The sequence below is a fragment of the Rattus norvegicus genome, chromosome 3, assembly GCF_021556685.1.
Source record: "Rattus norvegicus strain SHRSP/BbbUtx chromosome 3, alternate assembly SHRSP_T2T, whole genome shotgun sequence".
NCBI lineage: Eukaryota > Metazoa > Chordata > Mammalia > Rodentia > Muridae > Rattus > Rattus norvegicus.
Genome location: NC_141536.1, coordinates 78909721 through 79196786, shown reverse-complemented (window position 1 = coordinate 79196786; position 287066 = coordinate 78909721). Strand labels below are relative to the sequence as shown.

The following is a 287066-nucleotide window of genomic DNA, read 5'->3' as shown; positions in this document are numbered from 1 at the left end:
CTTTACTATACACTCCAGACAAGGATGAGTTCTGGCGTTGTCTTTAGGGTACCTTGGGTTATAAGGAAGCATGGCTGTGGGTGGCTTCGCTGTTGAAACATCCCCTCCATCTCCCTGTCACGCTGTCTGCTTCATTTAGACTTAGTTCAAAATATCTTCGTAGTTCCTGAAAACACATGGCTGGTCTTAGGAAAGGAAACATGGTGGGTCACAGACTCAGACCCCCTCTAGATCCAAACAGAAGGTTTATGGTAGGCAATCATGCCTCAGAGTTCTGTGTCTACTTGACAATGGCCCTACTAGGCTTGGTCTCCCGGGATACTAGACCAGTACGCTGCCATCACCAGCTCTGACTAAATTCGCAGTAGCCTAGAGTTAGTAACATTCAAAAGGACATTTCTTGGTGGGTCTTGCTGAGATATTTACTTCAAAGGAAGTCCTGGCTCCTTCACGCTGCCTTTCCCGGTGGCCGCATGCCTTCCATGGAAGGGCAGAGTTACACAATGGGTTTTCCAAGCAGAATTAGATCCTGTTATAGCCTTGCCCAACCAAGGAAAACTGTTCTAGGCATGGGGCCATGGGTCTGTGTGGAGAGAGCAGGTGGCATGTGTCTGCTGGGAAATGACTGGGCGCTGCTCTGAAGTGGTCTCCTGGCTCAATGTCACTAACTCCTGAGGAGGCCCTGGATAGCTGTGTGGTGACAGGAACATAGTAGGCTCTCTCTCTCTCTCTCTCTCTCTCTCTCTCTCTCTCTCTCTCTCTCTCTCTCTGTGTGTGTGTGTGTGTGTGTGTGTGTGTGTGTGTGTGTGTGTGTGTGCTTTCATGTGTGTGAGTATGGAGGTCAGATGCCAACACTGGTTATCTTCCTCAATCATTTTCCACCTTGTTTCTGAGGCAAAGTCTCTCACTGAGCTTCTTGTTCATTGTTTATCTAGCTGGCCACCCACTTTCAGGGGTCCACCTGTCTCCATCTTCGCAAGCACTGTGCCAAGAGCCATCTCTGTAGCCCTTTAATCTCGGTGTCTTTGGGTTCTCCAGGGGAGAATTCAGAGCTGGGCTTCAGAGATGAGGGAGACTCTCAGTTTTTTTTTAAACTTCATGAATTGGCCATGTTGCATCCAACCCCCCACTTGTCAAACGGGGAAACCGAGGTTCTAGAGCAGCCCAGTGAAATACAGTGAATGTTTTTCATTAGGGTAGTGGTTCTTAACCTGTGGGTCTCAGTACCTTATGAACAACTTTACACAGGGGTTGCACATCAGGTATCTGGCATATCAGATATTTATATTACAATCCTAACAGTAGCAAAATTATGGTTATGAAGTAGCAATGAAAATAAATTTAATGGTTGGGATCACCGCAACATGAGGAACTGTATTAAAGGGTCACAGTATTAGGAAGGTTGGGAACCACTTCATTAGGGCCTCTGGCAGTTGTGGAAATAATCAGGGACAGAAACTGCCCGTAGCATGGAATTTGCTTGAATATGGAAGGCTTAAGACAGGAGGCCAAGCCTCTAGGGACTCCCATTCAAAATCTGGAGAGAGCTGTGTGTTGAAGTTCACTCCTTACCTGACCTGTGTGCACTAGCCCTGCACTCTCCCTGGGCAAAGGTTACAATATCTAGGAGTCACCACTGACTCTCAGCTTCAGGCTGGTCCCTGTCCCTTTCCCAATTCACCCATCAGGACCTTACCCCACCCCCGTGCCCACCCCCATCCCCACCCCAAAAGATTGTGCAATTAGGAGCAGGGCCTTTAGGACCTGATTATGTTAGGGGTGGAGCTTATGAGCAGATCAGTGTCTTTACAAGAATGCTCAAGAGACCACCATCCCTCCTTCCACAATCTGAGGTCTCCAGAGAAGACCCTTATCTATGTATGCCAGAAAGCAGGTCCTATCCAGCTGTTGGCACCAGGATCTCAGGCTTGTAGCCTTTGGGACTGGGAATAGATTTTTGTTGTTTACAGTACCAACCTACAGTGTTTTTGTTTAGCAGCCTGGATGGATAAAGGGAGATTTCTTCTTCTTAGATGCTTTACTGCGTTTTATTTTAAATTCAGTGTCCTTGGGGAGCAGGAGGTCATTAGACTCTTGCGTGCCCTTGTAGAGCAGGTGATAGGAGGCCTGTACTCCCCACTGCTGTACCAGCACCTCTCTGCCTCTGTCTGTGTGCCACCCAGGGTGAACTGAAGTATCCTTCAAGTTAGCAGAGGCAAAGTGTTGATGCAAACAGAAGCTGGCTGAGAGAGGTGGTTCCAGTTAATGATTTAAGCCTGGGGCTGCATTTCCTGGCTGGAAGCTGGGAAACCTGAGCAACAGAGGTAGAAGAGAGCAGTCCCGGGGTGGAGCCTCCCAGGGGAGCAGCAGGCAGGCCCAGAGCTGGCTGAGGACATCACTCTGGTTCCGGCTTCTGAGCACACTGCCTGTTCATAAATACTTATGAGCTCCCCACAAGCCCAGTTGACCCAGCACTGAGCACTCTTCCTGAGAACAGAGCCAGGGGCCTAGTCTGGCTGGGTGCCTGCCCTCTAGCACTTCGCTGTGGTGGGAAGGCCCACAGCAACCAAAAGAGGCATAAGTAATGTGACGGCCATGGTTGTTAACTGTCCACTTAGTCAGACCCTTGGCAGCACTGGGTGGTCCAGGCTCGGCTTGCCCGAGGCTGGCTGCGGGCTTCATTTCACTTTCCACAGCTTGGGAAAGGCAACCACACAGCTATTATCATAGGACAACTGGAGTCATTCTTCATTCCTCTTACACTCAATGACTCCTCTGACGAGCGAGCGGGTCGTCCTGACCAGCCCAAGCTCTCTTCAGGTAGTCTGCTCCAGTTGCCATCAACACATCTCCCGGCCTCTGTCTCTAGTCTCACCCACATTCACCCTTTTATCCAGTGGAAAATCTAATCTTAAGACACAGAAATCCTCATTCTACCTTTGTCTGGCTTTGTGGTACTTCCAAGACATGATCTATGTTCTAATCAGAAGGAGACTGGTGTTGGCTGGCATGACGGGTCTCTCCCAGGGTGCTCCGGCTACCCAGTGGCACTTTCTTGGATGACAGTATTGAACTCTTGCTCACCTGGGGGCTTTGTACCCCTGTATCCTTTCTTATTTTCTTGGCTCAGCCTAATTGTCACCTGCTCAGAGTTAGGGACCACCCACCCTCCTTTCTACCACACGCACCTCAGCATGGCTTGCCTTTGCCACGTAGCTGACTCAACTGGTATCCCATGGTCCTTTGCACGTCGGCTGGACCCCCCCTCCCTCTCTCTCGTGCAGAAACCCGTCTAGGTCTGCAGCACAGATTCATTTCGTGGTATGCATGACAAGCTTCTGTGGCTGAATGGCAGTGTGTTTCCTCACCTTACTTTCCTAGAAGATGAGAAAATCGAAGCTTTCTAGGATGACCCAGAGAAAATACAACTCTAAAGATGTTTACACCCCAACTATAGTCATAGGCAAGACCTTGGACAATGGACTTCATATCCCTCAATGCCTGTAGGGTACACCCAACAGGAGTTCCCTTCTTTGCTAGCCCTTCCAGGTACTGATTTCTAGACCTAAAGCCTACAGGACTTTCTGAGAATCTGGGAGGAGACAGTGTTGGGTCAGGTGAATGTGAGTTCAGTTAGTCTCCCATTGTTTAGCTTCACTCTGGGCCTCTGTCTGTCCTGTCAGTTAGGAGTTAGGGCTGAGTGAGTGTGGTGTCTGGTTACATGCTGTGGCTGAGCCTGGCTGTGGGGAAGAACTGCAGGTACCCAGCTCAGAGATGGCATGCCACTGAGACCATCACTGCCAGCAGAGGTCTATGTAAGGTTTCCTGCTGGCCTGCTGTCAGTTCCAGATGCAGCTGGTGTCTGGGAATGGAGGGAAGCAAGACAGGAAGTGGAATCTGGGTCATTGGCCCTGTTCCTTGGCAGGATCTGCTCCCTCTGAGACTGGAAGGTCACTCAGGCCAGGACCTAGGACTGTTCTGATTTGTGGGAGGAGCAAGCAGGGAAAAGCCCAGAGACCTAGCAAATAAATAGAATCAAGAGAGTCCATCTCTCGGGTTCAAGGCTGGGGTCCAGTGGAAGGATGGACAGGGCTGAAGCCAGAGCATGGTGGGAACATGGTGGGAACAACATGCTTTGGGCAAGTGAGGCTTTTCCTTACAGATACTTTAATGGAATGCTTCTTCCTCCTACTGCTGCAGGGGACTTCTAGAATCTGGAAGAGCCTCTTTGGAAGCTCAGGGGACAGATCTATAACCGTTCTTCCATGCCTTCTCAGAACAAGAGAGACTCTGTGGCTTCCCTAGCAGGAATTTTTGGTGCTGTGAGGCCCTTCCTCATATGGATTTGGCCCTTTCAACGAGGAAGTCTCCTCTTTTCTTTTAAGGACAGTAGGATGTAACATTAATTTATACTAAAGTGTGAACAACTGTGGCTCCTGGCTTGCTCTGAGCATTTGGCCATGAAGTCATGGCACTGGGTTATATTTTTATTCCTTTTATAGTCCCAGGGATAGGCACTGACCTAGCCTTGTGTCAACATCAACAAAGCTGGTAACTAAAGCAACAATTAATAATAGCAAGCAATTTTTTGTTTTTGTTTTGTTTTTTTTGGTGGGTTTGTTGTGGTGGTGGTTGTTTTGAGGCAGAATCTCGTTACACAGTCCTGGTCTCTCTACATGTCCTGGAATTCATTTTGTAGACTAGGCTGGCCTCGAGCTCACAGAGATCCTCCTGCCTCTGCTTTCTGAACACCCTGCTTAGCAAACAATTTATAGAGTGTTGTCTGCTGAGCCCCTTCTGCATCTAACCCCATCTAATCCTCACTCTGCGGGTTTGAGCACTGTTCTTTATCCCGGATTATAGAGGAGAAAATCGGGTCTCCTGGAAATCACAGAAGGCAGCCTTGCTCCACGATGCACAGGCTTCCACAGCAAGCCAGGTGTGCCACAGGCTTCCTCCGAAACAGCAGAGTCCAGTCAGCCTAGGTTCAGTCTGAGGCCCTGTTTCCCAGTCTCCTCCCACTTCTCCTTTGTTCCCTTTGGATCAGGTGCAGACTGGTCTTTGCAGCATCCAGCCTGCGTTCATAACCCTGCTGCCCTTCCTGGCCTCCTGTGTGGTCTGGAGCACTCACGAGCAGCCTGGAGCACTTATGTGTGATCTAGAGCATTCCTGTATGGTCTGAGCACTCCTGTGTGGCCAGGAAGAAGAAGCTGCTTGAGCCGAACACACAGAAGCAAAGCCGCAGGCTCCAGTCTCATGCCCAAACACCACGTTCCCTCCCAAGGCTTTCCCAGGAAGTCCTAGCTCCAAGGGCACCATTTCTGGTTGGGGTCCTGCGGGCTCTGGGCACCACTTCTTGCGCTGTCCTATTCTGGCTGCTGGGAGGAGAAGATAGGCTGCCAAGACTGGCTCTCAAGTGCATCCATTGGGTGGAGTGCATGAGCTCACAGCTCCCACCTCTCTGATGTCCTTTCCGGTGCGTCTTTTCTTTGCTTCTCTTTGTCTTCTGTCTCTCCTCTTGCTTCCTCTTTCCCTTATCACCTTTCATTCCCTTTGTTTCCTTCCTTGTTTCTGATCTGGGCCCTTGAGGGACTTAAGGCCACTGCTACCTTTCAGAAAGCCTTCAGATAGCTGGTACCCAGACCATTCTGTTATCAGGATATCCTGGGGACCCTGGCTTTACCTGGCCACTGGTACTGTTCTGGGGAGAGTGTTCTGGTAAGTATAGGTCCAGGAAGCTCCTTTATACCTCACTCCAAGGACCCAGTACTGAAGTAGCCAGTGGAAATGGAGTCACTGTAATAGTAACATCATGAAGGAAGCCCGAGGCAATGGACTGATCACTGAAGCACAGAGACAATTCCTGTGTGGCTCGCCTAGCTATGGTTTCAGGAACAGCAATTACCCTGTACATGATTGTTGAGGGACTGTATGAAGGACAGATTGCTGTCTTAGCTGGCTGTCTTGCTGTACATGCAACCTTCAGCTCCCCGAACTATAGGATCTGCTTGGGGAAAATGACAAATACTCTCCTGGCCACATCCCTTTAAGACAACTTGGAAGGCTAGTTAGGTCCCATCGAGCCTGGGTAATGCTGGAAAGTGTGCTTGGATCATTATGGTGGGTGTCTGGGTGATGCCAGTGGGCTGTGGGTGAGCATAGACGTGGCGGCCTAGCTGGAACCAGCTTCGGGTGACAGATGAGGCTGTGGGTCTGCAGGGTTTGTATTAGGACTCCGACACACAGAGGGGTACCTCGGCAAGGTTGTCTGGGGTCAAGCCACTCTTCCTTTTTGTTGTCTCTATCTAAACTCTCTGTGGCTGCTGTGGCTGTCGCAGGCAGCTGTGACAAGACCGTAGACTGACCTCCATGATGAGTATGGGCTCTAGTTTTCCCAGGGATCTGATCTAAGGTCAGAGGCAGCCCAAAGACATCAGATCAACAGTAGCAGGTGGTCATAAGGTGCTGTGGTGCTAACTCTGTCATCTCCCAGCTGAGTAGCTTTGGACAAGTTTCTTGACCTCTTTGAGCCTCCGTTAACTTATCCATTGATGACGTTGCCTCGCACTGCCGCTGGAGTCAAAGGGAAGAGGTGCTAAGTGAATGGTGGGTGGCCTACTTGGCCCTGCTCCACAGGAGTCCAGAGTCTATCCATACACAGGCTCTCCCTTCCCCTGCCTTTCTTTTCCGGCCCAGGCTTGGCCAGATGGTGGGAGCTGGGAAATGCAGCCCAGCCACTCGCTGGTCTATTTTGAGAGGCCTCCTGTTTCCTTTCAGTTGTGGGGCCATGTGGTGGCCATGGGTCTGTGACAACAGGACTCAGCAGTCCTGTCCTTGCCCTTCCCTTCCTTTGGTCTGCACCCCATGACATCTGCCTCCCTCCCCCACAGCCTTGGCTCCCAGCCCAGGCACTGCAGCCCCCACTCAGTCCAGGTGAGGGTCAGGCACTGAGAGGAAGTGGAATGAGGGACTCGTGGCTTAGCTCAGTTTGCAGAAATGCCAGGTAACACAGGCTTTTGTAGTTAGACCCTGTACTCCCAGGGGGCACAGCACCCTAGCAAGAAGCAGTAGTTAGCCATGTGGAAAGGAAGGAGGAAGGTTCCTGGGCAGGAGCCATCTGCAATCCAGGCACACTTTGTTTCACGTTTCAAAGCAACCTAGACTCCTGCAGAGAAACAAGACCACTCCGAATGCTGGCCTGGCCAGGAGGTCCAGGTCAGGCTGTCCCCTGGCTTGCAGTCAGGCTTGTCTGGATTCCAGGCCAGAAGGAGAAACAGAAGCCCCAAGAGTTGTCTGTTACCCATCCAGGAACCCGACAGCCTCCTTGGCTGTCTGCCTTCCTTCCCTCTCTCTGCAAGAGTTCTGACCCCAGCACTCCTGTTTTGGTGTCCCACCTCTATCTGTGCTAGACCACGGTCTTTCCTCTCTGTGCCTCAACTTACCCACCAGTAAAAGAGAGATAAAGAGCCTTCTTTTCTGCTCTCCGGAGTTGTGCTGCTGAGTTAATGTAGGCAAAGGCTGAGGTGGAACTTCCCAGTCTTAGTTTGGTGCCCTGATCCTAGCAGACGACCTTAGAGTGAGTCATTTGGTTCTGGAGTCTGGGGTGACTGAGAGCAACAGACCAGTCTGGTGTCTGGGTTTACTCTCTGCTTCTAATATGGTGCCTGTTTGCTGTGTCCTCTGAAAAGGAGGAACACTATGTCCTTTCATGGTAGAAGAGACAGATGGAAAGAGGACCTAAGATGCTGAGTTAGTTATCAGGGCCACAATCTGGGGGTCTGAATATTCAAAGGCATAAACTCATGGGGGCCACTTCCAGCATGAACCATGGCAGAGCCCCTGGTCTCTTAATCTGATCTAGAGGGTCGAGTCTGCGTGCCTTTGTCTCCCGAAGACCCTGTCTTTTAAGAGACACGGGTGACTAAATCAGGATCTGTGTGGAGATAACATCTGATGACCAACCTCAGCTCACTCAGGCAAGGGTGTGACTCACGTTAGGACATCCACAATCCACTAGAAGAGAGAGGCCTGGGCCAGTGGGTCTTGTTGTCACTTCATCAGATACGCCCTGAGTGTCACTACCTGCTAGGACTATAGAACACGCCAGTTGCCCGAGCTTCAGGATGCAGTAATGAGTAGATCACAGAATGACGAGGCTCTCATCTTCAGGATCGTCCTAGGCCCCGATCAGGCAGCTCCCCACGGGACTGTAGCAGATCTCCTTCATACGAGACTGAAGAAGCTTGGCTTTCTCAGGCTTGTGGCTGCACCCCGACCGAGGCCCTTGTCATCTGCACGGAGAGGGTGGAAAGAGCAAGTGGGGTCGTGGAAGATGGACAGCAGCCCCTGATGCCTGGGTTCTGGGCCCTGCACAGCACACATAGTTCACACCACCTGTGAAATGGCCATGCACTGGGGGAGACCATGTGCTGGGGTTTGTGGAGAGTACAACTCAAATATCCCACAGAACAAATCAAAGGAGAGCTTTACTCTGACATCCTGGCCTACACTGTTTCTAGGGCACTGTAAGGCAGAACACAGTGGTGTAGAAGGTACAGAGGGGCCAGGCTTGGTATCTCATGGCAGTCAGAGACCTTAGAGAAAGGACAGGGGCCAAGTCCTCTAAACCCAATCCTCCTAGTGACACACTTCCTCCAGCTACACCCACCTCTTAGTTTTGGGCAGATTTCTGTGTTAGTTTTCTGCTGCTATTATTTTTAAAAATACCCTGGCAGAAAGTAATTCTTCAGCTTCCAATTTATCTGACAGAGAGTCACTGGTTTTTATCTACTGTGTGGTCTAGGCTAGTTGGCCTGCTACCTTCTAGGGATTCCCCCTGTCTGCCTCCCTTCTTAAAGTAAGAGCTCTCACATTACAGACATGTGCTACCAAATCCAGGCTTATGTGGGTTCTGGGGATGAGAACCCAGGTTCTTATGCTTGTGCAACAAGTACCATGCACAGTGAGCTATCTCTCTGGCCCTTCTTTTTCTCTTATAGCCTGTCACCCAGCTTCCCAGACTGTAGGCTGGTGGCATACACCTTTTAGAGACGGACTTCACTGATCTCCTTGGCAGTAGGCAGTCCACTCAAGTTGACTTCAAGATTATCAGAGATGGTGAGACTATCCACAGTCAGAGCCCGGCCGGTGCCCAAAAACTTGTGGAGAGCATTCCAGCCACCCAGGCAGACAGGACAGAGTGGAAACTGATGACACTGAGTGTCTCCAGCTGCGTCCCCAGGGAGGACGAGCTGTGTTTTCTGAGCTGGTAGACAGCTAAGGTTCCAAAGAGAACGAACGGGCTTGGCCTGTACTATCATTGTAAAGCAGGAAAATAGAGTTTAAGAAGGCTGTGCTTGGCATGGTGGTGCAGCCTTTAACACCAACACTCAGAAGACAGAGGCAGGAGAATCACAAGTGTCACCTCAGTCCAGGTTGTACAGCAAGGCTGTTTGGGGTTTTGGTTGGTTGGTTGGTTGTTTTTTTTCAGTAAATTCATCTAGATGAAAAATAGAATGATATTCTAAGCTCAGATATTTAAAAATAAACCCCTCCCTCAGCAGTGACTTCCTAAGTGGGGTTCTCAGATCAACAGTCTAGAATTTCACATATGTGGTCTCTTCAGCTCACTGTAAACCTGCTGGGGCCAGAAGGCTGGAGAGAAGCCTGGTTCAAGTTTCAGAAGCAGAACTCAGCAGGAACACACAGAAGTACGTGGGCTGGGCTACACATGAGGAGGTTCTGCTTGTGTGTCTTAACATGCAGCCACCTTGACTTCCGTCCACTACATGCCAGTCCCCCACCTCCCAAACTCCAGTTGCTGTAGCACCTTCAAAACTCTCCTTTCGGGGTCCCAACAACCGTCCTCATTGAGGGCTATCAGGCTAGATAGCGGTGCATCTTCAGTGTATGTTTCTCTGCTTATGCTCCTCAGCCCTACTGTGTGACTGGAGAGAAGGAGCAGGCAGAGAGAGGGCTGGAGGAGCAGGCAGGCAGAGGGGTGGGCAGGCCACCGGGGAGCTGTCCAGGGTGCCCAGTTAGGATGAGGATGCTGGTCAATCCAACAAAGGTTAGTGAAGGATCTGGCTTCCACCTACAGCAGCTGCAAGTTGGAGGGAAAAAGAGGCTTAGCTTTCAAAGAGCCCTTTCAGACTTCAGCCAGGGGCATCTGGCCATGGAAACGGGCATCCCTGCAGCTCTTGAGATGCTTCTCTGGCCACAGTTAGGTCTCTGAACAGCTGTGACCATCTGAGAGGTGAAGATGTCACTCAAGATATCCCATGCCCATCCCAGCAAAGACAGGGAGCTCCATCCTGCCAGAATCTAAATGCATAAGGCTGCATACAGGCCCCTGAGAAATGTACTGAATCAACCCCACCAGCTACACTGAACTAACCTACCTGCCCTGACCAATAGCTGGCTCTCGGACTGCCCAGGAGGCCAGGAAGAGTTGTAGCTCTTGATTTGTTCAGGCTATCTCAGCCGAGCATAGCTTAACAAATGAGTGCAGTCAGAGGAACATCCCAGCTCCCTTCACTGCAGCCTGGAGTGAGGCTTCTGGCTATACATGGTTATTTTGTTGCTGTGATTTGAATAGGAAATGTTTCTCAAAGCCTGAATGTAGAATACTTAATTCCCCCCAGCTGGCGGTGCTATTTTGAGAGGAAGGGTTGGGAGGCGGAGCCTGGCTGGAAGAAGTAGGTCACTGGAGACAACATTCTTTGAAGGTTGTGACTTGAATGTGAAATGTCCCCCACAGGCTCACATGTTTGAACAACTTTGTCACTAGCTGGTGAGGCTGCTTGGGAAGGCTGTGGAATTGTTAGGAGGGGAGTCCCACTGGAGGAAGGGGTTGCAGTTGACTTAGCATTAAGACTTTAGCCCAGTGCCACTTCCTGTTTACTTTCTGTTTCCAGCGTGTGAATGCCATGTGACAAGCTGCTCTTCTGTCCCTGCCACCATGCTTTCTTTGCCCTCTGTCACATCTCCTATACTCATGATCAGCTCTGTCAGCGCTGGTTCATTTTTTGTTAACTAGATATCTGAGAAGAGGGCATATCCATTGGCAATATGATTGAACTGTAGGCACCTCTGTGGGGCATTTTCTTGATTAATGATTGATGCGGGAGGACCCAGCCCACTGGGGGGGGATGTCGCTCTTAGTCTGGTACCCCTGGACCCTTCAAGAAAGCAGACTGAGAAAACTGGGGGAAGCAAGTCAGTAAGCAGTGTTCCTGCATGGCTTCTGCTTTGGTTGGTGCCTTGAGTTCTTGCCCTGACTCACATAAATGATGGACAATGACGTGGGAGTGTAGGCCAAACAAATCCCTTCTTCTCCAAGTTGCATTTTATCACTACAACAGAAACCAAAGTCTGACAGCATCCCTCAGGGAACTGTGAGGATTGTCCCTTACAGAATGGCCTGTAAGTTCCTTTGTGAGGGTATTTTATCCCAACAGCTATAAAGTAAACTAAGACACAGGTTGCATCTGTACTTTGGTCCCCTCCTCTCTGTCTGCTTTGTATATTGAAAGGTAAAAAGCCTCCTCCTCCACATAGCCTTGTCTCCTTGATATCCTGCCTCATCACGGGCCTAGAACCAACAGGGACACAGGCGACGACACAGAAACTCAGAAACTGTGAGTTAAAGTAAACCACGTCTTAATTTGTTCTCCCACGAATCTCTGTCACAGCTACATAAGTAACAGAAAATTGGTATCAAGTAAGTAGGGTCATCGCTGTGACTGAACTTGACTGTATAGTTCTTAAGCCTTTGGGACTGGTTTGTGGAAGGAACATGAAGAAGTTGGAGGATGTAAATTGTAAAGGCCCTGAAACTCCAAGGGCAGAGCTTGGTGAGTGATTCTGTTGGGACCCAGGAGGACTGGAATGCCTGTTGAGGTATGAACAGCAAGAGCTGTGTGTTGAGCTTTCAGATGGAGTAAATGTCCATATTCTGTTCATGTCCTGAGACTCTGTGGAGGTCAAGTTTAGAGATGGCGACCTAACTAAACTAGTGGAGGGAAGTCTAGGGGTCGTCAGTACCCAGACTGTGGCTTGGTTATTGCTGGGCGCTTTATCCAGGCTTGCATAGGACTCAGGTACTAAAACACAGGGTAGAACTAGGAAACCTGTGGTTGGGTGTGAAAAGGCTGGGTAAAGTCTAGGCTAAACAGGCATGGTTTGTAAAGAGATTGAAAAGGAGCCACGAAGGCCCCGTGGGACAGGCCTGTAGTCCTAGCTACTTGGAAGGCTGAAGCAGGAGGATCAGAAGCCCTGTTTGGGCTACAGGTGAGTTCAAGGACAGTCTGGGCAGCTTAATGAGATGTGGTTTCAAAATAAAAAGGATAGTGGGGTAGCTAGAGTTAACCATAGAGAATGGGGTTCTAGAGTCAGTAGAGATGTAATCAGAGTTAGCCAATAGAGAATAGTGCCCTAGAGTCAGTCTCCAATTAAACACAAACTAAAACACACACACACACACACACACACACACACACACACACACACACACACAGAGGCCTTGAGGATGTCTCAGGCAATAGGTAAGCTCCACTCATCAAAGACTTAACTCATTTCAGAGGAATACTTTCCTCTGAAAGGAAACTTTGGGTGTTCATCTAGGAGTTGTCCCCCAGAGTTCATTCCCAATGTTTTCAGCACTGACCCCATGTGTCCCCAGGCTGCTTATGATGGTTATGGCCCTACTATTGTCATTGCTAGTGGCAGACCTTGGCATCTTCTGCACCAAATGCAGAATTCAGGTATGGAGTTATTGAGGCTTCTACCCATATTTCAAAGGAAAGCCTGGGGACCCGGGTAGCGTGTGACGGGGAGAATTCTCTGCAGGATGTCCCTGCAAGAGCAACGTGTGAGAGTTTGAGTTGGGGGAAGGTATGCTGGAGATTGCAGGACGAGCGATCCATGGCTGTGGACTCAGGTCTTAGACTTCAGAGCAATGTGGACTTCGGGGGGGGGGTCTTGTTGACGAACTTGATGTGTTTTGCATCATGGACCTTTCAGGAATGAGGAAGGATGCTATGGTTTGCACATAACACTCTCCGTAGGCTCATATGTTGAATGTCTGGCCTCGGTTTGGTGCCACCGTCTGGGAGATGACAGACTCTGGGAGGCAGAGCCCAGCTGGAGGAAGCGGCTCACTAGAGCTACGCCTTTGGAGGTTAAACCTCATTCTCTTCCTCTTTCTCTCTCCGCTCCCTGTTCACCTTGATACTCTCTGTGCCCTCCCCACTGTGATGCCCAGAAACAATGGCGCCAAGGATGGTAGGCTGACACACCTGAAACCTGAGCTCGGATGAGTCTGTCCACTTTGAATTGTTCAGGAGATCACGTGTGTTGTTAGAGCAGTGAGCAGTGATGAGCCCACTGTTGCTCGGACATGTCTTGTTGCATTACCACTGACACACTGTTTACCCTGTATTTATTTCTTCTCTGTAATATAGGTTAGCCCTCCTCCCTCCCCCTCCCCTCCTCCCTCCCCCTCCCCTCCCCTTCTCCCTCCCCTCCCCCTCCCCCGTATATATGTGTGTGTTTTATACAGGGAGGTGTTTGTGAGGATGCATGTGTGGGAAGAGGCTGAGCCCTATTCCTCAGGCTCCCTCCCTATCTCCCCCAAAGGGTTTTTAAGGGCTATGGGATTTGTAACCCCTTCTTTTGGCATACCCTCACCTCCTGCCCTATATTGCCAAGTACTCTCCATAGCCTAAGACTCATTCCAAGGATTAATGGTTCTGGAGGGGGCCTTGGTGGCAAGCCAGCGGAAGACTGAAATGAGTTTCCAATCCCAGTTTTGTCATATTCTGTTTTTCCTTTCATCTGTAAGCAAGGAGGAGGAGAAAGGGCTCTTCTCTGCCCACCCAGGACTCCTGGCCTCCTAAGCCCTCCCTTATCTGTGTTCTAGGGTGGGGCAGGAGGAAGAGGCTCGAGACAAAGACTGCTGAGCCTTGACCTGAAGGATCCATCCCTTTCAGAGCTTCCTAGCACCATGCCAACAGGCTGACTTACCTTCCAGTAGCTAGTCAGAACCCCAGGAATGATCTACCTTCAGGGAGATGTTCCTAGAAGGTGACTTTGGATCATTTCTAGGGTAAAGTTGTGTTGTAAGGGTCTCTGGCAGTTCAGTAGATGCCCTCCCCTGTTTTCTGTTTGATTGGTCTTCACCATGGCGGGGCGGGGGGGACAATGTTCCAGGGGACCATTTTAAGATTTATCATTCACTTCCCTCGTGGCTGCTCCTTGGGACCTGCCAGTCAGTGGGAGGGGGACACTCCTAGGCCTGGGTTGATTTTTGGGAAAGGCCAGGTAGCTTCTGTAACTCTGAATGCTATGTGACCTCAGGAAAAATAAGTAACCTCTCTGAGCTTTATCCCCAGTGAAATGGGGATAGCCTTCCTACCTAGCAGTGGCTTTTGGTTTAGAAGTTAAATAGACACTATGCAAAAGTCACTCCTACCCTGTAAGTAAAAACGGCCACTGTGGACTTACTCAGGGCTGGGGGGTGTATCTGGAGAGGGGTGCTGTGAAGGTAGGCTCTCTAGAGGAAGGAGGGAGAAGGTCTTGATAGCTTCCTGCTGAAAGACTATTTCACCACTGCCCTTGCAGATTGTAGAGGTCATTTCAGAGGTCATTTCCCCCTATAAGGGCTGCATTTCATCTTCCTCTTGGGTACTTTTTCCACCCACACACGTGGGTGATAAAGTGTTCCCACCTCTTCACCTCAGCCTTCTGTCTTCACAATTGCATGTGTGCAGTACACATGTGGTGTGTGTGTGCGTGTGTGCGTGTGTGTGTGCACGTGTATGGGCGTGTGTGTGTGTGATCAGAGGTCTTTCTCAATTACTCCACACTTTATATTTTGAGGCAGGGTTTCTCACCTGAACCTCGAGCTCGCCAACCTGGCTTGTCTAATTAGCCAGCTCACTCTGGGAATCCCTGTCTCTGCCTTCCCAGCACTGAAATTACTGCTGCACTCACCCAGGTTTTACATAAATACTAGGGATCAGAACTCAGGTCCTCATGCCTGCGGGGTGAGCACTTTACCTGTGGAGTCATCACCTCCTCAGCACCATTCTGGTCAGTTTCAAATGTCCAAGTGTCATTCGCTATCTGCCCTAAGGTTTGAAGCAGAACCAGGAAAAATAGTTTCCATGGGGCTTCGGTCAACCCAGCAGTGCTGGCAGCTCTCAGAGGAGAAGCAAGGAGGTTTGGCCAGCCTGTGCAGGGCAGGTTGCTGAGGTCCCGTTACCACTCCTGCAACACAGCAGGGGCAGGGGCAGGGGCAGGGGCAGGGGCAGGGGCAGGGGCAGGGGCAGGGGCAGGGGCAGGGGCAGGGGCAGGGGCAGGGGCAGGGGCAGGGGCAGGGGCAGTGGTGGTGTGAGCCTGGACATCCAGGCAGGTCCAAGGTCCAGCCATGAATGCTTCAGGAGAGAGAACTCTTCCCTAAGTGTTATAGCTCAGTAAAAACAGCCACTCTCAGATGGTCCTCGGTAAAATAACTCGTGTGCTTTATTCCGGGTGGATGGGGACTTTATAAACATTGTGGAGTGGGGTGGGATTTAGGGGAAGGTGCTCTGTATTGGCTCAGTTTGGGATGTTAGTGTTGCTCTATTTGCATGAGGAAGGACTCTAGGTGTTTTCCTAGATGGATTGCCATGGTTCTCTCAGTGTGGTGTCATGGTTATGTGTTCCAGAGCAGGTACAGGATTGGATAGGGAGTGGCTCAATTGCTGATCTCAAATCTCTGAGATTCCCAGGGTCTGAGCTCACTCAACCTTATCAGATCTTCTGCCTGTCTGGTAACAAGGTCCCTTGTGCCCTATGTCCAAGTCCATGACATTAAATATCTCCATAGTTTATTTCCAGGGCTTTTTTCATCTTGCCCAATGGAAACTCTACCCAGTAAACAGTGGCTTCCCACCCCTGACCCAACCCTTTCCCTGAGCTGAGAACACCAGGAAAGCAGTGAGATTTGCCCCAAAGAACCTCAGTCGGACCGCGGCAGGGAGCTGCTCCCACTCTGGAAGGAGAGAAGGCTGTGTTTCCGGAAGGCTGCAGGCAGGCAGAGCAAAGCTAGCCTCTTGTCCTAGAAGATGTCCTGGACAATAGAATCAAGTGTACAAGACCCTGACCAAGTTCTGCCTCTCCACCTATAGCCTCTAACTCCTGCGAGTCCCCAGGATGGAGTGGAGCAGAGCTTGCAGGTAGGAAGAAATCTGAAGCCAGGGGTTGGACCTTGACTCAGGTGAGGGAACTGGGAGCGAAGAGGTCAGTCTGCAGTCTTGGGTGGGGTATGAAGCAGGTAGGTTTTCTGGGCTGCTTTCTTCCCGCTGTCTACTCACCCATCCCAAATTGCTCAGGATTGAATTCCAAATCAAGGTCAAGAGAACTAGGGACTGGGAAGATGTCTCAGTAGGTAAAGTGCTTGCCATGCAAGTGTGAAGACCCACCACACATGTAAAAAAGTCAGGTAAGATGCTTGTGATCCTAGAAAAAGCAGTTGGATCCATGGGCCTTGCTGGGCCAGTCAGCCTAGCCTAGCCTCAAAGCCCCAGGTCCCAGTGAGAGACACTGTCTAAAAAGACCAAGATGCATGATACCTGATGAACAACAACCAAGGCTGAGCTCTGACCTTCGCACACACAAACACATACATGCACATGCACCCTTACACACATACATACACATAGATGCATGTATGTACCCTTACACACAGGCACCTCACACCTACATACACATATATGCATATATGCACCCTTACACACACATGCACATACACATACATGCATATGTACCCGTACACACATACATACACACACATGCATATATGTACCCTTACACACATGTACCTCACATCTACATACATATACATGTATATATGCACCCTTACACACATGTACCCACACATACATGCATATATGCACCCTTACACATGCAGGAATCTCCATATACATACATATAAATGCATATGCACCCTTACACACACATGCACCCACATATACATGCATATATATACCCTTATACACATGCACCCCCACACACATACACATACATGCATATGCACCCTTACACATACTTACACCCCCCACATACACATACATACATATGCACTCTTCAACATACATGCACGCACACACACACACACACACACACACACACACACACACACACAGAGGTGAGAAAATTAGTTTAACCAGCCTGATAGGAAATTTGAGATCAGGTGCCCTTCCTCCTCTTTCTCAGGTTTCTTGGGCCTATGGAGCCAAGCTGAGGGCAGCCCCTCCCGTGAAAGTTATTCTGCATTCTGTACCCTACAGGCCAGGATCACACTAGTTTCCTCATTCCACCTCAGCCTAGCTTTGGGATGGGAATACCCCTCTTATTAGTATCAGTACCGCTAAGGATCTGGGAATTGGAGGAGGCTTGTTCAGGTCAAACAACAGAAACATGACCTCAGGGTCCTCCCTTCTAGGCCCATCCTATCCTCGGAGATGGGTAGGGATCTTTCTCATCATTTGTGGTGCAAGTCCAGCAACATAGGCAGCCCCTGGGAGCTACTGGCCCCTCCCAGGATCCCAGAGCCTACATTTACTGAGAGCTCTGGGAATGTGCTAGGGCTTTCTACGGGGACAAGCGTGACTTAGAGAAATCTTTCCTGTTCAGGGGGTGCAGCTTCCTGTCGGGGGAGGCTTCCCGGAAAGGGTGGATTCCTAAACCAAAGAACATTGAGACCATCGGGGGTTTTTATGAGGCGTCTTGATGGACAGGCTGGCCTTATCTTCAAAGGACTGGCTGCCCAACGTTTTTCCTCTATAGGCCTTCCCTGCGCTTTCTTTCTTCGCTGAGTGCACCCCACTCCTGGGTGCACCCCATCCCCCATTGTGCTTGGCAGCTGTAGAGGGAGGGGGTGGCTGTTTGAATGGTTTCCCCCACACAAGCTCCCATCTTTCCTGTCCTCGGCCCCGCCCCCACCTAGTGAAGTTGATTGTCCCATTCAGCACCCCTCCCCCTGATTGGCTGCTGTGCTTTCCCCTGATTGGCTGCCGTGCTTTCCAGCCCCATTTAGCTGCCTAGTTACCACCGCACGTGCAGAACACAGTGAATAAGTGATTCTGTAATTGCAGCTGGCACCCAGCCCGGCATCACAGGGTGGGGAGGAAAGGGCTCCGAGGACAAAGGGGCTTCACTGCAGGAGGGGCAAAGAGGGCAGTCCCAGGCTTTGCTCTGCTTCCAAACTTGGGGTTCCGGGTGACCAACCTTCTGTGGCCAAAGCAGGAGCTATCCAAGGGAGCCGCAGCTGAGGAGGGGGCTGTGACAGCAGTAGAGGGGTCTGTGCCGAGAGGGTGTCCTCCCACCCTCTCCCTGCCAACCAGGCTCATGCCTCCAATGCTACATCCCACAGGGCCACCAAATAGTCCTGATCTCCCAGGACACTTCCTGTTTCTGCCACTGAAAGTCCCACACCCCCAGGCTTCTGGCAAATCTGGACATGTTGCTATAATGTGCCATGTTCTCGACAGCTGGGCGAGAGTGGGCTCTCTAACCTTGTTTTTCAAGTGAAGCACGGAAGGCCCAGGGGGATGGAGGACTAGAGCTGAACGTGAACCCAGGTTACTAACATCTAGATCTAGAGTGAATGGACTGTGATCAGCTGCAGAGTGGACGGGAGGCCGTGTTCAGTGGACTTCCCACTTTCCTCAGCACAGGCCCAAGGTCCCTGCCCTACCTCCATCTCCCCAGAGTTTCTCTGCAGCGACTGCACCCCAGATTCAGACTGCCCTCAGAGTCAGGTCAACAGGGAGCTACCCTCAAGGGCACCAGGCCTGGCTGGACTTTTAAGGCAGAGTAGAAGGGCCAAGCTCTGGCCTTGGAGCCTGAGTGACTGACCTAGGCCTGAGTCTGTCACTCAAGTGACCTAGGAGGCCTAGATCCCTTGTGGAGATGGAGGGCTTGGCTTGTGGGTGAGCTGAAGCTGTTGCACTCAGGTGCGGGTTAGACATGCTCGTCTGAGTGGCAGGTGCCAGCCACCAGCTTTTAGAAGGCTCCTTCCTGAAGCACATGAATGAAGATGCTGTCCCTCTCCCTAAGGCCTGAAAGAGACCAGCCTTTGAAAGCCCTTAGGGTGGTGCCTATGGGAAAATTGTAGCTAATTACTATATCATGTTGTGCTTATTTTTAATCTCTCTCTCCTCCTCCCCTTCCTCCCCTTCCTCTCTGAGGTTGGGGACTCTAGCTTAGTACTGTCCCCCTACCCCATACCTCATGGCTGCATCAGGATCATGTTTGGTGACTCTACCAGTGAGAGCTGAGGACAGATACCAATGCTACCCTAGGGCCTAAAATAGAGAAAGCTCACTCCAAAGCCAGGCTCTGCAGGATGATTTGCCCATACAAGGCCAGAATCGCCACCTGGCAGCCCCTTGAGGAAGGGAGTAGCAGGCAGACTTGGGTGTGCTCTGGTTTTTGCCAGATCTGCCCAGAGCCACCCCAGGAATTCTACTGGACCCTTCTTCCTCAGATGGATGACTCCCTGGGGAGTGAGTTTTATTGGAAATCAGTTTAAGAGAAAAGCAGTCCCTGGCTCCAGCACTCCCCTCCCAACCCGACTTGCTGGAACCCTGACAAAAAAGAGGCCCAGATGGAGGCTTCACCTAAATCCAGTAGGAAAGGCCCCAGTAGAGCCCTGCCTCTGTCTTGATGGAGCTGTGCAGCCCTGGGCTAGGCACTCCAGTTCTCTGAGCCTAAGGCTTATCTGGAAAGTGATTGCACACATGCACACATGCCTTATTGGTTTCTAATAGGGATTAACCTATATAGAATATTGAACAGAGACCTTAACAAGCTCTGGGCTGACATACACAGTAGTGTGTGAGCATCTGTATGTGAGCATCTGTATGTGAGCATCTGTATGTGAGCATCTGTATGTGAGCATCTCTCCTCTAACCATAAGGTGGTATAGTTATGAGCTGGATGATGCAGGGGTGGTGTGTGCCACAACTTCTGGAAACATCGTGCAGGGTCCAGCTCCCTTAGGGAAGTGGTGTGCAGGTCAATTCCAGCTCTGGGCCCTGTTTTTGAAGTGCATGGTGTCTTCAGCATTGGAGACAGACTTACTCCCACCTCAGTGGGTAACCAAGGGCAACAGCAGTTTTGAGAGTCTCTTGGATAGCCCTGACCTCTTGGATAGCCCTGACCAACGACTCAAAAGAAGGCTCCTCATGTCTGGTATTGGGTGATCTTTAGCTCTTGGAGGGAGCACTGTCAGCTCAGTTAAGAAAAGTTCATTAAAGCTACACGTGCGAGCGCACGCGCACAGAATTACACATATTAGGTAAATAGTCAATGATTCCTCACGGTCTGCTCAGGCCTTACTGTTTTATTTCCCCCATTTCTTCTGTATTTATCTCCCTTCCCACCCCCACCCCCCAAATCAGATCCTGGATCCCTATTCCCTCTCTGTTGTTCCCTATCTGGGAAACCATCCCCTTTCAAGTTCCTGGTTTCTGCAGTTACTGTAGGCTAGGTAGTCACATCTGAAAATCTGAATCAGGAGCCTCCAGTGAGAGAAGGCACGTGACATTTGTCTTTCTGGGTTACCTCACTCCATATAATACTTTTTAGTTCTATTTTATGTACATGTAAAGTTCATAATTTCAGCTTTTGGGGGTTTTTGTTGTTGTTTGTTTGTTTGCATCCTTAGCCCCAGGGATCTGCCAGACTCTACCCACACAGCACTGGAATGGCAAACTTGTAGCACCACGCTCTGCTTTTTTTTTACTTTTTTCTTTCTTTTTTTTAAACATGAGTGGTAGGGATGGGACTCAGGTCCTCGTGCTTGCCTGCACAGGAAATGGGTTAGCATCTGAGCCCTCCCTCTTCCCCACCTCCACAGGGCTCCTCTGACACGTGCTCCTCCTTCATCTGTCGATAGCGGTAGGAAGGTGGGCGTGATTGAAGTGTAACTCGGTCACATATCAGTGTGGTCCACCAGGGAAATTATTCTGCCTCTCTGGGCCTCAGTTTCCTTATCTGTGGAATGGTTGTGGTTGGGGTTCATGTCTCCTCCTGTTGCTTCTTATGGTCCAAGCCACCTGGTCATGGAGGTCGAACATCTGCCACATGTGAATGCTGGTCCAGTGCATCATCTATGTTACCTGTAGCAATGAAAATCCTCTCCCTGATAGCACTCAGAAGCAGGCGCCACTTCCTACTTACAGATGTGTAAACTGAGGCTCAAGGACATACAGCTAGAAAATGTCAGAGCTGGAACTCCACCCAAGGCAGAGATTGACCTGAGAGCCCACAGCCTAAGACACAAGCATCTGCTTAGCCTGATTGCTAACAAGGTTTAACAAGGTGCCCATTGCTCCACCATTGTGAGATGCAGTGACCAAAGAGGAAGGAGCACCTCTGTCCCCAGACCTCTAATGAGAGCATGGGTGTGACTCAGTTTCACCCCTACACAGGCTTGTCCAGGCGGGGAGAGCTCCAGCAGCCTGAGCCTAGCTCAGGACCTGCAGAAGGATTGATGTAACAGGCTGGAGAAAGAACATGAAATTAAATAAAGAAACATGAGCGGGAAGGCCTATAATAATGCACAGGAGATGTGCCAAAGTCACAGCCATTCCACAGATGAAACCAGATCACCTGGGGCTGAGCAGAGACTGAGCTACAGGGGTCAGAATACCCACGAGGATACATTCATCATTGAATGTCACTATGTCCCCAGGCCTCCCTGGAGCTCTGGCATCCTAGAGAAATCAGTAAGTGGGTTGACTTTGGGTGCCTCGAAGCCACATGTTTCTTTTCATACTCCATGGATGCCTTCCCTAGTCATAGATTAAACACCCCCCCCTCCCTTTGTTCTTTGGCTTTCCAAGGTCTAGAGATGTCTCAGCCTCCTCCAAAGCATGGAGGAGGCTCCAGCATAGCCTAGTGAGCTCTGAAGCACAGCTCCCACGGCCTTCTCAGTAGCTCTGCAGGGCAGTAAGGGTTGGAGATCACAGCTGATCCATTAGAGCCACCGTACCAGCATCCCTAAGAGGACTCAGAAGTCTCATAGGTGGCAAAGAAATAAGGGATGGGGAATAAGTTTATTTTCAATACTTAAATGACAAACCAATAATTTTATTCTAGCTCTAGGGAGGAATGGCAGCGCATCTTTTAATGTTCCTATCAGTTGGGCATTCCATTCAGAAGCCCGGCTTACTAAAACTTAAGCACCTGGGAGCCAGGAAGCTCTGAAGGGGTCTATTGTGTCACCAGCCTTCAGCCCTCACCTCTTTCCTTCCTCTCCCTTAGTAAGTGATTGATGGGGGCTGAGGAGATGACTCAGGTGGTAAAATGCTTGCTGCAGAAGCGTGAAGAGCTGAATTCAGACATCTAACACACACAAAAAGTCAGATACAGTGGTGCATGCATACATGTGCTCATGCACACACACATGTACAAGTATACACCACACACACACACACTGTACCATATGAAATCTGAACCTGCTCTAAGCAACTCATTTACAACAGAAGAACCAAGTGAAGGGACTGGTATATAAGGGGCAAACAAGACATCCTCAAAATCCGTTCATCCCACTAACATTTACTGGACACTTAATGTGTGCAGACCCATCTATTCGTTGGTGGAGACACAGGCCTGAAGCCTCTGAAATAAAAACAGGCAGACAGTCCAAGCTAACTCAGGTTTGAGATTTGCATTAGACCGGCAAAGTTTATTTGCTACTTCTCAGGTCTGAGTGGGTCATGTGACAGGAGAAGCCATCTCTTCCTGAACGTTCTCTACAGAGCTGCTGCTGGTGTTGTTTGTTGTTGTTGTTGTTTGTTTGTTTGTTTGCTTTGCTTTGATTTGCTTGACTATATTGACTGGGACTCTGTGCTCTCATATCCCAGGCGGCCACCTCTGTAACCTGGGACCTGCCTGCTGAGGCGAGCTCTCCCAGTTCCAGGCCTCTTGCCTGAGTCCTCTGTGGAGTTGTCTGGTCTGTAAAATAGTCAAAGGAAAGGCAAAAGCGGGATGGGGACAGGGCATGTCATGACTGGATAAGGTTTAGCAAATGTGAGAGCCAGCCTTAAGGAGTTTATACTACTTTTTAAGAAGAATGTATAAACACATCCCTGGAAAGTCACCTTCACCCTTAGTCAGAGAGGGTGACTCAAGTGAGGCCAGCTGCATGGTGGAAGAGCTGGGACAGAAAAGTCCAAATAAGTTAAAATGTGGGGCTGTAGCATCTAGAGCCTGGAACCTGGGGCATTTCCAACACGTCCTGGCTTTGGAAAGGGCCGCAGAGTGAAGCAGGACCCAAGAGTCCAAACCCTGGCCTCTCCTCATCCCACTGGGGCTTCGCTCCCTGGCTCTCGCCCAGAGCTGTTCATGCCACCAACCCTCCAGTGGCTCATCGCCGCTCACCTGGACATCTGTTTGGCTGGCACACCCTCCCAGCCCCCACGAAGTTAGGCCAGTTCCACCCAGGCTGCCTGACGCTCAGCAGACTTACTGTCAAGCTTGTGGAAGCGATAGCTGCTTCCTCCACTCTGCGGCCAGTCCTTGAGTGCAGGGACTGAGTCTGGTTTTCCTCACCGTTCTGTCTCCTGTGCTTAACAAAGTTTTCCCCTTTACCTACTGAGCCATCTGGGCAGCCCAGAGAAGGGAGTTTTAAAGATAAAAAGGAGAGAGGTGATATCTGCACACATGAACTCTGGGTTTCTCTCACAGACAACAGAATTGTAAAGAAGCCCCTCTGCACTGGTCTCTCAGGAGCTCTAGGCGTGGTGGCGGGAACTCTGCTGCGTCTGGGTGTCTGTGTGAGGGAGGGTGAGGTGAGGAGAGGATTCCCTGGTAGGAGTATAAAGAGGAAGAAAGTGCAGATTCTATTTGATTACCTATGAAAATGTAAATACAGCCAATCCAGGGTCCTGGGGTCTGATAGCAAACATCTGTGATGTATATATTTGCACAAATGCAGTCAATGCGCCAGGTGAGGTTCCACATCCATGGGCTCCACGTCTGCGAATTCAGCCAGCCAAGGATTGAAAGACCTTGGAGGGAAAAAAGCCACATCTCAACTCAATATACACAGACTATTTTTCCTGGACAATAAGCGTGGCGAGTGTTTATACAACACTTACGTTTTATTACGCATCATGAACAATCTGGAGCTGATTGAAAGTATACGGGAAACTGCCCGGGGGGGTCAGTTTATATAAGAGGCTTGAGCATCTGCTGATTTGGGTATCTGAATGGAGGGCCCGGAAGCTAGTCCTTACTGGGCAGTGAGAGGCCACTGGACTCTGCATGCTTGTGTGGTACAGTAAATGAGAGGACAGCATCAGCCATGGGAGATTCTTGGAGAAGACATAGGAGACAAGAATAAAGGCCTCCCTGCCAGCCTCTTTTCCTGTTTGTGCTCTCAAGGTCCTGGTATGATTGCTCCCGTGAGCTCTTTAGGGAGATGGTGTCCCGGAAATGGTGGTCTGCCTCTTGCCAATACCATCTGTACTCAGCCTTCATTAAAGATCCAGAGATGTCTAGATGTAGAGAAGCCTCCGATCTTCCCCTTCATCTACCTTGTGGGAGTGGGGATCACACCCTGAGCCTCACACGTGCTGGGCAAGTAAGTGTTCTGGCGCTGAGCCATACCCCACTTCTTTTGATTTTGCGGTTCTGAGGCATTATCTTGCTATGTTTTCCAGCCTCTAACATGTGAACCTCCAGCCTCAGCCTCCAGAGTAGCTGGGACAGAGGTGCCACCACGCCTGGCCTACTCCTTATGGGGACAGAACATTTGATCAACTGTTTCCAGGATAATGTAATGATGTCTACCAGAACCATAAAGACAGGGCTGGGAGATTGCTCAGTTGATAAAGTGAAGTTGGAATTCCATCCCTGGAATTCACATCTTAAAAAAAAAGCCATTGCAGTGGCACAAGCTTTTAATCCCAGTGCTGGGAGGTGGAGAGAGAATTCCAGGGCTTGCTGGCCAGCCAGCCTAGTGTGCTTGGGAATTCCAGGCCAGTGAGACAGTCTCAAACAAACAGAAGTGAACATACTTTGTATGCCAGTTTACAAGACAGCAATAGACACAGCAGCTTTAAAAACTAAACGCGTTCAATGCCTGAAGCATGACAACTCAGGTTGTCTGCAGGCCTCCCCACACACGTGCACCCAGATGCACACAATCCTGGATACATTTGTACCCTCGTCCCATCCATCCCTCCTCATACAGAGACACAATGTAAAAGCAGACATCCTTGACTCAGCACATTATCTTTTAGGGATTTATTTCACCGTTCCACTTAGAGTTGTGTGAAGGGCTGAATGCATAAAGATGTGCTAGCTAGTGAGATCTGTGCTATATGCATTGTTTACCATAGCACATAGGATGATTATGATAGTCAAGAAGTGGCCCAGTCCACTATGACCCAATGCCTGTCTGCAGACCATGCTCTCTGGCTTTTTCTTCCTGATTTGAGAATATCCCTTCTTTGTGTGCTTTTCTGATTCACCTTCATCTAAACACATATGCTTATGTGGCCCTCAGCATCTGCAGCCGAGCACTTCAGGCAACACCGCCCTCAGGACAATAAATACACATGACTTGGGTGCATTGCAATGACCATTTACAGGGTCTGCCTCATGGTAGTTGCTTGAGAAATCATCGTTGACCGATAGAGAGAGGAAAAGACAGAACCTCACTGTGTCCATAAGGAAAGAGTCCCAAGATACAGATAAAAACAAAGGTCAACCCAGTGAGAACATTGTTGTTACCTAGAGCCAATTAGACAGACATAAATGAATGAGCTCCTCTACGTGCAGGGAATGTATGTAAAAGAATGTGAGTGTCTAAACAGATATCAGCATGAGTGTGAAGAAGTACAGAAAGTTCTTTATGTCCTGGGCTTCTGAGATGTTCCAGTTTTATACCAGCACCAATTCATGGTTCTAGAACCATCTCCACCATAAACCAAATTTAAACAACAAAACAGAAACCTCACTGGGCATGCTGGTTCACACTGGTAACCCCAGCCAGCACCAAGGACGCAGGCCAGCCCAGCCTGTATAAGGTTTCTTTTTCTTTTTCTTTCTTTCTTTTTTTAATTTATTTTATATGCCTTGGTGTTTTGCCTGAGTGTGTGTGTGTGTGCGTGTGTGCGTGTGTGTGTGTGTGTGGTCTGTGCGTCTGTGCGTCTGTGCGTCTGTGCGTCTGTGTGTCTGTGTGTCTGAAGTATCAGAAGCCCTGGAACTGGAGTTACAGACAGGTGCAAGCCGTGTGGGTTCTGAAAATTGAACCCAGATCCTCAGGAAGAGTGGTCGATGCTCTTAATCACCGGAGAGAGAGTCATCTCTCCAGCCCCCCTCCCCCGACATAGCATTCCACAAAAGATCAAAACAAATAAGCAACTTTAAAAAGCAAACCAAGACAAATCAGACCTGCCTGGTCTACCCTGGGGGCTACAGGACACAGAGGAGAGGAGTGATGTCTGGAGCCATGCAAATCAGTCTTCTTGGAAAGGAGCTGGGTTTTCACACCTGCAGACACCCATCCTGCCCTATAGGTTGGCTCTGAATTCACCCACTGACCTTAATGTTGGAGCTGGGGAAACTGAGGCTTGAGGAGGCACACTCCTTTCCTAAGGGAGACAGCTGGTTCTGAGGCCATGGACAGGGGACGACAGTGGTACTAGATGTGCATCACAGTGAAATAAGTGCCCCAAACCAAGCGCTGAACAGCTTAGATTTGGGTCCAGCTCCGGTTTCTTAGGTTTCTCTCCCAATGGCTGAGCTGGAGTAGGACCCATTCCCGAGCCTCATTAGCAGGCACAAATCATTTCCCAGCTTTCAGCAGAGACCCCCAGTCCTTCAGTATATGGGCCACAGGCACTTTGGTTCTAGGTAAGGAACAGAGAGCCAGATCCAGAACCTCTTGGACCCAGACCCATGGCTCCTCACTGCTAGCCTGAGGCCCAGCCTGAGAGTAGCTATGCTCACACAGGTCTGCAGTAAGAAAAGGCTGGGCTCACCTTCAGCAGGCAATTGAAGATGGAGAACTCTAGCAGGTTGGGGTGCTAGGCAGAGCCTGGGGGCAGGGTGTGCGTGACAGACACTTCATGGACTGGAATTCAAATCTCATTTCTTTGACCTTGGGCAAGTATTTCCTATTTCTGAGCCTCAGTTTCCATAGATGTAAGGAAGGATGGTGACCCCCGTGTCTGGTTAACTCTGACAGGTAAGCGAGCAGGCCTGCCAGGCCAAGAGCACTCTGCCTGATGCATTTCTCCATTTCCTTCATCCTCTGTTCAAAAAAACATCTCCTTTGTCTGAAAAACAGATCCTCCCTCTAGCAGGCCTGGCTATTCCCCATGTGGCTGTGACGCTCCCCATACACTTCTGGTCCATGAAGACCATCCTGACACTCAGTGCTGCATACCTTAATGGAGGCAGAGCTGAGGCTCCCAGGAAAATGAGACCCCGGGAACAATCATCTTGTTTTCTACCCATTGCTGGTCTGGTGGGCGGGGGCAGGGCACATCGTGACAGTTGTTTTCTGGAGTGGAAAAAACCCAGGTTTCTGGGTGGTGGCTGCTGCTGCAGTGTCGCTGCTGTTCAGCTTAGTCACTAGGGTAGGCGAGGGATGCCGCTGGCTTCTAACCAAGGGTCCCTTTGGGAGTTGCCATTTCTGTGCTGGCAGAGCTGGGGTTGGGGCAGCAGAACTGGAGAGGGTCCCAAGTGCCCTCTGAGGTAGCTCCTCATCTGAGTCTTTTTCAGGGAGAAATTGGATCTGTGTAACACGATCACTCAGAATAGCTGGTTTAATAGACTCCGAGAAAGACAGGATCGATTTGGGTTGGAGGTCATCTCAGACTACCTCCCAGTAAATGGTGGGGGTCATCTCAAACTGGAGGGCAGTTGTGAAGGACCTTTCCAACCCCAGATTATAGCACCCTGTGACTGGGGACTTTCCCCAAAATCAAGTAGACAAGGTTGGGTTTCTCCATCTAGGGGGAAAGCAGGGCCAAGAGCTAAGGTTAGGTGGTTGATGGTCAGAGCTCTCCATGAGAGTCAGAGCTCCCACAGTCACTGTGATACTGGGCGAGCCAGCCCCCCCAACCCCTGCCTCAGTTTACCCATTTACCAAATAGAGAGGGCACACTCTTTTCGAGACCTTTCTGGTTCTGGAAGTCTGATTTATTTCTGGGGTTTCTGCCTCATCTCTTACCACCTGGAGGTCAGCCAACGAACAAATATTTATAGAGCCCTTGGCATCTTGACAGGTGAAGCAGGAGGAAAAAAGTCGTTTCCAGGCCAGCCCCTGCGGCTGGAGTTTGTCTAGAACCTCCAGATGTACACAGGCAACTAGACAGATGTGACCAATGGTGCCACCGGGAGCCACTCAACTCTTCAGGTTCAAAGAGCTAGGGTAGAACTTGACCCGGACCTTGCACTCCAGGTGAGATTCACAGATTAGGGGAGCTCTTGTGAGGCCCAATGAGGAGTCAGAGGTCATGCATGTCATGTGCAAGTTTGCACTGTACAACCTCAGGGGACACCAGTCACATGTGGGGACGTGTGGGGCAGTTGATATAACACCCCGTGCCTCAGTTTTCTCCCTGAATCATGAACGTTCCTGTCCCGTTGTGCGGGGAAAGAGCTGAAAGCTGATGTGGAGAGAGGGCTTAGCTCCTGCCCGGGTAAATGACGCATGTTGTGATGGCTGACGAGATGGATGGAGGAGTTCCTGGAATATTCTCTGTTCTAGGACAGTACAGCACGTGGACAGTCTTGGGATTAGCCACTGTCAGATGGTAATGATTTTCCCGTAAACTGTATGGTGAGGTAGTTCTGGCACACCAGCAGGGTCTCCTGGGATAACTGTTTTAGAAAAATATTTTGACACTGGAACAAGAGCCCCAGGAGACCAGAGTAGTCTTTCTCACCCGGCAGGGATCTTGGACCATTCCCTGTATGTGGTGTGTCTATTCTCTGTACTTCCTACACCCCCGCCCCAGGTCCCCACTGGGGAACGAGCTTCACAGTGGCTGGGCCCCTTGGCTCCACCCAGGAGGTTGAAGGTGTGGTGTTCAGGAGAGGTTTGACTTCTCAGGGAACAGTATGACCCCAGGCAGGCAGCTCAGCCACAATGGGATGGGTGTGGGATAGGGGGTCTGACCAGTCTTAAGCTCCCCACGCCCAGTCTAGCTGTGCCAATATTGAGCTGACCAGCAGGGGCCTCTACTTACCACCCACTGCTAACGCTACTCACTGGTGTGGGACATCTCAGCCTGAGCGACCTGGCTGCAGCCAACATTCGGGGCTTGAATCAGCCAGGGTTCTTCTACTTCCTCCTCCTTTGGCATGTGCAGCCAGAAGCTGAGGGCCCTTTGCCTTGGGCCTAGACCCAGCATCCTTAGTATCAATGTTACAAGGGTTGTTAAAGAAACATGGGAGTCTTGCTATGTAGCTCAGTTGGCCTCAGACTTGAAATCCTCCTGCCTCCGTCTCTGGAGTAGCTGGAATTACAAGCACAGCCCTCAAGACCAGCTTGTCTATCACTTCCATTCCAGCTGTCCCAGCTGAGTGAAATGCTGTCTCTGGTGGCTTTGTGAGGGTTTTTGTCTGTTTGGGTTTTGTTTTGTTTTGTTTTGTTTTTTACCTTAAAAACATTTGTTTTGTTTGTGGGTAGAGTGGAACACATATAGTTATGGTTCGCCTGTAGAGATCAGAGGACAACGTGCATCGAGGGAGTCACTTTGTTCTACTATACAGGGATCAGGGATCAAACCAAGGCCCCCTGACTTTAGCAGGAAACTCCTTTGTCCATTGAGCCATTTCACTCACCTGTGTGGTTTTGATTTGCATTTCCTAAGTAGTGTTTAGCTTTTGTTTTGTTTTTTGGGTTTTTTTTCATCTTTGCCGGTGTATTCCGGTTATAAAGAAATGCTTATTCAAGTCAACTGCCCATTTTAAAAGATTGAGCTGTCGTTTTATTGTTGGGTCCTTTATATGTTCTTAGTGCTAGCTCTTCATCAGTTGTGTGACTTGCAAACTCTTTTCTTCTCTTCGGAGGTTCTTTATACCTTTTTGACAATGTCCTCTGTGGTACTGAAGTTGATGGTTATACCAAAGTGCATTTTAGATGTCTTTTTAACACCTGGCCTTTTGTCACTATGTCTGAGAATCTGTTTCCAAACCTTAACTCCTGGAGGCTGGCCAGTGCCCAACTATACACGATTTCTGTGTGTGTCATTGAGGCTGCCTCTAGGTGAGACCAGCATTTGAGTCAATGGACACAGTAAAGTCCCAGGCAGAAGGAGGAATCTACCTGTCGGCCCATCATCTTTTTGAACTGGGGCATCTGTATTTTCCTGGTCTGATGTGGGCCTCTTCACCACAGTATGGAACCAGCCTCTGTCTCTCCTGTATCTCAGGCTGCAGATCACGGACTCCTCAGCCTGTGAACTATGTCAGCCAGTGTCATTCCCTCACAGAAATCCCCTTCATACAAACAGACAATATCCTTTCTCACAAATGCTGTTAGTTCTGCTGCTCTGTAGAGGATCGATGCATTTCTACACTGATTCCTTTGTGGGCAGAGGCAATTCTTTATGATTCCAGTGTTTTTAAACCTTCCAAGCCTGGACTCCATCCATATGTGCTTGTGAAGAATGTGCACTGGGGAGCTGAGTGATGGCTTGTGATTAAGAACATTTTTGTTCTTGCAGAGGACCTGAGTTTGGTCCATGCGCCCACTCTGGGCAGTTCATGACTGCTGTAACTCTGTCTCCAGGGGATCCAATGCCCTCTTCTGGCCCCTGCAGGCACAGACACGGCACATAAGCTTAAAGAGAATGTGTTACTCTGCTGCCGTTGAGTGGAAAGTTCGGTCAATGTCCACTAGACCTAGTTGGCTTTTGATTTGTTCAAGTCTTCTGTCCCAGGGCTGCTGGTCAGCCACCTATATTTATCCATTAGTTTAAAAAAAAGTCTACAATCATTACAGCTGAATTTATTTCTGTCCTCTAACACTGCTTCTTGCTGTCTCTTAACATGCTAAGCTCAGGGGCTGGGCCTTTGCTAGTCTGACAACCTGTACCGCCTTTTTGTCTGTGCGTGCATGTGTGTGTGTGTGTGTGTGTGTGTGTGTGTGTGTGTGTGTGTGTGATATGTCCACATATGTTTACCTATATGTTTTCCTGTGTGTGTGTGTGTGTGTGTGTGTGTGTGTGTGTGCTGGGGAGGATGCTAGAAGACATCTTTGGGTGTCATTTGTTGACTTCTTCCCTGGTTTTTAAAGTTTTTGGTTTTTGGTAGCATATACTTTCAATCCCAGCACTCAGGAGAGAGGAGAACAGGTAAATTACTATGAATTCAAGGCTAACCTGATCTACATGCCAAATTCCAAGCCAGCCATGACTATATAATAAGATGCTGTCTGAAAAGGATTTAGTGTGTGTGTGTGTGCATGTGCGTGTATGTGTGTGTGTGTGTGTGTGTGTGTGTGTGTGTGTGCGTACTCCTGCCTGTGCCGTGACACATGTAGAGTGGTCAGAGGACAGCTCATTTGGTATGAGGGTTGCTTATCTTCTTCCACCATGGGGATTCAATCCATCATAAGATCTGGTGGCAAAGCAACTGTACCTGCTGAGTCATCGTGCCTGCCCCACCCCCTTTAATCTAAAAGACTGTCTCTCATCAGCCAGAGCTTGCCCAGTAGACTGGACGGACTGCTTGCCTGACCAACGGTCCCCATGGATCCGTTTGTTTCTGCCTCCTCCGCACGGTCTGCCATCACGGTCTACTTTTTAACAAAGAATCTGGGGGATTGAACTTGGATCTTCATATTACATGGCAAGTACTTCATAGACACCATCTCTCTGACCTGCCAGGATTCACGGCTCACCCTCCATTGCCTTCAGACCTCTGCTTACATGTTGCCTCCTCACCTGAGAGTTTTCTCTGTACGCCCAACATGACATACACACCCATACACCTCAACCTCGCCCAGCAGAAATGTGTGCACAGCAGGCGTGTATGCGTGGCCATCACTGATGAACCAGAAAGACCCTGGCTAGACTCATTGGCAGCGTCCCTGGCTGGGGGTCCAGAACCCTTGCTATGAAACCTGGACTCAGTTCTCCCTCTTTGGTCCTAGATGCTTCACCTGCACATAGGCCTTGGAGGGGACAGGACAATCTTGAAGGTTCCTTTTCACTTTAGATCCCAGACCCCAAGTTCCTTAGATGTCCTGATTTTGCTAGTATGATTGTCCAAGCTCAGGTAGCCCTCCAGATGAGCAATTTGATCTTGAAGCTGGCCAGGAGATCACTTAGGAAAGAGAAGGGTGAAGGTTAAACTGGATCTCCTGGACAGCAGGACAGTCCCCATAAAAGAAAGGCTTCCTAGAAATGACTGCTTTGGCTTCAATTCATTTCAGCAGTCAGACTACTGTCCCCTGGCCCTGTCTCTTGTCTTCAAGCTTCTTTCCTTTCTGGTCACAACGAGAACATTAACAGTATTTTCTCTGATTCATTGAATGTGAACAATCCTAACCTTAATTTTTTTATTTTATTTTTTTTTGAGACAGGGTCTTACTACATTGTCCTGGCTAGCCTGGAACTTACATGTACACCAGGCTGGACTCAAACCTTCTTAGTGTTGAGATTAAAGCAGTGTGCTACCACGCCCAGCCGCACCAAGCTCTGAGCTTTCATTTATTCATCTTTTGAGGCAGGGTTTGAGACGACCTAGGCTAGTCTCAAGTGTGGCCAACGATAGCCTTGAACTTTTGATCCTTCTGTTCCTCTGCCTGAGTGTGTGCACAAACACACACGGTTTAGTGAGTGCTGGGGCTTGAACCCAACACCTCCTGCATGCTAGGCAAGTACTCCTCAGCCATATCCTTAGTACATTTCTCTCTTCTCTCTGGGATGGCCTCTACCCTCTGAGGAGACAGACACTCTCAGACACTAGGATATGAACCCTGCTCTGGTTCCTGTTTCTCAGAGACAGAGCTATGGAGAGAGCCAAGGCCCCCTCCCCTCACTTCTCCCAGCCCCAGAAGGGCCGCCTGCTGCCTGGCTATTTTTATCCCAGGAGCTTTCTCAAGGAGCAGGCACATGAGTCCCAGCCAAGGCTGGTCCCTGTGGAAAACCTCCCCTCATGGGGAAGGAATCCGGGGGATTTTTTTTTTTTTTGGGTCCTGGATTAGAGCCTTCAGTTTTTGTTTCTCGCTGATTTGTGAGGGTTTTAGTTGTTGACATGTTTTGTTGGAATAAAGGCAGTATGGAATTATGGATCTGCTCTGCTTATCGTGGTCAGCCTAGGCTCTGGTATATCTGTAGTGGGATGGAAACAACTCCATGTGGGGATAGAGGTCAGGGCTACTGTGGATCGAGCTGGGTAGAGGGCTCAGACCCTCGTGCCTGTTGTGAGCACAAGGATGAGAACCTGAGTTCAGATTCCTAGCACATGCATGAAAAGCCGAGTGTAGTAGCAGTGTGTGCACACACATCCCAGTGCTGGGAGGCAGAGATAAGAGGATCCCAGGGCTCCTAAGAGATGGGGGCGATGGAGAGGGAGAAAGAGAACTACCATGAATTCAGTGGCTCCTCACAAGGTCTTTACTCACTCTTGCAAGGTCCCTAGAAGGCGACAGAGTAAGGGTCCCAGTTTTACATGTGGCAAAATTAAGACTGAGGGGCTACCCAGGCATGTAACCAGGGTCTCCAAGGGAACCATGTTTTGCAAGAATTTTCTCCCTATGTGTGTGTGGAGGTGGGGACCCACGCAACATCTATACCCTTCTCACAAGGTTTCAGTGACAAACTAGAGCTTGATCCTTCCAGAGTTCACCCTGGGGAACCAATGACTTTATTGGGGTTACTTAAAGAGCATGGGCAAGGGGTTATGGGCAGGAGTGTGGGTGAAAGCAGACATACTAGAAAGTCTACACTGAGCCTGGATGATGGCATTCCTGTGGGGAGAGCCCTCCCCAGCCGCTACAGTAGCCCAAAGCTGTGGGTAATTAGGATAGGATTGCAAGCGCATGGTTGGGAGGAGTGGCTTGGATACTCAAGTGAGGGTTCCATGACCCTTCCTCCACCCTTCCTCTACAGGGGACCAATAGCCCTGTGTGATGGTCTCTGGTTTCATGAAGATGGCAAGCATTTTGCTAAGGGGGCAGTGCTATGTAACACGGTGAAGGGCAGGCATCTACATCCAGGGTTCAGAACACCCCACTGGCTGGCCCATTTCCCTTTGAGGTTAAGTCTCAGCTCTGCCTCATAGCCATGGCACAGAGCCAGCTGCTTCCCTGCACTAAGACTGGGATCCCTGACATGAGATTGTAGTCCTTGGCTCCCTGGGTAGGAGAGGATCCTGTGAATGGTGTGTGCGTGGTCTGGAGTCAGCCATGGCTTCCTTGGCTCTCTTGGATGGCATCCATTCCTGAGAGCCAGGTGTCCTGTGCAGTCCCTGCCCCCTCTCACCTCCACAAGTCTGTGAGGTCCAGGACCTGATTTTCTTGAGCTGAGAGCTTTCCTTTTTGTTTGTCTGCCTAAGGACAAGGTCTAAGGGGAGAGATAATGTCTGAAGATGTCAATTCTTCCTGAAAGGAAAAACTGAAGAGAACTGCAGGCCTGGCCCAGCCTTTCCTGCCTGCCATGGTGTTAGAAATGAAAGATCTTTATTGGAGGAACCAGCTGTGGAGGAAGAAGGCGGTGGGGCAGAGGAGATGGTGAGCTGAGCGTCATTATACTGGGGTTCTTGAAGAGAAGAGAAGCTTGGGCAGCTGAGGCTTCCACCTCCACACACTACCCCCAGTTCAGTCCAGCTGGGGAGTCCAGACTTTGCTGTTCATGAACCAAAGCTGGTCGTTGTGGCAGGGTCACACAGAAGTATGGGGGCAGCAATGGTGAACCTGGGACAGTAACTGGGCTGTGAGTCAGTCAACCTGTCTGTCACAGGAAGTCTGTAGCTACCACATGGGCCTACTGGGCAACCTTGGGACATGTACCCCAGCTCTTTGAACCTCAGTCTTAACGTCTGAGAATGGAGGTGATGAAAATAATACTGTGTCTAGGTTGAGGAGCTTGTTTCCGTGTCTACAGCTGCGCGGCAGAGCACCCCCAGGCATGGTTCAGTTCTGTGGGCTGATGAGTCTCAGCAGGCTGGCTCTTCTCCTTCTTTGGGTACTGCCAGGATTACCCGTGATGTGGCCAAGAGGGGCTCCCTCAGGGCTAGTATCTGGCAGATGCCTCTACCCTCTCAGTAGAGTCATGTGTGTTGTCACACTCTATAGGATGTCACTTCTCCAAGGCTGAGCCTTCTTCCACCCAACGAGAGCCAACATTCAAGAAGGCATTCCTGCACTGTGCGGCTTCTCCTTCTATGTTTTCTAATGTGCTATTGTCCATGGCAGGACCCTTGGCCAAGTCCAGAGCCATTGTACAAGGGCACAAATTTAGCATATTCATTGTGGGTCGTTGGTGTTACAGGCTAAGAGGATGAAACTGCTACATAGGTAGTTAGGTGTCTGACAAGGCTGTCCAGAAAGTGCTTCATGACCAGGGCTCTGGGGATTGAAGGAGTGCCCTCCATCTGGCTCTGAAAAGCTGGAGAAAGGAGCGGGGACACCGGGGCCCAGAAAGAAGGGGTAAATGGAGACAGTTTCAGAGTCTGGGTCTGAGGCAGATCCTGGTCAACAGAAGCCATCAGCCAGAGGAGGTGTCTCTGGGGAAAGAGCAGACTTTCTGCCAGGAAAGCACTGGGAAGCCACTCACAGGCATAGGGGCAGAAAAGGCCCCATGGAAAGTCACAAGTCCTTTACAGAAAGAGGCCCCTTGGGGGAGAGGGGAGGTGGTGGCTTCTCTGCAGAGATGGAGGTGGGGGGTGGGATGTGACAGTAAGAGCAGTCAGCAGGGTTCCCTCTGGAACATTTCTTGTAACAGCTTCAATCTCTGGAGAGGGCAAGCCCGGCAGTTAAGTAGCAGCTCAAAGAGAAATGACAAAAGCAACAGAAGCTTAAGCTATCCGGTGGGGGATGAGTGGCTGGGGGATGGGCAGGTGGCAGGGCACACTGTGGCAGGTCAAAGGTCAACTCACACTTCTCTCAGCCCCTCCTCCTGACCTGCCTTTGTAATTGAGAAGATACTGGGCAGGGATGTCTAGCCACACAGTATCTGTGTGAGAGTCTGTGCTGAGAATTGAACATAGATCTTGCCAATTCCCTATTAGACCTCAGCACTCCATACCATACCCCATAGACAAGTAACTCCAGAAGCCCTGACTAGGAGCCTGAGAGGGCCTAGACAATTACCCAGTTTCAGTGTCTGCTACAGCCAGACATCCCCCTGACCTCCCCTCCCAGGGAACCAGGGCACAGAGTCTCCCACAGTCTGCTGCTGGCTCCTGTCCCCTCTAGCACACTCCCAAGGGCTGAGGGTCACTTGACCTCCCAGGGGAAGAGGCTTGGCTTTGAGGGGTGGGCTCCCAGTAGATAGATAATATCTATGAAAACTAGAACATCTCTGTGCCCAAGCAGGGTGCCCAGTCCCAGGGGTTGGGGGTGGGGGAATTTGCTAGCCAGGCTAGCTAGGGTAGAAGACCTTGGGGAAGCAAATGGAAAGAGCCCAGGGAAGACCTATCACAGCTCCGCGGCGGAGAACAGCCTTATTCATATTTGAAGAGGAACTGGATACCAGGTCATGCTAAGAGCTGGGAGAGAGAGGGGCCTGCTATCAGAACCACTCTCAGAAAAAGCTCCAGAGAAAAGCCAGGGGGTGGGGGAGGGAGCAGAGGAGGGAGGAGAGGCAGGAAGCACTCAGAGGCTCCCCTGTACCTGTTGGCAGAAAACCCCCTGAGTATACCTTGGAATATGATTCTCAGCCTCTGGGCCGTCTGAGGAAAGGATGGTTTCTCTCACACCATGAAGATAAGGGTAGGGGTGGGGTGAGAGGCCACTGAGACCCATCCATTATTTCTCTAGCCAAGGGCCTACCAGGGGTTGGGGCATTAAGCCTGGATGAGGCATGGCATTGTTTAGCAGGACCCTGCCTGCTACGCTGTGGCTCACAGAAACCCAGGTGATAACCTCACAGTAAAGACATTTCCTAAGAGGTTCCAAGCAGAGGTATAGCTCACATGTCCACAGGCTGCCTGCCCCATCCCCTCTGCACTGAGTAAGCCATGACTGTTGGGTCCAGAAAAATCTGAGTCCCCACTCCCCCCATTTAGAATACAAAAGTCCTCGCTTGGCTTATAAATTCAGAAATCCATTTTTCATATATAGCAGCCGTGGGGCCATTCCTACCCCAGGGACTTTGCAGTCGCTGCTCTGCCTGTAGGACCACTCCACGGAGACGCATGCTCCTTAGGTCCTGCAGGTCTTTGTCCAGCTCCCTACTGAATAGCATCCTCTCTAGCTTTCAGTCCGTTCTGGGGTGCGTGTGGTCCACTGGCTGCTTGGCAGTCACTAATGAGTGTGTCTATGACTGAGCAAGGCTAATTTGCTCCTGCTGCTCTCCAACAGGGCCAGATGTCGTTGTTTGCAAATTGGGTTTTCAGAATTCTCTGGAAAGACAGAACAGCTTTTTTGGGTCTGACTTCCCATGCAAATACTAGACAATAAACAAAAACGGTGACTTGGTACCGACTGTGTGCTTGGTTCCTACTGTGTTCATGGTCCCCACTGGTTAAGGGGAGGGACATGCAATATGACGGAACCAGTGGGGGGGGGGGGTCTGAGTGCTCTGAGAACCATGGAGGAAGAGCTGAAGTCTGGGGGCACAGGGAGGCTGCAGGCAGCAGGGACTTTCTGGAGAGAAGGGGTCATTCTGAAGGACAGGCCCTGTAGGGTAAGTGGTTTGAAGAAGCTGGATGGAGCCACTTGGCACCCAACTGGCCAAGACCCTTTCTAGCCTATGTCCTCTTCAGCCTCTCACTCTGGGTCATTTCTGACAGCCCAAAGACAAGCATGCTACAGGAGGATTCTTCAGGGACAGTCTCTGTGGCCCAGGAAGAGGCTAGATTTCACTCAACCTAATGCAAGTAGCTTGATCTTGGATGAGGTTGAAGAACCTTGCTGGGGACAGTGTGGTCACCCATAGATTAGACCCTTTGTTTATCAAACGGTCAGGAAGTCTCTTATGCGAGACTCTAGCCCTGGGACACAAAGCAGAGTCATGGTATAGACTCCAGGTAGCAGCCACAGCTCGGGTAAGCCGGTCCTTTTAGGGAGGCCCCCTGTTTCTCTCTGGGCTTCTGATCATCAAGACCAACCTTTCTTCGAGATGTTCCTGGCAGGCTTTAGCCCGAACCTCTATCTCCAGACCTACCATGTTGCTCTCTGAAGGATGCTGGGAGTGGGAGCAGCTGGGAGGAGGAGTCTCCCCTCCTCAGCTACTGTAGCCTACCTCTGCTGTCCCCACCTTCAAATGCAGGGCCTTCTAAAGCTAGCCAAGTCAGATGCTGCTCATGGAATCTTGTTTGGTTTTGGAGCAGAACTCTGAGGAAAGGGGTGGGGTACGCAGTGGTTGGTGAGTCTGGTTTCTAATCACACTAGGGATGTGTTCTATGTATAAGACTAGCCAAGGTACTGTGTTCCACCTTGAAAATCCAGACTCTGAGCCATCAGGGGATGCAGGAAGTTAGAAGCTGGGGTGGCCTGGCAACACCTCTAAATTCTAGCCCTTCTGCTGTCACCTACCATACACTGGGGGCTGAAGGGTGATGGCTTGCACCTGGCCTTTCTTCATTCCTACTGCAGCCTTTTGGGACCTACACTGACTGCCACAAATTCCATGAATAGCAAGAAAATAAGGATTTAGCGCCCCCTGTTGGCAAATTCGGGTTATGTCTGAATGGCTGGAAATGATGTCCCAAAGAGGCAGCTCCAAGACAGCCATTTGTGGCAGGTTATAAACAAGGGATTTTTCTCTAGGAAACTCTTCCTTCTGCTGCCAACATTCACCAAGGGCATACAATCGTTTAATTTTAAAGTTATCATCTTCACATATTAATCAATATAATGTGGGCTGGAGAGATGGCTCAATGGTTAATAGCACTGGCTGCTCTTCCAGAGGTCCTGAGTTCAATTCCCAGCAACCATGGGTGGTTCATGACCTATAGAAGGATCTGATGCCCTTTTCTGCCATGCAGGTATACATACAGCAGAGCATTCATACATAAAATAAATAAATAAACAAAAAATTAAAACTCAATATACTGTAGTATAAACAAGTGATAATCAAGATCCCTCTCTGTTTGTCTTGGAACCAGAGAGCAGAGAAGCCTACATACAGCCAGACCTTAGTCGATGCCTTAGGGTATCCACTCACCCACCCACCCACCCACCCAGCCGGCCATTCACCCACCCACCCAGCCAGCTACTCACCCACTCACCCACCCAGCCATTCACCCACCCACCCAGCCATTCACCCACCCACCTACCCACCCAGCTACTCACCCACTCATCCACCCACCTACCCACTCATCCATTTACTTACAAGGTATTAACATCCATTAATATTTTGAAACTTTAGGCAAACAATTTTGGAAAGACAGAAGGTTTATCTCCATGCATGGTTTTGAAGGCTTTATTTAGTTCACAGTTGCTTGGCTCTGTTTTAAAAATGAAAGGCCTGGGGTTGGGGATTTAGCTCAGTGGTAGAGCGCTTGCCTAGCAAGCGCAAGGCCCTGGGTTCAGTCCTCAGCTCTGAAAAAAAGAAAAAAAAAAAGGAAGGCCTAATGAGGGGGGAAAGCTGTCATGTGGTGAAAGGAGGAGTGGGCGGTAGCAGCCCAGAGTCCTGGGGCCCCCTAGACCTACTACACCAGCACCTGGCTGTGGGCCAGACATATTTTTTGAGACAGGGTCTCACTATGTAAACCAGGCTGTACTTGAACTCAGGGAGGCCCTCCTGTCTCTGCTTCCCAAGTTCTGGGATTAAATGCATGTGCCACCTCCTCACCTGGATCACTTTTCTTTTAAAGTCTGAGAACAGGGCGTGGGTATTCTGGAAGGATAGGCTACTTTGGGTCCTCATCTGTTCCTGAACAGTCACAGAAAGCTCAGGCACAGTTGAGACGTTTCACATAACCCCACCTGCCCATCATATCAGCACATGCCCATCCCCCATTTAGTCTTCGCACCACCTGGGGTATGGATTTACTGGCCTCTGTCTTTAGTAAGGAGAAAGGGGACATTTGCCAAAACCTCACAGGCAGGAGACCCTAAGTCCTGGGCTCTAGGGGATGGTGCCTGGGATCCTGGAGCTCTGCCCCAGGTCTCTTTATGCAGTAGTCCCTCCTGTCCTGATTAAACCCCACTTCAGCCTACTTTCAAACATGGCCTCCTCAGAAATGGGGAGGCACCAAAGGCTTTGAGCAGGCCCCTCTCCCTCTGGTGGCTCTCCATTGTCGGTGAGGACTTGCCTGTGCACACAGGCCCTGGCTTTAGGCTCCTTCGAAGAGCAGGGGCCCTCACAGCTCGTGAACACTTCAGCTGATGCCAATACACTTCAGATTTGCTTCAGCAGGAAACGCCATGGAGCCAGCTCTCTGTAATGATGCCAAGGCCATTTTAGGTAACAGGGAGCTGCTGGGCAGATGGCTCCAGAAGGGAGAAAGATGGAACTCATTACCCTGAGAGCCACCTTGTGCTTAAAAGGGAGAGGAGGGGGGCGGTGGAACAAGCTTCTGCTCTCTGAATGATGAGGACACTCCAGGGGGGCGTAAGGATTTAGACTTTATAGACATGAGTGAAAATGGAAAAGAAGGTGAGCTTGGTGGGGTGACACAAGGTGAGGATGGAGGGAGGTAGGAACTTTGGACCACAGCGTCCTGGAGCTTAAAGCAAAGTGGAGGTTTATTGTCAACTGGCTTAGACCTAACGTTGTAATACAACATTCTCTATAAAGTTGGTGCTTGAGAACTGGGCAATGGAGTTACGGAAGGAAAGCAACAGGAACCTCGATGTTTTACGTTTTGACTTTGTGTTGGGTTGAATCATGTCTGTGCTGGGGCACATTAGGCACAGCAACTATAGGCTGATGTGCCCGGAACCTTCCCTGATAAACACTTCCTATGTCTGTGTCTAGTAGACTTGATTCATTCCTTTGGGCCTCTGGTTTCTCGTCCATCAAGCAAGACTTGTGGAGCTAAGTGGAAAGATAGACCAGGTGAAGCTGAGAGGAACCTGACACTAGCCGTGAGCTGAGCCCTGCCTGGCTCCATCCCCCTTCCACAGCTCATGGCAGCAGCCACTTCTCTCATCCTGACACTGATTTTAACCAACATGGAGGATGAGTAGACATTGGAAGGTAGATGAGGGCAGGCTTGGGGACACTAAAGTCAAGGTATAGCTGAGGGGTTTGAAGGATAGGATTGATGAACCCCAATTCTAACAGTTAGGGCTCAGATTTAGGGGAAACGTTTCTTTGTGCTACAACATCATTTATGATAGACATTTCCTATATAAGAAGTCTTGGCAGAGTCCCCAATTTCTAAGTTCCATAATGACCTTAACCCATGTTCACTTCCTTCTTAAAGTCTTCCAGGAGAATGCGTTGCTGTGTGCATGCATATAGAGAGGGGAGAGGTCCATGTTGAGTGTCTTGATCAGTCTCTCCACCTTGTGTTTTAGATAAAAATCTTACAGATGCTCTCTTAGCTAGATTGGCTGGCCACCGAACCTCCTAGATGTTGCAGAGTGTGTTTAATACTTTGCAGTGTGGATACTATACATGTGCAGAAGAGGCAATGCGGCTTTAGACATGTGTGTGGTGTTGCTGTTGTTGCTTGGAAGAAGCTGGGGATCACAGCATATGGTGGAAAAGGCATAAGCCTAGTTTTTGGGGTGGAGGTTGTCTTAAAGAATGAGAGGCAGTTGCCAGCCCCATCACCTAGAGTTTGCTTCTTGGTTTGTTTTGCTGGTTCACTGAGGCATTAAGAAGGTACTTCTTGGTCGTTTCTGGTATTCCTACCTGATTTTAGAAACATTGGTAGCACGTTCATTGAGTACAGTCTGGGAGCTTGAAATATTAGAAAGAAATATTTTTGGCTCTTACCCCAACCCTTATCCAACCAAAGTCCAGGGACTTGGCTTCACTATCTGAGGCTTATATCACACTGCTAGGTGATTCAGATGGACCAAACCTGAGGCTGCACCCTGAGCTAGAGAGACTAGAAGTGAAAGCCCATAACAGCTGTCATGGCATAATAGGAATCGTGTGAGGTCAGGATGGGAGGGGCTAGGTATCTGGTATTGACAATCTTGGTGGAGGATGGGGAAACAAACAAAAAGAAAGGTTTATGTTCTAAAACGGATTTGGCAACCCTTTTCAATAAGGTCCAGATAATAACTAGCTGAAGCTTTGGGGGCTGAAGGACTGGCTCAGCAGTTGTGCTTGCTGCTCTTCTAGCGGACCAGGTGTGATTTTTACCACTTGCACGTGTGCTCAACAATCTGTAGCTTCAGTTCTAGCATATCTAGCACTCCCTCTGATCTCCATGGACACTGCATGCATGTGGTGTACAAACATAGTACAGGTCAAATACACACACACATACACGTATACACACATACACACACAAGCATACACACACAAGCATACACACATGCATACACACACATGCATACACACACATGCATACACACACACGCATACACACACACGCATACACACACACGCATACACACACACGCATACACACACACGCATACACACACACGCATACACACACACGCATACACACACACGCATACACACACACGCGCTCACAGACACACGCGCTCACACATTCTCACACTCACACACTCTCACACACTCTCACACACTCTCACACACTCTCACACACTCTCTCACACTCTCTCACACTCTCTCACACTCTCTCACACTCTCTCACACTCTCACTCTCACACACTCTCACTCTCACACTCACTCTCACACACACTCACTCTCACACACACTCACTCTCACACACACTCACTCACACACACTCACTCACACACACTCACTCACACACACTCACTCACACACACTCACTCACACACACTCACTCACACACACACACTCACACACACACACACACGCATGCACGTACCCCTCCTCCAGCTTGGTTTTTCTAGACAGGATTTCTCAGTATAGCCTTGGCTCTCCTGAAACTCGTTCTGTAGACCAAGTTAGCCTCAAACTCATAGTTGTGCCTGCTTCTGTCCCCACCAAGTGTTGAGATGAAAGATGTACACCACCACCACCACCACCCAGCATAAATAAATATTTTTCAAAAGCACTTAACTAGTTGAAGCTCCAAGGGCCACATGGCCTCCATCACAACTGTTCAACTCTATCTCATCTTGCCTCTGCCTCCCAAGTGCTAGAATGACCCATACCTGCTGCCTCATCCAGCTTTTTAACATGGGTGCTGGCGAGTGAGCTCAGGTCCTCCTATTTGTGCAGCAAGCATTTTACCAACTGAGCCATCTTCCCAGTCCCTGATTGCCTGTTACCCATAAAAACGGGTGAGAGGCCAAATGCGACCCTCCAGGCAATCATATACTGACCTGTTTCAGTAGGATGGTTTGCTTTGTACTGGGATTGGACAACAAAAGCCCCGCCCTTCTCATTTAGAACCTGATGAAGCTGGCTCTGGTTAGAGCACAGGAAGAACCTAGAAAAGGCCAGCTCCCTCTTTTCCCTTAGAGGGCCTTACTGTTTGTTCCCAGGCCACATTCTAACAGCATCTTGGTAGAATGCACCAGAAACTGAGCCAGGGATGCTTACCCCTGCTCTTGAGCTTTCTGAGTCATTTAGAGCCTAAGCCCAGACCATAGAGGTGGGAGAAACCGGTGATGGGTCTGAGAATCCGTGCTGTTCACACCAATGCCAGCATCCTCAGGGAAAGCGGTCTTGTGTTTCCTGTACTCAATCTCTTTCTCTGTAGTCTCCAGCCAGGCTGCCAAGACCGAAAGCAGCACTCAGACTCCAAGTCACTGGGAAAGCATCCACTCCAAACCCCGGGATCAGCTAAAGAAGAGGTCCTCCAGAAAGAAGGCCTTCAAAATACTGCAGGAGAAGATGTTGAAGTTGCAGTGTGTCTTCATGGACCACTTCTTGCAGCGGACAAGCCAGCAGATGCAGTGCCTCCCACCAGGAGATCAGCAATGCACACGAGCCTCCAGGAAGCAGGAAAAGAAGATGGGCTTCTTACTGTCTCAGATCATCAACCACATATGGTCTAACACTGTAAAGAAACTGAAGTTCAAAGTGCCTCCTCTCCCTTGCTCGGACTCTAGATGTGGCATCAAAGCTGGGCACCAGGCCTTGTCATCTTGGCAGACTGGCCAACCCAGGCCTAGGCTGGGTGACTTTGAGGATGCCTTTGCCGACCGCACCCTATCCAAGCGTGGGACTGGCATCTATGAGTTTTACCACTTAAGCTTTCAGGGCTATGAGGCCTATCAGACAGACAAATACCACCAAGATAAGAACCCTTCGGTAAGATGGGATGTCTTTGAAAGCCCCGACCACTAGGATGTACTGAGTCCTGTACCACGCACCTCTCTTATGCTTACCTCTCCTTATGATGCTCTGACATGATTCTCTTAGAATAGTGATATAATTATAGACAATACACTGACAATGTCCCAGAAGATGGAGACCTGAGGGAGGGGAATGTCTTGAGTCCCTTCATTCCTACCACCTTTTCTTTAGCTTCAGCAGTCAGGCACTGTGCTCACGTTGGGAAATGAGTGTGCCTTCATAAAATAAAGCACAGTGCGGGTGTAGGAAGCCGTGAGAGAAACAGAGTTTATACTGTTTTCCAGAGCACCAAAGGGATCTGAACCAGTCAGCCTATGTGATGGTGGCTGTGATGTCCCTAGAGGGGTGAGAGCCGTGCATGGAAGGTGGAAGAGCTGGTCTGATCAGGAGGAAGACCCGTGTGCCAGAGTCGAGACAATGAGTGACGTGATTAGGGTACAGGCGGACAGGTGTTCAAATGTCCCCCAAGGGCAGCAAGCAGCCAACAATGGGTTTTTAGCCGAGGAGATAAACAGAGCTCTCCAGTCAAAGGGTAGAGTCATCTGTGGCTGTGGTCATGCCTTCCCCTTCTGCTCCTCGCCTAAGCGGTGTACAGGCATCACGTGGCTTTTCTAGGAACTGAATCTGTTACCTCTATTGTATGCAAGGGCTGCATCTCCTCCAGTAACTTGGAGGCCCCTTCCATGAGATAGCAGGATGGGTACAGGCATCCCATTGCTGTTGATAAGGCTTCAGGATCTGGCTAGAGCTAGAGAGGTTCTGCCTGCCACCCAGTGTGTTTGTCTGGTAGATTTCCAACTTTCCTTCTCCTCCTCCTTTTGACCAAATGGAATGCTTTTCTTGAGACCTAAGGTCACTCACAGGAAACAGTGAGTCTAAGGCCTGCCACCAAGGAGTTCAGTGGCTAGTACACAGAGAACAGACCAACTACTCTGATATGTCTGTTGGACTGGGGAGGGGACTTGATAGCTGCAAAACTTTAGGTTCCTGAGATGTTTTCTATCACTTAACATCGCTAGACACCCGTTGAACTATGCTGTGGCATGGTAAAATCTTCCCTTGACTAATCTACAATGGCGGTTTCTTGCATGCCCAAAGGTCTCCTAGGATGGACTGAGAGGGCTAATCTAGATTCCTTTTACTTCCAGGGCTACATCAACCTTAGTACCAGCGAGAACAAGCTTTGCCTTGACCTGATAACAGCAAGGGTAAGCAACACTCTAGGCTTAGTTGAGACTTATCTCCTCTGGGCTCAGTTCCCTGGCCTATTCCTCAGCGTGTGGGAGGTCCAGGGGGAAAACATAAGACAGCATGGGGAGAGCTAAGACATCGCTTCTAGAATATCATACCCTAAGCTCCTGGCCTGGCCTGACCTGTCCAAGGGTATTCTGCCGATTATGCAGTGAGCAGTCCAAAAGCCTTGGCCTAAGAAGACTGTCCGATACTTCTGTTAAAGCATATGTGTGTCTGACAAGGCTAGCCTCCATTCATGAAGGAGCACATGTCCTTGTTCCCCTCCTGGGAGACTTGTAACTTCCAAGGGCAGAGACTTATGCATGAACATGGAACAAAATAAGGCCCGCTTGACCTTCCTGTCTTCATGCTCTTATTTGCCAACAGTTGACTCAGTGCGACATGAACTTCCTTGATGAGGCCCAGCTGCAGTACTCCGACTGGAAAGGAGAACCGTCGTAAGTGCCTTTCAGACCTAGGGTCTCTTGTCCACAGGCACCTTTCATCATCCATTGGCTGTATAAAAAATCAGCAACAGAATCTTGTGTAGCACAGGCTGGCCTCATCCTCCCTATCTAGTTGAGGATAACCTTGAATTTCTGGCCCTCCCAGCCTTACCTCCTGAGTGTGGCATTGCAGGTGGATACCATCATGCTTGCTTTTGTCGTGGTGCTGAAGATGGAACCCAGGGTTCTGTTCATGCATTCTAGGGAAGTATCTATCCCTGCCCGAGCCATGTCCCCTTCCCCCAAATGCACCGTATTTAAGACTGACTGCCTTCCTGGATCTTTGACTAATAACTTCCAGGAAGTGCCTAACAGACATGTCCGGCTAGAGGCATGATGGTTAATGAATGCAGCCCAACACAAATCCGTTAACTTCTTTAAAACATTGAGAACTGTTGGCTGAGTTTTAAATATGAACTGTGTAGGTGACAATGTTGCATTCAGTATCAAAAGAGAATAAAACCTCTCAGGAGGCAGACTAATCTGGCAGAAACATCTGTCTATAATTCTCCCACCTCAATTGCCACATGACCCTGGAGAGGTAACTTTCGTCTATTGTTCTTTATGATGAGGTTGGCTTAGATAGCAAAGATCTCCTTAAGGTTGGATACTATGTTTTAAAAAAAAAAGTGTGTCCTCTAGATTCTGGATGAGGAAGGGCGCCTGGGATCTATAGGGTTTCTCTGGGTCTGTCCGCAGCCTTCGGGAAGAGCTGGCTAGTTTCTTGACCCACTACTGCAAGGCACCTACACCCCTTGATCCAGAAAATGTGAGTGAGTGCAATGGAGAGTTGTCATGGGTTCCTTCTGCATCATCTATAGACCACAGGGAGAAACCTCTCAGAGGGGCAGGACACAGAAAAAGTCAGCTCCAGAGGTCCCTGGAGGAAGTCCAACTGAGGCGGGCCCTGGACCTGCCCTTTGGGAGGAGGGGGGGATGACCTGTGCATACCCTCGTTACACAGATACTGATTTTGACTCTCTCTCTTGGACCTTGTCCTCAGGTGGTAGTTCTAAATGGCTGCTCCTCGGTCTTTTCTTCGCTGGTCATGGTTCTGTGTGACCCAGGTGGTAAGTTAGCAGGCTGTGCTTGCCTGTTTTGGCATGTGGGCAGGGACACCTAGGCACTGAACTTTGGAAGAGAAGACCGTTGAGGTCTTTTCCTATTCTGTCCTGCCAGTCCTATCATTTCTGGGAACTCAAGGGAGTTAGAGTCTTCATTAAACATGGAAGAAGCATGTGGCAGTTCTCAAAGAGGTGATTTAAATGATGAGGCCCAGAAGACCAAGAGAATGGGAAAGAAAAGAGAAAAATGAAATCCACCAGGTCCACCACTAGGAAACTTTACCTTAGGCACGACCTATGACCTTTAGTGTCAAGCCTGGTACGGACAAGAATTTTTAGTTTGCTGGTAAGGACAACTGCCCAGTAAGGAAAGTGCTTGTCACCCAAGCACAGGACCTGAATTAGATTCCTGAAGCCCAGGTTAAAAGGCTGGGCATGGTAGCATGTGCATGTGGTGCATGTGTTTCCAAGGCCATGGAAGCTGAGACAGGCAGATCCCTAAAGATTGCTCGCCAGTCAGCCTAGATACACCAATAAAGAGATACTATCTTAATAAACAAGGTGTATTGCTCCAAAGTAAGGAGTCAGGAGTTGACCTCTGATCTTCACATGTGCATGCATATGGGTGCCCATGTAGCCACACAGACACTGGCGTATCGACACAAAGACTTTTCTAATGGGAATGGCCCCCTTTGTTTCATACCTTGGACTCTGAGCTGCTCCCTGTGACCACCCCTCTATGCCCCCTTAAGTGTGCTTGCAAACTGGGAACTAGAGTTTTCTTCCCAAATAAATATGTGTAAAAATGTACCATTTTTTAATGAAATGGACTCAAGGACTGGAAAGAGATTGCTACACAGGGCTCTTGTGTTGGGAGCCTTGCTGCTCATGATGACTGGAAGACAGCTTTGTTTCCTTGTGTTCCTAGATGCCCTTCTGATCCCCACACCGTGCTATAGTGGCTTCACCTTCAGCTCCTACCTCTATTCGAAAGTCGAGCTTATTCCTGTCTACTTGGAGAGCCAGGTCAGAATGTGGCCCCTTCCCTGCTCACCCATCCGGTGATTGTTCTAGGGGCCCCAAAGGTACAGAAGAGCCTTGTTCTTTAACTGATGGTGGGAGTGGGGCAGATACCAGGGTGAAGAAGCCATGTAGGACCAACATACTGACATGAAAGCCAAGGACTGTATGGTGTTTGGGAGCTGAGAAACCAGGCTCAGGTACAAGCCTCTCTCAGCAGCATGTGTCTCCCAGGTCACCGAGACCAACAAGTATTCTTTCCAACTCACTGTGGACAAGCTCAAGCTTACCCTGACCCAGGCTAAGAAGAAGGTAAGGGCGGTGAATGGGGGGAGCCTCAATTTCAGGGTTGCCATTGTTGGCCTTGACAAGGCTGAATAACAAGACTTAAATACAAGATGTGGGGGCTTTCTCTAGATAGGAAAGACAGCAAGTAGTTCTAAGTACCTGACTTCACTGTAGAGGTGAGTTCCATCTATGGAAACTTCCAGAACACTTCCTCTTCTCCTTTGCTCGCAGCATGGAGTTGCATCCATGAGATCCTACCTAGGCTTTATCAAGGTGTCCTAAGTTAGATGTCTCGAGCTGTAAAGGATGCTTGGTGGGATTTGGGGGGAGATGCAAAGGACTTATATTCACTCTTGTGTTTGGGTTTCTTCTCAGGGAAAAAAGGTCAAAGGCCTTGTGCTTATCAACCCCCAGAATCCTCTGGGTGATGTCTACACTCAAGGGTCACTGCAAGAGTACCTGGTCTTTGCCAAGAAGTATGTGTTCCACCCTGTGTAGTCATGTGTAGGCAAGAAGTTAGAAACAGAAGTAACTTACCCAAGATTACCCATTCTGCTTTGCAGGGCTCTAGAAAGGCTACTGACTGGAGGGAAAGGGCCACCATTCTCACAATTTCTGTCTTTCCATTTCCTGTCCAGCTTCTTCCCACACAGACACTGACCCTAGGCATCAGAGCATGGTTCCGTTGCTTTCCCACTCGTGGTTGCAGAAATGCTTTATCCCAGTGTCTGTTTCCAGACCACCTGGGCTGTAGAGCCAAGGATGACAAATGGTCAGAAGCTCTCACAGCTCCCTGCTAGGAACAGGTTAGCAACAGTTGCCTCTGGAGTCCTGCCGTGAGCCCTTCTAGGACAGACTATTTGTTTTCTAGAAACAGCACTCAAACTTTATGACTAAACCAGATTGACCAGCAATACAAACAAACAAGGAATGCCATCAAGAACCCAGTGTAAATTCTGGCTGCCTGGGTTGCTTTCCTGTTGCTCTCATAATACCCTGCAAAAGGAAGGATTGCCTGGCCTTGTGACTCATGGGTACAGCTCATCATGACAGGAGAGGAGACTCAGGGTAATAAGAGATTTAAGCAGCTGGTCACGCTGGGGTCCATGGGAAAGAGAACAAGACTATTCTACTCAGTTAGCTTCTGTGTTAACCTAAATGGGGTAATTCCTCCCAAGTGTGTCCAGAGGCTGCTCTCCTAGGTGATTCTAGATCCTGTGAAATTCACAGTTGGTGTTAGCCATCACCTGAGCTCTGGGACCTTACTAGGTTGAATGAACTGTCTCAGGACCTTACTTTGCATCTGTGACATGGGGTGATGGTGCTGTGTCCGAGGGTTGTGGGGAACTGAGGACACCAGTGTGTTCAAAGCCCACCTGATGCTGTGACTCAGTTTAGACCCTGAGTGGCAGCTGCTGCCTGTCACTGACTTAAACACTCTGGGAAGCTTTGCCTCCTCTTCTTTGTACTGGTGTTTAAAGGGTTATCTCATGGGTATCTTTTGGGTTTGTACCGCCAGTCAGAGCAAAGTTTCCTTCTTATGTGCCTCCCCCTTGAATATTATAATGCCTCTTAGGGAGGTGTAGAGTGAGCTCCTGGGATGATAGGCATCCATGACCTGTATCCAAGAGCAGGAAAGAGAGTGAGTGAAGATTATGAAGACAGCTGGCCAGATGGCTGAGTGAGTGAAGGTGCCTGCCACCAAGCCTGACAAACTGAGCGACATGATTCTAACAAATTGTTCTTTGCCTTCCAACCATAGTACATGCTGAGAGTGCAAGCATAGGGTTGGGCTCACACACACACACACACACACACACACACACACTAAAATGTAATAATTTTTAAAATTGTTGATAGAAACTAGATGTGTTTTTTTCCTTTCCCGACTGCAGGCACAAGCTGCATGTGATCATGGATGAGATTTACATGCTGTCCGTGTTTGAGCCAACTGTCACATTTCACAGCATCCTGAGCATAGAAAAGTAAGTTTGTCCGCACTGGTGTTGGGAGCAAGAACTATGAGCCTCCTGCTTTGTAGGTGCTTTCATGAAGCAGGAACTTCTATGTGCCTGTGGGGATGTGAATATGAACCAAGTGTCCACTGCCCTCATGAGCGTCAAGTCCTAATGCCATTCTGTGCATCAGTGAATGCTGAGCAAGGCAGCAAGTGTGGTCAAGGGGTGGCGGGTCAGTCAGGAAAGCGTGAGGATCTGAGTTTGAGTTCCCAGAACCTATGTGAAAATAGCATGGCAACAAGTGAACCTAGAGGTAGGGGAGGAGCTAAGCAAAGCAGATCCCTGGAGTTCATTGGCCACACAACCTGGCTGAATTGAAGAACTTCAGGTTCATTGAGAGACCTTGTCTGAGGTAGTGGCACTGGGGAGGTAGAAAGTGATCTAAAAAGACAACCAGTTTTAACCTGGGTCTTTCACACCTATATGTAGACACACACACACACACACACACGTATGTATCAAGGAAAGATAGGGACTTCTTCACAAAGCATCCTGAGTGCTGCACAGTATGTTCTACTATGCCCAACTCAGACTTTTGGGAGATGTAGAATTTGTCTGAGGGAGATAAGACTTCATCTAAGTAAGACACAGCATGCCTGCAGAAGGGACAGATTCAATAAAGGTGGGGCAGTAAGAGACGGGTATATTCTAGAATGGATAGGTGAGCAGGCGAGCATGTTCTAGAAATGGTAGGCAGCTGACTCCTGAAAGGACAGCTGCTAAGGAGGGATTTTTGGACCAGATCTACAGTCAGACCCACAGTAGCAGAGTCAGTCAGGCTGACGGCCCTGGACTTCCCTCAGTGGGCACATGTTTACTGTTCCGTGTGTGCTGTTCAGGGACACCTTGTGTTGACTTCTAGCTTAGCTGCCACCATTATCTTGAGCCTGGGCATGTTAGACCCTGTCTAGGAAGAACCTAATATCCATTTTCTCCTTTCCATCAGAGAGGCCATGTATCCATCTTTCAATCACTCCCCCTAACTTTGAATTTTTTATATTTCCTTTCCAGCTTGCCTGATCCTAACATGATCCACATGATCTGGGGCACAAGTAAGGTAAACCCCAGCACCTGTCTTTGGGTCTGGAAGGAAGGGGATCGAGGAACCAAAGGCAAGAAAAACTACATGTTCCTCTTTCGACTTCCTCCAGGATTTCGGCATGTCTGGCATCCGCTTTGGTGTTCTCTATACACACAACAAGGAGGTAGCCTCTGCCATGAAAGCTTTCGGCTACCACCATAGTGTCTCTGGCATCATTCAATACAAGCTACGCCAACTGCTCCAGGACAAAGGTACTAAGCGGGACCTTAGGATAGCATCTTGACGACTTTATGGCTATGGGGGATTGCTGGGTTTTCTTTACCTTCAGGGTTAAGCTCAGTGAGTGCATGGGTGTGGCTAGAAGATGGAGGGCCTGTTGGAACCAGGCTGGGTTTTAATTCTGAAAGCCTAATAGTTTCTGCTCTGCTTAGAAAACTGCTTATGAATGGTTCCCTAAGACGTGAAGGTAAGATTCTCAAACACCAGTCAATCTTCCTTTTTTATCTTTGAGACAGGGTCTCAATGTGTGGCCCTGGCCTGGAACTCAACATGTAGATCTGCCTCTCTTGCCTCTGCTTCCCTAGTGATTAAAGCATGTGCCATCACACCTAGCAGAGATCAGTGAGTGTCTCTTTCTCCTGGACATACTTGCCCCAGGCAGTTTCTTTTGCCAACAATGGGTCATTTTCATTGACTTTTCCAATGTGGATTAAAATAAATTTCCAGGGGGTAAAAAGGAGAAAGATGTTTTGGGGGAGAGTTGGCATGGCTAGATCTATGGCCCCTAGATTCTTCAGGAACCTCAAAAGAATGCTGGGCCTGAGAGGAGACTTTCCTCTTTAATGCTATGGCTAAAACATAGAGAGTCTTTCCCTTTAATTTCTTGTAATTGATGCCAGACTGGAAGGTTCAAACCAATAGATGGGACTATATCGAGACAAACCATGGTATTTAAAGAAACAAACTAATGTAGCTAGACAGCTTGCTTTTAGTTTTGGGTGGGGAAAGAAGTAGGAAGGAGAAATCTGACTGGCTACCAACCTCCATGGTGCCAGCTTCCTTTATATGTGGCAGAAACTGGACCTCAGCCCCTTCAATACTGGTTCTCAACCTTAGATGTACTTAAGATTTACCTAGAAACTGCATCCTCAAGAGATTTTTGTTTAGATGCTCTGGGAATATAACATAGCCATGGGACTGGAGAAGTGGCTCAGTGGTTAAAAGTATGTGCTGCTCTTCCAGGGGACCTTAGTTCTGTTCCCAGCACCCACAGCAGTCAACTTACAACCTCCTATAACTCCCATTTCCAGGAGATCCAACTCCCCAACCACCTACGTATACATGCACAGACTGGCCCATACACACATAATTAAAGCCTTGTTTGTTTAGGGTTTTGTTGATGTTGTTGAGATAAGAGTTTCTCCATGTAGCCCTGGCTGTCCTAGAACTTGCTATGTAGACCAGGATGGCTTTGAACTCAGATCTGACTCTGCTTTCCACATGCTGGGATTAAATGCCTATACCACCACCATCCAGCATAATTAAAATTTTTAACAGTATAAGGTAGGTTTCTACAGCCTCCTTGTGTCACTCTTTCCCTGTTATTAGCTCTGAGAACAGTGGTGCTGAATTCATCCCAGAGAGTAGACAGGCTCTCCGAATCCAGTGTGTGGGGTTCAAGAGCCCAAGCGAAAGCTTTGAAAATCTACTAACTCACTCAGTTGACAACAGTGGCATCGGTCCTCTTTGTGGGCTGCCTTGGCTACAGGCCTTGATTACTACTCAAAGGGAACTTCTAGTAGAGCATTAAGATGCTCACTGTCCCCTCTACAGTCTTATAAAAGAGATGTGTGCCAGGATATTATCAGTTCAGATGCAACAAGACAGACTCCATCTTGTATTGAAGTGGCTCATGGCTCACAGGAAGCCCAGCTAAGGTACACGTTGGAAGAACCCCTCTCCTTAACCTCCCCTCCACCCCCAGATGTCTTCTGTAAGATCCGTGGTACTCTTTCTCTACCCATCCAGAGTGGATCAATAAGGTGTACCTGCCTAAAAACCACAGCCGGCTCCGGGAGGCTTACAGCTATGTCACTAAGATGCTGGAGGACTTGAAGATTCCCTTTTGCAACTGTGGCTCTGGCCTCTTTGTCTGGATCAACTTGAAAGCCGTAAGTTCTGGAAATGGCAGGTACTGGGCTTACCAGTCAGCTGGTCTTGCACTCAGCTCTGCCCCCTTTCCCTGTCCCCTTTCCTAGTATCTGAATCCATGCACGTTTGACCAAGAGCAGATCCTTCACCAGCGCTTCCAGGACAAAAAGCTGCTGTTATCCAGTGGCAAATCCTTCATGTGCATAGAACCTGGCTGGTTCCGCCTCGTCTTTGCAGAAAAACACCCTCAACTACAAGTGGGTGAGTGCTGCTGGTGTCCCCACCCCAAGTCTTTACCCCAGTAAAGATGCCCCATCAACTCCCCCCTAATATATTCTGTCTTCAATAGCCTATAGCTTCAGCTTCCCCGAGTCACCTTTTTCTGTTCTATTATGCTCCTTCATAAACAGGAAGTAATCCATTCTCTAAGTACTCATCTTTCTCTACATCCCACCTTCTGAGTATCCTTGTTCTGTGTCCATGAGATATCTGTGTCCATGAGACTATCTTCTGGACCAGAGGCTTCTAAGAAGCCCCATGTGGGGCTGGAATCCAGTGGATGTGGTGGACGAACGATCATGGCAGCCGTCGTATGTTCTATCAACATTCGCACACTCCTCTGGCAACATGGAGAACACAACATTTATTTGAATAATTGGTTATAGCATCGCATGAGTCACCAGACATTTTCCTACCTGCTGACATGAGCAATGAGCCACTTAGCCTTGTAAAAATCTGTCTTACAGAAATATCTTTTAGTCTAGAGTGGAAAGTAGGCTGAGGGAAGCTGGGCTTGGGCATTCACGCTTGCAGTCCTGACACTTGGAAGGAGACGGGAGGTCAGAGGTCAAGGCTAGCCTGGGCCACATACAGAGACCCTGTATCAAAAGTAAATGATCAAACCCAGGAAAAGGTTAAGAAGCAAATAAGCCAGAGGACAGACTTTGACACAGACCTTCTTTCTGGCAGGCTCATGATTTGTCTTCAGGTTCAAATAGAGCCAGGAGAGATAGAACAGGTTGTCTCCAGTTTCATCCCAAAGAAGGGAGGGCTGATTTCAGCACCATAAACAGAGGCTCTGATGGTCTGCCGCCACCCAGGGTCCATCTGGGCTCCATGTGCACACCTTTAATTCATTCGTTCTCTCCTTCTGTCTCCTTTGCACCTTCTAGCCATGGGTCAGTTCTGCCAGGTGCTTGCTGAGCATAAAAAAGGCGAGACAACAGAACAGCAGGAGAAGCCAACTGGGACGGATGACGTAGATGGCTGCCTCCACCCAGTGGCTCCAGACAGCCCGCTGTCTCTTGCTCAGGCCCCCCCACAAAAGTAGCCTCGTGGGCAGGAGACAGTAGGAGGAATTGGAGCCACTGTGCTGTCTGACCTCGCTCATCAAGCCCCCTAAGCTGAGTTTCTGGCATTTTTAGAAGCCTTGTTTCTTTTAGCCTTTGCTACCTGTCCTATGCTCACACATGGCGTTTTTATTGTGGTAGGAGGGGTAAGGCCTAAGGAACCCCAGAGCGGTGAATGCAGTCCCCTGGATTCCTTTTTAGATGGCTTTGTTTTATACTCACCATTTAATAAAAGTCTTGGCTCTGTTTTCTCCAGTTCCCGGCCTGCTGTTTCTGGTTCGCATTCCTTTTTAGAGGGAGATGAGTTTTTGTTTTGTTCTAAGTCCTTTGGAAAGCAAGCTTGCATGTGAAGAATATGGTCTGAGAGAAATCTGGGGTGATAGCCCAGAGGTTTAGAGTGCTTTGCTCTGCAAGCATGAGGACCTGAGTTCAAATACCAGGCACCCCATGTAAAAACCTAGGCATGGATTTAAGTACCTATATCCTCAGCGCTGGAGGAATGGGGCACACACCAGTGTGCTATAACATCTCACTATCAATCAAGTCTAGCCCAAAAGGCAAGAAGTCCCATCTCGGTGCAACAAGATTGAACATCTTAGAGGAAGATGTTGAGGTGCTGTTCTGACTTCCCCATGTACACATGTGGACATGCACACACTCATGCATGGTCACATATACACTCACATGCACACACTAACATACTCATATAGTCGTACACACTCACACTTACTGGCACACACATTCACATTCACTTCCTGACACACTCACTCCCCAACACACTCACAATCACTCACACTCAGTCAATCATACTCAATCACATACACTTACACTCAATCACACCTACACTCACTCACATACACACACACTGACACAAACTTTCTCTCCTGTCTTGGCAGGCCTATAAGAAAGGGAAGAAATGACTCCTAGTCAGATGCTCAAGGAGCACTAAGAGTCGTGCCATCTTTATAAACTCACAATCTTCTACTCTTATGAGTGGCTGAAGGACTGGATGGAGTATTATGGGTATTCAAATGCCAGAGATCTTCCAAAAGGTTTTAGGACAAATCTTAGAATATTAGTTTGTTCAGACAGCTATAATAAAATACCAGAAACTTATAAAGAATGAAAATCTGTTTTAACAGTTCTAGAAGCTGTCAAGTCCAAGAACCCAATAGATAAGTGTCTGGTGAGGCCCATCTTCTTTCTTCCCATAATATCACATGATTGGAGGGCTGGGGGCTCCCTCTGCCTTTATGATTCGATCACTTCCCAAAGAGTTCTACCTGATAGCTGTCATGTTAGGGGTAAAGATTTCACATATGAATTGCAGGCTTGGGGATCATAGACCCCAGTGCCCAGAATTGGGATTTTCAATTTCCTGTCCCTTGACCTTCCTGCTGTTAAAATTGCACCCACCTGAGTTTCTGGGAAGCCCTTGCCTACTGGAGGCTGTGAAATACACAGAACCGAGAGCCATAACCTTTTGTGGACGATGGAAAAGCTTCTAGTACTCACTGATAGCCCTGTTTGTCACGTGGGTTGTGTCCAAACACCTTCCTCTGGGAACAGGTTTTCCCCACCTCTTTTTGTCTTTCTATATAACCCAGGCTGGCCTTGAACACACAGCATCTTCCTCAGCTTCCCCTGTGTTAGGATTACAGGTTTATGTCACTAGCCCTGGTAGGTCCTCTCCCTCCTCTTTCCTTCCTCTTCCTCCTTTTCTGTTTTCAATCAACAAAAGGAAGTACATTGCTTTTCAAGCGGCTTAAGGAAGGGTTTATTTTGGTTCACGGTTTGAGGTTTCAGTGCACCACGGTGGAGTAACAAAGCTGTGATGTGGAGTGAGCCTTTAGCTGTGGCAACAGAACATGGGGCAGTTAGGCACATTGCATCCATATCCAGGAAGTAGAAATGGATGCTGCTGCTCCTCCTCTCTCATTCAGTCTGGGGCTCCAGTCTGTGGGATGGTGCTACACACACTGAGGGTTACTCTTCCTAAGTTAAACCTCTCTGGAAATAAACTCAGACACACCCAGAGTTGTGTACTCTAGATAGTACTAAGTCGTTCTAAATCCAGTCAAGTTGATTACAGAAATTAAATGTCACAGGAAGTAGTTTAATAAACCCTGATTCTTCAAAGTTTGTTGTGCTAGATAATGTTCTTTAGAGACTGGGTTTGAACCAGGCATGGTAGTATATACCTATAATCCTAGTAGTCAAGAGGCTGCGGCAGAAGAATTGTGGGTTTAAGGCTAGCCTGGGCTATAGTGAGACTTTATCTCAGGCTGCAAGGGAATTCACTGGAAGAGCCCAGGAGCCCGGGAACACTCTCAGGCCTTTATAAAGGAGGTTAGCAGTCTCACTAGCATGGGATGGAAGGAGTCATGGCCTCTGTGGAAGCGTTAGTCTGTTTCTGAGTCTGTTTCAACTCCGTATTCAGATGGGAGGCTGGCTAGATGGCTCAGTGAATAAAGGCGTCTGTCACCAAGCCTGATGTCTGGAGCCCCACACATTGGAAGGGGTGAAGTGACTTTCATAAGTTGTCCTCTGACCTCTACACGCATAAAATGACACATGCCTGAAGTAAATAAATGTAATAAAAAAGTTGTCTTGTAAAGTTCTGGACATTTCACTTTCTTGCTAACATTTGCTGTTTGTATTAGTTATTTTTTTTTTCAGTGCTATGACAATTACCTGAAAAAAAGCAATTTGAGAGCAGAAAGGGGAGGCATAGTGGCCCGTAGTGGCATCTGCCTGTGAGTCCCCAGACTTAGGGGGCAGAGGCAGAATGGACACTACAAGTCTGAGGCCAGTCTGCGTTATCTAGGAGATTCCAGGCCAGCAAGGCTGCCTAGTGACACAGCATGATTTTGTCTTCTGGCTTTGGTGGTTAATTTTGGTTGTCAACTTGATCAGATCTGAAATCCACTAGGGGGCAAGTGAGTTTTTCTTGATTGGGTTAATCAAGTGGGAAGATCCACCCTAAGTGTGGGTGACACACTGTGGTGCTGGGCAGAGCGAAAAGCTCTTGCCCTTTTGCCTGCTTGCTTCTGTGTGTCACTGGCGGATTTACTCAGTTTCCAAGCCATCTACTCTGCTGCTGCCTCTGCTGCCGTATTGCAACCATCCTTCACTAACGTCAGAGAACACCCTCTGATGCCTCTTCAGTCTTCTAATGTGGACTGAAGAGCAGAGGCTCTCCCAGAATCCTCCAGGCCTTCAGTATTAGGGTTCTGTAGAGGAAAAGAACTATTGGAGTATATATTGATATAACTTCATATATATTCATATATAATATGCTTTATTAGAGTGCATTATGGCAGGGATCCACCCAATCCGACAATAGCAATCTCTTGATGGAAAGTCCAAGAATCCAATAGTTGTTCAATCCACGAGGCTGATGTCTCAGCTGGTCTTCAGTGTACCTCAGAATCCCCCCAAAGTAGACTCTAGTGCCAGGGAGGGAGGGCCTCAGCAGAAGGATAGATATATGAACTTGCCAGCAAGAATGGAGCAAGCCAGAAAAAGCAGACGTTTCTACCGTGTCCTTTATAGAGGCTGTGACAAGGTGTGGCTCAGATTTAAGGTGGGTCTTCTGTCCTCAAATGATCCAGTCAACTAAAACTTCCTTCCAGATGTGCCCAGATGCTTCAGTTTTTAGTTAATTCCAGGTGTAGTCAGGTTGACAGCCAAGAATACCCATTACAAGTTCACCCCTTGTCTTCTTGACACCCAATCATCTCTTAGACCATGCTTAATTTCCAAGTGAAAAAAAAGGGGTCATGACTATGCCTAGCATGATGTAACTATCTCATGTACAACCATAAACACATCATGTATTTTAGAGCAAGTGACAATGTTCCCTTAAGGGACATTCTTTTAGTATCTCATAACTTAAATATGATAACCATTGATATCTTAATTGATGTTAACATTCAATGATAAGGAAATTGACAAAAGAAAACAAATATCAGTGCAAACACATTCTTTTTTTGTTTGTTTGTTTTTTTTTTTTTTTTTTTTTTTGAGCTGGGGACGGAACCCAGGGCCTTGCGCTTGCTAGGCAAGCGCTCTACCACTGAACTAAATCCCCAACCCCGTGCAAACACATTCTTAACACAGTAGGACAGAAGCATTCACATCACTCATGATCCTCACTTCAGCAATTAGTCTTAGCTGGTACTTAGAACTACCTTTCTTATTACCCTTCTGTGGTTCCTCTACCCTCAGTGAGCATCTCAGTAGGTCTTGGTGCTTTTCCTGGAAGACTAACTCATGTCATCGTTTTTGAAGGGTCTGTGCCCTTTGCCATATTTACAGATATTTACATTATGATTCAGAACAGTAGCAAAATTCCAGTTATGAAGTTGCAACAAAATATTTAATGGTCTGGGATCGCTACAACCTGAGGAACTGTATTAAGGGCTTTTAGCATTAGGAAGGTTGAGGATCACTGTCCTAAAGGATCTCCTGCATTCCAGATACAGTCTTTCTTATTCCACTATAAAGAAGCAATCTGGAACAATCGCCCCTCCTAACACTGTTATTCCTTTCTTAGCCTGTTGACTTAAGGGCCCCAGACAGTCAAAGTGGCCATGGGGAAGCCCTAGCTTCCAGTTCAACACAGTGTTTGTTGTGTCTCCAGGCAGCAGCGCTCCCCTATCTGAACCCAAAACTTTTAGGCCAGGGAAACTCTGGGTTTCCCAAAGACAGGAGATAACAACAGTTTTCCTAGTGGGTCACTAGGGCAATAGTGAGTGAAACCATTCCTTTTTCAACTTCTTGATTCCTGTGAATCCTGGCGATGGGAGAAACCAGAGTACTGGAAGATGATTACTTCTGTCTTACTGTTCTCTTGCTATGATGAAAGAGTATGGCCAAGGAAACATAAAAAGAAGCATTTACTGGGGGGCTTGCTTGACTTAGTTCACTGCCATCATGGTGGGGAGCGTGGCCACAGGCAGGCTTGGTGCTGGAGCAGTAGCTAAGATGATTCTCAGGCAGAAGACAGAGAAAGAGACTGAGCTTGGCTTTTGAAACCTCAAAGGCCACCCCCAGTGATACACATTTGCTGACAAAGGCACACTTTCTAATCCTTAAGCAGTCTACCAACTGGGGACCGAAAATTCAAAACCATAAGCCTATGGGGGCCGTTCTCATCCAAACCAACACACCTTCAGAGACAGACTGGAACTACTGAGGCATGCTATCTTGTCAACTTAGCAGTCAGTCGTCCTCAGCGTCTCCTGTGTGAGTGTAGCCATTGTTGAACTACCTAGATCATGCTCCTGATCTAGTTTGAGAAGCTTGTAGGTGACAGTATTATATTTGCATACATACATTATTTATCAGTCTCAGCCTCACAGTTTGTGTTTGACAGGCGGTTGCTTCCTTGCATAACTATAAAAGGTGGAGTTATTCGATTTGGTATTTGCACTCAATTTAGCATACCTCGGGAGGCACACAGTGAAAACTACTTCAAACTTCTTGTTGCCTACTTGCTTTGGTTTTCTGGTACCCAGGACTGAACTTTTCCTTTGTCTCCCTCACACTTCTAAAAATCTATTTAGTATAGACTGGAATTCAATGTCCCCATGGCCATATGAACGTATACATACATGTCTATACATTTCTGTTTTTCTTTTGTAAATCTTTTTTTTTCCTCCAATTAAGAATTTCTGGGGTTTGAGAGTAGCTCTTACAGATGGATGGCAGGGAAATCTCATGAGCAGATGATGCTCAGGAGAAATGGTATTTCCAGAGGACGCCTATCTTAACTGGGGAAGAAACTTCCAATCTTCAAAAGGCTCTGACCAAGGGTGTCCGAAATTCAAGAGGAATCTAAGCTCAGCCAATGAGAGAAGAGATAGGGGTGGGCGTGTTCTTGTCTTCACCAAGATCCTCCATCTCTCTGTTTCTTTCCACTTTCTGAATTCTGTCTACAGTTTCTGGCAGGCAGGGAAGTGTTGAAGACCCGGAGCTTCCTCCTCTGCGACCAAGAGGCAGAGTACGGACTCCTTCCCTGTGTCCCCGCCAGGTCGCTAGGGGGCAGGCTACTCCAGTGTCCCGGAAGTACAGCCCCAAGAATACCGCGCGAGAAAACCCAAGGTCCAAAGTAGGTGCTGCTATTCGCCACTGTACACCAAAGAGGCCAGGTTCGCAGCCCGGTTCTCTTAATCGCTTCCTGCCCTTAGGTCTGGAAATCCTGAGTGCAGTTACACTACAGACTCTGTGGTTCCGGAAAACCCGGGCGGGCCCTGCAGACCATTCTGTCTTGGTTGCCAGTTTTGGGCTGGTGAGATTTGGGATAGACCGGATTGACTGCAGTGCCTTACGCTCCTGCCGGGTTCTGTGTGAGCTCTGGTCTATGCCACGTTGCCTACTCCGTGGTGTTTTTCCTCGGATCGAGGCTGTCTGTGGAGCAGGCGTGTGCTCTGCCAAAGTACCGCCACCTTGGGGAGGACCCAGGATTTGCAGCAAAAGTAAACTGCGGGCGGTGGGTGTGGGGCTGGGGGGGGAGTGGGGGGAGTGATTTTCTGTGCTCCCCCGCCCCCCATCAGCCATCTACCAAGTAAGACTTGTACCTTAAGACAAGGAAATCAGAGAGTATTTGCGGTAGAATGACTCATATTTCAGACTTTTGGCCACCAGCCAGGATTTGGTTTTTGGTTATGAGTGCTTTATCCCCCTCTGAGCCTCGCTGTTACTCTTTGAAGTGATTATTGGTCCCATCAGAGCTTAGGTGTGGCTTGAAAGAGGGATGCTTAGGAAGCTCCTACAGAGCAGGAGGAGGGCAGGAGTCCCTCCTCTGGGGCCCTTGTCTCTTTTGTGAGTAGAGACAGGATCCTGGAGTGCCTGCACTTGTGATCCCTACTCCCCCTTCACACACACACACACACACACACACACACACACACACACACACACACACACACACACACACGTTCTCACCACTCTCCTGACCATTCATCACACAAGAGGTCCAGAACTACAGGAGTGATCTGCTTAGGAAATAGCCAGGTGTTTTGAGATTGAGGTGAGCAAGGATGGGGAAAGATTGTTGGTGACCAGGAGGCTGCGGGATGAGAAACAAATGTAGACATTGAGCGAGCTAAAGCTACAGGAGATTAGCTTTGTTTATATGGAGCAAGCATGGTGCGGTGCTCATAGGTCCTCAACAGATTGTGTTTGCTGAAGTGTTTAACCAGATAAGGACACAGGGGGCGATACACAGCTTGCAAGAAGAGGGAGATATCATAGTTCCAGCTACTAGGGAGGCACTTGAGCCCAAGAGTTCAAGGCCAGCATTGGGCAGTCTCAGGAGGAAAAAAAAAAAGGAAAAACCAAGAAAGAAAGAGAGAGAGGGAAAAAAGGGGAGGGGCAAACCAGCCTAGGCAGTAAAGTGTTTGGTCAGTCAAATGCTTTTCTTGCCTGGCTGTCATGAGGACCTGAGTTTTATCCCCCAGAAACCAAATAAAAACAGCTGGATGTGTGCTCCTCATGATTTCAGAGCTGGGGAGATGGAGACAGGCAGTCTTTGGGCCTTACTGGCTAACAAGTCTAACCTAATCTGCAAACATTAGGGCCTAGTGAGAGACCCTCTCAAAAACCAATGTGGACAGCTCCCAGAACACCACCAGAGGAGGATGTTCTTGAGCCTATAACAGACAGACAGACAGACAGACACAGACACAGACACAGACACACACACACACACACACACACACACCCTTCAGCAGGCCTGTGCATTTGTGTTTTGGCAGATATTCTGTCTTCCTCAGAAGGACTCCACGGTACCTACTACCTGCACAGGCTCAGCCTCCACTCAGGACATGGAAAGTGGCTATGGTGATGATCTGCAAGGAGAATGCCTCAGAAAACCAGACCAGAAACAGCCCAAACTCTATGGAGTGGGTGACCCCACGGCCACATTCTCCTCTGACAGCTTCTGCCTGTCCTCTAGAGGAAGAGTCATCAAATGGTTCTGGGACTCGGCTGAGGAGGGCTATAGGACCTACCACATGGATGAGTATGATGAGGACAAGAACCCCAGTGTGAGTAAAGACCCCTCCCCACGGGGACCCAAGAACAAACTAACTGCAGGGCAGTCAGCACCTAGCTTGCTGGGTTGGAGTTGTGGTCCTCTGGCTCCAAAACAGCTGTTAATGTCTGCTGTATGCACAGTTTGTCTCTGAGATGGGCTGGTAATGTCTGCTCTGTAAGAGTCAACATTAAGTGGGACCAGGGATGTGAAATTAACAGTCCTTGTCATGTAGTATACTTGGTGAATAGTAGCTGATGTTATTATTCATATCATCTGCCTTGATTGTCATTCTCTATTATACATAATAGTATAGCAGGACAAAGAGCTGCACAATAAACCCTTATTAATGGTTTTGATCTATTGGGCATCCATCCATCAGGTATCAGAGACTGTTCTAGGCACTGGTGTCATAGCTGTGATCAAAACTTAAATCCTGCCCTGTGTATTTAATTTCAGTTGAGATAGGCAGGACAAACATAATATAACATTTACTGATAGGTACTGCAGAAAAGATGGAGATAGGGTAAGGGGGCAGAGGAAGATGGTGGGCTGGAAAATGTTGCTATTTGACGTAGGGTGTCAGAAGGCAACTTTACTCAGGTGACATTAGAACAAACGCTTGGGGAAAGAGCAAGAGAGATTGTGTTAGTTATCCATTGCTGTAACAAGTCACCCCAAATCTCAGCAGCTTAAGTAACAAACATTTCCTAATTGCTGGGGCTCAGCACTCCTGGTGGGTGTCTTAGGGTCAGGGGTTTCCGTCACGGTACCCTGCAGTTGATGTTGTAATCGCATCTGAAAGCTTGCCTGGGTGGTGGGACATGAACAGGTAAGATCTCCACGTTCACCTATGTGGCTCTTGGTGGACATCTGTTGCTGTCAACATGGACCTTTCCCCAGGACGGCCTCGGATACGACAGCTGGCTCCCTCCAGGGTAGATGATCTAAGACAGAATAGGGGACTCTGAGTACCCAAGACAGAAGCCTCATGCGTTTATGACCTAACCTTAGAAGTGACATCCCATCAGTTCTGCATGTTCTTTCCATCAGACGCAGCTGGCAGATTCAGTCTCTGTGCAGGGTGCCATGGTAGAGGCTACCCGCCACCAGGAGCCCTGCCGCTGCGAGAACAAAGGGCTGGATCAGATCAGCAGACAGCAAAGGGACCAAGCGGGCTGCAGTAAAGCCAGAGTGGGGGAGATGAGTTCAGAAAGGCTTTGGGTTTTGCAGGGATTCATGAGACGTGGTGAACGGGGAAGGGTATGAAGTGCTCAGGAGAGGAGCAGTGTGTATGATGCAGTGTCAGTAAGACAATTTAGACCGTAGGGTCTCCACATGGAGTCCACCTGATGACAGGCGAGGGGGTGGAGAGGAGGTGGGGGCTGTGGCAGTGATCTGGACAGCAGTCCTGGTGGCTCTATACTAGGGTCTCAGTCGTGGGGCATGACGAGTGGCTGGCTGAGTACGCTGTGAGGACTTGTCTGCCTGTGGCGGAAACAGTGCTTGCCTCCCACACATTTGTCTAGCTCCCAGCTCATTCAAGTTTAATTTTTTTTTTTATTTCTTTCCTGCTTCCTTCACTGTTCACAGAAGGCAGGGGTCAGGAGTCGGTGCCCTCCATTAGGATTAACACCTATGGAGAGGCAGCCAGATGTTGCATCCTGTTAGCTGGGTCCCCTAGGGAACCATTTACACTTGCATGGGGGTTGTCCACTGAACCCCTACTCTTGTTTTATTCCTAGCCGACTGTGATTTATGATGTTTTTGGAGAGACACTGTGGTGTCTTGGGCATACATCTGCCTTTAGGGAGCTAGCTATTAGCAGGGAGCAGTACCCTGATCCCTGGGGCATGGGACAGACATTGAGTGGTTTTCTCTAAGGGCAGGCTGGAAAGAGATGTGGGACTCCAAGAAGCGAAGGGCCCGGAAGGTGGGGAGGCTTCTCACCAGAGACAGTGTTTGGACAGTGTTGGAAATGGGGGATGGGAGTTTGAAACCTAGTGCCCAGCTTGAGCAAAGACAAGGAGGGATGGTGAGAGGGTGGGTGGTACCCACTCTGCTGTCTGTGGGTTCCTCTGGCTCCTTGCTGGTAGTGTTTTTGTCATGCTCACCCTGTCTCTACCCTTTGTCTGCAGGGCATCATTAACTTGGGCACCAGTGAGAACAAACTCTGCTTTGACCTTCTGTCCTGGCGGGTGAGTACAGGGGCTGGCATCACCAGCTCCAGGGGGTTCTGAATCCTTTGCCACTGAAGCTTGCTGCACACCTCAGTGGCCCTGACTTAAGAGCTGGGGACATGGATTCCAGATCTGCTTTGGGAACAACTCTACTCTCCTCTCTCTCCCTTCCCTCCCCCTCCCTCATCTCCCCACCCAGTCTTCCAATAGAACTATATCCATCCCTGGTCTTTAGTTTTATTTTTGTTTGCTGGAGATTGAACCTAGCATTTACACAGTCCAGGCAAGTCAAACCTCACTCTCTGCCTTCTTCACTTGTTATTTTGTGACAAGGTCTAAGTCGCAGAGGCTGACCTTGACCTTATTCCACAGTCTGGGCAGGTCTTAGATTTGCAAGGCCTCCTATTTCAGCCTCCAGTGTAACTGGGTGCACTGCCAGGCTTGGCTTCTATGGCTGCTTCTAATCCAGCTTGCAAAATTCCTTAATATTTCATCAGATTTCTTAAAATTTCATCAGATGTCCCAACTCTCCAAAACTCAAAATTAGTTCCAGTAATATTTCATTTACCTAATAGATCTAAAATATGATCATTGTAGCTGGTAATGAATGTACAATTATTGATATTTATTAAAACTTGTTTTTAGGAAGTCTTTACAGTTCAGATTAGCCACCTAGTAAATGCTCAGTTGCTACAGAATACCAGTGGCTTCCATGTGGGACCAGCTCTAAGGAGTGACAGAAGGGAGGGGAATGGCTGGGCCAGGCATGGAGAAGTACATGATTCCAATTCTTCTGGGCCCCTGTCCAAGAACCCTATGTTATTGTCTGTCTTTGACCTTGTAGCCATGATGCTCTACTGCTACTAATTCAGTACCTGGTTATACAAGGGATGGTCTACAAGGGATGGACCACTGTATGCAAAGGGTGAGATTGAGTTGAGCCTGCAGAAGACAGTGCCTTGAGTCCCTACTATAGTTGGATCCAAGGACAACCCTGGAACCTCCTCCGACCTCTGGGAAGGCTGAGCGTCACGACTTCCCACCGCTACTTCTGCACCCACCCCTCTCATTTTTGTTGTATAGAGAGCTTGAGTCAAAAGTTCTGGATATCATTTCAGTGCTGCCGCTTGCTAGCCCGGGGGCCCTGCCTTCACTTTGTGAGCCTTGCCTTGCTTATCTGTGAAATGGGCCTGGGGATGCTGCCTTGTACTCTTTGCACAGTTTCTCTGAGAAGCAGGAGAAACCCTAGATAGGCCAAGGTGCTGTGTGGATGTAGGCGACAGTGTTGGCCGTCAACCTTGCTCTCTCTCCTGTGTGTCCCCAGCTGACACAGAATGACATGCTTCATGTGGAGCCATCTCTGCTGCAGTACCCTGACTGGAGAGGGCATCGGTTGTAAGTAGTCACCCCAGGCCAGTGGGTCCCGACATGGGACGTGTTGGCCCCCAGGGAGGTAGAGTAGAGCTGAGACACATTTCTGGTTGGTGTAACAGGAAGAAGGGTCAACTGGCCAGTGGTGTGCTCTTCACCCTGTAACGTACCTCAACAGGGGAGCACCTCAACAAAGTGTTGTTCTGTCTACAACATCAGGAGAGACTGAGTGGAGAAGCTGGCCATAGGCTGAGAACATAGTTATGGAGACCTGGTGACCATGGGCTGGCCTGTCAGCCTCAGCTCCATCCCCAGAGCTCCCAGCTGGTTCCCATGACCCTAAGTCTGTGACAAGTGAGGAGACTGTCCTTGGTTTTCTAGAAGCTTTAGGGATGACAAGGGGGCTGACTGGGGCCCACTCTCAATGGTTTGATGGGCCAGGGGATGGTCCTGTCTGTGCTGTGCACTGATAATTTACTGAGGGTCAGACACTGTTCTAAGGGATCCATGGTCCAGATGGTGAGCTCTGGGGCAGGCCACTGGGCATGAGTAAGGCCTCTGCCACTTACTAGCAAGGGAGACAATTCCTTCAAATTCTCTCGGTTTCTTTATTTGTAAAATGGGAATGATAGTAATGACAGCCACCATGAAACAGTCTCTGAATAACGTTTGTGTGATGTTGGAGCTCAGCAAGAGCCATGGTTAACAGTCCCTGTTATAATAGTGTTTACTGTTATCATTATCAGCTAGATGTATGTGGTGTTTGTTTCTTCCCCTGGAGTCTCCTGATTAGGTGGGGGTGGGTGTCCTAGACCCAGAATGCTTTGTGGCTGGATGAGGGAGGGTATGCTGGAATGGAGATAAATGTCTGCCACCTTGGGAAGGGAGGATGGGGCAGTGGCCGCCAGCCACCTGCCGGTTCCCAGAGGGGCTCTGGAGTATACTAGGCTGAGTATGCTCTGACAAGTGTCATATTTTGTTGGTCTGTTCTTCTAGCCTCCGGAAAGAAGTGGCAAGGTTCTTGTCTTTCTACTGTAAGAGCCCGGCACCCCTCAAACCAGAAAATGTGAGTTACGCCTTCCCTAGGAGTGGAGGTTGTCAGGGAGGGCGCTTTGGGTCTGCCTCTCACTTAGTTTGCCTCCCAACCCCATTGTACTTTGGTCCTCTTGACTTTCCCACCTTTGGGAGAGATCCTCAGAGTGATCAGTTCCATCTCTCATTCACTTGATCAAGAGCAAGGTACCCTGAAATCAGCTTGGCTGGGAGCCAATGGAGACCTCTGTCAGGATGGACCTCCAGGGCACTTTCCATGGCCTTTCTTCTCTGTCACCTGACAGAGGCATTCTTGTCTCCCATCACTCCCAGGTGGTTGTTCTGAATGGCTGTGCCTCTCTCTTTTCTGCTCTGGCCACAGTGCTGTGCGAGCCAGGAGGTAAGTGGACTCCATGTCCTACTCCCTCAGCTTTTGTCCAGGGCTGTGCTGGGCTGTGACCACAGTTGTCTGGGTGAGGTGCTGGGGGTGGAGCCCAGGGCTTTGTGTGTGCAATGCAAGCCCTCTACCTACTAGGCTACATGCCTGGTCTTAGGAAGTTTGAACTATGGCAGGTTCTCTGGCTAGTGCCGTGTGGTGGGGTATTTTCTCACAATGCTGTGCAGGGGCAATGAGCTCCCCGACTCTACCTGCAGGCAGTCATGAGATTTTTGAGTCAACACCAATACTCTGCCCTGTTATACGTTGCTAGGATATTCAGGAGATTAGGCGGGTCAAATACATTTCTATATATTTTTCCCTTATAGTGGATTAATCTGGATGTGAACTCATCATAAGTGAAGGAGCATCTATATCAGAAGAAACCTGATCTTGGGGGATCCAAGCTTTAAGGTTTTGGGAGTTGAGAGCAAGGATTTGCCCCAAATGTTTCCCAGAGATGGTGGAGGCTAGGAAGGACAGTGGCACACATGACAGGGTCTGAAGTATCCAGGTCAGAGGCTAATGGGCTCTACTCCTGCTCCTAGAAGTCCTCTTGATCCCCACCCCTTACTACGGAGCCATCACCCAGCACATCTATCTCTATGGCAACATCCGACTAGCCTATGTCTACCTGGACAGCAAGGTAAGATGCCTGCAGCCCAGTTCTTGCATCTGCGTTTTCCTGGTTCTGAGGCTGTGGGTGGATGTGAAGGGAGCCTGTGTTAGGGGCTTTGGAGCTGCTATAAAATGGGAGTGGAGCCTTCTGTTGTCACATGGATGTCTCTGCCTGGGTTCCTTGGAAGCTCCAAGCCACAGATTCTAAGATCCTGGATCCATGGAGAAGCCAAGGACTAGCCTCATAAATGAGAGGGTGGAAAGGGGCAAGCTTAGGCCTTGGGAGTCCTGAGAACCAGTCAGAGAAGCCTTGCTGCCTCTGCCAGAAATCTAAGAGATAAGATGGGGTGGAAGGCAGGAAGGGGAAGCAGTCCTTCCTGTTTTTCAGAGGCTGTACCCAAGAGGCTGGGGACGATAGGGAAAGAGAGTCCCAAGAGTTCAAGTTTGGGGTTGGGGCCATGTCACTGAATTTGGCTTCTGACTTTGGTGGGTCTTTTCCCAGGTAACTGGACTGAATACACGTCCCTTCCAGCTCACCGTAGAGAAGCTGGAGATGGCCCTGCAAGGAGTTAACTCTGAGGTTGGAGATTCAGTCAAATCCAGGACTGGGAGTGGGTGGATTTCAGCAGGGGCTAGACCTTTCATCTCCTGGGCTTGTTACATTGATAGGGACATCTGGGGGGGTGGATTATGGAGCCATCCTGGGAATGCAGTCAGACAGAATCCTGTATCTATGGAGGGCTTTTTCATTAGAAAAAGACTTTGAAACCACAGTATATAGAGGACCAGGGAAGTTCATCAGAAATCCCCCCCACCCGAAAAAAAGGATAGCAGATGATGGTGGGATAGGATCATAATTCGTTTTATATATGCACGAAAATGTCAAAAGGGAAGCCCATTATTGTTTTTAATGAGTGTATGTGCCTTAGTTACTGTTCTATTGCTGTGAAGAGATACCATGACCAGGGTAACTCATAAAATAAAGCAGGAAGGAGAGAGGCATGGCACTGGAGAAGTAGCTGACTGCTTTTCATTCTGGTCTGCAGTAACACACTACCTCCAACAAGGCCACACCTCCCTCATCCTTCCCAAACAGTTCCACTAAAGACCAAGTATTCAAACGTGAACCTTTGTGTATGGGGGGGATAGGGGGCAGATTCTAATTCAAACTACTACAGTATGCTAATTAAAAAGGACACTCCGCGTACTCTAGTGCTTTTGTTTCTGCTTCAGGGTCAAATGTGGGTCACAGGAGTCTATAGTTTAGTGAGTCTTTCTGGCAAATTGAGGGGTGATCCTGCTCGTTTTGAGGGGCTTCTTAAGAAAGGCAGAGACCTGAGTTCCTGCACTTGCTTTCCGCCCATGTTCAGCATCTGTGCACTTCCCTGCATTTACTGTTGCCATTCAAGCTGTCAAGTGCTCAGTGCAGGAACCGTGAAAGTTCTCACCTCCCACTTACAATTCCTCTGACACAAGCAGCCTCTGTGCCAGCAGCTGACGCGTTTCCCTGCTCCCTGCCTGCTTTCTTTCCATAGTAGGGACTGCACGGCAGATGTAATTCTCGTCCTACTCATCTGCTTCTCGTTGGGTCAGGATCGTGTTCTTGCCATGCTTCCCTGGGCAGCTACCAGCTTCATCCAGTGAGACTGTAAGGCTCTGGAGTTGGGGGGGGGCATGTACTGACATACCCCCTGGATGGTTTCAGGGTGTCAAGGTTAAAGGCCTCATCCTCATCAACCCCCAAAACCCTCTGGGTGATATCTACTCCCCTGAAGAGCTGCAGGACTTCCTGGGATTTGCCATGAGGTGAGTTCTGCTTGCCCCACAAAGTGGGAAGAGAGAGTTCTGATGTGGCCTTAGACCTCTGTGGGCAACTACCTGCCGTGGTGTTTCCCTATGTTTCTCAAACACCATCTGTAATGCTCTAGGACCAGGCACCATGCTGAACACTTGATTATTTATGCATTTATGTATTTATTTATATGTTTATCTGTGTCCACATGTGTGTAAATGTGGGAGATAGCAGTCATTCCTCAGATGCTTTGCTTTTGGGAAAGGGTTTCACTGGTCTCGAGCTTGTCAAGTATGAGAAGCTATCTGACTAGTGAACCCCAGGGCTCTGGGTATCAAACTTGGGCCTTCATATTTGCAGCGCTTTACTGACCAGCTGATCTTCCCAGCTGACCACTTTCTGTGGTTCTCCTCACGGCAGCCCCATAAAAAATGAACACTTGTCATCCCTGCTTGACAGAGCCTCAGAGTGGTCCAATCAGGAGTGGGAACAGACATGAGTATGAGTTTGTCTCCAGCCCATCATGGAGGACCCCAAGGGTGCCTCCTCTCTATTGCAGTGCTTCAAAAGCTCCAGAATCCACTGCTTTATATGTGCAGTCCCCCTTTGTAAAAATATAGACCAACGTGGTTATTCCTGGGCAAATGGTTTGGTAGCCCTGGGCTACACTGTGGTCCCCTGCATTTCTGATGTACTGCTATTCAACAGTGAGTGACATCTTTGGCTCTCTCCTTCCTACTACCTACCCACTCCAGGCACAAGCTGCATGTGATCATGGATGAGGTTTACATGCTGTCTGTTTTTGAAGAGTCTCTTGGGTACCGCAGTGTCCTCAGCCTGGAAAGGTGAGACTCCCACTGTAGCTGGTCCTACCAGTCCCTGAACTGTCTCAGTTTCTCCAGCTTCTATCTAGGTCAATACACACGGCCTGCCTGGCCTGCTGCCCCAAGGTAGTTCTATTAATATCTGTCTGATCTCACTGGTCCTCAGGCTAGGGGCAATTAGGTAGACCCTGTCTTCAGATTATTCTATGTCATTCCCAAGAACTCCAAGGCTTGGCATCCTTTGAAGGCATATTTGGTATATGGGAAACTGGACTCTGGCTGTTTAATTTGTATTTAGAGTAGCCTCATTTTTATCTACCCATCAGTCTTTCTGTCTGTCCGTCCATCTACTCATCCATTCATCTGTCCCCTCATCCCTTTGTCCATCTATCCCTTCATCTACCCATTCATCTGCCCACCTATCCATCCATCCTCTTATCTATATTTCTAGATAGGCAAAGGTCTCAGAAGCTAAAGACATAGCTAGCAATTTCAATGATAGTGGCAAGAATGCTGAAACAGAGGTAGCAAGGAGCTGTGGGAAGGTCTGTCTGAGGCACCTGCTTGGCCTGGACTCCTGGGGTTGGTTAGGGAAACCTTTTGAGGAAATGGTGCTTGAGCTAAATTCCAGCTCAGATGTCAGGTCTAATGGTTTCCCCCCATAGCTCTACCATAGACATAGATCCAGTGAGCTTGGTTGTATTCTCATATAATGTTATTTACAGACACAGGCAGCAGGCCATCTGCTGGCCTGTTCTGAGAGAAGCATGAGAATCGGTGGTTCAAAGACACGAGACCCAGTTTCATCCATCCATCTACTCATCCATCCACAGATCTGCGATCTGCTGGGTCTAGGTTGCTTACGTCTCCATGCTTTCTTCTCTGTAGGCTGCCCGACCCCCAGAGAACACATGTGATGTGGGCCACCAGCAAGGTGAGCTCCTGGCTAGCCTGGGGTGGTGGGAATAGAATTGGTTTCTTCTGTGAGGGTCAGCCATGGCCTAGCATGTATCTTCTTGTAGGACTTTGGGATGTCTGGGCTTCGCTTTGGTGTCCTGTACACAGAAAACCAGCACGTGGCTACTGCCGTGGCCTCCCTCTGCCGCTATCATGGCCTCAGTGGTCTGGTCCAACACCAGATGGCACAGCTGCTCCAGGACCATGGTGACTGTCTGGGTCTAGGGGCTTGAAAGAGAGGAGTGGGGTTGGCATGCACGTAGGACTTGCTGGGGCTCATGAGTGCCTCTCCTGTGGGGGAACTTGGGTGATGTCTGAGAGTGTCATTTCTGGGTCCAGACTGTACTCAGTTGCTTGCTTCCTACTTATGTAGTACATGTCTTCACCTCTCTGAGCCTCAGGTCCATCATCTGTAGAATGGGGCTGATAACAGTGCTAGCCTTGTAGACTGAGCATGATCTGTAATCTGGTTAGAACCTTCCATGGCATACAATGGGTGCTTGGCTAACGTGAGCTCACAGGCTGGGTGCAGTGCTGTGCATCTGTACTCTTAACTACTTGGGAGGCTGGAGCAGGAGGATGCTTTATGGTCAGGAGATCTGGGATAGCCTGGGCAATCTAGTGGGACTACACCTAAAAAAAATTGAACTTATGATTATTATCTTTGGACACTTTCAAAAGAGATCAGGAGTTACTGAGAAAATTCTGTGATGGAGAGCTCTCTGTCTCTGAGTCCTGTGCTCTGTCCCTGCTTCCCGCCATGGGTTTAGATGGTGAAGCTCTCGTGGAATTGTTGTTCACTCAGCCTTTCAGATGCTCTCTCTTTGTCTACCTCACTCCCTCCTAGGACCCTGAGAAGAATTTCTATACAGTTCCCCCATGGTTTTACAGATGAGAAGGAGGACAAGATGCTAAATACCCAATCTAATAGCATAAAGTTTTGTAGAAACAGTGACAGGCCCTCACACCGGTAAGGGAGGCGAGCCAGGTCACTTGCTCCTACACTGATGTGGCCAGATGTTTCAGCCACAGTGACAAACAATTCAATACTTATCAAAGGACCCCGCAGCCAGAGCTCCAAACGTGGAACCTTTGCGTGAATAAACTACTTCTTTCTTAATCACTCACATCTGCAGACAGTATCCTCCCCCTCAGACAGACGAATTGACACCCGGTATCCTCTCCACATGGATGGAATAAAATCCAGGGCAGTGTGGATTTCCCCCCAAGACGCTGTACTGATAAGAGAAGCTACAAGCAAGACATTTCAGGCCACATGAGGCTAGTTCCGGTGTCATTTGGGAATAAACAAAACTGTCTCAATAGATACCATCAATCCTGGGAAGGGGCCATAAGTCTAACTAGCATGAGGATAATCTTTTGGGGTCACTCAGGATCCTGACTGTGGTGATGTGCTTTCATAAGTGTACGATTGTATCATAAATCATTCAGCTGTGCACCCCCATCCCTCATGCCCCAAGCTCCCTCCCACCAAATTGGTCAGTAAATTGATAAAGATCAGGGAGGGGTTGAAGCTGCAGAGGTCTGCCTTTCCCCTGACTTGCCAGAGGCCCCGCTGGGAGCAGGACCTTGGTCTGTGTGGTTCTAAGTATTACTTTATAACTGCAGGCACCTTTGGCTTGGTTCCAGGCCTGAGGGACTTTATTCTCTGGGCTCCTGAATGTGGTCCGGGACCTGGAGCTCCAGCGCATACCTGGATCAAAAGCACTTTATACTGAACACTGAACTCCCAGCCCTTCTGAGCTCATGAGCCCATGACTCAGTAAGCCATGGGAGAAAAAAAAAGCACTCTTGTGGTACTGGCTGCTACACCCTTTCATCGTTTAGCATTTAGATGAATCCAATGGTGTGACAATGCATGGGGTGGGGGTTGGGGTGGAGTGGTGGTGGTGGTGGTGGTGGTGGTGGTGGTGGTGGTGAAGGTGTATTCTTACTTCCCTTCCTTTAGACTGGATCAGCCAGGTGTACCTGCCAGAAAACCATGCCCGGCTCAAGGCTGCCCACACCTATGTCTCAGAGGAGCTCAGGGCCCTGGGGATCCCCTTTGTGAGTCGTGGGGCAGGTTTCTTCATCTGGGTTGACTTGAGAAAGGTAAATCAGCTTGAGGCGCGGGTACCAAAAAATGCCAAGCCTTCACCTGGTAGATGAAGGCATTGGAGGGTCTCCTTTGATCTGAACTTCTTCCATTCTCCCAGTACCTGCGCGAAGGCACCTTTGAGGAGGAGGCGATGCTCTGGCGCCGATTTTTGGACAACAAGGTGCTGCTGTCCTCTGGTAAGACCTTTGAGTGCAAAGAACCCGGCTGGTTCCGCGTGGTCTTCTCGGACAAGGAGAACCGGCTCCGCCTGGGTGAGCAGTCTCCTCCTCCAGCCTCCCTTCCGTGTCCTTTGGAGCCCCTGCTTCTGACCCCAGCGTCCCCCATGCTGACAACTTCTCGCTTCTTCTCAGGAATGCAAAGGATGCGGCAGGTGCTTAAAGGGCAATCTCAAATGGTAGAAGATGCCTCTCGCTGTCACACCCAGGAGCTACATAGCCAGTCCAGATGAGCTGGCCATTGCCTCTCAAGTAGCCACTGTCCCTGTGACCTGGCCATGTAGGGCTATGGGAGACTTGAGTGTGGATGCCCCATTTGTCAGTGGGATTCACCACTTGGCTTTGGCCTCGAAGGACTGTTTCCTGCCCACTGCTGGCAGTGGGAGTCTGTTTAAACTGATATTCATTTTGGGCTGTTGCTGACCCATATTCAACAGGATTAGGATCAGCCGGATGACTGTTGTGAATAGTGTACAGTATGGAGAGTCGTGACTGCTCCTTATCACAGCTCCTTTCTAGGACACAAGAGTAAAAAAGCAACGTTCATTCTTTGAGATGGTGCCGTCCTGCCTTTTCTTTTTCTTTTTGCCAGGGAAACAAGCCAGAGGATCAGCACACCACACACACACACACACACACACACACACACACACACACACACACACACACACAATCATAAAGTGGAATTTCATCACGTGTACTGTTTAATTGTGCATTCTTTCTGCTGTTTTCTTGGTTGGTCTGTAGATTGACTACTTTTCTGTTTTGTGGGTTTTCTCTGTCATTAGTTTACTTTTCTTTCCTTTCCTTGGATTTTTCTGGATTTCCCCTCTTCATCTTCTACTCACTTGTACCGTATACACTGTATTTTCCTGCTCGCTGTTACCCTAGAATATAACACCTCCAAACAACTTGTTAATAGGAAAGTATGCCTCGACTTCCCCTATAGTAACAGGAGGCCTCGTATCCCTGGTGATCCCTGGCTGGGTTTGTGGTCTATGTCCCTTTTTGCCTTTTAGTTTTGACCCTGCAAAGGCTTGTTTCACATGGGTGACATTTGCTTCAGTTGATCAGAGTCATCCCGAGCTTCTGAAGCTTCCACTGGGAGTCACAGATGTCTCTGTCTGTTGTGTGGCTCCTGGGGTGGATGGTTGTGGGTGAGGAGTCTGCTAGCAACAGACTTTGAATCCTTGCTTGTCTTTGGATGCTGGTTCTGCTCCCTTTTTGGAACATAATCTTACTGGGTATAGAACTCTGGGGTCAGTGGTTATTTTCTGATTTCCTCTGCTCCTATTGCACCTGTGACTCCTTCCAAGACAACCCATCACCCCACTCCCGTCCCACTTTCTCCATGCCTTTAAAGGACATTATCAGGCTGGCAAGATGGCTCAGTGGTTAAGAGCACCAGATGCTCCAACAGAGGTGCTGAGTTCAGTCCCCGGCAACCACATGGTGGCTCAAAACCATCTATAATGGGATCTGATGCCCTCTTTTGACAGTCACCACATAAACCCACAAAACGCTTATCTATAAATAATAATAAAAAAGTCACAATCATTGGTGACATATAGTGTCATCGCTCTGTGTGAAGATACGGAATTGTCTTATTATTTCATTTTATGTACACATGATTCTTGGATCTGTGGATTTCTTCACCAGTTCTGGAATGTCTTCAGCCTTTACTATCAACTGTTGCCTTTCCCTCATTCTCCCTCTCTCTTGGTTACTTTCCTATTTCTGAGACGAAACGTGACAACCAAAGCAACTCATAAGAGAGCGTTTGATTGGCCTCTCAGTTACAGAGTGATGCAGTCCATGATGAAGGGGCCAAGGCATGGGAGCAGGAGCAGCTGAGAGCTCACATCTTGATTCATAAGAAGGAGGCAGAGAGAGCACCAACTGGGAGAGCCCTCCTGAGTGACACACCTCCTCTGCAAAGACCAAGTCCTTCCCAAACAGTTCCACTCACTGGGGACCAAGTATCCAACTACATGAGCCATGGGGGCTGTTCTCGTTTAACACAATCGCATGGTCTGGAGTCCTATTTGACCCCGTGATAGACTGGCTGCCTCTGAGACTCTTACTGTCTTTTTCATATTTACCTTCCCTTTTGCTCCCTCCAAGTAATTTGCTTTGCACTTTATGCAATTTAATAATCCATTCTCTAGCTAGATATAACCTGTCTTAATCTTTGAATTTTATATTTTAGAAAAATGTAGTTTTTCCCCCCAAAGTGGTAAAAGTTATTGTTTATAATATTTTTAATTACTGAAACATGGTTGTTTTGTGTGCTGTATACAGTCATCTCTGTATCCAAGGAAGATTGGGCCACGGCCACTTTGGGGATACTAAAATCTGCAGATGCCTAAGTCCTGTATAAAAATAGCTTCATCAGCAATCCCACTAAAATCAGGGACTAGACAAGGCTGCCCACTCTCTCCCTACTTATTCAATATAGTTCTTGAAGTTCTAGCCAGAGCAATCAGACAACAAAAGGAGATCAAGGGGATACAGATCGGAAAAGAAGAGGTCAAAATATCACTATTTGCAGACGACATGATAGTATATTTAAGTGATCCCAAAAGTTCCACCAGAGAACTACTAAAGCTGATAAACAACTTCAGCAAAGTGGCTGGGTATAAAATTAACTCAAATAAATCAGTTGCCTTCCTCTATACAAAAGAGAAACAAGCCGAGAAAGAAATTAGGGAAACGACACCCTTCATAATAGACCCAAATAATATAAAGTACCTCGGTGTGACTTTAACCAAGCAAGTAAAAGATCTGTACAATAAGAACTTCAAGACACTGAGGAAAGAAATTGAAGAAGACCTCAGAAGATGGAAAGATCTCCCATGCTCATGGATTGGCAGGATTAATATAGTAAAAATGGCCATTTTACCAAAAGCAATCTACAGATTCAATGCAATCCCCATCAAAATACCAATCCAATTCTTCAAAGAGTTAGACAGAACAATTTGCAAATTCATCTGGAATAACAAAAAACCCAGGATAGCTAAAGCTATCCTCAACAATAAGAGGACTTCAGGGGGAATCACTATCCCTGAACTCAAGCAGTATTACAGAGCAATAGTGATAAAAACTGCATGGTATTGGTACAGAGACAGACAGATAGACCAATGGAATAGAATTGAAGACCCAGAAATGAACCCACACACCTATGGTCACTTGATTTTTGACAAAGGAGCCAAAACCATCCAATGGAAAAAAGATAGCATTTTCAGCAAATGGTGCTGGTTCAACTGGAGGGCAACATGCAGAAGAATGCAGATCGATCCATGCTTATCACCCTGTACAAAGCTTAAGTCCAAGTGGATCAAGGACCTCCACATCAAACCAGACACACTCAAACTAATAGAAGAAAAACTAGGGAAGCATCTGGAACACATGGGCACTGGAAAAAATTTCCTGAACAAAACACCAATGGCTTATGCTCTAAGATCAAGAATCGACAAATGGGATCTCATAAAACTGCAAAGCTTCTGTAAGGCAAAGGACACTGTGGTTAGGACAAAACGACAACCAACAGATTGGGAAAAGATCTTTACCAATCCTATAACAGATAGAGGCCTTATATCCAAAATATACAAAGAACTCAAGAAGTTAGACCGCAGGGAAACAAATAACCCTATTAAAAAATGGGGTTCAGAGCTGAACAAAGAATTCACAGCTGAGGAATGCCGAATGGCTGAGAAACACCTAAAGAAATGTTCAACATCTTTAGTCATAAGGGAAATGCAAATCAAAACAACCCTGAGATTTCACCTCACACCAGTGAGAATGGCTAAGATCAAAAACTCAGGTGACAGCAGATGCTGGCGAGGATGTGGAGAAAGAGGAACACTCCTCCATTGTTGGTGGGATTGCAGACTGGTAAAACCATTCTGGAAATCAGTCTGGAGGTTCCTCAGAAAATTGGACATTGAACTGCCTGAGGATCCAGCCATACCTCTCTTGGGCATATACCCAAAAGATGCCTCAACGTATAAAAGAGACACGTGCTCCACTATGTTCATCGCAGCCTTATTTATAATAGCCAGAAACTGGAAAGAACCCAGATGCCCTTCAACAGAGGAATGGATACAGAAAATGTGGTACATCTACACAATGGAATATTACTCAGCTATCAAAAACAACGAGTTTATGAAATTCGTAGGCAAATGGTTGGAACTGGAAAATATCATCCTGAGTGAGCTAACCCACTCACAGAAAGACATACATGGTATGCACTCATTGATAAGTGGCTATTAGCCCAAATGCTTGAATTACCCTAGATCCCTAGAACAAAGGAAACTCAAGACGGATGATCAAAATGTGAATGCTTCACTCCTTCTTTAAATGAGGAAAAAGAATACCCTTGGCAGGGAAGGGAGAGGCAAAGATTAAAACAGAGACTGAAGGAACACCCATTCAGAGCCTGCCCCACAGGTGGCCCATACATATACAGCCACCCAATTAGACAAGATGGATGAAGCAAAGAAGTGCAGACCGACAGGAGCCGGATGTAGATCGCTCCTGAGAGACACAGCCAGAATACAGCAAATACAGAGGCGAATGCCAGCAGCAAACCACTGAACTGAGAATAGGTCCCCCGTTGAAGGAATCAGAGAAAGAACTGGAAGAGCTTGAAGGTGCTCGAGACCCCAAAAGTACAACAATGTCAAGCAACCAGAGCTTCCAGGGACTAAGCCACTACCTAAAGACTATACATGGACTGACCCTGGACTCTGTCCCCATAGGTAGCAATGAATATCCTAGTAAGAGCACCAGTGGAAGGGGAAGCCCTGGGTCCTGCTAAGACTGAACCCCCAGTGAACTAGACTATGCGGGGAGGGTGGCAATGGGGGGAGGTTTGGGAGGGGAACACCCACAAGGAAGGGGAGGGGGGAGGGTGATGTCTGTCCGGAAACCGGGAAAGGGAATAACACTTGAAATGTATATAAGAAATACTCAAGATAATAAAAAAAATAAAAAAAAAAAAAGAGGTAAGTTTTCAGCTGTTTCTGATGCCAGGTCTTTACTATGCCATCATGGAGTCTAGCCCTCTGAAACTAAATCCGATGAAATATTTTTCTTTCTAAGTTGCCTCGGCCTTGGTGTTTAGTTACAGCAATAGAAAAGTAACTAAGACAGCTGTTATCTCACTTATATCCTATGCATGAAAATCCACCGTGAATACACACCAGATTTTCTTTATGCAAGCATTAGTTGATGGACATGTAGGCTGGCTTCATTCCCTGGCTATTGTGATATGTGTGTATCTGTGTGGTGTGCTGGGTCACTCTCTGAGTGTGTACTCAGGAGAATCTTTCCGTTTTCCGGTGCCCTTTAAATTCTCTTCTGTACTGCCTTGCAGCTTTTGCTTAGATATCTTCTTGCCTAGACTCATTTCTAAGTGTATTTTTAAGCCATTGAGAATGGAATTTTCCTTTATTTCTCTTGGGCAGAAAGCCCATTGTATGTAGAAAAACTATTAAATTCTGTACATTGAAAAAAAATAGCTTCATCTTTGTGTATAACTTAGGGGCATCCCTCTATAGACTATTTTATTCATTTAGCTTTTGAGATAAGAGTCTTGCTATGGAGTCCTCCCACCTCCAGTTTCTCGATATTAAAAAAAAAGACATTATTTATCTCTGATAATCTGTAGAGTCCCCACTGCATGTCAAGGCAGTTCATTTATTTATTTCAGCTTTATATACAACGAATACCCAGGCTACTTCCAACTCAAGGGCCACCTTCCCCAGCTCCCCTGTAGATGCGAATCATCTCTAGATTGCATGCAATATAAGAATAATAAAAAAGTAGTATGTGAGCAGCTGCAGGTATCAGAACTATAAACTCTAGTGAGTCATGTAGCTATGTTTAGGGAATGGACATTACAAGAGATGTTCAGAGTGTCCATGCATTTGCAAAGCTTCTAATAGCACAGATTCTATTCTTCCTTGCTTCTCATCACCTGTGTGGTTTATGTACCTAGAAGTGTAGCTGCACCATTCTAACTGCTGGCTTGGTAGATAGAGTGGTTGCTTTTTCCACTCCTGCTTCTTTATCCAGGCTTTTGATACAGACAGGTTTTTCTTTCCTCTTTCTGAGTTCCCATCAGGTGTCAGGATCCTAAAGATTCTCCAAGACAACAAGAGAACCCCCCGCCCCACCCCTGGTAAACAAGAGTTTTACTATATTGCCCAAGCTGTCTGCAAACTCACCATCCTTCTGCCTCAGCCTCCCAAATGCTAGGACTACAGGAGTGAGCCTCTACACCTGGCTTGAGATATTAACTTTTGCCTGAACTTAGGTCTTTTCAATTGCATGTGGCCTCTTTCCTCTTGAGCCTGAAACATTGTATTTACACCGTTTGCTGCCTCTCACTCTCTGCTTTATGTAACTTCACTTGGACATTTTTCTTATTCCTAGTTAGCGCTTTCACTTTCCTGAACCTGCCCCCCTTTAGTCACTCAACACTGAGCACCTGCCAAGTTCCAGGCACTGTGCAAGCCTAGGGCTATAAAATGTGATCAAGATAGGTAAAGACTCCCAAAGTCTATGCTTTACACAGTTCTGCAACACAGTAAAATTCCACTTAATGCTAGCATGTATTAAAAACATGTTTAAAAATACACAAAGATACAAAGGAAACAGGTAAGAAAGATGACATGCTTTTAAGAAAAAAAAACCTTGGGTTGGAGTTGTGGCTCAGAAGTTTAGCTGCTGCTCTTTTAGAGGACTAGTATTTGATTCCTAGCACCATCAGGCAGTTTACAACGCCCTGTACCTCCAGGAGACCCAATGCCATCTTCTGGCATGCACTTCATGCAATTCTGTCACACAGAGAAACAAATATGCAATGATAATAATAATTATAACAACAACAACAACAATAATAATACCTTAAAAGTTTTCTTTCTAAAAAGGATACAAGCCAGTGTTCTGTGTAATTACAGGAATTTGGTTGTGGTACCATTGGCTGATGGTCCTGACATCACCCATTCAGTTCTCAAATGTGTGTATATAGTGAGTTCAGTAGTATTCATGTGTGTGTGTGTGTGTGTGTGTGTGTGTGTGTGTGTGTGTGTGAAGGATAGAGTCACATTCTATTAGATGTGGGGAAGAAGAATGTGCACAGAATCTTATGTCCCTATGTTTTTTCCAATCTCTCTATGTCTAAAACAAGGAGATATTAATCCCAAAATACTGGAATCTTTGCTGCTTCCATAGGCCTCCAGACAATAATCTCTGAGGATATTTAGGCTATAAGTAACAATGTCCACTAGGTGGCGGTAAAATAAATCTGTCCCGTGGACAGAAGAACTACAGCCAGGAAAGGCAAGCTGGGTAAGGTGCGCCTTCAGTTACGTCACTTTTTGCTACCTTTTGACAGATGGCACTATGCATGCGATAACTTTTGTCGCTCCAGTTACTTCCAAAATTTTATAACTGCTTGTTGTCTTTTGCAGAAAAATATTTTACTTATGCCTGGACACAGCATCTGCTCAACACATTTTCTCTCTTCTGTTTTTGCACAAGCACATTTTTACTTAAAAGTGACCGTGCTTGCCCATTTTTGGAAACCCTGATTTCTCATTAGCCTGTCTTGGAGATATTACCTTGGTGACTGGTATGACTCCTCCTCTTGTTGTTCCCTAATTCTATCTATAGTTTACTCTCGTTGCTCCGAGTGTTGTGCTATTATTAAAAACAGCGTGGTGAATGTTTCAATAAGTGATGAGACTTTCTTCAGGGTAAACTACGAAGCAGGTTGGATGGAATTGCAGGTCCAGGGCGTTATTTTTACACCTTGATGGACACTGCAAATTGCCCTGTGGGCATAAGAATGCTTTGCAGAGTTGGAGATAGTTCATTATGTAGCCTAGGCTAGCCTGGAACTAGTGAGTGATCCTTCTGCTGTGCTGAGATTACAGGTATGAGCCACCACGCCTAATATAGACAGATGCTTGCGTTTTTGACAGTTTTATCCCGGAGGAGCTTGGTGCGCCCTGGCAGTTCCTCCGCCTTTGCACCGGGGCGGGGTTGCTCACGTGTGCTGACTCCTCCTGTCCAGCAGGGGGCGCAGCGTTACCGCTCCGCATGCGCAGCGCGCGCCGTGTCAGACGTGGGGAACTGGAGGCCGGCGCAGCGTTCCCCGGCTGGCTCTGGCTTACCTGGTGCTGGCGGCGGCCTCCCGTCACCGCGCGATCCGACACGGCCGTGGCTCGCGCCCCGCGCCCAAAGCCGGTGGCGGAGCGCGGGGCCGAGCGGGAGGCGGCCGGTTCCGAGGTGAGCGCGGCGCGCGGGCGACCGGGTGGGCCTCGGGGCTGGGCCTCTGGGAGCCCGGGGGCTGCAAGAGCACCGCAGCTCTGCCCCGCTGCCCCATCTGTACCTATGCCCTGTTCCCCGGGCCCGCCAGCCTGTCCAGGACATCTGTTTCTGCTGCAACTGGAGGTTGCGGGACCCGAGTCCTCCCTGGGAGGCCTAGCACCTTGGCTATCCCGGACCAGTGGCGTCCAGTGCAGGTCCTGGGTGGAACGCGGTGGGGTGTGTGGCTCAGAGTGTGGCTCTGAGCGTTGGGAGATGCGTTCCTGATGGTGGCAACAGTGTCCAGTTTTGAAAGTCAAACACTGGTTTGGTGTCACATATTAAGTGCCACTCTAGAAGGGCCCTTTCACTTGGGCCTGTGGATGTTGTCTTGAGTCTGGGGCATGTCCATTTCAATTGTTTAAAGTCAGCTATAAGTTCTAAGTACTTTAACTGAACTTTGTGTACTCTGGTGCTCAAGGCAATTCACGGTAATAATCAACACGGTCGAGTTTGTATTGCAATCACTTTCCCTGACTTCAGCCTCTTAGTTCCTCTAGCCTGTGCGCTTGGATAGTCATCTGAGGAACCAGGCTGCTGTGCGCTGGAGCCCAGCCGTGGAGTTCTGTTGTGGAACCCTGAAAGTTCCTTAGCCTTGCTGTTGACCTTTCTGCACCACAGTGAGGTTCAGAAGATTGTCACACAGCGCTGTCAGGAGGATGAAATAAGACATAGTAAACCCACAAGTGTAGAGTAAAATGCTCAGTTCGGTACTTAATGTATTCACTTAATGTGATGTAACTGCCACAGTCAAACAGTGTCTTTATACTGGAAACCCTTTTGGGGGGTAGTGAGCCACCCTGGAACTTTAATTCTAACCCTGTCAAGTATCATGACTTTGTGTCTGTTTGCCTACATTGTTTTCAGAAGAGATCCTGTGTAGCAAAGGCAGTTCAGCAGGCAGGACCGCTCGGAAAAGGCTGAGGTAATAGGAAATTGTGACCTGGAACGTTTGGCTGAGTGGATTGACTATAACCTGGAGCTTGGAAGAAAGGTGTTTCAGGCCAGTGTTAGGAAGGAGCAATTCCAGGAACGTCAAGTGCGTCTCACCGTGCCCGTAGATGGGTGTTAGAGTCGTTCCAGTGGCTCAGTGCTCTGAAGCTGGATGAATGGTTCTAGACTTTTTTTTTTTAATTGAGAGGGAGGGTGTTTGATAGGCTTGAAGGATGATAATTTGTAGGGTCTGAGATGTAGGCTATGGTATGAAACTGGGCAGTCAGGAAAACTAGGATTCGTATGAAACTGGGCAGTCAGGAAAACTAGGATTCGGTCTCCAGGATTCAGCACAAGTTTATCAGGGATGGGTGCTTCTGTATCTCAGGTGGCAGAGCACACATGGGGCCTTGGATTGGATCTCCAGTGCCCTATAAACTGAGGCAGGGATGCATGCCCACAATCCCAGTACTCAGGAGGTGAGAGCAGGGAGACAAGGGTGATCATCTAGTTCCTGACCAGCCTGGGCTGGAGGAGGCTGTCCCAACACAAATGGAAAACCAAACCAAACCATCGTAGCCAGTGGTTCTTTCGGGTGTAGCTGTTTGTGATGGGTGCAGGGAGAGGAGGTGTTCAGAGGAGGGCACAGAAAACCTAGAGCCAGTGGAAACCTACAGCCATCATTTCCCTTTTGGAAATTCCAGTTCAGGAAGGATGACGGTCAGAAGCCCCTCCCCTGAGTGTAGAGTGGTGAGTGTCCCAGTGCAACTGGGAAGGAAAGATGTTCGTTCGTTCATTCATTCATTCATTTATTCATTCATTCACTCACTCACTCACTCAGCCAGCATTCAGGTTGAGATCCAGTATGTTCTACCCTTGATACTGGATGTTGAGAATACTGACTAGACTGTAAGAGGGACACCGGCAGAGCAGACAGGCCACTCTAAGTGAGGCAGGTGCTGTAAAGAACTGTCGTAGTAAAAGGTGGTGCTCACAGGGAAGGCCTCCCTCATCTTCATTGCTTTATTACTTGTTTTTATTTTGTATGTGTTTTGCTTGCTTGCATGCATGCATGCTCGTGTACCATGTGTGTGCAGCGCCTGCAGAGGCAAGAAGAGGGCATCAGATTCCCAGGAACTGAAGTTGCACATGGTCGTGAGCCTCCATGTGGGTGCTGGGAACCTAACCTATGGAAGAGCGAGTGCTTGTGACCACTGGACCATCTCTCCAGTCCCCTCTCCAATAATGATAATAATCATCATCACCACCACCACCACCACCACCATCATCATCATCAGTATTTGCTCTTAACTGCTGACCTATTTCTTTAGCTCTTCTCCAATGATGATGATGATGATGATGATGATGATGATGATGATGATGATGATAATAATAATAATAAAGCAGTATTTGCTCTGAGCCATCTCTTCAGCCCCCTCTCCAACAACACCAACATCAACAACTGTATTCCTGGGTTTAACGAGGACTTAGTCTGTTCCCAACCAGTACTCTGCTACTGGACTGTAGTCCTGTTGCCGTTTGTTTTATTATGAGCTTTTGCGCTGGCCCGAGCGCTTGCCACCCTCTCAGCATTATTCCTCAGAGTTTGGTGTAGACGTTTGGGGTAGATGTTGGATATTGAGCCCATGTCTGGGTGGCTTTGGGCTGTTGTGCCTCAGCTCCCTACCTGTCAGGTGGTTCTGAGGTGGGTTCTGAATGACTCTTCCGGGGCTCTTAGCAGAATCAAGTGCTTTTCCCTGCTCAGTGCTAGCCAGCTTCATCTTCACCATTCTGCTTTCCGGTTCCTCTCTCTGGTTTTCCAGAGCCCCCCTCCTACCAAACACTTCCGCTCATGCTCTTAGTTTGGAAGAGCACAGACCATGTTGGCGCATCCAGAAGGGGCTTGCAAGCACCACGGGAACATGTCCTGGATTGACTTGCTCACCCTCAGATGGCAGCAGGGACCCCTTCGGCAGGGTAAAGCAAGGAGTCAGCATCCTCTGTACTCTAGTGTAACAGTTGTAGGACTCCTACTGTATCTGCTTGGAGAGAGATCCAGGTAGGAGGGAGATAGCCCAGCATGGTGGCTGTAGCTCTTGATCGGGTATGGCCTATGGTGATAGAAGGGTAGCGGTTACCTCCTGGTGTCTTCCTTAGAAGCCTTCATATCAGAGAATGCTAGGCATTCTGTTTTGGGCAGCCCAGATGCCCACTCATAGCACACCGTGAAACATGTGAGGTTCCATGGCAGGGTGTCCTGCAGCTGGGGGCAGATGTGATGATCTACTGGGGTCCGATCCTCATCATGGGGGAAATGCAAAGTAGGTGAATGAATGAACAGCCACACAGCCTTGGCATCTGTGGTCAAGGCTACCGGTGGGAAGAAATCCTGGGAGATGGGGCCTCTGAGAACTCTGCATTCTTGGGACTCCCAGATCCTCGGGACTGGCAGCAGGTCTTTAAGGCAGAGGCAAGCTGCCCTCCCTGGGTCAGCTGTTTCGATGGGCACTCAGGATCTACCTGCACCTCCCTCTGCTCTCAGCTTCCCTCAAGTGATGTCTTCAGATGTCTGTGACTGCAGGACCTGGCTGTGTGTGGACTAACAGCAGCTGGGGGTGGGGCTGGGGATATGAAATGTTGGGATATAAAACAGGGTGCGGAAATGGGTGTGTTCTCGTGACCCAGGGTTAATGACCCAGGTAGGACAGTGGGAGCTGGTCCTATGGTGCTGCCAGACAGGCTTGAAGCTTGGATGGAGCCATGACCTAAATGACTGGTTTCCACCCAGGGGTGATTTCATTGGCCCCCAGGGGTGTTTAACACTCTTGGTGATTATAACTACAGGTCTGTCTTTTTACCAGGGAGAGGCTGAGGATGGTACTGAGACAGTTATGATCCAGATAATGGTTTCCCACATGAGTTAGATACAGTTAGAATGTTAGTAGAAGCCACAGCCAGAAACCAAGGGTGGCAGGCAGGGGGTGCATCAGGACTGCTGTGGCAGTGTTGAAGGAAGCAACTTGAAGCTCAGGGAGGCAGATAGCTTATTCTTTGAGTTTATTCTTTGGGTTTATTCTTTGAGGCCGGAGCTAACCCACTTGCTCCGCCTCTGGGGGGAGTCCACCCTCTCCGCTCTGGCAATATAGAATGGCCAGTGCGGTGCTGACACCTTTGAGAAGCGAGCTCAACATTGGTCCGCTGTCAGGTATTGGCCTTCATGCTACCAAGGAACTGGTTCCCACATTCTGAGAAAGGCCGAGTTCTGAAGTGGCCAGGTAGTGTCCTTAACTACGGGGCAGTGGAAGTGGGCAGCCAGCTCAGACACTGCCTGATTTGTTGAGCTAGGGAAAATGTTAAGAACTGACAAGGTTGGCACCTGTTGAATAGAAAAGATTTTCAGATAAGCCAGTTTTTAAACCCATATCTTGCAGATCGAGGGTGATGCTGGATCTCTCTCTGTGTTTGTGTGTGTGCATGTGTGTGTGTGTGTGTGTGTGTGTGTGTGTGTGCATGTATGTATGTGTGTGGTGTGTGATATGTATGTATGGAGGTTGCACATATGAATTTGTAGGTGGAGGCCAGAGGAGGATGCACCTTACTCTCTGCCTTGTTTCCTGGAGATAGGGTCTCTCACTGAATGCTGACCTGGACTGACAGCCAGCAAGCCCCGATAACTCTCTCATCCTCTGCCCCACCCCACCAGTCCTGGGTGTGTGGGTAGCCACCCTTGGCCTTTTCTGTTGGGTTGTTGAGGGTTTTGAACTCAGGTCCTCATGCTTGCACAGAAGCCCTCTTACCCACTGAACCACCTTGCTTAGGCCCCGTATCTCTTCAGCCTTGCCTGGCTATGAAAGATGACTAGTTCAGACTCTATATCCTCCATTCCTAGGAGTTGTCACTAGGGTCACAGATTCCATGAAGTTTCCGCTGCACTCGGTTTCCACTCTGTCCCCCCAAGTGTCCCCTACCCCCAGGTCCAGCTGTCTCTCCCTGAACTCTTTCCCTTCATCTCCCCTCCACTTGATCCTTCCCATTCTCATCCCTCCCCTCCCACAGTCCACCCAAAACCTACTCTGTTTCCTCCAGGAAGGCCCATGCTTTCCCCCTTGAACTCTCTTGACCTCTCTGGGTATGTGCTTCTGTGGATTGTAGCTTGATTAATACTTATTAATAGCTAATGCCCACTTGTAAACGAATATATACATTTATCTTTCTGGGTTACCTTAGAATGATTTCATCTAGTTCTATCCATTTGCTCTACATTTCATGATGCTGTTTTTTAAAGCAGTTGAGTAATACTCCATTGTGTAAATATACCACGTTTTCTTTATCTGTTCTTTACTCGAGGGGCATCTAGGTTGTTTCCGGTTTCTGGATATTGTGAATAAAGCTGCAATGGACATAGTTGAGCAAACGTCCTGTAGTAGGATGGAGTGTCCTTTGGGAATATGTCCAAGAGTGCTATAGCTGGGTCTTAAGGTCAGTTGATTCCCTGTTCTCTGAGGAGCCACCATATTGATATCCGTAGTAGCTGCACAAGTTTGCCTTCCCACCAGCAGTGGAGGAGCGTTCTCCTTACTGTGCATCCTTGCCAGCGTGCGCTGTCACTTGTGTTATTAATCTTAGCCATTCTGACAGGCGTAAGATAGAATCCCAAAGTAGTTTTGATTTGCATTTTCCTGATGGCTAAGGATGTTGAGCATTTCTTTAAATAAATGTTTCTTAGCCATTTAAGATTCCGCTATTGAGAATTCTCTGTTTGATCTATACCTCATTTTTAATTGGATGTTTTTATATCTCGGGGTTTTTGTTTTTTGGTTTTTTTTTATTTTTATTTTTTATTTTGGATATTAGACCTCTATTGGATGTGGAGTTTGTAAAAATCTTTTTGCCATTCTTTGGCTGCTGCTTTGTCTGAATGACAATGTCCTTTACCTTGCAGAAGCTTTTGCGTTTTATGAGGTGTCATTTAGTAATTGTTGATCCTAGTGCCTACACTAATGCTATTTATTCCATTTGGAAAGTTGTCGCCTGTGCCTCTGTGTTCAAGGCCGTTTCCCACTTTCTTTTCTATCAGGTTCAGTGGGTCTGCTTTTATGCGGAGGTCTTTGGCCCCCTTGGACTTGTTGTGCAGGGTGATAAGTCTGAATCTATATGCATTCTTCTACACTCAGACAACCCATTTGCCCAGCACCATTTGTTGAAGATACTGTCTTTTTTTCCAGTATGCATTTCTGGCTTCTTTATATAAAATTAGGTGTCTATAGGCGTATGAATTTATGTCTTAGTCTTCACTCAGTTCTATTAATCAACAGGTCTATTTTTATGCCAACACCATGCAATTTTTGTACAGCTTGTACTAAATTTGTAGCACAGCTTAAAGTCAGGGATGGTGAGACCTTTAGCATATTGTCTTACCTATAGGATTCTTTTACCTATCTTGTTTGGGGTTTTGTTTTTCCACACTGAGCTGAGAGTTGTCCTTTCAAGGTCTGTAAAGAATTGTGCTGGGCTTGATGGGAATTGCACTGAATCTGTAGATTGCTTTCAGCAAGATGGCCATTTTCACTATGTTAATCCTACCAATCCATGAGCATGGGAGGTGTTTCCACGTTCTGAAACCTTCTTCAATTTCTTTCTTCAAAGACTTTATCAAAGTTTTTGATCATACAAATCTTTTACTTTTTTTTGGTCAGTTACCCCAAGATATCTTATATTATTTGAGGATCTTGTGGAGGGTGTTGTTGCCCTGATTTCTCTCTCAGTTCATTTGTCACTTGTATGTAGGAGGGCTACTGATCATTTTGAGTTAATCTTGCATTCAGCCACTTTGCTGAAAGTGTTTATCAACTATAGGAGTTCCTTAGTGGAATTTTCTGGGTCACTTATGTATACTATCATATCATCTGCAAATGAAAATACTTTGACTTCTTCCTTTCCAATTTGTGTCTCCTTCATTGTCTATTGCTGTAGCTAAACCTTCAAGTACTATATTGAATAGACAAGGAGAGAGTGGGCAACCTTATCTTGTTTCTGATTTTATGGCATTGCTTTGAGTTTCTCTCCATTTCATTTGATATTGGCTATTGGATTGCTTTATATTGTCTTTATTATGTTTGGGTTACAAGGCACACAAGGTATGTGCCTTGTATCCTTAATCCCTCCAAGATTTTTATCACAAAGGGCTATTAGATTTCGTCAAATACCTTTTCAGCATCTAATGAGATGACAAGCTTTTTTTCTTTTAGTTTATTTATATGTTGGGTTACATTTACTGTTGTTGTATATTGAATTATCTCTGCATCTCTGGCATGAAGCCTATGGTAATGCTAGGTGTTCTTTTTGATGTGTTCTTGCATTCAGCTGGCAAGCATTTTTATTGAGTATTTTTGCATGTATGTTTATAAGAGAAATTGGAATTTAATTTTCTCTCTTTGTTGAGTCTTTATGTGGATTGAATATCAGGGTAACTGTGTACTCATTTAAATAATTGGTCAGTGTTTCTTCTGTTTCTGTTTTGTGGAACAATTTGAGGAGTATTGGTATTAACTCTTCTTTCAAAGTCTCATAGAATTCTACACTAAAACCATCTGGCTCTGGGCCTTTTTTGGCTGGTAGACTTTTTAATGACCTTTATAGGTATCTCCTTCTTTAGGTTAGGAAATACTTTTTCTATGACTTTGTTGAAAGCATTTTCTGGGCTTTTGAACTGGGAACCCTCTCCTTCTTCTATTCCTATTATTTGGAGTCTTTTTGTAGTGTCCCGGATTTCCTAGATGTTTTATGTCAGGAAGTTTATTTTAGATTTAATAGTGTCTTTGACTGATGTAACCATTTCTTCTACTATATCTTTAGGGCCTGAGTTTCTCTCTTGCATCTCCTGTGTCCTGTTGGTGAAGCTCACCTCTGTCTGTAGTCCTGTTGGTGAAGCTCACCTCTGTCTGTAGTCCTGTTGGTGAAGCTCACCTCTGTCTGTAGTCCTGTTGGTGAAGCTCACCTCTGTCTGTAGTCCTGTTGGTGAAGCTCACCTCTGTCTGTAGTCCTGTTGGTGAGGCTCACCTCTGTCTGTAGTCCTGTTGGTGAGGCTCACCTCTGTCTGTAGTCCTGTTGGTGAGGCTCACCTCTGTCTGTAGTCCTGTTGGTGAGGCTCACCTCTGTAGTCCTGTTGGCATTCCTGAATTTTCTTTTCCAGAATTCCCTCAGTTTGTTTTCTTAATTGCTTCTACTTTCATATCTTGAACAGTTCGTCTGTTTCTTGGCTTTCCTTGAGGAACTTACTTGTTTCCTCTATTGTTTCTTTGTGTTTCCCTGGCTTTTTTTTTTTCCTCTTTAAGGATCCCTATCATCTTCATTTAGTTGACTTTAAGGCCTTTTCCTTGGGCTTCAGTTATAACTGAAGATTCAGGACCTGCTGGGGAGGATGACTGGGCCCTTGCAGAGACATATTGCCTTGGCTGTTACTGATTGTGTTCCTTGGGTTTTGTTGTTGTTGGGTTTTTGTTTGTTCGTTTGCTTGTTTTTTTTTTTTTTTTTTTTTTTTTTTTTGAGACAGGGTTTCTGTGTGGGCGCCTGGCTTTCCAGGAACTCACTCTGTAGACTAGACTATAGCTTGTATTTTGATGAGATTTTTGTCTTGAAACAAGAAAGCAAAAACAAATAAACGTATTGGGGTTGGGGATTTAGCTCAATAGAGCGCTTGCCTAGCAAGCGCAAGGCCCTGGGTTCGGTCCCCAGCTCCAAAAAAAAGAAAAGAGGAAAAAAAAAAAAAGAAGTTGAACAACCCAATCCTGTCAGGGTACTGACTGCCATCCTAACTCACCACCACCACCACCACCACCAATTTTTGTCTTTGGTGACTAGGTGTGTGAGGACGAGGACATCTGTGTCATTATGTGTGCGTCCGTCAAGTCCAACATCCGGGGTCCTGCCCTCATCCCAAGGATGAAGACCAAGCACCGGATCTACTACGTCACCCTGTTCTCCATCGTCCTCCTGGGCCTCATCGCCACTGGCATGTTTCAGTTCTGGCCTCACTCCATCGAGTCCTCCAGCGATGGGGGTGTGGAGAAACGCAGCATCCGGGAAGTGCCAGTGGTCAGGCTGACAGCTGACAGCCCTATCCCAGAGCGGGGGGATCTCAGCTGTAGAATGCACACGTGTTTCGATGTCTACCGCTGCGGCTTCAACCCAAAGAACAAAATCAAGGTGTACATCTACCCCCTAAAGAAGTACGTGGATGACGCCGGTGTTCCGGTGAGCAGCGCCATCTCCCGGGAGTACAATGAACTGCTCACAGCCATCTCAGACAGTGACTACTACACAGATGACATCAGCCGAGCCTGTCTGTTCGTCCCCTCCATTGATGTGCTGAACCAGAACCCCCTTCGAATCAAGGAGACAGCGCAAGCCCTGGCCCAGCTTCCCAGGTACCTGACACCTAGCAACCAGAGCCCAGGGGATGACCTGAAGGGAATGGAGTGGCAGGAATGTGTCTCCTGTTAACCTGGTCTCCAGATACTTCGTCTACCTCACAAGTATGTGAGTGACTGATGTAGCTGGAGGTCTGAGCTTTGAGCAGCTGGGGTCTGCCATCCTGTGCTGCTGTGTCAGCCTGGGGCTTCATGGAGTTTGGAGCTAAGGAAGGCTCTTCTCCTATACATCTTTTTTACACCTAATTAAAATGTATAACCTCCACCCCAGGCACTAGGTCATTCCTGTTTACTGTAAAAAGCTTAGAAAGGCAGCTTAGCAAAAGAAATGTAAGACTTGTTCCATACTTGATCTCTAAGAGGTAACAACATTTATTGTTTAAATGGGCTTATTAGGTCCTTTTTTTTTGTATAAAATTTCTATGTGTGTATAGTTATAAAACATTTTTTTGGGCCAGGAATGACATTATGTGATCATAACTTATAAACGCTTCATTTCTCATAATGCACTGTGAATATCTTTCCAAATAATTTCATGGTATCTGTGGGTTTGTGTGTGTATGCACAAGCACAAGGACATGCACACACACATACACACACACACATACACACACACACACACACACACACACACACACACACACACACACACACAGAGACAATGTCTATGCAAAACCCAGAGGTTGATGTTGGGTATCTTTATCACTTGCTACCTCTAAATTATTAATTAATTTCGGAGGCAGATCCCTCACTGAATTTGTGGGATCCTGCCTCCTGTCTGTGTCTCCCCAACAGAGGAGTTACAGGCATATGCCGCTCTACCTGGCTTTTGTATCAGGTCCTGACACTTCTACAGCAAATACTTTACTGACCAAGTCATCTCTCTAGACTTTCATTTTTTTTAATACTATTCTGAACATTGTGTAGAATTCCATTTATAGATATTCCGTAATATATTTAATGAGCCTTCTATAGCTTATTTACTTGTTTTTTTAGAATTTTAATTTATTTAAAGGTATGGATGTTCTGCCTTTATGTATGTGTGTGTACTACATGTGTGCCTGGTGTCCTCACAGGCCGGAAGAGAGCATTGGGTTCCCTGAAACTGGAGTTACAGATGGTTGTGAGCCACCATTGGGGTGCTGGGGTTAGAACCTGGGTCTTCTGGAAGAGCAGCCAGTGCTCCTAACCATTGAGCCACCTCTCCAGCCCTACTTTTGTTTCTTGAGCATTTAGGTAGGTTTCAGGGTTGTTTTGTTTTATGATCAGAAATGGCTATGTAGCAGACAAGCTGGAAGTATACATGTTTCTAATTTTTTATTTGTCCCTTTGGACAAATAAACAGACCTTCCTGTTGTGGCTATTTATGCTTGTGACCAGCAGGTGGCGCTGTTTTGAGCTGGGTCCATTTGCATAAGTGATGTAATGTTACATGCTCACTGCTTCATGGTTATGGTTTTTTCTCATTTATTTACTTTCTCAATAGGTGGGATCGAGGGACAAATCACCTGCTGTTCAACATGTTGCCTGGAGGTCCTCCAGATTACAACACTGCCCTGGATGTCCCCAGAGACAGGTGAGCATTTGGGAGGCTGTCCCACAATGGATTTCTGAGGATTGGGTAAGCTGAATAGGAACCATTTGTTCCCACTAAGTTGGATTCCTAGACGGGTATGGGGTGCACGCATACCTTTAATCCCAATACTCAGGAGGCAGAGTCAGGCAGATCTCCGAGGTTGAGGGTAGCCTGGGCTATACAAAGTGAGTTCCAGGAGAGCTAGGACTATACAGAGAAACTCTGTCTTAAAAAAAATAAATAAAATAAATAAATTAGGTTCCTGAACCTGCTGGGATATATTTTATGATGGGAATTGTTTATTAAAGTAGAAAACCCTCTTAGGCATTTCCCTTCTTAAGACAGAAATGCTGAACTGAAAGAGCGTACCCCTAAACGGGGAGCCGCGTCTCTCACTCCGATCGCGGGGTGGGGTGCCCCCAGGAATCACGAGTAGCCGGCCTTGATGTAACAGCAGGAGGTAGCTTTTATTAACGAGATCCCGGGTCTTAGCGGGATCCCGGGTCGACACGTATCCCACACAGGAGACAGAGGAATCGACCCCGAGCTTTCAAACTCGGGGGTTTATATAGGGGCATTCGTGCGGTTACACATGATTGGTCAATTCAAATTGTGCACAGTTACTTTCGGCGCGAAATTACATCAGCAAGGTGTACGTGCTCTCTAGCAGCTCAGCAGGCAGGTAGGGTGGCTCATCTCACTCAGGGGGTGAAGGAAGGGGAGGGGGTGGCTACAGATGGTCAATGTCCTTGGGGCTGATAGCTGGTTTGGCAAGTCCTATCTCTGGCTCTCCCTCAGGCACGTCCGGCCCTGCACATTCGGACTCTGACAATGAGTAACCTTTTTAAAACTCTAGTTCTACAGAACCTGTGTAAACCCATGGAAACAGTTGGAGCTGGGGGCCTGGGACAGCTCTAAGAACTATCTTGTTTTCCTAGACTGGGCTAGTGTTCGTTTCCAGTGTAGCAGCTGAGTTTCCAAGCCAGTTAGGTTCAGGATTAATGGTTCCCATGCTTTCTGAATGTGGGCTCATTTGCCAAAAGTTCTGCAGCTTCTGAGGAGAGCGGTGTGGCTGTAGTGTGAATATTTAAAGTCTGTGTGGCTGTAGTGTGAATATTTAAAGTCTGCTCTACTCTTCTCTTGCTCCCTGCTCCCTGCTCTTCCCCTTTGTTCCTTCTCTCCCCACTCCCCTCCCCCTTCCCTCCACGTGCTCATGGGGGGCCCTTACTCCTCTCCTCTTCTACTCTGTTTATCTCATTAAACCTTTCCACGTGGAAAAAAAAATAAAGTCTGCTCTATGCTGCCTGTGGGTACGTGCCTGAGCTCTGGATTCGTGAATGAAGGACACGCACATGCAATCTTTATATTTAGTATGCCTTAACTAGCTCGATGGTTGGGCATTTCCAATCCTCCCCGCAGCTAGCACACACTTCCCTCCAGTATTCCTGAGTTAACAATTTCCAGATCTATATTTTATCTTTGCTGTCCTGTTTCCTCCCATGGGGCTGCTTTCACTTTGCACCTACTCCTGCACCCCTGTTAGGGCCGACTCCCTTCCCCCTCACTTGCATTTCTTGTCCAGGAATCCTAAAAGTCCCTCCTCTGTCTCCCTGCTTCAGCCATTGGCCGTTGGCAATTTATTTCCCAATCAGAACCAACTGGGGGCGGGCTTCTTTAGCCTGTGTGTGGAATTCTGTGAACAGGTTTTTGGGTAGCATAATTAGCTATGAGAACACAGCCACTTCAGGCGGATGTGTAAAGGCACTGGAGCCTGTGCCAGCGTGCCGGCATTTCCTGTTCCTTCTCTCCCGTTTTCCTCACCTGAACTTCTCCCCCACTCCTCCCTCCCTTGTTTCGTTCTCCCTGGTAAAGCCCACCCAACATGCAGAGTGGGGAAAGCTGGCCACTGGTCATGCCCCTGACCCCAAGCCGCTCATTCCTGCCCTCTCATGCATCTGCTTACTCATTTTAGCTGCTGACTCCCGGAAAGTTCCAGAATGAGGTGCTGGGCATGCTACTTAGTTTAGTGTTTGGCTGACAGTGTTGAGGAAAGCAGAAAGTTTGGCTCCAGCTCAGGACAGTGTTCAGGTTACAGGAGTGTTATAAGTGTGTGAGCAGATTCATTTTTTCCACAGTCTTGTTAGATAATGCTGAACTTTGAATCAGCGTTACTAACAGAGGTCACATCCCGAGACCAGCTGTGTTCAGCTCGTCAGAGGCTAATGTTATCACCTGTGGAAATGTACAGTGTCATGTGTCTGCCCAGATGGCTAGTCTGACCCTTCTGTGTTACTAGTGGCTATCGTAAGTCAGTTTTGAGTTTCAGTCTGGTAATAGGATGATTATTAGAAGACACATGAGAGGTCCATGGACGTCAGAGCTGTGTGTCTACACAGGGATGGAGAGCTCTGTGGCCAACAGAGGGCAGTGTGACCACACACATCTGCAGCAGCTCTTAGCCCAGGTGATCCCTGACTGGCCTGCTCACCGAGCTGCTTTTATAGACACCTAGACAAAAGCAGAGATTTATAAGGTATATGGGCAAAGGGAGAATCATCAAATTCCAACGTTGTAGAACTGAAAAAATAACATTAAGGGCATGATGGCTCCCACTGGCTTTAAAATGAAACAGGTTACGTGTATGTGGACCCAGGACTCCAGTGAGGCCAAACAGTTGCCGATGTTCTCCTGAGGAGGGAGATGCTTCTGAGAACAGACAAGGTCAGGAAAGAGCGGGTGGGGTGCAGGGTCTACCCCTCCCGTTGGTGTGTGCTTTCAGAAGGCTTTCTGTATTTGGGTGTGCTTTCTGTTTGCTCTGTTTGGGATATTTCACTTAAAAAATTCATAGTTTCATTGTGTAGACCCACCTGGCTAGGAACTCACTATGTGAACCAAGCTGACCTTGAATTCACAAGATCCAGCGTCTGCCTGTCTCCTGAGTGTAGAAGTGTGGGGTGGCAGATGTGTGTCACCATGCCTGACAGGACACTTCACTTTTGCCAGGATCTTGCTGTATACTCTGTGAAAGACTTTTTTTTTTAACCTTTAATGAAGCATTAAATGTGGGAAGGTGCCAAGCGGGGTGGGGGTAGGGAGAGCGTTGGAGTTCTTGGTAGTTAGGTGGTGGAACCAGAAGGTGAAACTGTTGGGATAGGCACGTAGTTGATCTATGCCTTGTCCATGTCACTGGTGGACATGCCTATGGTGGAGTCATAGGTTTGTTTTTCGAGGCTTTATCCCTTGCTTGTGTGTTTGGAGAAGCATAGGATAGGGTCAGCTGGAGCCGGGTGTCTGATGTGCTGGAATCAGGAGGTGTGCTAGGTCAGATCCCTGAAGTCTGACTCCTGGATGTGCATGCTTATAGAGGAATGCAAGGATCTGCACCTTCTGTGTGCTAAGTCCTTGCTCTGCCACTGAGCTACAGTCCAAAGTCCAAGTGTATCTTTCATGCAGCGTAAATGTGTTTCTGTTTTTCTTCCAATTTTTAGGAACAGTATATGTAACACATAGGTACTGTGCACAAGAGTTGAAATGAGCGCAAGTGTGTAACGAGTCAAACTAAACAGCTTGTTCTTTTGATTTCATGAGAGGGAGAGAGAAGGAGAGGGAGAGGGAGAGGAGAGATCCTCGCTGTTAGAAGAGGTCTGAGTTTCATTCCCTATTTCTGAGGTGAACACCCCGACGGGAGCAGCTTTAGGGGAGATAGTGTTTATTTAGCTTGCAGTCCGTCACTGGAGGGATATCAGGAGGAGTAGGAAGCAGCTATTCACATCCACAGTGGAGAGCAGAGAGAGAGAGATGTGCGTGATTTCGCCTCTTGCTTGCTCTCTTGTACAGTCCACACCCAGACCCTGCTTGGAGGCTGGGTCTTCCCATAATTAATAGCATAATTAAGCTAACCTCTCTCCTCTCCCCGAGAGGCATCACAGGCTAACCTAATCTAGAAAAGTCCTTACTAAAAGTCCTTTCCTAGGTGAGTCTATATTGTGCCAAGTTAACAATTAAAACTGTCACAACTATAGTCCCCCCCTCCCCCACATGCACCTTAAGTTTAACTTTAGTGAGAGCATTTTAGACTTCTTTAATGCTCACCTGATACTGATTTTCTCAGACATGATTTGGAATATTACTACCTTGAATTTTCATTAGCTTTTCTTTGACTGTGTCTTGTACATATTTCTGCATTGGTGTGGGTGTGTAGTCATTGATTTGAACTTGCTGGGGAAACTTGAACCCTATTCAGGAGAAGAGGGGGTTGGCACAGTGAGTTCCTTACCCCCCACCATCAGACTTACTGGCACCAACTCCAGGCAGTCTTGGTCCAGCTGGTGCTTCCCAATTATCTAGAAGCGAATCCCAGACCTTATATCATTCCATATGCAGACACTCCTGTGTGGATCTCTGCATTAACTGTAATGATTATCACACCTAAAACATCAACAGCACCTAGGAAACGATTGCTTTAAAGTGTGTATGTGTGCCTGGATGTGTTCGTGTGCACTTCATGTGAGCAGGTGCCCTTGGAGACCAGAGGCACTTCTCCTGGAAGTGGAGGCAGTTACAGACAGTTGTGTGTGTCGGGACCTGAACCCCGCCTACTGTGAGGACAGTGAGAACTCCTAACTGCCTGCCATCTCTCCGGACATAGAGTAGGTGTTGTTTTGAGATACCTTCTCTCTGCAGTCCAGATGAGCCTGAAACACACAATCTGCAACCTCAGCTTTCTGAGCTGAGATCATAGGTGTGCACCACCAAGCTCTGTTCAACAATACTTCTTATTTATTTATTTAGAGACGGAGTCTCGTTTTGGAGACCAGGCTGGTCTTGAACTCAGAGATCTGCCAGGCTGCCTCCCAAGTGCTGGGATTAAAGGTGTGGGATTAAAGGCTCAGCATTGGCGACAGGGGAACTGTTCTAGAATCAGGAAGCCCTGGCTAGCACCGTGCTGGAGACCTTCTTGATTGGCCCTTTGGCCGGCCATCAGCAGGATCATCAACTCAGGGTTCCTGGCAAGTTTTCCATTCCATCTCTTCTGGAACTGAGCTCCAGTTTGGGGATCGGTGGTAGGAAAACAGAATGTCCTGCTCAGAAATCCACTCTGCAGGCAATGTGAAACATGTGTCTGAGAAGAGGCGCTGGCACTCTGCACTGCAGTACCATGGGAAGCTCGCTCTGCTGAAGAAGCTGAGGCTTACAGTGCAGGCGCCTCGGAGCAGGCCTCGCCAGGGGCCAGTATGACACACTATCAGGCTCCTTTCTGAGATCACAAGGATGGCCTGTGTATGTTTGCGTGGGTATGGGTGTGTGACACAGGCTGGCTTCGGACATGCTTCCCTGCCTCCCCCACAATATAATACTGTGTTTGGGGCCACAAGGACATAACGGACAACAGTGAATGTTGATGTGAGAAAGGAAACTCTCCACATCCCCCTTCCCTGTGGGGCTGAGGGTAATAGCCTTTCACCCACAGAACCGGCTCAGCTGTGTTGCCTGGTGCCTGTCTACGATGTGCCTGTCTGCTTCTCTGTACAGTGGCCCTGAGCCTCACGGCCACAGAGCCGCCCAAGACCATGTTGGACGGATTCAGTGTTGCATGTTAGTCAGGAAACGGCAGAGCGTGTGCTGGTACTGAGGATCTTAGAAGTAGACAGGCAGCTGGAGAGGTTCTGAGCCTGCTCCTTACCCACTTGCCTGTTCTCGGTTTCAGAGTGCTTAAGCAAACAGTGAGATTTTCAGGGGTGGTTTAAAATCTCTAAACCTAAAACTGGCTACACTGGAGTGTAAGTTGTCATCAGGGTGTGGAGAGGGTTGGTAGTGATCAACATTGAAACAATAATGCGGTTTCTCAGTTCAGACATTTTGCTTACTCAGACTCTGAGGTGTGTGCAGCTAGTAAAATCACCCCAGAAAGTGCTTTCGATGGGTTGGGGCCCTGGGACAGAAGAATAGCTAAAGGTGGTTGTGACCCACACCTGCTTCCTTTGTCTGATGAAGTGTCATCGTCATAGTTGCTGGATCCAGTTAAAACATGTGGTAGGTGTTTTCTAATTAAGGAGAAAGAATGCTGGAGCCCACAAACTCCAAGAGAGGTTCTGCGGGTGCAGCTGGGGAATGGATTAATAAGACCCAGGCTGGGCCGGGCAGTGGGAGCTGGTGGAGGCTGTGCGAGGGACACAGCTCGAGGATGGCGGAGGGCGAGCTGCTTGGGCTAGGCCTGGAGAGTCTGGGCTGACGTAGTGTGACATGTTATACCTGCTGGCCCAGTCTGCTTTCCGTGTCTGTAGTTTGTGGGGTTCCAGGAGAGTGAGGAATGACTGCCTAGTCTTCCTCTAGACCTGCTCTTACTCCTGTTGCGCACCACAGCAGTGGGTGTGTTGAGAATGAAGTATGGAGGCTGGAGAGAGGATTCAGTGTTTTAGAGTACTAGCTGCTCTTCCAGAGGATCTGCGTTTGATTCCTTGCATCCTCATGGCTGCTCACAACCATCTATAACTCTAATTCCAGGCAATCGAATGCCCTCTTCTGGCCTCTGTAGGTACTGCACACAAGTGGTGTGTGGACATACATGCAGGCAAAACATAGCACATAAAAATAATAAAAGTTTTAAAAAGGATACAGTTTGCTTTCAGGGAGTCAAGTGGAGTCTGAAGGATGTAACACAGAAACTGACAAGGTAGATCAGTGAGTAAGGGGGCTTGCCACCCAGCCTGATGACCTGAGCTCTATCACCGGGACCCACATAGTGAATGGAGAGAACCAAATCTCACAACTCGTTCTCTGACTCTACACATGTGCTACAGCTCAGACACGCGCACGCGCGCGCGCACACACACACACACACACACACACACACGCTGGGAAGTAAGGAAAGATCGTAGGCAGTGGAGGAAGGCTGGTTGTTTGATGGAAGCAGCTAAGCCTGGGCAGTGTGCTGGAAGTTAGGGTTGTATAGTGTTTCTTAAGCACAGGGGCTCCCACATTATCTGCTGTATTTATTGAGACGCAGCCATTGCCATTCCTTCCCCTGGCACTTTTCATGACGACCTTTCTTTCTCAGTGTTTAACCAAGTCTTTTCCTACAGGGCACTGCTGGCTGGTGGCGGCTTTTCTACCTGGACTTACCGGCAGGGCTACGATGTCAGCATTCCTGTTTTCAGCCCACTGTCAGCCGAAGTGGCTCTCCCAGAGAAAGCACCAGGGTAAGGTTGCTCAGCATGACCAGTGTGCAGTTACAGAGTGTGGGTGCTGGCGACACTCAGTGTGGGGTACCCCAGCAAGCCAGGCGTCTACTCTGGATGCTGGCCTGCTCCACCCATCTTGCCTTTCTTATGGCTCTCGGTATTTTAGGGAGCTCCAGGGCTGTCTACTAATTTCACAAAATAGAAATTTGTAGTATCTTGGACCCCTCAATCTCTGCCTTAGACAGCAAATTAGCAAGTCTGTGCATGTCAGAAGTATGCCTTGGATCTGTCTGCTCCCTCTCCTTTGGGTCTGCCTGCATTGGCCCACTGCCATCTTTGGGTGCTAAGTGATATCCTGTTTTGTGTCCCTGATTCTAGTATTCCTGCCGTCTAGCTTGTCCCTGCCTTTCCAATGCCTTCTAGATAAAACTGTACTCCCCTGCATGTCTGTCAAAGTTGTCTGAGGTCTGACCACTGTCTCCCTGTGAGTCTGCTCTCCAGAGACTTTTCCCTTCAGTTTTGAAAATAGGCTTTGCTCTCCCTATTTTTCTATAAACTTACTCTTCATCTCTTAGAAGTGTGTGTGTGTGTGTGTGTGTGTGTGTGTGTGTGTGTGTGTGTGTGTATGTGTGTATGTGTTTGAATGTTTTGTGAGTGGACTTGTATGGGTTGTGTATGTGCATGTGTGTTGTGTGTGTGTATTCGTGGTGGATGAGTGTGTTTGTGTGTATGTGAGTGAATGTATATAGTCAAAAGTGGCCCTCTGTGCTCGGTTGCTCTCCAGTTTTTGTTTTTCTGAGACAGAACCAGAAGCTCACTGACATAGCTGTGCTGTCTAACCAATGAACTTCAGAGATTCGCTTGTCTGGACCCCTCAGTCCCTCTGATCTCCTCACCCACAGACTGGGCCCTAGACATATGCTGTTGTGCCTGGCTTTCTACCGTGTCTCTGGGGATCTGCACCAGGTCCTCAGGCTTGTGTTGCAGGCATTTTACCAACCAAGCCAGGCGACACTGGTGCAGTGGCACCTTGACTCATGGGAAGCCTGTCCTCTTTGGTCTTTGGAATTTGTCGATGCGATGGGGCATGGACCAGGTCTGCTCTTTAACCACAGAAGTGGGTTTGACACCTCGTCAGCTCATGTTTTCAACTGTGGAGTAAGGAGAAAGGTCTGCTTGCATGGATGTGGTGGGCCTTCTGTCTAACCCTTTCTTTGCTGGAGACTGTTTAGAAGTAGTTTCATGGTGGGAGCTAGTGAGTTGGTGATTGGAATCCTTTACTTGCACAAGACACGGCCAGATGGGTACTTCTCTCCTCATTGGCTGCTTCCTTATATGTCTGCACCACGTTTGATTCACCTGGTCATCAGTCGGTTGTGATTAGTTCTAATGTTTAGCTGTGTGAACGTATGGCCATGGACTTTCCAATGCAGACTTTTGAGGAAGCCTGCATTTTGTGGGTCCCCTGGTTTTATAGTGAGAGTGGCATTGCTGGGCCGTGTGGCAATTCTCTTGTAACTCACAGAGGAAACACTGGAGCAGAGTTCCCAAAGGCTACGGCACTGCACGCCAGCCCTGTCTAAGGTCTCCAATCCTCCCGGTCTCTGCAGCTCTGCCATTGTCTGTGCTTTTGATTCAGGCCTCCCCAGGGGATGTGGTGGGCCCTGTCTCACTGCGGCTGCACTTTGTGCTGCCCTAGTGACTGGGCTGCTGTATGTCTCTTCTTATGCTTATGGGCATTTGTGTGACTTCTTTGGAAAAGTGCCTGCTCATATTATTCGCTCATTTGAAATTGAATTTTGTCCTCTTATTGCAGAATTGTAAGAGGTTTTACATAGTCCAGGCATGGCTGCCTTGATGAGTGTGCGATTCGCAAATATTCTGTCCTGTTCTGTAGACTGCTTATTACTTTCGTGATAGTGAGTGACCTTTGAGGTACAAAAGGTTCTACTTTTCCCTTCCTCTCCCTTTTTGTCTGTCTGTCTGTCTTGCTCTCTGTGTTCCTTTCTGTCTGTCTCCTTCTCACTATCAGGAGTTAGGCATGACATTTGTACTTGTGTTTGGAGGCCTGAGGCTGAACTCAGATGTCTTCTCACTTGTTCTCCTTATGCTTGCAAACCTTGTTTGAGACAGGGTCTCACTGAGTCTGGAGTTACTAGTTCATGGAGTCCGGCTGGCCAGGGAGCTCTGGAATCCCCTTGCCCGTCTGTCTCCTCAGCACCAGGGTTGAAGGCACATGCCACCACACAGCTTTTTCACATGAGTGAGGACTGGGTATTGAACCCAGGTCCTCGTGCTTTTACAGCAAACTCTTTCCTCTGAATCTCTCACAGGCCCCCATTTATCAGAGTTTCACTTAGGTTATTGTACTTTTGGTGTAAATATCAATTAAAAAGAGAAACCATGACTGTATCAAGGTTCTAGAAGATTTGCAGATGTTTCTTTAAGAGTTTCTGTGGTTTTAGGTTTGTGATGTGTTTGGAGTGTGCTGTGTGAGGTAAGGTGCAGAGCCATTCTCCTGCGTGTGCATGTGTGTGTGCGTGTCCAGTGCTCTCAGCACCATGCATGTACTGAGATTCACCTGGCCATAGAAGGCCTCATTAGATGGTCTGCTCTCGTCCGTGAGTCAGTCCTGAAGAAGCACCTCGCTCACTTGGCTACTGGAGCTTTGTACTAGATTTTGACGTAGGTAAACTGAGTTTTCCAACTTTGTGACTTCTTTTTTAAACTCAAAAACCTTTACATTTTAGTTATTTTTTGATACACCACAATATAGTTTTAAAACATTGACTCTGGAGAGATGGTTCGCTGGTGAAAATTATGTTCTGTTCTTTCAGAGGATACAAGTTCACTTCCCAGCACTTACTTTGGGCAGCTCACTGTCACTCCAGCCTGTCACTCCAACTCCAGGAGTCTGACACCATCTTCTGGCCTCCATGGGCACTGCACTCATGCACATATATCACTGTCCTATACACATAATTTAAAAAAAAACTATTTTAAAAGACCAATCTAAACTGTGGTTGCTTATATATCTGTAAAACCTAATTGTTTTTGCAAGTTAAGTACTACCAATTGACCAAACTAATAGCATTTCTATCTCTGTAATTTAGCATGATAGAAGACAGGTTTTCTTTGATGCGTATTCTGTCCTTTCAGCTGGACATGGACTTATCCAGGGATCAGTGAGTTTGGCAAGCCAGTAGGGTTGCATGTTGAGTGATAATGGGCCCCACTTTAGTGTGCTTTTTGTTTGAACCACCAGGAAGCTTTTCTTCACAGAGTGTGTCTGTATTCATTTCATACGAACGCATGATTCCTAGTTTCCCCAACACTTAGGGAAATTTCCAAGCAGGTAGTAAAGATTAAAAATCCCCCCACTGGGGATTTAGCTCAGTGGTAGAGTGCTTGCCTAGCAAGCACAAGGCCCTGGGTTCAATCCCCAGCTCCAAAAAAAAAAAATAAAATAAAATCCCCCCACTGTACCTGTTGATGTCGCTTTGCCTGGCACCCGCACAGCTCTGGGGCTGGTCCACAGCCCTCATTATTGTCTGCTGCTCTGAGTACCTACCGCAGACTGAGTGATTTGTAAAGCATAAAGGCTTTTCATTTCTTCTTTTATTTAAGAGCTGTGGTGTCAGGACAAGCAGCTGTGTTTGGCAAGGCCTTGTCAGCGCATCTGTGTACCTGGGCATCACACAGTTAGACTGCCTCTCCTATCTGGGCCTCTTCCTCTTCCTCTTCTCTTTTAGAGTTGCAGACCCACTGGGTTAGGGCCCCACCCTGATGGCCTCATTTAACTGTAAGCTCCTTCCTGGGGTCTCACCTCCATAGACTGCAGTTGAACAATGTCTCCACCTTCTTCACGCTTCATAGAGAGAGTTAGATTTCATCATGAGTCAGGCGGTGGTGGCTTTAACCCCAGCACTCAGGAGGCTGAAGCAGGCAGATCTCTATGAGTTAGTGGCCAGCCTGGTCTAAAGTGAGTTTTAGGGCATCCAGGGATACACAGAGAAACCCTGTCAACGAAAATAAAAACAAAAACAAACAAAAAATCAGCATAAATATTATTAGGAGTGTTTAACCATGCAGGTATTAAATTTTTAAATTAATGTCTGTCATTAAATATGAAAAAATAAAATTATTTCTATACTATTTATTATCAAAATGAAAATATCAAAGAAATTATTTTCCTTTTTTTTTTTAACAGGGTTTGGGATTGAACCCAAGGCCTTTTGCGTATCAGACAAGTTCTACATATTCATGGACCTTGCTTTTTTGAGAGAGTTTCACTATGTAGTCCAGGCTGGCCTCAACTTTATAATCTTTCTTTTTGACCTGCTAGGATTATAGGTGTGGGCCTCTATGCATACTTTACAGATAATTCTTTTAAGAGAGGCTGGAATTCACTTTACAGACCAGGCTGGCCTTGAACTTGTGACAGTTCTCCCAACTCTGCCTTCCATGTGCTAGGATTACAGGCATGTGCTAAAATCTCCAACTCTTCACAAACAATTCTCATGGAGAATTCAGAGGCTAGGGTTGCTTCGGCACCCTGTTCCAAGGCTGGATCTGTTTACATTCCGAATGGGTGGTCCTGTAGGGCAAGCAAGTTTTTGTCATGTACCCAGGATCTTCAGTTTGGCATGTTAGTGTAGCATGGGATAGGCTGGCCCTGCCTGGCACAGGCAGTCTTGTTTATATGTTTTGGGCACAGTGAACCTCTCTTACCAGTTCTGTGGGTGATGGGAACCATCCCCAATCCAAGTTCCCAGACACCAGTCAAGAAGCCAAACTAACAAAACTTCCACAGGACAGCAGCAGGCCTGCCATGCTAACTCATCTGCACAGGATCCCACTACCACAAGGAGAAAATGACCCCAAACATCCTCAGGGCTGTGGCTGAGAAATGAGAGACACTGGGCCAAGCTGTGAGCCTGTGAGGACTAGTCTGGAAGACTAGTCTGCTGTGTGAGCCTGTGAGGACTAGTCTGTGAGGACTAGTCTGCTGTGTGAGCCTGTGAGGACTAGTCTGTGAGGACTAGTCTGCTGTGTGAGCCTGTGAGGACTAGTCTGTGAGGACTAGTCTGCTGTGTGAGCCTGTGAGGACTAGTCTGTGAGGACTAGTGTGCTGTGTGAGCCTGTGAGGACTAGTCTGTGAGGACTAGTGTGCTGTGTGAGCCTGTGAGGACTAGTCTGTGAGGACTAGTGTGCTGTGTGAGCCTTTGAGGACTAGTCTGTGAGGACTAGTGTGCTGTGTGAGCCTGTGAGGACTAGTCTGTGAGGACTAGTGTGCTGTGTGAGCCTGTGAGGACTAGTCTGCTGTGTGAGCCTATGAGGACTAGTCTGTGAGGACTAGTGTGCTGTGTGAGCCTGTGAGGACTAGTCTGGAAGACTAGTCTGCTGTGTGAGCCTGTGAGGACTAGTCTGTGAGGACTAGTGTGCTGTGTGAGCCTGTGAGGACTAGTCTGTGAGGACTAGTGTGCTGTGTGAGCCTGTGAGGACTAGTCTGCTGTGTGAGCCTGTGAGGACTAGTCTGTGAGGACTAGTCTGCTGTGTGAGCCTGTGAGGACTAGTCTGGAAGACTAGTCTGCTGTGTGAGCCTGTGAGGACTAGTCTGTGAGGACTAGTCTGCTGTGTGAGCCTGTGAGGACTAGTCTGTGAAGACTAGTCTGCTGTGTGAGCCTGTGAGGACTAGTCTGTGAGGACTAGTGTGCTGTGTGAGCCTGTGAGGACTAGTCTGTGAGGACTAGTGTGCTGTGTGAGCCTGTGAGGACTAGTCTGTGAGGACTAGTGTGCTGTGTGAGCCTTTGAGGACTAGTCTGTGAGGACTAGTGTGCTGTGTGAGCCTGTGAGGACTAGTCTGTGAGGACTAGTCTGCTGTGTGCCCTTTCCTTAACTCACTGTGATCCTCCCCGTGTCTTCATCCAGCTGCTGTCCTGGTGGCTCAGGACTCCATCGCTCACTCTAGATTTAACCCAGGGATGGAAACACTGAAGCCCAGAGATGGGCCAGCACTGAAATGCCAGAGACCACTTTAAGATGATTAATTTTAGAGATTTAAACTGTCATTAGATATGGTATTTTCTAGTAATTTGACCTTTTTGATTTTTATGTATGACTACATGGGATTTGGGCTCACTGGACAAGGCCTTTTCCCCCCTGGCTACCTCAGAGCTGCCTTACAGTGCAATGTTGCTTTTATAAAGGGCACCCTTCTTCAGCCCTCCAAAGACTAAAAGTGAAGACAGTCTTTGGCCTCATCATCCTCTTCCCTGGGGAAGGCAGGGAGGATGCCCTGGCCGCAGCATGCTGAGGTCCTGCCCTCTGTGAGAGGTGTTTCTCAGGGAATTCCCACGTCTCCTGGGGGCTGTCCAGCAGAGCAACTCTGTTTTCGTTTTTATTTTAAAGCTCTCCCAGTGCTTCTTCAATGGGAAACTGAGACTTGTTGCTATTGATAGCTGCTTCTCACAACCATGTGGAACAAGCTGGAATTCTTGTCATTTTCCTTCCAAAAGGAGCTAAATCAGGACTTTACAGCCCTTGTTTTTGAGGGAGACATTGCGTTCTCAGCATGATTTGACTTTTACTGAGATCAGTGGAGCTGAGGGGAAACATGATAGTCACAGCTAACTTTAGTCCTCAGAAGGAAAACAAGTCTACCTGAAATTTTTACATAGTTAAACTAAAGTGGGCATAGTCCCTGTGGGTCACAGAGAGGCCGAGCACAGGCAGGGGAACCTGTTTAGAGTCCTGCACACATCTACATATTTGTACTGGGCAGGGTTGTGGGCATTGAGTAACCTGGAGTAATTAATTATGCTAGACTGGCTGGCCGGCAAGCTGCAGAGATCCTCCTGTCTTCACATCCACAGCTCCAGTAGCACAGGCGTGTTCTGTAGGCATGTAGTCCCCACTAGTGATGCTGGGGATTAACCAAGGCCCCAAGGCCTTTGTGGAGAGCACTTTACTGCCTGAGCCCCCTACGCTCCAGCCCTAGGTTTATAGATTTTTGAGAGAAGGTTCTAACTATGTAGTTCAGGCTGCCCTTGAACAGGCCACCCATCTCCCTCAGCTCCTCTGTGTTGGGATTACTGGTGTGTACTACCACACTTGGCTCTGTCTCCGTCCAGCACTGCAGGGCCGTTCTGGTCTGGCCTTCCATAGTTGTAGCTCCCTTCTGGCTCCCATGATCCTCTGTATCTAATCATTTTGATTCTCTGTTCTGTATGCCTTCCCTTACCGACGTGAATTTTGAGCCCAAAGTGTTGTGCTTTGGGAGGGTGATCTCAGTTGCAGTGAATGTTCATTGGCTGTGGGTATGTGTAAGGCTCTCTGCAGTTAGAAAAGACACAGTCAGTACTGTGTGGACTTTATTAGCCTGTGTGCAAAACACACAATTTTTCCTGACTTATACCAGTTTGAACAGGATGCATGTGGCACTGCATTGCTTTTCAGGGTAAGCAGGGGTGGGGGTGTCCATTTTCTCAGAACCTACTTTATATGTATTTTCTCATCAGTGGTGATCTCCTGGCCACAGAGCCCCTCCCTGTATCCTGCCTGCTCTGTACTTCTGTACTGTAGGTGGCTAACCTAGGGAAGCGCTCGCCATCCATTCTCCCACATCCCTTTGATAGTAGCCTTATCGACTCTCTAGACTTGTTTACTTGGGGGAAGGGGTTAGCTTTTGGTTCCAGGGGCTTCAGTCCATGCTTGGTCCACTTCCTTTGGGACCTCTGCTGAAGCAGGACACCATGAGGCTGTGACTGTGGTAGAACAAAGCTGCTATCGCAGAGCGGCCAGGAAAGCTGAGAACGAGGAAGTGCCAGTGACAGAACACATACTTCAAGCACTCCCCAGCCACACGCATCATCCAGTGAAACCCTCTCCTAACATTTCTACGACCTCCCAGGAACCGATCAAATTACTAAGTGCTTTATGTTTATTTGTATGCGCGCATGTCCGTGTGTGTGCACATGCATGTGTGTGTGTGCACATGCGTGTGTGTGTGCACATGCATGTGTGTGTGTGCACATGTGTGTGTGTGTGCAGGTGCGCGGGCGCGCGCGCGCGTGTGTGTGTGTGTGTGTGTGTGTGTGTGTGTGTGCAGGTGCGCGAGTGCGTGTGCCACAGTGCACATGTGGCAATAAGAGGATACTTAATGAGAGTTAGTTCTCTGGTTCCAGGGGTTCAGCCCAGGTCATTGGGCTTGGTAGCAAACACCTTTACCCGATAAGTAACTCACTATATAATTCATGAATTGTAAATCCACACATGAACTAATCTGCTTATGAGCTTGAAGGCCAATGATCAGTCACCTCCTGCCTCAGCCTCCTGAGTATCTGGGATATGTAACGTGTGTCACACGCTCACATTTCTGTGTCTTTGGAGACCTGCAAAGGCCTGGACCTTTGGTGTCTTTCTTCATCCTGGTTTCTCTCTGCATCCTTCCTCCCTAAATGTGGAGATAGGTTTTGTGGGGAGAAAGGGGAGGTTTCTGTCTTATTGTTTGCTTGTTTTCCATTTCTGGTTTTTAGCTTCCTCTCCAACCCTTGTGGCTTTGGGAATAAAGACTTGTTGGAGAGTCCCTACACAGCATAGGTGTGCTGTTGCTGCTGTTGTGTGACGTGCTGTGTGACACTGCCACACATCAAGGGGACTTCCTCTCCCTGTTTGAAGAGTGCACCTAGCCTTCAGTTTCTCCTCAGACCCCAGACTTAGGTTTAATAAAGGATAACTTTTCATTGTTCTGTCCAAGTTCAGCCTGCTTTCTCTCTGTGTGTGCATACCTGTGTTTACAGCACATGCTGTAGGCTTGGCATGCCGTGAGCTTTTCCCACAGTACTGAGACTGTTTCTGCTGGGCATGGTTACACATGGCTTTAATCCTAACACTGAGGAGGCAGAGGCAGGCAGATATCTGTGGTCAAGGTCACCTGGTTTACAGAGCAAGTTCCAGACCAGTCAGGACCACATAGAGAGACCCTGTCAAAACAAAAGGACAAAAAGAAAAAAGTAGAAAAAGAGAGCTTTTGCATAAATAACAATTTCTGTTATTTCATATTTCAGAATTGAAGTAAGCCATACCTTACTTTTATATAGTATACAATGTTTTAAATATCCAGTAGTATAACACGGTATAATACCTGTTGCTGGAAGTCCAGTGTTAAACTTTGTCTGACCTGACCAACTGACTGATCCCAAGTGACCTTTTTCTTCTCCCCTCTAGTTCCCGGCGATACTTCCTGCTGTCCTCTCAGATGGCCATCCACCCTGAGTACAGAGAGGAACTAGAAGCCCTCCAGGCCAAACACAGAGAGTCCGTGTTAGTCCTAGACAAATGCACCAATCTCTCAGAGGGTGTCCTTTCCGTCCGAAAGCGCTGCCACCAGCACCAGGTCTTTGATTACCCCCAAGTACTGCAGGTGAGTGCCACTCGAGATCTCACTAGCCCAGGGTGCACCGCTGCTGCGGAGTGACACTGACTCCAGTCCCAGGAGCCATGTCCCATAAGTGGCTGGGGTATTACCCCAGGGGAGAAGATGGGGCTCCTCACTGGAGGGGTAGACCACAGGGTACCTGAGTGGATGGTATGTTTATGTTGTATGGGGCTGCTTGGTCTGTAAAGGTTAAATATCCTTCAGATACTCACTGTACTTCAAAAATTCAAATCCTCTAGATTTCCAAGAAGCTGTAGAGGCCAAAGGCACAAATGTTTCTTGCTTTTACCTCGTATTGATGAGCTGGTACAGAGAAGTGACCTTCTGTAAGGTGGCCAGTTACCTCTCTAGACCACGACAGCCCACAGGAATGCTTGGCTTTCCCTGGGCAATACTGTTCTGATTGCTCTTGTTCTGAGGCATTTTGTCACCCAACAGCATGCTTCACTTAGACAAAGCCCTGGGGGACTGTTTATGGGCAGAATATTTGACATTCTAGGGCATGGTGCTAGGAAAGGAGAGTCATAGGCTTGCTCACTTAAATGTTTAAAATCAAGACAGGTTAGTTCAAGAAGAACTATCAAGGAGATGATGTAATTTTTATATATTTATGTTTTTACTAATTTTTCAAATCTCCAGAGAGCTGGCCCATCCTGAAATTGTTAAAATACCCTCTCAGTCTCCCTCTGGAGTTTCTGGCTGGTAGGGGTGGAGATGCAGCCGGTGTTTATAGTAACCTTTGTCTGGACAGGAAGAGCAATCTGCATGTGTCCACATCTGGCTGCAACTCCTCGGGCAGGCAAGCTGCCCAGCTGCAGCCCAGGCACCGCATGTCTCACCCCTCAGCGCTGGAGGCTGACTTTCTCCTGTTTTGTTTTGTTTTGTTTTTTCTGACCTTTCCCTTTTCTGACCTGTTACTTATTTTTAAATAAAATTTTTGTTAAGCCGTTTAGTGTGAACAGGTATGTACATATGTGTTGTTAAGCCGTTTAGTGTGAACAGGTATGTACATATGTGTTACAAGTATACATGCACACGGCACGGTGCAGTATGTGGAGGTCAAAGGACAATGTGCTGAGTCGCTTTGCTCCTTGTACCCGTGGGTGCCGGGGTCAGACTTAGGTCATCAGGAGGTGTCCTTATTGGCTGAGGCATCTTACCAGCCCCAGTGGTACAGTCACATGGCTCAGTAATCAGTTTTCAGATAGAATTTTCTTTTTTAAAATTACACTTACTTTGTGTTGGTGGAAAGGGAGAAACAGGATATTTAAAAACAAACAAACAAAAACAGTTTTACTATGTAGCCCAGGTTGTCTCTAAACTCACTATCCCCCTGCCTCATCTTCCCAACCACTTTGCCTGGCTTTTTCCTCCTGACTTTAAAGATGAAGTTGTGTTTTCATTTTTAATCTTTTCATTTCCCCCTGAAGAGACAGAAAGTGGGGAAACTGCGAGTAGGAGACATAGGGTCTCATTCTGGGGTACAGTGCCCATGGCACCTGTGCTTTCTCTGTACAGCTTCTGTTTTCCCAGCATTCCCCACATTGAGAGTAAGGTGAATGGGCAAGGAAGGTTGGTAGTGGTTTTGTTGTTCATTTTGAGACAGGGTTTCTCTGTGTAGCCCTGGCTGTCCTGGAACTCACTCTGTAGACCAGCCTGGCCTCGAACTCAGAGACCTATTAGCCTCTGGAATTAAAGTTCAGGGTCACCTCTGTCTGGCTAACTCAGAGGAGGGCAGAGATTTTAGACCTTCCTGCCCCATTGCAGGCTGGGCTGAAGTTGGCCTTGGGCAGTTTTGAGACCACAGGCCAAGCGTGTATACACAGTTCATTGGCACTAGTAGAAGCCAGTCTTCAGGATCTCCTGAGGAAGACTGATGCTGGCACTGAAGCCTGGTGGCACTGGGGTGGCACTGAAGAATTAAGGTGGGGAACTCTGCAGCCAGCTGAGTGTTTCCTGTTTCACAGGTAGGAGCTCTTCTGGCCATTCCTAGATACCTCGGCACTGCTTAGCTTTAACCCTTGGGAACGTCAGAATGTTCAAGGATCCAGCAGTCGCTCAGTAACTCTCCACCTCTCTTGTGTTGCTGCAGGAGGCTACTTTTTGTACGGTTCTTCGAGGAGCTCGGCTGGGCCAGGCAGTGCTGAGCGATGTCTTACAGGCTGGCTGTGTCCCAGTTGTCATTGCAGACTCTTACATTCTGCCTTTCTCTGAAGTTCTGGACTGGAAGAGGTAGGTATACTGTCTAGTGAATTGGAGCTGGTGGCTTGGCCAATATTGGAAAGAAAGGCCTCTCAGACCATTGTGATGCACTCCCGGGTTTGAGAACTACCTTCAGGTTGAACTTGTGAGTCAGATCATTCCAAAGCCTGAAGCTTTTGACCTCTGTGGCTGTGGTTTTATGTAAGATCTCATAGTCAAAACACTGCTGTACAGAGGTGCAGAAGAGAATGGGGGTGGTAGATAAGATCGAAGTACCTGGAACATAAGCATGAGAGTGACATAATGAAGTCCTTTGTCTAAGAAAAGCACGTGACCTTGAGAATGACCACAGCCATGTGAGCGCTGCACACACTGCTGGGCGGTTGTTGTTGTTACTACTCTTCTTCCTCGTCCTCCTCCTCTCCCTCCTCCTCCTCCTCCTTCTCCTCCTCCTTTCCCTCCTCCTCCTCCTCTCCCTCTTCCTCCTCTTCCTCCTTCTCCTCTCCCTCCTCCTCCTCTTCCTCCTCCTTCTCCTCCTCTTCCTCCTCTCCCTCTTCCTCCTCTTCTTCCTTCTCCTCTCCCTCCTCCTCCTTCTCCTCCTCTCCCTCTTCCTCCTCTTCCTCCTTCTCCTCTCCCTCCTCCTCTTCCTCCTCTTCCTCCTTCTCCTCTCCCTCCTCCTCTTCCTTCTCCTTCTCCTCCTCCTCCTCTTCCTCCTCTTCTTCCTCCTCCTCTCCCTCCTCCTCCTCTTCTTCCTCCTTCTCCTCCTCCTCCTTCTCCTCCTCCTTCTCTTCCTCTTCCTCTCCCTCCTCTTCCTCTTCTTCCTCCTCTTCCTCCTCCTCCTCCTCCCAGACTTACTTCGTTTTGTTTTTCTTGTATAAAAACCCTTATGTGGTAGCCCCAGCTGGAGCCTGGGTTCCCTGGAAGACTCTGCTGTGGGTTTTCACAAGATGGTCAGTGAATTCCTCATAAGGAGACTTGGTGAATATGGTCTCTTTCCAGATGTTGGGGGTCAGGTAGCTGTAGGTCTTGGAGATGGCATCAAAGGTGGAGGCAGTGCAGCCTCTGGCTGTAGCAGTCATCAATACTGGACATCATCAGTAGCTTCTTGGGCACAGGAGCAGAGACAATGTCAGTGTCTCTAGGGGCACGGATGAGATGCACCAACACAGAGCCCCAGGGACCTGCCACCTTCCGTGGAACAGTGTGGGGCTTGACAGTCTTGTTCCCCAGTAGCCTCTCCCCACAGGGACGATGGAAAGCTTGGCTAGGATGATGGCCTCGGATGGCAGTGGCAACCTCCTTGGAGCACTTAACACTAAGACCAACTGACCACTGTAGTCCTCTGTAGCAACAACGGCCTTGAGCCTGGTCTGCTGGCTTGGCACAGTTCTTCGGAGCATTACTTGCAGCCCCTGACTGGCCAAGAGGATTCAGTCACCAGCACTGAGCTCATGTGCTAGGACAGCCCTACAGTCCCCCAGGGAGCAGCTGTTCGTTGCCTTGCAAATCATCAGTGCATTTAAAGTACATTAAAGTTTGAACATTTTGAAGCCACCGAAGTTTAGTAAGAGTGGACGATCAGAGGGTACTGGTGTACTGTACATTCAGTTTGCATGGGTAACAAATGGACAGAACATAAACAAACCTTCATATCTAGACTGGAATCCCAAGTTATGTTCATGCAAGTATTCCTAAATGGAAGGCACCTTGGGGCTAGGCCTAGGCTGAGCGGTCCCCAGCTGCCATTACTCTAGCCTCATTGCTGTGTCTTCCATCAGACTTAGCACAAGGGCTTAGAGCAGTTTACAGAGTCTAGTGGGCTGTTTTTGTAAATACAGTTGTACCGAGTCATTGCTGTGCTCCGAGTCTACATGTTACCTGTGCAGTGCTGAGTGACTGCAGAGACTGGCTGGCTTACAAAGCCTAAGGTGCTCACACCTGACTCTTCATGAAGCAGCTGCTACCCCTGGGCTGGCGCAGCTGGACACAGCTGGACACAGCTGGACACAGCTGGAGAGTCTCTGACCTTACTTATTCCGGGGACTCTAATCCAAGCCCCCAGGCATCCAGACTCATACGTGCGGATGGGTCCAGCTGCTGTGGAACCGCAGTGTACTGGCTGTTAGGGAGATGCTCTCCCTCCTCCAAAGCTTGGAAATTCCAGGACAGGTGGACAGATTCTGCTTGGAGGTCTTCACAGGAGTTGCCCTCTTGTCCCATGTGTCATTTCCACAAGATACATGCTAGAAGACTATTGAAATTTCATGTCTTTGCCACAAATATTTAATTGCTTTCTTCTCTACCAACTCTTTATGATAATTTATCCACGTATAATAGCAAAGACATTTGAACAGCTTAAATAGCATCAATTGGCTAACTTTTACATTTTATATTTATTAGAAAGCTACTGTTACTATGATAGCATTTTATAATCTAATAATAGGATAGTTTCTCTTTCTGAGGAGGCTGGAATCTAGTGGTGCAGACGAGCAGGATTCAGGTTCTGCATCCTTTACCTGAAATGCTGGGGCCAGAGTGTTTTGACTGTGGATTGTTATGGATTCTGGAATATCTACATACATAGAATGATGCATCTTGTGGAGGGATCCAAATCTAAACATGAAATTCATATTCTGTAGACTGCTCATGCAGGTGGCCTCCAAGCAAATCACATGATAGTTTTACATCACATTAATAATTCTATGCATGAATTCTTATGGTGTGAATTTCCCACATGTGGTGTCATGTTGGTGATCAACAAACCAGCTTTGGAAGCATTTTGGATCTTGGAGTTTTGGATTGGAATGGCCAACCCATGTAACCTTCGCAGATGCATGTGTAGAGGGCTGTGCAATCCCAGAAAAGAAGCAGGAGCCTGGCTACTCGAAAGAGAAGCATATGAAGTCCTTCTTTATATTTTAGGGAAGTGAGGAGTACTTCCAGCATTTATCCATGCAGGAAAGCATTTATTGAGCTCCTGATGTTTGCCAGTGCTGTATTCGTTTTCTGTTCCTGTGATAAGATACCCTGACCCAAAGCAACTTTCGGAAGAAAGGCTTTGTTTAGGCTTATAGTTCTTAACCTTCCTAATGCAATTAATACTTCCTTAATACAGTTCCTCGTGTTTGGTGATCCCAAACATAAAATTATTTTTGTTGCTATTTCATAACTGTAATTTTGCTACCAAAGCTATCAAAATATACAATTGTAATGTAAATATCTGATATGCAACCCTTGTTGAAAGGGTTGTTCAACCCCCTAAAGGGTTGTGACCCACAGGTTCAAGACTGTTGTTCTAGAGGATAAGAGTCCATTAATGGTGGGTGGGCATGGCAGTAAGATCAGGGTGCTGAGAGATCATATCTTCCGTCAAAGGCACAGAGCAGAGTAGGGTTGGGAGCAGGCAGGGCTGTGGACTCCCCACCTCCAGTGCATACTCCCCTCAGCAGGGCTGCACTTCCCCCTTAACCACCTCAAACAGCACCATCAACTGTAAACCCAGTGTTCAAATATCTGAGCCTACAGGACATTTCTTTTATTTTATTTTATTTTTTTTTTGGTTCTTTTTTTCGGAGCTGGGGACCGAACCCAGGGCCTTGCGCTTCCTAGGTAAGCGCTCTACCACTGAGCTAAATCCCCAGCCCGACATTTCTTTTAAATCTTCACTGTCAGTCAGCCACAGGTTCTCCAAGAGGAGTGAGGTCAGGCCTTTGTCAAGGACACTCTCTTCTTCCTGATGGGAGAGCAGTGAAACCATGGTTCCCAGATGCTGTGATGTAACTGGTCAGCCTCTGGCTGGGCAGTGCTAGGACGGTGAGACATTGGTGAGAGCCTTGTAGATGTAGCAGCTGTGAAAGGATTTCTTCAGATCAAGGTCAGTTTCAGTGTTGAGTTATGGGTGAGCAGCAGGAGGACTCAGGCGTCAGGGGTCTGATGTCAGATAACCAGCTATTAGTGTCTGGCTTTGAAATGATGGCAGATTAATTCATCCTTTTTGGTCCTCTGTCCCATCTCTGTAGCAAAAATCGTTTACTCATTTATTCACTTAAAATCACTTATCACGGGGCTGGAGAGATGGCTCAGTGGTTAGGAGCACTGACTGCTCTTCCCTAGGTCCTGAGTTCAAATCCCAGCAACTACATGGTGGCTCACAACCATCTGCAATGATATCCGATGACCTCATCTGGTGTGTCTGAAGAAGGCGACAGTGTACTCACATACATAAAATAAATAAATCTTTAAAAAAAAAAACAAAAAAACAAAAAAACAAAAAAAATCACTTATCATGAAGTTCTGTCTGTGTGCAGGCCATGCGTGCACTGAGTGCTCTGAGTACAGCAGTGGGTGGACTAACCTAGTGGGCGGGAACGGGAGCTAGGTCTTAACAGCTGTGTTTTGCAAGTGCAGTTACACCCTCTGCACAGCACACTGCACGTCTGGAAGTCCATGCCAGTCTCCCTCTCTCTCTCCTTATTCCCAGTCTGTGAGTGAATCCTATGTGGCACGGGGCAGAGGAAGGCCCAGCCTCTCTGCAGCTTCGCCTCCATGGAGCTCCGCCACCTCCGCAGGGGCTCAGTTCTTCTTCCTGCGCCTTCTTCCTGTCACTTACCAACCCCATAGACAGCATGGGCCTGTCAGAGCTTAATCGGCTTCTCAGGACTGTGCTTCCACCTCCTAGTGGTTTCCCAGCTCAGCACTGAGGCCTCTGTGGCCTCCAAGGTCCCCTGTGTGCCTCACTACAACCCACCCTCCCCCTTTCTGCTTGGCTCACTCTTCTCCATCCTGTTTACTCTGTGGCAGCCACAGGGGCCTCCTTGCTAGCTGTTCCTGGACCATGCCCAACCCCATGCTTCCTTGGCCTTTCACTCATTAGCCTGGTGCCTAGAGCTCTCTTCCCACAGGCCTTCTCATGCCCTGCTCACCCCTCACTTTCTTCTGACATTCTCTGTTGAATTGCCAGTTCCCAGTGCATAGTAGGTCTGTCATAAGCAAATGCTGAATCAACAGATGGTTTTGTGTAGAAGCTAATTGGGGGAAGTAATTGTTAATTCCGTAAGCACTAAGAAGGGTAAGGAAGGTGGACCAGGAGGTAGCATTTCACATACAAAGGCCCTGTGGAAGAACGTGGTTGCTGACAGTGATGCCAGGGAGGACAGAGCACAGAGCAGACAGAGAAAGAGCATGGCTGATGGAAATAGGACAGCATACAGTGTTGCTTTCTGAAAAGGGCTGTGCACATGTAAACAGTGCTATTGTCTCCAGGGCATCTGTGGTCATTCCAGAGGAGAAGATGTCAGATGTGTACAGCATCCTGCAGAACATCCCACAGAGGCAGATTGAAGAGATGCAGAGACAGGTAAGAGGCCGAAGCTGAGACACCTGGTTGGGGAGGGGAAGTGGGTACCGGAGCAGTGGCTTGGACACAGAGGGCCTTTGACCAAGTGCATGGTTGTATCAGCTCTCAGAAAGGGATCATTAGGCCAGTCACTTCAAGTAACGTTGAGGTCAGTGGTTCTCAACCTGCAGGGGATAGCCCCCTTGGGGGTCACATATCAGATATCAGATATTTACGTTACTATTCATGACAGTAGCAAAATTAGTTATGAAGTAGCAACAAAATTTTATGGTTGGTGGTCACCATAACAAGGAACTGTATTAAGGGTCACAGTGTTAGATAGGTTGAGAACCACTAGTTTAGATTAATGATGGATTTCAGGCTGTGCTGGGGACCCCTGCTGTGACTTCAGAGTGCCAAGTGATAACAGGTGACAGTGACCAAGACAGCCAGGGAAGCAGGGCCGCTTGTTTGTTTGACTGTGTCCTAAGGAAGACAGCATTTGTGACAAGCGGTCTTATTCCCTGTTCACAGTGGGTCTGCCTCCCTCTGTAGACCTCTTTATCCTTTGACCCTTCCCTGAGCAGTTCTCTGGCTGCCTGGATAGCGCCACCGTCCTGTTCATGGGTTCCCATTCATGGTTCCCATTTGGTCTCATGACTCTCTCCTAAAGAAGCCTAACCAGGCTTCACTGTCAAACAAATTACATTTAAACGGGGGCCCTGATCTCAGGGCTGTTATTGTCTTTCTTTGTGTGAATTTTTACTGCTTTAATCTTTCTCAGAATTATCTACATGGGACAGAGGGAGAGCTCAGTCAGTGAAATGTTTGTCGTGCAAGCATGAGGACCTGAGTTTGTATTCTTAGGACTTGTGTAATAAGCCAGGCTTGGTGACACATACCTGTAACCCTAGTGCTGGTGATGTGGGCACAGGCACATCCCTGAGACTCATTCTAGTGGCAGGCTTAAGGTAAGGGAGACCTCGTATCAAATAAAGAAATATATAAAGGTAGGGAGGGATCAAGGAAAAACCTGATGTAGACCTCTAGCTTCCACACACATAACACACACATAAACACACACACACATACACATACACACACAAACATACACATACATACACAGACACACACATACACATACACTCATACAGACACACACTGACACACACACTCATACACAAACACACATACATACATACATACACACACACATAACACACATACATACACACAGACACACACACTTGCATACACATACATATACACTCATACACATAAACACACACATACATATCTGGGCGAGGGAGATGAGTGAGAAGAGAACTGGAGGCCCTCTGCTTGCAGCCCACACTTTCAGCCTGGCTTCTTATTCTTGGCCAAGTGGCCAGAGAGCAGACTCTCTGGATGAAGGCAAACAGTCCACCCAGCTGTGGGATAAGTAGGAGAGCTACCTGCTTCCTAAGTGTATTCTCAGACTGCCCAGATGTTCGTCTACCTTTTCTCTGCTCAGCTCCTCCTGGTACCCTGCCTCCCTCTGCTTTACAGTGTTCAGGGATTTAGGAGAGGGAAAATGGCTGTGCCTGGTCCCACCCTTTGTACTTTGGTGCTGTTTTAGTAATTTTTCATTCACTGACAAATATTGGAGATGATTACATTACAAGGAGGAAAGGGTTGAATGGACTTGATATTCAGCAGATTCTGGGCTATGACTGGGTGGACTTGTTGCTGGGTAGAGGGACAGCAGGCCACAGCGGAATATAGAGCTGAGCAGAGCATTTCACTTCTTGTACAGCGTGAAGAGAGGAAAGGGCTAGAGCCCCATGATGTCCTTCAAGGGTGCATCCCCATGACCTGAGCCACCTCCCTCCCTCCCTTTCTAGAAGCTTTACTCCCCTCCTCCATACTGCCAGTCAGGGATCAGGCCTTTAACACAGGCAGGCGAAAGCGACACTAAGCATCTTTTCACACAGTGATTGCCCTGCATCTTCTGGGTGAAATGGCAGCCTGCACTTAGATCAGGCTCTGCCCTGGAAAGCCTTTTGGAAGAGCTTTGTGCCATTCTAGGAGAGAAGAGACTGCAGGATGCTGGTAGCATCCCCACTGGCTTCTCATAGCCCACTTGTGCTTGCTGGGAGGTTCTGGACTTCCTGCTATTACTCGCTGTTGACCTCATCTGAGCTTTGTGAATCTGAGACTCTGTCTAGAGCTTGTCAGATCTTCACCATGAACCTATAGCATTGGAGAGTGCCCCTGAAGAGCCTGGGTGTTTGGTTCTTTTTGTCTCTTTTAATAATTATTTAAGTTTTAGATAGAAGCTCACTCTGTAGACCAGACTGACCTGGAACTCATAGAGATCCACCCACCTCTGCTCCAGTGTGCTGGAATGGAAGGCATTTGCCTCCACACCCAGCCCATGGTATCTTCGTTTACTAGATTAATTATAGAATAGCCTTGAAATGAGATTGCACCTCACATAAGATTCTGCTGTGGGAATGTTAGGAAGAAGCTTGGCCTGGGGAATAAGCGGGTTTTGTCTAGCTTCCTTTCTGCCCTACCAGCCCCATGCTGAGATCACTTACATTGTGGAACAGAGCGCCCCCTGACAGTCCACAGAATGGCATGGTTTCTCAGCAGGATCAGGGTGGGAGCTGTCAGTCTGGGACAAGCCTGGCTTCCAGTCAGTTGTCAGTGGCAGGAGTGGTGTCACTGGGACAGCTGAGACGGAATGAAGCAAGGGCACGTAAAGCATGCTGTTCCTTGTTATTGAGTTTGAAGATTGCACTGAGCATCCATACTAAGATTGCTCCATCCATACTAATTGTGTGACCGTCTCAGGCACTGAGTGGTCTGGGCTTTCATTTTATCATCTATGGAATGAAGGGCTTAGCTGACTCACCCGGCATGCTCTAAACAGCCATTTAATAACTCCATGAAGTCTTGTCTCTGGCAGGAACATACCCTCCCAGCCAGCTCTGATATTTAAGGAGTCATCTCTTCTCTTCCTGAGTAGCTCAGGTCACAGGGTCCCCGCCCTCTGCTGGTGGCACCTCCCATCACAGCAGCTCTGGGGCATCTCTGCCTCCCTCTCAGTCCCCTCTTCCCAGTGTTCATTTAGTTGGGGCTGCTCCCCAGCTGTCTAAGGTGCTCTAGGATAACCGTCAGTCTGCCTGCCTTTCTCGGGGTTTGTGTTCCCCAAGTGGCCTCTTTTGTCCCCTAACTCCACATTTCTGAACTGGATTGGTCCCAAGTAAACACGCTTGAATTAATTTCCATGTAAAGGCTGACAAAATTGAACTCTGACTAGAAACCAGAGCTACCAGCATCTGTCATTGCCATAAGGTCTCCTTGGGTGAGAGCCTTTGATAATATGTCACCTCTCAGTCACCTCTCGCTAAATGGCACTATAAAGAAGTACTGGAGCTTACAAAGAAAAGAATCTGGAGGCCCACATGTGATGTCTGTCAGCTCACTGGTTTGGCCTGCCATGTTAATGGAAGGGACATGTGATGGTGAGTGATCATGAGAGAGCAAGATGGGAACTGTCAAGCCCCCAGCATCCTTCGAGGGCACGCCCACCCTGAGTACCCCCCATACCTCACCCCTTAAAGTCCAGGGTGCTCTCTACCGCCACCATCTGAGGACAGAGCCTTTACGTATGGGTCTTTGGGAGACCCACCAAGGTGTGCACTGCTCTGTAACTGCACACGCTGCCTTTGCCTTCTGTTTACATCCCTCAGTTGAGCTTCACCCTGGCTGGAGTGTTGAAACTACTCACACACCTCAGTGAACCTTCCCCGGGAGCTCAGAGTCAGGTTGTTTTGTAATCTAGGCATATGCTTTTTGAAGAAAACCAGTTGCAATCACTGGTCCTTCTACCTCCCTGCCAGGTGAGGGGTCAGTATGAACTGACACCAGGGCCTGACATCATCCTAAGAGAATTAGAGCAAGAGCTTAACAAGGTGCAGGAACAGTTGTCGCCAGCAGGGGTCTCCATCTACTTTGAAGTGACTAATTTTCCTGCCATGGATTAAATCTGTGAGAAATCCCCAGTGCCAGGAACTGCTTGCTTCTCAAGGGACACAGTCCTCACTGCTGTTCTCTGGAGACCATTTTGTTCAAGTGACAATGCAGGCATTTGCTCTACCAGCATGGGACAGCACCCAAGGCACGCACACACTCACTGAGGTGGGGGGGCATTAAAACTAACTAAATATAAATATAAAAGAAAGGCTGCCATCTGAATGTTATGCACTCATTATCATTCTCACTGTTACTGTTGGCCTAAAGGAGAGGGTTATGGAGGGAGTTATACATACAGATAGGGCTAGAACCTTAACTGAGCCAAAGCGTTGAGGAAGTCAGGAGTTATGAAGAAGACCATAACAAAGAAAAGTGTCTCCAATAGATAATTCTGAAAACTCCCTGAGAGCAGTGTGAACAGCACAGCATTGGAAGTCTCGCTGTGCCTTGCACAGCTTTCGGGAGCCATCTCCTCAGTTAGTGGATGTGAGCTGGTTCTCATTTAGACTCTATTGTACCCTATGCTGATTAACTAGTTAATTTATTGAAGCCCTAATTATTTTCAGGGAGAGATTATGGGCCCCAGAAAGGATTTGTGACTCTTGCTACAATGGCAAAGTTATCTTGGGATACAGTGTTTCCCCGCAGAGCTGTTTAGGAAGATGGCGTTCTAGAGTATACTAAGCTCAGATGGACGGACGGTCGGTGCTCAGGAGCAGTTGCCCAGGCAGCCTGGCTGGCAGACAGCCTCTGAGTGGGGCTTAGGGATGAGCTTTGTTTTGTTCAAGGGCAGGAGGAAATTTGCAGGTAAATGTTTTTCTACAGTCAAATGGCACATTCATCCCGAGCCTCCCTTGAATCACAAGAGAAAGCATGCAGTCTCCTGTCTCAGAAGGCTGGGAGATGCTGGACTGGCTAGTTAGAAATTTTATGTGAAGGGGGGAAAGGTGTAAGTAGACCCCTGGTTTATCTGTTGAGCAGAGTTTCCTAACACCGTTTTATTGGTCAGTGGCTCCACCACAGTGACCTCTAACCCTAGCAACACTAGGAGGTGGAAGTGGGGAGCCTGCCTCGCCTTTGAACTCTCCTTTGTACTCAGTTGACCAGAGGCCTTTGAGGTGCCTTGAACATCTTGTCCTCTCTCTGGTCGCCAGCACTCAGGAAAACCGAAGCTGCGAGTTTCTGCTCTGATGCATCTCAGGGTAGTGTGCGGCAGCCTAGTAGATGTGGCTGCACATGGATGTGCTACAGAGATGCCTTGGGGATGTCGGGATCTGACTAGAGAAAAGACAGACCACTGCTTAGCAAGTGAGCCCAGGGGTGCAGCATCTCTACCTATCTAACAAGGGGTCCAGATTGAGCCAGAGAGGCCACAGGGCAGAGGAGCTGTGCCCATCCGGACTCACAGCCACCTGCTTCTTGTGTGGGCGAGCCACCTCGAGGGCACTCTTGTTTGTATAGAATGCACTGTATTCCAGGATTTGGTTTCCATAGCCACAGCTGTTCTGAGGCCACAGCGTTGAAGGGAGGACAATGACACACAAGCTATTTGAGTCTGAGATGGGTCAGAACTCTCAGCAGAGCAGACAGAGCCCAGAAGTGGTGTAGGCTTCCTTCCCTACAGCGGGTCTGTACAGATGGTGCAGTTCTTCAGGACTCAGTGCCTTTGTTTTGTTCTTCATGGCCTGCGTTCCCAGTCTTAGTATCAGTGCATATACCATTCCCCCAAAGCTGTTATTAGTGGGAACCTCAAGTCTTTAAAGTTTAATGTAGTAAGCATATATAATTTTAAAAAAATATTGGTTCATCTATGTCTTACAAGATTTTCTGGACTGTTTTCCTTTTTCGTTTGTTTTTTTTATTTTATGCACGGAAGGGTTTGCTTGCATATTATGTCAGCCACCTGAATGCCTGGTGCCAGATCCCCTAGAAATGGAGTTACCGACAGTTGTGAGCCGCCATGTGGGTGCAGGGAATTAACTGCTGAACCATTGTTCCAGCCCCATAAGCTTTCTGTTTTGAAAGTGTTCTGCAGTTCCTTCATGTGTCTAGACACCTCAGTCACCCAGACTGTGTTATCCGAGGATCTCTTGTGCTGCCAACCTAACTGTCTTGTCCCTAAGGCTATATGGCAGTCTGCCCATCACCCCCACCCCAGCAACCCCAGTTTACAAAGCAGATTCTTTCCACGGGAGGGAGATAGGCTATTAGAAGAGTCAGCTCTTTACATTCAGTAATCTTCCAAAGACCACGCAGCCCAAGGCCGGCAGGGCACACAGTGTTCTGCCACAAATGCGCTCAGACACCAGGGCCATTTGGCCTGGGCTGTGGGTGAGATCGGGTCAAATCCCAGCCAGTCAGGCTGACTTCCCATCACCTCACCTTGCTTCCTTCCCAAAGAGGTTGTTTGAGACAGTTCAAGCTGGACCCTCCTGGAAATACATTAGGAAGAAAGGGTGTCATGACCGATTTCTGGGGTCAGTGCTGTAATTCATGTGATTCCTCCCCCTCTCCCCAAATGTGAAATGAAGACTATTTTATTTACGAAGTCGAGGGCCTGAGATGGCACAGATAGCTTGTGTGACCTTTGCACAAGCCTGACCTAGGGATTGAACCTTAGTTCACATAGAATCTATGTGGTGGAGGAGGGCACCAATTCCTACATGCTGTCCTCTGACCTCCAAACAGCAGCAATGTCACATACCTGCATGTACACATTCACACATGCACACACAATTAACAGGTAAATTACAGTCTTAGAACTTTACACACACTCAACACACACGTACACATAAAATAAATAAATTGGTAAATTATACTTTTGGGATTATACATACTCGCACACAAATATACATATAAGAAATAAATTAGATTATACTTTTGGAACTATGTACACACTTGCACATGTTCACATGTATACTCTTAGAAATCCACACACATACACGGACTAAATAAATTAGAGGACTATACTCAGAATTATACTAAACACACTAACATTCTCACATGCACACGCATCCATGTAGTAAGTTAATATATTATATTCTCGGAAGCCCACACACACGCAAACACACACAAAATGATTTTTCTTTAATTCTGATAAGCTACTCTGCTGTCTTCTTCTTCAACTTGGCTTTCAAGCTTGCTCTTAGAAAGTATGGGGCTGGCAGAGCACCTCAGTGGTAGAACCCTTATCCCACATGCAGGAGTCCTGATTTTAGACCCTAGCACCACCAGAGAAGAAAAATGCTACTGTGCTGCTTCCCCTCAGAGGGAACACTTTCTGGGCTGGAATTCTTCCTTTGAAAGGAGAAGTGAGTTCTGATACCCAGAGGCCCTGTGGCCGGTAGGAGAGCCTGGCTGAGGGTTACCACTTGGGGGAGATTTTCAATGCATGTTTTTGCAGTAGTACTGTGTATTCTGTGTTTGAGTTTTCCGTGTATATAACCCCACACTGTGAGGGACCAGTCCACGAAGTTGTTTAAACAGGGTAAATAAGGACTGCTTTAATCGGCATCTTAAGGGAGAACATTGCTCTGTGTGTATGTTAAAACTTTTTTTTTTTTTGAAACTTTGGTATTAGGAACTTTGTTGGAAAAAGACTTTTACCAAGTATCTGATGGGAAGCCAAGAAAAGCATTTTAATAGAACTGTCTCAGATTTATAGTTCACTGGGGCCTGTAAATAAATTTTCCTGTCTTTAAGATTTGGACTGATTTGCAGTTGTTTGGTATAGCTTCTGAGATTTAAATCCTCGAGGTCCAGATGGAGAGACCATAAAGCCGTGTTCTCTGGCAGCCTTGGTATGTCTTGTCCGTGTGCAAGCATAACTGGGTCGTGGCACAGCTCTCTTAGTCTTGTCTTCTGTGACACCAGCATCTGTTCAGTGCTTGGATTTTCTACAGAAATTTACTCAACTGTCCAGTGAATTCATACATAGCGTGTGCGTGTGTATGTATGTGTGTGTGTACATGCATGTGCACACGTGTAGTGTGTGTTTTGTGTTTGTATGAGCATGTGTCTGCACATATGTGTGCAGGCCAGAAGTTGACATTTCTTATATCACTTCCCCGCTTACATTTCTGAAACAGGGTCTCTCATGAACTCGGTGCTCACTAATTAGCTCCACTGGCCAGCAAGTCCCAGAGATCTCTTGATGTTGCCCCTCACTCCTCCCCCAGCCCCCAGCACTGGTTCCAGGTCTGTACTACCATACATTACCTCTTACATGGGTGCTGGAGATCTGAACTCAGGTCTTTATGTCTGCAGCAGTTGCTTTACTGACTTATCCTAAGCACAGACCTTGTTCCTAGCATGTGTTGGCCTGTTAAAGGTGATTAGAAGGAGGCACTGTGCAGGAATGCAGCCTGTTCTTTCACAGGGGACCTCAAGTTACTGGCGCAAATGTCAGTAGTAATGAGAAATCATATGTCAGGAGTGTTACATACCCAGTTTCACTGAAGGCCGCCAGAAGTGTCTCCCAGAGGAGAGTGGGTCAGGAGAAAGGAGACTTCAACTCTGGGTACTCTGCCAGAGAAGAGGGAATGGGCTGGGACATTGTTGTCTTCTACTGAGATCTGGATGGTAAGTGGGAGTCCAAAGAAGCATCCCTGGCTGGGAGGAGACCAGCAGCAGGGCGCTTCCTGGTGAGTTAGGAGGAAGGGGTAAATACTTGGAGAGGAATGATGTGTGTGAGGAAGAGGAGGCTAGCTAGTTAAAGGTTTGTAAAAGTCAAAACTTAGACATTATCAGGCATTCCTCAGACTTTACCAATGACTGTAAGGCCTGTGGCCCCTCTAACCTTGAGGATACATCTATAGCCAGAGCATTGGCACCCAGTCTCATGGTGTCTAGTCGGGTATTTGATTTTTGTTTTTATGTGATATACAGCAGTGTTCTCCAGCCTGTGGTGAGCTGGGGTCAATTCAGTGGGTCACAACTGGATCTTTCTTTCTCTTTTTAAAAAGAGAATAGGAAACTATTAGAGTGTTATATGGTGAAAGTAATTATTTCCGGAAACATTGGCTTCCGTCTTGAGTTGTTGGGCTGGTGTATAGCTCAGCGGTAGAGTCTAACACACACAAGGCCCTGTGCTCAATCCTTAGGGCAAAAAGTTAAAAATCTGTCTTAACTTCCCATAGAAAGCATATTTGTATGTTTTGACTATGTCCTAGTCAAAAAAGTTTTTTAAATGTGGTAGTGGGAACCTCAGGCTTTGTGAGTGGGAGAGACCTGAATTTAGATGCTCGAGTCTGTGATCCTGTGGATGAGCTCTGTAACGGGCCAGTTAACTCCCCAGGATTCAGTTTTCCCGTGTAAACCTGGCTGGGTAAGACTGCCTAGAGGTCTCATGTGCTGCTGAGTGAGATCATGTATTTAAAGCATGTGGTTCTGGCCCAGCTCCGTGCTGGTGGTCAGTCAGGAACTCCCTGGGGTCTGCATCTGAATTTGGGAAAGCGCCTCCTGGGAAGGAGCATGGTCTCCGGGAACCACAGTGAGTTAGTGCACTGCGGATGGATTATGCATTTGCTTCTGGGCTTGGAAACTTGAAACAGAATGGAGTCCTGTGGGCTCGGGTGAACTCCCTCCGTCTTGGCGTGGAGGCGTTCACCTCTGTTCTTCTCTCAGGATCCACAGGGCTCACAGGGAGGTGAACACTGATTCCCTGCTCAGCCTTTTTGCTTTAATTCCCTGTTATAACTTTCCCCCTTGCCAGTGAAATGATTTTTTTTTCTTACTGAATTTTCCCTTCATCTTCTCATCTCTTCTCTGCCAAGTCATAAGTTTTATTCATTCTTTTGGTGGGGTGCTAAGACATTAAAAACAAAGTAAACCATCAGAGGAAGATTAAAATCTAGATTACCATCTAGGTAGTGGACAGTTGTGAAGACCTAGATGGAGTGGGTGTGAGCCCAGCAGGCAGGGGACTTTGGGCACATCAGCTGTAGAGAGTGTGCTTTAGAGCAGGATTTTTTTTCTGCTTTCTGCTTTCCCTTCTCTCCCTCAGCCGCCTTTCCCGGCCCCTTCTCTCTCACAGTTGAAGTCCCACTGGAGAGCAGAGACGAGTCTCAGCCCCCAGATGCTTCAGGCCAGGGGCTAAAACACTCCCATAAATCTGAGGCTCATTTTAGTGCCATGGCGAAGCCGTGTGAGGGGCTGCTCTCCGTGGCCCCTGCCCTCTTGCTTTATGGGCTGCTTTGGCTCTTCTCTATAAAGAGGCCCAATGGAGTCATTTGGAAATTCTTATCAGTTTGCTGACAGCTATATGGGCCTTTCTGCCGAGTCCGGGAGCTCAAGCAGGCGTGTGAAATTTTTGATATTAAAACTGAAGAAAACTGCCAGGCAGAAGAGATTGGCAGTGCAGTGGCGATTTGGGGGAGCCTAGGCTAGCCAGGTCATTAACCCTTGTGGATCTAACCTCACTATTGCTGTTGGTAGGGAGAGACTCAGGATGAAGCCGGGATGGAAAGGTCCTTCCATCTTTAACCCCATGCTGACTAACACTGTTCCCTGGCAACCTGCCTTCCTAGCGGAGGTGGCAAGCCTGGGGGTGGGGGTGGGGATGGGGTGGGGGAGTGAGGGTGGGTGGGGTGGGGTGGGGTGGGGTGGGATGGCCAGACTGGCAGTGGTTTCTTTCCTAAAAGCGGCATCTGGCCAGCTCCAGCTTGCATCTGTGTGTCCACAGCTCTGCTGTTACTGAAGCTGAAGGGACTTTGTTAAGTCTGCTTCCCTGCCCTTTAGACCCCCTCCTCAGAATCCTCCCAGAGTGCTTTGTGGAGCCCCAGGCCCATCAGTGCTGAGCCTCTGCCCTTCCCTGCACAGAGAAGAGACTGGAAGTCTCCCCTTCCTTACCTTTCCACTTTCCCTTTCTTTCTTTGCTGGAAAACTCTTCGGCCAGTAACTGAAGGGAAGGAAAAGCCATTACCTGGACTGAGGCCAGTGGCTTGATGGGAGCTTCAAAATCTTTGGCATCTCCCACCCAGAATGCTTTTCCAGGCATTTTGAGCCTCCTCCTCCTCCTCCCCCTCAGTTTCCCAGCCTTGCCATGGGTGTGTGTGGGTGTAGGGGTTGTCCTCTGTCCCCCTGCTCTGCTGATAGCTTTAGGATGGACGTGGTGGTGATAAGCAAAGTCAGGGGACATACATATACACATACACATATACATGTTCTGTACCCCTTTCTGTCATAGACATTATTTTTCCTTTTTCTAGTAGTTTTGCAAGCATGTTCAGTTTCTTTTTTTCGGAGCTGGGGACCCAGGGCCTTGCGCTTCCTAGGTAAGCGCTCTACCACTGAGCTAAATCCCCAGCCCCAAGCATGTTCAGTTTAAAACAGCCATTTAGCTTGAGGTTGAGACAAAAAGCAAGGAGCGTTTGTGGTGTGGTAGTTGGGCTGAGACATGCAGCTGTGTTGTAGGGTTGAGCAACAGTGTAAACGCTGGTCCCATTACTATTCCTACACCTTCTAAAGGGAGTGTAGTGATAGGCAAACACTGAAGGACAACGAAGCCAGACTGTCTCAGACTCCAAAATGGTGGAATTACCTTCTCACTATTTCCATTTGACACGTTGATATTCTAACTGTAATTTAAGATAACGAAGTGGATATAATATCTTGTGCCATGCTTTTAAAATTTTCTGTGTATAAAATTTGCCTGCATGTCTGTTTGCGTACTGTGTGAGTGCCTGGTGCCTTGGACCAGGGAAGGCATTGGATTCCCTAGGAACAGAGTCACAGACGGTCGTGAGCTGCTGCCGTGTGGGCGCTAAGAACAAACTCAGGTCCTCTGCAAGTGCATCAAGTGCCATTCAACACTGTGTATTCTCGCCAGCCCCCTCTTATACTATAATTTTGACCACACTGGATAATGTAAGTGTGAAGTTGTAAATATGGGGTTGAGCCTTCCTTCTAGGAGTTCAGGGAGGAACAAGTGGCTGCTGATTCCTTCTTAGGCATCAGCAGAAAGCCTTGTCTAAAGCTAACCACAGGTTAATCCCTCATAATGGGTCCCCAACATGAGGCCTGGCTTCAGGATGTGGCCTCTTTAACGAAGGTATTAAACATTAATTTGTAGCCCGCATAAGAATTGTCTTAGTCTTTGAGCTGGTGTCCCACAGGGTGAGACTATTTATTTATTAAATCTCTGAGAACTCCTTATAGGACAATGTCATTGTAGGCTTTATGACTTCATTATACAGTGTTTTCAACTCTTCAGTAAGAGTTAAACTGATTCATAAAATAAGCTGTTTTGTTTATTTATACAACATGGTGCATGATTAATATGCTACCGTCTTTGACAACAGTTGGAATAAAGGATTTCTGTCTGTTGTTACAAATGCTAAGACCGAGCTTTACATCTGGATATAAATTGCCTCCCTAAGCATTTCAGGAGCTTAGAGAATTTGAAGTTGCATAATTATTTGGGGCTGATGTGATTTATAATTTTATACTAGTACGATTCATCTTATGATGCTGGGTTGTGGGTCTTTGGAGCATAAGGCAGTGATTACATGCATTTATTTCTTTATTGTCATTTAAAGTCTGCTAATACTGAATGACTTCAGGAGTGGTGATAGTGTGGCTCTCTGTACACCATTGCTGGCAACGTAGTGTTCTTTCTTATGGACACTTGAGGGCTAGTTTGTTACATTTAAACGTGGACCTCCAGGTTGGCATGCCGCTTAGGGGAGTGCGTTTACCTAGAATGTGCAGGGTCATGGGTTCAGTTCCCCAGCACCATAAACTAGCTGTGCTTACTGTTCATGTCAGTAAGGACAGTGAGAAAGGACACAGGATGACTTGGTTTGCTGGTCACCTCTCAGGCCCAGTGCTTTTACTGGAAGGAACAGTATTTTCTTCTTAAGAGTTTAAAGTTCATATTTGTATTGAGGCAAATGTGAATTTTAGCCTAATTGGATTAGGCCTGGATGCTTGCACGGTATTACTTTAGAAATTCCTTGACTTTGCTCGTGGCTCTGAGCTGCAGGTGAGGGCTATGTGGCTGTGTGGCATTCCGAGAAAGAGCAAGAAGCCCCAGCGCTGCCGAGAGATGGAAGACTGGTGCAGAGTGTGGGCCACAGGCCAGACTGCAAATTCTTCTGTTCTCTGCAGCTCAGACTAACCAGTCAGTCAGACAGTATTCCCCCAGATCTGCTTCTCTAGCAAGCTCTGGGCAGACTGACATGGCCACAAGTATCATCTTTAGAGTCTTAAGAAATTTCAGAGAAGGCCTTTGGTTTCTTAGACACTCAGCTGCTGAAGTGATTTTTAAGGATAAGGTGCGGGAGGGCTCAGAATTCCCACTGTGTAGAGCTTTCTGGGCCATGTTTTAGGCACATGGAACTCTTGAGAGGTTCCTCTAGAATGTACCACACGCCTCAGTGTAATGGGCTATAGTCACCCTAGCTCATAGCTCACTCAGGTGACAATGACAGGAGCAAAAAGAGAGCCACCAACACAATGCTGCTCAGAGTCCTGTTCTGGAGCAAGGACCAAGGGCTTTTCCTTTGGGATCCCCAGACTTCATCAGAAAGAGAGCAGGGGTTGGCTCTCCAGCAGCCAGCAGCAGTTCATAGAGGATTGGGGCTCTACTCAGGTAAACCAATCTCTCTCTCTCTCTCTCTCTCTCTCTCTCTCTCTCTCTCTCTCTCTCTTCATTGGAATGCATGTACAGTAGAAAGGGCAGGAAGAGCATCTGACTCCTGAGTTCACGTCCATATCAATAAAAGAACCTGCCTAAGAGCACCCCCTACCACTGTCTGGGATGTCCCCTAACGGAAGGGCCCTGTGCCAGTGCGGTAGTTTTGGGGGTGAGTGAGCCTTTGGTTGTGCCATGTCTTCAGACTCAGTTCACTTGGCGGTGGCGGCGGTGGTGGTGATGGTGGCGGTGGTGGTGTGTGGTGTTTTAATTAATAGGAGCAGGCCTTTCAAGTGGGCCTGGTTGGAATAAGTCTTGTTTTATATTTACCTTCTCTAGTCAAACAAACGCATGCTTTCTTTCTCCTGGTTTTAGCATAGCAAACACACGAAATCTCGCCCCAGGCAGATTCCTTTATAGCTGGTTGACCCAAGTTGTAGTCTTATTTGTTTATTTTTGATGACAGACCTTGATTAAAGGTTTCCAATGCACCTTTCAGTTCTTTCAAGATGCCAGCCGGGAGAGAAGGTTGGTCAGCTGCTGGGCCCTGAAGAAGCTCCTTATCTGGCCTGGATAACAGTGGGATTTGGAGGCAGAATGACTCCGAAATCTTAGCAGGCAGAATGCAGTCTCTAGTCTCTTTGTTGAGAGAGTTGGGCAAACATAATTTTATTGGTCAGTGGCTCCTGCTTTAGTAACCTTTCACCCCTGTGGCTCTTGAAGGTGCAGGCCACTGGCCGGCCTTGCCTTTGAACTCCTCAAGGCTCCTGCCTCCTCAAAGGCTCCCAGTCAGGCCTTGTGTTTTGCTTAGGACCTCACCTCACAGCAGGGCCTCAGCAGTTGGGAAAACTGATCCACCCTAAGAACGTTGACATATTTGAAGGTGATACCCCCGAGACTGGAAACCTATGGCTTTCTATTTCAGGACCTGTCTGTCACATGTCAAGAAACATGACTCAGCCTTCCCCCTTTCCTCCTCTACCCCTTCTTGTTTCCCACAGGACGGGAGGTCATTACCCTGGGGTATTTCCTAAGAGTGATCACAGAGCCCTCTCTTACTCCATTTTCTCCCAACTTTGCCCAAGGCATTTATTTTGAGAGAATAGTGAAGACCACAGAAACAGGCAATTTCCTAAGCCACCCTCACTGTCCAGGAGTGTCACTGATGTTAAAAAGATCACAGGACTCTAATGCTTTGTCCTGACGCCTCATATCCAACAAGCCAGAGTCATAAGATAGCCCAGTGCCCCCCAATCCCTAACTTTCAGGGACAACTCCATCTTGCAAGAGGACAAAGAACAGAGGTTGCCTTCCCACCTCTCCCTCCCACCCCTGTATGACTCCTGCCCAAGGAACAGGAGTCAAAACTTTGCTATTTAGAGGCAACTCTGGGGACACATAGGCATTAGAGGATTTCAGCCTACAATCTTTGGCAAAGAACCAAACTTGTCATCCCAAAAATATTCAGTAGAAAATCCATCTTCTGCTGGTGATATCTTTAGCCTAGGTGAAGTCCTGGATGGAGGGACCTTGGTAAGGCCCTTCGTTTTCCCAGAATCCAAACTGTTGATAATTACATCGTCATCTAGAAAGAAGAGGACAGTGTGGCAGGGTCTGTGTTCAGGACGAAGGCTACAGTGTGTTTGCCTTTGACCCTTGGCCGTCCTGTGGTCATGAGAAGTGTTTTGGGTATGGTTCTGAGCTCACACTTCTCACTCAGGGAAGGGTGGGGTGGTATTTCTGTCAGTTCTGAACTGGTCACTCCTCAGTGAGGTAGCTGCCATCCTCTGCTACAGAGAAAGCAAGCAGGCCAGAGAAGCTGAGTAAGTGGCCTAAGCATTGGAAGAATTGGAAGCCTGTGATTTAAAAATGGGAGGTTTTATTTATGAAACACTATGATTCTTTTTTTAAATCACCTTTTGAACTGTGAAAATCATCCTAATAATTTTTAAATACCTAGTTTAAGGAAGCTTCTGAACTGTGAGTTGTACAGTTCTCAGGGTGGCGTGGGGGTGTGGTGTCTATCAGTGTGTGTGCTCGCTCTCCGCTCATATCTGAGTTAGTCATCTAGGGCTGCCACAGCAAAGTAGTGGAAGCCAGATGACTTGGACACCAGCAAGGTGTTTTTCACAGCCTGGCAGCTCAAGTACACGATGAAGCGGCAGTGTTGGATTCTCCGAGGCTGCTTGCTCACTGATGGCCTCCTCCCTGTGCCTCTTCACACACTGTCCCATGAGGTCATGCATCACTCTGTCCAAATTCTCTCTAGTAAGGATAGATTGGAGCAACACCCCCTGCCCAGCTCATTTTGACCCATTCACTTCTCCAAGGGCTCTTTCTCCATAGTCATATCCCCTAGGGTTATGGAATAGACACAGTTCAGCTTGGACAGTGTCAGGTACAAGAGCCAAACAAAGCCCATAGTTGTGGGTTAGGAGCTCCATTGAGAAGGACCTCACTGTGAGGTCTACCCTGACGTGGTTTTCCTAACACATTCCTGCTATCTCCTAAGGAGAGGCAGTAGGGATCGAGACAGGAAGGATAATGCTTCACAAGGGAAAATTTACCAGGAAAAAGTAGTAAGGTGCACCTCATTGCCCTGTGCAGAAAATGTAGACAGGCTACTGTAAAATTCAAGAGGTGACTCAGCCCAGCTGTCCTCAGTGTTTTCCAGTGGGGTCTAATAACATGGTTCCTGATCACAGGGAAGAAACAGAGGTAGCTGGGTAGATGGACAAATACATAATATACCTTGAACAAGACTTGAACCTACTGCAATCCTATCACAGCTTCCCAAGAGAGCTGGGATTCCAGGCGTGCACCAACACAGCATGTGGCAAAAAGTATATACATCTTCCTCCTCTTCCTCTTCCTCCTCCTTCTCCTCTTCCTCTTCTTCCTCCTCTTCTTCCTCTTCCTTCCCTCTTCCTCCTCCCACCTTCCTCCCCTCCTCCTCCCCCTCCTCCTCCCCTCCTCCCCCTCTTCCTCCCCTCCTCCTCCCCTCCTCTTCCCCCTCTTCCTCCCCTCCTCCTTTTGCTTTGTGATTGTTTGAGATAGGATCTCACTGTAGCTCAAGCTCACTGTGGCCACCAGCCTGGACCTTTCCTGGGGTCCCAGTGTGTCACCCTGCACAAGTCCTGTGCCTTCAGATGCCTCCGGATTCCTTCTGCTTTTATATACTAGTGAGAGCTGGCTCCTGACTGTATTAGAATGAGCAGAACAGTTCTACCAGAATCAAAGAGAATACTATGTTTCTGAAGGCCCCAGTCTCTGAGTTTTGAAACCTCTTGGTTGGGGTCATTTCAGGAAGATCTTTCATCCTTGCTCCTAGACTTATAGCAGCCCGTGTCCTCTGCTGGGCCAGATCATAAATGGCCTCCTCATTTGGGAAAAGGAGGCTTCTCAAGGACTTGGACTTTGTAGACTGTAGAATTTTCAGCTGCTGTTTGATCCCTCTAGTGAGCTCAGTGGGAGCCTAGCTCAGCACACACTTCAGTGTTCCTTGGGTTAAATCTTAAGTCAGGGAAAAGCTGGACCAGTAACCCCCATGAACTTGTCAGTGCCTCAATTTTCTCATCATAAAACAGGGGTAATTCCTTGAGCTGTGAGGATTAAATGAATGAATACAGGTAAAGCACTTAAAATGGTGCCTTCTGCATAACAAGTGCCTCATTAACCGACAGGTGTTTCCTGACCCCCCACCCGCTACCCCATTCCAGTCCCAGAACACTTCTGAGTGCTGGGCATGAGCCAAGGAGCAGAGCAGGCAAACAGCCACGCGCTCGGGCAGCCTGGTCTGCAGCAGGGCCAGTGTGGGGTGGGGATGCTGATGGATGCTGGGTGCTGCCAGCCTCACCCAGAGCAGAGCAGAGCAGAGCTTGCTTGTCACACTCCACGGGGACCACGTGCCTCTGGGACATGGAGCGCTGCTGTGCCTGGAGGCTGCTGGCCTGCACCAGGTTTTTCTGTTTTCTCTCTAATCGTTAATTTACTTCTTTTCTGAATTCTATTTTATGATGTAGCGAAAGGTGTGAGGCATCCCATTCCGCATTCACCTCCATTTGCCTATGTTCTAGCTCTTTTTCTGAAAACTAGGCTTGCCGTTCCTTTCTGGGAATCAGCCGTGTAATCCAAAGCCATGTGAACTTGTAAAGAGCTTGTAAACATATATTGACCCCTGAAAACACCCTAATTGAAAACTCGTGAACTCACCAAGCCACTTGTGCAGTACCAGTGTGTGTAACTCCTGTGGGTGTTACTGTTCAGACTTTCACACTTGTTTGTGATGTCTAAGGAGGGTGTACTGGAGTGTTTTCTCTGAAGGAGTTACTGTATATTAATTCATTTTTATTAGCTATATTTAATTTTTTTAGAACTTCATACATGGTACTGTATGAAGTTTTTTCATTTACCTAAGTTCTTTCCCCTCCAGCACCTCCGTGTCCTCTTCCCAACTCCCTTTCAAATTCATGACCTCTTTATTTTTAATTATTTTTATAACTCTCCCTCCCTCCCTCCCTCCCTCCCTCCCTCCTTCTTTCTCTCTCCCAGTTGTAAACACATATAAGCAACATTAAATGAACTATGTAGGTTGAATGTTAATTCTTTAATCACCCACCATAAATATAATTCCTGAGACTGGAGATAAAAGAAAGGGACACTTTGCTTCTGAATGGATGACATGTATCTATATATGAGCCTTTGGGGATTTCACAGCCAATCGTTTGAGGGCAGAATTTGAATACCAATCCATGTTCTTCCTGCCTTCTGACCTCAGGGTGACCCAGAGCTTTGGGTTAAAGGATAAGATCTTAGGGGTTGGGGATTTAGCTCAGTGGTAGAGCGCTTGCCTAGCAAGCACAAGGCCCTGGGTTCGGTCCCCAGCTCCGAAAAAAAGAACTAAAAAAACAAACAAACAAAAAAAAGGGATAAGATCTTGAACTTCTAGAAAATTCAGTGACACAAAGGGAAGCTGTGTGGTATGTCATATGAGGTGGGGTGTGCTGGCACTGAGACACTTTAGGAACTCTCTGGACTGTGCTAGGGAGACATGGGCTGACAGTGATGTTCATTCAGCACCAGGAACATGGATTCAAGGAGGGGTGGGGTTCAGAGACAGCTAACAGAAGGGCTGGGGCTGGAGAAACAGAGTTAAAGCAACATGCTCTGGCACCTGAGAGGAAGGTATGGACAAACATGATTCCCAGGAAGGGTGGGAAGGAGAAAAGGGGGGATTATTTAATAGGCCGTGTGATTCGTAACTGTGTTGGTTTAATATTTTTTCACTACCTGTGTGCCAACTTGGTAGACTATTAATAATGTTGAACGGCAGGATGGTTTGCATCGATGGTTCAATGGCTCTGGTATAAAGTGAGCATGAGAACCTGCGTTTGGACCCCAGTGCCCACGTAAAAGCCATGCATGCAGCTTTGCCTCACTGCTCAGGGTATGGATCCAAGAGGAAACTCGGGCTTGCTGTCCAGCTGACCTAGCCAAAACGACGAGCTGTAGCTTCAGTAAGAAACCCTGTCTGAAAGGGTCAGATAGAGAGGTGCCTGAAGACGACATGCTAAGGTCATGGCCTGGAATGCACACGTGTGGATGAGTTCTCACATGCATGTGCACAAATACCCACAAAACAAGAAAAAAGAAAGAGAAGGAGAGAGGGGCAGCACAGTCGCAGCAGATGCCCAGAAAGGATTCTAAACTCTAACGTACGTTCAGGGTTATAGAAATGCAAGGTAAGAAATGTGAGATCAAATCCTAAGAGAAACTGATTCATAGCAAGAATTATTGGCTGCATGTGGTGCTTACCTACCTATATTCCAGAACTTGATTGGCTGAGGTAGGAGGTTGCTAAGTTCAAAGCTAGCCTGGCCATCAGAGCAAAGGCTCCATGTTGTATGTCAGCTCCTAGGAGAGCAAAGTATTTGGTTAGCAAGGTGTGGTCCCTTGAGTCCTGCCCTCAGCTGCGCCTGCATTAAAATGGTTCTCAGCTGTTCTCTGGAGCAACAGGGTCTCTTAAAATAGTCATTGCCGTGGGGCCTGGTTCGTCCTCTGCTGTTGCCGGGGAGAGATGGTTGTAGTGTTAAGGTTAAAATTCTATCTCCTGCTTCTGTTCCAGTTTCCTGGAACTTGGGGCTTTGCTCCAGGGGAAGTTTGGGGCTCCAGCGTGCAGAAGCTTTGAGAACCAAGGGAATCCCCCACCTTAAAAGCATGGCCCTTTCTCAGAAGCCTGCTTCTGTGCAGGGCTGGCAAAGTTTATTTGCACTGTGCACCTGCTGCCAGTATCAGTCCCTACAGCTTATCTTGTTCTCCCCTGAGGTCACAGGGGACAGAGCAGGTGCTGAGGTTTGCAGACAATGAAGTGTCTGAGAGCCTCCAGATGCTTTCAGGGAAGATGTGAACCTCAAAGTATGGATAGCTTTTTCTCTTTAAATTATGTTTCTTTTAGAGCAGTTTTAGGTTCATAACACAGTTGAGTAGAATATATAGAGTTCCCATATAGCCTTTCCTTATTAACAGCCTCTCCCACTCCAGCACCCCAATCCCAGCAGGCACTCCTCACCCACACAGCATACTCTAGGAAAGCACCCTCTCGAAGAGTCTGAAGTTTAGCCAGGCCTCAGCCTTGACTGCCCATCATATGGGTTTGAATAACCATTGCCAAATCATTTTCATTACCAAATCAACGAGCTAAAATCATCTGTCCTCGACTGCTGTGGTGGTGCACACCTTTAATCCCAGTACTGGGGAAGCATAGGCAGGTAGATCTCTGTGAGTGCTAGTCAGCCTATTCTGCATAGCAGGTTCTAGGCCAGCCATGGCTGGCTATACAGTGAGACCCTGCCTCAAATCAATCAATCAGTTAATTGATCGATTGATGGATTGATCAATCAATAAAACTTGTAAAAAATGTAATAAAAGAGAATTAACCCTCCCTCTCTGAGCAACCGCCAACTCTCAGTATTGCCTTAGCTGGGGGTCATGGTCATGCACTCCTCCTGCCCCATGTTGACTTGTGTGGGCCAGCACGGGCGCTGGTGAGCGCCATAGAGCAGAGCCTCTTCCTTGTCCTGCCTACACCGGTTGGGAGAGATGGCTGACTGTGCTTCGTTCTGTTTTGTTCCTATTGTTATTGTTTCATTTCTTTTCCTCATATACATTTTATTAAAGTTGCAACTTAATAAACTAAATTCACTCCCATAAAATATGAATCGCCATAAGTCTTGATAAATAGTGTTGTGCCATCATAACAAAGATAATAGAATATTTTCACTATCCCCAGAAATTCCCTTATGCCTTTTTCCTGTCAATTAACACACACACACACACACACACACACACACACACACACACACACACCATCACTCCTCCCCCACAGCTTTGTTCACAGTCTCTGATAGCCAGTGACAACCATCAGTATTTTTATTTGTCTTTCCAGGTCTCATGTTAATAGAATTATAGAGTTCAGTACTACATGACTCCAACCATGTGACATTTTCTCTAGAAACTAAAGACCATAGATGTCTGTTCTGTTTCTGGGTTTGTTTGATATCATTTTTATTTTCCTTCTTCTCTTTTGCCTTTGGAGTTTTATTTAAACACACACAGGTACCAAGGATTCCCTGTGCTGGTCTTACATGCATCTGTGAGCTGACCAGTGTGAATGCTGAGAACCAAGTGCTGGGGCCTGCAGCAGCCCAGGCCCTCAGCCACAGCCCCACCTTTTCTTTTGGGGTTTCAGTGTAACTTTTTATGCTGTCACGTTAGCTGTGATTTGCTTGTTTGTTGTTCTTAATTCTGGTTTGCTCTTCAGGGTGTGTTTTTAACTAACCCTGCACCATAACACACAGAGCACAGATCCTTAAAGAACAAGCACTCCACATCCCCTCCCTGATGCCATTTTTAAAATTAGCTTATACATCAGGATATCCATATGCGTGTATAACCAGATGCATCACCGGGTTCTCTGCCTCCAACAGGCTGGCCAGAGCAGAGAGCAGGAAATGACCACTCGCTCGCTTGTTCGTTTGCCTCTGCCCAGCTCAACCTCTCCACTCACGTGTGCAGAAGCCCGGTCTTAGGGAACTAAGATGTGGCTGGAGGCTCAGAGAACACTCCCCTGCCCCACGTCTTGTTACCACAGGCCTATCCCGAGTTCTTCTCCCTCAGGTCACCATGCCTGGACCACAACAAGTGTGTAAAGCCTTCACAAGACAAAAACGGTGGAAGAGACTGAAAAACATTCATGACAGAATTGGGCACGGGAGGGATGATGGAAGTATCAGAACTGTAATTTAAAATAATATTCAATGATACGGCAAAGTCCCTAATGGCCAAAGTAGACAGCACAGTAGAAGTAATGGAGGGCGGGAAGATGTCTCAGTCAGCAGTGCTCACTATGCAAGCATGAGGACCTCGTCAGAGTCCCAGAACCCAGGTGTGACAGCAAGACGTGGCATTCCTGGGATTTACTAGGTAGCCTTCTCAGCCAGCTCCAGGTCTGTAAGAGACTCAAAAACAAAATGTTAGTGCAAATAACCTTTTCCTCCCCTGCATTGCTTCTGTCAAGTTATTCTATCAGGCAACAGAAATGAAGCTAGGACACGCTCCCTGCTCCTGCCCAGAAGCCCCAAGGGGTGTCTGATGTTCACTCTGAGACTCAGCAGACTACAGAGATTAGTAAGACTCACAAGTGCAGAACTCTGTAGCTGTGTTTCTGCAGATAACTGTCTCTCAGCTCAGGTCTCCCACTTGGCACTGAACTGCAGAAGGCTCTTTACAGCACACTGGGGCTCTGTTTCCATATATTGTTGTCTTCAGTTTGGGGGAGGTGGCTGTCCTGCCACCTCATTTGCCTGGAGGATAGAAAAAAACGTTGATTTTTTTTTTTAAAGTTTGTTCAAGATTTTACTTGTGTGAGGACAGAGTAGAGGTGTCTAAGCTCCTTAAATGCTGGTTTGGAAGCTGGTAGTCCCTCAGAGAGGATTTGGGAAGATGAAAGAGAAAGCAGACAATATTTAAAAGGAAGAAGGACTCCCAAAGAAAGTAATTATCTTGAGTCCGTGGGACAGAATGTGTGCATGCATGTGAGTGTGTGTCTGTGATATGACTTAGGGCCATATTTGGGCAGACAGATAGTAGGGATTTTGAATGCCAGGTAAGTCTTTTTTTAAAAAAATTTTTATAGATATATTTCTTTACTTACATTTCAAATGTTATTCCCCTTCCCAGTTTCTTGTTCATAAGCCTCCATACCCTCCCCACACCCTCCCCTTCCCCCATACGGGTATTCCCCCCCCCATACATCCCCCTTACTGCCCCCCCATAGTCCTCTGCCCTGGGGGTCAAACCTTGGCAGGACCAAGGGCTTCCTCTTCCATTGGCGCCTCAACAAGGCTATTCTCTGCTACATATGCAGCTGGAGCAATGGGTCAGTCCATGTATAGTCTTTCTGTAGTGGTTTAGTCCCTGGAAGCTCTGGTTGGTTGGCATTTCTTATGGGGTTGCAAGCTCCTTCAGTTCTTTCAATCCTTCCTCTAATTCCCTCCAAGGGGGGTCCTGTTCTCAGATCAGTGCTTTGCTGCTAGCATTGACCTCTGTATTGGACAGGCTCTGGATGTGTCTCTCAGGTGAGATCTATATCCGGTCCCTTTCAGCATGCATTTTCTAGCTTCATCAATCTTATCTAGTTTTGGTGGCTGTATATATATATATGGGCCACATGTGGGGCAGGCTCTGAATGGCCGTTCCTTGAATTGCTGCTCTAAACTTTGCTTCCATATCCCCTCCTATGGATATTTTTTTTCCCTTTTAAGAAGGAGTGGGAGCATCTGCATTTTGGTCATCCTTCTTCTTGAGCTTCCTGTGGTCTGTGGATTGCATTTTGGGTAATTTGAGTTTTTTGGCTAATATCCACTTATCAATGAGTGCATACCAAGTGTGTTTTTCTGTGATTGAGTAACCTCACTCAGGATATTTTCTAGTTCACTCCATTTGCCTATGAATTTCATGAAGTCATTGTTTTTGATAGCTAAGAAGTATTCCATTGTGTAGATGTACCACATTTTCTGTACCCGTTCCTCTGTTGAAGGGCATCTGGGTTCTTTCCAGCTTCTGGCTATTATAAATGGGTTGCTATGAACATAGTGGAATATGTGTCTTTGTTGTGCGTTGGGGCATCTTTTGGGTATATGCCCAGGAGAGGTATAGCTGAGTCCTCGGTTAGTGCAATGTTCAATTTTCTGAGGAACCTCCAGACTGATTTCCAGAGTGGTTGTACCAGTTTGCAATCCCACCAACAATGGAGGAGTATTCTTCTTTCTCTACATCCTCACCAGCATCTGCTGTCACCTGAGTTTTTTAGCTTAGCCATTCTGACTGATATAAGGTAGAATTTCAGGGTTGTTTTGATTTGCATTTCCCTGATGACTAAGAATGTTGAACATTTTTCTTTAGGTGCTTTTTGGCCATTCAATAATCCTCAGCTGAGAATGTTTTGTTTAGCTCTGTACCCTATTTTTTAATAGGGTTATTTGTCTCCCTGTGGTCTAACTTCTTGAGTTCTTTGTGTATTTTGGTTATTAGCCCTCTATCAGATGCAGGATTGGTAAAGATCTTTTCCCAATCTGTTGATTGCTGTTTTGTCCTAATGACAGTGTCTTTTGCCTTACAGAAGCTTTGCAGTTTTATGAGGTCCCATTTGTCGATTCTTGATCTTAGAGCATAAGCCATTGGTGTTTTGTTCAGGAAATTTTCCCCAGTGCCCATGTGTTTGAGACTCTTCCCCACTTTTTCTTCTATTAGTTTGAGTGTATCTGGTTTGATGTGGAGGTCCTTGATCCACTTGGACTTAAGCTTTGTACAGGGTGATAAGAATGGATCGATTTGCATTCTTCTACGTGCTGACCTCCAGTTGAACCAGCACCATTTGTTGAAAATGCTATCTTTTTTCCATTGGATGGTTTTAGCTCCTTTGTCAAAAATCAAGTGACCATAGGTGTGTGGGTTCATTTCTGGGTCTTCAATTCTGTTCCACTAATCTATCTGCCTGTCTCTGTACCAATACCATGCAGTTTTTATCACTATTGCTCTGTAATACTGCTTGAAGTCAGGGGTGGTGATTCCCCCAGAAGTTCTTTTACTGTTGAGTATAGTTTTTGTTATCCTGGGTTTTTTGTTATTCCAAATGAATTTGGAAATTGTTTTTTCTATCTCTATAAAGAATTGAGTAGGAATTTTGATTGCTTTTGGCAAAATGGCCATCTTTACTATATTAATCTTGCCAATCCATGAGCATGGGAGATCTTTCCATCTTCTGAGCTCTTCCTCAATTTCTTTCTTCAGAGACTTGAAGTTCTTGTCATACAGATCTTTCACTTGCTTGGTTAAACTCACACCAAGATATTTTATATTATTTGAGACTATTCTGAAGGGTGTCATTTCCCTAATTTCTTTCTCAGCCTGTTTATCCTTTGAGTAGAGGAAGACGACTGATTTGTTTGAGTTAATTTTATACCCCGGCACTTTGCTGAAGTTGTTTATCAGGTTAAGTAGTTCTCTGGTGGAACTTTTGGGGTCACTTAAGTACACTATCATATCATCTGCAAGTGGTGATATTTTGATTTCTTCCCTTCCAATTTGTATCCCTTTAACCTCCTTTTGCTGTATGATTGCTCTAGTTAGGACTTCGAGTACTATATTGAATAAGTAGGGAGAGAGTGGGCAGTCCTGTCTAGTCCCTGATTTTAGTGGGATTGCTTCAAGTTTCTTTCCATTTAGTTTAATATTAGCTACTGGTTTGCTGTATATGGCTTTTACTATGTTTAGGTATGGACCTTGAATTCCTGTTCTTTCCAGGACTTTTATCATGAAGGGGTGTTAAATTTTGTCAAATGCTTTCTCAGTATCTAATGAAATGATCATGTGGTTCTTATCTTTGAGCTTGTTTATATAGTGGATTACATTGATGGATTTTCATATATTAAACCATCCCTGCATCCCTGGGATGAAGCCTACTTGATCATGATGGATGATCGTTTTGATGTGTTCTTGGATTCAGTTTGCAAGAATTTTATTGAATATTTTTGCGTCAATATTCATAAGGGAAATTGGTCTGAAATTCTCTTTCTTTGTTGTGTCTTTGTGTGGTTTGGTATAAGAGTAATTGTGGCTTCATAGAAGGAATTGGGTAGCGCTCCGTCTGTTTCTATTTTGTGGAATAGTTTGGACAGTATTGGTATAAGGTCTTCTATGAAGGTCTGGTAGAATTCTTCACTAAACCTATGTGGTCCTGGGCTCTTTTTGGTTGGGAGACTTTTAATAACTGCTTCTATTTCTTTAGGAGTTATGGGGTTGTTTAGATGGTTTATTTGTTCCTGATTTAACTTTGGTACCTGGTATCTGTCTAGAAAATTGTCCATTTCCTCCAGATTTTCTAGTTTTGTTGAATATAGGCTTTTGTGGTAGGATCTAATGATTTTTTAAATTTCTTCAGATTCTGTTGTTATGTCTCCCTTTTCATTTCTGTTTTTCTTAATTTGGATATACTCTCTGTGACCTCTGGTTAGTCTAGCTAAGAGTTTATCTATCTTGTTGATTTTCTCAAAGAACTAGCTCCTGATTTTGTTGATTCTTTGTATAGTCCTTTTCGTTTCTACTTGGTTGATTTCAGCCCCGAGTTTGATTATTTCCTGCCTTCTACTCCTCTTGGGTTTATTTATTTCTTTTTGTTCTAGATCTTTTAGGTGTTCGGTCAAGCTGCTGACATATGCTGTCTCCTGTTTCTTTTTGCAGGCACTCAGAGCCATGAGTTTTCTTCTTAGCACAGCTTTCATTGTGTCCCATAAGTTTGGGAATGTTGTTTCTTCATTTTCACTAAATTCTAAGAAGTCTGTAATTTCTTTCTTTATTTCTTCCTTGACCAAGTTGTCATTGAGTGCCAGGTAAGTCTTAGGGTACAGAGAGAGAGAGACACTCAACAATGAAGAGCAGAGGAAACAGGAAATTTGGGTGTAGTGTCAGGTGTGGGAAGATCTTCAAGGATTACGTGGTTCTAGCTCCATTTAAAGATACCGCACTGAGACCCAGGAAGTCAAGCAGCTCATCAGTGTTCTGGGAAGAATTTAATGGCAGAGCTCAAGTTAGATGTCTCACACTGTTTCCATTACCTTCGTCAAGTTGATGACGCAACAGGAATCTAAACTGTGATTGCTCTTGATAAAATCTCAATCTCACACGATCTACCTCATTGATTATGAGTTTCTTGGGACCCTCTGTGTTTGACACACTGGACTCATTTACTCACTCTTGAATGCGTGGGGTCTTTGCACTCAGTTTGGACACTGTGACTTTGTTAATGATACTGTCCTGGTGAGGTGTTTAAGAAACATGTTCTGTTTCCTTAATGACCTTCAGAGTTGTATGTCCTGGTGAAAACTTATGATGTTAAAGGCAACCTAAATTATGGGAAGCCTGACTGTGGTTTTGTTTCCCCTTCCCGTAGGCTCGTTAGCCTGACAGTGATGAACAGAAATGAGTTGGTGGACAGGAGCAGGTGACTGCTGCCTTCCCAGGCCTGTCTGGAAGCCAAACAAGAAGACATTCTACTTAATAGATTCCAAGCCCCATATTTTTCTACATCTAACCATCATTGTCTCTGGGGGTGCAGAAATGGCTCAGTTCTTAAGAGCACAGACTGCTGGCTCTGGCAGAAGACCCAGGTTTGATTACATCAGGCCACTCACAAATGCCTGAAATTCCAGGTTCAGGGAGATCTGATGCCCTCTTCTGGTCTATGTAGTACGTACACTCACATACATATACCCTTATCCCTATACTTAATTAAAAATAACATCACTGACATCAAGAGTATGTTGTTATAATTTTAGCTCTATTTCATAATTTAATTGAAGATCTTTTTTGTCCCTGGTGTTATATAAAATAACAGTGCATATTAAAATCAGTGATTTGTTCTATGTGAACACAGGAGTCCTAAAAATACTACTACCAAGCAAACTGAGCAGTAGAGGGAACAGGTTGGTAGGTCATGACAAAATGAAGGCAGGAAGGTAAGATTAGTTAACATTGAGTGAGTTGAGTCAGTACAAACTACTGAATTAACACAGTAAAGGAGGCCCTCATAAGATCACCTTATAAAGCAAGGGAAATCATTGGACAAAAATCCGGCAATTTAGACTGAGAGAAATAGCTCAGTTGTTAAGATCACAGTCCACTGTTGCAGGAGATCCATGTTCAGTCACCCACATGGCAGCTCACAACCTCTGTAACTCCAGTGCCAGGAGATCCTGAACCCTCTTCTGGCTGTTACACATACCTGGCATACACGTAGTGCACAGACATACCTGCAGATAAAGCACTCACACATATACATTTGAAAAATAACTGATGTTCCCTTTTGATAAAATCTCAATCAAAACAGGGCACCTCTGCAGTTTGCTAAAAATACAGCTCTTCTTGTCTCACATGGCCTTGCAATCTGCAGCAAAGCCATCAGGGAGTCCACCCTCCCTTCCTATACCTTGTCCCTGTCACTTTCAGCATGTTGGCCTCTTCTGCTTAGTTGTCATACCTGCAGTGTCATCTGCAGTCAGCCATGTCTGCATTCTAGCCAGGCATGAGCAAGAAGATCAAGGGCAAAAAATAGAAAGACGACTCACTATAAAGGACTTTGTCCTTCTATGTAGGATTGCACGCACAGCAGAAGACATGGACTAGTGCTGCCTCACACTGTCAGCCATTGCAGAAATAGAACATCATGGTGACCGAGTGTGGAGGAGGAAGCTTTTCACCTCATAGTAGACAAGAAGAAAGTAAGGAGGGGACTAGCGACTCAGAATAGCTTTCAAAGGCATGCCTCTAGTGATATGTTTCCTCCAACCAGGCTCTCCCTCTTAGGTTTCTAGAACCTTCTGAAATAGAACCCCCACTGGAAGCCAACAAGTTTGACACATGAACTTGTAGGGGGTGCTTTATATTTCAAACCATAGCATATGTTTTGGGGAGAACAGCCATGCTCAGCTTACAGCATCCCTGGGGATGGTTTCTGTAAACCTCAGCTTCTAGAATCTTCTCAGCTCCACAGGATAGACACTGTGACCCTTCACCTTACAGATTTAGGAAGCACATAGGTTTAACAGCTGCGAAACACATCAGCTGCCTGTCACTGCCTCCCTCCCAGCACTGGTTCTTATGCAAACCAGTTATTGCTGGTCCTATGGGCATGCATTACTAAAGAACAAAAACATTCCTGCTATTTAATTGATACATAAATGGAAATAACAAGTTCAATTGAGTTCCTGTTTACTTATGATAGTTTTTCATGTATGTTGTACATATATGCATGTTTACATGTATGTTAGCAAATGTGTTCATGCACCCGTGTGTGCAGCTAGAAGGTGGCATCCAGTGTCTTCCTCAGTCAGTCAACACATTATTTATTGAGACAGCCTTTTGCCGAAACCAGAATTCCTGATTCTACTCAGTCTATTCAGCCAGCTCACCCAGGGATCCTCTGTTCACCTCCTGAGAGCTGGGAGTATAGCTGGCCATCACTCCTGCCTGGCTTTCACCTGGGTGCTGGGGCTCCAAATCCAGTCCTTAGGGCTGCACAGCAACTGCTTTGACTCGTGTCCCCAGGCTCCTGGTTGGGTCGTTTATAGTCTTGTCCCTCTCAGAGTTTCGAGTGTGTAAGTGTCTGGAATGTGGTGATCTTATACTGTGAAGTCTGAATGCTCTACTCGCTTAGTATTATCTGGTTAAATGTCTAATCGTGATCTTATTGATCTGATCTATTCCCGCATGACTAACTTCCCCCGTACAGCCACCAGGAGCATTTACGTGGCTGCTAAAGTCTCCCTCCCTCAAACTTCTAGGATAGCTAGAAAGGTAGTTCATAGATTTCTTGGAGACGAGGTGACATAGTATTTGTGTTTGCTCTTGGGAAGAGAACATTGTCCACGTGATTGAAACCTCCCTGTCTCTGTGGACAGGTAGCTGACAGAGAGGCCTGGTGGGGCTGTAACTTATGCCTTCTCAGCTCTTACCATCAAGGTCCTGCAGAAGCAATTAAGCCTAAGAAGCTCACTTATTCTCAGGCTGAGACACTTGAGTTGTGATTATTGGCAGAGCTTGCTTCCTCTCTAAGTGAATTGCTGTTTGTGAGCTGGGGGAATGACTGGAGGCATCGTGAGTTAGAGGCTGTGTTCCACAGTTGGCCGTTGGCCAGCATTCAGGTGCACATATGCATATGTGCACAGGTATAGAGACAGGCAGACACTTGACGTCTTCCTCTGGCCTCTGCCTGGCACATGTACTTTCTTTCCCATAGCACATTCACATGCACATCACACACACAAAATGATAAACAAATGTTTTAAAAAGAAATAAAAACCATAGAAAATATGATGGAGAAAAAGAAAAAAATAACAAAAATATTCATTCTAAAATGAATCTTCAAATTGACTACATGTCAGAAAGACAAGCACCCAGAGAGAATGCACTGACAGGTTAAGGATGGGATAAGGGGCTTCATTCCACAGTTTTATCTCAGGAAATCTAACAATCTAAATGGGATAAGATCTTCCTTGGAAAATGGTCCTTTTTAAAGCTCACACATCCAGATTCTCATTGTTCTATGTCTGCATAGAGAAATCAGTAACTTTAAGACATGCAGCCTGGGACCTGAGAATGCTGAAAAAGGAGAATTGCAAGTTTGGGCTGCAGAATGAGATGCTGTCTCAAGTATTATAAAATAATGCCAGGCACAGGGACACATGCCCATAACCCTAGCATTAGGTAGGCTAAAAAGGAGGTTTGGGAGTTGAAGGCCAATTTGGGCTATATCGTGAGACACTGACTCAAATGAAGAAGGAAAAGTAACAAATAAAACGTGGCACACATACTCCCAAGAAACCTCCCCCAGCTGTGTCTTCCAAACCCTTTAAGGAAGAAAAGCAATGACAAATTTGCATTAAATTCAGAGAGAGAGAGACAGAGACAGAGAGAGAGTTTCAGTTCATTTTGTGAGGCCAGCCATACCTTCATTACAGTATACAATTTAGGTGTTTCAAGTAACAGCAAATAAGTGACAAGAGAATATTTGTCATCATTTGATGCCAATTGAATGTATTCAAGAGTGAACTTGAGGGAAATCTGAGTCATGGGTGCCTTTAAAGGAGTGAGATGCTGGCTAGACATGGCGTAGGGTATCTGGGGTGCTAGAATGCTCCTTGCCTTGCCAGGGCTGTCCTTAGAAGTTGCATAGACATAAACGTTCATTTACCCATGCACACAAGACTTCTAACATACTCTCTATATGTTATATCTAAGGGATTTTATCCATTTTCATGTGCGCAGTATGCATGTTTATCTGTGTGTGTGAGTGCTTGCATGTGTACATATGAATGCACAAGGTTGAGATGAGGAATCAGTCTTCATTGCTTTTCTACTGTATTCTTTTGAGTCAGGGTCTCTCAGTCAAACCTAGAGCTCACTGATATGACCAGTCTTGTTAGCCATCTTGCTCCAGGGATCTCCTTTCTCCAGTTTCTGATCCTGGGATTATGTGTAGGCTCCATGCCCACCTCGCATTTATATATATGCTTATTTGGCAAGGGCATTAACCATAGACAGGGCTATCTCAGCCTTGTAAAAAACCTTTTAAAAAAGACTCTGAACATGGCCAGACATAACACATAGTACTTTCATCATCACAGGCCCCTCTTCTATTACAAAAACTCTGTGTACTTCCCTGGTTTCTATTCTATTCTGACTGCCATCAATAAAGACACACCTCTGACAGAGCTGGTGTGGTAGCAGGGAGCACCCTTCACCCCAGAATAAAGGAATCACCTAGCCCTAGAGTGATTATGACAGGGCATCTGGTCCCCTACATCCCACTGGCTCACCTGCATCTTGTTGTTTTCTTTGTAGGCACGATGGTTCTGGGAGGCATACTTTCGGTCCATTAAAGCCATCGCCCTGGCCACCCTACAGATCATCAATGACAGGATCTATCCATATGCAGCCATTTCCTATGAAGAGTGGAATGACCCTCCTGCTGTGGTAAGTGAGTTCCTGTGCTAGCCACATGATCCATTGGAATGGGAGAAAGGAATGTGTATAACCCAGGAAGAGGATATTTGAATACTACTGTCTCAGAAGAACATTGGGGGCTCCCAACTTATAAACACTAAATGTCATGAAAGGTCAGCTAAGTCCTGATATGGTAATACTAGGGATTTCGGGACACCATTCTTTTCTTTTTTTTTTTTTTTTCATTCTTTTCTTTAAACAGGTCTTTCAATCTAAATGCAGAGGAACAGTAGAGCTAACCCATACCACTGGATTAACAGACAGCTACAGACTATGCCATCCAACAGATAACAGAGTACACATCTCAGCAGCCCATAGAACCTTCTCTACTGTCACATTAGGTGTCACTGAGCAAGCAAGCCTTGGCAGATGCAGAAAGCTGAAGCAATTCTACCCTCTTAGACAACAGAACAGAACTAGAAATCAACAAGAGAAACTACAGAGAGTACACAAACACTTGCCAGTTGAACAGTGTACTCCCTAGTTAACAGTGAGTTATTGAGGGGGTGAGGGAGGCAGATGAACGTTCTTACACTCGGATGAAAAGGTGGCATAGCCTACCAAGCTTCTGGGAAAGAGAGGGAGCCAGTCACAGCAGTTCATGGTCAAATTATGAAAAAGAAATAAATGGTCTAGTATGACAGCTCAGCAGTTAAGAGCGCTTCCAGAGGCACCAGTTCAATTCCCGAACCTAAACAGTAGCTCACAACCTTTGTAACTCTGGGCCCGGGGGATCTGACGCTCTCTTCTGGCCTCTACAGGCACCAGCGACCAGTAATACACCTAATAATTAGGAATACACCAGTTACACTTATTAATACACACACATGCACACAGGCAGAATATGTATACATCTAAAGTAAAGTAAAATTTTTAAAAATCAGAGCAATCTTAAATAAATTACCTAATGGTGTCTAAAGGTTCTAGAAATACAAGAAGCAAACCTAAATGCACTGTGGCCGGATATCACAAAGATCAGGTTGGAAGGTAATTAACTAGAAAGTGGAAGAACAACTTCCAGAGTTGAAGAGCTGATTCTTCGAACAGATGAACAAGGTTGACAAAGCTCTGACCGAACTAGCAGAGGAAAGAACAGAGCAGCACCGACAGGTTAGAGACGAAGGGAGTTGTTACAGCAGAGTCCGTTGAAATCCGGAGAATCACTAGAGAATATTGTGGAAACTTTTCAAAAAGCGAAAAATCTGCACATAGTGGATAGATCCCTAAGTATATATCACCCACTGAAATGAAATAGTCTAAGAATACAAAGACAAATTAAACAGACCTGTAAGAAGCAGCACAATTGAGTAGCAATGAAGTCTTCCCAAGGGAAAGGCCAGGATGGGGCAGGTTCACTCCTGCGTGCGAGCAACCCTTTAAGGAAGAGCTTACACGGAACTCACACTGTGCTATAAAATTGAAAATGAAGGAACACTGCCAAACATTCTGTGAAGCCAGTATTATCCTGATACCATACCAGATAAGCACCCAAAACTACAGATCGACTTCCATGGCTGGATAAAAAAAATTTTCAACAAAATACTTACAAACCAAATTCAAGAGGACATTAATATCATACATCACAACAAACTTGGTTCCATCCCAGGGATACAAGGTTAGTTCAGCATTCACGAACAAACAAGTGTTACACATCAGATGAATAGACTTCAAGACAGAAACCACATGATCTTCTCAGTGAATAAGGGACAGGCATTTGACAAAGTTCAGATGGCTTCATGATAAAAGTCCTGAAGGAGATAGGACCAGAAAGAAGTTACCTCAGTATAGTAAAGGCAGAAGTAAAGTCAAGGCAAGTATAGTTTGGAGGCGAACAGCCAGCCAGCATTATGCCGAGCAGGCAGTATTTCCCCAGACCCTGAATGAGACCGGTGCCCACTCTTCACTCCCCCGCACTAGAGCTAAAGCAATAAGGCAAGACAGAGAAGTGAAAGGGACGCAGTAGGAAACTGTCCCCATTTGCTGACACTGTGGTCCTACTTAAAAGAGTCTGTGGACACCAGAAAGCTCTTAGGTCACATAAATATTTTCAGCAAAGTGACAGGGCTCAAAATCAACCTAGAGAAATGAAAAGCTTTTCTGTCTCAGTGACTAACTTCTCAAGGCGAAACCAGGAGAAAAGTTTCTTTCACGATAGCTCCAGTCAGTCCCCTAACCAAGGAGGAGAAAGATCTCTATAGTACACTCTGAGGATACTGATGGAAGAAGAGGACAGTAGGCAAGGGAACCATGTTGATACTCGTAGACTGAAGCATTACTTAGAGTAATCCAAAGACAATACAGTCCCACAGAAATTCCAGTGTCAGGCTCCATACAACTAGAAAAGGAAATAAGCCCTGAAATTCTCATGGAAGCACAAAAACACAGAGAGCCAAGAAAATCCTAAACACAAAAACTGGTGCCAGACCTGTTACATACATGTAGAACTTGATTTGAGATTACACTGCCGAGCCAATGGTGGAAAGACAGTGTGGTACTGGCACAAAGGGAGACGCACACACTAGTGCAATAGAATACATGACCACTTACTTTTTTGATAACAGTGTCAAGACCACACAGCACATGAAAGACAGCCACAGAGAGACATGGGAACAGGGGACTTGGGAGCCTCAAGGGCACTGTAGCAGGAAGAGGAAGCATTTGAGAGGAAGGAGATGAAGCCTGAGGACTGGGTCACAAAACACCCATAACTTAACTGAGGTGTCAGTGCTTTGTATAGATGATAAGAAACCACCACAGCATTAACAGAGCAAGAAAACATTTGGGATCAAAAAATAAGTGTGGAGGACTGGTGTGCATAATGATGGGACAGCATCGGAGACAACTTGAGGAACCCAGGAGAGGGTTAGTCCAGGTGGATTGGAGCCATGTCTGGGGAGATTGATTGTTCTCTCTGGAGAGCCAGAGACATTGTTTACTCTGAGGGGCTATCTCAGTCTGGCTTCAGTCTGCCTACCTAGCCTTCTCTCCTGATTGTTTTGAGGAGTTCAGTGTGCCTTTCTTTGCCATCAGCCCCTCTTCCTAGGGACCGCCATACATCCTTCCTCTACAAGGCCTTGCAGATCCCCACACAGGAAGCACAACCTCTGAAAGTGTGGAATCTGTTTCTTCCCATTACCTAACACACATGGACGCATAATTTCCTCTGAGGTTTTAAGCAGTTGCAGGACTCACATGCCAGTATGATAGCCATTATTTTGGTCATCCCCCACATACCACCTGCTAAGAATGTAGGGAAGTGATAGATGTCCTCTGTAGTCTCACGGTGCATACATAACGCCTGTGGCCTGTGCTGGTCACATAATTGACAGGTTGTGTAAACAGGTGAGGACGTGGGCTTCACACTGCCGGTAAAGTCCCATGGGAGCCACGAGCCCCTCAGTGTGGAACCTAACTCCTGAACTAGCATATGGTGCAGGTTTGAGCAGAAGATTCTCACGTGTGCTCGTCTGTAGAATGCAAGCAAGTGCTACTCAGCAAACTGTCTGGGAATTAGGGACTTCACCCTGTGTGTTTATCTAGAGCTCTAAGAATAAATGATTGGAGTTTCAGTTCTCTTTTTGCATGTATAGACTAAGGGAAAATGTGGAAGTGTTTTTAGAATGGGTATGCTTGGAGTTTAAGGCAGAATGGTCAGAGAGGAACCCAGAGCTTGGTGAAGAACATGAGTGCATAAATCTAGGTGCATATCCAGAAATGCATTTGATAGTTTTCATTTGGTTCTTTCTTAAGTACCTGTTCAGGACACTTTGGTGTTCATCACCTCTGTAGTCAGACAGGTGATGAGTTCCTGATTTACAGCCCAGGGCTGCTCACTTCTGAGTCTTCGGTGGAAGCCGTAGGTGGGAGGCTGGGTAGCAATGATTCATGTGGAGTTGACTTCTCCCTCCCCTCAGGAATATTTAACTGACTCTAGATGAGATTACTCTGAGCCCGGCCTGCAGGGGAGTGTCTCCTCTAGATTCCAGCAAATTTACAATGTCAGACACCCGAGGTGGGAGTAGGTGTGGATTGTGGTCAGTAAATCAAGGATGCTCTGGGATACTCAAAGGTGTGCTGCTGGCCTCCCGCCTGCTCTGTGCATGCTCAGACAGGGGAATGAGAGGTGAAAGCCGTATTTTGGATAGATACAGCTGTCTCCATTCAATATAGAAATGGCTGTGGCTCGTGGGTGACAGACATTGAGGGGTGGCCTCCTGGAGCATTCATCACCAGGTGCCTCACTGTTCTAATCAATAGGGTGAGGCCAGTCTCACTGTGTTCCTCTCTCAGGGCCTTCGAGGGTTTGCCACAGACAGCTTTGAGCACTATTGGAAGTAGCATGTCTGCCTACATTAGAGACTATACCTGGGAGAGGACTTCTCACTGAACTCAAGCTGGTTAAGAGGCAAATAGGAATGGAGAGGGGCGGGGGGGAGCACTCAGCCAGTAAGGTGAGGACCAGGGATCAATCCCCTAAACCCCTGGCCTCCACACAAATGTGTGTGCAGGTATACTCCTGAACATTTCCTAGTGTTATTACTGATTAAAAGTTGAAAAAAATATGTCTAACCAAAAAAAAAAAAAGTCTAACACACACACACACACACACACACACACACACACACACACACAGACACTTACACACAGGCACATCAAAAGTTGTTTTTAAAAAGAAAAAATACAGATGTGGTGGGACCGGAAAGATGGCTTAGCATTTTAAGACCACTGACTATTCTTCTAGAGGTCCCGATTTCAATTCTCAGCAACCACATGTGGCACCATTTATGACTAAAGCCCCATGGGATCTGATGCCGCCTTCTAGTGTGCAGGTGTACATACAAAGTACTCAAATATAAAAAATAGATATACAGATATATGTGTGTATAATATATGCATATGTTTATACATCATGAATTAATAAATAAGAGAAAGAAAGAGTGTATGTTTTATCCTGACTTTTCTTAGCTCACCCCAGAGCTCCCTGTTTCTTTTACCTTTCCTATTTGTTTACCCATGATCTGTTTCTGTCTTTGTACTTGCCAGTCAAATGTTATCATCATTTCCCCAAACCCCCTGCCTCGCTTGCTCGATATCCCTGCAACCATTTCTGGTATGGCCAGGCAGCCAGGTTTTTCCCAGACACCATTCCGGGTGCCTGCTCTCAGATATATGAGATGCAGAAGGACAGAGATGGAGACTGAGACAAGGACAGGGTATTATGCTGCATTTGGATTTCTAGCACGTGCTAACGAAACTGAATTGTGTCAATAACATTCTTTTTAAACATTAAAAGTAATATCCTCTTAAAATTGTGAATTTCTTCATTATTTGTCTATAATATGATTTTTATTCCATCTTACCAGTGTTGTGATTTTATTCACTCATTGATTAGATATTTTTTCAAGTTTTAATCAGCAACAACACTAGGAAAGTTTGCCTTCTCTTTTCCTTTCTGCATTTACTATGTCAGATATGCTGGCTAGTTTTATGTCAACCATTTTAGAAAAGAAAATACCCCATCTTGGCCTGTAGGCAAGCCTATTACATTTTCTTGATTAATGATTGATATGGGAGGGTCCAGCTCACCGTGGGTGGTGTCACCCCCTAGGCTGATGGTCCTGGGTGCAGGCTGAGCAGGCCGTGAGGAGCAAGCCAGTGGGCAGCATTTCAGGGCCTCTGCCTTAGTTCCTGCCTTTAGTTCTTTCTCTGCCTTCCCTTCATGATAGACTACAACTATAAGCTGAAATAGACCTTTTCTTCTCTAAGTTGTTTTGATCATGATGTTTTATCACAGCAGTGGATACCTTAAGACATTAGACCTGTAACACAGAAGAAAAATAGGCATTCTCATCACAGCTATTGAAAATGAGGAGTTTTCGAGGGTAATGGTGGGGTGGTGGGGTGTGCTTAAGTGTGTAACTGGATAAGAGTAAGATGGTAAAACAAAAGCTTGTTCCAATGAAATCAGCTAGAGTGATGACTTACCTGCAGATAAACCAGGATTATTTAAGCATGGGTACTTCCTGTCAGCCTCTGGCCAAACCCAGAATTTGGATATAGAAAGTGCCAGGGACTGTCTACACTCAGAAATGTTTCATGAGATCTCCTGGCTGGTAGGTGCCAGCCGTGGGCTCAGTTGGGCAAATGTGGGGTACTTTAATACAGAGTCCTGCCCATCCGTCCTGAGATCCAGCTTGGCTAGGGTGGGTGAATAGAACTCACATTTCTAACAGGTTCCCAGGCCTTAGGTCTAATGTATGATGCTGCTGACCTAAGGACCATGTTTCCATGTGGAGTTTGACTCCACACCCCAGTTCGCTGACTAGAGGAGGCTTATCTCTCCTCACCTCGACCCTCCATTTGACCTTCAGGATTTAGGTTAGAAATATCCAGAGGCTGTTCATGCTATGTCTGTCACCGCTTTGCCTACAGCTGAAGGCAGCATACCTCAGCTGTCCAGATGGCTTTTGTTCACAGTGGCTGTAGTCGTTCTGGAAAGATCACTTAACCATAGATGTGAACAGGCAGTAATTACTCGGAAGCCCAGGAAGGAGGGTCAGATGCATGAAGTAGGACTCTCAAGTGGGAAAGACACCAGTTTAACAAATTGCCTAGTTCAACTCAGCACCACCCTTTAGCTTCTGGATTGTGTACAACACAACCTCTGGAATTCGAGGCCTGTTCTTTCCCTGAAGAGGCCTTCCAAGGTTGATTCTAGGATCCTTTCCCTCCTACTACCTATATAAGACAAAATTACGTATGGAATTCAGAAACTTAGTTTGCATTTTAAGTAAATTCCTATATTGTTTTTAGAAGTATATCATGAATTAGGTAACCTTTGCATAAGTGGTCTAGTAGACTGCATTAAATTCTAGACTTTTCTGTGAGGAGCTGCAGGGAAAAGCCAAAAGTCTGGGCTTTGGTCTATGGACAGGAAGATGCAAAAACTAAGGACCTTGACTGGTTCTGGTCAGACGGAGGATAGGAAGGCTCAGGCCCGAAGCCAGATTTAAATGGGGAAAATATATAAGAAATGTGAAAGGCAAACTTGGTGTGTGTCTGAGGTCATAACTGTGTCAATCAAATCTTCTGCAGTGGAGGAGCTCTTCCACTGTATAACAGACATCTGTGTGGCACCCCGACAGGGACACATCACCATGTGGGGTAGCACACAGAGTGGGACACATTCCCCACTCCCTGCCTCTGTCCTTCCGTGGGCCCCAGCATTCATGAATCAGACCCTGCTGCCTCTTGACAGTGCACAGCATGTGTGAAGGGAGCAGGTGGAGTGATGTTTTGGAGTGTGTGGAGGATTGGCCTGCAGCAGATGAGCAGGGGATGGGCTGGCTGCCCCAGCAATGCTGCCCTGCACGAGTTAGCAGGCATGAGCACAGCAGGCCCTTGGCCTTTGGGAGCCATGGCCAGGCTCCCTCCAGGTTGCCTCAGCAATCCCAGACCATAGTTTTAAGACTCTCCAAAGTAATATTTGAGATTGTCTCATAATCAGGTCATTATAGTTGTAGACTAGAAAAAGAAAATGGCCACATTGCAGAGTTTGATTGACACTTGATTTTTAACCCAGCCCCCTCCCTTCTCTCTCTGCAATATTTAATCATTTAAAAAACAATGCTGTTTCTCAGGTGCATGTACGTAATCACATAAGAAGCGGAGCCTGCTGTGGGGCAGCGGCTTTCAACTCTTCCCACTCCCTCTGCTCGTCTCCTGCTCCCATACAAAATGCTCTGGGCAGAATTTTAAAGTTTCTCCCAAAGAGACATCTTTTCCGTTTTGTCCAAATTGGTGCTTTTTCTCCCATTTTCTCGTTTCCCTGTGTTTGTGTGTGTGTGTGTGTGTGTGTATGACCAGTGCTAACATGTCACCACTTTTCATTAAAATGGCATTTACCTAGTGTGTAATTGGAGCTATGAGTAGTACTTAAGATCCTCTTTTCCTGGGAGTTGATGGCTATATCTTTGCGTTACTTTGTTTGGTTCTATTTCAAGTGGTTTTCACTAACCACTCTAGTTGAGACAGTAAACGGTCAGCTCAGGTAAGGCCAGGCTTCTTTCTCTGGCTTCCGAGCTCTGTCTCCTGCAATGTGATGCGTCCCTTTGGTCTCTGTATAACTGTTGCCTGATCCCCTGCCTTTCTGGATTTCTCTTTCCTCTCTGCTTTGTGCTGTTTACCGTTCCAGGGCCTAGTATCTTTCCTTTTCAGGTTTCTTTCTTCCAAAGAGCTGCCTAGGGCAGTGCACAGGAGAGGGAGATAATGCTCAGTCACCTTGGGTGTCTGGAAATGCACTTACTTCCCATGTGGTGAGCGCTTGGACGCAGAATTGTGGTGGAGGCACATTTACTCAGAAGTTTGAAATGGTTGCTCTGTTGTCTCTCCTGGGCTTCCATGTAATCTCAGAAAGAGAAACATTTTGGTTCTTGGCTTTTAATATTAACTTTCCCCCATTCTTGGCAGCTTCTGTGTTCTAAAAATTTCAGGGTAATACGTCCTCACATGAGCGTTTTTGCTGACAATGCTGTTCCGAGCTCTTTCAAGCTAGAAATCCATGCCTTTCAGCGCAGAAGCGTTTTCTTCTTGAATATCGTTTGTTGTTTTCTTCTTCTGTCCTGTTTCTCTCTGTGGCATCTGTCACCTGAATGGTGAATGTGTGGCGTAACTCTGCTGCTTTTCTTTCCTGGTCTCATCTTTCTGTTCTCATTTCTGTGACATTTCCTTCCTTTGTATTTTAACTTTTCTTTTGATTAAAAACCAACAAATTTTTTATTTCAAACTAATCTTTCATATTAGTTCTCGTTTTAAGGATGCATATCTTCCATCTTTGAAAATATTGTTTGTGATTGTATTTATTTATTCTTTCCTTTTTATTTCTTTTCTAAGATTTTGTTTGCTCTTTTGTAGTGAAAGCTTTCTTTAAGCCCCTGGTCAGTGGTGGCATCGCTCTTGCGAGTGAGGCAAGGAAAGCTGATTGGAAGGTCTGGGCTTGGACGAGCTTTGCCAGTGATGGGCTGCACTGAATGCGGAAGGTGGGGACCCTGGCATTTGTCCAAATGTTGTGTTAATGGTTATCTCTCTTAGACTGGTTTATTGCTCTGGGGAATAATCTTTGTGCCCCAGGGTGAGGGTCAGAGAAGGGATGAGTAAGTGTGGGCCCCAAGCATTGGAAAGCTGAGTAAGGGAGGGAGACCGTCCTTTCCCTTCATTTTGTAGATGGTATCTTGCCCTGTGTATTAGTCAAGGTTCTCTAGAGTCTTAGAACTAATGGAATAAATCCCACCCCCACTCTCTCATCCAAGAATTAAGTAGTTGCTTTGTCCCACAAGGCTGGAGGCCTCAGCCAGTCTTCTTTATGTGCTAGAATCCGGAAAATGTAGGCTCCATTCATCGAGAAGTGGGTATGTTAGCTAGGCAAGGTCAAAGCCAAAGCTTCCTTCTTTATGTCCTCATACAGACTCCCAGAGAGGTATAGCCTACCCTATCAAAGGTGTAGCTTCCTGCCCTGAGATTTGAATTTAAGGCCTGTGTCTTCCTGCCTCAAATGTCTGGACTGGACTAGAGTAGGTTCACCCACCTCAGACTAAGTAAGAAGTCTCTCACAGGTATGCCCTCCATTTCTGTATTGTAGTTCTTTACAGATATAGTCAACTTGACAACCAGGAACAGCCATCACACCCTGCCTCTTGTTCTGGGGAACTTTGAGTCTGGACTCTCTCAGACTCATCTGCCCTATAGAATAAACTTATCTCCCTAAAGCCTGGGGATTGACCTGCCTGTGCAGCCTTAGTTAGAGGGATCTTTGGCTACCTGTTCTTACCGAGTGCCTCCACGTAGCTCTCACATCTGAGTCTTCTTGCTATCACTCTTGGGAAGCAAAGAATTGATCGATTGATTTTGCTTTGCTATGTCCTTCATTATTAGTCGAACTTTGGTTTGCTCATTATTTCTTTTTGAGACTCACTATTGCTTAGGTTGGTCTTGGGCTCTTGGACATAAACGTTCCTTTTCTCAGACCCATGAGCCCTGGGATTGTGGGTGTTTGCCTCCTTGTCTGTCTAAAAATTCCATTTCTTTCTTTCTTTTTTTGTTTTATTGAGGCTAGGGGTTGAACCCAGGCCTTGTATGTCCTAGATCAATGTTATGCCCCTGAGCTGTATCCCCAGCATGTTTTTTTTTTATTCTGACACAGTTCAGAATTGAAGTTTTTCAAAGTAGAAAGTTTTATATACTCCTTACCTATATTCCTCCAGTGTTATCATTTTATCACAGTTGCATTTTCCCCGTGTGTATGCACAGGTGTATTCCTGAACTTTCCATTGTGGTTCTCACCCTAGAAAGCTCTTTAATACAGTTCCTCATGTTGTGGTGACTCCAACCATGAAATTATTTTTATTTCTATCTCATTACTGTAATTTTGCTACTGTTATGAATTATACTATATCTGATATGCAGGATATCTGATATGTGACCCCTGTGAAAGAAAAGGTAGTTCCACCCATGGAGGTGTTTCAACCCACAGTTTGTCCTGGTGTTGTGGTGCTGGTGTGGCTCACAGGCTTCTTCCGGGTGTTTCCAGTGCCTCATTATGGTTTCCTCTCCTTCTGTGTCATGTGAGGGAAGTTGTGGCTCTCCCAACTGTAAATACCTTTACTGTCCAAGTCTGCACCCTTCGTTTTGAGCTCCGTGTGGGCTCCATCTGAGTAGGCTGGCAGTGCTTCCTGACTTTGGAGACTGTTTTCTCCTTTAACCCAAACCTCTCATCGTCAGTTATTTTGGAAGTTTTCTATTCACCTATTCTATAAGTGGTATGCATTTATATTTCTCACTAGTTATCCCTTCTGGAGTCCTGGTAAATTCATGTGCAACTCTTTTTCTTCTGCCTTACCTTCTGTTCTTGTTTTTTGTTTCCTGGATTTCCCACATTTCACATCTCTGTGAATATTTTCTGCCATTTTATCTATCCATTGTGATTTAAACTTCAGTGGTTATTTGTAGAAGTTCATTTTGGTTACTTTAACCAAATCTGTCTGCTTGGCCCTTATGTTAAGACAGTGTCTCACTATATAGGTTAACCTTAAACTCCGAACTCACCTGACTCCCTTTAGTGGAATCTAAGACAGTTATTGTCTGCTTCTCCAGTTTTCCTGACTCCTTATGAGGACTCATTGTCTCATGGGTCAATGTCTGTTGCTTTGGTTATATTATTTCCTTGAAGGCTTTGTAATTTTGGAGCAGGAGTTCATCTTTGATGATGATGATGATGATGATGATGATGATGATGATGATGATGATGATGGTGTGTGTGTGTGTGTGTGTGTGTGTGTGTGTAAATTGTGACAACTTGGGCAGGGAGAGTATTTTCTAGGGTTTTCCTTGTTCACTCTACTTCATTTCATTCATTTCTTTACGGTTAATGACTATTTAAGGAGTTAATGCTTCTTCAGGTCCTCTAGACACAACATAAAGATACATCACACTCCTACTTCAGCTCCTCAGGTGGAGTGTCTGTACCTTCACATGGACTGTCACATCCAAACCTGCGTGAAAGACTGCTTTCTCTAAACTTTCCGAGCAGACCTCTGACAGCACCCAAGCTCAGGCCCCGACAGAGGAGTGTGTTATGCTGCTTGTGTCTCTTTGTAGGTGGCCTTTCCTGCTCCTCTTCCTTCCTTGATCACACAGGCTTTGTGTCCAAGACTCCTCCCCCTCTCCCTCCCTGGCCAGTTCAAAGGCACTGGCGCTGAGCATCACTGGGCCCCGCCATAGCCTCTGCCCTTCTGGTGCCACTGTGCCCAGCCAATGCCTTCCAGCCCTGGGTCTCCACTTTGTTCCTGGCCTCTGGGCTTTCCTTTTTCCTGTGACCTCAGCTACAGGTTGAAAGGGAGTTTGACTGTGTTTTATCTTACATTTCTATGTGTTTTGCAGCAAGAGGATTTTTGAAAAGAAATACCACCATGTGTTCAGCTTCGAAAAATTTGTCAGACCCAGATCCATCGTTGTCTCCTTCGATGTTCCTTTTGCTTTGTGGGTCCATGCCTTCCTTCTTCCCCCAAGAAGAAACAGAGGGAAGCACAGCAGACAAAACACATGCCTTAGTGAAATTCCAGAGAATTAAGAAATGGCTGTGTTGTGGATGCTGTCCCTTCTACCTTACCAGCTCTCCCGGAGGGCTGCGTTCCTGTCCTCCCACAGCCATACAAAGACTCTGGTTTTCTTGGTTAAAACTGTGGTGGCCCTCTGAGCTCAAATGCCTGAGCTGTAATCTAATCGTTCCCAAGAGTGCCTGTGAAACCTTCCCACCTCACAGCCGACCTTGCTGATAGGGCAATGGGCTGCTAGCACACAAGTCTACACGTGTGTTCTTTCAAACTGCTAGAATTTTTCAAGCATGAGATAGTTAGGTGGATTGCAAATTTGATTACCCTCTCATATGAGAAGTAGTGGTTTAATAGTCTCAATTGCTGTCTTTGGACTATAGGTGAGCCTTGGTTCTTGGAATCAAGTGAGGCATGAGTACTTTCACGGAGGTTTTTCTTTCAGATATTGTCCGCATCCTCATGAACTTGAGGGTGATGATAGTGTGTTTAGTCTAAAAATAATCTCAATCCTTTGTGCTACCCGTCGAACAGTGGAATTGCTATTTTTAATATATCAAATTGTAAACCAGTAAAATCAATGGTTGTGATTTTTGCCAATATCTCAAGCAGTCATATCATAGATATATTTAGTGAAATTTATTGCTTACAGACTGTTATAACTCATGAATTATTGAAAGTATCAACATCTGGAATCTTCTCTTTGCTCATTCCAAATTCTTTTAATATGGCTTATGTTGAGCTGTTCACTGGCTTGTGTCCATCCCACTGATGGAGGCCACAGCCAGATGAGGTTCTTATAAATGATCGCCTTCCTTTCCAAGCACTAAGAAGACGAAATGTCAACTTTTTCCTCTACTACCTGAAAGGCAATCAGTGGCCACCCTTCCAGCTCTTCCTGACAGGAGTTTGGCACTGTAAACGGAGGGAGGGCATCTGGCCAAATGTAAAAGATTGAAGTGGCCAAGCCTCAGCTAATAGCAGCATTTCCAAGAGGTAGTCAGGTGGGTTTAACCCTGAGCCTTCAGTAAGCTAAGTGCTACCCAGACATTTCTGAACTGTGTGTGTGTTAACCCCCTACTGCTCGTGATCTGAGTGGCTCGGGGCAACTGAGGGACTCTCCCTCTGCAGCAGTTTGATATCTGTAGGGCTGGGCTTACGGGTGCTACAGAGGAGTGTTTCACAGTTAATTCCTGATTATTATTGGTGTCTGGACCTTCAATGAAAAGGGCATTTTGGACTCAAACCTGAGTTCAAGAACATTCACTAGTTTGACCCAGTGTAGATTTCTTACGTCTTTGAAATTTACTGTCTTTATTTGTAAAGTGGGAATAGTGTAGGGTAATTCTTAAGTAGTATGATTATGAAAAATTGGAGGTATAATTTACAAGGAAGATTTTTGTAAATGGCACAGTGCTTAAGCAGTTGCTACTGTTCTGGCCCCTGATGCGGCTGACCCTCAGCATGTGTGTGGAGGGCCCAGGATTCCCGTGGATACCAAGCCCACTGATGCTGAAGCCCCTAGTGTACAGTGGTGTGAGTGCACAGAATCTGTGCTCGTTCTCTTATAGACAGATCATCTCCAGATTGCTCCTAATACCTGAGTCTCTGTACGTGCTTTGTGAACATCAGTTTTACTTTATTGCTCAGGGAATAAGAGAAAGAAAGGAAAGTCTCTACACGTTCCTTACAGAATTAGCATTTCTCTCAAGTGTTTTCAATCCACACTTGGTTGAATCTTTGTATGCAAGAACCACAGATATAGATGTCAGGGTGTATAGTGCCTTATCATATGGAAACAGGAATCTACAATGGGATGGGACTCTGTGTAGAGCGGGACATTACGTTACCCAGGTGACTGTCTTAACTATTACTGTTGTGCGATCCTTTCACCCAACAGCAGTGCTCTGCTAACTGGGTTCTGACTGGTGAAGGGAGTGAGGCTTTCAGGACCTTCCTCTGGGCTAGGGTGCAGTTCAGTAGCAGAACCCCTGCCTAGAGTGCAGAAGCCCTGGGTGTGATCGCAGCACCACAGAATCACCAGCATCTTAATGATGGACCACCTCACCTTTTTTGGTGACAAAACAGGGGTCTGAAGAACTGTAGCCTGTCCTGTGTAGAAATTCTCTGTTTCCATCATTTCAACTGTTATAAAATTACTGCCAAATTTTCATAGAGAATTATTTTCAGTAAACTTACACACAGAGTTGGCCCTCAAATTAAACAAGGCACATGGTAGTGCATGACTAACTTGACCGTGTGAATGTAGAAAGATTTCTCCCAACTGAGTAATAAACTACCAGAAGTACCGTGGGCCAGTTTTAAGTAGTTGTTGAGCTGGCATGAAAGGAAGCTGAGCCCCGAAACAGATTGGCCCTTGCTGCCCTGGAAGGATGGGGGCATAGCAAGCGTCACTGTGGAAATCCAGAATCGTTAGTGATGCAAAGATTCATCATGACCAAAATGTGAAGTGGGGGCATCAGGAGCAGGATTTGTCACCTGTGACCCATCCAGACCAAGACATGGAGAGCCGTGTCTGTGACATGAAACCTCCCTAGATTGGCTCAGTGCTGAGACCTGTGCTCACAAACCACCCCTCCCCAAGTAGGCTGTGGGCCAGCTTCACACCACAGGGCTGGTCCAGATACGCTTTGAGAGGGAACTGGATACAGCATGCTCTGAAGCTCGTCCTTGCCTTGAGGAATTTATCTTCAGTCCAGGTCTCAGGCCTTTCAATAAAGTGCTAAGCGAAGTTAGAGCCCCCTCAGAAACCACAAAATCATGAAACCTGGGTAAGAGCAGCAGAAACGAGCTATTGAGACCCCCATTTAGACTAGAGGGTGAGGTCAGCCCAAAGAGACGGCGGTGGAAACTGAAGTGGTGTGGAGAGCAGAGTAAGCAGCCAACACACCCGCTTAGAGCTGCAGGAGGAGAGAAGTAGAAGAGAAAGAGGCTTTTTTGGAAACAAAGATGGCTGAGAATTTGGAGAACTGTTCCACAGTGCCAGGCCTCAGACCCAGGAAGACCAATAAACCACAGGCAAATTGGTACAAATAAATGTGAGATAGGACACCATAGTAGGCTGGGCCTCCAGAGAAGGCCCCATTATCTGGAGGACAGAGAAATGCTTGAATTTACCCTCATCACGGTGGCTCTCGGTGTCCTCAGACATGGCAAGGGAGGCCATGTGATCATGTGATCATATGTGATCCGATCTATTCCCTGCACCACATCAGAAAGAAGCTCGAAGTGCATGGAGGCAGGCGGCAGAGCTCCCGACTGGCTGGCAGCTGACTGTCCCTATAGTTGACAGTTGTCTTTGTCTTCTGGCCTTTGATCTCTGTCACCTCTATATCTGTTTCACGTGTCATCAGTGAAGTTGACCTCTGGCATTACTCTTGTTTTTCAGAGCAACCAGTTATTATCTGGAAGGCAGGAGGTTGACTCCAGATTTGTCTTCAATTCTTTCCTCTGTGAACTAAGAAATCTTGCTTGGAGACACATGGGCCCGTCAGCACACTCTAGAAGAAAGCTGTGGGTAGTCAGGGCTGTAGAGGTTTAATGGTTAAGGCAGCATGGGCCACATTACTGATTGCCCCTTTCATATCTCCCAGTAACCATTAACATAAATATCATCTCACCATTTTGGACAGGGGACACCACCCTTGTGCGAGTGAGTAACATGATGTGAACTCTTAACCCTCTCATGGCTTCCTTTGCTTCAGAGCCCGTGGCCCACATCCACCCGTAGTCTCTTTGAACCTGGGTGAGGAAGGAAGGGGTTAACTCCTGTCGGTGTTGCCCTTTGACCATTGCAGGATAAGAGGCATGATGAAATACTTTTCAAAGTCTTCTGTGGAAACACATCATGCATAATTGGAGCAAAAAAGAATAAATCAAAGCTTTCTCCCCCAGCCCCCTCTAGTCTGGTAATTCATAATTGAAACCACATTGAAGTAAGGGTTGATAACTTCAAAACAACAAGACTGCCCTTTCTATCAAGGTAAGAATAGGTAGGGCTGCTCATTACAGGGGCTCCAGGCTTCTGTGTAATAGCCGGTTTTCTCTTCCTCTCTTCTCTGACGTCTCGTTTTTCCGCTCAGGAAAGTGCCTCTGTTTACATCAAATATAGGCCGACCTAATGTCTGTCCTAGTCTCTTGTTTCTGCATGAAGTTATACAGAGGGACGTGAGGTGTCTCTGACATGGTGAGCCAAGGGAATTAGGTTTCCATTGGTCCTTGGCTTCTTCTGTGCTGGTATTGGGACTACTCAGGTTGACAAGGCCTGGGATTAGTCATGAAAAGCAGCCTTTCCCTCCTGATTCTTACAGTCCCCAAGTCAACCCAGCAAGACCTTTTCAGAATGGCTGGCAAGGGCCATTTTGTTTCTGCACAGTAACCATGGCCAGGAAGGCTTCAGGCTACCATAATCTCTGATACTGAATACTCCAGGATAGGGCTGCAGACATACAGGAACACCTTCCTCCATGTACAGCCCGAGTCTGAGTCTTTTGAAGGAGAAACCATTTGATTACCTTTGACTTTAAGGTTGGTCTCCCCAGGCTGCACTTGTAAGGCATCCTGAAACATGAGTCTTCTAGAAAGGAACCCACAAGCCTTCCACCAAAATGAAGGCAAGCACTTCCCTGTGGCTGACATTGAGACTGGGCGGTTGCCATGGTTGTTATTATTATCATTTACTTTTGTGTGACTGCAGTTTAGCAATGAAAGGTTTCCTCGTGGGATTTCCACAGCAAATATCCATTGTCGGGTGAGGTAAACAGGGTGGGAGGATGGGTGAGAAAAGAGCTGGGCAGTGTGGCCCAGGCCAGTGCTTTGGTAAGATAATTTTCACCCATCTCCTAATGCCTGTGAATGAGTAGATTCCTGAGACGTGATAGGTTTGGAAACCCTATCATCCTAACTCATGGATGGCTTTGCCTTCTTTCCTGTCCCCACCTTCCTATAGTGGAGACTTAATCAGGCACTAGGGTTAATTGACAGCATTGTTTGCTTTTTCCTGGCAGAAGCCAGAGCCTTGAGTAAATTATGGAGGTTTAAACTTGCCTGATTTCCTGCAGAAAGTGGGGTCAAGAGGTCCCAGACTGTAGACACTCTCTGTGACCAGCCAGCAGGGGTCAGTCCTGAAAGGTATTTCAGAGGTGACTAAATGCCTTTTTTTTTTTTTTTTTTAATGCCCCTCTCCAGTGGAATATTTCTCTGGACTTGGTTTGTTGACCTTACTCCAGTAGCACAGAACTTCTCTGAAGGCATGCGCCCCAATTAAAAGCTGCCTTTGCTCTACCCTGCTGCTGAGCTCTGCGGCCAAATGGGATTATGTTCAAGGAGGGGGTGGTGCTTGGTGCAGAAGCCCATTGCTCACCAAGGCTTCCTACCTGTGAGCTTTAAAGGTAGACATATTTACTCATCAGTAAAGCACTACTCAGGAGAAGAGAAAAGAACAAAGAAGGTAGTCCTAGACCTGAAAAGGCCCATTGGATGGGGCCTCGTATGCCTTGGCTTCAGCCTTTCTGATCTCCCCTGTCTTCTGAGCTCTCAGCTCAGCTGGCAGCCCTCTCCTGCCTATGTCTTCTGCAGCTGGCCTCCCCAGGGTAGGGGGTGTTGGTGGATTTCTGCTCGCTGGTATGGAGTCCGGTTTAGCCCTGTTGTATACTGCCTGCTGTTCGGCATTCTAACTTATCATTCTGCCCTGTTCCCTTCCCCAGCCAATCCCCTGTTGCGAGTGAGGAATGTGTTCATCTTTGCATCTGAACACTGATCTAGACTTGGAAATGTAGACACACACATGTGTTCTTGGAGCGTTACTGGTGCCAGTGATTTCTGCGTGGCCAGTGTATTGTGGCAGACAAAAGCACAGAGTGGGAGGAGAGGGTAAACTGATAGCCATGTGTTCTATCCTCAGTGTTGCATACACAGTCTCATTTAAATTAAACATCAGCCCACAAAGAAACAGGTACTGCCACGGTCCCATTCTCAAAGAAGAGGAAACAACGCTGACAACTATGTTTTCATGTCATAAAGTAATCAGTGGCAAGACCTCTGCATCAGTTAAATATTGCAGTAAAATTCTACAGTTCGAAACATGGTGAGATTCTTGGGATAAATTAACCAAGTTGGAAACTATTTCAAAACTCATGCTTCCTGTCTCTACAGAGGACAATTGCAGGAGGGCCTAAGTTGTCAAATAGAAGTCTTCTGGTCTCCATGTTGTTTTGAATGACACCAGGCACTGTTGCAGGCACTGGATGTTATGTCCCCTTCCCTCACAGAGCCTTTGGTGTGGTTGAAACAGAGGCTCAGAAGGGGAAGAATAAATCATAGAAATAAAAATAGTATATTTGGTTGAGTAGCAGAGGTAGAATTCAGGTAAACCAGGAAACCGAGGAAGCTGGAGAAGAGCCATGATTTCACAGAGTCAGTATCCTGAGACCCTAGATTGCTAGACAGCCCCACTTCTGAGAGAGTCACTGGCTCCCCTCCTCCGGTGTCGTGGGTGCCCAGGACTGTACCTTCCCCTCTTTCGTGCCAAGTAGCACTATCTGGAAAGGTAGTAGCAGTGTCACAAGGATTTTAAGAGAGAAACTGAGGCATAGGTGGCATGAAGTACTTTGCCCAAGTTACATAGCTGTTAAGGAGAGACTGGACTCAGGCTGAGGCCTCCTGGTTCCCGAGCTTTATCCAGTCACGCTGACTCATTCTGGCAGTGTGTCCGACTCTGATGGATCTGTAGCTCATATGTGCCTCCTGTACTCATCTTGGTCGCTGGAGTTCCAGGAAGCGGCTGGCCAGATTTCAGGCTGGTGAGCGCTTTTCCATCTGCCCCCCATGTGCTGCCTTCCCCAGGGCTCCAGCCCTGTTTCAGATGCAGGCGGGCAGTGTGGGAAATGACAATTCTCCCCAGCAAACTGTCCCTTTCCTTCTTCCCTGCCCTGACCACTCACTTCCTAAAGTCACAGGGAGAAGATCAGTCCTGACAGCACCTTAAAATCAGAGCCCAGTGCCCTCAGGGTGCCCATCCCCTGAGGCTGGCTTTGCATATCCACACTGCACAGGCATCCAAGTACGTTGGCATTCTCCCCCTCTTCCCACAGCACAGACCTTGTTTTGTTGTTTTAATCGTTTTTCCTTCTGCATCTGTGGGGTATTTACCTTTGCGAATTTATGTGCCCACTTTATCCTGGAGTTGTGTGTGTGGTGCGTTTTGTCCATATTTTCTACAGTTACAGTTCCTCAGGGTAGATTCCTGCACAGAATTGGCACAGCATTGATAGTAAGGATCAGGAATGTTTAGGACTTTTGTTTTAGTGAAGAGTTAGATATACTGAATGCTGGCATCCCTTTCCCTTCCTCTTCCTGAAGTCCCACCCGTGTGTGTGTGTGTGTGTGTGTGTGTGTGTGTGTGTGTGTGTGTGTGTGTGGGAAGGGCTGGAGTCAATCTGCCTGGGCTTCCTTGAACACAATTTGTGATCACTAGCCCCAAACTTCCATCACTTGTGATGAGAACAACCCTTCTAGGGGGTTGAGTTTCAGATGAGCTAATGGATGTGAGACCCTGTGCATGGCACTTAGGAGCTGCTCACTGAGCCTCGTTCCACACATTAGGTGATCTTAAATATTCATTTCAAATGGTGTTTTTAGGTGCACTGTAAGTCTCATAATTTCTGGGCATGTCGGTTGGGCTGGTAACAGCAGAGGGCACCTAAGCAGTCCTGGAAGAGTGCTTGTGACTTACGAATAAGACTTCCTGCTGACTTAGCAGTTCCACAAAAGTCACGACCAGATGAAGGAGGAGGCTAGACGCGGGAAACCAAATGGTTCCTAGGAAGGTAGCGAGATTCTTGGTATGGATACTAGCATCCAGCCACTGTCTGTAGGCTTTAATCTCCCGGTCATATCAGGGCTACAGGAATCCCAGTCGGATTCCCCGGGTCCCCACCCATGTGTATTCCATGTGTTTGTGTACATTTCCTGGCCCGCACTGTCACATCTGGCACACAGCTGTTGCCACATGTGTGGTGATGGGTGTCCATCAGTGGCATAGATGAGGTTGATAGGGAATCCAGAGACTCAAGGGTTATAGGGAACTCAGGCAGCCAGAATGACAGCCGGGACTTTCCACATTCTCCTCCTTGTGAAAGCTGCAGTTCTAGCTGTTAAATTGCTAACATACAGTTGTAGGTCAGTTAATGACACCCATTGTGTACTTACAAGCCATTTAGATGGGACATGGTACATATATTTTATTGTAGTTTTTTTTTTAAATGTAAAATACCAGAACCATTGTGTTCTGTGTATGTATAATATATGTGCACATGTAGTTGGGAGTGGAGCCTGTTTACATACAGACGAAGCCAGAGGAGGATATCAAGTTTGAGTTTTTATCTCTACTTGGTTTTACTGCCTTGAGTCAAGGTGTCATCTCACTGAGCCTGGGCTCTCCTGTTGAGCTATCCTGGGTAGCTAGCAAGTCTCAGGTTCCCACAGCACTGGGGTTATAGATGCCTGTGACCATACCCGGCCTTTTTATATAGGTGTCTTTGTGCTTGCTAAGCAAGCATTCTTACCTACTGAACCATTCCCCAGGCCCTCTTTAAATAGGTGGGTTGTAGAGAACATGGATTCTATTCAAAGGAAGTTCTTAAAATGTGTAAGATTATTTTAATAAAGTTTCCTACCTGTCATCAGCACAGAAGAGTTTTCACTTACATTGTTATATTTAAATCGTGTAAGATTCTAATGGTAAGTAAAAGGTCATATTACTTTTTTCTCTTACTTTCAAAGCTTTATTTTGATCAAATTTCTAATTTATGGAGAGATTTTGAGACTTGTTCAGGAAATTCATGTTCATACCCAGATTCACCTTTGCAGAGAGTGTCCCCGGCTGCACTGTGAAGAAGTGGCGGGTAGTTTCACCGGTTTATCTTTCTGGTTTCTTTATTTCTCTGTTTTAAATGCCCTGTGTTTGTTCTTTCTTGGTCCCTTGCAGTCTGAAGCTTTGCTGTCCCATGGTACACTGAGAGCGTGCTTCATTTCTGTGACAGATTCACTTGTCATATTCTGTGGTTTGGGGGCGGCTGCTGCTGCTGCTGAGTCGTTTCTGGGACCGCCTGTTAAACGGATGCTGAACTAACTGCCCTGGTTTCTGTCCTGTTTTTTCTTCTGTTTTATTCTTTACTGGCTTGGAATATTTTACTATCTCTTAGCCTAGAAACCTCACCCTTAAAACACACACACACACACACACACACACACACACACACACACACACACACACACACACACACACCTTTCATGGCTTTTAACATCCAAGAGTTCTTTCCAGTCTTGACAGATATTTTAAAATAAAAATAACTTTTTCATGGCTGAAAAACCTTTTCTCCCTGGGGACATCGCTTATTGTTTTAACTTGGTTCTGTGTGTCCATTGTCTGTCTGCTCTGAGCTTTGTCTGTTCCTTTGGTTTGCCACTTCTGCTAAAGACGCTCTTGAACTGTCTGTGATTCTAGAATCTGTTCATGATTAGGAGAGGAGACACTAAAAGCTGACCAGTAGGTCCTTGTGGACCCAAGTCCAGCCTGGGGGCTTCCCTGGGATCTAGAGGTGCCAAGACAGCCACATGGCCGGGACAGGAGTAGGAAGGCAGCCGCAGGCTCCTCACTCAGCATCCAAGTTTTATCCTGAGTTTGCCTCCTGCGCCTGTGTTCCTGTCTGGAGATTCCGTTTCCACAGAGAAGCAACCTGGCTGAGTGGGAGAAAAGAGGGTTGCGAGCTGGAGTCTCACATCCTGCCTGACACAGCCTTTTCAGCAGAGTTAGATTTCTGAGCTCTGGCTCCCCTCCTGGCAGGGTCAAGGACATGCCCTCTCCAGCCTGTGGCCTCTCCAACCCTCCCAGCCTTTCAGCTCTTCCTCCATCTCGCTATCATGGACCCCATTCTTTTACAGCCATCAGCTGCCATCTCAGTGGTCTGGGAAGGAAACAAAGGTAGATGTGTGTTTTAAATCCACCACGTGGAAACATCTTCTCAACTCAGGTGTTCTTTCTGTGTCCTTCTCAGTGGTGTCAGACAGTGAGGAGGGGACACTTGTAAGGATGGCTGAGCTCTTGCTAGTGTTAGGCAAAGCCAACCTGCTACAGCTCCTTCTCTGACCCTTGTCTTCTTGTCCTCTTGCAGAAGTGGGCTAGTGTGAGCAACCCGCTCTTCCTCCCACTGATCCCACCACAGTCGCAAGGCTTCACTGCCATTGTCCTCACCTATGACCGTGTGGAGAGCCTCTTCCGGGTCATCACCGAGGTGTCCAAGGTGCCCAGTCTGTCCAAGCTGCTGGTGGTCTGGAATAATCAGAATAAAAACCCTCCAGAAGGTAAGAAGAATGAAGAGCTCTAGTCAGAAGGAGGCATTTGGGGCTTTTCTGAACCCCTAAGTTGCACTGACTTGGGGTGGACCCATGCTCCCATCCTCTACCAACAATACTACCAGGCTAAGGCAAGGTGACCCTGGTGTTTGGAGTCCTCTCACCATGAGTGTTCTAGGTGGCCCGGTGAACTCTGAGCCCTGGCATAGTTGGAGCTTAAGAGTCGAGGGGATCAAAGGCGACCTGATCTGCCGTGGGAAACAGGTCTCCGCTCCCTCTGCCTCCCAGCCAGTTTGTTTACGTGAAAACTCGGTTTACAGGGCATTAGTTTTCTGCTCCCTTATCTCTCTTCTGATATTGAGCCCTCCTTCGAGGAAACAAAAAAATGATAGCCCCTGTTCTGATTAGGTCAGCTCCACAGCCCCTGAAGCCTTGAAGCCTAAAATGGGTTCTCATAGGAACGGGCTGGATGCTCTAGCACTTGCCCCCTGCCTTGGCCACCCCTGTCATCTCCTGCAGCGACTAGGGTGAGGCTTGTTTGATTAATTGAATTTGTTTTTAATTCGTGATGCACAAGAGTTTGTCCCACCTGCATTTAGCTTCTCGTTCAGCCTGTCTATTACTGACCCTAATCCCAGGGACTTCAAAGCTCCTGCCATTTAGAGCCCATTAAAGCCAGGAAGTTTCTGATGGATTAGAGCAAGGAATGAGTTTGAAGTTTGTAATGTGCACTGCTGTCACCGATAAGGTCTAGTTTATTGCCTGACAGTAGTATCTGCTTTTGATGACTGGTCCCCTTTAACTGGTTACACTGAAGTCAGGATGGCCAGCCCTGGCAGCCACAGTGGTGGGTTAGAGCCCAAGCTATGAGAGAGCATCATTTCTCTCTCTGTGAGGCCACTCAGAATTTGCCGAAGAAAATTCTTTAGTGTTTTCCAACACCAACACATGCTTTAAAAAAAGTATTTCATGCCTTGTTTATTTTCTGAAAGAGTCACATGTTCTCTTTTAGATTTAAGGAGCCATCATTTGAGTAAATAATAGATTTTTAATTTCTTAAATGTTATTTACGGTATGTGTTAGGATGAGGTATATATGTACACATACATGTATGTGTGTCACAGCATGGATGTAGAGGTCTGAACACAACTTTATTATTTATTTGTGCACATGTGCATGCCTGTGCATTATGTGTGTGCAAGTAGTGTGTGTGTGTGTGCATGCCTGTGGGGTGTGTGTGTGTGTGTGTGTGTGTGTGTGTGTGTCAGAGTACAACTGGTAAGACTGTATCCTTATACCACGTGGGTCTGGAAGATCAAGCTCAAGTGCTTATAGGCTCGGTGGCAGCCCCTCCACTGACTGACCTTCCCACCACCTCACACCATCTTCACAAGAGTGTCTGGGATCGAACCTAGGTGGGTGTGTTGTTCAAAGGGGCCCTTTACTTGCTGAGCCGTCTCCCAGGCCTTGTAACTACCTCTTTTAAATAAAAGCCCTATCTGTGTTATGCCCCCAAGCATAGCTGATTTTTTATTTGCTAGATATTTATGCCAGTTTTTTCCTTGTTATTATAATGTGACCAGTTTTCAGAATTTCTGTTTGATTGTCTGATTCTTAACAAGAAAGGAAAGCTGGGTATGGTGGAACACACCTAAAACCCCATCCTCAGTGATGATGTAGGTGGTGCTGACCGTGGTGATGATGGTGGTGCTGGAGAAGGAAAGTGGGAGGGGAAAAGGGATGCTTATGGAAGGAAACCATAAAGGAAAATTTAAATGATCCATGGAGGGCAGGAGTCGGAGATCATCTATGAGACTCCTGGCTTCATGAGTTACAGCTGCCCTTTCCAAAAGAAGTGAACTGGAGCTCCGAGTCCTGCACTGCTAACTGGCTCCTTCACTCACAGAGGATGAGCATACTTTACTCTGTTCTCACTCACATGGATTTGCTCCTGTCTCTATGGCCACCATCTTAGAGGATAACCACCCAGCCGATGCTCAGTCCTGGCCACGAGGCCAAGTGCAGGCTCTGCGAGGGGGTGATAGAGATGCCGGTGCCTGATTGGATCTTTCCCCTGGCCAAGTCTGTACTGAGCTACCACTCCACGTCCCATAAACACACACGGCTTCATATGTCAAGTCAAGGAACAAAATAGAACATAAAGCCTGCCAAAAAGGCTTCTCCTGGTAGCCACTTGAAGGAGCGTGGGTCTGAGTCACTTCTATGGGAACAGGTATGAAGGGAGAGGCTGTTTGTTTCCAGCTCTGCACTGGGGGATGAAAGGCAGAGCAAAGCCCTGCATTTGGAACAGGGTAGCCCTGTTAATTTTCAGTAGACCTTCCTAAAATATAGTGGTTAATATTACGACCATAAGTTTAGTTTAGCTTTCTGAACACTTTGGTTCTAAGGAGGAAAGCGCCTGATGAGGCCTCGGTTGTGGTGTGTCAGCTGGTCTGGCTGGTTGTTCAGGGAGACTGTGGCCTGTCCAACCATTGGGGCGCTTGTTCATGCGGGGCTGTCTGTCAGCTGTGGACTTGGTGTCAGTGAAGGCATCGGGTTTTTCATCTATATATTAAAAGGAAGACGAAGCAGACAAGCATAGGCTTTGAGTGTTAGAGGTGAAAGTGATGTTTTTCTCTACATTTGCTAGGATAATATTGTGGTTAGCATGTCTGCTGCCGGGTAGATTAGTGAAGGCGGCAATCTACTCCTTCCCAGTCCCCAACCCCTTTTCCAACCCAACCAAATACTTTCAACTTTGGGTTACAGTTCAGTCTAACTTGATGAGTTTAAAATTTAAGTAACTCTGTAAGCTAGGCAATGGAAGTCAGGGGAGTTTCCCTCACAATGTTTTCAAGGTATATCAGGAAGAAAAGGACCACCTTCCTCCCTCTTCTCCAGCTCTTCAGCTCTAAGCTTGAGGGATATGGAGGGTATTGCCTTGCCATGTGTACTTTGGCCAGGTGTAATTAGTAAATACACAGCAGCAACAATACAAGAAACCCACCTGCCAACAAAAGCAGAGGTCAATTAAAAAGCAAAAGGCCAATTAGACAAAAATGCCCAAACAAAATAAAATAGAGCATAAGGTCTACAACAATACCATTGAGTTCGTATGGTGTTGGCCAGCAGCTCCTAGGCATGGGGCCTGCCCTGAGTATAGCTGATATACACAGTGGGACTCCACTGGAGAAAGCTGGGGTTTTTTTTGTTTTGTTTTGTTTTTTCCCTTTGCCAGGAGGTATCAGCAGTGCTGGGATCCCGTCTGGCTTGAACCTGTGCAGGCCCTGTGAGAGCTGCCATAGACTCTGTGGTTGATGTATGCATCAGTCCTGTTGTACCTGAAAGGTACTTTGCTTGCAGTCACTTGTCCCCTCCAGCTCCTACAGTCTGCCTGCCTCCTCTTCCACACAGATCCCGGAGCCTTGAGGGGAGGGCTCTGATGAAGACATCCCACTGGGGACCGGGTGCTCCAGAGCCTTTCACTCTCTGCACACTGTCCTGTTGTTGGTCTCTGCATTAGTTCCATCTGCTACAAGAAGCTTCTCTGATGGGGGCCAGGCGAGGCACTGACCTATCAGTATAGTAGAATGCCATTGGGAGTCATCTTATTGCTTTGTTGCTTCAGCAGAATAGTAGCATGTGGCTTTCTCCCCGGCCTGTGAGTACCTCAGGGGTTCTTAGCCACCTCAGCAGTGTCAGACATGGATCTCATGGGTGGGCCTTAAATCCAACCAGACAGTGGTTGGCTGCTCCCATGACATTTGTGCCACTGCCGCACTAGTATATTTTGCAGGCAGGGTGATGATGATGATGATGACCTTTCTCCTAGCAGGCAAGGGACCTGCCAGTACCATGAACTCAGTAAGGGGTGAGTGAGGCTTTTAGATAGACGCCAGCTTGAAAATACCAGGGTAACTAACTAAGCAAGTGGGAAACATCTAAAACAAACACTTAAAGATATCTGAGGAAGAATTTGAAGAAGACACTAGAAGATGGAAAGATTCCCACACTCATAGATTAATAGGATTAATGTGAAAAAAGCCATCTCTCGATGCTTAGTGTGGGTGAAACCCTCAACATCCTTACAGGACCCATGACTCTAGGGCTCTCTCTCTCTGGGCTGGAGTAGCTCATTCTGTGGACTTACCAGGGCACCTGGCTCCACTTTTTGTTTTTCATAAGTTTGGGGGGTTTCCCTATAAATAACTCATGTTCTTCCTGTTAGCATCATATTAATAGGTGGCATTTCTGTTCTGCCTGCTACAGTCATGAGATTAGCCACAACACACAAGGTATGCTGTTCTGTTTCAACTTTAAGGGACTAAGGAAGGAGCCCCTGTGCAGACTTAGCCATGGATTAGACCTGGGAACTCTTCACTCCAGTGCTGTGTCCTACTGCCTCAGCGGGAGCATCCCCATGTCTGTCTGTCTGACCTTCCAGTTATCCACAGGGGGTCAGAGTCCAAGAACCCTTCTGTGCAGATGATGGTGCCACGTGCTCTTGAGTCCTGTTACCCAATCCACTCATGTCCTAAAATGGGGACTGTGTCACTCATATCTAGAATGGGGACCATCACTCAATCCACTCATGGTCTACAATGGAGACCGTCACCCAGTCTACTCATGTCTAGGTTGGGGACTTGCGAAGTGGTCACTCGTGTCTTCTCCAGTCTCTCTCACAAGCCCATGAGGAAGCTGCTCTCATCATCATCTTACAAAAATAAGAAAGTGAAGCTCAGATTGGTCATTCGCCCAAATCACAAAGTTGCATATGGCAGAGGTAGCAGGTGTGGGTCATTGGATCTGAAGCCTGCGTTTATGTAGAAGAGCTAAATCTGAGTCAGACTGAGAGAAAGACAGAAAAGGGAGCTGCTTTGGAAGCACTGTTTTCTCTCCCGTGTGCCCCAAGGCTCTGCCCTGCCTCAACTACCTGCCCTAATGCCTTTTGAACACAGTCTTTCTAGGGTTAAACCATAGCAGGTTGCTTATTCGTGTTCAGGGCTCTGCTCCTGGCCTCCAGCCTATCTGCCCTGCAGGAGGACCAAAGCCTGAGGCTAGGACTGCCTTCTCCAGAACAAGTGAAGAGAAGGCAGAATTCTCTGCAGCCTGGCCTGGGGTAGCACTGGCCCAACACCATTTAAGCAGAGGATCCTTTGGTCAAAGCTGCATCGGCTCCCCAGGTTCCACGTGGGGCAGGGGGAGGTAATCGTGTATGTGAGGAGCCGCGGCTTGCTCTGGGCTTCCACATGTGCTCCATATCATCCTCCTTGGCTTTCAGCACTCTCTAAAACTCCCCTATCAAAGACTTTACAGGGGCAGTTAGCTCTTTATGGACATCGTCTCCAGTGACTCTTTGGATATATATAGGTAAAGAATGTGGAAACGCCTGTGGGGTGAACAAGCTGTACACACTCCCCAAGTGAAAGTCCAGATTCCACACAGCGCGGAGGCGTGTTTCCACTTAACCGTGGCAGCGAGCCGCTTTCCTGTTCAGGGGGAAACCGAGCTGTTTGTTGCCTTGTGGAATTAGCAGGGCCAAAGCACCACATCTTCAGTTTCAGTGGTCTGAGGTGCTTTCTGCTCTGTGGAGGGTTCTCCCTACCCACAGCTGGGCACAGTGAGCCAGGCGCATACTCCTAGCTCTCAGGCTGCTGAGGCAGGAGCATCACAAGTTTGATTTGGTTTTGGTTCCATGGAGACCCAGTCATTCTCCATGTGTGAGTCAGGCACCCTGAGCATCCACAGGGTCTTTGAGGAGTTAAGAGGGTGAGGTCACTCTCCGTAATGTTGAGTCATCCTTGCCATCTCTCCTTTCTCACAGTGGCCGACATAAGATGGCATCTCCACTCTGCCAGCTGATGGCATGTGTACATATGTTCTACAGTTTCCCGGTTTAATTGATAACGTTGAGCATAGTGTGTTTGTAAGTCTGTGTTTGTATAAATATATTCATACTTATGTAGATCCATATGACTTAAAGGCCTTGGAGATTCTTGGTAGTTTTAAGGATTTAAGGCAGTTCTGAGGCCAGATGTTTGAGCGCCTTTGATCTCGTAGCTGAGGCTAACCCCCTTTGCTGTAGGCGTTTGCTCAGGTTCTGAGGATCTGGGACTTGGTAGCTACATGACAGGAGTTTTACTTGTCTTAAGTAGGAATCTGATGCAAACAAGAGTCAGGATGGGTTTTGGACCTTCAGAAATGTGCCCCAGGTTTAGAGAAACCGAATTCTCACACTGCAGAGGATTATAGCCAGGGTCATAGTTGGTCTTTGTTACTCAGTAGACTTGACTTAAATACTAGCCTTTGTTTCTTACTCAATGCTACAGGACAAACTCTTCACCTCTCAGAGTTGTGTAGGTACTGCTTTGACAGTAGTTCCTGACACATAGAAGGTTGTCGGATATATCGGATAATGCTACATCTCTGAGGGATCTAGAGTATTCCTACTGAGCAATCAAGTGCCCACTGTGACTCCTGAGAAGAAGGGGTCCCTCTAACAGCTCACAGAGGGCTGGCAGGATGGCTCAGTGGGGAGAAGCATGTGAACACACACCAGACAACCAGTTCAGTTCTTGAATCCTATGAGTTCAGTGTGATGTGCACACATGCATATGCGTACACATACACCAGATACAAAAGAAAAGCAAGAGGCTTTTTAAAGTCTCCTAGAAAAGGCAGAGCTCCCATTTACATGGCTGTACATTTACCCTACATGGCTACTGATAATGTGCCAGACATAAAAATAAACTGTTGCCATCCTTTAAAAGACAGTAGTCCAGAGGGTCACTTTTTTTTGGTGGGGGGGTCCAGTCCTTTTGTAAACTCCAGCTTATTTTGGAGTTGGATACTTCATGCTCTGTGACACAAACACATTTAAAGTTGGAAGTGCCTCCCTTCACTATAGCCTTCTCTACTACACAGGGCCCTCCTGAGGCCCTGCGAGCACCCTAGCAGTGTTGCATGTTCGTATTGAGTTCTGCAGAGGTTAGATACTCAGCCTCTGGTCAGACCAGCTTTCCCTTTGGCTATCTACCCTTTCATCTTGTATCTTCAGTTTGGTGGCTTAGGAGTGACTGAGACTAGATCTTCTCGTTTCCTCCAACTATGTGGAGGAAACTGGTGGGAGCAGCAAGCTTAGCTTTCCTGGTCTCACCTAACAAATGCTGTGTGAAGAATCCGGTGTCTGTAGACATAGGTACCATACTGACCAACAGAGCATTGGTTTGTGCTTTGCTAAATGCAGTATAAAAAATAGTGAGTCTATGGTTGAGTGCCTCCAGTCATTTCACAGCAGAGTGGGGTTGGAACAAGGAGAGTGAGTTGTTGTTTTCAGTGGACTAGAAAAGCCCACACAATCAGACCTAGAAATCTGACGCTTCCTCATGCTGAAAAACCAAACCTGGTGAGTGAGGGAACGGAGGGGGAAGTGTTAAGTTAGGAAGGCAACATTCAGTCCAGGACATGTGGTGAGCTCCACTGGGTAAGGTGCACCCACCACTGGCTGGCTATGGTGGTACAGGAATGCCAGGCATCCTCAGGCCAGTTTGAGCTGGTGGGAAAGCACTTTGCAGAATATCCGCCAGGAGAGGTAAAGTTCAGGTAGGAGATCCGAGGCCCTGAGACTGTGGCAATCTGAACCTTTGTCCTGTGTCCTCATTGGGAGGTGGAAATGGTTGAGAATTGGCAATGCCATAAAGGTTTGTAGAGGATAGTGCATTGGTGAGAGCCTCCCCTCCTACAGCTGGCACCTCTGTATATAAGAGTCCCTGGTGGAAGCTTCCTCTTCTGGCTGTGATAGGACAAGGTGCTCTGACTCCTCACAGAACTAGGTGAGTAGTAAAGATCTCTTTTCATTCTTCTTCCAGAATCTCTGTGGCCCAAAATCCGTGTTCCCCTGAAGGTTGTGAGGACTGCAGAAAACAAGCTAAGTAATCGTTTCTTCCCTTACGATGAAATCGAGACAGAGGCCGTGCTGGCCATCGATGATGATATCATCATGCTGACCTCTGATGAGCTGCAGTTTGGTTATGAGGTGAGGCTCTTTTCAGCAGTTCACTGGAAAGCCGAGTATTTCAGTCTCGACAGCTGTGATTGCCAAACTGTCCATCATGTGCCTAGGGTGGGCTGTAAAGCTATCTTGTAAGTCCTGGGGACCCCAGTTCTCCAATGGCAGCTGTACCCAGTCTTGGGAACTCCCAATGAGAGTCCCAGAGGATATTTTCTGAAGTCTGTCTATAGCATTGAACAATCTAGTGGATGTTTCCAAGCATCAGATTCCTCTGCCCTGACCAGCTGGCTCCATAGTAGAAAAGCATGGATAAGTCCAGAAATGGCAGTGCTGGCAAGCGTTTGGAAGGCACCCTCTGATGGCCTGCGCTCTGAGCTCTGCGCAGATGGACTGGCTGCCTGTCTCTGTCACTGCTCCTTTGGGGCAGCTGATGGATTAGGCTGAGTTCAGGGGTTAAGCATGGAGCAGGCAAGGTCTCCCTGGGGGAAAGTGCCAGAGTCGAAGCCTGTTGTGCAGCAGTGGGAGCTGACGAGGCCTGTCAGGGAGGATGTGAGAGAGATGATGCTGGCGACAGCAAGGCCCACGTCTGACAGAGCCCCGTGGAGAACTCAGCTCCTGCCTCCAGCTGGCACAGGGGACAGTGCTGAGATCCATCCTATGGTCACACTGCCTTTGGGGGACAGGAGACATTTTCTTTTCTTTTCTCAGGATGTATTGAATTTGGGGTTCTTAAAAAAATGAAAATTAAGCCAGCCATGGTAGTACACATCTTTAATTCTGGTGGCGGAAGAGTCAGGGAGGCAAAGGCAGGAGGACCTCTCAATTTGAAACCAGCTTGATCTACATAGCACATTAGGGACATTCAAAGCCACTCAGAGAGAACCTGTTTCAAAGAAAGAAAGAAGGAAAGAAAAGGAAGGAAGGAAGGAAGGAAGGAAGGAAGGAAGGAAGGAAGGAAGGAAGGAAGGAGGGAAGGACAGCCTATCCAGTGCAGCCATAATTTTTGCATATATGTTTATTATATAAATTTCTTTTGGAGTTCTTAAAGATTGATTTAAGGGGGAAGAAAGAGGAACCTAAACAAATATACTACCAAAATTAAAGGCTGAAATTTCCCCATTTTGTGTTGCTTTTAAATCTAGTCTCATTTGATAATAAGGCATTGTAACATAGATTAACATGTGACACTCTGGTCAGGTGTTCAGCCAGGGAGGAATGTGGGCTATCTGGCAGAGCCTGCTTTTTTTCTTTTTTCATCTTTCAGGTTTACCTTCAGTCATAGGAAGAGGCTTAGGTCGTTATACCTAGTAGAATATGAGTGACATTTGCTATATTATGTCTGCTGGCCACTTTTATGTCACCTTGACACAAGCTAGAGTCATGCTGAGCAAGCCATGGGGAACAAGCCCATAAGCAGCACGGCGCTATGGCTTGCTCCTCCTGCATCAGTTCCTGCTTCCAGGTTCCTTTCCCTGCTTCCATGGATGGTGGAGAACAAGCTATAAAGTGAAATAAATGGTCCTCCCTCCCACTTGCCTTTGATCCTGGTGTTCACCCGGCAGCAGGAACTCTAAGACACATTTTCCCACTTTTGTAGAAAGATTATAAAGTGTTCTCTAGGCAAGCCAGAGGGGAAGAGGAATCTCTCTCTATTAGTAAACAATTCCAAGCTGTACCTTTTACAAAGATTTACAAAGGTTTTGGTTGGTTGGATGGATGGATGGATGGATGGATGGATGGATGGATGGATGGATGGATGGTTGGATGGATGGATGGATGGATGGATGGCTGGATGGTTGGATGGATGGATGGATGGATGGATGGATGGATGGATGGATGGATGGTTGGATGGATGGATGGTTGGATGGATGGATGGATGGATGGATGGATGGATGGATGGATGGATGGATGGATGGTTGGATGGCTGGCTGTGGTGGTTGGTTGGCTGCTGGCTGGCTGACTGGCGGGTGGTGGGTGGGTGGGTGGGTGGGTGGGTGAGTGGTAAAAGTGCAGTGGAAACAGGAATACTCGATGATGTTGCCCAGGTGGGTGCCTTCCTGGTCATTGTCTCCGGACAGTGAAGGAAATCTAGTCAAGAAGGCTGAGCTAAGTGAAACCTGGGTCTTAGCTTATGCCTCCATACAGTGGCAGTGACAGTCTCCCTTCCCAACCTTCCTTGGTCCTGCGATACAGACAGCTCAGGAAGTGCCACACTGTTCCTGTAGCTTCAGTCCTCATGGCTCAGCTCTGCTCTCCTGTGGTCTCCGAGGCTGGTGCCTATTGGCTTCTCTGTTTGGAGTGTTTTTCTGGTGAGGGTGCTCTGCTGAATGAGTGAAGGGACGACTGCTGCTTCTAAGTCCTGTCTTCCACTTCAAAGCCTAAAGTTAATTTTCCTGCAGCAATTAGGACATCAACTAAGTAAGTAAATAAATCAGTTAATAAAAATAGGCATCCTAGGGAATTGTGTCAGAGCCCAGAACCATTTTTGGCACTGAGCTGAGCTGTTGGGATTATAGTTTTGTCAGTTTCCTCTTCCCAGATATCTCAGGTGTGGGGATCTCAGAGAAGCTTCCGATCCTATCTAGGCAAAGTTCAGGGGACTTACTACCTCTTTTAAAAAAACAAGGAAGTCATTACCTCAGAGCTTTGCTCTTTAGTGCTCAGTTTTTTCTTCTAGAATGTGAGCACCAGGGTAGGAACCATTGCTATCCTGTTCACTGGCATAGTCTCCAGTGTGAAGTCCTAATGCAGTTCATTGAGTTCCACAGCAGTGGATGGCTGACCTCCATGACTAGGGTGCATGGGCTCAGTAGGTCACAGACCCTTCAGGTTCTGCTCCGTGGTGACTTGTCATCCAGATGCAATGTTGTGGTGAAGCACAGGCTAAAAGGCTAAACATAGGTGTGTGCTCTAAACACATGTGTTATATATTTTTGTTATAACAAAATACCCAAGGCAAACTGGCTTTACATTATCTATTTAGTGGTTTCTTGGTTTTGTTTTGTTTTGTTTTGATATATATATATACATACACACACACACACACACACACACACATATATATATATATATATATATATATATATATATTTTTTTTTTTTTCTCATGTACCCCAGGCTGGCCTCAAACTCACTATGTGGTCTTCCTTCCTCCACCCCCCAAATGCTGGGCAGACATGTATGCACCACCACACCTGGCCGAAAGGCTTTTAAAAGATCAGAAATACAGCTCCTAGCTCTAGAGACTCCAAGGCAAGTGCCAGAATTGGCTTGCCTCTAGCAAGGACCTTATGATTGATGTTGCAGTGGGAGGAGCATATGTGAGAGAAGAGATCACATGTCAAAACAGGAAGTCAAAGAGCAGTGCAGGGGTCAGGTCTTAAAACAGCTCATCTCCACAGAGCACTGGGACCCACCAGAGTTCCTTTAATTCCTTCTGATGACTGTGCCCCATTGACCCCAGGACCTCCCACCAGGCCCTGTCTCTTAAAGTTCCCATATCACCTCTGTGTTGTGAAACTGAGGGCCAGGACTCTGCCATGTGAACCAATATGAGACAGACCATACCCAAGCCATAGCAGCACCTGCCATGTCACCTACCATTCTTCCCACAGCAGATAAGGTCTAGGGTAGTAAGAACATGAGTTTATGCAAATGCCTGTACACCGATTGATATTCATAGATGCTTTATTCAGTATAGCCAGAACCTGAAGAGAAACAAAACCAGTGTCTGCCAGCCAGTTCAATGGAGAAGCAAACAATAGCATATCCTGCAATAGGAATTGACTAAACAGTAAGTAAATAGGATTTGTTGGAGGAGGAGCTGGGAGGCATCCAGAGCCAGCTCAACACTGTACCACTAACTATACCCCAGCCTTCAATACATAAGGAAGAACTACTAATACATGCAACAATGTGGATATTTTTCAGAATAATTATGCAGAGTCATGAAATAAGATGAAGAAGAGGACAGAGTTTGAGTTCACATGTATAGACTTCTAGAAAATGCAGCATGATGACAGATCAATGGTTGCCTGACTCTGGTCCCCAGTGCCACGGTGGCAGGCATGTGCAACCATGCCTGGCTGCTGTTGCTGTTGTTGATGTCTTCATTGTCATTGTGTCATCATTGTGTCGTTTTTATCTAAGTGTTTAGGATCATACAGAGTTCTAAAATTTAAATAAGAATAGAATAGCCTTGCAAAATCCAAACCCTTTGGGAAAATAACATTGTAGCATTTAAAACCTAAGACTTAATGTAAAGTTGTAACAACACACTGGTGCCATTCAAACTTAGACATACAGGTCAATGAAATAAGAGTTGAGAAATGGACCACTGTTGTGTGAACAGCTGTGGGGAGAGGAGAAACATCTGATTACCCCAGATATGGCTGACAGACCAAAGCAAGCATTCCACTCAAGTCTATCTTGCAGATCCAATGAATTTATTTATGATTACTTACAGTAGCCTGGGCAGCTTAACAGTACTACACTACTGAAGAATTTGTCATTGCTCTGGCAACCATTAACTGCCTGCCTATTGCTGGGGGAGAGGACAGACCGGATGAGCCTCTCTCTCCCTTTATGATGGAACACTAGTCTTGTGCAGGTCTTGTGTGGGGTAGTCACAGCTACTGTAAGCTGAAGAAGATACAGCCAGAGGTCATTGTTCACAGAACTTAAACATATGGCTAGATAATTGTCAACCAAAGAGCCAAGCTGTTTCAGTACAGATGATAAGGATAAGGTCCTTTTACTCAATGGTATTGGAACATATTCTTTTTCTTTTCTTTTCTTTCTTTTTTTTTTTTTTTTTTTTTTTTTTTTTTTTTTTTTTTGAGCTGGGGACCGAACCCAGGGCCTTGTGCTTGCTAGGTAAGCGCCCTACCACTGAGCTAAATCCCCAACCCATTGGAATATATTCTTATAAATATGTTTTAAACATCTTTGATTCTGTAGGTAGGTAACATCTAACTCAAATCCAGCTATACAGCATACGACTGTAATCACAGCATTTGACGGAGGCATGGCGAATACAAGTTTGAAGCCAGCAGGGACTACATAGTGAGTTCCAGGCCAATCTGGATTAGAATGAATGAATGAATGAATGAATGAATGAATGAATGAATGGGATTATAAGCTTGTAAGTTCCAAGCTTAGAAAACAAATATTACAGAATGCACCTAAAGCAGTACTTAGAAAAAAAACCATAGCCATAAATTACTGGATTAGAAAAGAATAAAAGTTTAAAACTAGTGACTGAAAAGAAAACCATGAGGCAAATGTGAAAAGGGACAGAATACAAGCAAGCAAACATTAAACTCAGTGAAGTAGAAAACTGGCCAACCAAAGAATTAACATGGCCAAACCTGGCTCTTTGGAAAGATTAACAAAATGGGTAAACTCCCAAGTTTGGCCACTCAAAAAGAAAAAACCCCTATCGTCACTCTCAGGAATTCCAATACTTTCATTTTCAAATGTTCCCCTTCTCTCCTCCTTCCTCCTCATTCTCCCCTCTTTGCTTCTCCCCTCCTTTTCTTCCCTCCCCTCTTTTCCTCTCTTTCCTCCCACTTCCTCTACTCCCCCCATCTCTCTTCCCTCCATCTCTCCTCCCTCTCCCTTCTCCCCATCCTTTTCCTCTTGTACTCATCCCCTCCCTGTCATGAAGAACATGAAGCTCCTCCACCACACACTCCCTGACCATGATGTCTTGTCCAGTTCCTGGAGCCAAGCAACTGTGGATTGAAATCTGGGAAACCATGAACCAAATAAACCCTTCCTAGCATAGATTGTTTCGGTCAGGCCTACAAGGAGTGGGGTTACAGCTTAACTGAACCTGGCCATTTGACTAATGGGCCTTTGGAGCTGGTTTGCATGAAGATTTGCAGTAATTTGGAGAGCTAGAGAAGCTCTGGGATGGTGTGGGCAGAGCTTTATGGGCCATTCAAGTAGATGCCCAGAAGAGTAGAACACTGGCAGAAAGGTAGACAAGAGCTGCTGAGTTCGTGAAGTTTCAGAGGAATAGTCTCTGTCTAGAATTAGACCAAAGCCATTTATGTTACATTCTTGCAAAGAATTTCTCTACATCTTTGTCTGTGCCCTAAAACTTGGTAGAGAAAATTTCAAGACCTTGGTAGCATTCAGACTATGAAATGGCTGTTGGTAGCTGCTTTCAGCCACATTTATAGCCATAATCAGTCATAAAAGGCAGAGTAAAAGGATCCAAAAACACTGTGCAGTCTGGCCAGAAAAGAACAGTTTGAAAGTTGCAAACAAATTTGGTGTGGTTGTTAAAGAGATTAGTATCATTAGGAAGAAGCCAAGCTTTGTGTTTAGATAATAAAAAGACACCCCGAGGGTACCTAGGGAATTGGCCAGGCCTTCCCCACCACATACTTCTAAGATAAAGAATTGTAGACTCATTTATAAGACTTCTTTTCCTTGACAAGAGCATCTCTACAGGGCTACATAGACCCGTGTTGTAGTGGAAGACCTTGATGTTGTCCACCTGACGCTGGTTTTGCAGGGATGCAGAGTACAAGGGTGAAGAGAGGGGGGCTCCCACAAACCCACCATTCCAAGGAATGCCAAGGGACTGATATGTGGAAGATTTGCTATTCCAGCTGGAAGCCACTAAGAGGGCAAGGAAAGTCACTGTGTGATACTGAAATATAGTTACAAGAGACATAGGACATCTGCCTAGGGAAGCCATAGGCAATAAGTGAGACGTACTGCACAGGACAGGGCCGTGAGGGGTGCAAAAACAGCAAGGTGGTAGAGGTAGGAAGCCTATTGAAGCACACATCCTGCTGCCACATAGCCAGGGTAGCAGATAAGGAACTGCCCAAACTAGCGTTTGCCTTTTTGCATCTTGCTTTGATCATTCCATGCCACTTCCTATATTTCTGGGCTGGGAATGTTTATTCTGTGTCATTGTAACTTGCTGTTTGCTTTACAGCTCACGGCTAAGCATTTGCCTTGAGTTGCAAAGGAGACTTCGAACTTCTAAACAGTGTTAGAACTGTTTACACTTCAGGGACTCATGCAGATGGACTAAATAAGCTTTGCATTATAAGATGGTCATGAGCCTTCAGGGCCCTGGGGCAGAATATTATGGCTTGGCTATGAAATGGGCCCACAGGCTGTAGTGTGCACATTGGTTCCTGGCTGGAGGTGCTGTTTGGGAGGTTGTGGGCTCTGTAGAGAGGTGGAGTCTAGGTTGAGGAAGTGGGTCACTAGCATGTTCCCAAGGAACTCCTTTTCCTCCTGCCTCTTTATACTCCTTGTTTCTGTGGCTGTGACATTTGACCTCTGCTCGTGGGGTCACAAAGCCGTAGCTTGAAACCCCAGAAACTGTGAACCAAAAATAAATCCTTCCCCCCTTACACTGTACTCTCAGGCATTTTTAGGTAAGATAAGAGAATGAAAGACAGCTAAGCTTTGAAGAGTTTTGAGTGCAGATGCTAGTCATTAACTTTTAAGAAAACCTTATGAAATTTATATGAAAATTCATATACAATTATAATTCATAGATTATGTTAAATTAAAGGTGTGTGTATGTGTGTGTGTGTGTGTACACGTGCACATATTTTGGGATATGTGCAAATGTATGTGTGGATATGGGTATATGAGTGCACATAGTTATAGAGGTCAGAGGTCAACCTTGTATGTCATCCTCACCTACACTCATCTTGTTTATAGATAGGCTCTCCTAGTAAGCCAAGAACCCAGGTCTTTGTGTGGGTTGCTGGCTAGTAAGCTCCAGGGATCCCTCGTGTGCACATATTAATTCCCTGCTTTCTGCTCTTGACTATGGATGTAATGTGATAATCCAGTTCTCTCACATTCTTGCCGTGTGACTCCCCAACATGGCAGACTGTAACCTGGAATTGTAAGCCAAATGAGCCCTTTTCCCCTTAAGTTGCTTTTATCACAGTAACAGGAAAAAGAAACAAAGAAATGAAATACTGAGAGCGTTTCTAAAACGTTTTATCATGCAGGCAGACAGTTGAGAGGCGTCAACACCCAGGGGAGGAAGTGGCTACTGCTGAGAGTGTTCTGATGAGCAGCATGTGCAGACCAGACAACAGGGAAAACAGGGAGTGCAGCACCAAAGAAGACAGGAGATCAAAGTAGACACGACAGCACTAAAGCTATGCGCCCCTGAGCTCAATACTGTAAGGACTTCGTAGGACAATGGCCAATGGGCAAGAGCCAGGGCCTAAGAGTCATCACCAGCAATTACTCAGTCATTCAGAATAAAAACAAACAAACAGACAAAGAGTAGCGCTTTATTTAACAGTGCCATTCACTGGAGTTTCAGGGGGAGAAAAGTGGGGGGAAAAGGAGCTGAAGAAATAGAGCTGACGGAGGCCCAGCAGGCTGCAGTAGGAGCTATAGATCTGTACAGTTTATATCCATGTGTATAAATTACACAGGTTGCACATATCCTAGCAGTACTCCTGGGTTCAAGTGATTCTCAGAAAACAGCATCCTAAAAATGAGTGTTTTCGTCTGCACAAGTGCATATACCAAGGAAGGAGCACTCAGATTCGCCTCGCTGGACCCTGCGTCTGTAGCTTGGGCAGAGGCCTCATTGGCAATGGTGGCTCTTCCTCCCTTCCTGTCTCACTCACTTCATCCCCAAGCAGGGCCTCACCGCCTCACTTTTGCTTTCCCTAGTGCGTCCAGAACCAGTCAGACTTGCTCAGCTGTCTTGTGTTTGTTTTGATAAATTATGTAAATGTACAGTAGCTTCTAGAATATGGGATAGTGCGTCCCTTTTATTCTTGATATTAGTCATTTCTTTCCTTTTCTCTTCAACACCCCTCTCCTCTTCCCACAGGGGCTTGAACTGTAACCTAAGCTGTCCTCAAACTCATGATCCTGCAGCCTCTGCCTCCGACTGCTGGTCTGCAAGTGTGCTCTAGGGTCAGGTTAGATCAGTTGTCATGGTGCTTTCAGAGAATTGGCTTGGCTTTGTTGGGCTTTCTTATGTTTTGTTTTGTGCTAATCACCACTCTGCATTAGTAAATTTGAATCAGTGGGGTTTTTTTCTAGTTTTTTTACTTGATAGCATAGATCATTGGTTTTAATATTAATATATATGCATTTATATGCATGCACTGACATTCCCTCTTTGCTACATCAGGTATATGGTTTTTTTTTTTATGGTGTGTTTCTCTCTCTCTCTCTCTCTCTCTCTCTCTCTCTCTCTCTCTGTGTGTGTGTGTGTGTGTGTGTGTGTGTGTGTGTGTGTGTGTTGTGTGTGTGTAGAGTAACATCTAGAGCAACCAGCACATTAACTAGATATTGAGGGAAGGTCCCAGTTATGTCATTAGAACCTTCAGACTGAGTCTGCTTAGTTCAGTCTGACAGTGCCTCTGCTCAGGTGTGGCATGCAGGCCCAGGCCAGAGTTGTACTGTCTCCACACATGATTGGGTACACTAAGGCAATGCATGACAAAGAGCTAGAAAGCTTGATTGACGTAGACCACTGTGAAGTAACCTTCACACCATGCTTATGGGTTATAGGGCAGAGACTACAGGCCAGCTCATAGAACACACATGTCCCAAAGACAAGAAAGATTCACAGGAGGCGAGTGACAGAGGAAGTTGCCCTGTATTATTAGCTTGGGAACCAAGTATGACCTGCAGTTTGTTTCCAAGAGGAAGTTTGTAGAGCCCTGTGGTGCTCATCCTGGCCTTGGCTGAATCTTAGCAGAACTAGGTGACACAAAACACAGATGAGGCTGCTCACTCCAGGTGTGACCCAGCCCTGGCCTCATTGATGATCAGGTGACCGGCTCAGATCTCTGTATGTCATGTGTTAGCTTTTCTAGTTGTGCTCAGAAGAAACATAGTGAGAATGTGCCGGGACCTCAGAGATCACTCTATTCCTCTTTGCTTTGCTGCCAAGGACCTGGAGAGCTGCAGAGAGGTCAGTTTACGTCTTTAAGAACGACCGTGTAACACTGTGGTACAGAGGAATAAAGTCTAGAGCGAGAGGCTGGGCCAGTGTTCCTTCCAGTCCTGTGACCTGAGTGCACAGACATTTGGATCCAGCACTAGAAATAATCATTTCCTTGGAAGAAAGCATGGGTTATTTGCCTGTCTCAGTGGGGTTACTTTCCCTCTTGGAAGGCAAAGGACCCTGGGAAACTTTCCCTTCTTCTCCAGCCCTGCAGTCAGGAGCTAGGAATGATCATCTCTGGCCCTGCATGTTTCTGACTTGTTTGACAAGCTCTAGTGAGCTACCAGATGGGAGATTCTTTTCAGCCTGGGATAATTTATTTATCTGTTTATGTATTTTACCAGGAAAGTATCTATTCAGTTCTTGATACTCATTTGCGAGTGACTCCTTAGGGAACAGTAGCAGGGTATAATGTTACTTGGATGTTTGATATTTTTCCCCCATAGTCCGTCTGCTTTTATTTCAGACACTAAAGAGCAGGGAAATAAAAAGCAACTTCTTCCTACTCCCCTCCCCGTCTCTAAGAGACAGTTTAAAACATGTGGTTGAAAATGAGCCGTGGAGACTTGGCTGAGTGTACAGACCTGTGGATTTATTTTCCCTTTCATACTTTGATCCACATTTCCAACCATAAAAAATTATTAGTGGCACTTAAGTGTTGGACGTTTTTCACCTGAGAGGTGAAGTGCTCCTGACTAATGATGTTGGCTATAAATATAGACTTAGGGCTCCATGCAGGAGTGGGAAGGAACAGAGCGGCTGTGTGCTGTCAGGCACGGGCCAACCGACGCTCAGCATCCAGAGATGGCAGAGGCTGTTCAAGCCTCTCGGTGCTAATAAATTGTGAGAACTTATTTACATTATTTTTTTCACAGCTGCAACTATATATTTTCAAAAGATCATGGAAGACAGCAAACGGGCTTGTCCCATTTTGTTCTCATAGCTCCTTCCCCCACTGGTCTTCCTGATGCAAGAGTCATCTAGAGGAAGGCTCCGAAGTGAGAGTGAGTGTGGGCTGTGGGGTGGGGTGGACATTAGGTAGCTAGGCAGCTAGAGGGGCAGCTGAGAGGGAGGGAAGGAGGGAGGGATGGACAGACTCTAAGGCTAACTGAAGTCTCTCCTGGGAGGTGTGTGTTAAAAGAAGTTGATCCCAGGATAAATTTGTGGTGACAGAGACTGGAGACAGGAAAACAAGTGAGACCCAGGTGGTGAAAGTCTGGAGACTGAGTGTTGGAATGATCGGAGAGCCCAGGAGAACAGGGCCTGCTTGCCCAGAGCATGGATTTAATGAATGATGGGGGGACTTGGCTAATTGAATTCATCAGAGGTGGTATGACAATGACATTTATATTTTAAACAAAATTAGTAAAATACAGCCAGCTATATGTGCATCCAGGGACAGCAGAGGAGAGGGTACAATCTGCAATTCTAAATAGTTGGGTTTCTTCGTCTCTTTACAATGGCTACAGAAGAAAACAGGCCACCTAAAAGTAGGCTTGTCAGTACCTTCAAAGGTGAAGCAATAATGTAAGAGACATGTGAGCTCCCTATACTGCTTTGGGCTGTCAGGGAAGGTCTGGAAGCAAGAGAGTGCAAAGGGAGTCTCTGTGTGGTCCTCTGCCTCCTGATTGGAAGTAACTGCTTACCTTCCCAGGATCCCAATTCTAGCCTGGAGCCGTGTCCAACCAGGCTTGTTGGAGATCCACGGCACTCTATAAAGACTTTTCTTTATGGCACACCCTACTGTGGGCTGTGGGCTTGTGGCCAGGCTCAGCCTTTGAGTTATCTAGGATCCTGCAAAACTGAGCTTTTATACAGCTGAGACAAATGCGGAGGGATCCATGAAAGAATTGAAATAGAGGTTGTTTCTCCTCAGCTGGATATAACAGTCACCATCAGGAAACAGAGAGGCTGTGGTGACCCACAGATACCTTGTCCCATGCTCATAGCAGCAAGTTAAACAGAACAACAAAGCTGCTCGCAGACTGTGGAGATGAAGAGGCTGCTAACACTCCGTAGGGAGGAGTAGGAAGTCACAAGACACTCCCCTGAGATGGAGGTCACCACTCCCTGTCCCTGCTTCCATGGCCTTGGGTACTAGAATATGCAGGAGGTAGGAGGTTGACTGGGTGGGTGGGGCTTTTCAGACCTGCAGCTCTTAGTGAGTTGTCTGTGCTCCAGTAAGTAACCCCAGACAACTTCCCAAGACAACCTTGACAGAAGGTTTCTTTGGTCTGTCAGCCAAATAGGCGAGCTAGAACATTTGGGTGAATAGACCTTTCTTTTCTGTCTCCCCAAGGAACTCACACAACAAGGCACACAGAACGGTGCTTGAGTAATCTGGGTACTGGAGACATCACAGGCTTTGGTAAAAATCAGCACCTCAGATTTCCAGGCCTTGGTACTTGGTTACCTCAGATTCCTGGACTTTTTCTAGGTCTAGCTAGTAGTGACTGGTTGGATTGAGAACTGTCTCCAGTTATCTTCTTGTTGGTGGTAGACCATTACAAGAGCCCACGTGCCTGAGCCTGGACATAGCATCAATATTATATTGTAAAGGACATCTGTCTGCCTGTCTGAATATCTTGTCTGTCGCCTCTGATTGTTACTTTTTTTAAATGCCCTAAGAGTTGCTGTGAACCATACTCTTGTCTTTAGCAGACAGAATGGCCAAGTAGTACCCCCTGAAGGATCTCACTTCCCCAGGCAGACATGGGAAGACAGTAGTCAGAGGCAGGATCTGTCCTGTTCATAGTGTCTCCAGCTCCTGGGGTGCAGCCTGCAGACCTGTTCACCCTGTCCAGCTTGCACTGATTTATACCTGCATGAGACAGGAGGGAAAATAGCTCGTGTGTGCTACCAGGGCTGTGAGCGCTGCTGAAAGGACATCCAGAGACAAGGCAGAAGGTGAGGAGGTGAAGTAGAGATGCTGTGGTATGGCCTGATCTTGCCAGGCCCTTCTGAAGCACCCAAGCCCCACTGGAGAAAAAGTCAAACAAAAAATGGAATATATATATATATATATATATATATACACACACACACACACACACACACACACACACACACACACACACACACACACACACACACACACACACATATGCTGAACATTGAAATAACAGCCAACCATTTGGAAAAGCACCCAGATGGGAATTATAGTGAAGTGACACTGTCTTCCCACTGAGCAGATGAAAGCAATTTCAGGATGTGTTTACATAACCATTAATGAAACAGCACTGGAGGGCTGTCCCTGTCGCAAGGAGGAGGGTCATGCTTGCACTGCAGGTCTCCCTGTCCAAGGTGTCTCCTCCCCACACACTCATAGGGAGGCAGGTTAGTGAATGCTTGACAGGGCTGGGGTGGTAGCTCTGGCTCTTTCCTGAGCAGCCCTAGGCCTCAGCAACTCATGCTTACAGTATGGGAAGGCCATTTTTAGGTAGAGCCAGTGTGATGCTTGAACAAACACCCCTACCGCCCCCCGCACCCCATTGAGCTGGAGCCATCTGCAGTGATATACAACCCTGAGCAGATTCTTGTGTCTGAGGGTTATTGTCTCCAATCTCCCTGTTGTCTCGTTGAGATTGATCACAGGGAACTCTGGCACTTCTGGAATTCAGAGTTTCAGACTCTGGCTATAGTTATCGGGTGGGAGGGACTTCTCTTCCAGGACCGCTTGCCTGCCTTCATTGCTAGAGATGCTAGACCCAGGTGCTCAGGCAGGATGTGCTGTAGGCACAGGGGAAGTAAAAACCACAGCACTAGGACCTGAGCCGCCCAGCTCCCCATGAGGGCAGTGTCTGGAGCTCCCCAGAAAATTACAGAAGGCTTCCCAAACATGGGACCACGCCTTTCATTGTCAGAGCACACAACTGTAGCCTGCCAAGTTCTGGATCTAAGACAGGCTTGTGATCCCTCTCACACCTGGTACTGTATGAAAGGAGGGAGAAAATGCTGAAAGGCTCAAGGTGGCCTCTGCCCTTAAAGATGCCCAAACTATGGGATGAATCTCTAGAAAGCAAGATGACCTCTTCAGCCTGAAATGTACTGCTTGCTTCTCAGATCATATTTATTTCTTGCTGCCTGGAAATGGGTGCCTAGGGTTCTCATTAATCATGGCTGCTGTGTATTTGCTACTGTCTGCTGGCTGGTTTAGATCAAAACTTGGCAACCTTTAAAAGTAATACTTCTTGGTTCCCCAGTAGCCTTTGAGTTGGGCTGAAGATATGAGGGTTTGGGTGGAGGTCATAATCACACGTTGACACTCATTTCTTGGAAGGGAAAGAAGAGGCCGCTTCTCACAACTAGAGCACTGACCACGTGTGCAACAGAGATGCCGGGCTTGGTGATAAACAAACCTTGGCGGTCGTGTGGTCCTTTCAGCAGGGATTGTGGTGCCTCTTTCAGCCCTTCTCTGCCTAGACTCTTGGCTCATAGTGGTTATACAGTAAATACTTGCAGACTGACTGGAGTTAAGGTTTGGACATTGAATTGACTCCCTATGAGTAGAATTATAAAGAACTGTTGGAGTATGTCCCCATAATGCTGTGCAGTGGAGTGTTGGTCTTCTACCTACCAGCCAGTAAACAAATGGCAGAGAGGAATTTTATGCTGTTCTTGCTGTGAGCAATGGGGATCCATCCTAACTTTGTAATTAAACTTTACTCCTATAGAATGAAACCTTCGAAGCTTCTTCTTGTCTCTGCTTCTCTGTCCCCAATCCACAAGTCCTCTTTCTACCCTCAGCCCTTTCCCCAAATGCTCACTTCCTAGTGAGCGTACCACTTGCTTTCCCCGGAAGGTGAAAACCTCATGTCAACAAGACACGTGCCTCTCCCTGAAGTGTGGGACACTCCGAGGTGCACCAGGACAGGCTGGCTTTTGACAGAAGGTACTAGCGCAGTTCCAGGAAGAGGCAGGGTCTTTCGGAAACAGTTCTGGAAAGTTTTACTTAAACTTTACACCCTCTACAAAATTAGCCAAAAGCAAATCACATACTTAAATGTAAAGCACAAAACTGGGTTTGGGGTAGGGTGGGGGTTCAGTTTCAAGGAGTTTGAGAAGAGTTCTAAGCTTGACAACAAAAGGTTAGTTCATAAAAGGACAAATTGGTAAATTGGTCTTTTCAAAATAAAAATATTTTGCTCCTTAAAAGACACTGTAAAGAAGATGAAAAAACAAGCTACAGACAGAGAAAATATTTGTAAACCACATGTCCAACCAAGAAGTAAACACGTCAGGCATACAAAGACTCTTCAGAAATCAGCAGTAAAATCCCAGCCATCCAGACAGAAAGAGGAGGGCACACACAGACTCCCCACCAGGAAGGAGTCGCTGCAGCAGCAAGCAGAAGAGACGTAACACTTAGCCGCAGGACCATGCACCGGAAACGTGAGGGCACACAGCACACCCTCCCAAAGCTCTAACAGCACAAAGCAGCAACAATGGGCTGGGCTCCGTGGGTAAAGTGCGCACTGTAAAATGTGAAGACCTCACATCGATCCCAGCACCCATACAAAAGCTGGGTTTGCACTTTTAATCCCAGAGCTGGAGAGGCAGAAACAGGAAGGTCCCTGAAGCTCAGCAGTTTGCAAGTATCATTTCTTCCTCTGCATGCAAAAAACGGAGGCACTCATCAGCTTTGCTCTTGGCATCGTCCCTGATGCAAAGTGATGAGAGCCACCCCAGCAGCTGCTGGAGGCAGCAGAACTCACTTCTGCACAGCGCTCAGGCCTCCCTGATCTGCAGTCACTGAGACAGCTTCACCAAAGCCAGTGCAGAAACCTGAAGCCTCAGTAACAGTCCCCTGAGTAAAAGCAGTCTGCCTGTCCTCTCTGCAGGATTTAAGGAAACTGCCATTTGCCTGCTCATCGTGCTTTTAATGTCATTGAATAGCCTCCTACGACCAGGCCACGAAGTAGTGTAACTACACCTGAGACTCCGGAAATAAAGAAAAAAAATTGGGAGTGGGTGGGGATGGGGTAGTGGTCTTGGGCACAGAACTAGCTTGAGCACACCCCAGTCCTGACCTCCCAGCCCCTCACCTGCACCCTCCTCTCCTCCTCTATCATCTCTCAGAAAAGATCCATTGCCTCATGAAGAAGAGCAGTCAGGTTGAATCTTTCATTTGGCTTCTTTGGTCTTGTGCTTCTTCCTCTGCCCTAGAATCTGAGGTTCCAGGAGGCACTCAGATGTGTTGTGGAAACACACTGGCTTGCACACAGCTGATGGGGCTTCTCTTCATGCCACGAGTATGGAGCTGCTGATTCTAAATGGAAACACTCACAATAAAGCTTCTGCTTTAGAAAGATCAGTACTGATGGGAGCAGAAGACCAGCCATGTCCCTCTACCCCCACCGTCCCCAGTCATATTCCCCCACCCTCACCGCCCCCAGTCATGTCTCCTTGCTGTTCCCAACCTTGCTCTGCTGTCCACCTGAATGATCAGTGAGCTCTGTAGCTCTCACAGTACCCGTCACAACACAGGCTGAAGAATACTGGCACTGAGTGATGTAGACTAGCCTCAGTCTGGTTTCACAGGTGAGGGACTGAGCTCAAGGTGGTGGTGTACTTCTGAGGATGCTGGGAAGCCATAGGTCCTGATACACACACAGGCTGCTTTAGCACTTTGGACCCACATAGGCGCAGCCTAACCATGAAGCCTTGAAGGCACTTCCTCCGCAGGTCAGGTTTTTCATCTTGGGAGGAACCTTTGAGTAACTGGAGGAATGGCTTCTCCCTTCCAGATGATCTTGAAGGCTGCAGATCCCGGGAACAATCTGAATAGGGCCTCGTAGTTCTGATCACCCAGTCTGAGTCTTCTCGAACCCGTAGGTGATCAGATATGGATTCAAGGATAGGGCAAGTTTCTCAGAGCCACCATTTTCAGAAATGCTTTCCCAGTAGTGACCAGCAGTGAAAGATGGGACACCACACAATCCCATGTTCTCTGTAGCTAAGCACAGCCCATCCCTGGGCCTGAAGAAGCCACTCAAAAGAAGCGCACATCATGTACCCATACCAAAGCCCTACCCTTCAGGCAGACTGGGACAGACGAGAATGCTGCCAAAATTCCCTGTGCTTTTAGTTTTCCTGCTTGGTTGATTTTAAACAACTCTGCTATGGCTTGAAAGGGTTCCTCAGGCAGACTGAGGTGATCTCAGGTTGGTTGTGGAATACACTGTGTTTGTGCAAGTATCTATCAATGCTAGTCAGCATTAGGAAGCTCCTAGGTGACAATGTCTGAGCTTCCCTACTTAGTCAGCATTCTCTTGTGCCCTTGGTATGAGCCAAGGCTTTCCAAAGAGCCATCTTCTGACAAACTGCCATCTACTGGTGCAATGCAGAGCCTGAGCTAAGAGAGAAACCACTTGCCTTGCCCCTTAGCACTTCAACTCAGGAAGTTGTAAGTGTAAAAGATGCGTTTGGGGCCTAGAGAGAAAGCCGGGTATGGAAGCACACTAGCCAAACTTGCCATGCCATTATGAGGAGCCAGGTTGGTTCCCAGCACCCACATAACAAGCAGTGTGGGGCCACACATGTCCATAATCCTAACTCTGGTGAAGGAGAAGAAACAGGGTTGTTGGGTCTTACTGGCCACCAGCCTAGCTCTAGGTTCAGTGAGGAACCTTGTCTCAGGAATACACCCAATATTCTGTCTTCCATATGTGCATTCAGGAATGGACACACACACACACACACACACACACACACACACACACACACACACACAGAGAGAGAGAGAGAGAGAGAGAGAGAGAGAGAGAGAGAGAGAGAGAGAGAGAGAATATGAATCCTGTAATTGTCTTCTTAATGGAGGCCAGCCAGCTACCATCTCCACATCTGGGCAGCATATAAGACAGAGCCTGAAGAGAAGAGACCACTCATTAAAGGTCTTTGCATGTTGCTGACTGTTTTCAGCTCTTCCTTGGCTCACCCAAGCATGGGACCACAGGGTTTGAGCTAGTTCATAGGGTTCTGTGCCACTATGATTCTTAGCAGTTGACACAACTCAGAAGAAGTTGTAGGCAAGGAAAAACCTGAAACCATAGCCCAGTGGGACACCCTTGGAACCGTGTTCATACACATGCACATTTGCCTCTTACCTGTGCCATTTCTGCTAGGGTTACAGGCATGCACCATCTGTGGCTTCCCTTAGCTCTTCTCCCTGTACTTTGGTCTCAGTCATCCTGGAGCTTGTGTCATCCCTATAGTCCAGTGGCAGTGTGGAACTGAGAAGGGAGGACTGTAACAGCCACTTTGCAGCGTGCCTATTTTGCTTTTGGTGTCAGGATTGCACCTCCAGATGCACACCACATGTGGCCACATCTTTCCTCTCCTTTCTCTGATTCCTGAGGTTAACTGTACACCCCAGGCTGGCTCAGAAGGTAGCACACATCTCCTCTTCAGGAACATTTATGGGCTGGTCTAATGTATATGTCACTTAACAAAGTTCACTGGTGGGAGCCAGTCTGTTCGGAAATGTGCAGCCTGAAACAGATCACACTGGATAGGTTCATTCCTAGAACCAGTCTGTGAAGAGCAGGGAACATAGCAGATTGTTGCCCGAAAAGGACATTAGTGCTCACCTAATCCAGATGGCAGACAGAAACCAACCATGGTGACTGGCCCAGTGGGGCAGCAATCTAAGTGGTCATATGCCCCTGTGCAGTGTCTGTGGGTGCAAGGGTCTAGTCAGGCTGCCTATTGAGACTAAAACAAAGGTAGAACTGCTTCGACTTATCCTGTGAGAAGCCAAAGAAGAACTAGTGGCTTTCTGGTTTGGGGAATTGTTTGTTTTGTCTTAAAGAAAGTAGAAAGTAGCCCAGGTAATTGCATCTATGAGTGCTGAAAACAGAAAACCTCTCTGGTGAGAAGTGTTTGGGGGTGATGATCACAGAAGGAGCAGCTGTGTGAATACTGTGAATCTGTAATGTGTGTTCAGATAGAAAATCCAGATTATTACAGACTTTGATCCTCAGGACTATGCCAGAAAATGTCCACCGGGGTGCTATTTAGAAGGCCTGTGGCTGGATCAAAGTAGGAACTAACGCAAGATAGGTGGGTCTCAGAGACAAATGTAAAGCTCTCATCCTGGAGGAGAGGAGTGGGATTAGAGCAGGGTGCTCAGCGAGAAAAGGGCGTGGAGTGGGCACTGTTGCTCTGACTGGGGAAATGTTTTACCATGTGCATAATCAGATTGCTTCTACACCCTACACCGCTGGTTAGTGAGGGCCTTCCCGTCTGCTTCCCTGTGTTTTGATCCTGTAGTCAGCTGCCGAGTTATAGATGAAGTTACAAGGATGGCATCTTGATTGGATCCAGCTGCCTAGAGTAAGTCAAAGACAGAGGGGCTCAGAAAGGACAGAGCTCAGGAAAGGAACCCAAGACTCAGGACACCTCCTGTGCCTTTCAGCACACTGTAGGTTGCTAGTCTGTGACTCGGTGTCATGGATTAAGTCTGGGCCAAGAAGGTTAGTTAGTAAGTGACTTCAGCCAACTGGGAGAATCCCATACTGAAATCTTAACAGTGTTTGGCCCTAAACCTGAGCAGATAATAGCAACAATAATGATAAAAGGAGATATAATACGGATGGATGGTGGCTGCAGGTGGGGGAAGGCCTTTCTTTGATTTCAGTGTACAGCAGTGTTAGTTCCAAGTCAACAGGAAGGCAGCTGCCCCCCCGAAGCCATGCAGGCGAGTTGGACACATCCCTGCATCTTGCCATTGCAGCTGCTTAGCTCTGTGTGCTGGAGCTAAAGATGCACTCGTGTCCACAGAGGCAGATTAGCCTGCAAGGTGCTGACTCACTAATGCTGAGGGAAAGAGGGCTGCCCTGGCTCACAGACCGAAGTTACAGCTTACACAACTCTTCCTGCCCTCCCTCTCTAAACCTATAATAGCATCACAGTGTTTTAATCTGCTGAAACACACACCTCATAGGAGAGAGCACATGAGTAGCAGCTCACATGGCCTGGGAACTATCTGCCCAAGACTCACTTGTCTGCAGCTATCGTGTTGTCTGTAGCCCATTAGCTCTGTTGGTGACAACATGGTGTTAATGAGGGCAAGACTGTGAGTGCCCTGTTAGGTGCACCAATGCCATACAACAGTAAGCTCTTTATGACTCCCATGCTCACAGTGCAGGTTAGGTGTTCCATAAAACTAGAGATGATGGAAGAAACAGTGTCCCTCCCCAGCTTCTGGAAAAGCAGTTTGCAACATGTGACTTGGGATGGGAGACTGCTCCTGTGCCTGTCACACTTGGGATGCTCAAGTTTGTCACTGACACTAACCAGTGGAATGTGCTATGCATGCCTCTTTCAGAGTGGTTGTGTGCACTCTTACGGCTATGATGAAAATGTAGGACTCCCCTCTGGTCTCAGCCCCTTTGTGCCTTAGCAGTGAGTGTAGAGTACTATGGTGTGCATGGTGCTGGTCTTTAGGCCTGGATACCACAGTGAGTAAGAGTCTCTGTCTCAGTCCACTGGAGCGCTCCTAGAGAGACGTAAATAATAACTGAGGTGATAGCACAAGTGAGATGTTGACAAAGAGAAGCAGGGGCTGCAGGTGGCATTTGTGATGGGGCGCCGGCTGCAGGTGGCATTTGTGTGAAGCTAAGAGTGTCTTTTGAGGGAGCTGCTGCTTAAGCTAGGAAAATGTGCCGGAAGACACAGCACGTGCTTCTAGTCGCCTGCACTTAAGTAGTTTCTTTTCTTTCTTTCTTTTTTTCTTTTTCTTTCTTTCTTTCTTTTTCTTTTTTTTTTTTTTTTTTTTTTTGAGTATTCAGCTCAATTTATTATTATTCTGTCCAGGACCAGAACCCATGGGAAAATGGCAACCATATTCAGGGTGGGTAATTTTACACAATTAAAATATCCTCCTAGAAAGTGAGCAAACCTAAATCCCATCAAATGTCCACTGAAGATCAACCATTGCAATTTATTTATTTATTTATTTATTTATTTATTTATTTATGGGATGTACCACAATTTTAATAAAATATAAATACTGTGTTAGGCTTCTCATAACAATATTATTCCCATATTTCCCTTACTTGAGTAGTTTCTGATCCAAGCCCCCAGTGTGTGGTTCCCTTATGAGAGCCCCAGGTGGTCCCAAAGGAGAGAAGCAGCTGCCAGCACCCTGGCTGCGCCTAGAGAAGGGCACCTACATGTCCTCCTTAGATTCAGTGTTGTTGCTTGGGCGGGATCTGCTTGCTGCTCTGAAATATGATCGTATATTGCTTCTATAGATAAGCACATAATAAAAATCTTCATGAAACAATAGGACAGAGCATACTGGCTGAGTTACTCAGAAGACTTGTAGGACTTATAGGACTTCTAGACTGGTCCAGTTAGAGAAGCTGGGCAAGTCACAGTTTGAAGGGACAGGAAGTGCAGCATGGGGATGAAGAGGTGGCCGTCATGGGATCTGGTTGGAGATCCAGGGAATGGCAGGAGTAGCAGTTAGAGGTGGCCTGAAGTAGAGCCAGCAGGACTTTGTAATGAATCCAGAAAGGAGAACAAAGGCTGCCTGGGTGTGGGCTACTAAGGTAGAGAAGCTTAAGGGATCTTTCTGGGCTAGGAATCGAGTTCTATTCTGGCCATTGTTAGAGTTGCTAACTTTTCCTGTAAACAGCGTCCTAGATGGACTATACCAGTGGTCAAACTGACGGAGCCCTTCTACCCAAGTCTTGCTGAACTGATTTTATTGGGCTTACAGGAGTGTGAGTGACCCCAAAAACCTGCATTGCAGAAAAGTCCCAACCCTGCACACTTGACCATTTACAAAAAGCAGTATTAAGGTGAAGTCCCTGTCAGCCAACCTTCTGTGTCCCATATGCAGCAGCACCTCCTGCCACCACAGGCAGCCCGGAAAGGATTGCATACAGCTGGGCGGGGCTTACAGGAGATAGGAAGTGGCTGGAATCTCAGGGGAAGAGCTGCTGACCTTCCCAGTCCTTCTCTCTATGAAGGAACTTCAACTTGAAGGCCTGATCTGGTAAGGGGCTGGTGCAGGCAACCACAGCTGTTCGGATCACAAAGTAGTGGCCATGTCTTGCTCAGAGTACAGTACTGCACAGCATGTTAGGAGAGAGACTTTTTGATCCAGGTGGGAGTAGCCCAAAAGATGTTGGGCATCTGAGCGGCTAGGATGATGTGAGATTCCCTAAAGAGAGTGAGGAAATAAGTGGGGCCTTTGAGGGTGCTGTCTTTTAGACTTCTGCTGAAGGTTGAGCCAGCAGAGGAGATAGGAGCATCATGGTGGGGCAAGCAGCAAAATCGTCCCTGCTTATTGAGCCTTTTATTATATCTGGGGTGGGAATTGGGGAAGTGGTGTATGCTTAGTTTAAAAAAAAAAAAGACTTTCATTACATTTTAATGTATTCATTGTGGGTGTGGTGTGAGTGTGCCATGCTGCGCATGTGGAGGTCAGAAAAACCTGCAAGAGCCATGTCTCTCCTACCACATGAGTCTTCAGGATGAATGCAGGTCACCAGGCTTGGTGAAAGGCACCTTTAGTCACTGAGCCATCTTACGTGGTCCCATGTGTACTCATTAGTGTGGCTGTGTGCACGTGGGTGTGCAGGTGTAGTGTCCACAGTCAACATTGGTGTCTTCCCTTGATCCATTTCCACCTTAATTTTTTGAGAAAAGCTTTCTCACTGAGCCTGAAACTCAGTGATTTACCCAGCCCGGCTGGCCAAATGGCTACAGAGGTCTGCCTGTCACTGCCTCCTCTTCTGTGGCTAGAGGGGCCGCTGTGTTCCTGCCTTTTCCCTATATAGGTTTTAGGGATCTCAAGAACCCTCAAGATCCTGGTGTGTTCATGGCAGGTACTTAAGCAACTTAGCCACCCCTCAGCTCCCTCCTTGCTTCTAAAGGTCAAACTAAGTTACAGGGAACACATGGAAGAAAGTACCAGACATGCCTCTTGGATGTCTGTCTAGTGTACTGTCTTCTGTCCATCCAAAGTATCAACTCTGAGGACCCTTCCTAAATATAGAAATCAGTTGTTCCCAGAATGCTCCAGGGCATGGACTCATGAAGTGTTGATTCTCAGAATACACAGAGCTGCCACCCTGTCAGACCCCACTCACACTCTGAGTGTGATGTATTCATGGGAGTAGCTTCATTTTATTTATCCAACAGCTAAGTTTAATTTTCTAAATGTAAGTTATGCAAAGGAGGACAGGGCCGCCAGTTTCATGTCTAGCTAGCATAGGCACTACTCAGCAAGCCCTTCTTCTACACGACTTGAAACGGCCAAGCATGCACATGACATTCTAGAAGAAATCAAAATCCCTGTCTCTGAACACTGGTGGATCACTAGCGCCTGCCAGCAGAATCCTCAGAAGACTGTCCTGACCCCAGGAGTCTGCCAAGGCCAGTCTGGGGACCCCAGCGAGGGGTGGCTCATTGATGTGCTTCTCTCCTTAGGTCTGGCGGGAATTTCCTGACCGGCTGGTGGGCTACCCTGGCCGCCTGCATCTCTGGGACCACGAGATGAACAAGTGGAAGTATGAGTCTGAGTGGACCAATGAGGTATCCATGGTGCTCACGGGTGCAGCCTTCTATCACAAGGTAGGGTGTGGGCGCAGTGTGCATGGGTGCAGCCTTCTATCACAGGGTGAGGGTGTGGGCGCAGTGTGCATGGGTGCAGCCTTCTATCACAGGGTGAGGGTGTGGGCGCAGTGTGCATGGGTGCAGCCTTCTATCACAGGGTGAGGGTGTGGGCGCAGTGTGCATGGGTGCAGCCTTCTATCACAAGGTAGGGTGTGGGCGCAGTGTGCATGGGTGCAGCCTTCTATCACAGGGTGAGGGTGTGGGCGCAGTGTGCATGGGTGCAGCCTTCTATCACAGGGTGAGGGTGTGGGCGCAGTGTGCATGGGTGCAGCCTTCTATCACAAGGTAGGGTGTGGGCGCAGTGTGCATGGGTGCAGCCTTCTATCACAGGGTGAGGGTGTGGGCGCAGTGTGCATGGGTGCAGCCTTCTATCACAAGGTAGGGTGTGGGCACAGTGTGCATGGGTGCAGCCTTCTATCACAGGGTGAGGGTGTGGGCACAGTGTGCATGGGTGCAGCCTTCTATCACAGGGTGAGGGTGTGGGCACAGTGTGCATGGGTGCAGCCTTCTATCACAGGGTGAGGGTGTGGGCACAGTGTGCATGGGTGCAGCCTTCTATCACAGGGTGAGGGTGTGGGCGCAGTGTGCATGGGTGCAGCCTTCTATCACAGGGTGAGGGTGTGGGCGCAGTGTGCATGGGTGCAGCCTTCTATCACAGGGTGAGGGTGTGGGCGCAGTGTGCATGAATGCAGCACCCGTTTAATTCACTTGTTTAATTTCTGGGGCCTTCACTGGGCTTAGGAAAAATGTGTTACCTAAAAGGCTTAGAAAAGCCATGTTGTATGGTACTCCTTGTCAATATGGAAGCACCAAAAGTCCCTATCAACAAGGTAAGGAAGAGCTGCTGACTGTGTCACTTGGAGCGTGGTTGTGAGATGCTTTTCTGGCCTTCTGTTTCCTCTGCACACACACACACACACACACACACCTAGATGGTTGTACACATTCTCTTCTGCCTATTCGCTCATTATTAAAGTGCTTCCTCATACCATTCATCTTTATTCAAAAACAGTTACTTAGTAGCATAATTGGTTTAATGTTCCTTAAATTATATGTATGTATGTATATATACATATATATATATGTATTTCTCTACCTTGGTTATTTAATTTTTGTTATTTCAGAGAATGCTAATATCCAATGCTTAAGTAGCAGTTTATATCCTTTTTATAACTATTGTGCTTGTGGCCATTATGATAGGTTCCTAAAGGCAAAATCACAACAGAGAGAGCAATTTCCGGGTTTTTTTTTTTTTAGATTCCTATATTGTCAGTGCCAACAAGACACAAAATTGGCTGCCTTGCCTTCCTTTGCATAACAGTGCCCTTAGAAAATTAAACTTAGCTATTTTGATTAACAGAATGAATCTACTATGTAAACGCTGACCAGTTTCTGATAAGGTGACAGTTGCCATGTGTGTTCTGAGACTCAGTACTTCATAGGTTTGACTTATTTAAGATTTTTCCTCTTTGAGGTCAAGGCCTCTACAGAGCTAGTTCCAGAACAGCCAGGGCTATATAGAAAAAAACAAAAACAAACAAACAAACAAACAAAAAAGCCCTATTCAAAAAATAACAAACAAACAAAACGGTGTACTTTCATTACTTTTAGCGATGTAGATATGGGGGAAGAGGGCATATGCATTTGAGTGCAGAGCCCAGGCATACTGGATCCCCTGAGCTGGATCACACAGGCCATTGTGAGTCACACAATGTGAATGCTGGGAACTGAACCCAGGTCCTCTGCAAAAGCAGTGGCTGCTCTTAACTCTCATCCCTTGACTGTTCTTTAGGGTAAGCTTGGGGCTGTGCTTTTGGTTTTAGAATATTCAGCCCAGCTCTGGCATTCTCCCTGGAAGCATAGGGATTCATTAAAAAGAATGACCCATGCATCGTCAGCAGTAGGGGAGCAAACGTGCGGAGCTCTGTAGTGCGGTTCCTGCAGTGTGGAGCCTGTCAGCTCCTTGCTGCTCTGTTGTGGGGTCAGGTATCACTGCTGCTCCCTCTTTTTTGAAATTCTAGGTCAAGAAATGGGTTTTGGTCTTAATAAAACAAACCAAATAGACTACTGCTTGTAACTTCGGGAGTTTATCTCAGTAGTGTAAGTACTTATTCAAGTGTCTGTTCACACATTTATTTTTGGAGGCAGGATCTAGCTAGGTCCCCAGGCTGGCTTTGAACTCACAATCTTCCTGGCTCAGGCTCCCAGGGCTGGAACTGGAGGAGCACACCACCACACAAGCTAATTATTTTTGACCCATTCATTTCTAGTTCACTTTGGGTAATTTCAAGTTTGCCTCGCTCTTGTCTGTGGCTGTTCTTGTTCACAAGCCTTCCTTCTCAGCTCAGGACGTGGCCCACAGAAAGCCCTGCTGGAGCATCCTTACTGTTTGGCTTGGCTCACACTTTACATTAATGGGAAGACAGTGGAAGTATTTATTTTACAATACACCTATGATCTATTATATGTAATATTCATAAACTGTCTGCCTTGTATTTATTTGCATGTTTTTACTTTAAAGGGGAATTCAGCACATGTGTGCAGTCCATCTGCTCTTGTCACTTACCCAAGAATCTCATTAAAGTAGATCTTAATGAAAAAAAGCACATTCCTATTGTTTAATACCCTTCCCCCTCTGTTGTGTGTGTGTGTGTGTGTGTGTGTGTGTGTGTGTGTGTGTGTGTGCAACACATGTGTGCCTTAGTGCACAGCAGGCTTACCTGTGAACCATCTTACTGGCCCATTTTAAAGGCACTGGGCTCCTTAATTTTTTTTGCCCTCCCTACCAGTAAAGTCTTGTGTTTAATCTTGTCCCTATACCACTGAGTTGCCTTTTGTATGTTTCTTCATTTTTGTCTCATGCAACAGTATTTTAATTACCTGTATACCTACAAAATGCCTGGGGACATCAAGAACTGGGTAGATGCTCACATGAACTGTGAAGATATTGCCATGAATTTCCTAGTGGCCAATGTCACAGGGAAAGCTGTCATCAAGGTAAGAGCCCATGCCACCCTTACTTGGCTCTCTGGGACCCAGTGTTGTTCCCTGACCCAGAGAAGCTGTAGGAACTGTAAATGGGTGCTGACTCTGCACAGAGAATAGAATGGTTGTACAGTTGTCCTGATCCTTAGTTATAAAGATCCAAGTGTCATGATTTTGAAGTACCTTTGCCACAGCATACGAAAAGCTGAAAAAACAAAAAGTCTTTGGGCCTGAAAAGATACCATTTTTTATTCCTGAAACTCTGTGTTTGCTATAATCAAACCCCAAGTTACAGGTCAGTTGTAGAAGTCCACTCACATGGACAGAACCGTCTTTATCTCCTGGATTAGAAACCCATGTGAAATTGGGCAGTGAGAAATTGACTTTTGCAGCCAGGAAGGGTCACCATCTTCAAAGTTTAGACTGATAACATGGGTGACATCTTACTGACTCCCCCTCATGTCCCTGAGTGACTCAGAAGGCAAGGAACTGCAAGAAAAGTGGAAGATTATAAGATGTGAGGGCTGCCCTTCAGGGACCCCAGATGTTAAGCTTCTTTTTTCAACATGTGCTTAGCTGTGGCTACTTCCTGAGGATGTGAGTCTATGTGGATGGAGATATGAGTCCTGACCTGGTCAGTGTGCTCATCCTCCTGTCCTTCCCAGTTACCCCCATTTTGAGCAGCCTCTCCTGAGTTTGCTAGAACGATCGATCACCAAGAGTCTCAGGTTTGTGGATGGGGTTAAGAGGAGTTAGGGCAGAGGAGTCTCAGGGTGAGGGCTGGTTAGTTACCCCCACCCCCACCAAGGGAATTGGGAGTGAGCCGGCAACACCAGGAGAGGTGCTACTCCAGCCCTGGACCTTAGCAAGAGAAGGCAAAAGGCTGCCTGTTGGAACTAAGGTTTGGCTGTAAGTTGTGGGAGGCTGTATTTCATCGCCCTCATGACTGCAAGAACAAATGGTGTTTATACAAGGACCTTGGCAGTGAGAAAACAGTCATTAAACAGGAATTAAGGAGCTTGTCATCACGACTTCTTCCCAGTTACAGAAGGCAAAAGCCCTCCAAGGGCTGTTATTGGGCCCTTGGGAGTTCTGTCCTTGGCTGAGGCAGCCCAGATTGAATGGAGGAAGGCTGAGGTGTGTGCGTGTGTGTGCATATGCGTATGCACGAACAAGCTGCCCCTGCTCACAGCACAGTGGCATCATGATATGGCTTTATAGTCCTGGCACTGACAGCAAGGTGTATCTCATTTTCCTCATCAGGTAACCCCAAGAAAGAAGTTCAAGTGTCCTGAGTGCACAGCCATCGACGGACTCTCACTAGACCAGACTCACATGGTAGAGAGGTGAGCATACCTTGGAGAGAAGCCCGCCCTAGCCTACATCCATGTTCCCTGCCTGAGCCTGTTTATGGGTCTATGTTGGAGATAGAAGGACAGCTGCTAGAAGCCAGCACCTCCTTTTGCACTGTGGGAATTGAGTTAGTTCAAACCCAGGTCACCCAGCGAATTAATTTGGGATGCTACTCACTCAATTTGTAATGGCTGGAAGGGTCTGAAAAATATAGCTGGCCTTAAGCTCTAGAAGCTGATCCTGTGTGTAGACAGAGTGGTCAACTGTCTGCAGTCACTTGAATGGAGTGAGCTGTCTCCAAGGCAACACAGGCTTGCTTCTCTGGGTAATAGCTCGGTGCTACAGTAATGCTTGATTAGAAAGAATTAAAGCCAACCCAGCAGAGACCAACTGCTTCCGCTGACCCCACTATGGCACCTGCCAAGGGCAGGATTGACAGCCAGGCTTAGAAGGTTGGAACAGCAGGGTGACTGAACCATCCTGTCAGTTCCTCTGCAATCACACTTGGTGAGGCATGTCACCTGCGCTAAGAATCCTAAGAACCATGTCATGCCTGTCTTTCTTCCAGACCCCTAGAATCTGTACTAGACCCTCACCGTCCCCAGCCTTCACAGCTCCTGAGTCTGCTCACTCTTTTAGATGCCCCTCTACCTTGGGGCCGAAAGCATGGTTGTCAAGGGACCCAAGTGTACTCCAAGAATGCGGCAGTAGCCTTTCCGAGGAGGCCTCCAGTGCAGGTCCCCACCAGTCAGCATGTGTATTTGCTGACAGTTCACTTCTGAAGTTCATAGCCACAAGAAAACACTCCAGACACTTTCCACTTGGTATTCGCTTCTGTGATATTTTCTTTCTAACTCCAAATAACCTCCTTAGCTCCCACATAGAGATATCTTACTCAGAGCTATGGCCTTTACCAACAGTTGATGTGAAATCATATATGAGTGTTCCCTGTAACTCTGTAAATGTTGTAAGGATGGCAGAGTTACTTATCTACCATAACTCATTGGGAAGCGGCTCCAGTTGTAATTCTATCAGAGTAGGCAAAATGCTTATTAAAACCTACCTTACTCCCTGTGTTGGAGAGAATTCACAGCATTAGGACAAGTGGTTGTCAGTGCAGTTAACATGGAGGTTACAGTACGGCAAAGGGAGAAAAGTTGACCTGCTGGCAGCCTTGGAGTTCATGCTGAGGTTAGCAACTCTTCTGTAGCATGAGAGCATAGCAGATTAAAGCTGTGTTAAGGGCAGGGGTAGAGCACTTAGGAAGATGTTACGTGCTCTGAGCAGGGAGCCATGGAGGCTGATTCAGAAGAGAACTGTGGAAACAGGCCTGTGTTGAATCAATACGTTCTGAGAGTTACAGTCACTTTGTACAACTTAGTGATTTATATTTACCAACAACGGCTTACACAGCAGCCATTATATGTATATAAAACCTAATCTGCGTCCCCCCAAGGGAAGTGCAGTTTATAATAAGGGGAGGCAAGACAGGATTGTTGTTACCAGGTGGGTTATTCAGAACAATTTTGTCAAAAGTGACAAATGTGAAGGGAGGCTTCAGAAATCACCAGGGGGTTGGACAGATGGCTTAGCAGTTAAGACCACTTTCTGCTCTTCCCCAGGACCCCAGTTCAATTCCCCACACCCAACTCCAGCTTCAGGGAATCTAGTAACCTCTGAGGTACCTGCACTCATATAGCACACAGACACACACACACACACACACACACACACACACACACACACAGACACACACACACAGACACACAAACACACACACAGACACACACACACAGGACCTCAATCCTCTGAGTAAGATAATCAAGTGGGTGGGAGGGGAACTGTTAGAGGCCAGGTCAACATGTTCAAGGTTGGTTTGGCAGCACAAAGAGATTCGCTCTGAACCGGGCTGCAAAGACTGAACTTCCAATTAAAGGGCTTTAGTTTTTCCTTCAGACTCTGAGAAGCCACCAAGGATTTGACTAGGGGACTAACTTACTCAAGGAATTGCTCTGAGATTAATTTTAAGTGGCTTATAAGAGAGAAAGATTACTGAAGAGACAAGTGGACTACCAATTTGAATCACAAATGAAAGTGCCCACCATTTTCCTAAGGAAGACAAGCCAGAGTTTTGTTGCCACATATGTAGGTGTGGGAAGGTAGTGACTGAAGTAACTTGGGTTTTGGAGTCAAGAAGAATGACAGGATCTTTCACTTCAGATAATACAAGAGGAGGGTGAGGAGTTGGTGAATGCTGTCTCCTGAACAGGGCAATGGATGCAGCAGGAGACTTAACCATGGGAGACCTCAGTGGGATGGGTGGCTGTGAGGGCTTGTCCTCTGTGCAGGGCAGCAGAAATGAAGACGGATGGAAGTTACCTGCCCAGACACAGCAGTCGACTTAGGAAAGTCAAAGAGAGCATAGAGGAAAGAAAGACAGGGTATGTAGAGCCCGAAACAAGAAAGCTGCAAGGGACATACACACAGGGACAGGTTCTGTGAACTTAATTATTTACTGGAGACCTAAAGCAGAGAGTAACTCAGCCAGCAGGTCACAGAACAAAGGGAGACAGACAGATTTCAAACGCATTGTCAACTGTGAGCAAAGCTCTGTAGGTAGAGGTCAGTCCCAGGTTAGGAAGTCAGGCACTTAGGCTGGAAGAAGGAAGATGGTTTGGGCCGTCTGGAGCCCAGGAGCCAGTTCACAGAAGAGCCTTCCATGTGGTCTGCTCGGCGTCGGCTCCCGCTGCACAGCGCACGGTCACCAGCCAGGGCCCTAGAAACTGCTTCACCATCCATTGACTTCATGTCGGGGCCTGGGGTTCGGTATGCTTCTTCAGTCCAAGGCTTGGAGGACTACCCACTAAGTAGAAAAGTAGCTTTTACTCCTCCAAGTCTATTTCCAGGGGCTTCTAGATCCTAAAGGAGGAGACGTTTTAGCTGTTCTCTTTGACCAGAATCCTTGCCAAGGGTGCCATGGCACACAGTGTTGTTGTTTTTTTTTTTGTTTTTTTTTTTTTTTTCCCCGGAGCTGGGGACCGAACCCAGGGCCTTGCGCTTCCTAGGCAAGCGCTCTACCACTGAGCTAAATCCCCAACCCCCCACAGTGTTGTTTTAAAGCAGTTTTATGTCCAGTCTTTCCCAGTTATGAGTCTGACCTAAGGAAGTTGGCTTGTTTTACCTGAACTTCAGCTTTTCCATTATGTATCAAATTATGGTGTCCAGCCAAAAGCCTATAAACAGATATGGTCATCTTTGTACTAAGCACTGTGTTACATACTAGGGACTAAAGTAAATACATGCTTGAAAACCCGTGATCTGGGTTGGGCCCTGCAGTATCCTTTACACTCATTGCCCTGACAGTGTCTAAAAGGCTCTGTGTATGACAGGAAAATAAAGCCCATAATCCTCTCTTCCCTAGACACGTGCAGCAGGTAGACAGACCTGGCAGTTTAGTGTGCAGCCCTTGGTTGGAAAAGAAGACTAGGAGAGGAATTCTCGTGGGCTGGCTGGACATTTGACAGTGTGACTCTTGTGAGCCATCCACAGCCAGTCACACTCTCAGCCTACCTCAGTCTGCTTGTTTCCCAGCCAGATGCCCTGTGGGAGAAGAAAGTAGACAGCCAAGGGTCTTTACTGTCAAGAATGACCCAGTGTCGATTGCCCAGCACAGACTACAGGGAGGAAAGAGACAGTTGCCCAAGCAGCTGGGCAGTGACTGCAACCAGGCTGTCCTGAACCCCAGTGGCAGCTCGCCAGTTGGGCAACTGGCAGATCTGGTTACAGAGATGTCATCAATGCTCCTCAAAGTGCTGTGAGTCACTCCCACCCAGCAAGAGCTGCAGTCCTTTTATGCAGACAGAGCTGCTGCACTGGCCTCGGGGAGGAAGAGTAATGAGCTGCTGCTGTGTGCAAACACCGCAGAGAGACTCAGGCTAGCCTGTGCTGCTTTGGCCTTGTGATTAAAGATCGGGAAGCTCCTTGGCATGGTCAGCTTATCCTCTTGTCTTTCATTCTCTTTAAACCCCTTTTATTCTCAAGGATTGTATGCTGCATTCAATGAAATATGATCAAATCTATCACCTCTTTCCCTCCAAATCCCTGCCCATTCCCCTCAACAGATTGCCCCCCCAAGTATAGGTCTTTTTTTATAACCCCTAAGTTCAGTTAGTGCTGCCCATGCCATGGGTGTGAGACTGTCCAGTGGACATAGGAAATCTACCAGTGCTTGCGTCTTCAATAAAGAATGAGTCTTCCTACCCCACCCAGCAACTGTCCATTGCCAGCACCTCCCAGTAAAGGGTAGGGCCTGGAGTTCACATACCCCATCAATCCTGGGGGGTTGGCTGGTTTCCTCTTGATCAGGTCCTGTGCAAGGAACCCTACCTACTTGAGTTCATATTTGCAATAACTACGTCATGTGCAGAAGACAAGGCCCCACTGCTTGTTTGCCCATCCCTTGGCTCTTACACTCTGTCTGCCTCCCTGAGCCTTGCCAGAGGCAGGGGCTTGATACAGGTGCTCTGCTTAGACCTGAGCACTCAGCACTTTATTGACTTCTGCCCACGGCATAAAGAAGCTTCTCTGACCAAGGAAGAGAGCAGCCCAGGTTTTTAATAAGTGAAAATATTTAGAAGGTAGTTTGATAGCATGACCATTTATCAGAATAATAATCATTTTACACTGGCCAGGTTCTACCTAGGCTTTTGACCAGGATTGTATGAGGTACGAAGTTCCCTCCTATGAAGCAGGCCTCGAGTCCAGTTAGAGAGCCACAGGTTAGTTTACTCTATAACAGTCATGACACTATTGCACGAGTGGACATGTCTGACATTGGAGCCCACATAGCACTCCCAACACTACGAAAGCCAGTGGACAGGGAGACAGTGTCCCCGTCCGTTTGAGATTAACTTTTCTGTCCTACATCCACAGTGAATAGTGCCTTCAGCAATAAGGTCTTACCATGTGGTTTTATGGTGGGTCATCAAGGGCAGTGGCCTGTGTTGTTAGAGAGACCTTACTGACTGTTAACTTATAGGAAGACATCCCATACCTTGTGTGGCAGTTTTCACTGAATGACCCATATCTTCTGGGAGTAATATTGTCCATCCTGGGATGGTAATTCCATAGAATGCACGTAAAATGAAAGAAGTGGGGGGAAACTGGGGATTAAAGGGTTAAAGCAAGGATGAGAGAGGAGAGAAGGGGGTAGTGGGGAATTCAGCCAAAACTAAGGATGTATGAAAGCCTTAGGGGAGCCCATTAGTTAGTAAGGTAATTTCAAAAAATTTCTTTTAGAGAGAGAGAAAGATGTCACCCCTCCTCTAGCCTCCCTGAGGCATTCCCCATGCCAGCCTCTGAGACCCAGCTGCCCAGAATTGAGGAGAGCAGAATGCTGGCCTGAATTTGAATCCTGGTTCCACTACTTGCTAGCCCATCATTCTCCAGCAACTTAGTTAACCTCTCAGAATCTTATTTTCCTCACCTAAGACATGAGGCTAATATAAACTCAGGCCTTGGGCAAGAGAGTCAAAATGGGACTGGAGTGCTTTAAGAAATCAGTAAGATGTAAGGTAAATTATCTGGCACAGAGCAGAGGTTCTGGAGTTGTGGCCTTTTACCCCTCCTATTGGGCCATACAGGTTAATAAGTAAATTTGGGTCTTGTCACTCAGTCTTTAGTCTCAAGAGGTTCTAGAACCTTGGGTTTGGCTGTGGCCCATTTAATGTTACTTTATTTTACTTTTAGCTTTTGCACATTAACCTCTTAGTGTCTCAGCCTCCCCATTAGAGTTTGGGACAGAGGAGGCACCTGAGCCCTGGGGCTGTCCCTCGCTCTGAGTGAAGGCTGTAATGAACATTACCTCTTGGTGGTGTTGGTGATCTGTTGACACTGGTGGCCATAAGTCCATGATTCCATGGCATAAGCTTTTCAGAAGTGTAAGAAAGCAGGGAAGAGCTGATGACCCCAACAAAGGCCACCTTCCCAAGCCCAGAGCTCCTCTCTGTTTACATACTGTGGAAGCAGCTTATGGCACCTCCAGAAAGAGGTGGTGGTGAGTGTCCTGTGAGCTCCTGCCCTGTGACCGTGCTCTCTTCAGCCTTTCCTGCCATCACTCTCAGGGCCAACTGCCTAAGCCAGCACTGACCCTCTGAAATCCATCCCTCTGGGCCCCAGCTTCAAAAGAGCTTTCCCAGGCTGCTTCCCCCTCTCACCACCCTGCTACACTCTGTTGGCCTGACTGACCCTCTCCTCTGAGGAGAGGCTCAGCTTTGAGGGCCTGGGGAGAGCAGAGGAAGACCTGCTTTGCTGTGTCCAGCTCTTGTCACCAAATTGCTCTTGGTCCTGGTTCTAGTGTGGGAGTGATAAAAATCACACCAGTTATACAGGAAACCTTCTGAGAGCTTGGGCTGTAAGAAAGGCATGCTTTCGGCTGGGTATTTACAGGCCGTCCGTGAGTGCTGGGGAGCTAGGTGCTCATTGCTTGAACTCCATCCATGAGTACTGGGGAGCTAGGTGCTTATTGCTTGAAATTCTGAGTCACCAATCCCTTTGTTCCTTTGCCTTGCGTGGATGAGACCCTTTCTCCCACCTCCTCAACTTTACAAGCTCTTTCCTTTTCATCACCCTCCTTCCCTATAGCTGGCAGACATGGGGTTAAGGATTGTTGGAGCTAATCCACCTGGGTTTGAGGCCTGCAGTGTTGGAAAAATGACTGGAATTTGAGGGGGATGGGCAGATGTCTTGACCCGCCAGCCTGGAGACAGCATCCCCTATTCACTTTCTCCCTCTGACCCACCAGGAGCCTGGGGTCACCTTGCTTTCCATCACAGCCCTTTGCAGAGCCCAGGATGGGCCGGACACCCTTCCAGCACCTTCGGTCTCTTGTGGACAGTGGCTCCCTTGAGCTTTGCTGTCTCTACTGCTAACTGCTTCCATTCTGCTCATCCCAGTCTGGTTCACCCCACAGGTCTGAGTGCATCAATAAGTTTGCTTCCGTCTTCGGAACGATGCCCCTCAAGGTGGTGGAGCACCGAGCAGACCCTGTACTCTACAAAGATGACTTCCCTGAGAAACTGAAGAGTTTCCCCAACATCGGCAGCTTGTGAGCTCACCGGTTCCCAGGGCTGTGGAGGAGCCCTACAACATTCACGGTGGGGGTGAGGAGGCCAGCCTGGCTCAGACTTCCCCAAACACACTGGAGCCTCTTGAGCTATGAGCCCTGCTTTGTCCTCTCATCTCCGTGGACTCTGAAAATGCCAAAGGAAGGGAGCCTCAGGGACAAGCTGCAGCTTGGAGCCCAGCCTATCGCTCTTGGGTTGCCAACCCAGCTCACCATCTCACTGACCCTGCAGCTGCCTCAGAGGGTCAGCTGTCCAGCTCCAGATCCCAGGAGTCACAGCAGAGGCATGCGATTGTTTCACATCTGCAGACTCTGGGGAAATGGCAAACCTCAAACGTGCTACAGATCCCAGTACCTCTGAGGGTTAGAACTGTGCTTGGGACCCGAGTCATGAGCCCAAGTACACAGCAGAGCACAGGCTGCCAAGATGTGTCCTGACAGTCCCTGAACAAGTCTTTGTTTTGGCTTTTTGATATGATTAAAATTATTTTTTACTCTTTTTTCTTCTGTCTAGAATGCTGGTTCTTGGTTATCCAAGGACCCTTCCTTGTTTTGTGCATATAACCCCACCCTCTGTGCTAGCAACCATCCAGAAAGATGAGGCCAGGAGGACCCAGCTCCATTTGCATCAAGAAGGACCCAGGAGCCTCATGAGAGTGATGAGTCCAGCAGCGGTGTCCTTCTCCCTCAGCCTGGGCATTTCATAGGTGTGCTCTGGGAAGTAGGGGCCTCTGATTGCCCTCCTGGAGTCACTCTAGCTCCTACCATGTTTAAGAACTGAGGGCATTGAATTGGGATCCCCTGCCCCACCCAAGGGGGTGCCCAGGATCCCTTATTCTTTTGCCATAGCTGTGGCAGTGACCAGGGTTCTGGCTAATGTTAAATACTGCGGCAGTAACCATGTCTCAGCAGTTGCCAGTGTATTTAAATCATTACATTTCAGCATTTCCTAATGCTGCACATGTGTGAATTATACCTCTTTAAGCCCAGTTGATGAACAAATCTACTCTGGCAAATGTTAAATGTTAGAGATTTGAAACAGATTTATCTGGGTCTAATATTAAGATTAGCCACAGTTTGGGCTTTAGCCATAACATATGTCCCCAGAATACAAAATACATAACAATTTGCTTAGAGTATGGATATAATTACAGAAACCTAGTTGTATGCCAGTCATCGCTGCTCACACACCACCCATTGTTCTGTGGAGCGGCGTGGTGAACGCTGACTTACACAGTGGTCCTGAGTCACTCCAGAGCTAGCAAGATAAAAACATTTACCACACCAGCCTGATAGCCTGAGTTCCATCTCCAGAACCCAGACACAGTGGAGGGAGGAGAGGAAACCCACCCCAGAGGTTTCCTCTGATCTTCACAGCATAGCACACCATGGCATTTGTGTGCATGCACACACGCATGTGCAGTGTGCCACACCATCTCACTGGACCTACAACTGCCTTAGAGGAGTCAGCTGTCCAGTTTAGATCCCACTTGGCACACCAAGTACTGTCCTTTGCTGACCACCGTAAGCACCTGCAGTTGAAGGACCAAGGCATAGCTGGAGTGTTTGCATCAGCAGCATGTGCCCTCACCCCTCCCTCGGTACTCCGGACTTCACCCTTTGTTAGCATCAAATCCTTTAGATTTCTACCTCCAATTGCGCTGCTTCAGAAACTTTCCTCTGGCCTCTCCATTGTTGGTGATGCATGAGGGGACTACCTGATTTACTCTGTGCGTGTGTATGCGTGTGTGTGTGTGTGTGTGTGCATGTGTGTGTGTCTACGTCTACATTTTAAGGGGTCACCAGCCTGTCTCCAGGATGAGGGATATGGAATGGAGAGAGCAGGGAGACACATGGAAATCCCTGAAGAGAGCCAGGGACTGTACTCATGGTGAGCTTAAGTGACATCACCCTCAGCCTGGCTATTTCAGGGAAAGACTCATAAAAGTTGTCTCCTGACCACACACGCACCAAGGCACACATTCGCCTGAACCATCTCACACAGACCCACATGCATTTTTTTTCTAATTGAGGAGGCTAAGGACTTGGAAAAGTGCAGCAGAAGCACGCAGAGCCTAGTTCATCCACAAAACCCTTGTAGAAAGACCAGGAATGGCAGTACACACTTGAAATCCCTTTGCTCTGGAGGTGGAGACAGGAGAATCTGTCTGGCCAGTCATCCAAGCCAAATCACATTCCAGATGAAAACTCAAGGCCATGACTCAAAAGACAAGGAGAGTGAGGGCACCACCAGAGGCTGACCTACGGACTCCATGTGCACATGTGACCTGCGTGTTCATATCAGAGCACGTACACAAAAAAGTACAGCACAGAAATACGTTAAAGAAAAAGAGAACTTTGGTTTTGAAGAGGAACTGTAATCTGAGATGTTGGAAGCCCCCAGGATCATACGACTCTCCGCTGGACAGTAGCACTCCACAAAATACCCCCATAGCTTCCAGAAAGGGTGGAGTTAGGTTTTACAGCATGGAACTGTACCTTAGACTCGACCCAAACCTCAAAGGCTCTGTCTGCAGGGACAGCTGGTTCTCTCAATAGAAACATAGGACAGAAAACATATCGAGTAGTGGGGTCTTAGAAGGGCAAGGACTGTAACCCTCCCCTGTGTCCTCAAACTTAGCCAGCAAGCCTTGCCTAAGCTTGGGTCAGGACCATCTGCCCTTGGGACGCCACAGAGCCTGATTTCAGAAGCAGAACAATAATGCTAATTAAAACGCCATGTTCTGGCCTACAGCAGACAACAGCTGGTTCCAAAATAAGACATCTTTTTAAAGGAACTGCAGCTCGCTGGCCTATAGAGAAGAAAACCAAACTGGCCCTGGATCTGGCCCAACTGTATGCACTGATCCACTGCCCTCCCCAGGACCAGCTGAGATGTGCCTGCTGAGAATGACGGGGTTGCAAAGACATTTTTTTTTCTGATTAATTTTACTTAGTTGTTCATCATTTGTTTGGTTAGTTGTGTTTTGTTTTGTTTTGTTTTTTGGTTTGTTCTGTTTTGTTCTTGCTTTTCTTACTCATTTTACCATGTCTTGCACAGACAGGCTTAGGCCAAAACCCTTTTCTGGAAAGATTGAATGAAAATGTCATCCTCTTCCTTGACTTTTCGGCCCAATGATGCTCTGCTGGCCTCTCTAGACCCTGACTGCTTTGGCTTCCAGCCTTGCCAAGCTTACAGTCCTTCGAGCTGACGGTTTTAGGTATGAGATGCTGAGTTCTCTTCTGTCTGTGGGGAAGGGAGTATCTCCTGGGATACGCTGGGCAGCACCAGCAGAGGCAGACTCCTGCCCACATCAGCTGAGAGACTGACTTAGAATCCTTGGATCCCAGCATCTTTAGGGATGATCTGACCACAAATGGCAAGGAAACAGGAACCATCGATGGCTTCGACCAAGGCAAACTTAAGATGCAGAGGTCATGTCAAGGACGGGGTTGGGTTTGACCAAGGTTTCTGTTGGGTTCACAACCTGTGGTCCTACTAGGAGAAGAACACCTTTAGCTGCTGAGTCCCATCAGCACCAATGTATGGTTTTTGTCAGGGGTGGGGGACATGTGTTATTTTGTTTTCTAGACTGGGTCTCGTCCTAGTCTAGCCTCCAACTCAGTAGGTACTTGGAGGGTGACCTTGAATTTCTGATCCTTCCAGGCAAGCCTGAAGCAATTGAGCCATGCCTCCAACCCCTATCCACACTGCAGCGCCATGAGTCTCCTTTGCTTTGCTTTGCTTTGCTTTGCTTTGCTTTGCTTTGCTTTGCTTTGCTTTGCTTTGCTTTGCTTTGCTTTGCTTTGCTTTGCTTTGCTTTGCTTTGCTGAGAGATTCTGGCAGGAATGCACACGATTCTCACAGGCGACTCCTATCTAGGGAGACTCTGAACTTAACTTGAGCAGCCACCCACCACAGAGCTCTGTTCAAGTCCAGGGGCTCCCAGCCCAGGCCAGCGCTTACCGTTCATCCTTTCTCTACTTCTGAGAAAACGCAGAGGCTACCTTCCATACCAACCATGATGGGATGAAGGTCTGCAAACAATCTCCCCCCGCCCCCCAACTCACGACGCCCCATTCTCTACCATGCTGTTCACCACAGGGCAGTGGCAGGCAAGCCCCCCTGTAGACTGTAAGCCTTGTCCCTTCTCTTGAGAGTTCATCTGAAGACGTAGATGCAGAGAGCCTCACGTTCCCTGGGAAAAGTGTGGAGTCATAGGTATCCTGCTGCCGTGGGCTTTAATGTCAGGCTCACCAATGCTGGAGACTGAGAGGAAATGGCTGGAGTGAGACTGCCTCCACAACTCCCAACTTCCAGGCTTCTCTCTCATAACCAGCATCTGTTTTCCTCAAGACTGCAGCCTTCCCATGGCCTTTTCCTGTCTTCTGGCTTGGCTGGACCTCTAATTGAGGTTTCCTTACTCTCCCAAAGACAGCCGTCTGCTACAGGCTTGCTCAGCAAACGCCAGCTCTTAGACCGCCTCTCAGGAGGTGCACATGAGTGAGAGTTGCCACAGAGTGGAACTTAGTGTCACTTAGACCAGAGCCACCCACCAGGCCTTGCCGCCACGGAGCCTTGCTGGAAAAACTTCTCACAAGTGCAAACTGATGTCACTGCCTCCAAAGATGAATTCAGGAGTCATGGTGTTCTGAGAGTGCAGATGAAATCAGTCAGTTCTGACCCAGGGATTTCAGAAGAGCATCATCCACACGGGCTCACCACAACCAGCATACTGTCCTTTACACTGTCACTTGCAGCTGACACAGAGCCTGTCCTGCTTGCATGTATCCCGAGCCCATCGCTGGCCAAAGCTCTGAGGATTTGTGTTCTAGTCCTACCCTTATTCTGGTACTTAGTATACACCCCAACTATATGCACAAGACTCCCCCATACATCCTACTGTACTAGGTATGCTAGGTTCTAGTATAGGGTACCCAACTATACTAGGGTATCCAGTGTATGTCTCAACTGTATGTTGGGACTCCAGTGTCTGTCCCAGATGAATGTTGGGAACCAGTGAATGCCTCAGCTATGAGCAGAGACTCTGGTGTATGTCTGAGCTGTATATGAGGACCTGTACATGCCCCAGTTTTGATGACCCCACTTACAAGGATTCTGGAAGGTTCTTTTATTTCCTGGCTTATCCACCTTCCCTTGAGTGCCCGAAGGTTATCTACTCACAGGCTGTCCTTCCTTCAGCCAAAGCACAGACAGCAGGATGTCATTGACCTCTTCTCTGTCTTACCTGGGTCTTTCCCAGATTGTACCTGGTGATGCTGGCTGCCAACCCTCCTCTGGCCCCTTTCCCAGCTTACTCTGTTACTAGAGAGCCTGGGGGTCTGGATCCTGTCCACCCTATCAGGGTGGATTACCAAATGAGCAGTCTTTTGCCCCAGTCCCTTTCCTGTGCTATAAATAAGGCTCGTGTTTATTTTCTCATGTTATTGAAATGAGCACTTGTGATTTGGGCCCCTTTTGACGAGTCCACAGAGCGTCCATCCGGTGCCTGGTAAGGGCCCTGCCTGGCTGGCTGCTGTCTGAAGCTATTTGGAGCCCTTTCCCTGTGTTTTGGATGTGGCTTAATTTCACTAGAAAAGGCTGTATGCAGCCCTGTATCTGCTGATTTTCAGGTTTCAGCTTTCTGCCAGCCTCACTGCCTGCTTAGAAGTGAAGTTGTGTTTCTCATTACGGGGATAACAGCCACAATTGAGGAAATTAAGGAAAATTGTGCATTGGTGGCAGAGCCCCTCTAGGATTTCCAATAGTCTTTCTCTGGTAGATCCTGTGGGACTCACCTTCATCTCCCTTCTGCCTACTCAGCGCCAAGTACCCTGTCCTGGCTTTCTGGATACAGGCCCAGCAATTTCCCTCCTAACAGCCTTGATCTTGTCACCAGTTTGGTTTGATATCTTGACAACATGGCTAAGCATGGATTTCATTAACTCCATCTTCCCCAGTGCATGGGAGATCCAAGAGCCAGTGCCTTTCCCCCTTCCCTGGCCCCTCCTTGGCAGTTATAAGGATGGGTATCTGTTTTACACATAAGGATGTGTGTGCCTCTCGGCCTCATGCTATCTGTATGAACCTGGCAGCCATGTAATGGGGCACCTGGTATATGGATGCCTGGGTGAGAGGAGTGTCCTGAAAGAGGATCTCTCGAGAGGGCTTTGGTTTCTTTAGCTTTGGACAATGGACCAAAATTATTCAAGAGACCATGGCTAGGACCCAGCCTTGTTCATTTGAAGTTAAGTTTATAACCACATCCTACCACTTCTGAGGCACTGGGCCACCAAGCATCAGACCACCATCCTCATCTCAGGACACATCAGTCTGCACTCAGTGGAGATGTCTTTTCCAACCAGACCCCAAAGTCTATTAAGAGAATTGTAAGACTTAATTCACTTTTAGTGAAAGGACAAGGAGAAAGTAAATATTCACTCCTACGTTTTTATTCCATTAACTATTAATAATTCTCTTGATTAGGAAGAAAGAATAAATGGAAGGAAGGAAGGAAGGAAGGAAGGAGGGAGGGAGGAAGGAAGGAAGGAAGGAGGAAGGAGGAAGGAAGGAAGGAGGGAGGGAGGAAGGAAGGAGAAAGGAGGAAGGAAGGAAGAAAAGAAGGAGGAAAAGCCTACTGTGATGGATTCGTTGAGTTGATAAATCTTTACTGAGTTATTATGTGTAAGATTCCATTCATGCTGGGAGGGCACTCCATTGAGCAAAACCACATGCTTGCTAGCAGCAGGCCAAGAATCTGAGATAATAGACAACCATGGCAAGTACAAGAAAGGGTAATTTCAGATATCCATAGATACTATGACAACTAGAAGGCAGAACGCTGGAGACAGGTAGCGACTGGGGCACAGAAAAGTACTGTGTGGAGGGTGGCTAGAGAGCACGTTTAAACAAATCTTTAAATCTTGAAAAGCACCAAGCCATGAAGAGACAAGACTTGAGAGAAGAGCTAGCCTAAGAACCTGTGTGTGGTCACTACTTATGCACAAAGGGAGAGATGGGAGCATGAATGGTAAGAACTTAAACTGCCTAGAATGTCTACTAAATGTATTGAGAAATCAAAGGTAGGAGGCGAAAGAAATCAAGGCTTACAGATAACTCCAAGATTTTTGTCTCAAATCAACTAAGTAAAACTATTAGTGAAAAAATGATAGACTGATGGAGTATTGAGAGGGAATGTCAAGAGTGTGTCTCTGGGGTTGGGAAGACAGCTCCTCAGTTAACAGCACTTACTGTGCAACCCTGACAACCAGAGCCAGGATATCTGCCACCAAATAACAAGTCAGGTGCCCTGCAAATACCTGTAACTCCAATTTTACAGATTCATGCCTTTATATATTCTTCTGGCCTCTGCATGTGCACAGCCCCCTACACACACACACACACACACACACACACACACACACACTAATAAATAAATCTTTTAATTTGTGCTACCTGTGTACAAATACATAAACTATAGGACAAACAGTTAAAATATTTTTAAGAGCACAGTTGCTAAAGCAACATTGGAAATGAAATACCAAAAAAGTATTCAATTTAAGGACAGAGGAAAAAGAAAAGATAAATAAACAAACCAGTTAGAAACAAAAAGAAATATTTTTTACTTAAATGCAAACATACCAATAATTACATTAAATATAAATGGCCCAATCGCTGTGAATAAACTACAGAGATCATCAGCTAGTGCTGTGGCTTTACTAGGTTCTCTGGTCCATGTGTGAAATCTTACCTCTGATGTACCAGTGTTGAAGTGGGTGAGTTCTCACTCTCTGGAGTTGCAAATTCATCTTCCTTGGCCATGTCTCCTGCCATGTTATGGCATGTTATAAGAAGGCCTTCACCAGAAGCCAAAAAGATGCCAATCTCCAGAACCATAAAAAGTACACCTCTACTCTTTATAAATGATACCATCTATGGTAGGTTCTTATAGCAACAAAAACAGCAAGGGCAATTAATTATACACTCTTCTCAGGAAAGTACGGTGCATTTAAGTCTAAATGGGAGTGGTTCTATTTCTAGAGAGAAAGAGAAACGTTCAGTATTGATAATGATAAAGGGTCAAGTCATCAATATATCAATGTATGTAACAAACAGCTGCTTCAAATATATAAAGCAAAACCAACTAGAAGAAAACAGAACGTGGGGTTGTGTGATATGTCTCACCAACCTTAGTGACTAGTGAAACAAGCTGATAGGAAGATAGAGATGATCCGAGCAACACTGTCAAACACTGTGGTTTAATGCACATCTGCTGCATCCTACTGCAGCTGAGATACAATTCTCAAAACTGCATGCGTGCACTCCCTAATTGTGTTACATCAAAAGTAAGCCTCAATAACGTTACAAAAATTGAGAATATTAGAAATACATACTTTGGGCCAATGAGATGGTTCCGTGGATAACAGCACTTGCTGCCAAATCTGATGACCTGAGTATGAGACACATAATGGAAGAAGAGAACTAATTCCCACAGATTGTCCTTTGTCCTTGTCCATACCCATTCTGTGACTTGCATGTATGTGTATACACACACACACACACACACACACACACACACACACACACACACACACAAATAATAAAATGCAATTTTTATTTAAAAAAAGAACTACATCTTCTGAACCCAGTATAATTAAGTCAGAAATTGGTAACAAATATCTGAGAAGATCCCTAGTAGCTGGGTTTAACACATTTCTAAATAGTTGCTGGGTTGATACACACACACACACACACACACACACATGCACACACACATGCACACACACACATACATACACACACATACACGTACACGCACACGCACATACATATACACACACACATACACGTACACGCACACGCACATACATATACACACACACACACACACACACACACACACACCAAAAAATCTGAACTTAGTTAAGATCAAAAGTACCAAATGTGTGAGTGGCATCCTACGAGGCAGACCTGACTTGAATTACTTAAACTAGAAAGGAAAGGTTTAAAATGATCATGAGCTAGGAAATGGGAACCTTTGAAAACAAAGATGGTTCTTTGTTAGAGTAAGCAAGGGCCTGGCTCTTCAGGGAAAGCAGAGGCATGATACAGGTGATGGGTATCAGAAAGCAAACCGTATTGATCCATGTTCTAGACTACTAAAGGGTCTCCAGTGCTATCAGGCAGACGGGAGATCAATAGGATTTAGTGCTTTTATAAAAGAGACCTAAGAGAGGCATGTTTGTCCATCCTACCACTTAAGGAAGAAGGTACCACAGCAGCCCATAACTGCTGACACCTTGAGCTTGGCCTCCCAGCCCCTATTATTGTGAGAAGTCAATTGCTTTTGGTTAGAAATTGCCTCATCTAAAGCATTTTGTGTTGGTGACATGGGCAAACTAAAAAAGAAATAGAGATAACTTCTGCCTTCCAGGGTCATTTCATTTAGTGAAAAGACTTGGTTTCTAGAGTCCCACCAGTCGCATGAGGCAGTAAATGACAAGGAGTGATTTCAGTCTCTTTTTCTATATCAGACCCCAGGCCATGGCATGGATGACACCCATGCTGGGAGCAAACCCTCTCTATTGTCTTCCTGACGTACACACCAGATTCCTTTGAAAGCCCTCCCACCCACAAGAGACAATGTAGGTGTTCACTAAGCCAATGAGGCTGACACCTACAGTTTACACGTGAGAGTTGCAGCCCCAGCCTGTAGCAGAATGAAGCTTCTCCCTTAGGGTTCTCACTACGGACAGCTGGACAGAACTGCATGTTAGTCTGAGTTCTGATGACATGGACCAGGGAGGGAGTAGGAAGAAAGTGACAGGGCTCTAAACTAGAGGTTGCCATGCCACCGGGACCCCTGAGATCCTCTAGGAAGGATCAACCACTTGTTCATATGCATCCCCATTACTCCTTACCTACATGACACACACAAGCCACACTGCTTGTTAATGACTGAATTCTGCCCCACCTCACCCCTGCTCATTCACAGAAGCCCTGACACACAACCACCCTGTGCCACTGTGTTTGGAGACAGCATCTATAAGGAGGCCATGAGAGAGGGTTCTTCTGTCAGCAAGAAAGAGAAGGGACAGCTAAGCCATTTTACTTCACATGGCTACACAGAGGACACACGAGGACACTGAGACAAAGTAGCTATCTGCAAGAAGCCACAGGGAGACCACTCCAGCTCCAGGACCAGGCTCTGGGGATGTGAGGAACTGAATGTCTGCTGTTTAAGCTGCCTCACGTGTGGGACTTAGTTTTGGCATCCCGTGGAGATTGAGTGCTACACTGCTCACCTTTATTCATCCCAGAAATGTAGGATCATAGTCAGATGGCACACTTGGTGACCGTCCCCCAGGTTTGGTGTCCTGCCCTTAGCCACTTGAGTGGCAGTAAGCTCTTGCTTGCATTGTGTCCCTGTGTCTACGACTTTTCACTGTGTCAAACCTTTTAACTCTTGGCCCCTGTAGGAGTGGAGAACCATTTCTCTGCTTTATGGATTGGCCAGGGAGGTGCAGCAAAAAGCATTTCAGTATTGAGCCTGCAGCAGCAGAGCAAAAGCCATCTTTAAGACCAACTCTGATCTTGGTTGATAGTGACTTCCTGGCTTTCCCCCTCTGTCCTCAGGACAGAATTCTCTGTGTAAATCTATGTGAGAGGGGAGATACGGGCTGCTTCTGCACCCCATCCTTATCCAATCCTCTCCACTGCCTCGATATGTGTGTATGTGTGTATATGTATGCATTATGCATGTATACATGTATGTATGTGTATGTATGTATGTATGTATGTAATGTATGTATGTGTGTGTATGTATACATGTATACCTTTCTATCTCTATCTCAATCCTTACATCTATCTCTCCATTTTTCTTTCATTCCATGGTATAGGTGGGGCTATAGCTTTCCCCCGAGAACTTGGGAGTAATAGAGATACAGCTGAGAAGAGAGGGGGAGGGGACTTGTGAAAAACTGAAAGAGATATCCCAGAAGCCACAGCAAGAGCACTGCAGTGCCACACACACACACACACACACACACACACACACACACACACACACACACACGCGCCAATCCTGGAACATGTAAGAGCCATGTCCTGAAGGGGCTGCAGGGGGACCCCACGAAGGACCACAGAGGGTTTGCTCCCCACCAGCCAAGACAACACCTTAACACATGGTACGCACATGGCCATAAACCCGACGCTCTGTGTGCACGCTTGTCTTTCCTCAAGCCTGTTGGTCTATGTTGAGCTAAAAAGAAAAAAAAATCTGTTTGGAATCACACGGAATTCCTGGGAAAAATTCAACTCTTACACCCCATTGTCTTCTGGCGCCGGCTCACGTCTTCTCGCCATGAACATGTAGAGGATCTGTAGTCAGCCCTATTTTAGGGAGCTGGCTATTTGTGCTATTTGTGGAGGGTCCATTGTTCCATAGCTGCTGAGCATGCAAATCTGGGCCATGGGAGGATGAGCCCTGCCCCAGCCCCCTCTTCACTCTCAGCACAGCAAGCATTCGGCTGTCTGGGGACCACGCCACTCATGGTGGCCAGGGTTGGCAGGGTTTCTTCTAGCAAGGCAGGGGGCACAGGGGCAAAGCAGTTTGGCTGGGCTTGGCACCAGGACAGGAAAAAGTCTCTGCAGAGTGCAGGGTGTGAGGCACAAGGGTTATCTAAGGGAGACTGAAACATGGGACTTGAGTTCAGGACTGAGTGGAGAGGTTCCAAGAGGAACACTATTGTGCTGGAATTTGTTGCACTATCGTGAAGAGCCAGCCTTGGGATGGCTTGACCCCAGGATGAAGAGATAGTGAGATCAGATCCCCTGTCATGCTGTGGTTCCTCACAGATGTGCAGGAGTCGGGAGGGACACCGCAGGGTTCACTGTCAAGATGAGGCTCCGAGTTCATCACAAGCTGCTCTCCAGAGGCCTGACTCAGCCTCTGGTGTTGTCTGTCTGTCTGTCAGTCTCTCTCTCTCCTGCCTTCTTCCCCTCCCCTCACCACCCATCTCTCCAGGGTCTCATGAGGCCCAGGCTGGCCTTAAAGTTGCTTTATAGTTGAGGATGACCTTGAACTTGTAATCCTCCTGCCTCTGCCACCCAAATGCCACACATATGTCATCATGCCTGTTTTATGCAGTGCTGGAGATGAACCTCAGGGCTTCTACATGCCAGGAAGCATGCCACCAACTGAGCTACACCACCAGTCCATGCTGGCTCTCTCCGACCTCCCTCCCAACCCTGAACCATAGTTCCAAGTCCCGTCTGAAAGCTTCAGAACCTGCTCTCCAGTGTGAGCACATCCTGGGTCCTGAAACCCTTTAGTGTGGGGATGTGCACAGATAAGGGTCGTTGTCACAGGGCTGTCTGTCTGCAAGGTGCTGCACTCTCCCAAGAAGCAGATGCCCTGCAGTGGATACTGAGTGGACTTCCACAGAGGCCTCAGCTGGAGGAAATGCACAGGATCAGCGGGAGACTGCCTAGAGAGAGAGATCCAGGAGGTGACAGGCATTCTAGGCAGATGAATGGCAAGCCTAAAGACAGTGACAATGAAAGGTCTGATAGTTTGGGGGACCATGAGCTGTGTGTGTTTGGTGGCCAGACAGGGGGTTGGAGCCATACTCAATGACAGTTCCTCCCTCCCCTGAAAGCAGAGTCAGTCCCCTCATGATGTCAGGTGCCTTGTCAGCAGATTCAACACAGAGACAAACATTAAAGAAGGTGTGCCTCCCTACTGAGCATGCGATAACCTCATCCTATCCTTACATCACAGACAGTACAGTTTAACTCTGTGTATGTACCTGGCGTTCCTGCTGTAGTAATATTGCTAAGGATAGAGAGGCAATCAAAGGAAATTGGGAGGGGATACACCATTGTGTAGGAGGGACTTGAGCATCTTTGATCTGGGTGTCTAGAGGTCCTGAAGGCAATCCCCCGTGCCTACTGGGGAATGGTTGTCCTTAGAAGCACAAGTCTCTGGAAAGGACTTCCTCTAGAGATGCATGACCCAGCCAACTTCTCCCACAGCCGGACTTCTTGGAGAAACAGCACTTGTCTGGACTCTGAGATTCAGAAGTGTTTAACTCCCAAGGAGGAAGCAGAAGTGGGTGGTAGAGCCAGTACCCCACTGTTTCCATGCACAGGTGGCTTTTCCTGCCCTGCCTCAGTTCCTGCCCTATGATTTGGGGTAAGAGTCCAAATGCTATTGCAACCCCGAGCCCTATGTGTGCCAGCTGTCATTTTCTAAAGTATGTTTACAGATCTATCTGGAATGCATCTGTGCTACACAGAATTTCCTCCTCCTGGGTAGCAAGTCTGAGGTGTCTCTGAGAGAGTGTTCAGATGGTTGAACTGAGAGGATGAGAAGGTGAACAGTCACCATCGTTCATGACCCCCTGCACATATATAACCCATCCGTGTATCTCATGCATGTATAATCCAGTAATGCATCTCATGCATGTATAACCATGCATGCATCTCATGCATGTATAGTCATGTGTGCATATCACGCATGTATAACCCATGCTTGTATCTCATGCATGTATAGCCCATGCATGTATAGCCCATGCATGCATCCTATGCATATATAATCCATGCTTGTATATCATGCTTGTATAACCCATGAATGCATCTCATGTGAGTATAACCTATGCTTGTATCTAATCATTAAACCCTCCCCACACTTGGGGACTGGGACAAGGTATCTTCCTATGCCTTGGGACCCTATTTCTCCACTAGCTACTCCAAGACCCAGTGCCTCTTTTTGAGGCATCTCCTGCAGCCCCTGTCTGCTTCGTCCTTTGTCCTCATAGCCTGGCTTTCAGACTCATTTACCCATTTTTTTTTTCCTGATGGGAAAGTTCCTTCTACCAACCAGTACTCTACCAGAGCCAGGCGGGGCCTTGCGTCTCCCTCCTAGAGGCCCGTCCTGTACTCTCAGCACACTTGCACTGTTTTTGGGGACAGTGGGGTCATGGAAGCTGGCTGCTGTGGAGCCATTCGGCACAGCGTAGGCTCAGAAGTGTGGTTCACAGTCTGTCCCCCTGCCCAAGAGGCAAGCCTAGGCATCTCTGCTCCCTGCAGCTTGTCTGCTGCTCCCAGTGGAAGAGGGGGCGTGTCCCAGACCCTGTCAGACCATGCACCCCTCTTTGTGCTGGAGGGCTGGCTGGCCACCTGTTGTTAATCTAGCCTGATAACCCATCCTGCGCTGTGTCAGCAGTTCAAAAGGGCACTGTTAGTATTTTTTTGCCGACTTCAATTAACATGAGATTTCAGAGGCCTCTCTGATCACATTTCATCTGTCATAAGTCGGGAACAAAACAGACAGACTCCAGTTGAGAGGAGGAAGGAGTTTATTGCAAACAACAACAACCAAACAGACAGTCTGGGCTGTCCCCGACAAAAGGGGAGTGTCAGGTGCCTCTGCCTTGCCTTTCGCCCACCTCAGCCCCTCAGCTCCTGGGGGGGGGGCTTCTTCCCACCTTCCTCCCCTCTCCAAAAGATGTAAGTGCAATAACTTACTTTAAAAGAAAAGAATGTTTCTCTTTAATATTTTGCTATAACGTAGTTACATGGTGGTATAGGCAGTAAAACTTTATGGAACGGACCTCAATTTTTTTTTACATTTTTCTGAAATTTTAATGTATTTTAATATATATATTTATATATTTGAATGTTCCACCCCAGGCCATTAAGCTAAAAGAAAAGTTGCATTTGTACAGGGTTAAACTATCTTACAAGAACAGCCAGTATTTGTTGAGGTTCATGTTCCATCACACTCAGCTTTTCTCTCTCGCTCTCTCTCTCTCTTTTTTCTGACCACGGCACACCCAAACAGATTATTAGACATTGAAAACGGTCCTCCAAAATCAGTAGTATACAGGCCTAGCTCTATGTGTGAGTGAAAGGGGAGCAAAGGAAGGGGAAGGGTGGGAGATACTGTCCAGTGGGAACTCCTCCCTATGGCATCCTTGCAGCAAAATGGAGCTGAGGGACAGAAATAGAAGCTTGCCCCGGTTTGAAATTGTAAGGTTATGAATTAGCATCCTGGGGGCCAGATTGCCTGCCTCTCTCCTTCTGCTGGGTCTGTGTCTCTATAACTGACAGTCAGGGTCATTCCTATTGACCTTTAACCTCGGGATCCTCTGAGTCCCCAGAGATGTTCTGCCCAAGGATAGCCCAGAGGGTAATTGACTGAATAAAGGGGACATGGTGGTTTCCATAGAATCCTTCCTGTCTGCTCAGGGAGATGGGCATCCGAGCTGTGTCCAACATGATCCTGGCAGTGTGTGCTGGAGAACTCATAGATCTTGCTGCCTCTTTGCCTAAATCCCCACTCATCCTGCTCCTCAAAGGTGGAGATGTGGTTGTGAGAACTGAGGATCAGGAAGAAACAACTCAAAGAAAACCTTGGAGGCCTGCCTGTCTGCCCCAGAACCTGGGCCCGGTACTGTGAAGGGGCCCCTGAATAGCTGAGCTGTGGTGGGCAGGACTGCTCTCTGTGGCACAGCCAGGCAGGCGGGACTAAGCATGGCCCCTAACTATGCTGTCAGGCAAGGCTGGCCTCAGCTCAGTCAGCTTCCTCATCTAGCAGTGACCACCCAGCAGGAAGTCCTCTCTCTTCATCTGCGCTTCTGTCTCTTTAGGAAGCCAGGTTGCCATGACAGTCTAAGATACGAAGGAGGCCCAGTGGGAACTCAGGCATCAACTGAGACCAAGGCCTGCCTTCCAGAGCAGCCTAGGTGAAGCTGTCTACATCTGGAGCGATGGTAGAAGGCATGCCAATGCTTGGCTGTCTGGAAACGAAGGGGGATTTATTTCTATAAACTATTTTCATTCTGAAGCTTCCAGGTTGGAGTTTTCCTGACTTTGTGTTTAGCCAAAAATAGAACTTGAAGTTAAACGTCACTCCCTCTCAGAAGAATCTACCAAAAGCCCTCTCTCTGTCCTTCCTTCTTGCTGGGTTGCCCAGGCTCTCACTCTCTACATAACAGCCATGAAAGAAGGTCCCCAAGGTGTTGCTTCTGACCTGATGTCCTTCCTTCTCTTGATAGATTCTGAGACCATGTAAGACAGACCTAGATCCCCAAAGATCTGAAGCATTAAAGCCAAGCCACCAAGAACCCTGAATTCAGTACCGCAAACCTTCTTTGCCTTCCTAAGATCTTTCCAAGAACTAGGAGTGGCCGACCCAACCCAGAGTCTGCATTCTACTGAGGGCTTAGTCTGTCTACAATCCAGAGCAGATGAAGACACACAGCAGGAAGGCATGCTTCCCTCTCACCCACTGAGACCTAGAACAGATCGAAGGCAGGGGTCCTCGTCCTCAGCCCAACCTAAGAGGCCATTCGGAGAGCTGAACCCTGGACCTAGTGAGCCAATAGTCAAGGCAGAAGGTAGAAAAGGCAAGTGTGTCTCCTCAGGAAAAGGCCACCTGCTTGAGGGACCTACCTCAAGGGTGGTTCTGTGCTCCAGCTCAGGTGAGGGCTGGACCCACTTCAAATCCTAGTTCCTAGCTCCAGGTCAAGTCAGGTAGACAGAGAGCCCCTTCCTTCAAATAGGGGATTGGCTTCAGGAGGACTTCCTGCCATGGGGAGTAGACCTGGTGGGGCTTGATGAGAGCCTTTCCTGAGGCAGAGGCAGAGCCTTTCCTGAGGCCAGCTGAGGCAGAGATCATGGCCCCTGGGGAAGAAGGAAGGATAGGATCTCTGAGAGGGTGTGTAGGGTAACTGAAAAGCGGCTCTCCTTTTATCCTAGAGGGGCACCAATCTCCACCTACCCTGTATGGGGAGCTCCGGCAGATGTGACGCTGTGGCAGGGTGGTGGGTGGGCATAGTTAGTCTGAGCATGGTAAGGCCGTCCTGGCTGGAGGCTGCTGAGCTGGTCACGTGTCCTCTGCTCCTGATCCCTTCAGCCATGGCCCTGTGCTCTAGCTTATGTCTTCCAAGGTGTAACTTCTTCCAGCCCAAGACACTGCCCAACAGCCCCAACGAATGACCAGGAGGGAGAGGACAAATATCTCAACTCCTCCCAGAGGGGCCCTGAGGAGGCACTAGGGCTGACCAAGGGACTTCTCCACCATAGAAGACACCGGGTGGTACCCAGATTCAGCCCACTGGATCATCATTCTGGGATCTTCTCTGCTTCCGATGGCCATGTGTGGTGGTAGCGGTGGGGGAAAAATCTGTGTCCTTGCCTCTCTTCACACCTGGCAACCACCTTCACAGTGTCAACCAAAGCCAGCTGAGGAGCAAAGGCTGGCCCACATCTCCATGAGGGCTATGGGTGGACTTCAACAGCGTCCTTCAGCTCTGTCCCCTCCTCTCACCTCCTACTTCTTCCAGGCACATCTGTCACAGGGGACAGTAAAGACACAGTCACCAGGGCCCATTGGGTGGGTGGATGAGCAGATTCCTTAGATACAGAACGTGGGATTCTATGTGTTTTCAGGGAGCAAAGGAAGTGAGGAGCCGGCCCTGCGTGGCAGCTTGTTACTTAAGACACGCAGCCATAGGCCTGGAGACCAGGAGACCCCACAGGAAAAAGGAAGGTGAGACGAGGCTGGACTGTTGAAGCTGCTAGGTCTGGAAGGGAGCCTAACTTTGACTCAAGTCAAATGGAAGGGGCAAAAGAACAGGAAGAGAGACAGGGCCTCAGCTTACGTGATGCAAAGCTACACACAGGGCCACCTGGCTTTCTCCACTGCCTTTGGCAGGGAGCAGGGGTCATGACCTCAGAGCCAGGGAGGGGCAAGAGCCTACCCTCGCCCCCTCCCTCCCAGCAGTCCCTGGGGTCTCAGACTTGGGGTGGCTGAAAGTGCTGAGGGCCAGGCCCCTGGGCCAGGCCAGGTTCCTAAGAGGAAAGTCAAGTGGGAAGCTGGGGCCTGGAAAACAGGGGCATGGCCAGGGCCCCAGGGAAGGGGATGACATCAGGAGTGGCAGGAGGGGCTCTGTCATGTGGCCCAAGAGATGGCTGCACTGTGCTCCTTGGCCTTCATGCGCAGGGCAGCAATACTCGAGGTCTTGCGGTCTGGCTCGCCATTCATCTCGTAGCCGTTGAGGCCCGGACTGATGCCAGCTGCTCCAAACAGGCTGCCCATGTGTGTCTGGCCCACGTGACTGCCAGCTCCAGAGACACTCAAGAAGTCGGAGACGCTGCTGGCTCCAGAGCCAGGAGGGTGAGCGTGAGGGGACATGCAGGCAGGCACTGGGTCACAGGGGACCACACAGGCTGGCACTGGCGAGGCAGCCCCATTGTTGCCAATCCAGGACGGGTTCTGAATCTGGGGACAGTGAAAGAAGAGATGTCACAGGCTAGCTGGGAGGGCAGTGGTACAGAAGGGCTCAGCTGTCCATCATTGCAATGAAACCATTCTTAGGTGTCCAACATTAAAGATGCCCAGGGAACCCCTGGTGGTGAATTTATGTTTTAGAATTTCAATTTCCAGGGTAGGTCAGTAGCAAGGATTGTGTTTCAAACTGCCTTAGGGTCCAGGCAAAGCATTGCTCTGGATTCACCTGAGAGCATCTCTGAGGCCTGGGGCAGGGGGCGGACAACACAGACTGCAGGCTTGCAGGTCGGGGCGATGTAGGGATCACTGTGGGGAGCATCTGAGTGCTCCCATAGGCCTAGGTCAATGCCTAAGGCTCCAAGACAGAACCCTTGAAGGTTCCCAACTAGTCTAGCAGTGAAAAAGTGGCCCCAGCTCTGAGGTGAGGTTCAACTACACATCTTCTCTTCTACTGACATCCTTTTTCTCTCCCCAGCTCCCACATCTAGCCTCAGTGTCTCTGCTCTCTAAGCATCTCCAAGGGGGTGAATGTGGGGTGCCTAGGTTCCCTTTGAAGAAAGGACTAGCTCCTTTCAACTGTACATTCTAGGCTCTCAGTTGTTTCAGCATGCACATCCTTAAGGTGGCAAGAATTCAAGGAGGCCTTTAGAACCACCAGGTGGGCAGTGGGTCCTAAAGCGCCACAGGAACTTCTAATGCTCTCAAGAACTGTCTGTAGACTGACCACACACTGATCCTGGCCCCAGCATGCCTCAGAGTGGGACAATGTGATCACCACCCCCTCCTGGAAATGATCTAGGATCTGAGTCTGTGGGGCAGGTGAAAGAGACGGGCAAATGTCTCTTGTTGGCTCCCTCCCTCTAGCTCTGAGCTCAGATGGCAGCCATCAAGGGCAAAGAGCGAGAGCCAGAGGTTGGCCCTGGGAAGACAGAGGGAGAGGGAAGACAAGCATTAAAGAATGTGACCAGAGGTGAAGCTGATGTACCAGACACCCCTCATTCCTCAGCCTCACAGTGAGGTCTGCCCTCTGACCCTCAAATCCTGAGGGAGGTGGAGGAGGTACAGAACTGGCCCAGGTCAGGGGTGGAATGGGCGGGGGCTGTTTGATAGCATCGCAGCTGTGCACACTCAGGAGCACTGATGTGACTGGCAGCTGGAAAGTCTCAGGACTTAGAGGAGGCTTAGGCAGAGGTAGGTCATGAGAGAGGTGCCAGGGATGCACGCTCAGACAAGAGGACATCTGTCCAGATGCCCCAGTGCCTGGTATCACCCACAATGCTCCTTGTTCTCGCTGATGGACAGGAGGGAAGTTTCTGGAAAAGGGAAGGGAGACAGCAGGCAGATGCCTGAGTGTCAAGCCCATGCAGCTATCTTCCAGAAACAATGACCCTAGACCCTACAATAGTGTTATAGAAGAGCTGAAGCAGACACTTACATCGTGTCCAACTTACACACAAAGAAGCTGGGCCTCAGAGAGCTGCAGATACACATGAAGAGAGCAAGGCTCTAAGACTCCGTGGAACCTTTGTCTTGGGCCCGTGTGCATTTCAACCTGACCACAAGTCCTTGCTATCTCAGCACATCGTTACTTGGAGTGCCCTGAGGGACAGCCAACACCCTGGAAAGCTCCTGGTTTTCTGTCTGCCAGATGCTTACCACAGCAGAGGACAGCACTGTCCCAGCATTCTAGGTCTCCCAGTCAGGGTCAAACATGCATACACCTGACGTCCCTGAGCCTAGTCTTCCTCCTCTGCTTCATCCCAGGTCTAGGGCCAGAGGGAACATAACAGGCAGGGGGATGTACCTGGGCATAGTTCTCGGCTCGGGTGAGGAGGGGCAACTCATAGGCCGTGGAGAAGTGGGTTCGGACCTGCTGCATCTGCCCAAAGCGCTCCCTCTTTCGCCACTTGGCCCTCCGGTTCTGGAACCAAACCTACAGGACAAAGCAGCGGGTAGTCACAGGGGTTAGGCCTTGCTCTCAGGCAGTGTGTGTGTGTGTGTGTGTGTGTGTGTGTGTGTGTGTGTGTGTGTGTGTGTGTTAGGGGCACAAAGAGTCAATCTGCACCTTTCCCTCTTTGGTATGAGAACTATGTAGAATTGTCAGAGTTGGGAAGGATGCCATTATTCCAGTAACCATCAGTGTGATTTGGGGCCTAACTGTGAAGCTTCAGATACTAGAACAGGCAAATATTGCGCGCGCGCGCACACACACACACACACACACACACACACACACACACACACAAGGAGACATAGAGAATGAGTACAAGCCATTGGTCATTGGTCTTCCTGGCACTGTATGCAAAATGTAGAGGGTCCCAGACTCCAGGAAGAGTCCCATCGAGCTATGAAGACCTTTTCTAGAAGTTTCTTCCCTTAGCCAATTCCTTCGTGTTATGGTGAGTGAAGCCCTCTGAAACAGGAAAGATGTGTGGAAACAGGAGCTAGACTATGGAATTTGCCCTTAGTGAGGTATCGGTAGGGTGGCTGTTGAAAAATCTTATACAGACTGACTGGTGCTGGACAGGTGCTACCTGTCACTGAGGTATATAGGTGCTACACCATTGGCTTGACCAAACTCTGAGCCAGGAGAGATGTAAATGTGGAGTCTCTGATGGGGTGGCTGAGAACCTTCCTAAGATACGAGGAGAAGGGCAAGAGCAGGCTGCTACCCCAGGGAACTTGGCTGGTTATGGACAGAAAGGAGGATGCAGTCGGAGAGGTGGGAGAGAAAAACAATGGGAAGAGGACAGAGCAGGCTCTCCCTAGAGGACAATGCCGACAGCTTTCTCTCTATCTTCTAGTGGGCTCAGTAGATTCAGATGTACACAGGCTCAGCAATGTGTACTCAGTCTGTCACCTGCAGGCTGCATGCACCACAGGATAGCTGCAAACACAGCCCAACACAAAAGTGTAAACTTGCTTAAAACACTTTTAAAAAACCTATTGGTTTCGTAACTCATTTGCGTGGTCCACAATTGTGAGCTTTGTTGATGAGCCATTAGAGTGGCAAAAGCTGGACAGGTTTGTGCCCCTGCGGTCTGCACCCAGGCTGCTATTTGGGGTCTAGACTCTGAGAAAGACATTAACAGGGCAGGGCAGGGCAGGGCATCCCTAGCTGTGGCAATCCACCACACTTCTGAGATGGAGACCAGAGTAGCCTCTCTGCCATCCTGCCTGAGAACACCCAGACTCCTCAAGAACCATGGCAGAGAAAGATGAGGAACAGTAAGTATGGGCCTTCCTGAGGCTCTGGCATGGGAGGCTTCCAGGGCATCTTTTAAAAATGGGCCTGTGGCAGTGCCTGAACTGCTAAAAGCCTCAAGTTCCACATCCTTAGGATGGGGCTGAGGTCTGGGCTGATGTCAGAGTAGAAGTGGAGACAGCAGATGGGAACACAGCATGAAGTTTCTAGAACAGTTGAGCTGTTTGTTTATGACTCCTGACCTCATTCTCTTGCTGAAGAAAAGTGGTCAAAGTCTGCAGGAAGTGTGTCTCATTAGAGTCGGGTAGGGAAAGTAGGTGTATTCCTTTCCTTTCCTAATCTGACTTATATACACATTTACACACAAAGGTACTATCTGGTCATGTGCATGTGTGTGCGCGCGCGCGTACACACACACACACACACACACACACACACACACACACACACACACACACACAGAGTGTCTTTCCTATGACCTCCCTAGAGAACAGCTCTCTTTAAGGCTCAGGGTCTCGGCCCCTGCCCCAGAGCCTGGGGGAAGGGTACTTTTACTTTGACTAGGCCTGGGGTGAAGGCCCAGGATGCCCACTGGGAGAATGGAAGACATGGGGGCTCTTCTGCATGGTGAAATGGGATCCCCCTTTATCAGCGGCTGCAGTGGGGGCTGGGGTGGGCTGGAGGAATCAATCAGAGGAGCTTGTTTTCATTTCATGTTTAATTTCCTGCAGACTGAGCTCAGTCTTCCGCTCCATCCTCCGCCTCCCAGGGTTTTCTGGAGGGGGGCACTAGAAGCACCAAAATAAATAGCCCCACTCCTTCCTCTCTTGGGGAGGCAGAGGCAAGAGAAGCTGCTGCTGCTCCTGCTAAGGTTTTGTGCCTGAGGGTTCCAGTGTCTGTGGTGGAGAGGAGGTTGAGGTGTACGATATCACTGAGGACAGAAACTGGGACCCAGGGCTGCCTGAGAAGGGTCCAGAGCATAAGTCGGTGTCAGGCAAAGGGATTAGGGATGAGAGGAGTGGGGGCGAGGGATGGGATATGGTACTTGAGGGAGGTGTGAGTCCCATTATCTGGGAAGGTGTAGCCAAGAGCATTGTTTGGGGGAGGGTGGGGAGAAGGATCATTTGATGAAGATTCATTTGATGAAGGTGGTTGGAGATGGGGCAGAGCAGAGTAGATAAACCCAGATGGGGGGGGGGCTGGCCTACCAGGGACCTCCTTCTCCAGGTGGTCCTTAGTCCCTATCTTTTTACTCTGTGCCTGAGGCCCGAGACTAAATTCTGCCTTTTTCTGTCCCCCAGTTGGCAGAAGCTATTAGCCTGGCTGCCTTCAATATCCTCCCAGCCTCTAGAAGTACCATGGTACCTGGTGCCTCCCTCTGCACTCCAGTATGTGTTTCTGTGCAGAGAATTGGTGTGTCCTCCCATCTCTGACCCCCAACTGTGCCTCTGTGCCTCGGGGCCCGTGCAACCACAGGCTCGTCTCTATAAGCCCCCAGGAGGAGAGCTCACCAAGGTCCCTGCCGTGCCTCCATTCTGGATGTTGTGGCCAGGACCACCCCGTTCCCAGCCCACCCGGGCCTGGCCCACTCAGCACAGGCCTCTCTGGAGGACTAGACCATTCAAGGAACCAACTGTCTTGGAGGAGGCCTCTCTAACCGCAGCCCATCTGGGGCCAGGGTGGGGTGGCCCAGGGCGGGGAGGCTTCAGTCTCATTGTCTTCAGACACCAGCTGTGGAGATTGGAATCCCAGACAGCAGAGAGAGGCCTCGAAGCCCCCTGGAGCAGGGCCAGACCCCAGGCTGTTTCCCATGAAGGACCATCTTGGGACCACCCATTGGCCCCTCCCTGTTCCTGCCATCACGGTACACCAGGCACCTGGCTTGCCACCAGCAAGCAGTGTGTGGGTCCTGAGCAAACTCCACAGAGGCAAGCAAGGCGGTTCTAGTACACCCCTGCACTCCCCACCCCTCGCCGGCCCCAGGGCACTGCCAGGCTCAGAGCTCAACCCAGAGGTTTGACGCACATAGAGATCCCACCCACCCTGCTGCCTTTGTACAGAGAAAAGTCTAAGAACAATCTGGCATGTGCCCGAGAACAGCAAGCTAGTCAGAAAGCACTGTCCCCGAGCTGGGGCGTCCTGGATCCCAGGCTCAGAACTGCTTCTGCATCAGTGGTTAACTCTGAGCAATCACTTCCAACATCTGGGTCTTCCTTCCTCATCAAAATAAGACGTGGTCTTTTCTGAACTACCATTCAGTAATTCCATAACCTTCCTGTTTGATAGGAAGATAGATGATATATTAGGGTTTCCCTTTCTACCTTGGCTGTCAGGAAGTATAAGGCTGAATTTAAACAACAAGGAGTCTAACCCTGGTGGGTTTTTTTTTTTTTTTCTGGGGCTGGGGACGGAACCCAGGACCTTGCGCTTCCTAGGCAAGCGCTCTACCACTGAGCCAAATCCCCAACCCCGGGTTTTATTTTTTTTTAACATAGTCACCCCATTTCTTGAAATGGTTTCTGACCTTAAACTAAAACAAATTTCTAGCTGTAAATTTTCTCAGTGTTTCAGAAGTAGGCCTGGGTATGTCCCTGTGTGTCAACAAAGCACTCACCTGGTTATATAGCAGTGACTCAGAATACTTGGTCTGTATTGTTCTCTGTCTCCTGCTGAGTGTTCCCTAAACTCTGCTCTAGACACACACATTCATTTCAGAAGTGTGCGTGTAACACACACACACACACACAAGTGCACACATACAAGCAGAAAGCAAACGGGTTTACCCCCACCTGAACATGCTACCTGTCTACTGGTACAGTGGACTTGCATCCAGCTGCCCCCTCTCTACCCCTTCTGTCTACCCCCAATCCTGAGCTGAAGCTGGGGCTCCTCTGGGAGCTGGAATCTCAGGAGGTGAGGTCTCGTGGGACACGAGAGGGCTCGGGCATGACAGTAAAGCCCAGCTGCTCTGCCGTTCTTCATCACACCACAGACTGCAGCACGCTCCAGCAACTGCGGCGTCTAGGGGCTGCAGGTTTCCAGGTAGTTTCTATGTGCCCAAGCTAAATGGCAGATGCCTCCATGTGTTAAACAGGACTTGCTGAAGCTGATGGTCCTTCAGCTGGTCTTGGAACCGCCAGGAGAACAGAAGCTACAATGTCATGAGACTGCCCAGGACGGTGGAGCTCTTTGTTCTGACTCCCTGCGGCCCAGGCCACAGTGCCCTGCCCATTAAAAAGGAAGATTGCCTAGGGACTGTGGAGATGGTTCAGTCTGTAAAGTACTCACCATGGAAGCAAGAGGACCTGAATTCAGATCCCTAGAACCCACTGGAAAGAGTCAAGCATGGGGTTGCACACCTGTAACTCCAATGCTGGCCAGGGGGGCAGAGCAGAGGCTCGGTGGTCACATAGTCTAGCTAAGTTGGCAAGCTTGGGGTTCAGGGAAAGAGTTTGTCTAAAAAAATAAGAGCAACTGAGAAAGACATCTAATGTTAACTTCTGGCCTTCACACACATGCGCATGTGCGTGTGTACACACACACACACACACACACACACGCACGCATACTTGTGCATGCGTCTTCCCTCACTTGTAAACATACATGAACATGCACACAGACACATGCACATACACACATACACACACATATACTTGTGCATGCATCTTCCCTCACTTGTAAACACACATGAATGTAACATGCATGAACACATAATACATATACATGCATATATGTTAAAAAAAGAAAAAGAAAAGAAGCCCTCTGTGTTCACATGTGTCAGGCTCCTGCTTGCACAGAACCCACAGGTGTCATTCTTGTCATGCTTTGGGCTGAAAAGCCATCTGACTATGGAGTTGATATCGTATTAAACTGAAGCTTGAACTCTTGCTTGTGGGCTTGGTCATACCTACTTTGGCATTTGGGCTTTCTCTTTTGTTTCTATGATTTCCTACAGGGGGCCACCCTCTGGAAAAGCAGGGCCACTGAGTTGCACATATTTGCTGCCTTTGTTGTGTGTGCTAGGTGGGACCCAAACCTGTAATCCCAGGGCATGAAAGGCAAGACAAGAGGGTCAGTAGTTCAAGGCCAGCTGTGGTTACATAGCAAGACAGAGGCCAGTCTGAGCTACGTGTGACCCTGTCTCAAACAACAAGGTGAGTAATAACGGGTTTCTCATTTTAGGGGCAAGAGAATGTGACCAGTCACAGAGTCTATCGGAAAGAGGAAGCAGAACAAGTGGAAGAAAGTGACCTGCTTTGGTCCTGTTGATTTTATAATAGGCTACGTGGTGTTGTGTAGCTGAGTCGAACTGTGCTGAATAGAGCTGTGTGTGGTGAACTGTGTTGAGTTTGCAGTCTGGCACTGTTGTGTTGGGTTCAGTTTGGGTTGCACTGGGTTGGACTGGGATGAGTGTGTTGAGTTCGGGTTGCACTGGGTTGGACTGGGATGAGTGTGTAGAGTTTGTTTGGCACTGGGTTGGACTGGGATGAGTGTGTTGAGTTTGGGTTGCACTGGGTTGGACTGGGATGAGTGTGTTGAGTTTGGGTCCCACTGGGTTGTGTTGTATTGAACTGGGTTGAGCTGTATATGGTATGTTGTACTATGGAGAGGCGGGTTGAGCTGTGTATGGTATGTTGTACTATGGAAAGGCGGGTTGAGCTGTGTATGGTATGTTGTACTATGGAGAGGTGGGTTGCATTGCATTGGTTTGGCTAATATTGGATTCGATAGAGTTGGGTTGTACAGGGTTGCACTGAGCTGTGTACTGTGGGTCACACCATTGACTTGTGTTGTTCTAGATTGTGTTAGGTCTGCTGGGCTATGTTGGGCTCTATTATATTGGCTTGGGCCATGTTGTACTGGGTTGAGCTGAGTTATACATCATGTCCTGGGTTGTCTTTTTACTGTGTTGTATTGTGCTGTGTTATATTGGGTTTGTTTGTACTGAGTTTAATTGAGCTGTGTGTGTGGTAAATTATGCTGACTTGATTGTTCTCGGCTATTATAATGTTGTGCTGGGTCTTGTTGGGTTGTACTGGGTTCTATTGTGCTGTTGGATTGGGTTGTACTGGGTGAGTTAAACTGTGTGTGCTGAGGTACGAAACTGTGTGTAGCGAGTTGTACCGTTTTGGGGTGGGTTGTATTGGTCTGAGTTGCATTGCACTGGATCATGCTATACAGTAAGTGGGTCATGCTGCATTGAGCTGTGCTGGCCTGGGGCTGAACCGACCTGTGTATGGTGGGTTGCACTGTGCTCAGCTGGCTGTATGGGACTGTGTTGGGTTGTGCTGAGTGGGGTTAAACTGTGTTTGGATAGTGATGGTGAGGGCATTCATTGTATTGGCCCTGTCATGGCTGACCTGCACGCGGGCCTCGGTGAGGTCGGTCCTCATAGCCAGCTGCTCCCGGGCATACACATCAGGGTAGTGTGTCTTCTGAAAGACTTTCTCCAGCTCCTCCAGCTGGTAGCTCGTGAAGGTGGTTCTGTTCCGCCGCTTCTTGCCTTTGCTACTCTCAGAGTCGGTTTTTTCCAGGGGGCTTGGTATTTCAGCGCCAGCCCGGTCTTGGGGCCCCTTGGCCCCTGTCTCCTTCACACTGAGGTAGCTGTTGTCCATGCCCACGGGCTCAGAGTCAGGGGGCAGCTCTGGCTCACCCAGGTTGCTCTCTTTGGCTGAGGAAGAGAAAGGAAGTTTAGAAACTCGAATCTGGGAAGCGAGAGAGGAGGACACTTGATCCTCCCAGAGGCACACTGAGTACCAGGCCAAGAGATTCAAGCTCCATACTCTAGTTTTTCCTCAACCTGCTGGGTGACTTTGGGCAAGTCTGTCCCCCTCCTTCACCCTCTGTGGCATCATCGTAGAATGGCCCTTCTGGCACCAGTGTTATGTAGCTCTAGGTTGGTCAGTCTGACCTTGGTGGCCTTCTCTCCACTTTATGGCTGTAAGACTCCTCCCCTAGAAGGGTTCAAAGGAGCCAAAATCTCTTTGGAAATGGGCCCAATGGCTATCTGACACAATACGGAGGCTTCCTTGGGTAGAATTCCTCTAGCCACAGTGGACTTGGTGGGAAAGAGAAAGGACAACATTGATACCCATAGTTGGTATCATGGCGTTCCATAGCGAAGCCTTGGAGACTGTCTCAGACTTTAGCGCTGAGACCCACCCCACATCCCCCCCACTCCACCTATAACACTGTCTGCAGAGGAGCCTTTAGTGGGTGGGGTTCACTGAAATGTGGGTGCATGCTGGGGTCCCATTCGTAGCAGCTGCCACTGTCTACCACAACTGGGAGGCATCCTTCACTCCTGGGGATGCCCTCTTAGGGGCCACAGAGAATCATTGTAAACACAGCTCACAGCCCAGGCCCTGACTGCCGATTGCTGACACAATGAGGCTCCCATGGTAGATTCCTGGAAACTTAGAGCCTCAAGGAACCAAGCCAAGCCACACAGGTCAAGAGTGGGGAGGTGGAGACCAGGGTAGGAGGGTAGGAGCTCCTGGCCTACCCATCCATCTGAGCATACACACTTGCCTCACGGTAGCAGGGGCCTCAGAGTCTGGACTCCAGGGCCAGGCACCAAAGTTTCTGTTCCACACCTTTGACTTTACAGCTCCACTTTCCTAATGAACCCTTTGTGGCTCACTTTCCCCTTTATAATTTTGGGGTGAATGAAGAGACCCATGGGATATTTCTTATGGACTGTGAGAAAAGGAGAGGCACTCAGCCAGCTGACTATGTAACCTTCCACCATTACTGATGCCTGCTTCTGGTCTGGCCTTGAGGCTTCCAGGCCCTGCCAGCATAAGAGGATTGTGACCCAAGACAAGTCCTCCACGAGAGGGGTCCCTGGGGTGCACATATGTATCCAAGCACCATGGGGTGGGATGGGAATCAAGGCATGTCTCCAGATGTGGGAAGCCCCTTTCTGGCCATATGCTTAGTACATATGCTGCCAGAGCAAGCACCTGGACATACCTTTATTTGAGACTTGGGAAGAAAGAGATAGGTTCAGTGGGAGAACCATTAATAGATGTGGAGGGAGATCGTGGGAAATCCTTAAATGCGCACAAGTCCCATCCATTCACAACAAGCGTGTGTGGTGAATATAAGTGTCATCCGGTCTGACTCTCTGTTTCTTCTGGAAACAGGTTCCTGCCACCATTTGCATTTTGGATCAGGATGATGCCTCTAACCTTGACCTCCTGATGCCATTCAGATCAGGGGTTGGGGGATTGATGCTTCAAGTTTACCACACTCCCTGTGAGCATTAGGAAGGGTGAGGGAGACTTTCTGCCCCTGTCAGTCTCCTTCCAACTCTGACACTGAAGAAAGGGAGGAGAGGGTGCCCAGAGCAGGCCTGGAAGCATCTATGGGGGTGGCTGACCAAACCAGTGGCGTTACAAATGGCAGCCATGTGAAGCCAACTTACACAGCCAGCGAGCAAGCGCAGCTTCGGTGACAGCTTTGTGTGAATTGCAGCTGCCAGCAGAACCAAGAGCTTCCAGCAAAGATATTTATCTTCCTGGCAGACAAATAAGTTTTATGCTTTTTTTTCTTTTTCATTTTTTTTTTAAGAAAAGAAATCCCACCCAGCTCACCCAAAATAAACACTCCTCTTGTGCAACTTCCTGGCAGCCCGGCCAGGGAAGGCAGCCGCCACCCCTCCTGGCCTAGCCGTGTCCCCCAGGCTCACCCTTGCCCCATGAACCCCATGGGAATGAGGGCCAGTTGAGGGCAGCTACACAGAAACCAGGGGTGGAAGGACTAACCCTAGCCTCCCATTTAAACTGAGGGGAAAAAAGCTAGAGAGAGAAAAGATATGCCCTGATTATCCACAGACACCGCTCCTGCTCTGGGACTACACTACCAGGGCATAGGACTTATTTCCAGGGCCTCTCAGCACCCGTAAGTCCTGCCCCTGAGCACAGGTGACAAAGATGAAGTTCTAGGCACCCTTACTACAGAGCTAGATCCCGGCCCCACAGGAGAGGATGGCAGTGTTCACAGTCTTCTGATGAGAAAGAAGTAAGGGTGTATCCCTGCCTAGATCTAGTCACCCACTGGAACAAGTGAATGGGAAATGGGGACACAGCAAAGTGTGTACTGAGATCAAAGCCCCAGAAGGACTGTGCATGTGTGCGTGCATGTGTGTACACGTTCACACGTGCACACGGGTGCTTATGCACATAGTCAGGAGCCATCTATCAAGTTCTTGGACCCAGGGTGTCCATTGGTGTGGGGCTTGCTGTTCCACTCAACTGGCTGGGCAGAGAGCGCTGCAGATCCACCTGGCTTCACCTCCTCAGTGCTGGGTACAAGCACATCCCACCACACCCAGCTGCTTTAAGTGTGCTCTTGGGTACCCTCATGCCTGTGTGGCAGGCGCTTTACCAACTCAGCCATCTCCCCAAGCCTCAATGCCAACGTCCTAAATATTCATTGCTTATGTACGAATGTGCACCACATGAGTACTTGGGAGTTATGGATGGTTGTGAGCTACCGTGGGAGCCGAGAATCGAACCCAGGTCCTCTGCAAGAGCAGCAAGGAGTCTCAACCACTGAGCTATCCCTCCAGCTTGCCAGCCCTTTTTTTTCCACTTTTTAGTTATTTAAAACATTTTTTAACTTCAAGTATATTTTGATCATATTCCACCCCTCCCCCAAGCCCTCCCAGATCCTCTCATCGTCTACAACCAAGGAAACGAAATTCAACCTTCTCAAAAAACCCACCAAACTGTAACCAAATTAAAGCTTGAGCACACACACGCACACACACTCACACACACGAAGGAGAAGGCGTCTGTTATATGTTCGTCACCTACAACACAACATGAGGTCTACCCTGGAGGAGTTGATATACTTAGTGTCACTCCACTGGAGAAAACTGATTTTCCCGTCTCCCAGCAGGTATGAATTGTCATTCAGTTGTTAACCTTTACCCTAGTCAGCATGCTAATTTTGATTATTAATTTTCTTCCTTTAAATGCTGAAGCTGGGCTCCTACTCTAGACAATAAAGGAGAAATCTCCCAAGGTCTGTAACCATACTTACCTATCTCAGAACGACAAGCTAAGGCCGGAGACCCTGGCTTTGTATCTATAAGGCCCCTCCTCCTGGGACCCCTGAAGCCAGGCCATGCACCTTGAGCCAGCCCGTGTTTGTCCTCCGGGAATCTGGTTTATTGTTCCTGGTCCAGCTCTCCAAGGTCCTTCCCCAACCCAGCTACAGGGACTTGGGACACAGTTCCTCTGACTGAAGTATGCCATCTAGCTACCTTAAAGCCTATGGCTCCTGCCATGACTCCTATGTGATCCCCAGCAGACAGGGTCTGTTTGGATTAGATAGGGTCCAGGGATGAGGGAAGCATGGAGGACCTTGTGTGAAGCCAGCCAAAAGATCCAGAGGGGCTGGCTAGGGCAGTAACCTGGGCAAGGCCTTGTGTAACTCAGAATCTGGCTCATGCTGGCACTCCTTATCAATAGGATGGGTCTGAAATCCCTGGCTGCACAATGTGAGTCTGATTACTCCTGTCTAGAGGAGGCCATTGTCCTGCCCGGTTCCCTGCAACCCTCACCTCTTACCGCCTGCCCAGAAAATCCTGCCTTCCAGGTGCCTGCAACAGCTCTCCCAGGGAGCAGAAGTCAACCCTCTGTCCTCCACTCAGCCCTCACAGCCTGGGGGGTTCTGACTAGTTGTGAACAAAGCCCTCGGGGTCCGGCTCTCCAACTGCCAAGGGGAGCTTCTTGTCACTCGTCTTGCCTCAGCTCATAGCATAGGGAGGGACAGGCTCTAATATGTGGGGAGAGGCTATGGAAGAAAAGATGTGCCATGGCCAAGAGACACTACAGTGTTCCCTCCTCGTGCAGCCGCTCAGCACGGCCCCACTGCAGACTTGCAGATGGCTGGTGTTGAGCAGGAGAGGGGACCAGGTATGTATAGGTACACGAGGGGAACTGAGCACACTCATGTCACTTTCCAAGACTGGAGGAGACTGAGGGAAAGTGGGTGGGGAAAAAGTCAGGGTGGACCTTAAAGGACATTTCTCTTTACACAGCAAGCAGAACCAGCAGGGAGGGGCCAGCATCTAAACCAGTGGTTTTCACTTTCCTAATGTTGTGTGGCCCTTTAATACAGTTCTTCATGTAGTGGTGACCCCCAAACCATAAAATTATTTCCCTTGCTACTTCATAACTGTAATTTTGCTAGTGTCATGAATCATAACGTAAATATCTGATATGCAGGATATCTGATATGTGACCCCTGTGAAAGGCTCATTTGACCCTCAAAGGAGTCTTGACCCATAGGTTAAGATCTGCTGATCTAAACCAGCATCCATCACCTACCAGAGAGTAGTCGTCTCTGTGTCAGACCACTGCATTGCACAAGAGAAGTGACCTCCGGAAGTGCCAGTTTGCCCAGCTGTGGCATCCTTCGACACTGTGGCCCCAGTACTGGAGTCAGTTGAGCAGCAACAGAGGCCGGCTTGAATCCAGGCCATCAGCAGCAAGCCTGCCTTTCCCTCAGCCTTCAGGGACACTGCATATATTTTATTCTGGCTGAATGTTTTCCTTCCCAAATCATGCAAGGAGCCTTTTGTGGGTGTGTCCCAAGTCAAGACAGCGAGTAGAGCCTGGCTTATCCTGACCTAAAGTTTCCCCTTTTCCATATTTCCTCCCCTGATGGCTTAGAACTCACTGTGTAGATCAAGCTGGCTTCAAACTCACAGAGATCCACCTTCATTTGAACACAGCACCAGGCCCAGCAATCAGATCAAGACTACCCAGAGAAGGGAGACAAGGGGTGACTGTTCAAAGTAATGCCTGCTCCAGAAAGGTCTTCCCTCAGAGTGCCAAAGGCTCTAGAACAATCTGAAGCCAGTGTTATTCCCGTGGAGTAACGCTTCCAGGTGGGGAATGAGAAGCAAGAGCTTCTGGGTAGGCTACAGACCACGTCTGGGAACCAACCATCACAAACTGATCCCACTCAGTGTTGGCCATTGGGGCTCAGCTCGTGAAAGGAAGAAAATAGGAAATCCACCTTCCTTCCCTTAACTTCTACCCACCATGCCTTCCCATCTAGGGTCATCTAAAGCTCTCGAGAAATTTCCAAGGTATTCTTTCCTCCCTCCCTCCCTCCCTCCCTTCCTTCCTTCCTTCCTTCCTTCCTTCCTTCCAGCCATCCATTCTTTCCTGTGAATGTTTCCAGAGGGCACCAAGAGCCCCTTTATGCATCCATCTATTCAGAGGATGTGAGCCCCTAGGGTATAGGCACCAGCCTGCAGCTGGGGATGGGTGTGGGAGAAACATGTTTCCAGTTGCCTGGGGCAAGGGTCATGAGTGTGCAGACATGTGTAGAGTTGTGTGTCAGTGTGGATGGGTGAGTGTGGACCTGGGTAGAGAGTGTGTACGTGTGTGGCTGGGCATAGGCAGTGCTCACGGCATGTATGGCTACAGGGTCTGAGTAATTTTATCCTCCGTGGTTTTGATTACATCTATTTTCCCTCCAAACATCTGCTTTGTGGGGGACATGCGGCTCTCTCTGTTCCCCGGGTGAGCCGGCCCCACACACCCTGTGGCGAAGTGCACAGCACCGATGTAATCTCCTTAAACAAAACAGGCCAGCACGGGGCCCTTTCATGCTATTTAAAGGGCACTGACTAAACCCACCGCTGTCCAAACAGTCCTGGGGGCCTGGGGTGGAGGCTAAAGGTTAGCCATTGATCACATAAATCCTCAACCCACCTCATCTGCCCCTGGGCTCTGTCCAGAGGTCTTTAGCTTAGCAGGCAGCTTGGTAAATAATGCTGCAGAGGAAGAAGTACCCAGGCAGCATGACAGCAAGAACACAGGGAGCACATGTGTGTCCTCACTCAAGAGGCAGTGAGCCGGGACGGGAAAGAGTGTGACAACCAGTGCTCAAGCTAGTCGGGGATGAAAGGCATCTTATTCTGAGCACCCATCAGCCAGAGAGCCCTAATGAAGAAATGAGGAGGCACAGACCAGAGGAGGTGGTGGGGACAGAAGAAGTGGATCGAGGGTCCCAAGACACCGGCACATGGGAAATAGTGAAATCTGAATTGGGTGTGGAGTTTAGTTCACAATAATGAATTTTTTAAGGTGGCAGTTTATGTGAACAGGCAACTCAGCAAAGACACATGGGTGGCCAATGAACCTGGGGACAGGCAGGTCATCATTCCTACCGCTAAGCACAAAGGAAAACTGGGGTGAGACCGCAGAGCACCCCCTCACAGAGATACAGAGACAGGAACTCAGGGTGCAGGTCACAATTGTCAGCAGCTTCTAATGTGATTAGACTAACCTAGTCCTGGCTCCAGCAAAGCCCTCAGCTCGGCAAATGCTCTAAGAAATGAAGACCCATCTGTGAGGGGGCAGAGACCCAAACCAGAGAGAAAACACTGCTGTGCTTGGCTCTGAACGTCCCGAAGGCTTGCTTGTGCCATGTGGTTTGGTCCTCAGCAACTGACAATGCTGGAAGGTGAGGGAAGCTTTAGGAGCTGGGGTTTATAGGGAAGTGTGGGTGGGTCTTAGATCGTTGGGGATGTGCCCTTGAAAAGGATTATAGGGCACTAATATCTCTCCCCTCCCCCTTCCCACATGCAGTTTCCTCTGCATCTTGTTCCTGCCACGATGGGCTACATCATCACAGACCCAAAGCAACACACCCAACCGAGATCCAATCCCATGCTACAGAGTAACATCAGCACAGAACAGTGCTCGTCTCTGGCAAGCAAATCTCATTTTGACTAGAGATAGGTGTTGGGATTCAACCTCCAAAGCAGCTAGAACCCTCTTTACTTTTAAATTGATTGTCACGAGCATCTGGTCACAGTCTCCAAAAGCTGAGCAATGCAACAAAGGTCCTTTAATAGGCAACTGGTGGGGTTGGGGATTTAGCTCAGTGGTAGAGCGCTTGCCTAGGAAGCGCAAGACCCTGGGTTTGGTCCCCAGCTCTGAAAAAAAGAACCAAAAAAAAAAAAAAAATAGGCAAGTGGTGAGCAGACTGAGGAGCTCACGGTGGAATAACAGTAAAGAAACAAACCACCGTCTGGACAATATGGGGGAGTCTCGGAAGCACACTGCACGTGTAAAGGAACCAGCCTGAAAGTGCACACACTGTGTGACCCATTCAGTTATCACGTGAGCCTGGGAAGGTAGGAATGGAGGTACAGAGGGCAGAGGGTTGGCTGCAGGGGGCCAGGGGATGGGGGAGGGGGCGAGGTTTGTTCGAACTATATGATCGTGCCTTTGTGATGGTGTCAATGGGTACAGAAATCTGTATGGGGATGCGTTAGAGACTACAGATTCACACTGAGCTTCATCTCTCACGGTGTTATTTTGTGGGGTGAAAAACGTAATTAATGAGAAGATACAAAATGGCGTTGAACATCATTCAACGTTCAAAGGCCTTCACCCCAAAGTCCCACTTCTAGGCCTTATCCTAGAGAAGTAATTGACAATGAACCTAAGGAATGAATGAGAGACCAAGTCCAATGGTCTACTGTGTAGAAAGCTGAGGTTAATGGAAATAGCCAGGGTAAAGGGTATCCTTCCCATACACAGATTCCGTGCATTCTACTCTGTGCAGCGTCTTTGTTGGGATTAAACATGAATTATTGTGCATCTATCGGTTTGCTTGCTTTCCCCCCTCCCTGTTAGAAAGCAGGGACCGTTCATCACCCCTTGTGTCCAGCGTTTAGTATTGCACTGGGAACATATAGTTGCTCAGTAAACACCTGATGAATGAAGGACTGAACCCTGTTACAGAACGGGGCTTTGGCAAGTGGAAAGAAGACACTCATTTCTAGGAAAGTAAGCAGGGAGTGATTATCCTTGGAAAATACTGGAAGTTTTCCAGAAGTAGAAAGTTGAGTATGTGGGCTAACTTTTCCCTTTTGTTGGCCTGTTTTGTCCTGGCTGGCTTTCTCTGAGATGAGGATAAGCTCTTATCTGAATCAGAGACTGGAAATCCCAGGGAAGCCTGTGCTGACAGGGAGCTGACACTGTGCTGTGGGGTTATGGGAAGCGAGAGGCCTGGATGGAGTGGGGTGGGAGAGGGCAGCTTCAGAAAAAAGCTCCTGCTACAATGGGGTGGCATTATCGTGGTGGGGTGGTACTGACCTCCCTCCCATCTGGATCACAATGGACTCCAAGTCAAGGCCTCTATGACCGCTGGATGACTGCCCATGCTCAAGTCCAGTCCAGATTTCCTCCTAAGATTCTTGGTCTGTAGGCTTATATCCTTGAGTGCAGCCAGTAGGTGTCTAAGATGCGGGCGCCCATCATGCCACAACCCACAGCAGAAGTTCCTTCCAGCTCCCAGAGGCCTCATTCAGATGCCAAATACACGACAGGATACTCCTTGAAACAGCACACAGCAACAGTGAACACTGTTGATGGAAGAGTCCCCTGAGTTCGGTCCCCAGCACTCACATAAAGAGCCAGCTGCACTGGCACAGGCCTATGATCTCAGCTCTGGGAAGGTGGAGACAGGAGGATCTCTGGGGTTTGCTGGCCTGCCAGCCTAGCCAATGATTGAGTGAACTCCAGGTTCAGTGAGAGACACCATCTCAAGAAATAAGGTAGAGAACAATTAAAGAACACACTCACCTGATTGACAACCTCTGCTTTCCATGTGGCTGTGTGAATGTGCGCGCATGCACACGTGCACACACACATAAACACACACAGGCACAGACACACACCCACATACACACAGACACACACACACATACACACAAACACACAGAGACACACAAACGTGTGCATGCACACACACTTTAAAAACTCCGGAAGTTGAGCATGGTGGCTCACACCTTAATCCCAGCACCGGGGAGGCAGAGGCAGGTGGATCTCTGAGTTCCAGGCCAGCCTGGTCTACAGAGCAAGGTTCAGGACAGCCAGTGCTATGTATAGAAACCCTGTCTCAAAAACAAACAGTAAAACACCCCAAATATTGATGAGAAATACACAGAATGACTCCTTCAGTATTTGACAGTCAAATGCAACAAAACTGTGGTCTGTTGTATTCTGCTACCTTGGTCACCCCCACTGTGGCTTTCAGGGCCCTGTGAGCTAGATCACCCCTTCTTGCTTAACTGAGTTTGACCTGTTCACCCCCACCCCCAATAGCACTCCTGCCCCCCCCACCATGTGCTGCATGGTGGCCTTGTGTTTCTTACCTCTGAGGCTGCCCTTCCTGTGCTGTCTCTTGCACTTCTCTCTCTGTCTCTGTCTCTGTCTCTGTCTCTGATTCTGTGTGTGTGTGTGTGTGTGTGTGTGTGTGTGTGTGTGTGTGTGTGTATGAGAAAGAGAGAGGGGGGGGGGGAGGGAGAGAGAGTTCTGTGGATTTCTGTCCTTACCACACTATCCTGGGTTCTCTATCACTGGTCTCCCTACCTCAGCACATGCTGTCTGTGTGGACTGGTTACCTCATGGATGGAAAAGAGACCTTTCGAGAAGGAGCTCAAAGAAATCAGCCATGAAGCAGGCATGAAGGTGGCCCTGTGACTATTTCAGCCTGAACAAACCTCTGGGCTAACAATGGATGTTTCCTCAGATCTACAACTCTGAGTGAATCCGTGCCACTAGGAGTGCAAAAGGCACTGTGGAGGGGCCAGTCCTGTGGGTGGCCAACCCCTGGGAGGAGTCTCAGGCAGCTGCTCACCCTCAGTGCTGGTTCTGTGTCAAGACTGTAGGTCCAACTCCCAGAGGCCAAAAGCAAGGCTGCAGTTTCCCACACTTACCACTAAGAGGCACTGTAGTTCCAATAAAGTATTTCTGGGCCTGAGGCAAAGAGGAGGGGGTGTGGGGTTGGGGTGATCTGAAGAAGGTTCCTAGGAGGATCTACCAGTTCCGCAGGTATCCATCCCTACTGCTTACCTGCCACAGAGATCTTGCTGCCCTTGTCATAGCTCATCGAACCAGTGGGCAAAATGAGGCACCAGACAGAGACCTTGAATGAGAGCATTTGAATGAAAGGCCTGAGGTCTGGGCTTTTATTTTTATTTTTCCTGGAGGTCGTCTCCCTCCCTGCAAAACCCTAAGTATCTCTTGAGTTCCAGCTATATTGGCACACAGTAGGTATGCAGGAAACATCTGACTCACTTGTGAATGACTGTCTTATGGCAAAACTACTCAGTTTACCACCTTGTCTTGCTGGTGGATCGTCTTATGGCTAGGAGCGGTCACCCCTGGCCTGTGATCTCCTGGGGGTTCTTAATAGAGGCAGGCCCCACAGCCCCACCTTACACAGATGTTCTCTGGGCTCTTCTGGTGGGAGGGTCTTTCCTGGTTTAGAGGCGTGGGCTGTCAGAGTCAAGGAAGGAAGAGGAAGTAACAAGAGCACCATGGAGAACAGTGGAAAACAGTGAATGTACTTTGTAGTCTGCATGGTCCTTGGGACCTGCAGTGGTGACTCCCTCTTTACACCCCATTTCACAACTTCAGAAATGAGACAGAGAGGGCGATGGCTTATTTAGAAAGTGGCCTGACTCTGACAGTTCCACTGCATCCTGCAGGGCAGGTACCTTAGTGGGACAGATGCCTGGTGGGACCAGCTAGACATCCAGAGACCAGGCCCAGGGAGAAGGGAAACAGAGCAGGAAGTGCAGGAGGCCAGCCCCTCTTTGCTGCTTCTTCATACCCATTATACACACCTCCATGCTGACACCAAGTAGGCTGCCCCCTGCATGAGACCAGTGTCGCCAACTGTCAGGGACCTTAAGAATAGACTTGTGTCTTCTTCCTTAACTGTGCACCAAAGTACTTAGAAGTAAAGAGGCAGACAGGCAGCTTAGTCAGTTCACAGAAAAATAATAGCTGTGTTCCTGCTGGCCAATCAGCATTTGCCTGTTGACTCATGTGAGACCCAGAAGATCAAGGATGACTTAGCTGGCATGGCAAAACATCCATGTGTGGGGCCTCTGGGCTTCCCCACTGCACTTCTTCCTAAGTCTGAACCCTTTGCAAAATGTAGAGGTTTTATGGAGAAATTATACATAAGAGCCAGTAGGAATCTGTTCTTATCCAGGATCCCTCTACAGAGCACACTCTGTACCGCTTAGCACAGGGCCTGGGTGGAGTGGAGTGAGTGCTCCATGACCCAGCATCCTCCGGCTTAAATGTCTGGTCCCCACGTCCTAAGCAGAGCCATGATGCCAGTTCCAGAGCATACCTCACACACCTCTTTGTGAATCCATCTCGCCCAGCCCTTCAGGGGCCCCAGGTAAAACCTGCACTTTCTTCAGTAGTGACTTTTAGGCCTGTAGCAAAGTCTGTGAGCAAAGGGCCATAAGCTGCTTTTATTGCAGCTGAGAATTTGAAAATAAAATCTCTCTGAATCTATCAGACTTTCCATTTTTTGAGCTAGCAAGATGGCATAGTGGGTACAGGTGCTTGCTGTCAAGGCTAAAGACTCGGGTTCAATTCTCTGGTCCTGTACAGTTACAGGAGAGAAAAACAACTCCCAAACATTGTCCTGACTCCCACGCAAATACCATGGCATGCACGCACGCACACACACACACACACACACACACACACACACACACACACACTAAATAGAGGAGGAGTTGGAGACAGGAGGATTCCTGGGCTCTTTGGACATCCAGTCTAGTCAAACACGTCCTCGACCTATTGAGAGACCTCATCTCAAAAGCAAGGGGGACCTCTGGCCTCCGCACACATGAGCACACATGCATTTACATACAGGGCCATAACCTGATGGAAGGCACAGATAGGTAACAAGTACCATCTAGTTGTCACAGGAGATTCTGCTAAGTGAACACTGCATTGTGCCTTGACACCAAAGTCCACAAAATGAAGGGCTGGCTGCTGCAGGTTGAAAAGGTCAAGGAGCTACTTGATCTAAGGACTGAAAACCAACAAGAATTCAAACTAGCCTATTAACTGCTCCTCTGAGGAGACTGGAAATTTCCCAGCTTCTGCTAATGAGGGCCTAGCCCAGGCCTTAAAACCCAAGCTCTGTGTGCCAGCTTGAGTGGCAGAGTACAGTGAAAGGTGGGACCTGAACTCATGTCTACCTGCTTCTAAACCCGTGGTCAGACTGCTCACTGCTTCTTTTGACTCCTTTAAACCATGTGGCTTTGAGTATGTCCCCAAATACCAGTAACTTGATAACCCAGATCCTGTCTTTCTTCTCACAACAAAAGAAAGCCTGCATCCCTGATGTCCCCTCCAGCATACCGTGGCAAGATGGAGAAGCTTAAATCCTGCTCAATATGAAGGAATGAGAAGGATCTGGGGTGGAACAGGCACAGGTTTACCCTTATTCTGCCATTCTTTTTTTTTTTTTTTTTTTTTTTGGTTCTTTTTTTTCGGAGCTGGGGACCGAACCCAGGGCCTTGCGCTTCCTAGGTAAGCGCTCTACCACTGAGCTAAATCCCCAGCCCCTTATTCTGCCATTCTTTATCCCCCAATCCCACTCATTCACTCATCTAGAGTTTCTGGGGTACTTTAACAAGCTGACAAAATGGAAAGTATCAAATGTTCATCTCAAGAGGGAAGGCTGCTGGGAGGTACAGACTCATAGAATGAGAAGGTGAGTCACCTTACCTAGGTGACAGACGGGTTGCCAGGGCAACCTTGGTCTGTGCTGAAGCTGCCATGTGCTGAGGTGGCCAGCTTGAAGCTCTGTCTAGCCAGCCTCATTGTACTAGGGATGTTGACTGTCCTCACCAGAGAGATGGCAGAGGAGAGAAGGATGCTCCCAGGTTACCCCTCCACTCAGCCTCCCGGGGCATCTCTAGGGGAGCAACAGTTATGCACCTTCGTTTCCTCACCTAGGAGGCAAGGCTGAGCAATGTACACCCCAGATGGTTGGGAAATGGTAACGAGGCAGAAAGCATGGATCCCTTTGCACCACAAATCCCCCAGGGCACATAATAGAGTCTAACTATGGGGTCCACACAGCTGCAAGAGGGAAGGGAAAATCCCTCAGGGGCAGGAGCACCCTCACTTCCCAGTCCTTTCCAGGTGCCTGTCCAAGTCTCTCAGCTTCAGCTGCCTGGACGTGTATGGACTGGACCATAAACCCTGTGCAGTGTGGCTCCCAGGGTCTCCTTCAATCCGAGCTCATTTCATATCTGCGTAGCAGGTCCTGTAATAGGTGAAACACTTGTAACTGCTGTACATTTTCAGAACATGTGAAACTGCCATAAAAGCCAGGCCTTGAACTCCATTCCTTTTGTTCTCCACACTTGGCTATGTATATTGTTGGCAGCTTCCGCCTCAGATGGAGCCCTTGCTGTGGGCAAGGAAGATGTCTCGCCAGCCTCCGTGGCCCTTCCTTGCTTTGTACCTAACTATAAATACCCGTGAGGCTCTGGTGTAGCTGGGTTTCCAGCCTTTGGACAAGTCATGTACATCTCGGAGGAGACTGCTTCCTTCACCAGTGACCAGCTTCCTTTCTGAAAGGCAGTTGTTGTAAGGCATAGAATCACTGACAGACGGAGAGTGGGAAGAGCTTTTCTCTCTTAGATAGGAGGAAAGAAGTCATGGCCAAATCCATCGCAAAGCCGCTATTTAATTTTCTAAGGGCTAGAAAAGGCCATTTGATATTTGCTTCCAAAGAAATCTCACACGGAAGGTATCTAAGTGGATAAATATCTTGCTTCTCAAGCATAAGGACCTGAGTTCTAATCCCCAGGACCCGTGTAAAAGCTGGGTAGCCATGGCTGCCATCTATGATAGCAGATTTCCCGGGCAAGCAGAGTTGCACTAGCCAAAACCTGGGAGCCCCAGGTTCTGCAAGACAGAACAATTGAGAAGACACCTGATATCAATTTTGGGCAACACACGTGTACGCACCTGTACACAGACGTCTACACACATGGCAACACATATCACACACGTATGTATGCAAAGATCTGACTTCCACAACATGCTGTGGCATACACACTCTCACATACACATCATACACAAACACATGTGTACATGTATGTGTACACACACACACACACAAGTAAAATAAGGTTTTAGAAATTGTGCATGCTACCTGCCTGCAGACAGCCCCAGAAGACTGTGGTTGATCATTTGGTCTGATACTTAGGACATGGAGCCTCTTCCCCTGGGCCCAGTGCCTGGAACTCAAGGCCTGGTGGACTCATTGATGACTGGGCAGAGGACAATGCAAATGTCTTTTTTCTGGGAATAAATGCTACACAAGAGAACTGACAGCATGAAGCCTGCAGCAGACAGGTCATGGGCTTCCTCCCAGGGGATCCTCTCAGCACACAGGGAGAAGGTTCTTGAGCCATGTTAATAATATGAGGTTACTCTCACTAGAATTAACTGGAGAAACCCAGGTCTCCCAAATAGCCAAGAGCTTAGGGGCCATCTCTGAAGCCCTGGCCTGCAGCTCTGCCCTCCCTTATCAGCTCTGGTTCCTGGAGAACAAATGTCCCTGACTTGAATCTCCGTGACTGGCCAATCACTAACCTGGAGGCAAGAAGAGAGACAGAGTGGCCTATGTGTTTCCCTGTGCATTCTGCAATTCCAGACCTCACATGCGAGAGCCCTGCTGAGGACAGACAGATGGAGTGGACAAGAGGATGGAGATACCCGAGGGAAGCTCTCAGGTTCCCCGGGTGAGCAGTTCTCATCCAGCATCTCAAGATGCTCCCTGGAGAGGCGGCAGCCTTTTCTGCTGAGGTGCTGGGGTGGAAAGTCCACTCACATGGAGCTAATGCCCATCTCATGCTGTACCCAAAGACCGACACAAAACAGACCAAAGACCTACTCTAAGGGTCTCAATAGTAATAGAAGTAAATGGAAATCCAGGACGTGGGTGCCATCAATGTAGATGTGACACCAAAAATAGGTGACAAAGAGGGAAAATGGTAAACTAGATTTGTCAAAATGAAAACCTTTCATTTATTGAAAGACAGCATCCACTTGAGAGGCAAAGGCAGCCCACAGGAAGGGAGGCTTTGTGATCCTTATAAACCATCTGTGTGATAAGAGATTATTATCCAAATGCCTAAAGATTCTTCTAAGGGCTTTGAGTATGGACCAATGGCAGGGCACAGGCCTGGGACACCAGGTTCAATCCCTGCCAGCACAAATAATAAATCCTTCCACTTACCAACAAAACATTCAAACAAATGGATTCAAAACTTGGAGAAGGATCTGGAATAGGTATTTCTCCTGAAAAGTTACACAGATGGCCAAGAACGGATTCGAACAAATTGAAATGAAATTAGGGAAATGTATAGAGACAGAAAGCGGAAGGAAGCAGCCTGGGGAGAGATGATGTAAGCTTTTGTTGAACAGGTAGAGACTCTATTTAAAATGGTGGGAAAGTTCTGGAAACAGAGGAGATGGTTATACAACATTTTGGGTATATTTAATGTCACTGAATGGTACACTTAAAGATGGTTAAAATAATTAACTTTTCTGCTATGTATAATTTGGTGTGCTACATGTAATAAAGCTATATATTATATGTGCGTGCATGCACACATATGTGGAAGTGTCTTTTGCTGTAGCTCAGGCTGTCCTGGAACTCACCAGGTAGCCCAGGTTGTCCTAGAACTTACTCGCACAGGATCTATAAAGTGGGGACAGGTTTCCTACCACACGGTCGTTTGATGGAACTCAGGAAGGTCCTTGATGTAGTCCAGGCTAGCCTCATTCTCACAGCAAGCCTCATGCCGCACCCCATCGCGTGCTGGGTTTACAGGCCTGAGGCCACACTCAGACTTATGTCATGTCTGTACATTTTACTCCCATGAAGAAAACAAACACTGTCTCCCCCTCAGTTAAAGTTTACGAAATTGTTTTTGGAGCTCACACCAAGCAGCACAACACTCATCAAGGGGCTGGCCTTTACAGGCCCCTCAGCAACCTCCAGGGGTCCCCTAAGCCCCAAGCCTTTGTGGAAATGAAAGTCCTCACAGCTGGCCCCTGCCAGTCCTCGGGCTCCAACTCCCTACAACCATCATGCTGCATTCAGACCTTTGCTCACCCAAACCCTTGATTCAGGCAGCTTCCTGATGACAGAGGCCCATTTCCTGCCCCTTCTGCTGACTGACAGGGTCAGCCTCTGAGGACTGGTTCAGGTGTCCTTGGGAATCCCAGACCACTGCCACCTCTCTTGGGATTTCCCATGTAGCTCATCCAAGTGAGGCTGGACTATGAGTTGGGAAACCTCTCACTCACAGTCAGACCCTGGGATATGCCTGGCTGGGGTGTTGTACACAGGATCTGCTGATAGAAGAACCTTCCCAGGGCAGTGCCCACAGCCTCGTGCAAGTCTATTCCCTCTTTAGTGAGGGAGAAGGGAGCTCTGCTCTGTTTCTATCTGCATTCTCCCCCAAGTGCCTGGCAGTCTGGAGTAGTGGAAGCCACCCTTGAGTGCTGACATTACCAGGCGAGAGGTATGAGTCTGTGAGTGTATAAGTGTGTGTGTGTGTGTGTGTGTGTGTGTGTGTGTGTGTGCGTGTATGCCTGTTCATCTAGGACATACCCATGAAGATGCTGTGGCCACACAAGGAACAGAAGGAATGGTGCTGGGAGAAAGCCTAGGCCTTAGTAGGTACCCAAGTAGGAACCAGGAACAACAGAGTGGGTGGGAACAGAGTATTGCCCCTTGCTTGGGAGTCTCAGGATCCCGGGGAGGAGAGATGGATGGACAGGTTCGACTGGCTCTGAGTGGACCTACAGACAGGCAGTAGGAAGGAACAAAAGTCCCGGGATGTGGCTGGAGGCAGAAGCTAGAGCTAACTGCAGGCAAGGTCTGAGGAGATTCAGGAGGGGCAAGCAACCACCTGATTAGAGCCAGGCCTGGCAGGCACAGCAGCTGGACACCAGGCCTGTGGCCTTGGAGATGAACTTAAAGGGGAACAGTTGGGGATAGATGGATCTCCTCCAAACTGCTGCAATTCTGCAAAACAAATGGTTGTCTACCCACGACCTCCCTGCTCCTGAGCCACAGGCTCCTTGCAGAGTGAAATCCTTTTCCAGAAGGGTGAAAGAGGTCCGTACTGTGGGCTGCCACCCATCTCCACAGAGGAAGGAAAGAGGAGCCAACAGGAAGGAGAAGAAATGGAAATGTTCACTCCCGTTTTCCTATCAGGCATCCAACTGCAAACACCAATTGTGCACCTACTGTGTATCCCAAGCCTTGTTTTAGGGTCTAGAGACATGATCTGGAGCAACACAGACAGAGCCTCACACAGCCCTCCTCTGTCTCTCAGAGGAAGAAAGACGCTTTGGTCAGTTCTTCTGACTGTTCCCATCTTGCCCAGCGCTTCAGAACATAATCCCCACTCCAGCTCCTAGGTACCTGGGCCATGCTGTTCGCTCCAGGCATGGGTGAAGAAGCATGCCTGAGGTCCAAGTCAGGCCTGGAACACTACCCTACCCAAGTGCCAAAACCCAGTCTTGATCAGGTACCCCAGACATGATAGAAAGACCTCTCTGGGAGCCATGTTTGAAATAGACCCTGTCCTTTGTCTCTATGCCATCTGGAATAGCCTTGGAAAGATTTTAAAGTATATGGGGTTCATCCTAGAAAAGAATGCTTTGTCTTGGGGCTGTCAAGAACTTCTTTGTCCCTTCCTAGCTGCCCCAGCCTGTACATGTTCCTTACTGTCTACCGGGCCTCTGGCAGGTGTACCACTCTCATGGCATCACAAAGGGGTTGCAATGAAATAGAACACAAGAAGCCTTCAGTACTTCCTGTAGAAGGAAAAATTAGGGCAAACACCAGGGAAGGCCTGCTAAACTCTCCCCTGCAGCAGGTGGTCCAACCTTCTCCTTCTGTAAGTACAATGCAGTGGACAGAGAGGAAGGCTCTTGAAGTCTTTAAAGGTTGCTTGGCTCCAAGACCTGGACCAAGGCTTCCATTGCAAAACCATCGGATTCCATGAAAGAGTTTCAGACATGGCGGCTTGTGTCACAGAGATGTGCATACACTTGTCCTGTCTGTCATGGGGCCAAGACCAATGACTCACTGAGCCGTGCTGTGAGTAGGGGCGTCTGAATGGCGGGGCCACAGACAGGACCAGGGAAACTTCTAGATGTCAGGGAGGCTCACATATCCTGGAGGGACCTCAAAGTTCCCATTCCTCTCCTAAAATCCGTTCAGAGTCTGCAGTGGTGTAGTTAGTGCTTCCCTAGCATGTGTGAGACTGAGTTTGATCTCCAACACAGCAATAATAATAAGCAAATGACACCCCATTAACACTTTGCCACTATCGCCACCTGTAATACTCTAGCTCCCTCAAAGATGTGAGTGTGTGGGGGGTGGGGACTCAGGACTTACTCTCCATTCTCCCAAGTCTTCCTCCTCCTCCTCCTCCCCTCCCTCTTAGTCAGCAAGTCCTAAATAGCCACATCCAACAAATGAAGTCCCTAAGTGCCACTAGAGAGTGTGTGCTAAAGGTCAGGGTCAATTCCACTGCAATGTCAGCACCTGCACCCAGATCTCTTGCTCTGCAATGAGGGGGAAGAGGAGAGTTGGCAAAGGTCTTCAAACTCCTTAGTTCCCGTCCCTTACTGGAGAAGGGAGCCCAGGTAGGCTAGGGCGGTGGCTTCAGACTACTGTATACCCGGGCACTAGGGTGGTGGCTTCAGACTAGCTGTCCACCCAGGCGCATCTTTGCCCTTGCAGTTTGTGAGCCAGCCTGGGGGAGGCTTTGCCCGCCCAGCACTGGTGCCAGGGAAGAGGAACTGGAGGTTGCTCCTCTCCCTCTGGACCTGAAAGCAGAGGCAGGGTCCAGCACATCTCGGGCCTCCCAGGGCCTGGCTCAGTGACAGACAGTTTGAGGAGTCATAAGTAAGTGGAATCAGGCATCCTAGGCCTGATGATCCTAGTCTGTGAAACAGGACATTGGCACAGGAGAAGACTGCTATTTCTTCCAAAATCGAGCAGGACCCAATAGGGATACCAGGATCGGCTTAAGTCTGTATTCGGAAACAATGGTTCCTGGGGTCACCAAGGTCCCCAGCACTGGGAGGCAGTCACTGTGAGAGAGGCAGAGGTGGGTCATTGGCCTCAGGGTACTCATGCAATGTGGTTCCCATAGCTCCATATATGAAGAGAAGGCAATCCAACCAGATTGTTCCCAAATCCCAGTGCCTCTCCACCTACCAGTAAGAGGTATTCTTGCCCTCCCTATAACCTGCGCTTGGGGGCCCCTTATCTCCTGGTTCCCTGCTCATCTACTAAAAGGAGTCTGAAAAATACATCAGGATGTTGCTAGGATAGCTTGTCTTAAAGTGAGCCATGCAAGGCAAAATGAACATCCAAGTATCCAGCGAATGGGATATAAGTCTCACGACACTGCAGGTGGGCTGGACGGACCCAATCTGGGACTCCAGGGCTTGCTGGAGACCTGCCACCTGGAGACTGCTAGTCTGTGAGTCAGCCTCAGGGAAGCTGCAATAGACAGCCAGAAGGAGGGCGGCTTGGAGCCAGAGACACACAGCCAGCCACTTAGCCTGCCTTAGGCACAAACCTCTGAAGGGGAAGCTTAGTTGTACATGGGTTAGGAGGGGCTTTTAGAGCCACACACAGGCACTCATCCTTGCACACACCCAAGTACACAAGTTCCCTTGCAGGGGTGACAACATGGTTGGGGTCACATACAGTTTTCACACAGGAGTGCACAGACATTAATACACACAGTTATAGCCCAACTCACTCAACAGTAGGAGGAGGACCCAGTAACTATGGGTAGGAGGCATGCTAGCTAACATTCACACACACATACACACACACACACACACACACACACACACACACACACACACACACACAGGCGGGTGGAGGGGGGAAAGCTACGGGTTGTGGCAGACTTTCAAATGCACCCAACCTTCTGAATGAAACACCAATTCTTCATTCAGCCTTAGAGTCAATCTCCAGGACATATACCAGAAGGGATTAGGCTCTCGCCACAGAAGGCCCACATTCCCTTGGTTCACCAAGCCCTTATTGCCTTGGTAGGCAACTGCTAAGTACAGGGATGGGGAACATAAATGGAACATTAGATTAGGGAGGGCTGTGCTGGGAGCCTCCAGAATTCTTGCGTCCTTGGCTTGAGCCTGGTGCCATGTGAGCACCAAAGAACAGTGATTTACCTTTATATTTAAACCCCAACGAGGAGCCCAGACCCTTCATCCAGCCCTACCTTCTAGGGCTGTCGGGACTGCTGATCTCATTCAAGACAGGTTTCTGCTTCCAGGAAAGACTTTTCTGCCCTCTCTATCTATCTGGACTCCTCCGAGAAAAAAACACGTGGGGGTAGGAAAGTAAAGGAGGGAGTCCCCCGCAGATCCCCTCAGACAATCTTTGCATAGTCTACAGATCTCTTTTTCTGTGTTAAATTGGAAGCCAGGAGCAGAGAGGACTTTCTCTAAGGCCATGCAGGAGAACAGTTTGCACACGTACTCAAACCCTCCTTGGACTCCAGGCCCTTCTGGATCACGATCTTGATCTCGGTAGCACAGAGTCCCAGCCCCACCTTCTAAAAAGTGCACGGTCTCCTCATTCAGGAAGAGCTTCTTCCCCCACCAAGAGAATCGGCTTTGCGGAACCAATGTGCGGCGGGCGCGCAGCGGATTCCCTCTTTATTCCCGGACCTTCGCTAGAAACCTGGGTTCCCTAGCACAAGCACTGCCTCAAGGACAGGTAGGTACCTTGTCAGGCAGTGCAATCCTCACCCTTAAGGCTCCTACTTCTCCAGAAGTACTTTGGGTGCGACCCGACGGCTTGCCTCTTAAAGAGAAACTAAAGCGAAGGCTGTCCCGGTGGCTATATCACCCCTGCGCTTCCTTGCTCCTCTGATCAACCTTTTGCAAACATCTGAGCCGCCGGGTTTAACTAATTTCCCTTCCCTCTCTCTTACTTGGTACTGAAGGTTGGGAGTGAGTGTGAGGAAGAAAAGTTACAGAATGTGCTGGGAACAGAGTGGAAGAGTTCAATGCGATTGGGAGCACCGTCCTGAAGGCTCAGAAGGCATCTGAACCCGTCTTAATTTTTGTAGCCTTTCTGGGAAGACTGGCTTCCTAGGTCCCAGTGGCTCAAAGGTTGCCCGCCTCAGGCTACTCCACACCTCTAAAAGATTAACCAACACAAGCACCTTTAATGGAGATGGGGGTGTCACTCATTCACACAATTATAGCAGAGAAGTGCGATCCCTGGGGCCATTGGTAACCGGTATCAGAGAAGAAACCCTGGTTAAGGGCTGCTGGATCTCCTCGCTGACTCTCACTTGTCAAATGGTGCCGAGCTGGTGGCTCTTAGCGCTTAAACAAGGGGTCACCGTTGATTTCCACTCTGACTTCGTTAGAGAGAATCATCACCTAGTTGTAGCCAGGATCCAAGCACTGGTATGGTTTCCTAATCAGATGACCATCCCAGACTCCTTGGTGAGGGGACTGCACAATCTCAAGCTATACCTAGAGTGGTCCGCGAGTTGTCAGTGAGCGCGCAAGTGGCACCTAGAAGCCAACACCAGACCGGAGGTTCCCCACAAGCCTGTGACAAGCGCTTAAGTTCTTAGGCTTCCTGAGCAAGAAGGATTCCAGACTAAGGACTCAGGAGTACCAGTACCTACCTTCCTACTCACCCAATCTGTTTATTAGTGCTCGCCACTGTTAGCGCAACCAACTCGTGCCTTAATCCCAGGCCGGCGGGAGGTTCGGGAAATTAGCGCTTCCATACTGTCCCTGCCTCCTGCCTCGGGCACTAAGGTTGCGGGAGCATCCGCAGACAACAGACAACCCGGTTCAAACGCACCGGCCGCCAACCTCTCCTCCCTCCCAGCTGCTACGGAGGTTTTCCATTTCAGCCACTAAAACAACGCCACTTGCGCGCAGCGCTCCCAGAAAAAACCCGCCCTCGAACCGAATCAAGGCACTCTCCAGAAAAGTCGTCTTTCTGTCGCTGGAAACCAAAGCCCTATGGGACCTTAGCAAGATTTAATGCAGAGTGTCAGAATTTGTTTTCCTCCGCGTCTGGAACCTCAAGGGCAACTGAAGGCTTTGATGGCTCCCGGATAGATAGCCCAGGAAGGTTCTAGACTTAGCTGGTTATAGCCTCGTTTTATGGTCAGTGCTATGCAAACGCTAGAGAATTAAAAGGTCACCCTTGACATACTGCTATGAGAAACGTGATGGGGTCCCCCGGTGCTTCTAATTTTTTCTTGAAAATTTCTTTATTCACACACACACACACACACACACACACACACACACACACACACACACAAAGGCTTTTTCCCCTCGAAAGTTTTCGTGAGCATATTCAACACCTAGAGGGCCATGGTTGAGCAAGTTCCTATCCGTTTTCCAGACTTTTCCACTTAAGACTTTGAACCTCACTAAGTGTGAATTAAAGAAAAATGTATGCCGAATCCATTGATTTCAAAATAACATTAGACTTTTAATACAAGCCTTCTGTTTTTCTAGTTAAGAACGTGTCTTTAGGCCTGGGTTGTTGGAGCAGGCTGGGGGCTATGGAAATTAACAAGTAAAAAATTAAAAGCTATTCTTTTCTTGCATTCCCTCTAAAACTGGCGGGGAATCTCGGCCTTCATGAAGAGACTTAATCCTCTCTCAAAGGCCGGGAGGATTGATTTAGGCCGCTCTCCTTGTCCTCCTACGCCCCCGTTCTCCATCTTTAGGGGTAGGAGGATTTACAAAAGATCCTTATTTCTTGACTAAATCAAATAAGAGTCATCGTTTGTGAGTAGTGTCTGTTCTGGGTAGTTGGTGGGGGAAGAGAAATACCTCTAGAGTTTAACATTTCGTTTAATTCGGAAAATCAGAACATCCCCCTCTGCGGCGCCATGCGGGCTCGAGTCAGGCCCTAGCGCTCTGAGACCGGGGCGCCCAGAGCGCTGCATTCCGGATGAGCTGTTGGAGGTCCCAAATTGCGCTCAACGAAAACCTGCGTGCATCGAATCGAAAGCGAAAGGGGAGGTGGTAGGGCTGTGCCCAGCTGAGCCGCAACCTCAGAGGTACCCGTAAGACTGCAAGAGGAGGATTGCGGAGCCTAAAGCCCTGAGCCCTGGTTTTTCCTAGCACCGCCGGTCTTTACCCAGTGAGCAGTTCCCGAGGCGCTCACCCGCCGCGTTGAGAGCAGACCAGAAATTCAGAAAGCTGAAAAACCGTAGGGAGCCTGGCGGGGTCTAGATCGCAGTGGGTGAGGGCTTCTCCGTTGAGCCCTTTCATAAAAACGCATTATGGCTCTACGTTCGCTTTGCTCTTTGACTAAATAAAGGTGGGGCACCTGAGGTTCGGGATCCTATAAGGATGCCTGAAGCCAGGAGAAACCCTCCCTTACCTCCAATTCAGGAGTCTCCAAAAACTCTGGCCTGGCCTGCACTCTCTCAGCTGAGCCTTAGGGCAGCCCCCAGGCCTGCACTTTCCTCCCAAGGGACCTCAGAGTTTTTCTGGGGCTGAGGTTTCCGAGGCTCCCCACCACTTGGAACTGCTTTGGGGTCCGGACTCAGAGCCGGCAGAAGATCCAGAGCCGCCGAGGCCAGGCCTATCCCTACGTCCATCTCTACCTCAGGGCTTTGCCAAGCTCCTGGGAACATCTCAGGATTTTTGCTGGAGCCCGTGTTCTCCCGGCTTTGAGTAGCCACCCTTATAACGGTGCCCGAGAATTGTCAATTCTCAACTGCCCTGCTTGTTTCCCAGCCTGCTTGTAGGTTAGTGCTCTCACTCCATAGACCTCCCTGCTACTTCCTAACGGGCCAGACTCTTGACTCTGCTTCTCTTGGACTCAGTGTGCCTCATCCTAGAGGATGTGATCTCTCCTTCAGTACAGAGACAGCCATCTCAGAGAGGGGACAGGAACAGGGATTTGGCCTTGGTTGGCTGTTTCCTGTAGCACTGACTCTACTCCAGGCAGCATCCAGCTTCATTTTTGGTAGGTTCCAGGCTGACTTTCCTCCCAACCTGCCCTCTAGGACTCTGGCCCCGCCAGGGCAGGAGCTGGCCTCGTCTTCAGAATTGGAGGTTCCCAGCAACGTGAGATCGAAGAAGTGGGTAGGAGGACGCTGCATGGGGGAGGGGGCCGGCATTTACGACGTCTCCTTTACTAGCCTGGTATCAATGAGGAAATAGGAATTTAGTAGAGTTACTCATACCGGGGTCACTCTGTGGGTTAGGGGCAGTTCCAGGTCAAGGAGCTGCTCCTTTCCTTGGCCTTGTATCCTGAATGTTCCCATAGGTCAGTCACAGGCCTAGCCTTCTTTCTGACTCCAGGGAGACCCTAAGACATTTTTCTCACCAAGGTCTTGCGAGTAGTTTGACTGTTTTGTTTTGTTTTTTGTTATTGTTTTTTGACTAGTATCGCAGCCTCCTCTGAGGTCATGCTAATGGATTTTTTTTAACTATGAAAATACAGTGCAGGGGGAAGAAATCAACTGACCACCCTGACCCCTCCACATGGCATACTTCTGTAGGTCTTGGAGCCTGCCATCTGCTCTCACCTGGTAGTCACAAGTGACAAGGCCTGGGTTCCGGAGCTGGGCCTGGAAGGAGTGCCTGTGTAGAGTGATCCCATTCCAGCCAGAGGTGGAGAGGAAGGGTCACCAGATCTTTCTAGATCTGCTTTTAGCTCTGTCCTGTCAGTTTGAGGGCTTATACTTTCTAAAGCCACATGAATGTATGCATTTGGTACGTGACCATGCTAGCCAATAAAGGTGTGTGTGTGTGTGTGTGTGTGTGTGTGTGTGTGTGTGTGTGTAGAATTCAAGTTTAGGTTAAAGGCAGATTATGTCTACAGTCCTGCAAACGTGTTCCAGCCCCATCTGTGATTAAGTTCAATATGAAGGAGTGTATATAAGCGCGCACACTAAACCTGGGTTGTGTCCCCGGGGTTATTCTAGCCATCAAGGTCTCTACCACGTCTCACCTGTGTCCCCAGGCTTAGTGTCTCTATATCCCACCTGGAGTGGGACAACCAGAGTCATTGCTCTGTCAAGAACTGGCCCACCTCACTAGGGCCCAGCCTAAAGACAAAGGCCTTGGGGAGAAGGTCTTTCTCCCTTCTTGGAGTTTTGGCTTGTTCCTTAACTCTGATGCTACAGGAAGAAAGAAAGTTTAGGCGCTAGAATGGCTTTGGTTTCCTAACTCATTTGATCAGCTGTCGCATCCACTATGGTAGCTGAGCACTGAGGACTCAGGCCTGAACCCTGCAGCTACATCAAGGGGGCTTGGAGGTCATTTAGGCCATCTCGATCAGGTTCCTTGTGGGCCCGAACCAGGAGCCAGTTTTTTCCTTCTGCTCACAGTCCTGTGCTGACTGTATCTCAGAATCACTGCTTTCCCACCCGTTGAGTACTAAACCGTGCTTTCCCGATGCCAGCTACTTCTAGACATCGCAGAAGGACTGGCCACGGTCGCCTATGCAGTCCGCGCTCCTGGCCAGGACTCGGGTTTTCTGAGGTGCCTGGTTCTCCCGGACACAGACCGGCAAGAGCTTCGCGACACGCTGCGTTGTCGGCGATTCTAGTGCAGAGCCCGGAGATTGCGCTCAGGACTCCCCGACGCGCTCCGCACCTGCAGCTTCTTACCTGCGGTGCACGGAGCCTGCCAGGCCGGAGAGCGAAACCTTGGCGGCCCCGGAGCCGCGCGCCGCGTGCCGCGGGAGAAGCTTCTAGTACCCGCCCGCCGGGAACCCGGACGAAGCATCCGCTTCAAGTCCGGCCCCGCGGGGTAGCGCAAAGCGAGAAGTTTGGATGAACGGAGGAAAAACCCGGGAAGTCACGGTGTTCTGTGCCCGGGCCGGGGCTGGGGAAGCAGCAGGACGCAGGGACGCCCTCGAATCGCTCGGTCCTCTCGGCAGACCCGGAGTTCCCCCAGCCTCCCGCCAGCCCAGAGGGTTTTGGGGTTAGCGAAGCCGCGAACCGCGGAGTCCCCGGGCCCGGTGTCCCGCACGTGCACTCACCGTAGCAGGGGACCTGCAAGGCCGCGTTGTGGCCGCCGCTGCCCTCCTGGAGCTTGAGGCTGCCGTCCGGGGGCGTTTTGCAGGCGCCCCTCTGCAAGTAGAGATGCGCAGGCGGCGCGGGCGGAGCGGGCGGCGGCTGCGGGGTGGGCGGCTGCGGCTGGAACTTGTTAAAGGATCCCCGCGCCCCAGCGTTGCTTTCCAGCGGTGCGGCCAGGTCCTGCTGCCCCGCGCCGTAGCGGGCCCGGCCCTTGGCGTCCCCGAATCCCTGTCCTTTGGCCGCGGCCGACAGAAAAGTTGTACCGAACTTGTCGCCTCCTGGGAATCCCCTAAAAGGCGACGAACCTTCCCGGCTCTGCGACACCGGGCTGTAGTAGGCGTCCATGGCAGTGGCCGGCGACTCGCAGTAAGAGACGCAAGTCTCAGCGTTCATGCCTGGCCTGCGCGGGTGACGGGGCGGGGGCGCCGGCGAGGGCGCGAGGACGCCACCGCGCGCCTTGGCTGGGAGTTGGGGAGGCAAGGAGGCGGTGGCAGTGCTCTGCGCCCGGCCTGCCTGTTCTCTCTCTCTCTCTCTCTCTCTCTCTCTCTCTCTCTCTCTCTCTCTCTCTCTCTCTCTCTCTCAGAGAAAAACTCTCTTCCCTTTCTCTGTTTCCTTTGCTTGCCTCTTCTCTTTCTCCTCCCCCTTCACTCCCCACAGCTGGCCCAGAGAAAACCAAGAGCTTCGTAAAATGATTCGGATGCTTCGGAAAGTTCACCAGATCTCCCAAACCCTCTTAAGGTTTTGAAGCAGAAAAAAAAAAAAGTGATTTTTTTTCTTGACTTGCTCCTTCCTGCTCCCCCTTCTCCCTCCCCTCCTCTTCCAGCGCTCCTTCCTCCCTCCCCGGCCCCTCCTTTCCTCTCACTAGAGATGCCACTCACAGGCTAGAGGCGATTCGACCCGGAGAAGCCTCGGGGCCTTTTGGATTTTAGGCTAGACTGCAGCCATCCCTTGGCTTCTGAAGCTGGGCTGCAAATTGACGCACGGTTTCAGCTAGGGTCTAGGGTATGAGAGAATGTAAATTTTATGGACAGGTTAAAGAACTGTAAGAGGTTTTGACTTTCGGAGTCAGATGGGCCGCTGGCCTAGCGAATCCTTTGAATGCTTCTTGGTGAACTTGGCAGAGCAGCCCGGGGCCTGTCTGCCAGGACCTTTGCTGGGGTTTTCAATCCCGCCTCTCCGTTCCCGATTCTTCCCAGTAATTCACACACAACAGATTTCAAAATGATCCGGACTCACCACTTAGGCGCCTTAACTATTTCCTCACCCTGTAAGGACTCTGGGCTCGGGTGCAGTGAGATATGCTGTGGTTTAGTCACTGGAGGGACCTAGACTGGCCTGGTTTCAAGTTCTGGAGCCATGCAGGTAGGAGGCTCCCTTACTCAGGCCAAGATCTCTGGCCTCTGGCATGGCTGCCCCGCCCCTCAAAGTTAGGTTGAGAACCGAGCCTTTAGAGACATCCTTCCTGCCCATCCTGGCTGGACAACTAGCTCTGTCACCTGCTGAGGAAGTCAGGCTCTCTGTCTTCACCAAGCCCACCCACTCATGCCCCATTGTAAAAATAAAAGGCTCAAATTTTGTTGATTTTGAAATAAGGTCTCACTGGTTAGCTCAGGCTAGCCTGGAACTCAGGATCCTGTTTCTGCCCCCAGGAGTGCTGGGATGACAGGCGTACATTACCACGCCCACGGTGTGGATTTATGTGGACATCTGGATCTTCACATAGCAAGGGGAACGACCTTTCACAGCCTGTCAGAAGCCCCTGCACTAGACTAAGCATTGGTGGCATCTCAAGACTAACACAGAGAGGTTGGACTCTCCCTTTTCCTGTGAGCAAACTGGGGCTCCAAGAGGCGAAGACACATGGTCAAAAATCACACAGCAAGAAGAAACACTGGAAAGTCAACCGTTCCTCCTTGGAGCCCATGTAGAAGGTAGTCCCTCTATGTGGACTTGGTGTGTTGAAGCAAAGGTCAACAGTGGAGACCTCGAGGCTAACTCACCGGCTTCCAGCTGCAGAAAAGCTCAGGTGGGAGATTCTTTAGAGCATCCCGCCGTAAAATTCTGGGAAATCCGGAGTGGGGAGGCAGGAGCAGAATGGAGGTAGGGAATCTCTGGATGTTCTAAAGGATGGGATTCCCAGTCTCTGCACTCAGAAGCACCCAGAGCAAACAGAAGAGACTTGCATCTACCTCCAACCTCACCTATCTCTGTTCCCACACCACTCCACCCCTTGTTATCTCCGATCCTTACTCAAAGCAGACTGCGAGATCCCACATCTGGTTTTCATCGCTGGCTTACCTTGAAGTGCTCGTTAATAAAGATATTCCTCAGAGCCAGTGGCGGGGGGCCACTATGGCACCCATCCCCCCATGGCTGGTCAGAAACCTGTGTCTGTCTCTCTGGCCAACAGACCTCAACCACGGAGAGTCTCCTGCTTATTGAGTGTCTATTGTGCCAGAAGCCGCATCAATTTGACCTCACGTGCTTGTCTTAGCAATATCTACTTTGCTACATGAGTAGACTGAGTCCCTCAAACCGAATCATTGCTCAGTTTCAGATAGCAAAAGGGCAGATAAATCTGCTGTCACCCCGAATGTTTCTGTCTGGTTAAAGTTTCCTTCAGTCCTAGAGCCTGTGGAGTACTCCCACCTGGGCATCTCATAGGTGGTTTATCTTCTATCGCTCTTGTGGTTTTGTCTGTCTCATGATCTGGAGCTCAGCCCTTAACCCCATGGCCTGTCAGCCAGGGTTTATACACCCACCTACCTCCTCAGCATTCCGGGCCTCAGGGGTACTTAGCCACTATGTGCTCATAGCTCTACTAGTTGGTGCTTTCTGGAGAGCAGTCTCTTGGTTATAGCACCCCACAAGCATTTGTAGAATAAAGCATTAGAGTCGGGCAGAAGAATGTTCATTCTGCCCAGCCTTCCAGCACAGCGGTGTTCCAGGAACCCATGGTTTTCTTGAGCGAGGACAACCAGTCGCCTGCTCAGCCCCTCTTTCCAAAATCAAGTGTCAAAACTTAATAGCAGGACAGCCTTTTCTGGGCTGGACTCCCCTCTACTCCAGCCCCAGAACAGTAAGTTCTCTTAAAACAGGGACCAGGCCTGTCTTGTGCACCACAGGTCTTGGCACAGCACAAATACTCATAAACACTCGTGTGTTGAACGAATGAATGAAAACGTCATGCAGTTTCCAGAGGCGTAAAGAAGGGTTTTTGTCCAGGAGTTTCAAGCAAGTAGGAGTGACAGCAGTCCCTGGAGGCAGAAGCTGCCCTCAGGCATCCAGATGCTGACTGCCATCTTCCCACTCCTCCTATCCACTTCCTGGCTTAGGAAGGGAGGGATGTGAACAAGGAATTTCAACAGTGGGGTGGGGGCCAGTTATAATTGCACAATGTCACTGTCTCCCTTGGACCCTGGGGTAGTCAGCATGCATCCCACGGAGCTGATTCCCATGAGCTTTGGGCCACCTGCTTAATTACTGCCTCCTTCAACCTTTCAGTGTCTGCCTAGGAATTTGAACCCTGAGCACTCCGTGGCATTTGATTGGAATCTCACCCTATGCAACCACAGATAGATATGGAAGGAGGCAGAGATCGTGTCACGGTGGGGAAAGTGCCTGTGCATTAGTCTGCGTGTTTGCAATGCTGTCTTGGGCAAGTTTTTTGATGGTGCCACCAGGAACCTTTCTGCAAATCTCTGTGGATCCCCTCTTCTGGAATTCTCACTCCCAGTGAAGCTGACGGTTCCTCTCTCTCTGCTCCCTCACTTTTTCACCCATCTATGTGTCTAGCCATCTCGACTGTCCCATTGGAAAGCCTAAGCCCATTGGAGCCTTCTGGTGGTCATGTGGAAGCCATAGAGGCTGGCTCTCACCCACTCTGCTCCTTGATGGAGTATTTCTCTCACAGATAGGAGCCCACCACCCTGGGTTGCTCTAGAGTTCTCCCGAGGTTCCTTAACATGCTAGGTTATGTCTTTTCAGCATGGCCCCCCTTCTGCAGCAGGAACTGTGCAGAGCAGTGCATGAGGCTCTCTCCTCCCCAGCACATTCTGTAAATACCCATCTCTTCTAAGTAGCGGCTGGTCTTGCCTGGGGCAGGGCACACTATGCATGAGAAGGGAGAGACAATCTTTCTCCCTCTAGCATGAGGTTCCCTTCCTGGAAAGTTCCTGGCATGCTTTCCTATATGCATGGGCTATTTGTTGTCTGTCTTTCCACTAGGATGGGAGTCTGGGACCACTGACTCCTCTGTGCTGAGTGTGGTACCTGTCACACGTGATGCTATTGAACAGACCACTGGGCAATCATCGATTGAACAGATGCAGAGAGGAGCTGGAGGATGACCATTGGGTTATTACTCAGACTTGGAACTGGTGGGGCAGAACTGTGGGTGTGAGAGAGAACTGAGTTGGTTAGAGGCTCCCTGATCTAGAGAAAGCAGTCCCTCCCATCTTTCAAAGGGAAGGGCAGATTCTGGGTCATTTTGGGTGTAGATGCCCCCCTCCCATCTTCAATTTTCCACTGGACTATTGCTTGGCTAATCAATGGAACCATGGGAGGGACTCTGCAGCCCCAGCTTGGGGGCCACTGTCTAGCCAGGTGAAGTCACCTGACTGTCTCAGGCCTCAGCTTCCCTCTGAGTCAAAGGAGGCTTCCCAACTTGGTAGAAGCTGCTGTTCTGTGAACTTCGAGGAAGTCTGTAAAGTTTCTCAGAATTTGGACCGGTGGGAGGACATTGTGGACACTTGGACAGTAGTGGACATTAAGATACACAACCCAGAGGCTAAGGGACTTAAATCTTGGAGAATGTTTTTGTGCTTAAACCTCTGATAGTCAGACTAACCACAGCTAACCTAGGTCCTAAGTTCTCTCCCTTACCAACATCGCTGCAGTTCTCACAGAGCAGAGGAGCAACATGTTCCCAATTCGAGGATTTTGAAATTGAACTTGGGATTCCAGCGGCTCACTGGTTTCTGGAGATGAGCCTTGTGAAGGTGGGTCAGGGGGAAAGGCCCGGGGCCTTCTAGACTTGCCAGACTCTAGGAAATGCTCCTAGCACCCAGAGTCAGAATCAGTGTCAGTGCAGCGTGTAGGAAGTGACAACCGGGAATGTACCCCCACCCCCAATCCGTCAGGACTGCCTGTCAATCGAGGTCCGAGTTCGCTGACCCAGCTGACTCAGCGAGTCCCCCACTGAGAGTGGATGGAGATTCGGAACAAATTTCGCTTGCCATCGTCACAGTGTCGTCGGAACACGGAGGAGGCCACCTCACCTCTTCAGTTCTGCCCCTTCGCTGGCAGCCATCCCCGGAGCCTGCAGCAATCCCCACCCCCAGCCCCTAGCCAGGTGGGCCACAGCCTAGCTATGCCTGGAAGAGGCAGGGCACCACAAAGTAAGTTGTCCTCCCGGGACAGAGCATCAGGCTTCCGCACTGGAGCTGAGGAGTGGCGAGATCGCCCAGGGGCGACCTGTAAGACCGAGCTTTGGACAGGATGGCAGCTTCCTGGCTTAGTTAAAGGCCCAGGAACGAGGCACTGCTTGCCCACTACCCTTGGAACCCTCACTGGAGCTGAGATGCTTAACCATTCCAGATCTGTAGCTCTAAACTCCCTCAAAGAAACCTTGGCATCCCTCTCCCCAGTGCCCTGTACTGCTTAACATTGTAGGTCACTCAGGAGAGCCAAGGGCTTATTTCACAGCACAAGTTCAGATGCCGCAGCTCACAAGCTCTCCTCATGTTGAAGAAGTTCAAATCTGCAGCAGTAGAGGCTTAAACCAAGGCAGCTCCAAATACAAACACTGCCCATTAGTATTGTTCTCTGCCACGTTCTGTTCTGGGTGCTCTGGGTATCAGGAACTTTTCCAGGAGGTGGGATTCCCTTTAAGATGTAGCTCAGATGCACAGTGAAGCCCTATTCCTACCCTCTGGCTGGCAGAGCTGGGCTAAGACTTTATGGTCTGGACTAGCTCAAAGAATCTCTCAGAAAGCACACAGCTTGTAAAAAATGGGTTTCTACACTGCCACAGGATCACTAACTTAAATCTTGATGACCTCAGAGGCAAGTTGTTGGAACCAGAACCATAGGGCTGTGGAGTGGAAGCCTGCTCATGTTATAAACTTTATGTCAGTTGGAGCCTCCCTCTGAGAATGTGATTAAACCCACAAATAATTTCCCAATGTGTGTTAGTGAACCACTGGCCTAGAGGTGTTCAGACTGCAGCCTCCCAGTGCTTTTCTCTCCCCATGGAGGATGCAGGGCACACATCTCCGAGGCACCCAGGGACCAACATGAGGTTTCATATGATTTCCCAGGGACAACGGGGTTTTGGGCAATGGGTGGATCAACAGGGTTTTGGGCAATGGGTGGATCTGTTGTTGCTGCACAGCTTGGCTTCGGGAAAGCAGATGGAAACCTGGAGATATGGAGGCCTCGGAAAGGAAGGAGAAGGTTATTCACAGCCAGGGAGATCTGAGAGACCTACATCCTTACAAACTCTGGTCTCAGAGCTCACTGGGGGTTCCAAGAAAAATCTTTGTTCCTTGAAGGTTGAGGTCTCCAGTCAGGGCAGAGCTGGCCTCTTGGGACAAAGCAGAGCTCTTTCTAAACTCCAGGGTCCTCTGTTTCCTCAAAAAGGACTTCACGCTTCCCCTTCACTCTGCAGAGTGGCCTACCCATGCAGCTGACTGCTAGAACGTGTATCTGGGGATGGGTGGGTATTCTCTTTCAAGGTCAAGGGCACTTCATTCTGGCACAGCGTGTGTTTTATCAGCCTCTCTATCCAGAAAGCAAACTACATGGGAGGAGAGGCAATGGGGGCAGGTTTCCATGAAAACCAGAGAAAGGTGGCTGTGACTCGGGGTCCTAGCAGGGATCCCAAACCATTTGTTTCCCTTCCTCTCCCCAAACTCTTCTCTCAGCCAATCACCAGAAAGGAGGGTTGTGAAATCTTCCTGGGCTCTCCTCCAGGGATGGAGCGGACCTGCAGCTCTCCTCGATGGCCCCTTCTGCATCACCCTGGCCTCTCAGGGCTTCTCTTCTAAGGTCTCATTTGTATGTCCACCTGCCCCCTCCCCCTGAGCTGAGTTGGTGAGCAGCCAGTGGCAGCTGTGCTGACTCCAGTTCCAAGCCTCTCTGGGTCCCAGTTGTTGTCTTCATGGATGTAGGGAGGGGGCTTCTAGGCAGGACTGGACTGAAGGGTGTGTTTGTGACAGTGGGGAGGCCCATGGGAAAGGCAGAAAACAGCCTTTCCATTCACACCAAGGTCACCACCCCAGCTTTCTACCCAGGGCTATTCACACCCCAGGTCTATTGCTGATTGGCTGTGATACATAAAGTCAGCTAAGTGACCACCTCTGCAGGCCTTGGTTTCCCCTCCTGTGCAGTTCAGACGAAACTATACCCACCTCAGAGCAGCTGAAGGATTAAATGGGGAAAAAAATCTCACTTGGTAACGCTCCCAACAGCAGCACCTACTTTATACACCAGGGCCTGGATATCGTAGATCTTAGAACCCTGAAGTGATCTGCTGGGGTTCCTGTCCCTTAGATACTTGGGGAACAATAGGTACTTCTCTTCCTCCTCTTCTATCCAGAGCTCCATCCTGGGTAAGGATTTCAAAGCAAAGAGGAGGATAGGGGCCTGAGGAATTCAAGCTCTCAGATCTGGCCCTTCCTGCCAGTTGGTTCAGGGTGGGAGTAAGTTATGTGTCTTGGTGTCTGTCCTTGGTGTCTGGGAGGAAGAGGGTCTCGAAAGTCCACCAGCTCCTCATGCCACCCTAGTTTGTACTTGAGGCAGTCTCTTGATTCTCCCCAAGTACTACTACCTAGAGGTGTAGAGCCAGAGTCCAGAGAGACCATCCCCTTGGTCCAAAGTCACCCTGCGAGCCATACATAAGGCTGGCCCTTAACTTAGGGCTCCTGGCTCTCAGGCTTGATACCTTTGTCCTAGCAGGGACCCCATAGCCTGGGGAGGGGCTTGTGAGTTCTCAGCTCACTCTTCCCCAAATTCCCCTTCTTACACTTCCACTTGCCTGCCCTGGAAGACAAGAGGTCCCTACTCTAGCACCTATCCTAGGAGGCAGAGGGTGCACATTCTGATCTAAAAAACCCCTAGGATTGTGATAGAAAAGAACTGGAGTTGGGATGGGAAGGGACAGGCTGTAGAGAATGCTGGGAGAAATTCTTGGTTATCTGTAGGCGTTGGAAACAGGAAAGCAGCAACTGCAAGCAGCCTTTAGCACGGTGTTTGGTGCTTGGCTCATAGCAGATACTCAGTAGCTGTCAGGGGGTGGCATCTTCACTGCCTTCTGCTCTCATTACCTGCCCACAGTACCTCCCATCTTCTCCCAGCTGGCATGATATCTGAGGACTCCAGTGGCCTGACTACCCCATCCTGCCACACCATATGAGGTCTCTCCTTCCACAGGACCCGTGGGCACACAGTTGGCTGCTCCATACCATCCTGGTAGCCAAAACTGAGCTGAAGGTGGCCTTGTAGCTAGTGGACTAAGGTCACTTTACCAACCCTTTGTCCAGAGCAGGATCAAAAAAGTCCTAACAGCAACTCTAAGTGGAAATGGTCAGAGGTCACTGACTTCTACCTAGTCCTTGAGGAAAAGTACGAGATCGTAGGTCCTCGGAACCACAGAGAACACACTTGCAAAACCAAAAAGTAGTTGAGGAGATGAAAAGAAATAGTCAAACCTATAGCACCAAGCTTCATCCGGGCTGAAGACAGAGCGGGGGAGGAGCTGAGCGCTAGGTTCCCAGGAGGTGGCGCTTTCTCTGCCTTCTCTGAGCTTCTCAGGTGTCTCAAAGAGCTGTCTGGGAGCTGAGAGAACCTCCTTGGAAACACCTGGGCAGACATTTTACAACCCTTCAGAATAACCCAACTGATCTGGGGTATGAGGGGTTGCTTGGGACCTCACTTCCTCTCCAACTGAAGAACCCTAATCCTAAAATTGTTTCTAGGAGACAGAAACTATGCTCCCATTTCCCTGAAGTTGAAGCAAAGAGAAGCTTCTTGTCCAGGCTTACACACTCTCTTCAATGGAGGGTCACCCACCAACACTCCCAGCTCTAAGGTAGGGGCAAGATTACTCCCAGCTCCAGGGTAGGAAATTTTTTTCAACCATCACTTTAAAAACTTCACCAAAATGAATTCGGTTTAGACAAAGTATGGAGGGATTTCCCTTCTGTGGGTGGCTCTGAATCTGGGAAGGGCAGCAACCCAGGACCTTCTCTCCTTTTAAAGGGCTGCTTGTCCTCAGAACTAAGGGGTCCTGCAGGCAGACACTTCAGAAGCTGAGCTTCATATCCTCTGAGCAGATTTTCAGTGCCTATAAGCACAGCAGCCCAAACGAGCCACAAAATTGATCCCACAGGTCATGTGAGCCAGAGTCAGACCAAACCTAGGAGGAAAATCAAAACCTACCAAGACCCCACAGAGTAAATGTGACGTGGCAGGACAGCGTGTGTGTGTGTGTGTGTGTGTGTGTGTGTGTGTGTGTGTGTGTGTGTCTGTGTGTCTGTGTGTCTGTGTGTGTGTGTGTGTGTGTGTGTGTGTGTGTGTGTGTGTGTGTGTGTGACAGGACAGTGTATGTATGTTGGGAAGGTAGGACTATGTGGGTGGGAGCAGGACAGTGTGTGGGGAGGGCAAGACAACGTGTGCATGTGGGGGACAGGACAGTATGTGTGAGGTAGGCAGGACAGTGTGTGTGTGTGTGTGTGTGTGTGTGTGTGTGTGTGTGTGTCTGTGTGTGAGGGGACAGGACAGTGTGTGTGAGGGAGCAGGACAGTGTGTATATGGTTAGGACAAATGGGCAGGACAGTGTGTGTATGGGCAGGATAGTGTGTATGGGCAAGACAGTGTGTGTGAGGGGGCAGGACTATATTTGGAGAGGCAGGACAGTGTGTGGGAGGGCAGAACAGTATGGAGGGGCAGAATATAAGGTAGAGGACTGGGGTCTTTGGTGACCTTTTGTTGGGGTTATAGGGACAGTTGCCCTGCTGTAGGAGGGGTGATTCTACAAATCCATCTGTTTTCACACAGATAGGTTGCATCTGAGACTTGCTGAAGACCTCATGAAAACCATGGCTCTCCCTTCAAAGAGGCATGGCAGTGTTGTGTTGATTTCTAGAGTTTTCTTAGCAAACACCCACACCCAGAGGCTTTGCAAGGACCAGAGTTTATCTCTTAGCTCTCTGCACACCAGAAGGGTGGCCCCTCAGGAAGGCCTCAGAAAATCATTTTGCCCTTTCCAGTCATTATTGGCTCCGGGCTTTCCCTGTGAGTTCCTTACTCTAGTGTCTGGCTTTGACTTGCAGAAGTAGGGCTCACCAGCCCACTTCATCCTGAGACTCTTCATTTGATTCAGATGCTAACAGCCTTTTCCAAATAAGATTACACCCACAGGTACTGGGGGTTAGGACAGGACACACCTTTTGGGGTATCTTTCTCCCATCCATTCAACCCCTAACAGGTATACAATATACCACTGTAGGGAGTCCTCAGAATAATAGATATAAATTTTTGTTTGATCTGACAACCTCTGGCCAGCACTCTCCTTTCTGTCTCCCTTTCTTTCTCCCTTCCCTCCTTCCCTCCTTCCTTCCTTTTCATTTCTTCCTGGAGATTAACACAAAACTTTGAGCATTCAAGGCAAATGCTTTGCCACCAAGCTACATCCTTAGCCCTTGAACATCATGGTTTTGAAGCCACTGAAGGATCTTTCAGATCACCCTTTGAACTGTGGAAAGAAAAGCAAATGCCCTTGTGTGTTCCTTCAATGCCTTACAGATTCCCCTTTTAAGAAGAGGCTCGGGCTTTGTAACATGGCTCAGCAGTAGAGCAGTTCCCTGGCGCGCAGTAGGTCTCAGGTTCCATGCTTAGTGTTGGAGGGACAACACGGGTTGGGGAAGAACCCAGATATCCATGGTCAAAGGGAGAAAAGGAATGAAGCCACCATTCTGCCCCCGTGATATCATACACTATTTTGAGGAACAGCATTCCACAACAGAAGGCTAGAGACAAACCGGTTGCCTTTTTCACAAAGAAGCCCTTGAAAAACGCAGCATCAGCCAGAATCTAAAATTGTGAGAGCAGACCCACAGGAAATTTCACCCCACGGCAGACAAACTTCATAAGGGCACCGGGGGGCTCCACCACTCAGAGAGGGCTTTTAAGAAAATTGCAACTTTTCCACAGACCCCGAGGGTATGGGGAAGTGACACAAAGATTGTCACGCCCTCTGTGGCTTCTCTTCTGGGATGGTGAAGGAAAAGAAGAAATATTTTTTTCCTTCAGGGAAGGAGAGCCAGTGTGGAGGAGGAGAGAGACTGGCTGGGGAGAGGCAACTTTCAGAGCCAAAGGGACAGGATGGCTCCAAAGATAGAACTGACAGCTTCCTCAGCTGTGTCCCTGGGCCTCCACCTGTGTCCTTCCTGCAGATCGGATTTATAGAGTGTAACATTTTAATAAAAAACACACACACCTTCCCATTTGGGTGCATTAAGAGATTTTTAACAAAACACTGTAATGTTGCTATAAATTTCCCCCCCCACCAGAGCCCTCACAAGTAATAACTCAGCTTTGGCATTCTGCATTTAATGTTTATTTTGATGGTTATGTTCCAGCCAGAGTAGGAGCTCAGGGCGGGGAGGAGTGGGGAGAGAGGGGGCCAAAGTGCTTCTCCTCCTTGCCTAGCCATTCCCTGTGTGTTTTTAATAAAGGCCCCACAAACTGGGGAGCCAACACTTGGAAAGGGAGGGGGGATGGTGACACATTGTCAGGATGCTATTGTAACCTTAGCTCTCGGAAGTGGCTGTTGTGAGGTGCTGGCTGGGCCCTGCCAATATGGATCCCCAGAGGGTTTCTGGAATGTCCCGTTAGCCCATGTCCTGTGTTCTGTTTGAAATGTCCCTTTCCATTCTTCCCACCAGCTTCTGGGGAGCTCTGGCCTCATCTTCTGGATTTTTCCATGGACTTTCTCTACTGGAATTATGAGGCCCTACCCTAGATGGGATTCCTCCCCTAACTGTAACCTGCAAAAACGTTGAGTGCTATTCTATTGTGCACCCTAGCACACAGAATGAATGAATGAACGAACAAACGAACGAACGAATGAACGAACGAACGAATGGAAAGATGGATGAAATAGAACGACCAGAAAGTTCCATCTCACCATCTCTGGTTATGGTCCCGATGGTGGCTATTTTGGTTAATTATTTTCTCCTTCCTGAGGAGAAAAGGACCATCTCCAGGACCAGGAGGCGATTCAGTGGCTAAAGTGCTTCCCAAGAAAGCAAGAGGACTGGAGGACTGAAGTTTGGGTCTCCAGAAGCCATGTAAATGCGGTTAGCATGCCGGCTCGTCTGTGATTCTACCCTTGGAAGGTGGACGTAGGGCATCCTTAGAGCAAGCTAGCTATCAAGACAACCGTCTGCAGCCTCTGGGTTTGACTGAGAGACCCTGCGTCAATGAGTAATGTGGAAGAGGAGGACTTCAGACATTAGTTTCAAGCCTCCTCATGTACAGAGAGGCAACACACACACACACACACACACACACACACACACACACACACACACACACACCACAGAGGAGCTGTGCTTTGATTAGTTCAAAATCAGATGGAGTGCAGTTCACAGGTCACTCCCAGGTGCCATTACCTGGTCTTGCATGGAAGACACTGACAAGACACTTGTCCTCCTGCCGTTTGGGTAATTTGGTTCATTTCTTTGATTCCTGGTAGAAAGAGAATAAGGGCTCCTGGTTTTAAAGACAGTGAGAACTGATGGGGTTAAGGGTCCGTCCATTGCATGACAATGGGGAAAGCTTGGCTTCCCCACCCTTCAGTAGGGATCTCCCTAGAACCCACCTGCCTTCCACCTCACAGCCCCTCCTGAGAGTCTTCCGTGGGGCCTTGAATCCAGGCCCAGGCCTGAAAAAGTCTTTTGCAAACTGCAGAAGGCCTCTGACAGAGAAGTAGGCATTTGATTCATCAATTGTGGAGCACCAGGGCAGAGAGTGGGCAGGGCTCTGGAGCAGATATGGCTGTGCGTGCTGCTTTAGCAGAGCGCAAAGTCTCTTCTCTGGTAATGGTTCAGGATGAAGGCTTATGTAAGAAAGTTCATGGGCATGTTTGGTGCAGGAGGAGCCCTGATCACATAGCTCTACACTTATCCCTGGGCATGGTGAGCAGCTTGGTGGGTGGTGGGGAGGCTTCCTTTAAAATCTCCACTGTATGACTTTCCCAGAAGAGGGAACTGGCCTCCCTCAAGCTGGTCTACTCTGCCTTCTCCATGAATAAGAGCCATTCTTCCTTTACACTTTCAGATCTTCTGTTTTCACATCTGACAACAACGGAGGAGGAGGAGGGAGAGGAGGAGGAGGGAGAGGAGGGGGGAGAGGAGGAGGGAGAGGAGGAGGGAGAGGAGGAAGGAGAAGAGGAGGAGGAGGGGGAGGAGGGAGAGGAGGAGGAGGGGGAGGAGGAGGAGGGGGAGGAGGGAGAGGAGGAGGAGGGGGAGGAGGAGGAGGGGGAGGAGGAGGAGGCTGGCCTTGGTGAGTTGCCATGAGGCTGAAGGAAGTGATGAGAAGTTCTGATTCATGGAGGGTACTTGGTACTTGAGAATGATTCTTCTGTACTCCGTATTCCATATTTTATACTCAGCCTCTGCCTAAGGTGTTCAGTGGCCTCCCCATAGGATCTGCACACAAGTAGTGCCTAATAGTGGCTCTAGATGAATGGGCTGGTGGGAAACTGCATTGCTCATTCCAGAGCTTCCAGGGAAACCCTCCACGCTTCCTCAATGAGGGGATGCTCTGTGTTTCCCCTTTTACAAGCTTTCAGCCCGGCCCATGGCATTTTAAAGCCGAGATAAATAGTTCCAGGGCAAAGCCAGGATCAGGGCTGGCCTTGGCTCTTTCTGAAGTGTTTCTGAGCCTTTTAGGCAGGATCTCAGTCTCCACCCCACAAGCCCCTCTTTCTTTAATGGGTGCCGAGCACTTTACACCCCGTGAAACCCTCAGCAAATGGTCCCAATCTCTGATGTGCGGTCCAGGCCGGCAGCAGGGTGCTGGCGCTCAGCCTCCACGAGAAGGAAATGAAAGCCTGATGCGGCTGGGGGAGGAGAGAGCTCAGGAGCTTCCAGCAACGGCATGGCTGCCCAGGAAGACAGGCCTTTGCCCCAGTTGCGCCAGCCCCGGGGCAGCTGGCTCTCCCTTCCGAGTGCTTCAAGGTCAAAGAATCTCCCACCCTTCCACAAATCGCCTTCTGATTCAGCCTTGCATCGTCACAGTTGCAATAATCAGTAGTTAGTAACCATAAATGAACATCTACAACCAGCTCTGAGCCTGCTCCACAGAGTCCCTCTTTGGGGCAACCCGTTTCAGGGATTTACTGATGCCACTTCACTTCCGAACCGTTATCAGCTGCCAGCCTTGGGAATCTAGGTCATCTGCATGCAGCACGTCAGCCACCCCATCCCCTATGATGATGCAGGGAACCCTGCATGCATTTGGGCTCCATCTCTAGGGCCTATGAAGGAACCTGGCTTTTGGCGGAACTGTGGATAATATTCATAGATGAGGCAGCTGAGGCAGGCCAGAGGCCAAGAACCTTGACAAAGGATCACAGTCAAAATGGGCAGAGCTAGGTGGGGTTCTAGTGGGCTACCATCCCCTGCCTGCTCCACAAAGCCTCATCTCTTCACTTATCTTTCTTAGGGTGAATGCCCTGTCGTAAAGTGGTGCCCTTCTGGGGTTTAAAGAAACAATTCCCAGATATAGGCAGACTCTACCATATCTTCTAGAATCTTCTTCTTCTTCTTCTTCTTCTTCTTCTTCTTCTTCTTCTTCTTCTTCTTCTTCTTCTTCTTCTTCTTCTTCTTCTTCTCTTTGCTCCTTCTCCTCTTCTTTCTTCTTCCTTCTCCTCTTCCGTCTCCATAGCGAGTAGGGTTTTGCCATTGTATATCATTTTACACTGAAGAGATCTAGGCTGAGAAACATTGAACACTTGCCTAAGGCAGGCATTCAAGTCTGGATCTGGCTGGATGGGCTGTGCCCATCTGGCCTTACAGGCACACAGCATTCCAGGGAATCTGAGTGAACGTCTGGGCTCCAGTAGCCAGGGACATGATGCCCTTACTGGGGACTCTATCCTCAACAGACCTTGAAGTCTAGAGGTCCAAAGGAGGGTAGAAGACGTGATTGCCTTGAAGGTCAGAAGTTCGCAAGATGGGGTTCAAGCCGAACTATCAGAAAATGCAAGATTCTTTTATGGGTATGTGTGATGTGTGATGTGTGTGTGTGTGTGTGTGTGTGTGTGTGTGTGTGTGTGTGTGTAACATACCAAGGCCCAGTATCATATCACCTCATCACTTCCCATAACCACCTGCCATAGGGCAGAGTCATCATGGAAGGAGGGCAAAGGCAGAGAAGCTACTTAGAGGGAAGCATCCCTGTAGGACCTGCTACAGAGCCTGCAGGAAGGACATGACAGTGCAGGAGAGAGGCGTTCAGGCCACACCACAGGGTGCATTAGTCATTTCTCATTGCTGTGAGGAAAGACGGGACAAAGCAGCTTCAGGAAGGGTTTTGCTTGCTCACGGGTTGAGGACACAGCATCCTGCCATCCTGTGGGGAAGGCAGAAGGAGCCTGAGGCAGCTGGTCCCATTGCACCCACAGTCAGGAAGCAGAGAGGAGGAATGCGGGGCTCAGTGGCTCACATTCTTTTTATTCAGCCTTGGACCACGGCCCATGGATACTGATGCCTACATTCGGCATAGATCTCGGCCCCTCAAGGAACCTGGTTTAGAAACTTCTTCACAGACACACCAGATGTTCATTTCATGTTGACTCCAAGTCGTGTCATTTAGCTAATGGTTAACTCACTCTTAGGGTACAAGTCTAACACGGTGAGGGCTGGGAGGGAGGTACCATCATAGAGCTAGGGAGGGAGGATGGAGCTCAGAGGTGTCCAGCTGTTCTAGAAGTTGCTCTTGAGACTACAACAAACTCTCATATAACTTCAGCCTGTTGTGGATGCTGGGTTGATGCTTCCTTCCTAGGTTGTAGCTGTCTGCAAGGCTTTGGGCTGGCATGGCTTTCAGGGGTTAACTTACATGCATGCCTCTTACTACACGCATGCTAACTTACATAGATGTCTCTGAACATCTATCTGCCAATGATTGCAAGGTGCTCATGTAGGAAGCCATTAGAGAGAATGTGATGTTGGAACCATTGCCCAAGTAGAACACTTTTTCTCTCAGGAGCTGGGTTGGGGTGGCACTAAGGGACCTTAAAGGGTTTACTCAAGAGACACAACCCTAACCACACTTTGGGTCGAGCAGGATTTGTGTGGCTCCCATAGGGAAAGTACACAAATTAGCCTCAGGGGACATTTGGCTTGTAAAGGGACAGGAAGCAGAAGGAAACAAGGGAAGGGGTAGAAAGTCTTACAGAAAGTATAGAAAGCTCTGGAAATATGTCCAGTGGGGGCAGTGCTGGATTGTTCACTGTCTTCCCCATATGTGTGTAATGGCTGGTTTCAGTTGTCTACTTGACACAACCTAGAATCACTTGAGAAGAGAGTCTCAGTGAGTGTTTGCCTAGATGATGTTGGCTTGTGGGCAGATCTGTGGGGGAGGGTTGTCTTAATGTATTTGATATCAGAAGACCCAGCCTGAAAGTGGGTGGCACTGTCCCCTAGTTATGAGTCCTGCACTATGTAAAAGTAAAGCTGACTGAGTACTATGTAAGTATCCGTGCTCTCGGCTCTTCACCATGGTATGATGTGACCGGCTGTCTCAAGTTCCTGCCCCTCCCTGTGCCGTCCCAAAGTGATGGCCTGGCGCCTGCAATTGTGAGCTAAAATAAATCTTTCGACCCATACGTTGTCCTATATCGGTGTTCGATCACAGCAACAGACTAAAGCTGGAACCCTGATTCCCAGAACAGGAAGCTCTGAGGCCCTCAGAGAAAGACAGCCGTGCACAGGGTCCCTTGGTCGAGGCGCTAGACACAGAGAAAGGCCAGCAAGCCTGCTGTGAAAAAGGCTTCCCACACTGCTCTGCTCGTACTGACCAGCTGTGCTTCCCATGGTCCCGAGCTGTGAGTGAGGCTGAGGATGCTGACAGAGTATTCTGTGAGTACCAGCCTGCTGTCAGCCTTGGGTCTCTTTCATGGTAACTATCATTCCTGTGGCCCAGCTGAGTTGCCAGGTCTGATGCTTCAAACTGTAGATCCACCAGTTAGCAGGAAGGTTGTCACCAACGTCATCTCCAGCTCTGGTCTCCCTTGAACTTCATCTTCCTAAATTGGGCAAACTTCTTTCAGGAAGTCATTTGGGTTCCAGTCCAGATGGTCACTCTGTGGTGTTTTCAGTGTCCTGAGGTGATTGTTCACTATTTCTGCTGCTTCTGTTCTTTTGGCATCGTATTAAATGGCTACCCTTGGGATCCTCTCAGGCCCTGGGCATTTCTGTGTCTCAAGGAGCAGATGGGAGGGCGTGGCCGATGTCCTCAGACAGGAAGTGACTCTTGGCCTGGTCATCACAGGTAAGGAATGAGGAACTCAGAGGGGAAAGCAGGAAGTTGTCCAGCTAGGAGACTGACTCCATTGCTCTCCCTCTCACCTTGCTGCGAATCATCACCCAACACTACTGCTGCCGGTCCTCAGTCACCTTAACCTTGGCAAGTAAGGACCACAAACAGCTTCTACCACAGAATAAGCTTGAATACCTTTGCTTTGCTTTTGCCAGTAGACAAAACCTTCCAGAAACTATCATAAGAGGGTCACAGGTAGGAGGAGCCTCTGGGGCCTCCAAGTGGGCAAAGCCCACTGCCGCTGGCCAGGAGTATAGAATTCTTCCCATCTTTCCACAGGTTTCTGGTTTCTTACGGCCTTTCCCTCTGACCCTCCTCCTCCCACGTTCCCTCCCCTACCCCCCTCCACCTG

General features: G+C 48.0%; 4 protein-coding genes and 1 long non-coding RNA gene across 20 annotated transcripts; 3 read left to right on the top strand and 2 right to left on the bottom strand.

Moving 5' to 3' along the window:
• The first annotated feature begins 15960 nt into the window (after positions 1–15960).
• On the top strand, positions 15961–55487 carry Accsl (1-aminocyclopropane-1-carboxylate synthase-like). Of its 6 annotated transcripts, XM_087654556.1 has the most exons (16): positions 31723–31872; positions 34585–34759; positions 43963–44516; positions 45710–45769; positions 46182–46252; positions 47000–47069; positions 47304–47370; positions 48293–48390; positions 48619–48696; positions 49048–49148; positions 50568–50657; positions 51702–51747; positions 51842–51983; positions 53761–53903; positions 53991–54144; positions 55056–55487. In XM_087654556.1, the coding sequence occupies exons 3-16, from the start codon at positions 44097–44099 to the stop codon at positions 55211–55213; spliced, it is 1698 nt and encodes a 565-aa protein (XP_087510682.1). In that variant the 5' UTR covers positions 31723–31872; positions 34585–34759; positions 43963–44096; the 3' UTR covers positions 55214–55487.
• A 5666-nt stretch (positions 55488–61153) lies between these two features.
• On the top strand, positions 61154–75373 carry Accs (1-aminocyclopropane-1-carboxylate synthase). 7 transcript variants are annotated; one of them, NM_001433376.1, is given in 16 exon segments: positions 61154–61347; positions 62996–63286; positions 65412–65471; positions 66778–66848; positions 67821–67890; positions 68190–68256; positions 68841–68938; positions 69413–69490; positions 70616–70716; positions 71458–71547; positions 72415–72460; positions 72549–72690; positions 74453–74595; positions 74700–74853; positions 74953–75032; positions 75035–75373. In NM_001433376.1, coding segments are annotated over 15 exon segments (1425 nt in total). In that variant the 5' UTR covers positions 61154–61347; positions 62996–63064; the 3' UTR covers positions 75038–75373.
• Positions 75374–82919: 7546 nt separating this feature from the next.
• On the top strand, positions 82920–216116 carry Ext2 (exostosin glycosyltransferase 2). 5 transcript variants are annotated; one of them, XM_087651911.1, is made up of 14 exons: positions 82920–83073; positions 91987–92552; positions 94042–94131; positions 101214–101330; positions 110541–110736; positions 112844–112983; positions 118216–118309; positions 149901–150032; positions 172360–172549; positions 180409–180575; positions 203967–204110; positions 207021–207149; positions 208401–208483; positions 215461–216113. In XM_087651911.1, the coding sequence occupies exons 1-14, from the start codon at positions 82927–82929 to the stop codon at positions 215597–215599; spliced, it is 2334 nt and encodes a 777-aa protein (XP_087508037.1). In that variant the 5' UTR covers positions 82920–82926; the 3' UTR covers positions 215600–216113.
• LOC148006516 (uncharacterized) lies at positions 113072–117193 on the bottom strand. Its single transcript, XR_015684507.1, has 2 exons — positions 116601–117193; positions 113072–116485 (listed from the first exon to the last, which is right to left on the bottom strand). It is a non-coding gene; the product is annotated as an uncharacterized LOC148006516 (long non-coding RNA).
• A 17083-nt stretch (positions 216117–233199) lies between the features above and the next one.
• Alx4 (ALX homeobox 4) lies at positions 233200–269667 on the bottom strand. The gene is given in 4 exon segments (NM_001106553.2): positions 233200–233903; positions 235717–235845; positions 242478–242788; positions 269065–269667. Coding segments are annotated over 4 exon segments (1200 nt in total). The 5' UTR covers positions 269495–269667; the 3' UTR covers positions 233200–233573.
• Positions 269668–287066: the final 17399 nt, after the last annotated feature.

Excerpts from the sequence above, each read along its gene's own strand:
- Accsl (XM_087654555.1), top strand. The coding sequence starts at position 44,097 with ATGTTGAAGTTGCAGTGTGTCTTCATGGACCACTTCTTGCAGCGGACA. Across the intron at positions 44,517-45,709 it reads ACCAAGATAAGAACCCTTCG|GGCTACATCAACCTTAGTAC; the intron begins GTAAGATGGGAT and ends TTTTACTTCCAG. Across the intron at positions 54,145-55,055 it reads ACACCCTCAACTACAAGTGG|CCATGGGTCAGTTCTGCCAG; the intron begins GTGAGTGCTGCT and ends TGCACCTTCTAG.
- Accs (XM_087651915.1), top strand. The coding sequence starts at position 63,065 with ATGGAAAGTGGCTATGGTGATGATCTGCAAGGAGAATGCCTCAGAAAA. Across the intron at positions 65,472-66,777 it reads TTGACCTTCTGTCCTGGCGG|CTGACACAGAATGACATGCT; the intron begins GTGAGTACAGGG and ends GTGTGTCCCCAG. Across the intron at positions 70,717-71,457 it reads TTCCTGGGATTTGCCATGAG|GCACAAGCTGCATGTGATCA; the intron begins GTGAGTTCTGCT and ends TACCCACTCCAG.
- Ext2 (XM_087651911.1), top strand. The coding sequence starts at position 82,927 with ATGCGCAGCGCGCGCCGTGTCAGACGTGGGGAACTGGAGGCCGGCGCA. Across the intron at positions 110,737-112,843 it reads ATTACCCCCAAGTACTGCAG|GAGGCTACTTTTTGTACGGT; the intron begins GTGAGTGCCACT and ends GTGTTGCTGCAG. Across the intron at positions 207,150-208,400 it reads CAGGGAAAGCTGTCATCAAG|GTAACCCCAAGAAAGAAGTT; the intron begins GTAAGAGCCCAT and ends TTTCCTCATCAG.